The sequence below is a fragment of the Anser anser genome, assembly GCF_964211835.1.
Source record: "Anser anser genome assembly, chromosome: 12".
Lineage (NCBI taxonomy): Eukaryota > Metazoa > Chordata > Aves > Anseriformes > Anatidae > Anser > Anser anser.
The window spans coordinates 17,997,466-18,242,353 of record NC_139733.1 but is presented as its reverse complement, the minus strand read 5'-3'; the positions used below and the strand labels follow the sequence as shown (position 1 = coordinate 18,242,353).

Genomic DNA, 244,888 nt, shown 5'->3' with positions numbered 1-244,888 from the left:
TGTGGACAATAAATTCCATATCTGAACACCTACAAGATGTGATGCACAACTTCAGCGCTGTCCTATTCAAGATAAAGAAAAAAGCCATTTGAATAACAGCACAAAATTAAACATCATACTCTGAAAGTCTCAAATCGGGCACAACTATTCAAATGTGTGATATTATCAAGTGCTAGTAAGGCTAAATTGAGAAAATCAATGTTTGACAAGCAAAACCAGATATTAACTCCATGGATTAATTATTCATTGCATGTAACTTACTTGTCCTTTCATCTCTCCACACCCAAGTTGTGTAATCTTGTTAATTCCTTAGAGAACCCAATTTTAAGCACACGAGAATGTGATCTGGAATCTGAGCATGGGTGTTGTAGCTCAGGAACATCCTGAATAGGGAATCGGTTTGGGGTTCAGAGGTGAACTGCCAGCACTGTTTTCAGCTCCAATGATGTAGAGTAAATCCTGTCACTGCCCCTTCTTTGTCAAGACTGGTAATAAAACTAAGGGCTCGGCTCAAGTTCTTGCAGATTTAGGTCCCACATCCTCCAAGGAACTTTGTTTTGGGGTGTGTTTATGTTTGTCCTCTTACTCTTCCAGCACACAATGGCAGAAAGCATTTGAACAAAACACTCATACAAATCTCTGTATTCATAATTTCCCTACTCCCTAAGTGAAGCTTTGGTGAGAGTTCAACTGGAATTGGCATAGATTTAGACAAATTAAAGTAATTTTAACCATGATCAAAACATAACATTCTTGTTTAAGGAAGAAGATAATTAATTTTTCAAAAATGTTACTGCATATATTAGAACAGTTAGGAGCAGTTCTCATTTGTGCTCAGACCATTTATGGAGATTTCCATTCCTTTATTTATTCCTTTATTAAATAAGGGAGATGCCATAGCAACCCCTGTCACACACTTCCATTCGTGTATTGACTCTGCATTATTCAATCTATGTAGGTTTTATTGTGGCCATTGTCTCTCATTATGCTGCAGACTCTCCAAATCGAAACCATTCATCCTAATCCTCCAGCATCAGGCGTTCTGAATAACCTGGGGCAGAAACACAGCCACCTGCAGGAGCTGCTGGAGGTCTGAAAAAATGTTACCTATGAAGACTTTCAACACATCCTTTCCCCTCAACTCCCATTTTGTACCACCTCCACCTAAAACACCAGGCAGCCAAGCCCAGTCATTCATTTGAATAAAGCAAGTTTACAGAGAGAGAGGGAAACCAAAACCAGTATACCAGTCAGCCTTAAAACAGTCTTGCTCTGGAACATTTCTATTAAAACTGTATGCTCCTCATAGGAAGCTAGTCACCTAAGCACAAGACATTTTATAAAAGTTATTTCTATCAGTATAATTCCAACTTTTTTGCATTATAAACATTTTCAGCCCAGAGTTGGCAGAGTGATTCTACTTCCTATGTTTAGTTCCTTATGTGATGCATATCGTACCCTAAAAAGATAAAAACTGTATCATCTCAGCTTTGTTGTTTAGGACTACAAGCAAATAGTGGTATGACAATGATTTTTCCTCCTCAGAATTAAAAAGAGCCTACACAATAGTCCAACAAATGACTTAACCACACAATGCCATAGCATTATTCATGGGTCTAAAATTGTATAAGCCTAAAACACCGGAGTGGTCCAGTACCCCAGTACCTATATCCTTCTGGAGTATGGCCTGAAAGTGTCCCATCCAAGCTGGGTACCAACACAATCTAACCAACACAAATCGTGTCTGTAGCTGTTCTTGGGCCATTGAACATTGCTCTACTCCATCCAGTAAGAAAGTTGGAGTGCAGCTACACATCCATGTTCATTTGTACAAGCCTTGCCTTTGCTCTCTGAAGATGGGAGCTACAGTGTACGCCAAGTCATTCCAGATGCCCCACGACCACGTGAGCCTGGCTCCAGGCCTGCCTTGGGAAAGGCAAAGTAAATTAGCTCAGACTTGGACGTGCATTAGTGTAATCCCAGGACTGTGTGTAGGAGAGGATACTTCCCACAGCCAGGAACATGGGGACAGCAAACTCTCAGGCACGCAGACCCTTGAAACGCACACAAGTGTTCAACACTGAGGAAAACTCTGGAAGACACTTGGGAAATCTTCCTTTGAGTTACTCACCTCCCCAAGGAACTAATGCTTTTTTTTTTTTCTTTTTTTTTTTTTTTTTGCCTGTTAAGGTTTTGATGCTGTTCACCCACAATGTGAGAGAAAATTGGATAAGCACTTTTAATGGCATATGGCATGTCCATCTGTTAAGGATATGGCACATCACACATCTGCTTTCTGGCACTGGCCTGGGAGCAAAGCTGCTCCGAACTGCTAGCAACACTATCAGCTCCCTCTCTAAATAACAAGAGATGGCTTTCACAGAAAGGAAGTATCCAGAAGTCAGCTCTAACCAGCCCTACCTTGAATTATTCAAGCATTTCTGCCCTGTGCACACAGATTTGAAGGGGTGTCAGCAAACAGCTGTGAGTGCAGGTTTTGTCCACACAGACCTCCGCTTCCTACATGGGTAGGGGATGGAAGAAAAGAAGGAAAGAAAAAAAGAACATCTCTGTTGTAAAAGCTTTGCTCTCGTCAACATTTCTTGACAAGCCTGGTCCTGACCCTTCTCACCAAACAAGCTCTAAGTAAAAGCAGTGGTGACACTGTCCATTCCATTCTGGTTTTCTGATCATGTTCTAAATCTTAAGAGATCCGAATCTTAAAATCCCAGATCTGACTCTGCATTGCGAGGTGCCTCAGCAGGCAGCTGCATCCATAGTTTTACTGAAGACTTATAAAACTTAAAGGTTCTTTCCCTTAATATTCACTACCCTTCCAGAAGGGAGACTCAGAAGGCATAGGACCAGGCGGTGATTAATTCTTAGGAAAAACTCACTGAGGCAACACCCAAATGTAACTAATCTCATTAGTTTTCTCCTTTGGGGGCAACACTTTCTCATGTGTGATGTCAGCCGAGGAAAGCTATGGAACCAAAAGTCTTCCCACCAAAAATTGTTTGCCAGGTTTAAGGCTCTTTATGAGAAGAATTTAACTCATCTAATTATATTTCTCATCTAAACAATTATGTAAATGGAAACAAATATGAGAGTTTTGTGTAGCTTGCTTGAAACACTCATGAAACACACAAAAAAACTTGAAACACACAAAAAAATAATAATTAAACACACAAAAAAGCCACTCATGAAACACACAAAGAAAACTTGAAACACACAGAAAAATAATAATTAAAAAAAAATCTAATCAATAACCCCAGGGTAGTTCAGAAAGTGAATACGTAATCATAAAATATAGGAACAGTGTGTTAGTGGGGACAGAAAAAAATCAGAACAAATGACATGGCTTCACCGCGTAACCCAGGAAACAAAAATATCTCATTCAGCTGGCATTTTTCAAAGTGATATATGTCAATACTGTTGTTCCCTTGCAGGTTAACTAAATCTATCAACAATGGACACGGACTCAGACTCGGCTAAACAGTCTCTTTTTTACAGCTTGCTTTCCTGAGAAAGTTCAATTTCCAGTACAGAGGGCCAGCAGTTTAAGAGAGTCACATATCTCTAACCTGCTATTCTCTGCCTGTGTTTGATTTTTATAAATTTGTGCCATTGTAGTCAGAGCTTTCAGCACTGAAAACGTGCAGTCCCTTTTGTTAACACTTTAAAATTTGAAAAGTCAGCAGCAGGAGGTTAAATCAGAAATTGCTTGGCCTTATTCTTCCATTCAGTGGAGGAAAAATAATAATAAAAAGAAGCTTTTTGTTAGTCAGAGAAAGCAAGCTGTTATGCACTGCAAACAGGACCAGTACAAGGGAAATTTAAACAATGGGCTGACAATTGCTGATCAGGATAGGTGAAGAACAGCATGTTTCTGAACAAAAAAGACTCAACTGCTTCTTCCCTTCTGCTTGCAAAGAGAATATGGAGTATCATATGGCTTTCTAGCACTGTTATTATACACAAACATATAATGGAACGTCACGTGCCTTTCTTGTGCTATTATTATGCATAGGTAAGGCTGAACACACAGCACAAGTTAGCGATTGTACAGAAAATACTAGTGGAGGGTTTCCCAAGGCATCTGGATGACAATGTTTGCACTCCTGCACGTGGAATATGTATTTTCACCGAAAGATTATTCATACTGTCCAAAAGCCTGTATGAAAGACTGTTCATAAAGGCCGTCCATGTGTCAGGTAAGGAAAAATACATTGTGCATTAATTGTGTTTATATTCTGCAACTCTGTGAGTCCTGACGATCTAAGTGAGGGAAGGATATTTTGAATATTAAATAATTCTCACAATGTAAGGCACTCAAGAGAACACTGTACCTGTCTAAACAAATTTCCCCTTTCTCATAGCTATGACCCAGGGACACTCAAACTTTTTAATGGAGGGACAAACTACTTCATGGACTGCTTGGCCTCTTTCCCTGCTTGGATTTGATGTTGTGCCAACTCGCTGTCATCATCCCCTTGCCCTCTAAGAGCATTAAGTGCCATCTGTAGCTCCAGTCAGCTTTTAGCATAACTAAAGTAACCAAAAAACAGACAGCAGCGGAAAGAGTTTGTGAAGGACAGAGCAGCACCAGCGAGAGCTGTTGCGGCTGCCCAGCTGTGGCACCCCCAAACTCCTCGTTGGCTCCAGCACCCAGCAAGCAGCTGGGGATGGGTCCAGGCAAGAAGCCACCACGAAGCTTTGTGCTGACACGCTAACAAATCTAAGGCTGGTTAGTTTAATGCTGCCTTTGGTGTGTCTCCACTCTGTAACATTCACAGCAGCAACTGCAGCGTAGACTTACCCAGGGAGAGGCCAACAGATGCGGTGAGTTGCACTCACAGCTAGAAGTGCAAAGTGTTTGATCAGCTGTAAGTAGATAATTAGTTCCATAATTTAAAAGTTTCTGTTATTCCTGAGCACCCACGCTAAGCTGCAACTAGAGAAATGTTTCTCTAAATGCCAACTTGGAGAGGAAATCTCCATTCAAAGGAATTAATTTTGATTCAAGGAAGAACTCAGAACAGAAGAAATTGATAAGAATACTCAAAAGACACACACACTAATCTTTCTTTCTGTAAACTTTAAATTTAAAAAAAAAAAAAAGGGCAAAACAAACAAACTGTTACATTTTGCTTCCCAAATCTTATTCAAATGATCTGGTAAAAAGTGACAAACAGTAAGGTAGGTGCTGTTCCAAAGCAAGTGTCTACATCTTTTTGCTGTGAAACTAGACCACAAAAACTCTGAGCCATTTGACAGTAGTGAACATGCATACAGAATACTGCTCGATCAAAGGATTGCAAATGGCACTTGCCTAACTTGTATATATGAGTCTATCTTCAGGTTTATTATTAGTAAACTATACTTACTGGTGTGCTGCTAGTGGACTGAAGCTAATTTCTATTTTTCTAGGTATAACCAAACATCCAGGGATACCTTGCTCATAGCACCCTTACACCAGCTCCATCAAAATTTTCTGTATGGAGAATAAAGGATATCCACTGCAAGCCACATTTTGGTTCCAGTGAGAAAATGATCATATAAGAACACCACCCTCTCAAATGCTCTGTGTTCTTTTCATACATCAATGACATTATTTGGCTGACTGTTGTGACAGAAAATATTTTAATTGTTCTCAGCTCCAGAGAACCAGCTCAGATATAAAAGAGTGAGATGGAAGTTACTTCCTTTGCACCACCATCATCCAAGCTGTTTAGTAAGTCTTAGTCTTGTGCAGGGAAATTGAAGAATCTGAAGTTCTTGAGGTGTTAATTTGGGCCTAATTTGACATAGAGCTTTCATTTCTGTTGTCAATGTGTGGGATAGAAAGTTTGCATCTTGACTTCCAAAGTACAAGCTGGAATTTGGAGAATGGAACAGAATATATTTCTAATTATAAACTAAATAGGTTTTATGTTGGATGATCGAGTGGCAAACACAAAACCTCATAAATGTCATGTTTATGTCCACTCACTGAAACAGAACAGCAATGTTAAAAGCTTGCATCTTTGACATTCTATTTTTGTAAGCCCTACATAGCTTTGCTGTACAACGCTTCGAAATGTTTGAATGAGACTTCTGGTATTTCTCTGCATCCTGTTGACTATAGCACTACTGTCTTTTTTTATTATTTTTTTTTTCCCAAAGCTTTTAATTCAAAGTGTGCATCTCATTTCAGAACATATAGAAAAAAACCTGATTAAAGCACTGCCCAGTGTGGTGTAACTGGCATTTAATCAACATTTACCCATTGTACTGGATCTCAGTACCAACAGAAAGGTAAGGGCTTTTGCTGTTTTCAAGTCATGCATATCCATCCATTTCTTAAAAAAAAAAAAAAAAAAAAAAAAAGGCACAACAGAATTTCTTCAGAATTGCACCGTTTTGTGTCCAGCAAAAAAAACATGGTGATATGAATCTGCTGCTTTTATGCATCTATCTGGAAGAAACAACTTAAAGAAAATGTTGGATTATCCCATTTATGCAAATGAGAATTTAGTTATTCAAGACAGAAGCAAATGAGTGTTATATAGCAGAGTTCAGACTATAGCTGGGAAATGACAAGGAAAAACTCATGCATTCTATGCTTGCACTCCCCCTCTATCTCTAGTTTTAAGAAATCATTGCCAAAAGTACAGTAAAATGATGTCCAAAAATAGTTGCTTAAATATTAAAGGAGCAGATTTGATCAATCATCATTTCTGTACTTTTATTCATTTTTGTTACTTTGGATAAAAGGATCATAAGGTCAAAGGAACTATAGCACCTCTTTGATACGAATGAAACCCCTTACAACATGGAAGTCAGTAGGTTTTCATTCAATTTGTGGTATGAACTGGACTATAGACACAAGTGGGATAGTAGCAGTATCCTTTAGATTGTAGAGAGTGGCAGCTGCAGAGACATAAAAAAATTCTTTTGTAAAAATTATTTTGGAAATCAAGGGGAGAAAAATTGTGGGATGACTTCATTCCAATCAGGGAAATGATGCTCTGTGGAGCTTGCCATCACTGTGTGCTGCCAAGTAACCCATAGATACACCTAAAAAGCAGGAGGATTAAGCATGCTGTTTACTTTGCATTTCTTTATAGATTAGCTATGAGGAAGACCTTGAGAATTACACTTCGAATTCTTACTTTAGCAGTTGGCTTTGTGTATACAGTGTCCTATGTGTATAGAGCAAAAAAAATACTTTCAACCTCTATATCCTCATTTAATAATGTACAACGTTCTTGTTAGTTCTGTATTAATCTTTTGTAATTAGGACATTTTATCTCTTTGTTACAAAAATATAATAAATGAACTTTTGTATTCAAATTACTCTTATACAGCACAGCTTTTTGCTGTAAGAGATATGTACCAAAGTGGCTACTGTGTCAGCAATGTCCCTTCACCACACTGTGCTTGCCCCACTACAGCAAATGGTAACCATAACGGTATTCTCCATTCTCCCATAACATACAGTCTTTATCAGTCTGACAAGAGTCCTAAATAGCCCAAGGAAAATAATCCCCAGAACAAACCCACTGTTTTTGTTTTAAATAATTAAGTAGAAAAATAAGAGAGAGAAATTCCTTCTCTTACCGCCATTCTTGAGATGCACTGTTTTCCTGGCAACTTCTTGTCTGTAACATTTGGCAGTAGGGAGTAGTTTGTGTGCAACTGGTACGCAGCTAAATTCTCTTCTTTACCTCTGTATAATATATAAATAAGTTTGATAAACATGTCAGATCACAGAGCTTTTAGGGCCTGAATCTGGCTGCCAGAACTACTAGCAGTTCTCTTACCTAATGGTCATGAGTGCTTAGAAAGACTATTGTTTCTAAGACATTAACGACATCCCAAGGCTACTTCAGCTGCTACCCTATATATGAGTATAAATGTTTCAAGGAACATAAGCACAGTCAAGTCCTCTTAAAACCAAATAGATTGACTTAATTTGAACTTAAACATATGCTTAGAGCTATGCATACACTTAAGTGTTCTCCTGAATGGCATTTTCCCTCAATGAACAGCCCTGTTAACTTCAGTAGGACTATTTATATGATCATGTTCTTCCAGTCTTAAAGTATAAATGAATAAGCCATTAATCACAAGCCCAAACCAATGAAATACTATTATAATGAACCTATATAATGAAGTTCACCTTTACTCAGTTCTAAATCTATAATATATCTGTAAGGAATCTCAAGAACATAGGATTGCAATACTTAAAGAGCACTGAATATAGAATTCTAGAATCTGTATCCATAAATTGGATTTTTTTCCCTTTTATTTGCTGGTGTATTTAAAGGATGGCTTGATGTCATTTCAAATATGGTTCTGCACCCAAACAAAGGTACTTCAGAGCAACATATCACTGCTGCTGCCACTAAAACAGAGGAAAGAAACAGTCTAGAAATGCAGAAGCATTTTTCAGCCTTTTTATAAAACACATAAGTTAAGTTGTGCATCAAGCTTCCCTCAGAGTTATTCTCAAAAATCAATATTATGAGTATTAAACAGGCTGTACAACACCTTTTGCTTAAGCAAAGGCTTCAGTTTCCTGTGAGCAATAGCACCTATTTGTTCCTATTCTGTGCATTAAGATCCTTTGAAAGGTCACTGCCATTGTCAGGTACCCATTTTGGGAAGGTGAACATTTCTCCTGGTCAAAGGAGCAACCAAACCTGACCAGAAGGAAGCTTCTGGGAATAAAGTGCCTGGTGAACAGGAGGGAGTGGTGCTGGGCTGGGCAACGGGAGCCTGCAGCATTTCCAGACACCCAGATACTGGGAGAAGCCAGCGGTCTTTGGAGATGCAACAAGGGCTGGGAGGGATCAGAGCGATATATATGAGATTTTAGCTGGTCTGCCTGGTTGCAAAGACTCACCCAGAGATATGGTAGAAGCAGGAGTAAGGAGACTTTATTAATATTCTGTCTGGCATCATCATCTCCAGTTCTCAGATTTATTTATATGTCACCTCCTGAAATGAAAGAGAAAAAAAAGATTACATTTCAGCTCAGAGGTTCTATGATATTTACTATAAAAAAAAAAAACAAAAAAAACCTAAGGTATGCATACTGGGATTTGGGCACTTAATTTGTTCAAAAGTCTGAGTACTGGCACACTAGGAAGTTCTGTCATTGACTTCCAGGGCACTAAGATTTCATCCATGCTTTCACAAGTCTCATCACTCCTACGTGTCTAGGAAAACAAAGTTATTCTCTTGGTCTGTATCTATATAACAACACCTGTTAAATTTGTTGTTAAAACTGTTAATTGGTAAGGTGTTAATCCTTTCAGAATAATACGTGATTTACTCATGCTTTTAACTTCTAGTGAGATTAAAAGAAACAAGGGCATGATGGTTAAATAGCTAAGAACATTGGCAGATTTTCATATACCTTTCTCCTACTAAAAGCAATATTGCTACTCCTCCTCCCACATTTTAGTAAGTCAAAGGGTGGAATGGAGGAAAGAGAGGAAGCTGTTAGGCTGAAGTGTTGTATAATCTAGCTAAACACAGAAAAGAAGAGAAAAGCAGTCTCTTAAGAGAAGTCTGAACAGAGAACAAAAAAGAGTAATTTGCAAGGCTGCTTCTAAACACAGACCCTGTAAAGTGTTTTCATTGCACTTTAGGCAACATTCCCTACTTTTCATTGAAAACAAGGAAAAGAAAAGAATAGTTTATTATTGCATCTATCAGCAGTGCTTGCAATGTTCATCCTTTTGACCTGGCACTGGGAGAGAGAGAAATGAATTAAAGTATTGCTGGAAAAGGAGGGGCAGGAATATCTGAATGGGTATTGCACTTTGCTAGAAGCAGTGAGCTGTTCATATTGCATTTTGGTTTTGTAGATTGAAATAATTGGCAGGGTGCTCAGAGCAGGTGGATAGTTATTTCTAGCCTAGTCTATTCTAGTCTAGATCAAAGGTAATAAATAAAGTAGAAAATGCACTCAGCCTCTGGGTCCTTATATTGGCTTTGGTTTTATTGCTTATGCACTACCTGCAGCCTCAACTATTTGCTTAGTTTTGGTGTGTAATGAATTGCTATTTTCATTTATGTCTGTAAGCGTGACAGAAATCATTACATCATGCCTTATATGAAGAAACCTTTTTTAATTTCAACCTGCTTCAACGACTATACTCAGGCTATTGTGCAGCATAATCATCTCTTATTACCGCACATTGCACTCCAGAACTGGCAAAGCAGAAGTGCCCTTTAAATGGAAATCAAATTCTTTTCCAACTGTTTTCAATATTTGAGGTGAGCCTGCTTTTTGTCTGGTTTTCTTTCTCAAGACCTTCACCTCCTGCTATGAGTATTACTCAGCTGAACAACTGTAGCATTAAACTTCAGGGAAAAATGTGCAAAAGCATCTGGGCAGGACTCAGCACCGTGTGCATCTGAGATGTGGACTGAAAAAATGGTACAGGCTGGATCCCTGACTGCTGACAAAGTAGCTGGAGGAGGCAAACAGAAGCAATTCAGTAAATAATACACAGTCCCTGAAGTGATGTATTCTGATGCTAGAAAGAAAAGAAAAAGCAATCAGGAAATGTGTTTGCCATAGTTTCTAATGCTATTCCAACTCATGAAAAAGGAAAAAAAACCAAACTCATTTAATATATAACAGTGAGAAGCGTCAGCCCTGTTTTGGCTGTCAGAAAAAAAATCTATTAATAATACTTTCTACTAACTAGCTCATCTAAATTACTCTAGCTGCTCTTAAAGCTGATATTATTGGCCCCCATTAAAAGGGCTGCCAGGCTGAGGCCCAGGGATACAGCTTTTCTAGGACTGTAGTCCCTGGCTCCTAAATAAGTTCACAGCCAAGGTGATTCTGCTGTGTCTGGGCTGCAAGATGAATCCTGGGCTTGGGAGTGGAACTGGGCAAACGCATCCATAGGTTCATTATGCTTTCTGGCACAGACAGGTTGAAGATGTTCTCATTCAACTCCGGAAGATTTGAAACCTGAAGGGGACTGGACTTGAGTTCACTGGTGTTCTTTCCAGTCAGATCAGAGGAACGAATGAGTGCTCAGATTCCCTCCAGGTTTGCCCTTCTCTGGAGAGTTTCACATGTGTCCCCTTAGTATGGTCATTGGTGGTGATGAACAAGTCTGTTCTTGTGAGTGGGGTTGGACCTAGTGAAGACACGTAACATAAAAACTCAAAAAAAATCTATTATGAAGCAAAACGTTTTTTTTTTTTCTTTTGGATTCATCCTGTATAAAACACACCCATCCTTCAAAGGTGGAGAATTTCTTGGGCAGAAGGTAGGGTTGACCGGGACATTTCCATTAGATGGAGAAATAGCACGTTATGATGCTCTTGTCTAGTCTACAGGCGCTGAATTTTCTCTTTAAATGGCCATATAAATCTAGTGTCAAAAGCAGGCAGCTTGTCAATGAACGAATAACCACCAGAGCACTGCACCATGTCACCATCCTTCGGCAGCTATAATACCTGAGAAGTACTCTTCTGAAGAAACTGGCAAAGAAGTGTAAGTTGAGGTTTTTGAAACAAACTAAGGGAAGTTTCATCCTTTTCATTTCAGTTAGCAAACTAATGTTCCAGCACAACTTCTTTAAATGTTACTTAATTCCCATTAAAAAAGTCTCTACAATGACCCTATGCTAAATCATGCATATCAAACAAACAAACAAACAACAGAAAAAAATACAGCCCATAATCAAGACCAAGCTAAAACATCAGTACTTGCATGATTCAAATATCAGTGCTATGTGACTATCCTGAAGTAAATTTTCTTGCCATTTATAATGCTAGAAAAGGAAAAGCAGCACTATGGGCTTTCAAATTACACATTTCACACCTTCCCAGACCACATGAGAGAAGACAACCTTTCCCATCACAGAAGGTCATGATTTCCTCCCTGAAAAATGAAACAAAAACAAACAAACAAACAAACAACAACCACCAAAACAGAAAGTCCAGATAACCATTTTCATTTCTACATAAGCTTGATTCACAAACATTTCTTTCAGGCCACAGTTCTGTTCTATTCAACTCAGAATTCCAGATAACCTAGCAGGTATGTTTTTTTAGATATCGGTGCCATGCTTCTCAGGGTTACAAGAACACAAGTTGTTCTTGCAACAGGCTAATGCAAGAAATGGGTAAGAGAGACACCATTTTCGGCCCTGAAGTAGACAAAACATACAAAGCATCCCCATCTATACAAGCATGGCCTCTCACTACAATGTTAAAGATAATATGGCAGCTGATAGGGATTGAGTACAATACTTTTTAGGAACACATCACTTCAACAAAACAGCAGATATTTGAAAATAGTCATCTTTCTCCCCCATGTAAAAAAAAAAGATGAAGTGTTAGATATTTTTTCCTGTAATTTGCTTAACTGCTTAACTTGATTGATGTAGATGAGAGAACAAAGGGTAAGGCAATGAAAAGCGAGCCATTATCTTTATTTGTTAGCGTATTTTTATTTTGAGTAAATATTTGCTTTCGATTTTATTCACATTCTTATGCTACAGAACATTTTTCAACAGCAAACAATATTTACTAACAAAAGACTTGTCATCTGAAATTTCACTCCCTGAAGGTAAAGAGGAACTGACTTATCCAGCAAAATGTTACAGGAACCTCTGTGAAATTGTAAGCTAGAGACTGACTGCACAATGAGCAATGTCCTGGAGAGTGCTAATCCTGGTCCCAGCAGCTGAGAAGCCATCTCTCTCATTTTGGTTTGACATTTTTTCGAGTATGTCAAATAGCAAATTAATACTTTATTTGTTGAGCAGATCCTCAGTGGCTAAAGTTTACTGAACTACAAGATTCGTTTTGTAAAGCAGTTGTTTTTTGCTAATTGTGCTGTGCTTCATTTAGGAAAAATGTAGAGCACAGTGAATTATGCCTAGGACGACAACAGGCATCTGGCTCTCACATTTTGATTGTGCCATTAAAAATATGTGGAAAGATTGTTACTCAGAAAGGAGGTTTTGATAGGCCTTGCAAGGAGAGTAGAAGCAGTGTGGAGAAACGGGACATCCATATGAATTAGATTAATTATTGATTGAAGAAAAATGCTTTTATCCCAGGGATATCAGCATCATAGGATAATAGTGGTATAGTAAATGCATGTTCTTCCCTGTTCACTGTGGCATTGCTTTAATTTCACAACTCAGTAGCCCAAGCATCACCTGAGTTCTTAAAGAATTGAATAATTGATCCATAATTAATGGATGCACAGAGGAGGAAAACAGTAGCAGGATGCCAGTTCATACAGCAGTCACCTATGGGGAATGAGGCTGTGCACCTGTCAAACTTTATGAAATTGTGTTATTAACTTTTATTAGATCTACATGCTCGTATACTGAAAGACATTTTTAAGAGCAAAAGTCATTTGAGACGGTGTCTATTACATATGCCATTTTTTTCTATGAAGAACAACTTAAGAATTTTGGTAAATGCACAAGGAATTGTGCACATGATGACTCAAATTCACTCCATGGCTGTAATAATCATGAGCTTTTCTTTGTACAGATGGAGTAAACCAGACAGGTGACACCTTCACATTGAATCAGCCAGTGTATCACAAAAACACCCACAAAGTATGTTAAATTTTATACAGAAAAAGTATTTGCAGCATGGAGGCTTCCACTCCACCCTCATCTTTTCCCCAGATCCTGGTTTACAGTCCCAAAAGAGCAAAGCCCTTGTTGCCTGGCCTCTGGGCATATTGTAGTATTACAAGCAAAATTCCTTGATTCCCTTGCATTGCGTGTGAAGGAGACTGACCTCCTTCCTTCCTATCAGCCCTCTCTGTGCGTGCTGTGTCAGGAAAGGTTGACCCAAAGGCTTGCTGTATTCTGGATCGTTCCCTGTCGCCGTGCTCATGCCAGCATTATGCACCCACATGTATGTGTGATCCACGACTACGGGCATGAGATCTGCAATTAGCTCGAGTTTAAAAGACTCAGGTTACCATAACACCCAGCTCTCAGATAGGAACAGATGGCATTTATAAATGCACAGAAACAAGAGGGTAATCCTCTGAAGTAAGTTTGTTTCTGTAAGCCTTTTAGAGTCATATGAAAATGATAGAAAGTATTAATCCACCGGTCTGTTGAACAAAAGCTGTTGAACAAACAGCAAGCTGGCTTGTCCTAGTATCTTTGGCTTTTAATGTGACTTCTAGCAAACGAAGACATGTTTAGAAGCCCATACAGATAGATATCTGTTAAGACTACATTACTTGTTTAGCAGCTTTGGCTACCGACCTGAAAGCTATCATTCAGCCTCAGGCTGGTCTCATCACTTACTTCTTTGAGTGTGACTGAAAGTTTCCCAAGCAGAGGGACCTCAGAGCACTTCACAGGAATCTCCCCATCCTGCCAAGCACTGAACAGCTCCTGCAAATCTGCTGTATACTTCAGAGATCAGCCAGCAATGTGCAATTGGAGGACACAAATGAATTGAGGCATGCACTGTGGAGACCAGACTGAAAACAAGGTTCCTGTCCAGCTTTAAGCGCTGCGAATCTCTCAAAGCCTTAAACTGACAGCAGTTTGCAGAACTGGATTCTAAAATAAAGACTCGATTTTCCCTGTACAGCAGATGGAACTAAATGACAGAATGTGGATAAATATAGAGGACTAAAAAATAAAATATCTATTTGAGGCAAATAAATCACCATGCTCATAACCATCCAAGGACAAGATCTGAAAGGTATGAGCCCAGCAGAAGGGGCTGAGTGGCATTAGCCATCTTCTCCTGATTCATGTTGTGTCCCTCAGAAAATCACAGGCGAGTTGTTAGGCACTTACCAAGCACCTGCATAAGGAATACTTCAAAGACACCTTGTGGGTGGCCATGAGTGGTAGGATGACATACAAGAATAGCAGTGAATTGCAGCCAGGCAGCTTTTCTGTTCATTGACTGGGAACAAAGTTGGATCGCAGATACGTGTAACACAAGAGCCACTTTGCAATGAGATGGCGAGCAGTGAGATCGCATTAGGACTAATGGCAGTGCACTTGCCCAGGAGTTGCTGTGATGGGGCTCCTCACTGATCTGATGAAGAAAAGCACCTCAACAACAGGCGAAGGCACTCTGCCTTTTCCTAGGCTAAAAAATTTCATCTCCGGGCTTCTTGAAAACTGATGGGTTAAGGTTACATTTTTTGTTTGCTTCGTGCTTCTTGTTGATGCCAAAATTCAACAGTAAATAGAAACTAAATGTAACCTAACTGCAAAATGAACCTGCCTCATTTAAAAGAATGTGCCAGGAGTTGTCCATTCAGTTGAAGCATAAAGATGCAAAGTAATTAACAGAAATACAAGTATCATCTACGTTAAGGAGATGGATTCCTGTCAGGTGGGTGTATACTGTTTCAGTGTGGATAGCCAGATGCTCTAGTCATTCTTTTAAAGGACCTAGAACATTTATAATGATTAATCACATTTCTAAAGCAGTAATGTGTACTACCATCTGTTCAATTAAATCTCATACTTCCAGACATATGCCAGTCAGCTCGCAGGGGTCAAACATTAATTCCCCTCTTTTTACATCAGAGAAAGATTCGTTTACACCATTATACTTCTTACTCAGTCCTTCTGGTTTTAGGTACCAACCATTAATAGAAATATGACTGACAGCATGACAGGAGACAGAATTATTTTAAAATGTAGAGGCCTGACCTCAGATCTTGTCTTCCCTATAACCACTCTATAATTTTCAATCACCCATCACTTTGTGCCTTAGACAGCTGTAGGTATCCTACCCTAAAGTGAACTAAAAGAACAAACTCAACAGGTTATGAAACACCCAAACTGTTCAAGAAACATTTTCTCACTTCTTCACACACTTGAGCTCACATGCCCAGAGGCCTCTGTTTCACTCAGTATAAAAAAGGATTTTGACAGGGTTGTATATATCACCCAGTCCTGCCTGTTGCATGAGATTTGTGACTATGAATTTTAGGTTTTCTTAAATATGCCTAAAGCCTTTTTCACCCATTTCCTTGTGCTAGCTAAGCTCTGGGTTAAACATGCTTAAAAAAGTAGCCTTAGGGATTTTGAAGATTATCATCTCCTACTTTCATTTTGTAGAGGCACTAAAGTATCCAGATATTTTAGTACTGCAATTAATGTAAACTATTGAAGCATATTGTTATGAATTAATTTTAAGATTGAACTTAAAATACCACAAACAGACTTGCACTTTATTTATTAGTATTGCTTCTGGTTTGTTTGTGTTGTTGTTGTTTGTTTGTTTTAACTTGTTTTCTTGCCTTAATACAGGAACTGTATTAAACTGACAGAGTCAGTTGCTGAACTGAGAGTGTTCCACGATGCAGTATCTCAGGAGCATTCCTGCCCTCCAAGCCATACAAGCTGTTTGAATCCCAGCTGCTGCTTTTCACAAGGAGTGTGACCTAACCATACTGTCCAGCCAGAAAAAAAATGATCATTTAAGTTGCAATGATTCCTCTCCAAAGTGAGACAGTTTGTTCTAAAACATAACTATTTCTCAAAAATATGTCCAATTAAAGTACATCAGGTTTCTTGCACAGAGGAGTTGCTGAATGTTTTACACACAAAAGGAAGAACTGTTTTAATACCGTATGTTTGCTGTCAAGATACATCCATTTCTTACGTAGATAGCGCTCACAAATTGGCCTTGTTGCCTGAAGGAATATTACTGTGTTTACGTGCATGTATGAATCTGATGGCTAATTTATGTTAGAGTTAAATTAAGCAGATTTATTATCTAGCTATGCCAGAGTCAGATCTTCATACTAGTCAGTGCTTGGCAATTTTGCTAGAGTAAAATCTCTTCTGAATTTAAAACTTTAAAACTTTGAATTTAAAAATTCAAACCGTGTATTGAAGGAGAACGACAATCCACAATAACTTCTATTGAGGTCCTTACTGTCAAATACTCTGTTTATCTTCATTAGATGTGGGAGCCCATTTCTTTTCCTGTGTCTTCTCTATTTTGATAGTGTTAGTATTTAGAATAGGCTTTCATATTGAAAATGGTCTGATCCTTCTATCCAGCAATGGACAGCTTCAGAAGACAAGGTAAGAAAACAGTTCTGGAAGAGCCTTGGAATAATCTGAACACTAACCTTTTCACTGGCTGTCTTCATCAGGTACTCAGTACCAGCACTGCTTCTAATGCTGGACCATTAATCTTGAGAAATGTTCCTTCTGCACACAGAAGTGAACTATTACGTAAATCTCCCCAGAAGTATTTCTAAAAGTCATACTAAATGAGACATTCAGGCATCTAAAAATATCTGCAGGGCTGAACAGTTCCCCAGTCAGACCTTCACACCCTGTTCTGCTGTCTACACTTACTTCTGGACATGCCATAGGTGCACTAGCTCCATGCCGGCAGGAGAATCAACTTTAGATCCTGATGTTTAGGTGGAACCTATTGTGCTTCAGTTTGTGTCCATTGCCTCTTGTTCTGAAGCTCTATTTGGGGCAGAATAGGAAAGATCCTAATAACGTTTTGAAGCCAGAGGCCCTGGAGATCTTTCTGAGATGCAGAGATATGGCAGAACTCTTTGTTGATGCAAGTATCACTTTTATCACAGTTTCACTCTTTTGTCATTCAAAATTTAACACTGTGACAAACTCTGGAGCCCTGCAAGGGAAATAATTCAGCTAATCCTTACTGTTAGAGGAGAGGCCTTATCATGGCAGATGAAATTTTGTATGTACTTTGGACACTGAATGAAGAGAAGAGTCTAGAAACCAGAAGATTAAACAGATTAATGGATCTGAATACCAAAAGAGAATCCTGTTAAAATGTAGCTGAACCTAGTCCACCCTGCCCGTTTGTTATTTTCCAAAGGGGACATCCAGTCGTGTTGGATAATTTCACAGAAACAAGTAGCTTGGATATAGCTCTGCTAATCATTGCTTCCTATGCAATCTGTTTGGCAAATATCCCTTTACATAAAAAGGGAACTCTTTAAGCTGTATCTCCCATTATACATATTTTAATAATAGAAGCATTTCCTGCAGAAAAGCTTGTTCATATTTAATTTTCAAAAGGGCCAGAATCCACACGAAATGCTCTAGATAAAGAAAGGGTGCAATTGTGTAATCACAAAACTTGGATTTGAAAACTGCATTTGCCAAGGTGTATGTATACCTTACACCTAGCATAATCTAGTCTCTGATAGACTGTCTTAGACAAGGATAACATAGAAGCATCACTCTTGCTGAATCATCGAAGGTTGGTGATTGCTACAGCTGAAATGCAGGACTGGGCAGAATGTGGCTTGGTCTGCTCAGGTAATGTTTGTTCTGAAGTGCTTTATAAAGCAGGCCCAAAATAAGTAGGTAATTTTTGGAGTGAACTTCAGAAACACTGCAAATTGAAGTCAGAAAGGAAAAAAAAAGTCTGGTCAAGATTTTGCCCCAAGTATCTAGTCAAGCTTGAGTTTCTCACATATGACTCTTATAGTTGGGAATACTGACTATAAACAATAAACAGTATAGAGAAACCAAATAGATTTAGCATAATATGAAATTTTAAAACATTACAGGGCTTTAATCTCTCTGACATATCTGAGCTGGCACCTTATTCTGTTTCTTCTTGAACAGATGGTGACATTACAGTCACCACAAACTGAAGAAAATTTGCAAGAAAAAATAAATACTTTTACACACAAAATTTAGAGTTTGTGTGATGAAAAACTTTGTTGATACAGTCTACCACAGCATTTTGAAGCCTGTCCATATTTAAAACCATAAATTCCAGGCAAAGTACATTTCTTGAAAGTCTAATAACTGAAGTTACACTAAGTTATTACAAGCAGGTAAAGGTAAAAATTGTTAAACAATTATGCTAATGGAATTAAGTTTTCATCATTTCCTTTCCTACCATTTAATTTGTAGACTGATTTTTAGAGTCCTCTTATATTGAAAGATTAAAATAGCATCTAGCTTTAGTAGATGAGACTAGAGCCAGATCATCTTAGTGTCCTGAAGATTGTGCCAGAAAAGGCACTGAAGCAAGAAAACCTCTCCACAATCTCGTGTAATCCAGAAAGATAAAATACTTCAAAAGAAAATCGATCAAAACCCATGATCTGAAAAAGAGCTCTAATAGATTATAAATTTGGAGGTTTGTTTACACAGACGCTCAAGCTCCCAATCTGCTAGTGCAAACCATGGGACTATGCCCTGCAGACTAGGATGGGTTGTGCTCTGCCTGACCAAGAGGAAAAATTGTAGGTGTCCTTCATCAAATGTTCTCATGTCCCATAGGATGTCTCATAGGATGAAAAAATAGGTCCATCAGGATTAGGCACAGAGCTAGATGTCCAGGTGCAATCTAATTTTCATCCCCCAGATGACTGTTGAAGTCTCTACAGACCATTTTGGTCTGCTACACATAAAAAACACAACTCCTTAGATTGCCCCATCCAGTGAGAACAAGATTGCAATCTGCAGTTTAGCTAAGCTCTGAAGCTGACCAGATGTTTGCTATTGTTTTTTTCCAATAGATAGCCCAGCTGGATTTAGCTGTCAGAGTTGATATTACCGTCCCAAGCCCTGCCTTGACTGGGCAGGTGAACTTGTTGTTTTAACTAGAATGCAGTCAGTCATGGGCCTGCAGCCAAATATTTTTACAGCTATTAGTTTTGAATGCTCTATGCCACAGGTCAAAGGAAAGGATTTAACATGTAAAACCTACTATTATATAAAATAACAATCCATCTCTGTAACCCATCAAAGCTGAAACAGCGGGTAAAATAATTGTAGTATCTTTCCAATCACGAACCATTCAAAATGATACTGATAATCATAATGCAAAATGCATAATAGGAAAGTATTAGAGAATGTGAGTAAATGAAATAAAACACCTCTGGGCCAAAAAGAACAAAGAGAAAAAAGTGAAATAAACCATTAAAGCATCAGACTAAATATACAGATGATCAGGTGATGACCAGAAAAAAAGTGCTGTGCAAGAAAAAGCCCCACTTGTTACTGTTCAACAACTAAAGCAGTGTTTTCATCTTCCAATAACAGCTTAAAACAATTACTTACAGAGCTCTCTGCAGCTGGAAGGGTTATCTGACTCTTACACAGTTCTTGTTACTCAGTCAGGTTCATTTCTGAGAGATGTGCTCCACAAACCTAAAGTGATTGCTAGTATTTTTGGGATTGCTTTAATGTAAAATTCACTGCTAACATGATTACATTCTGATTTTCTGCTAAAGAGAAGTCTGAGTTACCCAACAAAAGTCCAGTGTGCTAACAGTTCAAGGTTCCAAGAGAGGTTGCAGTAGCTATTGGACCTGAAGGGAATTAGATGCATTTACCAGCGTTGGAAAGTTTCCAGGCTTCATCACTGAAGCCCGTTGGAAACACTCCTAAGAGCATCTGGAACTTACAACAATATTTTCCAAAGGTTTGTTGTAGTTCATGACCCTTGGGCGATTTCCAAAGGACCTGGCAATTTTACAGTTATTAGAAAGCAACGCAAAAGTCCGTGCCTGAAATTCACTTCCTTTAAATTGCAGGATTAAAAATCTCACAGAAGAGTCAAAGGACTACGAACTTGGCATACAACAAAATTGAGAGGTCCATCTGCAAACTGTTGTGGCTGTTTCACACAGCATAAGAGCATAAGAGCAAGGTGAGCATCATCAGTATTACAGTGACTCAAGCCATACTCACCTCCCATCTTAGCTGTCCTTCCACTGTGACTTTCTGTGGGGTACTTCACATTGAACTTGTAACAAATAATAGGAGAAAATCCTATTCAATAACACATCTTAAAAACTTGTATGCAATATCCTGAAATCAATAGCACTGCAGTTGCTCAGCAGCCCTCAGGACACACAATGAAGCTATTATCACAAACTGTGGGATCTTATTTCTGTTCCACTTGGCCAGATAACAATCATTCCTATTTCATGTTATAAAAAGATACTATTTAACAGTGATCTTTAAGTCAGGGATGGTTTAGATGGACAGTGGGGCAGGATAAATTGGTGTAAATAACATGGAAGCTCACCTGACAGAGTAGCTAGTCAGTAACCTCTGCTTAACACTGTTTTTCAAAGGAGAAGAGGTTCAAGGGCAAAGTGAAAAAAACTGAATATCAGACAGACTTTCATATTACCAAATACCCTGGATGACTAGTGATAGAAACTGAGATGGAAGGCAGCACTATACTTACTACACTACAGCCAGTTTTTCAAACACTCGCATATTCTGAGACTGTATCTCTGAATTCCTAAAACCTGACATAATCTAATGGTATAGTCTGACCTAGATCTTAATAGCTATACATTACCCATTGATCCCTAAGCTGCAGAGTATTGAAGTAAAGTGCTTCTCTAAATTATCCTCCTTCTGGCTGCACTTGCAGGTAAGAATTGTCCAAGGGTTAATCAGATGAGTACATGCAAACAGTTACCTACACAGGACCCAGAAATTTATGTAGAGATAAAATTAAAATGCCAGGAAATGCACCTAGGCTTGATACATTCTTCCTCCCTTAAATCTACGGCTCTGATATTTGCCTATGTGGGCAAGGCTGAGAATTTCTCTCTTATCCCATCCGAAGCATGTCTATATGTGATAAAAATCCTCCTCCAGAGGAGGCGGCAGAGGAAATATCTTTGATATTTCACTCATACTGCCCTTTCCTTTCTTAAAAAAGCATGCTTAGAACTGAAAGAAACAGTGCCCTCTTCCTACAATTAGGAAAGCAGGCTCTGTGATCCTTTGTAAGCTGCAGGAACTGCATTATACAGTCTACTACTTACCTAGGAGAATGGACTAAACAATGTGATGACGTCTTTGAAGCATGATTAATTTACAGTGGCTTTCCCACTACAATAGAAACTGCTATCCAGGAAGATAATCGTGGATCTTGCTTTATTTTTTTATACAAGAATGACTGAAGAGGTGGTAACGGTGGTTACGGAGCTACTATACCTGTATCAGTCTCCCCAAGCTAGAAAGTCATAACACTGTACCTCTTCAAACCATTCTGCAGTAATAAGGGTGTTTTTTGCATTACCGGATGATTTTGACCATGTAAGTTCCTTCGTGCAGAGACTGGGAGGTGACATGTTTGCATCTCAGTTGCCTGCACTGCATTCAAATTCAGTTCAGATGATGTCCTCCCTTTCTGTATTCAGTCCTACCACCCCAACCTGTCATTCTTCTCTTTCACTTCTTCACTGTCCCTGGGAGCTACAGTTGACCACTTGCTTATTCAAGCTTTGAGTAGTACAGAAAAACAATGAATTCACTACAAACGGTAGTCTTTTTTGCTGTACAATGTTTGACTCAAATATCTGGCTGGTAGATCTGCAAGAAATCTGTTTAACAATTCCCCTCCCTGCTTTCCAGTTCCAGATGGATTTTAGAAATGCTATACTAAAGCACCCAATTTCTATTCTGTCTTACCTGCCACATCTCCACTCTACAGAAAATACTGAAGATGTTGCTGCTGCAGAATTTCACTTTACTTTTCAGAGGCATCTTTCTGTCTAGATCTCTGATAGCTGCCAGAACGTATTGCTTTCTCACCTGACATTTGCATGGGTCTTCCATCAAATATTGCCTTCCACTGTAATCTAGCTGTCCAGATAAGTGAAATTCTTTTCTTTCCAGCTCTTCTGTTGCAAACATTACTCTTTCATCTTTCCATATTCCTCCCACCTTCATCAGCTTTGATTTGGAACTACATACACACAGACTGTATACACAAACACTGGGATGCTATAGAAACAACTGAAGAAACCTAGGTACCTCTCAAAGCACAAAAACTCAGAGTTAGACTAGGAAATGTAATCCCTACTTCATCATTGTTGTTTTATGTATCATTGGTAATGTCACCACCAGATGTGCCTCTTCTAGAGGATGGAAATGCTGAATTTCTTGCATGCAAGGTTGTCCCAGAAATGCCATCACTTAAGTTTCACAAATAATACATGACTGCAGAAAACTGGTGAATGTGGAAAAACATTCAGTAGTTTGCTTTTTAAAGATGAGTGACATTTTAACACTCACAGCTTTAATGGAAGACAGTACATCTGCTGCTACTCTCTACCAAATGAATAAAATGCTCTCTGTAAGGCTGGGTTATAAATACAGTGAGATGTTATCAGTATAAATTGATGAATTACAAGTGATAGCCTTAATTCCTTTTTATTTATGAAGCATTTCCTTGTAGTTTATAAACATCTAGTAATAAATCTAGAACTTAAGAGATACCTACTCTGACCTTCTTCCAGGTCTCCGTATTTTTTATTACATCTGTGTCAGCTTAACTGTTTAGGGTATCAGTAAAGTTTAATGAGAATGATCAATTTATGAATCCAGATACCCTTCCATTGGTTCACTAAAGAGTAAACGCATATTTTGTGAGGCACAGTTGTGAAACAAGATACAGTTGCTGTCTTTTAGACACTTCCTGACTGCTTTTCTGTCCTACTCAAGTGATCACGAAAAATAACAGCAGTTTTAAGCTTCTCTGTGTTAGAGAGCTTCACATCTTCCCTTCCATTGTTACATGGTTTTATTTTGTGTGCAAGTTTGTCTTCTTGTTTGCATTTTTCATAACAACTAGGAATCCAAAGAATTCACTGAGTGATAAGCACAAAATGAAGGTTCACTTCTTTATCTTTCCTCCAGTGGCCTTGAAGATACGATTTCTGTGTTGCTAAGTGCTTTCATATGCACTTTTATGCTTTTTCTTTTCAGGCATTCAACTCCTGACTTCTGGTTTCTCTCCTCTTTTCTACCCATTATGTGGATTCCTTTGCAGTTTCCTGTGCACTCCTGCTAGCTAACTGCTCCTCTAGCCCTTTTGACAGCTAACTACTTACTGCTGCTCCTGCAGACTTCACATTCATGTGTGTGACAGGCTTCCAAAATCCTTGGGGTTCAGAGGAAAGTAGGATGTTAGGAACACCAAATAAATGACTTTAGAGTAGTGCATTAGTATATACAAAGATATAAAACAACAAAATATGCCAGATGGGCTTGTAAGTGTCACAAGCTATTGTATGTGCTCAAAGCAATGTCATATGTGCTACTGGAAGCAGCTGGAAAAACAGTAGACCTTAGTAATTGGATTGACAATACCCATTGCCTAGTCCAGCTCCTAAGCTAGGATGCTCTTTCCAAGATTTTAGCTAAAGCTGAAATGTTTTTGTATTTGACTTTGCATCTGAGCCTGCAATATTTTATTACTGCTGAGTCATTCCAATAAATTTTTCTGAAATGCCTCAGGATAGTCTTTGAATAGAAGATAAGAAGTGAATTCTTATGCATTCAATGGCAGAAAAAAAACTGGAACAGAGCAAGTTGATCTTATTTGTCATGCCCTAGTGAAATGTCAACCCTCAAACATATAGACTGCACATTTGTTATTTAAATACCTATGTCCTATTGGAGGGAGAATGTCCTAAAGGGGTAAAACCTTTTAAACAAGATATTCTTCTGAGGATCTTATGTTCCAAGGGTACTGCCTACTGATTTCATCTAGAAGAGCTGGAGAAGGTTGGAGTTGAGAAACGAGAAGCACTACAAAGATCAAGATATTTTAAGACGGGGGAGGAAAGGAAAGATGTCACAGAAATGCTACAAGCTGTTTTGAAAGAAAAGCAGAAAGACAGAAGGACAGACAGACAGACAAAGATGATTCCTAGCCAGGCTTAGAACAAAGCTAAGTGGTACTTCATACAAAAGGCACGTGGTCTGTGAATCCTTTTGTCAAAGGGTACTGTGAATGCGAGAAGTTTAGAGTGGTTTGAGGGAAGTCTGGAAAGTTCATGGAATCAAAATTCATTCATGGAATCAAAACCCATCTAGGCATACTAAAAACTTAGTACCCATACTGAAAATGGCTGAAGAATCACATATGTGTTCCTTCTTCTACTCCTCCCCAGCCATCAGTTTCCGATGACTGTCAGAGACAGAATATTGGCCTAGACAACTTTACTCACAACGCATTCTTATGGCGAGGTGAAGGGAATGCCGCCCTGGAGCAAAACAACAAACATGGGCCAAGAATTATCTGGGTAGGAACAATGTCACTGTTCTGCTTTCCTTCTGTTTGCAAGGGGAATAGGTAGACAAGTTGTGAGTGCATATGTATGGGGGACGTGTGTATGCAATGAATGTGAGCAATCCAGACACCTACCTTACCCAACAGAACAAATATACAGTGGAGACGGAGGCAGCTGCTCCTGAGAGAAGTGATATTTTAGAAGCTGCAAAGTGTTTCCACTAACAAATGGCAAGCTGTCTCACTGCAACACATCTGTGGCTTGCTCCTGGTGAAATTTCACTGTGCTAACCTAGAAAAACTGTCTTTGCTGGCAATAGTAGCAGCATTTTCTTGTAGAATAAATTCATGGATTCTCTACAAACATCTCTAGTTTTCCATGCAAATACTAACAAAAGCAAAAGTGGGTCATTTTGCTCAGTTCAGATGCAGTAAGAGGGGGAGTGATGTTTGAAAGCAGCAAGCAAGAAATTGATGACTGTAAAGACAAAAGAAAAATTTTTGCAAACAGTATGAGATACTCAGTCTGAAAATATCCATGGAGTACCACACAAACTAAATATGAGCTATAAATACACGAATATAATATAAATATATATAAATAGATTAATACGAGCATATTTGATTTTGAGATTTTCAGATACAAACTTTGAACTTCCTCTCCTCAGACTATTGCAGTTTGTTTGTTTTTCATAATGGAATTATTTTGGTTTGTCCCTTAAAACATACTGCAATTTCTTTCCTCAGAAAAACCAACATTTTAGTGCAATGACATTAGCTCTGTGAAGACACATGGCTTATTTTGTCGGCGAAGTGTTCTGATCTACAGGAACTAATTAGAGCATTTTCTCTAGCTCGTTCCTTTCTTCTCATTACTGGTGACCAAAGACAACTGCTGAGACATGATTATTGCAGAACTGTCTGCTAGCGTATGCATTATCTTTTCAGAAATAAATCAGCAAATGCTACCAGAGCAAGGGGTAGGGAAGATTGGGGAAAACAGTCACTGGCAGAAAACAGCACCCATAACCCACAGGAGTCCCCCTAAGGCCACACAAATGGATCTCTGCCAGAAACAGCTTCAAAAAGAACTGCTGTCAGGGAAAGAGAATGTAGAAATAAAGTCTGTGCAGGGTGATATTAGTGTTTAGTTATAAAGGCATTCAAAAAGAAAATGATTCCTGTCATTCGTTTCTCAGAGTGACCTGCACGTGGTTGCAACTGTTGGGTATTTCAGTCTGTGGTTTGAGGCATGTCATATCTTCTGGAAGGCTGAACAGGTTAACACAGTGACTTCTAGAGTTCAGTAAATGTTATTTACAAATTAGTTTATTTGGTAAGGGCCACTTCTTATCACCATACTCTATGAGTGATATATTTGACCTCAAAGCAGCAGCTTGCTTCATCTTCAAGTTCTTAACTGCTGTGCAGAGAACTAGCAATAATTATATAAAAAGTCAGGAAGAGAAAGGCATAACCTGTTCACTCAATTTAAATACGGTCATCCATGCTAACCGTATTGCATTTCCACATTTGTAGTACTTTTCTGCATTTTTATATGGTATACCTTTTTTATTGACTGGCTGCATGAACTTCTAAAAACCTGAATTAAATTGTCATAGCATCATACTTTTACAAGACTAAATGTCCCATGGAGTCAGCTGATATGTCTGCACAGTATAAAGAGGGAATAAGATTAATGTGCGGGAAGAGCAGAGGGCTATTTACAATATTGGCACCACCATGCCCCTCAGAAGTGTTAAGGTTGCTCTAGCTGTTCCAACTGTCTAGCCTGACTCTATGTTTCAGACAAGGAGAGGGTTGCTTTGCTGAAGACTGTTAATAAGGCATGCCAGATCTCACCAGTCAGTCAATATGACAAATTCTGTAGTCTGGAAAAAATGGTCAGGGCAGAATTTACCTTCAAAGAGCAACCCCACCACTCAGAACAGGCTCAATTAATTATAAAATCCATTGTGTTGCACCAGCATGCTTAACAAAGAGTATTTTAACTTCTCCAGTCCTTCAAAATCCCATTCATTTCTATGTTCAGAATGCAGTGGAGCTTACAAAGCATAAGTTTACAAAAGTGACAGATTTAAATCCAAACCAAAATAACAACAGAAAAAAAGGAAAACATCACACCAGGTTTATGAGGGAGAAAATCAGATGGCATTTTTACATGCAAATGATGAATATCAGTGGGAAAGAATTCAATATGATGAATGTGCTCTGTTTCCTCTCTGCTATTAAGTGAGCTCCTGTGATGCATTTGCCTATCCTAGTCTTACAGTTCCATAGGAAATTGCACAAGCTTTGCCATGCAAATTTGCAGCAGCTGTACAGGGGATACAGAGCACAAGGCCGTGACTGGTTGACCCATCAACTGAAAGCAACTGATGGAACTTTCTCCTACCAAGGAAGTCAGATGAAAAGAAGAAAGCCTCGGTTTTTCATTTTGTTTTGTTTTTCACTGCACTTTCTTTCTGATTTCTAACATTCAGATGCTAACATATAAAGTTATCATCTTGCAGTTCCCAAACACACAGAATTTTCACTACAGTCAATGAAGCTTTTGCCAGGAAGACTAGGAGAGTAAACCAAACACTCTGAACCTTACTTTCAGAAAACAAAATGTTAATCATAAATATTCTTATAAATTCTCATAAATCTCTTCTTGAAAAGACACTAACCCATTAAGGCAGTGCTAGAAAAAAAAAAAAGGAAAAAAGAAAGAAGGTTAGACTTATGATGGAGAAATTGCTTTCTGTCTTTGTATCTTAATTTCAAGGCAAGGAGAACTCTTCCCACCACTGTAGCAGGCTGCTTGATTAGGAGGGGAAAAAAATAAAAGGAAGAAACAAATAATGACAGCCAATTTCCAGTGCTTTTAGGCTATTTCATATCAAACAGTGTGATGAATGTAGCAATATCACTTTTAGGTATAGCACAAAAAAATATTATTCTCTATAGACGCTGCAGCATAAAACAAAAATGCTTTTATTACCAGTAGCAATGATGTGACATGCCTGATAAATGCCACTTTAAGACTCCTTTGGGTCCCAGCATCCCTTCACACTTATTATCAAGTTACTAATAGATTCTGTAGGTTTGACTGGCCATCATTTAGGAGTGTCATTTACTCTAAAATGACAGAAAAGTAAAATGTTCTAAAACGTTCAATTTTTCTCTTTTTCCTGACTGAGTGACTAATGACTAAGAATAATAACTTTTATTCATGTTGTCTAGGTGATGAAATGGCCATTGTAGAATGATGAATATCAAGTAAAGATGCTTTCATTTAACATAGGCAGCAAAAAAAAAATCCATGAACTTTTAAGTCTTAAAAATATGAAAGAGAGCAGACAGCTATTTAAGTATTCACATCTCTTGTACAACAACTGTTTCTCTTCATTATTAGTTTTTCTTTGGGTGCATAGATGCATTGATAACAACAGGGTCAGAAGTGTTACAGATTAAACTCTAATTTGCATGATGCCACTGTCTAAAGTTCCCCACTGAGATCAACACCCATTTATTCTAGGTACTTTATAGATGTGCCATAAAGGTTAATTCCTGCAGCAGAATGCTGAACTTACATAAACCCAACAGGCAAAAGATCAGAGCAGAAAGAGATACACAGAAGATTCATGGCAAACTTGGCAATATATTATGTTTAGATTAGAGATGATACTTGGGCTGCAAGCACCTTGGAAGTGTCCCTGCCTTTCAAGTCACATCCATAGCAGTCAGCAGAAGAGAATGCTCAGAAACCACAGATGGTTTCTACAGTATGTTACAGTACCAACAGAGATATGAATATAAACTACATCTTTCTGCAAATTCAGTTAATTGTAGCTGTGTACCTATTTCTCTTAGGCCACTTAAAAAAAAAAAAAATTCTTAACAATTTATCTTCGCCCAAGTCTTGGACTGTCCAGCCCAGCAAGTTTCCTTGTGGAGCAAAGGCACAAAGCAACATATGGTTAATACTGTGTCTGTAGAAACAGTAGCAAGTAAGCGCATTCTAACATTATTTTTACACCAAGCAAAACCATGTTTTACACCATGGCTTTAGCAGGATTACTTTATAATTGAAATGGCAGTAATTCCAGTAACTTCAGTAGAGTTAAAACTGATTTCCATGAATTATGTCCTGATTTAGTTTCATTGACTTCAGTATTGATTTTCACCTGTATGAGTCCAGCCATCCAGATCTTTAGCATTCCAGTTCTGCAGGGAGGTGGAAATGTCACTGGATATCTCAGTTGTGCCAAACAGGGATTAAGCAAGGTAGATTTGAGCAAATGTCTTCAGCTGCTCTCCTTGAGATGAAGAAATCCCAAGAAACAGGACCTGAGGGATGAAGGGCTTTATGGTGTGGGGAATGAAAGGCCACCACCTCGATCAGCTCATCAGGCAGAGCAAGCTACAGCTGTAAAGAAGTTACTCTGCAGCTTCTGCAGAGCACAGAGCTATTGCCACAGCCTCTGATCCACCCTGAGAGGACTCTCACTGCTACAGTGCTTCTTATTCATTAGACAGACATCAGCTTCTGGTCACTCAGTGGTCATATTTGATCATTATGAGTTCCTTGGCAAAGAGGGGAAGAAAGTGAATGATGATCAGAAAGATCACAAAACGCTGCTCTGGCTGTATTGCAGGCTGTGTAATGTAAACTCTATCAAATAAACACTCCCAGATATTTTCCTACTCTCTGATTACTGCACCAGAAATGCTCAATAATGTTCAACAAATGTACAAAAACAGCATATGTCAATCCAGCATTTCCTTCAAATAGTTCTATTTTGGGTTCCTGTTTTGTTCAATTAACACCGCTACAACTGACTCACTCGTGTTACATCTGATCTGCTTGGAGAGAACAGAAGGAGTTTTTGTCAGCACTGAAAATCTATAGTTAAGCAACTTTATGGCAATGACAGGCACAGGTGGACGTGAGAAAGACCTAAGGTCTGATGCCCTCTTTTTTTTTCAAAATGTAGGCAAAGGCAGTTCCCTAGGATTGGTATTGAATAGAAGCAAAAAGCACATTTGTAACAGATGTCATTAGTGACCACTGCTGTACGATAACATTGGTAAGAGCAATCATCTTTTTTACTTTTTTTCACAATTTTTTTTTTCTTCCATGTGATCTCTTTGTTTCATTTGTGTGTTACTAGGAATACAGCTATTTAACAGAGGAGGACAGGAGAGAATACTACCCATGCTTAGCCAAAAAAAGCAGACTATCCCAGCGCAGAAAACTAGGGAAGGACAGAGAAGACCTGCCAGCACTCCCATGGTTATCGAGCAAAGCTTGCCGCCTGAGTTCTGGCATTTAAAAAGCCAATGGTGGTGGATGGTTAGCATGCTGAAGCAAAATGGGAGAGGGTCAGGACCTAGCACGTGGCATTTGCCAGCTGCATGGGCCAGGAAAAAGAGAGAAATGTTACTGTCAGGATGCTCTGAAGGGACCGTGGAAGTCCCTTGTACGCATGGGGCTAGGTGGTCCTGAACTGATGCTGCTCAGCTGGAGGTGGGGGTCATGAGCCAGCTGGGAGAGGATGTGTGCAGGCTGAGAGATGAAGAATAAATGGCAGGAAACAGGTCAGGGCCCGGGAAGATGAGCGTTGTTAGCTGCCAATTAGGGCAGGTAGCTAAAGCCACATGAGAGACAAGACTCAAAGGTCGTGCACTGGCATAACTATTTTCCTACTGGAAACCACAGAAATGTTAAAGGTCCAGGACTCTAACGGCTTCACTGAGAACAGGACTCCATGCTACACTTATTTAAAAATGTATTTAAGCATCTAATTATGGTTTCTATCTTAAATGGAAATACTTAGGAGCTTGTCTGAATCAGAATCCAACAAAGTGGGAGAAATGCAGCTGGACTTCAAATACGGTTCAGATAAACTCCAACAATACACAAACAGCACATCATCCCAGACTCCCCGGTGAACTGTGTGTTAGAAATCATTTGTAAAATTATTTTTTAAGTCCTAAAGACAAATTCATTTCACACAAGCCTAGAAGACTCTGTTGCTATTAAATCATCATCAAAAACATCAACAAAAGGTCATTTTGTCAGTGTTCTCGTTTTATATTGCTAGACCCAAATTTCCCTGTGCCTGCCTGGATGCCTCTGCCTGAGGCACTCTCTTCCCTTGTTGTTCAGGTAAAGGTAGCTGCTATGTGGATATAATTTACAATGTGTTTTGAAATTATTCTCTAAATAAAAATTGGGTTCTGTAGGTTGCAATAGGCAAATATAAATAAGGAGTGTGTCTCTGGTTTAAATACAGTAAGTAAAATGCATCACTAATGTAGAGTAAAAAACTTTTCTATGTAAAAGCAGGAAGGTAAGACATTACTTTTTAAATAAAAGCTAACAGTAATGAGCAGTTCTAAGATGGATTTGTATTAAAATTAGTCTGAAAGGATTTTAGAAACTGATGTATTAAAATGTCCGTTTGAAATTGTTATGAATTTCTGTCTGAGGAGCAAGTTGTCTTAAAGGCTCCATCTTCTAACACAGAACTGTTTTCACTTTATGGAATATTTTGCATTATATTTTAATTAAAGTTATAATTACAGAACTAAATATAATTAGCTTCTTTCTTCAAAAGAAATTGGAAGTGAACTTACTTTATTAAATTTTCAATTTGTTTCCTGCAGTGTTACATAGTTTATTCTAATTAATTGAATGAGATCTCATAAATATTTTAGCAACATAGGGATGTGATTAAAAGCTCGAGTTTTGTGTGCCTTTCTTTCTTCTTTCCAGCTTTCTTCTTCTCCTCTGCACTACAATTCCCCCCGTTTTCATGTGCACTCCCTGCCTTTGGTGACATTGTAAACACAGAAGCCCTGGCAGAGGTCCTCTCTTCCACAGCAAAATGTTGTATTTTAGCAGTCTTGGCCATGGGAAGCCATTTTTAACTTCTCTTTGGGTACGTTTTAGTAAGTCAGGAACCTCATATAACACAGACCATGGAAGTGACACTCTTTTTTGTGTATTTATGACTTCTATGCTGAATAGCTTTCTGCACGATTTTCTCTGCGTTCAGTGTGCATGTGTGTGTGTGTGGCATATTTGTTTATTCTCTGAGCAAATAAAGCAGAAAGGAGTAAAGAGGTCTGTAACCCCCCATTAGCACACCCTACCAGTGTACAAGGTGGAGCAGAAGGGACGTGTCACACAGCTCCCTACTCACCATCGGGTAGCAAAGGGCTCAACTTTTACCTGGCATCAGTGAGATTTTAACTCCTGGGCGCTGAACGGGTCCATTACGGTTTGAGCCTCCGGCTTGACCTGTTCAGCCTTCCCATTCGCCACTTGGACATTTGGCACAGCAGAAACATCAGCATGGTGCCCTCAGGCACCTCTTTCAAGATCAAGGGCTAACATCAGCAGGAAAACACACCAGGGGGTTCGCAGACTCACAGGGAAGGAGGCATTCCCTGCTTCAAAGCATGTCAAAGCCAACAAAAAAGGAGGCAGGACACGGAGGTGATGTGACCTGCCTGTAGTCACACACTGTACAGGACCAACACGAGCATTTGCTCTCCTAATTCCCAGTTCAATGCTGCTTCTCTTCCCTCCACTACTGAACTGGGATGACTGCAGCTTCTGTTGGAACTGCTGCTCTGCAGCTCCAGCGGTGAGTAAATGTATTTATCAGTATGGGTAGCTGAGCGTATAAACAGTGTGTTGATCATATCAAACAGGAAAAATAGGAGTACAACTGAACAGTCAGAAAATAGGAAGATAATCGTTATGGCTCTGCATCAGATTGAATCTCTGTCAGCCCCAAGTTTAGAGGGGTAGGGCCTGGTGTAAGAGCAACACTGTGCTCTTTTAATATATTGCAGATTAATTTAATTAAGCACTGCTTTAATAATGCCTCATATCAAAGGAAAGCTTCAGCCTTCACTGTGACCTTTACCATCCAGCAGTACAAAAGCTGTGGGATAAACCAAACAAAAAAGAAATCCATATATATTTAATCTACCCATTTAGCTCAGGCAGGCATTGTGTCACTTGCCCATCTTGTATTGTTGACAGCAGCAAGCTGAGTCTTTTAATATCTAAAGAACAAATTGTATTTTTGCAAGCATACTTCTAAAGTCCCCGTGATGCTAACTGGAAGTATACATACTTCTCCCCAGAAAAAAAAAGAAAGAAAAAGAAATTCCCCTGGTTGTTTTTCCTGTTCATACATTCCCTTATGACTTACTCTTTAATTTAGGGCAAATTTTGAAGAAGAAAAATGAATCAGATTTGTTCCTCATTCTATACATTGTACAAAACTGTGTCGTCCTTGTCTGTATGCACAGTAATGCTTCTTTTGGATTGTAAAGTAAGCCAGTGGAAATCATGTTGGCAAGAACCTTGCAATGATGATTTGGTGATCTTGTTGCACTGTTGGTACTGCTTTCCAAAGCCCCAAATTATTTTCCAGTCAGCACAAACTTTGATGTATGAGGGTAGCCTTGATGTTTACAGGCACTTCTTGTAAGGGCTGGAGCTGAGGCTGTTGATGCCAGACCTGGGTCTGACCTGCCAACTGTTCTATGCTAATGTCTTGTGATGACTCCAAAGCAGTTTTATAGGGCTTGGGTCTTCATCCTCTCTTAATTTACTTTAAGTGTCTGAAATCAGGTAGGCTGTTGCTTGTATAGCTGCAGAGGCAGCAATAACAGTAAATGCAATTTTTATGTGGAGAAGGTATGCACATCTCAGTTCCTAATACACCAAGAAGGATGAAAAGGCCAGAAAACTTGTTCTGCTGTTAAAATGACAAGATTATGGATATTTCCTAAAATTATAACAAGAGAAGCTTGGGATTCACATGTAATATTTAAAGCACATCCAACATACTTTAGGCACTGCATTATTAATGTCAAATGAAGTATGTTCTCCAAGTGTTTATCTACAACTCTCCAACGTTGCAGCTCAGAGTGGGGATTCCTTCCCCTGGCGTATATCCCACACTGCAAACATCCTGCTCCTTCTCAGGTGATGCAGCCTCCTGTCTTCCTCATGCACACTTTCCTGTCTTTTGTTCTCTGGGTTCTCTCCTGGTCAGAGCTCCATTTCATATTGTGAGTTGAGAGGGAGCTTTGTGTGATATCAGCATCAGCAAAGTCAGTTGTGCCAGCCCCCACACTGTTACAGTGACCTTACCACCACCCCCAACAACCTACGGCATCACAGTACTATCACTTTATCTTGCAAAGGGTATTTTATCTCCTTTTGTTTTAGTTTGTTTTCACAGCCACAATCCTGTCTTTTACCTTGTAACGTAACTTCATATATTTTTCCCGTTACCAGCTTCTCTACTGTCTGCTGCAGATTTTTTCTCAGCATATGGGCAAAACAGTCTTCACACTTTTCTTTCCATTCCACGTCCTTGACATAACGTGTGGTTTAAACAGTTTGCATATGTATACACAATGAAAAGGGGAATCTGTGCTGACAGAGAGATGGATCTTTAAACATTTTGTTGAAACAAGGTTTAGAGAAGGTGCCACATTTTGGGGGGAAAAAGTTTGGAGCTGATTTGAAACCCAAATAGTATTAACTTATTTTTAAAGTTAGCCCACAAGTACTGGCAACACCATGACCAATCTGTTCTTGCATTTCATCCACTGATAAGAAAAAAACAACATGAGAGCACTCTGCGAGGCACAGGACAGGCAGGTGCACAGATCCCTCCATGGCAAAGGCTCTCTACTATGTAGGGTCAGATGATCCCTCTATGTTCTCATAGCAGAGGGACACAGAAGCTGTGTGGAATTCCTGAAAAAGGAAGAACTAGCGCACACATTCAGTGAGTTAACACAGGGCTCTGTGTTACATCGACTGTGCTGTGCCCTAAAATGATGCTGAATTATGAGACGGAGAAGGACTCATCGTATCTTATGTCCAGAATGATTTCTGTTACGTCTCCTTTTTCTTCACAGCAAATTTCTTGATGATAGAAATACCACGGCCTGGGTTATGTTAAACTGGTATATTCAGAGTCCTTGGTTACAAGGACAACTGCAAGGATTAGAAGAAAGGTGTACTAACACCAGCTCTGAATGTTTTCAGGTTGTGACCACTTCTGTAGAGGAGGACAAGTGAATAGACTTTTTGATGTTGGAACTTAGATCAATATCAATTCTTGCTCTAGCTGTAACAAAATCACAATCTGGATTATTCAGCCTCCGTGGTTTTGTCGCAACATTCTTGTGGCATATGTACCACACTATCCTGATCAGCAGGTAGCATCTGTCTTGAGTTTTGTTCTATTAATTTGATAAAAGTGGAACTCATGCAAAGACAACTAATTGGGGAGCTGACTACACAACCTACCACCCACCATGTGTCATTACTGGAAATAACTCCACAAAGAAACCACATTTGGAGCTGAGAACCTAAAACAGCTTTAACTCCTGATAGTATTCTCTCTTTCATTATCTCTCAGTGTCTTGAGTTGATTTTTATGACCCCCCCCACCATGCAGAAGAAATCAGATCTAAAGGCATTCTGAGTAAGGGAACTTCTAACTCCCGCCAGCTGCCATAGTGCTGGCCTTACATTGACTTCAGGAGTGGGACAGCTTGGCGAGAAGACCTAGCCAGAGTTCCTTTTGTCTCATTTGGTGCTGTGACACCAAGATGACTATTCAGGTTGCCCAGAGAGGTTGTGGATGCCCCATCCCTGGAGGTATTCAAGTCCAGGTTAGATGAGGCCCTGAGCAACCTGATCCAGTGGCTGTGTCCCTGCCTATGGCAGGGGGGTTGGTACTAGATGATCTTTAAGGTCGCTTCTAACCCAAGCCATTCTATAATATGATTATGTGATTATGTGATTATTGGACCCCATATGTGAACAGCAATTCCCTTGCCAGGACTTCACCTCATGCAACAAAAGAGAGGCATGACACCGGAACAAGGGCAGATAGATAAACAGATAAAGTAGCTGATGACTACTAGAGTGTTACCTCTCTTCAGCTTCACCAGGAGAATGATAGAGGAAAAGCCTTATGGTTGTCAGGAAAACTCACTACCTCAAGCCAAATTCATCAGCCAAAAAGTGTTGGCCGCCCTTATTCTCTCTCCTTGGCAATGGCAGACACTCCTCTCAGATATCTGCAGGGCACTGAAGGACAAGGCAGGTTTCAATACAAGAAGATACTAGGTCTTCATAGTACTCCTCAGAGAAGCAATGGAAAAAACAAGTCCTTATGAGCCTCTTCCAAAAGGCCCCTGCAAAAGCGCATATCCACTAGATCCATGTCACCTTCAGTGTGACGCTCATCACGCTTGTTCGGGGCATAGCACTTCAGACAGACAGACTTGCAGGGGCATTTCTCCTACCACTTCCAGCGTGTCCACACACCTGTGGCTTTAAAGTAGTCGCCAGAACCAGGCACTGCTCTGTGCACCCATCCTGACAGAGCATTGCTCCCCCAGGCACCACTGAAGTCTTGCTCACTTTGTAGCTGTAACTCAGATGTATAGCTGTGTCAGATTGTGGTTCATCTTCTTTTGTCCATATCGATTCATCTCAACAGTTTGGTGCCCATGGGATAAGTGGAAACATGAAGTTTTTGTTTTTGAGGTGTGCGTGCAGTCACTAAAATGTCTTGAGAAGCTTCCAGAAGAATCAGAAGTCACCTATTCCTTTTGGCCTTATTGTTTCACAATTACGGAGCTACAAGCTATGGTTGAAGTCACTGCAAAATGAAATCTTTTTCTGCAGAGATTTGTTTCACTGAGGACCAGCCCCCATGGCCTTACACACTTTGAATCATCATTGATATATCGCTGAAGATCTGGCCTCAAAATATCACTAGAAGCACTCAGAAAGGATATTCAATCTTTACTGAATTATGGCCTTGACTCTTTTATTGCCTGCTCAAATCCTTACAAACTGCCCATGTTCACACACTTCTTAGAAGCCAGAGAGATTTTAATAAAGGACTTCCTGAATATTCAAAAGGTCTACTTTTTTTTTCACTGTTTCCATTGAAATCCTTGAATGACTAGTTACAAAAAGAGGTTATTTAAGTAGGATTTTCCACTCTTTGTATTAGTTAGATACTCACTCTGTTTATTTTGTCCCTCAGTAGTTTCCATATCTCTTAATGTATTTTGCCCATTTAATGCAATTAGAATTCAACATGAGTCTCATAAATCAAGACAATAAAACCACTTCTCACTGTAACTTTTAAGCTGTCACAGAAGCTAAAATTCTTTCCAAAATTTTCTTTTTCTCCAATTAACTATAATATATTTAGTGCTTATTTTCAAACATTAAATGCTTCAGTTCAAAAGTGCACTAAGCAAATAAGTTATGTTCAAGGCTTTTTTAGCATCACTAAAAGGAAATCCTAAGAACCTGTGACATGTTATTTTGCAGTAGGAGGAAAAATAGACAATTGTGGATAATTTAAATCAAACTACTTGTAGATTTTTCAACACCACAATTCTAATTTTGTAACCATAATTTTCACTTTAAAATGTACTTTCCAGAAGCCAAAATTAAAATTTTAAGAGTTTTGAATACATGTGGGTGTGAAAATGCTATCAAGGGAAACACGACTTTTTTACTGATTTGTAGATGATATATTCACATTTTCAAAGAGTTGGGTTTTTCTATCCCCTTGCTTTTTCACAAAACAGCTGAAAACATAAAATAAAAAGAAATGGGACGGTGTAGCTCTATGATCAAGTAAATGATGTGGAAATATGCAGGTTTATAAATGGACTTGATTACCTTGTGACTAGCTGGACTTAGGCACAGTGGAAAGCACACATTTATTATGTTGACCATTGTGAAAATTCAATGTGACCGATGGCCTTTAGTGATGTGTGGGGGAGTGTTTGCAGTACCTTCTAAAGCCTGTGCTTTTGGACATGTTCAGAAACTTTCTGATGCAACATTTTTATTGGCAAATGTCAGTTATGCAATCTGAAGCAGTTCACAAGAAGGGGTTAGTTTCAATATATTTCCCTCCACACATTTCTGACTCACACAAAATACCAAAATTAGCAAACATCTTGTTTGCCAAGAAGTTTCATCTCCTGGTCTAATAGACTGCCAGTATTTTAAAAATGATTGAAGTGAAAATCTTAAGTGATAGGGCATGAGTTTCTCAGTTGCTTTGGATTTTTCCACTTCCAATTTCATCCCATATCAAAATTATTATTTCTGATTTTTATTAAGCCTCTGCAGACGAAGAAACCCATTTCCCACCCAGGTGCAGTACCAGGTACTCCCTCTGCTTCCAGCCAGATGTTCCTGCAGAGAGATGTGTCTACTTCTGAAGCGCACTCTCATTTAGAACTGATTACAAACTGCTTGATCCTTTGTTTCTCCAACATTAGAACATGTTGATTATTCAGCACTGGATATTCAGGTTCCTCTGGGTATTTTTACCCACATAGATATATTTCAGGGCTGAGGCATCAGGGAACAGGGTTAGATGAGAAATGTTATATTCTGCAGAGGATTTAATAGACATAAACATATGGCTATAACTTTGATATGAAAAAGGGATGAACTGAGCAAGTGACTGTGCAAACTGTAGGTAACATTTATAACCACTTTTGACAACCCTGATACGTCTGTGCCTGCACTATACTTGCTCACCTGCATCTCTCTTGGCAGCGTTAGCTCTGACCTCCTAGCTGCAGTCTCTCTAGTGGTGTGTACCTGTTAGCCAAAGAGATTTTACAAAGGCGCAGTGAACAAGCCATGGTAGCAAGATTTCTCCTCGGAGGACTAGAGATGTAACAAGAGATACCATATATCTATGAACACCCTAAAAGGACCTCTGGCATTGATATTGTTTTATAATCCCTTGAACTGCTCTCTGTGGAAAAGGGGTAACTTCTAGGAAACCCTAGGAGACTCTGATGATCATTAACAACTCTACAGAATGGGAAATTCAATTAGCAGCTTTTTCTGTTTGGTTTGTTCCTTATATGCAGGCTGGAGTGGGCTTTTGGTGAGGACTGAGAGTGGCATTTCACTAGGTACTTGCACCAGAACAGATGAGAAAGATGGGCTGGGGGAGGGAGCAGGGAGTTGCTAACAGATGTTAGAGCAACCCCAAGTCTGCTCTTAGCTATGCCCAGGAAAGAGTACCCATGCCATCAGCCGCGCACTGGCTTTTGGGGAGGCTGAACATGGCAGTGAAGAAGAACGTGGCTTAGAAGTCTGTGCAGGAGGCAGCCTGGCTGAGCCCAAATGGTATATGCTAGTATGCTATGCAAATATTAATAACAGAAGAGCCAGCCAAGTTAAAAGATGTCCTATGCATCTGCCCATTTGTACCACAAGGCCAACACATACTCTGTCCATGCCAGCACAGTATTCCCTCTCTGAGAGGCATTACAGTTGGCACGAGTACCTACCTGGATCACTGCCGGTAGCTGGCAGCGTGCTTCAGGGAACAGTTGTTCCCCAGTCCCTAACCTCACCACACCCACTGAAACCCCTCCACGGCTGCCAGTGCATGTCCGGGGGGGGGTGGGGGGGGCATGGAGAAGAGGAAGTGCTTTATTATTCCCTCTTCTTCGCACTGAACAACACAAGGAACCGGGGAGTACTTACTATTTAATAGCACTCATGGCTATAGATGGAAATATGCAAGCATAAGTTCCTGAGAATTTAGTCCCTTATTTTGCATTTGCCTCCTTCAGCTGGTTGCAATGATAAAGCTTAGCAAAGCAGGGGATTAGCCCACTGGTTGCCACACCAAAGGCACATGTACATGTACATGAACCTTTGGGTTCTGACAACACATCTAAACTACTTTAAATTAGCTGGCTCAGGAAGCAAAAATGCAGTAGCCACAAAAAGTACGTCTCAACTCATGCTAGGCACCCCAGCAGAGCTGTTGCTGGGCTTGCTAAGTGAATCCAATGGTTTTCTTTCCAGGAGCACATAGTCTCAACACCCAAACTACATGGTTTAAAGCTACCTTAGACAGTTTATAAGCTCTGTATTCATGGAAATGTAGACATACCCTGAGATCACACAGTGATTATTGCCAGGAGGAAGGAGACAAGCATATCATAGCATAGCAATGGAAACATACTATGAGTCTAGCGCATTACCTCTACCTACAGTCTATTGCCATTGTCATGAATCTACTTTATTATGTTCAACAGTTCTGAGGAAAATTCTCATTTTCTCAGGGTAGGAGACCTCCATTGCCCCAGAAAGTTGGTAAGTGAGGCATATCAGACAGAGAAAGGAGGACAGAGGTGACAGCCAGTGGAGGACAGAAAGTGCCAAAGAGGCAGATATCTTCTGTATCTCAGCCTAGTATCCTAGCCATAAAGTTATTCTTTCCATCACCTTCTCATCTGTGAACACTGTATTTTGGGTTAGTGACCCTACATATTAGAGTACAGAAAAAGTACAGAATGCAGCAGACTCAAAACCCAAAGCTCTTTGATTATCTTCTTTAATTTATGTCTTTTCTTGATGCATAATTATAACTGCATCTATATGTATTCATCACGTGTACCACAGCTTCTGCTGAATCCCTAGGTTTTGTCAAAGAGAAAGCAGTACAGCAAAAAACTTTTCCACTTAAAAGTATTCTGCTCCAATGAATTATGGCTGTCATTTCGAAGCTATTTATTGTGTTAACAATATTTTTCCAGAAGACTGTTTCATTTAGTGATTTGGAATGTAAGGACAATAGTAGGGAATAAATAACCATGCAAGCCGTAACATCAAAATCCACAAAGATTTCAGAACATATGAAAAGAAATGTATTTTAAAAAATCCTGGACATGCAAAGTTAAAGATTCTGATTAAATTCTCATAGCTGTAAGGCTTTTGCTTGCTATTCATGAGAGCTATGGAATTCACTTCTACTTGACATCAGAAATGCAGATTCAGTGAATTAGTTTAAGACAAAATTGAAATCTTATCTTTTTAGTCTGCCTTTTCTAGCCTTAAATGCAGCTCAGTTTTAAATCTCCTAGATATTATTTTATGTGAAGTTATTTGGGATTCTTTGTATTTTCTTCACTGGGTACATTTAGTTGTATTGTATTTAGTTCACGTACATTAAAAAAGTACTCAGGAGAATAGGTAAAAGATGACAAACTGGATAATGGGAAAGGAAAAGCAGTCATTTGCTAAGGCAAAAGGATAAATGCAACAGAAATGGAAGAAGGAGACCTCTAAATCATGTTCTTAAATATGAAGAAGTATTTAGTGAATGGATGAATATGCCAGAAGGGTTCCTACCTCCTAATTCTTTAGCACCCATGTGTAGCTGTGTGAGTAATGGGGCCAATTAGGAATTGTGTGGCTCCACCATGCACCCACTCCTACCTTCCCACAACACAGCACTTCCCAGTGTTCCTATTTCTTCTTCCTCACTTCATTCTGTGAAATCTTCATCCATGCTCTCTTCGTGCTCAGTCTATACCACCCGCTTACGGACTACTGCACGAGTAGCCCGCTGACCTGCTCTAGAGCTCTGATAAAGTAGGGTCAGCAAGTCAGGAGACAGCAGAGCAAATGTCTGCTCAGTTGCCAAGTGGCTGAAGAATCGCTGAACCTTAGTGGATGAGCTAGTTTCATGATGCTAAATAAATAAAATCCCCTTTAAAATAGGATTCTTGAACTACAAGTGACACCTACGCTCCTGTGCGATGCACAGGGTGGTCTAGGTAGAGGGTCCCCAGTCAGCTACACATGCACACAGCACACCATGTGACATCAGATGGATCGCAGTCCTTTCATTAAAACAAGGAGCAATAATATCTTCTGACAGATTTTTTACATTACACAGCATGTTTTCTATTTTACATAAACATTTCCTCTGTGTCTGCATTTGCAACAGTCCAGTTGCAAAGGGTGCAGGACTACTCAACAGGCTGCACTGCAGAATGGCCACGGAGAAATAACAGTGTAATTTAAGAAGTCTTAAATTATAAAAATGAAAGGCATGTTTTCTACATGAAAACTTTGCTCTTGTGAAACAGGAGCCTGAAAACTATAGTGTAACTAGCAATAATCAAAAAGGAAAAGTCTTTGCAAAGGTAAACAGACATTGTTCTAGTTACTTTAATCAACCTACTCCCAGTATCTTCAGACATTTATAATTGATTTTGGTACAGAATCATCAAAGGAATGCAGCATAAAATTTCAACAACTTCCTTAAAAAATATTAGCAGAGCTAAATTATATCATGTCTATGAAAAAAAGTATAGCACATGCAGCAGAAAATGAAAGGCAGGTGGATATAGTGAGTAGAGATATCAAGGTGCAAAAATACCAATCCAAATATACTAAACATGATTTAAATATTCATCAAAATGTTCTTCTGTATTTTACAGTTCATTCATCTGTGACTTCAGGAGTCACATGACAGCAGGCATGGATTGAATTAGGAAACCCATCTTTTCCAGCTTCACTCTTCAGCTTTGCATGAGAATAGATACAGAGCATTTCCTCTATGCCTGGGTTTTCCAAGCTGTGCGATAGAATAATGATAATTATTTTATGATGCTTTGAGTTCTGTAGTGAAAAAGTGCTCTGGCAGAGCTGAGAGATAAGGTAATGTTGCAGGAAACTTCCTCCTTATTTGAGTCTGGTTTTCTTTTATGTGCATAGTGCCAATCTATGTTAGGTGCCCTTTTGAAAATTGTCACAATTTCTACGACAAGCTAATGTTTCTTTCTAATAACCCCATGTCTGTTTAAGTCTTTTCATTCAGTCTCCCTTGAGTCTCCCTTGCACAGGTGACCATTAGGCATGTTCCTGTGCTGTCACACTGTCCCTGGCTGTCAGCATCCAACCGATCAGACTCTTTGTGATGGGTCTTTTCATGGACTTGCCTGAGGGCAAGGCTTACATTTTGAAATGTATCACATTTGTGATAATGACCCAAGTTGTGACATCAGACAGGGAAATGCATTGGGTTTGCCATTCAGATTTCGTTCTGGAGTAGCTGAAAGGCAGACTCTGACAAGGCTGGAACCAGCTGGTTTTTAAAGCAGCCCAGTTCTGACAATAGACTCATTTTATGCCAGGTAAACATCCTTCAGATTTGCTGGCATTTGTGTGCAGCTTTCCTGCATTTGCATAGGTCTGAATCAGAGTAAAACTTGCTCCCATTGGCACACTCCAGTCTAGACCACCTTCTGTTCTTGGCACACATAACAACTATTTTCACTGCATCCTTGTCAGCTTGTTCTTTCAGGAAATGCATTCTATTTTCCTTTAAGTCCTTTTTGCATAAAGTAATTCTTACATCAAGTAGTCTGCCAGAAAAGGCTTTCTTTATCCTTGACTGACCTTTGCTGGGTTTGTCTGGCTAATGTCTTTCCTATCAGCTCCATTACTCACAGTCTTGTGCTGCTCCTATTGAGGGCAGTGCTTTCCAGGAAGTACAGATACAGCCCTGCAAGCAGCCACTTCACTCATCTAATACCCTGATGAGATCTATGCAGTGTCAAAATCTTCAGGCTTGATCTTAATGAGAAGCTGCTTGCGTATTTCTGACCAGGTGCAATGCTTCAGTTTTGATTTCCGGACTCCCCTGAGGACAGGGACAGGTCTGCGGCAGAGCAAGTATCCCCACACCTCGCTGGGGCAAAGCGCTTCATTCAAGCAGGGCTGTGAAGGACCCATGGCAATACTCAGCACAGGAAAAGTCATTTCAGCCCAGCCTTCAGGAAGTGCATGCCAAATTTAAAAGCACTGCTGTTTTGATGAATTAACTGGAATCCTGGATGCTCTAAATGAAGACTGTACAGATTTTTGCTTTCTGCCAAGAAGCAGCAGTAAAGCCAGAAGCCTTGCAGGATCTAAGAGGTCTTTTTGTCTAGAGCCTTGTTTCACACAACCTTGTGAATTTTATCCAGTTAACCATGTCCTGAACCCATTGCTATCATTACTGTAACCTTTACCACTTGCTAAATTGTATGGCACAAAGGGTTAATGTCTTCCAACAGGCACTCTCACAGTACTTGTGTGGTTTTAGAACGAAAACACAAAGACTTCTAAAAGAATGTAAATTATATCACTGATGAGAATCAGCAAGCAAAGTGATGATTCCTCGTCTTTGATCTGCCTTGTTGTGTATTACTGTATTTCTGAATTGACAGAAAAGATGTTCATTTCAAGGCACCAAAATGTCTGAACTATTTAGGAATTGTCGCCTTGAATCAATTCTGGTTTCATATACTGTGTCTTCACAGGCTTCCTTCCAAATCAATTCCATCTCTAAACAAATTGTTTAAAAGCCATGACTTCATTCCCATGTTAAGGGAGTATCTGTGGCACTCCCAATTAAAACAAAAATATTTACAGTAAGACGCACAATTTACGCAATGGTATTGACAATAGTAAAAAGTTTCCAAATGCAGGTCTTTTGCCTTTGCACATGCAAAAAGTAGCTTTCTAAAGGCTGAAGGGCCTGTGTTAGAAAAACACACAGTACCTACTTTAGGAAGAAAACCAGACATCATTTATAATTCATGTAAGTATATTGAAGTTTTCCACTGCCATCGAAGAAAGATGGTTTCAAATCTATGGAGTGCAATAAGCCTATATTCTGTGCAGTAACCTCTATATATCTCATATAGATTTTACTCAGGAGATCATTTCCATACTGAGGTCTTCCCTTCTGCAATGTGAAACATTCAAAACCATCACTTTCTCTGCGTATCTATCAGTGTTAATTTGTCAGTTTGTGCCCCATGTCATTTTCATGAAGACTTTTGGGATGTGGATTTGTTAAACAGATTGAAGAGTTAAACGTAATCCATGAGTAAACAGAAGGAAAAGGAATGGTTTTCTCAATATTACAACTATATTTTTGTTCGTATCCAATATAAAATCCAAAGAAAAATGAATTATTTCTCCAGTCAGTTCCTACTGTACTGACAGGCTGATGCAAAATTGCTGCATATAACTCAGCTATTTCCTACAAGCACACAGAATTTAAAAGCCCAACAAGTGAGCTGCTGTGCTAAGGGAAGTTCATTACTGCTCAGTCACAAACAGCTCAGTCCTACTCAAACACGGACTTAGATTGTATTTTTCAGTATGAGAAACTTGACTGCCTGCAAGGCATCTAACATATCCAAGATATCTTTGGAGTGCAAGAGCAATTCAATTTTCAGCTCTTTTTCTTAATTTTCCAAAGCATGTAGCCTCTTAAACAATCCTCTGAAATAGGAGGACTGACATTAAATGATTATGTCTTAATGTATAAAATCCAGTTTTACACTTCGGTCAAAACTCCGGGAGAACTTGATTTCTAATAAAATTTTCCTCCATCTCTGCAGCTGTTGATAGTATTTAGCACAGAGCAGAAAAGGCTACATGCTGTATAATGCATCACAAATGACTTTATTGGCTGTCATACACTTTAAAAGGCTTTGCTCCGCACTTGATTAATTTGCGAAGCAGTTTATTTCAGATATCAAAGCTGCTTGTTCTGAATGATTATTAAAACTAAACAGAAGCAAGTATCCATTATTGCCTAAAAATAATGAATGCAGAAGAGGCAGGCACTTGGGACCCAAGGAGGTGACATTAATGTTCAACATCTCGAAAACAGCAGCATATCAAATTATTGATGCAAAGCATTTGACGACTGTCTTTAAGAGGCAGGGGCATAGGCTGTCTAGACATGATCAGATATCAAGGTCTACGAGTTTTGCAATCTGATCATTTTGTTTCCCTTTTACCAAGGTAAAGAGGCGCCTGTCAGTATTTGACAGGCTGCAGACACAATGATTACAACAACTGCTTACAATTACTGCTCTCTGTAGTACTATCATCCTCTGAATAACTTTGTTGGAGGAACTCGGTTGCAGTTTGTTTATTTGTTTGTTCAGTGGTTTTTTGTTTTTTTTTTTTGTCTCTTATGGAGAGTAATGTCTGCATATTCTGTGACCCTTTGTTGCAGCTCTATTAGACAGGGTTTTATATACAGATCCCAAATTGATCACGAACCACAGTGGAGACACTAAATGGCAACATCTGTAGAAGCTGAATAGAAATATATTCCAGATCAGGCAAGTAGTCCTTTTTTGATTTGGACATAGTGGATAAAATCTGACTTAACTCTTCACATGCCCCGAAAATTTCTCCCAGCTTCCCATCTCATGATTGTTTAACAGGCTGCAGGCCCAATGATTATAAAAATAACTGCCATTTTTAGCTGTAGCCTCTGATAATAGATTTCCACTATATATTTAACATATGCCAACAGCAATTTTAGGAAGTGCTGTGTGCTTGTTTTTTAATTATAATTCAACATATCTGTCAACGTTGCTTTTTTCCCAGACTCCATGGTTGTGTTTTTGTCAACAGAAAATGGCAATATTTTCCTCTAACAGAAAATTCAAGGTCAAATCAAAGTTGAAATATACAGAAAGCACAGGGTACCAGAAACTAGGATTAGAGCATTTGGTTTAGGTTTTCCTTTGTACCAGATCGTGTGGACAGCCCCTGCTAAAGTATACGTAAGAACAAATTCCAAACTTGATATTAGTGTTTAATTTGATTTAGACAATGATGCTGATGTCATTTGGGTGAATGCCTATGAGAAAAATAGGATAAGACAGCTACTTAATAGGAGATTAAGTGATTCTATGTGGAATGTCACAATTGTAGTTTAAAGAAATAGAACATGTTCTGATTCCTGAAACTGAAACTGTCAACTCTGTACTATGTCCATAATTTTGTTTCATATTGTCATCTCCAAGTTTTCAAATGTTTCTTGAGTAACACCATCATATGATGCTGCGTTATGACAGTTAAGCCTCTGGGTTAGAACACCATGTCTGCATCAAGTCACCCTGTTTCATACCCTGATGTTAGATCACATGGAGAATTTTCAAAGGCATTAAAATCACACTGCACACAACTGCTATTAATCATCTCTATTTACTGGATTTCTAACTCCCATCTCTGTGAAGACTGATCTTCCTAATGGTGAATCAATTTCCATATTGCAGAAATGATACTGTTGCCTGTCATCAAGCGGCCTTTACACAACTGGTCAGTAGCCATTGTTCATAGCAGCCAGTGCAAGCTTCCAGCAGAAACTCAGAAAATTAATATGAATGGGCTTTGCATAGCTCGCTATAAAATGTGTTTCCCATTCTCAAGGAGACTTTAGGGGTTACCAAGGGAGTTAGTGCTTTGCTTTGCAAAACCAGTACCCTGCTGTGTTGGGAATTAGATGCACATACAGTAGCAAAATGTTCTTGCTATTACGAAGTTACCTAGATAGATAGATCAGAAAACATCTTATTGTCCCATTTCAGGGCAAGGAAATCAAGGCCATTGTCTGAAAACTGCAGCAGAAGCAGGAAGTAAATCCACTTCTCCTAAATGTGCACAAGTCATTTTTCTTTTGCATGAAGTCAGTGAAGGAAAGATAAGGAATAGCTGTGAAGACTGCAAATATTTAGGCACCCATGGTAGCACTGAGGATAACCAGCGGGTGTTCTATAATTAACTTTCACATTTAGGCCAAAGGCAGCAGCTGTGAGAGCTGTACCCCTTGAAACCCATGCACTGATCCTGAGTCCTGTTGCTCAAGTTCTGAAATATGATGTGGTCACCCCTCCTGCACTGTCTATGATCTCAAGTTCTAAATCTCCACAGCTGTCATTTCTCTTAAGGACACATCCCTTCAGACATTTAGGTGCTTAAAGGTGCAATGCGCTGTGTCTGATCAGGAGCAGTGGTGAATCCACAACTCACCCCCAGTTACTGCATGATGGCCTGGCTCACACAGAGGCGTAGATGTCAGCTGTGCCTTTGCTGGGACTTAAGAGGTTGAAGCAACAAACCACCCGAGTGATGGAAAGGTTCAGGGACCCAAACTGGATCTAGTCCTAAGTAATGCCCTGGCCACGTGGACTGCAGATGGAGGGGCTGCAGCATGTAAGGCCTTGATGCACTACTCCCACTTTGCCAAATAACCCTTATGATGTTGACATGGCTATGGGCACCCACAGGGTCCATAACAGCGCCTAAACCACTGAGAGATGAAAGACAAACTTGTGAATCTTGATGCTTATTTCATTTTATTAAACTTTTGTCTGCACATCTGAAGTCCCAACTGATTTTGAATTCTGCCACTCAAAATGAAGTGCTTTTTAACCAGCCTTTATGTGGCTGGGATTCCTACCTAGCCAAAGGTCAGCCATGTCAGTGTCCGCTCTACGTCTCCCCTTCTAACTCCATAACCTTGATTCACTATGGACTTCTGATACCTCCTGAACTCTTGATCTGTATTATGAATAATGACAGATAAGCAGATAACATTGTCAGGCTGCCCTACATCCATCGCCAGAATGGGGTGAACTTTTGCTTATGTCAGTTGAAACACTTAATGGAAAAAGAGCCTTTTGTTCCTGCAGAAGACTTCATCTATTAACCCCTTTTTACTGAAAAAAAAAGGCATGTCTAACCCCAAACGGGAGGGCTTATCATACAAAGTTTACAAGACAGAGATAAAGGAGTCATTATTTTAAAAGTTAGTTAATAGCATTGCACACAATTGACCAGAAATGTCAATTGCTAGGGAGAAAGGGCACAGGATACTTTATGAAATCGCAACCGTTGCTCAGGGGCACTTATGTTTGAGTCTTTTTGACAACATCTACAACACTCTAATTGAACTGCCTGGGCATAGAGGAATTGCTTCTTGCTACTGCAAAATAGCTAGCAGAATTACAAAAATGGCGTATCAGAAAAATGTAGTGTATTTTCAAGCTTTTGAAATGTCACACTCCTGGGCACCAATTTATCTGAGTTACATTGCAACATTACAAATAGCCAGAAAGTCCTACAGGGCCATTTTTCACAATAAAAATACTTTCCTAACTGCTATTTTAGTTCAGTAATGATTGTATAGATCTGTTTATTATGCATTTATATTTTTCCCTAAATAATACCTTACTGTCGGCAACGTACTGAAGCAGAGGAAAGTGTGTAATACAAATGGGGCCAACCACTTGCTTCAGTGTAAAAATATTTCTGACTTTGTGCAAAAAAAAGGAGAGAAAAAAAATCGTAAGAAATCCATAAAGAAAACAAATAAATCCTTCAGCTATTTTTCTAATTTAATATTACTTCCACTTCTATCTGTTGTCTTCAGGATAATGGCCATTATGATCATAGTGAAAAGATTACATTGATTGCAGAGTGCCAGGGAAGCTAATATTAAAGGTCAATAAGGAAAAGTAGTACATCTCTCTGCTGGAGCTATGATTCAGCCTCTTGAGACCACTTCTTAAGATATTTCCATTGTTTTCTGTTGTATGTAGGAGCACAGATAAACTGCCACTTTTGTAAAAGCACAGCCAAAATTACAGGGAATCCAGCTTCTGAATGCTTGAATGCACCTGTGTTGTACAAGTTATACAGCATCAAAGAAACCATTAGGCATGGAAGTCCCAGTTCTTGGAGCCTTCCTTCATTAGCCCTGAGATAGCTGTTCTCGCTGATGGATGTCCTGCACCTGGCTAGGTTAGCTGGCTCTAAGGGCTGGAGTTGGGATTCCTAGCTCCAAGTGCATATGCTGTACTGCTAGAGCAAAAATGTAGTGCTCTGTACCTGACTAATCCTCATCCCTCCGTGGTTTATGCATCTCTTAGAGGGCAGCAGCATGACACGCCAAATGTACAGATCTGACTGTGACCACTGAATACATGTCCCTTCCGACACCAACCAAGAGTAATACTGAAACACTTACACCTATGCATCTAGCGCATCATTTCCACTTGCACCTCTTCTGAAGTTATTGAGCAATAATTATTAATAGTAAATTAACATGCAATTGGCCACAGGTAAATAATAAGTACTCTTAACAAACGTTTGTGTGCCCCTCTTACTACTGAGAAAACTGTAACTCTGGAAAGCAAGGACTTGGTTTCAATGGGACCTCCATGGTCCCAAGTGCATCCTCTAACGTATGTGCACATCTCACACAGGTACTTTCCTAATCCCATGATTTACAAATGGGGTTGACTGAATCTAATACTCTATAGCTAGCTAGAAATGGATTTAAAGATTGATTTTCCTTGGTAATCACTGAAATTAGTTCCTAGATCTCACTTAGATAGTTCCAACCCAATCAAGAAATGGGATAAATTTAGCCTGTTATTTTCCTCTGACACCCAGTGGAGCCTGTTTTCATCCCAGCTCAGCTCAGTGTAAGCATCTACCTGAGATGCCTGTGTTATAAGGACAGTAATCCTACATCCCTAGAAAAAATGCTCTATCTCCAGATGGTGGTTTAGTCTGTCTTGGATCTGAATCATATCCAAAGAAGTTAGCATCTTTCAGTTGTCTACCAAAGTAGCCTAAAGGGAAGAAACATCTTAAATTCCACTTAAAATTAGAGGGTATGAATACCCACTATGTCCATGAGCCAAATTTCTCTGACAAAAGGAGTTTTGGGAAATCTCCCCATTATGGCTCTAAGTGCCAGTAACTTCCTAACAGAAGGAGTTGTTAAAGGAACAGCCCTGCCACTTGAAAAAATGGTTGTTTTTTAAAGAATTAATTGCCACCAGCTTGCTTGGCAGTGAGAGCAATTGGAAATAGTTGGTGTGTTTCATGTAACAGCAAATGGAAGTGTTTTAGGACTCCTCGGTGTCACCCTCTGATGTCATGCAGAGGTGAGAAGAGACTAAAGATAAGTATTTTTTACACTGTAATAAAAAAAAAAGTTTAAGTACTAATAACTATTGCTCATTCCGTTGGCAGAATTTTAATACAGCACCCTTTGTCTTTGATTTTTAGAAGCATGATACTACAACCTGGAGAAAACATTTATTCTTTATATGGACATAAAACAATTCCATGCAAATATTCTAAGCAGATGCCGCAGCACAGACTACTCTGCTGGCTGACTGTGTCTATAAACTGGACTCTTTAAAATAAAATCTGGGAAGCTTCTAGATTAATTAGCAAATAAAAAACATAGAAAGTAGTTCAGCCCACAGTTTTGTATGTGAGTAACATCCTCATTATAGTTTACTTTTATTTGTGCTTTTAAACTGTATTTTAGGAATGGTTTGAGGAATTGCAGATGTTGCTATATGGAAACAATGGGCTCAAGAGGAATCTTGGAATAATCAAAAGCAGAGTAGAAGCCACAAAGGCAGAATATGACTATTTTGAAGTGAAATATGTATGTGACTTGCACCATGTATAGAGGGGCTATCAGAAGTCATTAGTTTTCTAGCATATCTTTCTGAACTAACTTCTCTGTATTTATTTTTTTCTCAATGACTTATTCCCCCCTGTTTTGCAGGGGGTAATATCTCTGGGCAGCACAAAAGAAGCTGGTATAAGTTAGGATTCAGTGAGGACATGCAGAGATGAAGAGATGCTGACCCACAGGATTGTCTCATGGCTTTGAGCTTCAGAGCAGAACACTCAGATTACTCTGAAGGATGCTGAGGCTGATAGTCAGCAAATGCCAGCTGACTCTCCCTTGGGAAGCTGACTCTTGGGACAGTTAACATGCCTTGTTTTTGGTGTCTGCTTATGTCTAGGGACAATGTCTCAACCCTCAGAGGCAGTACCATGACTTTGTTCGAGTGATCACTTGACAAACAGGAAAAACTTTGAATGACTATGTGCTACTGAAGAAGCCCCAAATGAATTGCTTACAGTTTCTTGCCAGTTTACCTACTCAAATTGAGTCTTAGTATATGTCTACCAACACCAACAAGCTAATCCACCGAGGAGAACTGAAGATTAATTCCTGGTGATTTTTATCTCTTTGACTGTAGAAGACTTCTATAGAAGACCTTCATATGCTATACCAAAACCTCGGCCTACAAAAGTAGATTGCCAAAGGAGGACATGCAGCATAATGACACCTTCATAAAAAATCTTTCTTTGAAATAAAAAGAACAAGTTTAGACAGTCCAATGGTCTGTCCTAGTTAAAACAGTGTCAACCAAACATCTAGCCCATCTTTTGGGAAGTCGGAGTCAAGCAGGGCTATTACCGGGCATTAGAGGCTGTTTCTTTTTTTAATTTTTAACATAAATTTGAACATATCCATTTTCATGCAACTCACAAATTACAGAAGATGAGCTAAGAAAATAAGTCAAGATACAGACTGCATACTTCACCTATCGTTTGATGGGAAAGACATCATTTTTTTTTTATTAAACATAAACGCAATTAAAAACCAGTATGCAAGAACATAATAAAATCTGTGTAACCAGTCAATATTTTGTCAATGGTAATTGTAATTTGCAGGAAATCAGTAATAAAATGTTTGTTTTCAACATTATCTGTAAGATGATTTGCAAGTTATGAAAATAAATCCATACGGCTGTGGGTCAGCAGATAAACATCCACAGGCAAAGTTCATGGGAAGGTGATCCAGCTTAGGCATTGAGCTGAGAAGTGTTATTCAGGGAAGATAAATTATAGTTTACTTCTTCAAGTCTCCAGCACATTGTGCAGAAATGAGTTTAGTTCCTTTGAGAATAGCTGTCATATCCAAGCAGGGAAGAATACCTTAATAGGATGTGCCCATTTCATAATGCATACAAGCGAGATGTCTCCAGAGGAGGGCGAGGAATTGTCTTATATTTAAAAGTTTCTGAGCACAAGGTTTGCTAGGAAAGTCGGCAATCAATTACAGAAACTAATCCACTCAGTGAATTACTAGTGTTTGTTAGTAAAGCACCACTGGTGTGACATAATTTCATTAACTATTACAATATGCACGCTACACTGTGCCCTAGTCTTCATTTTCTCTAGCAAGTATAGCAGCCAGTTTTTTTAAAGCCTGACATGAGTCAATGAGTGGCAACTAACCAAATCAAAGGAAACAAAAACACTAATCCTAAGGATTTTACTTCCAAAGGAATTTAAAGCAAAATGGTACCTATTAGTTGTAGTGCTTGACAGGAGCATGCACGAGAATAGCAAAAGGAGCCTATAGATTGAAACGGGGGACTTCCAAGCAGTTCTCCAAAATGCCTGAAAACATTTCCAAAAGGACAAAAGGATTTGTTTATGGTAAGAAAAGCAGTTGTTGATTTTTTGTTGTTGTTGTTGTTGTTTTTTCCCAAATGTTGCTCAGGGTGGCAGGCAGGCATGGTGCCAGCTCACAGGGATGGGGCACAAAGCCAGACCCAAGCAGCTCCGGTGTGGAGCAGCTCAGCTCAGGCTGAGACTGTGATCTGAACCTTCCCACTGCCTGGGTCAGTCTGAAATCAGAGTCCTTTCTCCAGACCTCTCCTGAGCTTGCTTTGGCTGAATGAATTTTTTTGTTCTGAGCAGAAACGAGGGGGTGATTTGACATGCAAACAGCACAGCTCTGCAGCAGCAAGCACATGAAAGACGAGAGATACAGTGCTGTAAAGTAAGCACCAGAATTTGTTTTGCATTTTGAGCAAAGACATACCACCGAGTGTGAAGCTTTACAGCACTGGTCCAATGGACCAGATCTCCTGGGGAAGGGCCACAGAGATGGGAGAAACCACAGGGACTTAATAGGCAGGTTCCCCTCTTTGATTCCTTGATTCCTTCCCCACTCCTGCTTACCAGGCTGTGGGACCGACGGGCTGATAGAGCAGCGTTAACCTGCCATAACCACACTTAGTGCCAGAAGCACTTTCCAGACCTGCTGGGGTTGGGTTGTTCCTAGGCGACACATGAAACGCGAGCGTGACGTGCGCTCAGGACAGGCAGCGTTTAAATTCTGTGTCACAAACACCCTAAACCTACCCTAGAAAAGCAGCTTCTCTCTGTGACCACAGGTGGGCCAAGCCACTGTGGGGACATGTTGAAACTAAAGATACTGGAGCTTTGAAAATCTGCTGCCTGGGACTGGGCCACAAGCAGAGTGTGTCTGACAGAGAGGGAGGCAAGGATGGAGATAAACACTGTGGTGCCTTCTCTAATCATACAGCACCAAAAGACCAAAAGAGATGTCTGATTGCCTATGTGTAGAGCAGTGGCAAAGTACTGACCTCAACATGCCTCTCCCTTTTTTAGCCTCCTGTATACCCTCTAGAAGTTTACGCTGAGCTGCTTTAAATTGCTCGGATCCTTCCCCTGTAGTGTCCCGTCCCCCCCCCCATACACACACCCTGGCTGCAGTTACACCACCCATTGCAAAGACTTTGTAACGCCTCCAGCCATACTACGAGAGGAAGCAAATTATTACTTCCCCAGCACTTCAGCAGAGGAAGTACCGCTGGTTTCTCTGCGGGCGCTGCATATCTGTGCTCTCATTAAAGTTCCTGTAGAAATCTCACCCCGCTGAAGTCATCAGGAGGCTGGCACTGGATTACATCCTTTGCAAATGACTGCTACGCCCTTTGAAAACACTTGCTAATATCTCAGCATCCCCAAACTAGTAGAACCAAAATTTTCTAGTTAGATCATCCCACAGATCACAGAGGTTTTAGTTTAAAAAAAAAAAGGCTCCCCTCAAGGCTGAACTTCTGCCTCTGATGTCCCCAGTTCTGCAAGCTGACCAGTTCTTAACCCACGTGTTTTGGAGACACCAGACATTTTAAAACACTGGGAAACATGGTTGAAGTCTTGTGGAACCGGCTTCTTATCTGCAAGCACTGAACTATTTGAAAGAGAATATACTTTTCAAATGTGTGCAGCAGTGATTTGGCATCTTTATGTTAAAATTAACTAATTTTATGGTGCTACCTTCTGGCTGCTGCTCATGACAATTTAGAGTTTGCAGTTACAGCCCGTTATAAAAGGGAAGGGCTGTAAGAGGTTGTTAACAGCCTATTTAGGATATAAAGCATCATGCAGTACACAGATTTAAATTCAGGTGCAGTATAAGGTCAGCCTTGAATTGTATGTATAATATGTTTGTCAGGCACCCCATGTGTAAAACTGACAGCTCTAACCTAGTTGCCACGGGCTGTTTCATACAGTTGGGAATATTATGTCTTTTTGACTTCGGTGATGTACACTTGAAAAGAAAATTGTTTCATTTTGAGGAAACTTGGAAAGCAAAAGCCTATTGCAGTAATGAAGTACAACACACAGTTTCTAGCTAAAAAGGCTATTTGGAATTAATTAACATCAGCTCATGCCACAATTACATGCAATATATACACATTAACAATAATAATAAAAATGAAGCTTACATAATCCTGTTCTCTTTTTGTACAAATTTGACACGTGAAGCCTGTCTCTGCTCTGCTACATTGCAAATGTGAGCTGAATGCTTTGAGCACTCCAGACTCCAGTCAGTGCTCCCAGAGAGCAGAGCAGGGAGCCAGCAGTGCTCACAGCTCACTGCCTCCTGCAGTATTTGAACCTCGAGTTTTCTGCAGGATCCTGAAGTGCACACCATGCCATGATTAAGGGACTAATTTCCCACTGCTAACACTAAGACACCAGTTGTTTTTCCCTCCGCTCCACCATCTTGTAGAGGTGGTAAGCTGTGGTCCTATCTATTCCCAGTTCATCTTTTAGTAAGTGTTGTTGTGCCTGTTGCATACGCAGTCAGCTATAACGTGGATGGAATAATCCTGTCGTGGAAGGAAATATGAGCAGTCCACGGCAGGGGCAATGCTTCAGTCAAAATCATTTGAATTTAAACACCAGACCGCTTCTCACCTGCAGCATTCCTGCTTCTCAGAAAGAGAAGGATAACAGAAAGGGTAGATCAGAAGGAGTATGTTGATGAAGAAATTGAGGCACACAGTAGCACTGAAGCTTGCCAAAGTCATACCATGAATCTGGGATAAAATTTTTTCCTAATCTATGACCTCAGCTGAAAGCTCGCTCCCTTCCATCACATGCAACCACCAGACTGAAACAGAGGAGGGAACATTGTACAACAACTGCAGAAATGAAAAAAACATTGGCTCTGAAGAGATAAAGATTGGCCAGTGAGTCAGTGCTATGATACCATCTCTCCATTATGCCCTACAGCTTTCTTCCAGAGAACAACAATGCTGTTCCCCATCATTTCTCCCTCACTTTCTCAGAAGAAATGGATGGCGATTTATCAGGCCATTGCACACTGATATAAAAAGTCCAGCTCTTCACAGAGAGGTTTGAAGACACCAGAGTTTTTTATTAGCACTCTTGGGAGCCAGATTCTCAACGGGTGTAAAACAACACTCAGTAATGTCAAATGGAAACATCCTCATTTACATCACCTGTGGATTTTGCAGCTTTGTTTTTTATATAAGTGTTCTCAGGCTCTTTCAGTCACCTCCTTAAAAGGTGTGATTCAGACTGAATATTTATCATTCTTCTATATTTCTTATCTTCACTTTAAATTGGAATGGAACATAACAAGCTGCCTGCAGAGTAATCAATTGCTATAGTAAACATTACTTCAGCATACAATACGGTACTTATCTCTGTTCTCTTTAATTAAATCTGTGGTGTATGTTGGCATTTGTCTTTGCAGAGTAAGTGTTCTCACCAACCAGAAAGTTAACTCCAGTAATTAACTCTTTGGTTTTAGAACAAATTAGGTAGCAGGTTAAGTTAGCCTGATTTGCCTCGGGTGGTTTTTCTTGCTTCCCACATGACTGCAGAACAGTCATTTTTGCCCATCAGCACCTCAGATGTGCACAGCCTGCATTACTGATCTGAACGAGCAAAATTCAGCACTCACTTGTAATGACAGAAAAAATATACAATTTATAATAAATAAGAAAAACCACTTTTACAGACCTTATTTACCTTCTAATGATGATGAATATTCCAAATCTAACATTTAACAGAATATATGAATTTTTAGGTTGGAAGGATCACAGGCAGGCACGATACTTTGTACCATTAGTCAAGGGCAGAAGTATGAACAAGACACTCATGCAACAGAAGTGAGACTGATGATTTCAAACATTTAGATGAACCAGTATTTGGATTTGCATTACTAACGTGCACAAATATATAAAACAAATATAAGTGTTAAATTTAAGGGTCATTTGTTCAGCTGGTCCAAATCATTAAAGGTTCTGCTACATCAGAGAAAATGGTCAGACTTGTCAGCAAAGTGTCTTGACCTATGATCTGAAGAGAGGGAGGCAGTGTGCTGTCTGGGGAATGGCTCCATGAAAAGCGTAGCAAAAAACAGGTTTTCCTACCATTGAGAAAGCACCTGTAAATGAATTTTAACTACACAGTCTGGCCATTAAACCCAGGGAATGCTTAGAAGTGAGGTGTCCAGACAGCACTACATAACGTACATAACAAATTTTCAGTGGAGGAGTCACCCTGCTCCAGTTCAGAGAAGCAGCCCAGAGGATGCAAAGCCACCCAGGAGCTGCACTGAAATCAGTGCAAATGAACAATGCCTCTAGCATTCATTCATCCAGGTTTAGGACCTTATTCTGCTCCCAAACAGATATGCAGGCCTTGGCTCAAAGTTATACTTGAAGCACAGTTTGTTTCTGAGCTCATGGCTTCAAATGCTGTGCTGGACCCTGAATACTCCAACCTTGTTGCTGACAAAGTCAGCAACAACACAGCACAGATTGTAAAACATCACCTGAATTTCTGTCAATGCACTTTGCAGATACGATGTTTTCCTCTTGCATAACATTCATAACAGTCCAGTCACTCTACAAAGTTAGTGCATATACTTGGTACAGAGACACGGAAAACATTCTGTCGTGTTCTGTGGTAGGGCCCATGGGCACTGATCTAATTTCCCCGCATCACAACAAGGCATCTGTAATATTGCAGCACAACTTACAACTGAGCTGGAGTTAGCGCAGCCACCATACTGCTGGTACAACCCTGTCATTTCAATTCTTCACGCTTTTTTCCCCAGGAAAGTCTCATCTCCCCAGTCTAATACTGTCAGTGAATAACCAGGAATAGTCTCAACAATGGAAAATCTAATGAAAGAAAAAGGAATGAACTGGAATAATGAAACCGAAGTTCACACTCCTGATCTAACCCCAAGTTGAAGGAGTGGGGCAAGAAGGGCATAACAGGGTCTTCTGATTTGTAATCTAAAGGAAAACCAGGAAGCCAAGCTGTACGATCTTTACAATGAAGTTGCTTAAAAATAATCGCAGTGTGACCCAAAGTTTCAGGGTAATGAAACAGAAATGAAGAAAAGAGTGAAAATGTCTTTGGTTCAAATAGTCACAGCTATAATGAATTTACATTTGGTTGTGCATTTTTTGGTTTGCATTAAAATAATATTTCCTATAGAGTGCTACCATTTTAATTAATTAAATAAATATATAAATAATAAATAAACAAATAAAACAACTATCAGAAGTTTTGATGGAAAATTTTCAATCTTCTTCAGCATACATGGATTATGGCATGCTTGAGAATTGGCCCTAAAGAATTTGCTGGAATATTACAAAAATGAATAGCAAAGTCACACAGCACATCAGGAGTCTCTGCACATCTATTTTCCATATCAAATTCTACTGGAACTTTGATTTGTGCAAACCCATTACCTGTTCCTGGAATAGTGCCCATAAGAAAGAGATACTATAATTGATCAGCACAAGGTACAATGTGGTGGAACCTCCTTGGAAAAGCTTCATATATTGTAAGATCTCTTTCATTAAGCATCCCTCTGACCTGCCTTCTCTTTTTTGCTCCCCTTACTAAGAAATTTTAAAGGAGAAATAACAAGATCAGCCCCATCGAAAGCACATGAATGAAGGAACTTGCAGAAGGCAGTGCCACCTGTGCATACCAAATTGCATTTCCAAGCAATCTGCTCGGCCAGTAATGGAATGGAGAAGGGAATACAACCTCATACTATCTTCTCTTCAAGGACCTCAATGTGTTATAAAAGCATAAATTAATTAAACCTCGTAACACCTGTAAGAGGCGGGTAAAAGATCTGGGACTACTTCACCTGTCTTTGATCAGGAGCCACAGCAGCTGTTCAACAGTAGACTGCAGCATTATACATCCAAGAAGGAAAAGAAGGGAAAGAATTAATATGCCCAACAGAACATTGGAGGGAATTTAATTCAGATTGGTCCTGTATTCTTACAAAAACTGATTCTAAAATCAATTAGGCCTTTGCGTGGAAGTATGTGTATTGCACCTGACTATTTTTTCAGTTATCTCTGTGAGTTGCAAACCAGATTCTCATCTCAGCTACAGGAACACTTTACGGTGCAAGACCATGAGCTGTGCACAATAGAAATGATGATTGGTATATGCAGGTTCAGGCGATCCCTGAGATTATTGTGTAAATAACCTTTACACAGATTTACTTCAGTAGTTAACGTTTTAAAATAGCCCAGAAAAACATGTAAACAAAATTAGACGTGTGTATGAATATTTAGTCTAACCTCAAACTATTAATTGTTTGATGCATAAGATGAAAAATTATATGATCTCTTTCATAAAAAAAAATATTTAATTGTAAACTGTAATGCACACATAAAAATATGTTTTTCAGCTGCCAAAAATATTCTCTAATGATGTTAAATAATATTCATTGTCATTTTCACTTAGTATATTAAACTAATAAATTTGGGGATGAAATATTGCATAATGCAAAAGGAAATATGTTTATTTTTCTAATAACTTCCATGTTTTTTAATCAGTTCAATGTGAATTCAATACAGCCAATCTTCTCTTGGTACTGCTTTCTGTATTGAAATCAATTCTTCAAAAGGGAAGGCAATAAAAAAAAAAAAAAGAATAAATGTCTGGGTTGCAATCAATTGAAATAATTCGACCATCCACTCCCATTTCTGTGAAACAAAATGGCTGTGGGCTCTGCCTTCAGACTTGTGCAAAGGTAAAAGTTCTCTCCCATACAAAGCACTCAGAACCGATGTGGTGTTGCCATGAAGAATGTAATATTCTGGATCTGTCTCAAAAAAGATTTTTCTATGATTTATTTTTTGACTGGAGCAGAGTTAGCATTTACTACTCTACAGAAATTGGTGTTCCATCCTTTTCTTGGTGCCTATATTCAAGCAGTATTTGACAGTTTACATCATCAGTTGATCCTATGATGTTTCTACCAGGGACAGGACATTAGCTCTTCCTTGCAAGAAAGAAAATGTGTCTGTTCTTTAAAACACATAACAGAAATAAAAGTACCAAAAGCACTATATGATCATCAGATGAATGACATGAGTAGGAGCTCTGGAGGTGTAGGATACTAAGTGTAAGCCAGTGTGCTGTCTGCTTATTCTGCTGAGGACAGGACATCACAGAAGAGTATTGATTCTCCTTTGATTCTTCCTGTCTCTCCCATTGTCTCAGCATGTTCCCATTCAGCCAGAAAATGTAACTCCAGCAACAGGAACCTCACAGATGTCAGATCCAAAGCAAGAGGTAAAAGAATTAGCTCCATCAGCTTTACACAAATGAAGATTCCCTCTAGCACAAGGTGTATTCTCCAGGTGTCAGTCTGGCCAGTTAAGTTCATTTCATACTGACTGAACTTAATGGACTAGAAAATCTATATTCAGTATAAGCAATTCTTATTCAAATCTAGAAGGCAAAAATAATTTCTTCTCCCTTTTTGAAGCCAACAACAAAATTCCCATGAGTTTTCTTGCAAACTGGCAACAGCCCTGAAAGCTTCTTTCCCAGTGTGTTGCCACTTTTTCCACTTGAGAGATTGTAAACAATTTCTGAAAAATAGTATAAAAGTATTATAAACAAAACCACTCTCACTTCCTCTCCAGTATGCCATTACAGCCAAAAACAGGGCATTTAGGGACTTTCTCCACCTTCTTTCATGGAGTCCTGAATTTATTCTCTTCTTGTTCTCTTCAAATCCATTAGCAAGTCAAGAGTTAGCCATGCCAGATGTTCATCTATGATTTGCTACCTGAAAGCATCTGAAGCCCAGAGTGAAAGCCCTGGATCAAGCATTCTTGGCTGAAGTAACTTGCCTGGGGAACAAGCCATCCACCTTGGGAAAGCTTTCCCACCAATAATGGAAAAGATCGAGTGACTAAAAACCTGATCACCTAGCAGTAATCACTACCAGAAAAGTGCAAAAACCACCATGAAGATGGGAAGAAGCTTCCAAACACTGCATGCACTGGCTCAGAAACATTCAGCTATTGCAAGGTTTAGGTGCTATTTTCAATACCCTTAGTCAGGGAGGCTGCATGAAGCATCACAAAACAGAAACAGTTGCAAGGAGGAGGGAAAGACACACACACACACACCACAAAACAGGCAGAAACACAAGAGCTCGTGCTGTGTCGGGTTCAAGTGATTAATACTACTTGCCTGAAATGCTGAAATATCACCTTTAATAAAGGAAGCATCCCTGAGAGAGTTTGTCTTCAGACTCTCTGTTTACTGATTAGCGTTCAATTTCTTCTATGCATTGCAGGCATTTTTGACATTTGCAGTATCTGAAAGTTAGTTTCACTCGTAGTCTTCACTTGAAGGCATCCTCACCGCTGAGAGTTTTTCAGAGAAACAGCAACCTCTCCCCTCATCCAGAAGTGTGATTTTGAATGGAGTGCAGTTAGATGATTTCAGCTGAACAGGTGTCTTTTAGACGTAGACTCTTACATCTTTTACACTGAGTTCTTAATTTCTTTTTGTGATAGCAGAGGCCTGAGTCTATTTATTCAATTACCATGTGTCTGAGCCTACAGGCTTTGCATACTTCTGCCTAGCTAAAATAACTCGCTCCACTGCTGAAATCTAATTGAAAGAGTTCTGTGCAGTCCCATTATGAATTATTCTGTGTTATGCTCGGAAGGCTAGAGGTTGTGAAAGTAGTTATATCAGCAAAGCTGGCATCTGATTTCATTAGCTTACACTGTAATTGCTTTACATATGATGGGCCTGATACCATGATTCCTCTTCAGAGAAAATGCCCGCTGTCTCAGAGCTGTCAATTCTACTTCGGGAGCTTATGACTCTGTGATCCTGCACTTCATTCTTCTCACCAGACACAGAGGTACTACAATGAGTATCTGGCTGCCAAGAATATCCCAAGCAGTCAGTATGGGACAAAGAACATGGAAATGCCACATGTATGTCTTAGGGGAAAAATGCTTCTACCAGTCAGCCCTAGACTAGTCAAGAATTGGCCTAGTCCATTTTGGACTGCTCTTAATCATTACAGTCCTTTCATTTCTTTGGACTCCCATGAAGGGAATCTAGGTATGACACGCAGGCAACGTTAGAATGAGTGGAGATCATTTTGCCCAGGAGAAACACTGTTGTCCTAAGACCTATTCACACTGAACAGCAGTGCTCCAGGTAAAGCAATGCCACTCCATCTTCATAACACTACATGGTGGCAGATAACAATAACAGCTCTAAAAGCACGACATGTGGGTCAGTGCTGGTACATGAGCACTGACACGGTAAAAGTGTTTCCAACACTAGGAAATGATGAGGGCAGTATTAATGGCTCTTTTCCCCTCCTTTCTTTGAGTCCTGATATCAATCGCTTTAGTACCCAAATAGCTGATCAACACGTTTTGTCTCTCCTGCAGTGAGAAAGCTGAGTGGAAATGGGATCTTCTGTCTCTGCCACTCACAGAACGAAGGATGTCATATACCAGTCATTAAGTTTTACCTAGATTTATGGCATGTGTTTGCCATGCAAAATAAAGACATTAGCCACAAAGATTCTGTGATTTATTACCTGAAGAGCTGATGCATCGCTAAAGAAAAGAAAACTGTGAAGGAATAATAAAGGAGAGAGGTAAGAATGGGCAGCGGCAAGGTGGCAAATGTTTCCTTTCTTTGCCTGCAGTAATTATGTTTCATAATCCATGCACCTCTTTTAGCTCAAGGATTTCCGCAGGCAATCTCAAATTATAGCTGGAAGGCACATTATTCTACCAGTTTATTAACACTGCTTTCCAGTTCAATGTAATATTTGCAACTGTCTTTTCCTGCTTTTAAATTCACCGAGCTCCTGCAGCCAGCATATCATGAAGAAGAATACACTGACCATTTCTAGAAAAGTTGTGAACTTTAATCCTCTCTTTGTTTCCACAGTTCAGGATATCACTGTGTTACTTCTTTTGGATCTTGGGAAGATGGGCACCAGGCTATTCACATGCCACTGACTGAGCTAAAGCCGGCATAGCTCCTGGGGATCTAGACCACTAGACCATAACACCAATACTAAGAATCACAGTGAAAATAACTATCAAACACCTCCCAACAAATCAAACCAAATCCTCTCAAACTCATGGGATACAAATAGTGCGATTTTCCAAAATACACTGCATTCTGAATGAAGTATCCAACTCCTTTTAAGAAAGTATACATGCAAGTATAAAGTTACTGACACCTTTAGTAGGTTGTTACTCAGTTTCCCCTGTCTTCTATTGAATGCGTAAATCATGAATGTTTTTCAGAGAACAGCTATAAAACAGTTTGTCATAAACCAGCTACCTTGCTGCAGAACACGGGGTGCTTACAGCACATACTCCACAAAAAGGCTCTGTAGCTGTAGCATTAGCATACCCGATTACAATATTTAACATTGCTTCTGTTGTGGGGGAGAAAGACACCAGTACAGTTAGAGTACATGTTATTTGATGTTATGTACTGGTGGAATACTACTTTAATTTATACAAAGATGCCAGCTATCCTACAACTATTCAGCTTTTTTGTCATGCTTTACTATGCAGTTTTATGATAGCAAATTCTTCTGAAACACATAAAATAATTAAGCTAGTCAAGCTCCCATCAAAAACACATTCTAATGGTGTATAAATTACTGACTGATCTTCGGGAAGAAGGCATAATTACATACACAATGCAATATTTCCAATGAAATCTTAGACCAGAATTGAGACAAGTAAATTTTCAAGGCATTTGACCATCAAGTCCCTGAATGTGTAAGCATGAACCAAAAAAAATAACCTAGACGTAGCTCAACAGCAAAATAAACAGACAAACAAAAAATAGCATTTACATTTGCACAGATGGAATGTATAATTTCATTACAAGAGGAAGGTTTACAAAAGTACTTCTTTATGGCAATGAGATACATCTTTGCCACGAAGTTCTTTGCAAGGAAAATGGATCACAAAAATGTGCCCCACATTGTGTGGACAACAAAGTGAGAAATGATGCTGAGCAATCTATTATAATCAGTTCAGTGATGGAGCTGCAAATCACATCTTAAGGTGGAAGGAAACTGAATCAGCCTGTGACAAACCTAGGTAACTGGTAGCATTTGTTAGGTAAATAGAATCAAGTGACAACAGACAACAAGCCAGGCTGTCTGGACAAAGTTCTAGCACTGAAGTTTTGGATGATGGGGAAAAAAACCCACTGATATTGTTTAACGCTTTTTTTTTTTTTTCAAGAACCATCGACATGTTACTAGGGAATGTCAGCAAATAATGAAATGATAAAATTATTATTGCAAAAAGATGTTATGCAAAAGAGGGTTGCTATGAATATTCTCTGAAGCATTTGCAAGTGACCTTTCTATGCTGTTTTAGTTGCAGAATGCATTTCGGACACAGATCTGTGGCAAGCAGATTTTACTAAGAATATTATGATTGCCAGAAAGACTGTTGGTCTGAGAATTGCATATGACTTTGCTTGACTGGTGACACTGGGGTAACACATCTAAGATGTAGAGTATTCCTCACAAATTCATTGAATATGAAAATGACAAAAAGCTAGTCCTTGAAAAATAATTGTAGAAGGAAATTATGGCAGTTCACAGATATCTCCTGAGCAGAAAATATCAGTTCACTACATTGTTAATTTAGTGTTCACCAAAAGTTACTTAGCTCAGTAAAATCACATACAATCCCTGTATTAGTTGTAAGCTATATGTAACTAAAAAGTTTCAACAAATGTAGAAAGAGTGTACTTTTCTTCATATTTTTGTGGACTTCATACATATTATATATGTCTATTTACTTTAGCTTGAGTAGGTCTAGCCTATTGCTTCTGCCATTAGACTACACCATACCTTTCCTTCTTAAAATAGAAAAAAATAAATACATAAATAAAAATATCTGGGAAATTCAAATCTTGATCCTAGCTAAAAAAAAAAAAAAAAAAAAAAAAAACAGGCCCTGTGGGGCAAGTACCAGCAGCATCCTATCAACTGATGGCAATAACTGGAAGCATAGTGTTCCCCGAGTAAGGAAAAGATGCCTTATTCCAGAAAGATACTTTGCTATATAGCAAGTCATTGATAGCAATACCATCAACTACAGTAATACCAGAATTTAGCAGAATATTGATCTGCAGGATCTGAAAGCACTCTTAAGACAGTTGGCCATCTAGATATAAAGTAATAGTAAATGAAAAAATATGTTCTTTGCACCTTAGTACACATTGCTGTTGAATTTTTCCACATCCCAGAGGTTGGTTTTGTTGTTGTTGTTTGTTTGTTTGTTTTTAACAGAGCTTATGTAGTTTATTGTGGCACTAATACAACCAGTGAAAAAAAGAAAAATATCTTCTGTGTCACTCAAATGCAATCAGATTTGCTCTAAGAAAGAGTACTGTTCCAGCCTCTATCCCCAGTGTTAAGATTCAGGACTGCCTCTCAGGTTTGCTTATCTGATAAAAAGCCTCTTCATCTGGAGTCTGATATTAATGCATAAATCCTAGAAATGTGTCCAGAAAAGTTCACACTATTCAACTAAAAACATTAAACAGAACACGAAGGGAGGATAATCCTTTCAGAATAAAATATGACTTCTATGTTTCCTTTGGAAAGAGTAACAACAGACCACAATCTCAAGGGAAAGTGGGGAAATTGTAAGTTCTCCAAGGAACAAACAAGAAAACTGAAAACTTTAAAGATTAATGGTATTTGAATAAAAAGGTTTTAGCAAATTAAATATTCACAACAATTCTACTTCTTATTTAGGCCTCAATATTGTATGTTAGACTCTAGTACAGAGATAAACAAGCAATGAACTGGAGACCTCTGGACCTAAATATATCAGCTATTTCTGCTTGAGTTTAATGACCAACCCTGGAGCTAAAAGCGGTAACAGCATATCATCTGTGGATTGGGACCTGAGAGGATAGGGAAAAGGTACTGACTACTAGCCAATAAACACTTAATCATGTCTATCCATCTCTCTTAGGGTTTTATACTGCCGTCCATCACTGTACTATCTGAGTGCCTTCATGTAAAATCAATAGCAATAGTGAAATCCCTGGAGGATGTCACAGAAACTCTAGCACATCTTCTCTTTCTGGGTCAAACTTTGTGTTTGCATAGCCATATAGTCATGCTCTTTGATTTTAATGAGACTATTCATGACTGCTATGTTAAGGAAACTTCCTATAATGATACAAACATTAAACTATTCCTCCAAATAATGTTGTTAACAAGAAGGAACAGGTTCAGATACTACTTTTTCTTTTTTCTTAAAATTTGCAAAACTAGCCCAAAATATAACTCATGAACTCATGAAACACTGTTTCTGAGTTCGCCAAGAACTATTAATTCTTTCCTAAAAGCTCTGCTTGATTTTCAAATGAAGCTGAAATGGAATTCATCACTGATTTGAACCAAATGCTTATCAATGTTTCTACACAATGTCAATATTTAAAGTAGTTCTGTTGCACCTATGCAGAAACATATGCCATATATTTGGATACATTTTTTAACTTGGTTTAAACATTTGATGAACAAATGATTTCATAGTTTGCCTATCAGCTGCACCCTCTTCATCATTTATTATCAAAAAAGGGAAGAGACAGATCTAAAAATACTCCCTAGAAGGGCTGCCTCATTTCATAGAGGAAGCAATTTACTGTCTCTCCCATTTACATCCTTTGTCAGTGCTAATCCTGTATCATTGTACCTAAATGATGCTACTATCATCTACTGTCATACTGATGTCTGCACTCCACTGCTCAGCACGCTCAACACATCACGTCGGTTATGAACAGATGTACTTACATACACATATAGACTCAGCCTCATTTAATATCCCATGTCAGTCTGAGGTTCCGTTATGGGTAACTCCTAACAATATTATATTTAAATACAGTTCTGATTTTCTTCACCACGCAACAAGTATAATGGTATTTCATTTCTCTAAGTCCACAAATATTTCTCTAAGTCCACAAAAGGGAGGGCAAATAAATATTCCAATAAAGTTTGTACATACTTCCCCCTCTCTTTTCAGTTCACTGACAGATGGCAGCAAAGAGCTCCTACGTTTCAGAGCTGCCACAGTTTCATACGTGCATTTTGTGAACACATGAGCTAGGTATCTTTTCAGATGGATGACCGAAAGATCCATTAACAACTAAAAGTTTTCTTCATGAGACAGGGTTTTGTCTCTTGCTACTACCACATTCAAGGATCAGTTTAATATGATCATTGATATATTAAAAATCAAAACAAAACCACCCTCATGAGCTGCCTGAGCCTATGTGGCCTGTTGGACTGGCATGCTGAGGGGCAGGCTGGTGTCAGTGGTAATGGTACCCAAGGAAAAGCTGTGGTAGCATCACATGGAGTTGCCTTTGATGCCTGTAAAACAAGGGATAATGTACAGGTGGGTTGTCCAATGAGTCATCCCAGATCTTAACACAACAGCCACAAATCCAACCTTACTCTTAATATTCTTTACACTACCATATGCTGCATACAGGGGAACCACAGTTTCAGTGACAACAAACAAAAAGGCTTGAGACAAGAAATGGGCTAGAGTATAGGGCATCCCAGCTTCCTACTGCCCAGTTTCAAAACATATGACAGCTCAGAAGGTTGAACAAAATTCATTTCTCTACCTGATTGTACAGTTCAAAATTGAAACAACAGTTGCTTGAGTTCAGAAGTATTCCCTTAGTGACCTCCTTTTTTTCCTCCCAAAGACTGTTGTTTTCTTGCAATTAAATGTCCAGACTAAAAATAAACTGGGCTTAATTTCCAATTACATCAGGAAGAAAAAAGTAACTGAATTTCATTTTATTGCCATGAAATTAGATTTTCATTAATATTAAAGTTAAAATGTAATATGTAGATCACTAAGGCAGCAGAAAGCTCATAGCCAAAAGAAATGGGAGTGTATAGTGTAAATAACTACAGTTATGTACATTATTTCAAGAATAATCCAATAGAGCCTAAGTAGATGAATAATATTAGAAGAATGAACAGAAACTATTTAAAACTCATGGTCCCCAAGCAAAAAGTCCATGTCCTTAAAGTTTAGAACAAAAGCCCCCAGCTTAAGGTTTTTGAGGCCATTGCTTCAAACCTGCCCAATATGCAACCTCTCCTTTTGTAGATGCTCCTCAGCTATTAGGAGAGAGCTAGTCCTTACAGAGTCCTATTATCCTGAAGTCATTGGATACTAAAAAAATAAATAAGGCTTGAGGTTGCTGCCATTTCAGAGTCTGCAAAGGCATATGAGATTTACACACAGGCATCCTACAAAGACAGCATGGATGCAAGGTGACTTATCTGAGCATCTGCCTTTCCTGGGGCTGGTCAGTTAAGTTACCAGCAGACATGAGCAGTCCTTCTTGTACTGCTGCACTGAAGCAGAGGGAAACCTTTCTTCAGCACTCATTACAGTAAATTCTGCTAGTAAGTTACTGGATAGGAACTGAGTTCATAAACCACACAGACTTAGTTTTGTTAGTTTTATGGTATGTACAATTGAACGGGTACGGTTTCTCTAATCATCTAAGTCTGTATTGCAGATATTTTCTGGATGCTTGCATGGGAAACTGGCATATTACATTTTAGTTTCCTAGGCACAGAGGAATGCTGAATATGGTTGGAGGAATCTTTAATAGGTTCATGTCTTAAAATTGCCTCTAACATATAATAGTACTTCAAGCCCTGGACTCGGTAGGTCAGGTTGATGTTTGGACATGATATTGAAAGTCTTTTTCAACCCAGATGATTCTATGATCCCATGATTCCTCACCTTGCTTTTTCCTTCCTTTGGGGAAAATGAAAAAGGACGGCTCCTCCTTTTATGCAATGGTTTCTAGCCCTCCTCCCCATTAGCTCCCAAAATAGAGCTATGTCTGCCTTTTTTTTTTTCTCTGCTAACGATCAAACTTCTTCCTAGAAAATTCTTGATAAACTTTTCCTTACAAAATGTTTCAAAAGTGCAGAAAGAATGTCAGAAAACAGTAAAAACATGACAGCATATCCTCTTCTCCCCCAGCCCTCACCTTATAATCTCTGTAATTAGAAAGCAATTGTATTGCTTTTTGTTTTTCTCAGACTTTCCAGAATAATTCAACTTTCAGCAAAAAACATATCTGGAAATACTTCTATGTTCTAAACATAGAAATAAAAATGTTCTAATGAAAGTTAAGTTGCACTCTTACCTACAGCATTCCCTACTGTGAAGGTTACTGTTTAAAAAGCCTGTTTATACTGCACCATCTGTTTGGCTTCTTTAAACTCACTTTATTCTTTATTGTGTGCTGTAATTAATGAGGCTTTCTGTATTATTACCATAATAGCTGATGTTTTCCTTTATAAATGAGAAGCAATAGCTCCCTGATGAAAATTTCAGCTTACTTCGACAAATGATGGGAATTGCCTTAAGATAGGACCTTTTTTGTTTAGGTGTCATGGTATCTGAGCAGAAATCTTAGCAATACCGCAGACCACTTGCCTAGAGACACCATGAGAATTAAGTTATAGACGGGCTGGATAAAGTTAGGATGGCAACCTTGTCTGTAAAGGAAGGTTGCCGTATATGACTACTGCACTGTTTGGCAGATAACAAATGGAATGAGACAAAATAAGTCATCACCAAACCTCTCTGTGAGCTTTTGCTTCATCTTTGTTAAGTGGCTTTGAAATACATCACAAAGATAAGGCCATGATTCTAATGCCTTTTTGACTAGGATGACAGTTGCTGCATGCTCTTACCCCCTCCTTTTTTATTATTTTTCTAAAGTTGCAGACCATTTTATCTTCCTAGGGTACGACTGAATGTTTTAGATATACAAAACCAGCATTCTTTGTAAGAAAGGCACAGATTGAATAGCAAACACGAGCACTGGTTCAGTTTCACATAGCCAAGGGAGGAAAAGTGCCACACAACATAAAACAATCGCTGGCTTTCAGTTCATCAATAAGCATGCTGCCTTAAAAGGGAGAGCCCTCTCCTTTTCATTGACTTCGACTTCGTCTCTTTTCTTTAACTTTCATCTGTGATAAGCACCCTTCACTCAGCAGATCACAGCTGTACATATAAGACTTTTGAACTTGCCATTTAGTCTTGGCTAAGGCCTAAGACATAATCAGCCAAGGCTTAAATGACCTCTGATAGTTGCCTCTCAAAAACTTAACAGCCTACCTTCAAAAACACATTTTTCCATCTGCCCATCAAGAAAAATGACTTCTGATGGTCTACACTCACTGTTCATCAAGGGCTGATTTTCTCATTTGGGTGGAGTTTTATGGAGCTGATTCTCAGTCTCTCAGCCCTTAGGTTTACTATGTATTACTTATCGACAGACATGTTCAGTCTGACAGCACAGATGCAACAGGGCAGGAATGGGCTACATTAAAAATTCTATGCAATTTGATCAGTGTTATATGCAATTAATCTGCACATTTGCTAGTGATCTGTGGAAAATTAGGTGTACTGAAACTTACAGTTTTGAATAGGAGTTGTACTTGATGATCCTTATGGGTCCCTTCCGACTCAGGTTATTCTATGATTCTATGATTCTACGAATAAGCAGGAAGAAAATGGAGGAATTAGAGAGGAAAATACTGCAGACTTCTTTATGTCATAAAAAACAATAGAAGAAAAATCTTTTATCCCATTTTAGCATATTTTCTATGCTAAATAGATAAATACAAATATTCTGTCAATAGAGGTCTGCATTATATATATATATATGTACACACACACACATATATATATCTTTTGTTCTTTATATGATGCCAGAAGTCTCTGGTTTACTGCTCTCACTGGTCTGAAAAGAATGAGAGACTTCTGCAGGACACAGCAGAAAAAGGTCTCTATAACGTCTAGTGCTACTGCCTAAGTCTGTGCTTCTAATGTAAGACAGCGTGAGCCCAGCTGCTCTTTATGTTTAGAGATGAGAGTTAACATAAAGACTCACTGCTATTCTCCAGAAACTCTGAACATGGGACAAATCCCTTCCCAAGCCTGTTCTTTGACTGTGTATTGACTAAAGCTCATACTCATATGCTGTATCACAAAATTATACTTAGCATTAAAGCTAACTGATTAATTCATAACAATTATTGCCTAACAAATTCTTCTCTTCTTCACAGAACACTGAGGTATTTTGCAAATTCCTCAGTTATTTGTTCTTCTGAAGTAATGAATTGACTGTAATCATTTTCAGTTTTACAGGGGGAAATAGTTGTGTTTTCAGCTGAAATGTGGCAGTCAGTTGCATGTGCCTCACAAATCATGGTCATTGGTATTTCTTTCTTTTCTTTTTTTTTTTTTTTTTCTTCTTCTCCTGGCTGGCAATACGATATGGGATTATTGAAGGAAATACAAACTGTTGAATATACCCAAATTCCACTAGAATTTGGGAGAGTATTCATTGGTAACATTTTTTTTCAGTTAAAAATAACACCTGATAATTTGGGTATTCCTACTGATAAAACTACATTATGCACTTGCATTGATTTCTGCTGGTTAACTAGTATTAGTAAGTTCAGTATTTTGTATAGAACTGAACCATAAGCCACAGAAACTGTAATAACTACTTTCCCAGAAACAATAGGATGTTGGCATTTCTCTCTTCAACTTTGTCATTTGTTGGGAATCTTACTCTAAATTTCATTGCATAAACCACATGTAGCCTGGAGAAACAAACAGATTCATTTCAGTACATAGCTTAATACTAAAAAAAGTCTAAAGAAGCTAACTCTAAAGCGAATAAAACAGTAATTATCTCAGAACACTACACTTTAGATGCACATTACCTTAATTCTAAACATAAAATCATCACAGCCTTTAAATGAGCTGTCCATGTAGATTTTCTATTGTTTCTCTGAATTTTTAGTACTGTATGCATTTTGAGCCTAAATGATTCTCAAAAAAAATCACATACCTCCTATGGCAGTTGCTTTTAATGAATTGGTCTTCACTGGTTTTCTACGTAAGACAAAATTCAGCCTTTTCTGAAGCAAAGACTGAGAGTACAAAAATACCCATTGGGGTAGAATTTTGATTGTAGACTCATTTTTATGCACTGAAACATTCCAAAATTTCCTAGAGAAACAAAACCATCAAAACATGCTTATTAAGGACAAACAAAACACATTTATTAAGGATAAACAATCAACATAGGAGAAGCTATACCTGCTTTGTGTTCAGGCAGTTCGGTTTTCTCTGGAGGCGTATTTAGGTTTTAAGATTTTTTTTACACAGTGCTGCACTTCTTTGTTAGGCTGCTCAGAAAGTTTATGGTTTTCATGAACTTCCGTGATCACTGAACCACTTGCTGATGTCCAACCAGTTATAATGAAAGTGAAACCTGCATCCATGCCAAAAGATTTTATTGAAATAGGAAAACATAGCAAGCAATCTACAAAATCCAGCGAAATAGTACCCCATGACCCTAAACTAGCTAGCATAGAAAGCTACATTTAAATCAATACTTAATTCGGCAGAAAAATCAATTTCCCTCCCTCTGCAATCCATAAAATTCATCAGGAAAAAATTACTCCTCACATATTATGAGCCCCTTCAGCCAACAGGTTTAGAATTTAATCACAATAGACAATTTCAGACCTGTGACTGGTTGGGGTGACATGCTATAAGGTATTTTGCAATCTCTTAATTAAAACATGGGTTAGATGTGATGAGAACACCTGTAGCTTTCCTGATTTCCCTAGCCTCCTTTTACCAAAAGGCAAACATTGCTTATAGGAACACTTTTAGTTACAGCTGTCTGTAGTCTCAAGCAGTACCCAGGTTCCATTCCTGGAAAATGCTCAGCTTTCTACAGAGACTGTGCTGGACACAAACAATCCTACATAACAATGCTTGCTCTGTTAGAATCCAAATAATTTCTCTTTAGGCAGTGCCATCTTGCCTTTATTCTTCCACATGGGTATTCCAGCCCTACTGTGAAACAGCTAAACAGATTAACTGCATGGCACACACAGAGCCCACAGATTCCTATCAGTAAGCATGTGCCCTTGGGTGCTGCTGTTCCACATTTAACTGTCAGGGCAAGCTCCTCATCTGTGGACTTTTCTTTATACACTAGATAGCTTGCTGTTAAATATGTTTTTAAATATAATGGCTCGCTGATAAGTATGTTTTTAATGTAATTTAAAGAATAGTATCGATCTAGCCACGACTCTCCTTCATATTTGATAAATCAGTGTGGGCTTTTTAAGAATGTTTGCCTCTGTAATAGACTGAATTGCTTAGCACATACGTGACAGTGCCTGCTTTTTCATTACATCACTGTTTTGCTGCTATTCCAACCTCTGCTCCTTTTCCCCAAGTAACTCATTTTCACTTTTTTTTTTAACTTTTTTTTTTTTACTTTTTTTTTTTTTTTGGACTGTTAGACATTTCTTTCCTGAACTTAGATTGTCTATGCTTTTTAAAGGCTTCAAAGTCTTTCTGGGGATATAGTCACACCTTATCAAAGAGGTCCAGCCTTTGAGAGGTTGTTTTCTTCCCCTGTATCCCACAGCTCAGTTCTTTACACTTTTTCTATTCACAGTCCTATATTGTCTCTGACAGAAGTTCAATAAAATTGTCTTTCTGTCCACAATATCAGGGTCCTCAACATTGCTGGAACTGAGTGTTATAGACCTATGGTGTATCTCTGCTGAGAAACCCGAACTCCCCTGCCTGCCTTATTATACGGTAGGCTGCTGGCAAAAGGAAGACATCTCTTACAAACTGATGCATCACTTCTACTGTTTTCAGCCCATTAATTTATGTCATAATTCCTGAATGTTTCTCTTTCACAGAGTTGAACGTTTAGATATCAAAAAGGGGAAGCATTACTGTTACTACTGCTTCACCTGGTATTGCCTCTCTTGCTATAAATCTTTTTAAATTTGGTTGCTTCGCTACTGTTTCTCTTTATTCCTACATTTTGTTATTTAAAGCACTTAAAGTTATTTAAAGTTTTAAGGCGCTGCTTTTCTGTTTCTAGTTTTAACTATGCCAAAGTTATCACAGTGTTACAAGGTGGCACAGTGGTTTCCCTCCCCAACAAACAGGAGGTGCAAAGAACCTGTTTTGAAGCTCAGCTTTATTCGTTTGCTCCTAGCCACATCCAAATTCCACTAGGTATGGCAGAGGTGTGCACAATTTGAAAACGAACAAGGCTAACTGATATTTACATAGATAGACCAATGATGCAGCAGTAGATAGAGCTCACATATTTGCTGAAGACACTGCAACCAGAAAATTCAATCCTACCTAGCCAAAAAAGCACTCTATCTTGCTAACTTCCTGGATCCCTCACATTATATTTGAGTAATTTTTTAACAAATGGAAATTCTGTGGCTGTATGCAATGACTGAACTCATTGACCTAGGAGGTCACTTACAATTCTAATATGCTATTTTTCAATCTTTAATTTCATCCTCCTTTTGTGTTCTAGAATTGTACATTGTTATTTTAAACTTCTGTTATCCTTCCTCCACTCATTGGTACATTTACCACTTACCATAGCCTTTTTCTCTCTCTCTTTTTTTTTTTTTTCAATTTCATATGTGGAGGTGAACAGACATGAACTCAAAAAAGGGATGAGGAATAGTGAAGGACTGAGACAGCAACATAGACTGAGAGGCACTTGCACATCGGGACTCACACTTTCTAGTGACACTGTGTCTATGATCATGTTTTCTGTCCTTCAGTCACCTTCAGTGGTACTATTCTAGTGATTTTCACGCAGTTTTACTACAGTCATGCATTATTCCTGGGGATACTGTGTGTGGCGTGTATTTCACATTGAAATTAACGTACTCTTTAGGAAACGTATGTGGATATGAAGACTGTGTTCTGCAGTTGACACAAGTATAATTAGAAGTTAATATGTACATGATGAAATGTCTTTCAGTCCAGTGTTTACAGTGTTCCAAAATGGAGGCTGCAACCCATCAAAAACAGATTAGAACAATCATATTACCAGTGATCAAAAGTGAAACGATGAGGGTTCACCTGAGTCACAGGTACTCTACTGAAGTTGTAAGACTAATCATCTTAATAAGGAAAGATGTATTTGTCCCAATTATATTTCAGTCTAAATTAGAAGACTATGTTATCCATTAAAACATAAATGCTCCCTGCTTCATTGCTGTAACAATGATTTTATTCCTGACAGGTATCAGCATAAGCTCAGATATGTTGCACAGGAAAAAATATTGAGAAAAAAAATCCTCCATTCAGCTCTGCTAGATATAATGAGTTTGTATTTGTCAAATGGTTTTATGGTTAAATGGAAAGTTAATGATAAACAACCTTTCTGAACTGCTGTTTACACCATCCATGTGCTGGGTGTGACATCCATCTCTAGCAAGTAATGTTTTGGGAGGTAATCTGTACGGATGAGAAAATGAATGTACTATTTCATCGTTAACAAGAACCGCTGCAATGAAGAGGAAATGTAAAAACACTCAAAAATATTCTTTTCTTTACTTGCAAAAAGGTTACTTTTTTCTTTTTTTAATGTTTTCACTTAGACACTATCATCTACTTAGGCTTAGGGATAAGTTCATAAGAGTTGTGCATTATGGCATGTTTTTTTAAACTTTACTTAACTGCAAAAACATTACTGATTGTTCTGCATTAAGAAGACCAAAGTATAGCTACAATCTAGCTTTTTATGCATCCTGGGGAAGATATGAGGAAGGCAGCACCCTCAAGTGCTGCATACCCATGACAGATACAGGGAGGAATCTTTGGAAGCCTAGAAGGAATGTACTTCGCAATCAGCCTCCCTCAGCCCTTTTTTATTTTGCAATTCACTCCTCTTCTCTCCTTACTTGTGAGGGTAGTACATTGGGACCAATCCTTAGCTGATCCCAAATTCCAGCATCCCAAGTGGGTTTCCTAACAATAATCCATGTTGGATGCCTCTCAAACACCCCTCCCACCCCACACATCTTTGTACCCCATATTCCAAGAAAGCTAGCTCTTGCTTGCCTTGCTGATTGCTTGGGACCTATTCAATCTACATTTTCTTTGGTTTATATTTACAAACAAGGTGACTAAATGTGAAGACAGTGAATCCCAATACTTTTTATACTTCAAAGATCAGCTATCTTCTGCCATAGAGATACACAAAAATCATCCCTTGGTGACTAACACAGACTGCGCATTTGCACGGTGTTTTTGCATTTACCAAATCTAAACAATAAAAAATATAGTAAAGAAGCTTCTCCACAATCTATGTTACGCATTGAAAGTGCTCCTCATAGCATTAAATGATAGTGTTGCATGCAATCCACACACATTATCTGAAAGCTTATATACCTGTTATATATATAAACCTAATGCAGACAGCTATAATAGTTTGTATGAATAGGAAACACTGTGCTTATTGAGCCACAGTCATGAAACTAAAAATGAAATTATATTTCCTCCATCATAATACTGAAGTCAGTATATAACATTTTGAAAGAACAAGCACACAGTAATACCTAGGTTAATATTGGGTACCATACATTATTGCTCAATGCTATCAAAAAGCTGCATCTTCAGATTCTTTATTGAAACATATTGCATTACTTAAATTGTCATGACAAAGACAAAACTGTTCAATTTCAGATTTTCCTAGCACCTCTGTTTTTATGAAATTGCAGATTTTTTTCTAATAGAAGTATAATTTATTTACTGATTAAATTCCAATAAAGATGTTCGGTCCTGATCTTTTTTTAAAAACACATTTAGGAATATAAGTCCTAAGCACTGACAGGAGCATTCTCCTTTGTTCCCACTGATGTCCTGGACTAGGAATAACTCTTGTTTATCCTACTATTTCATTACAAAACACTGAATAAATAATGATCAGCATAATGCCTTCATATAATGTTAAACTTTGCATTCTTCCATGTAGGTGAATTTAATTTGAACTGCTATAAAATTACAAGGGTATCTCATCTGCTGCTCATTTTTCACATTTTTTTTCAAACTATCATTGTTAATTGCCAACGTGCGTGAATTATTTAAAGTCAACTCTGCATTACTTATGGATGGATTATCCAGAGTGTGGATTAACTAGAAGCAGATACAGACAAGGCCATTTGACTCATGAGCTTGTTTGACATGCTACACCTGTGTCCATACCAGCCCCCGTGTCTTTCCAAACCGATGACAATGAGGTATTTTTCCAAACTTGTCTGCTGGGACTCACTTTCATGAAACCACAGCTCCGCCTGGGAGCTGTTCTGTGTTAGATTTTATAGCCAGATGATGAGACGCAAGCTACCAGGGCTCCGATTTTATGGACTGTCCTCCAGGAGGTCCAGAATTCAGTACCTCAGCTTCGGCGTTAACAAACAGGTTTTACCCGGGGGTGAAGAAGGAACTGAGGCACCTCTTGGAGTTCTGACCAAAGTACCTACTAAGAGTCAGCTGGACCGCAGCAGGGTCTATTAGGCCTTATTAGCATAAGTTAATTTACTATTCCCCATTAATCTTTTTAAAGTGCTTTTAATCATGAAAGAAGGGGAGCAGACAGGGCAGTACCTCAGCAGGTGACCACTTGCAACTGAGTATCAGCCCACACTACCCAGCTGCCCATCGCTCTCAGCCACTGCCTTCTCTACTTCTCCATCCTCCTTTTTCTCTTTCTTCTCCTTCTTCTTTCTCCTCCTCCAACCTCCCGCTCCGGCCCCGCACCGCTACTCCCAAGCTGCCAAGCACCAAGATGTCTTCCTCCCTCCCTCCCCGCGTCTCCTCACGGCCCCCCGCCCCTGTCGCCCCCTGTCCCCGTGGCCCGCGGGCACCCAGCCCCGCATCCCGCGCCCTGCCCGGCCCCTCTCCGCCCCTCCGGAGCCGTGAGGCGCCCCGGGGCCGAGCCGAGCTTCCGCCCGGGGACCGAGACAGGGCGGAGACAGCGGCGGCCGGGCGGGCACGCTGCGCGGCTTAAGATGGCGGCTCCCCTGGCCAAGCAGGCGGGGGCTGTGCTGCGGGACCTGGCCCTGCGATCCGCCCGCCTGCGGGGCGGCTTCCCGGTGAGTGAGGCCGGCCCCGGGGCGCCGAGGGAGGGCGGCGGGCACCGCACCCGGCGCGCTAGGAGCCTCTGCGGAAAGCGCCGTGCTCCCCGCCCCTCCAGCCGCTGCTCGCCGGCCACGGAAGCTGCTTCTCCTCGGTGCCCGGCGGGGGCTGCACCTCGCAGCCTCCCCGTCGGAGCGGGGCTCTGCCAAGCGAGCGCCCGTTGGCGGCCGGCGGGAGCAGGAGACCTTTGCTTTCCTCCTTTGCGCTCCCCAGGCTGCTGCTGGTCAGGTTTTGGCTGCCAGATGTGCTGAGCCTGAATCCACGCTGTGTCTGTAGGGCTGGAAATAAACAAATAAGTCCCCCTCTCTGGAACATGCCCTACGGGGTTGGGGCAAAGGGCTGTGGCCATGGCAATCCCCTCCTTGGTAGGGCGAGGTGGCCCCATGCCACCCTGCTCCTTGGGCAGATGAGGGTATCGGATCAGGGCTGTTTCCTTCAGACGGTCTTTGGAAGACTCTAGTGTGGCCTGTTGGTCCTGGGAATTTAGGAGGTACTTTCGCTTTCCATAACGCAAGTTTAGAGTGTATCAATGCTGCTTAACGTAATCCTTTTAATCGTTGCTTAGCACTGCTGCAGAATATTCCCTTCCCCTTCCTTAAAATTAAAAATAATTTAAGTATATTAGCAGCTGGAGTAGGTGACACCATGCCTGGAATACATCGTGTATCAAAACACGTGGCGGTGCCCCTCAGGTGGCAGCATCGCCGCGGGGTGTGCTGCTGGGCTGGCACGGGCTTTGCCTGGGTGGCCACAGGTGGGTGCTCGGCCGTCCTCGGGGGTCTGGGGTGAGCGGCCCTCCCGGTAGGGTGTGAAGGAGGGAGCTCCTCTGAGCGGTGGCAGGAGTTCTTTATTCACCGTGACCGCGGAACAGCAGAAATGCTGAAGATAAAATGAGATAACGTACATTTGAGATAGCTCTGGTGCCTTTGGCAACCAGCCTCTTTATTTTGTCCCTTTATCAGATCAGCAGCTGCACACGAGTTTACTCGGGTCCACGCTCCTGAGTGTAAGCGTTTTCCCGAAAGCAAAAGCCTCCTGAGCGAGCAGAGCTCATTCCTAGCCAGCTCTGCGCCACTGGTGCTGCTGCTGGGGTGCTCGTGTCTGCTGGCGTGGGGCAGCTGTCAGATAAAGCACTGTGCGGGGGTTGAGCATAACTCCTGATGTGCATCTTCCTTTGTGTGGATTATCTTTTAACCCAAGGGAAGTTAGCCAGCTCGGTTTTAAGTCTGAAATCTTTCATGCCCAGCTCTCCTTTTCCAACGGTGGGTGGAGTGTTTGGCGATTCAGTGCAATTGACTAGCTGATTTAGTGCAGGTCCATTTTGTTTATATGTGTATACACACGGAGTGTGTGTGTGTATTCATACACCTAAGTATGTATACAAACACGTAAATGCTTGTATATATACATTTAAATCTGCTTGCACTGATTAGCAATCCTGTCAGTCCCAACAATGTGTTTGGTGCTCCTGCATTACATGGTTGAAGATAGGTTTCTGCCATGACTACTTCGGTGCCTCTGACTGAAGTCAGAACCCAGTAAGGAACCTGGAGGTAACCTCTCTGGTTTTGTATGCGTCCTCACTGTTTCTGTAGGGCTGTGATCAGAGTGCCTTTGTAGGGCATATCAGCTCAGATTCTCAAGATCAGAAAGATACTAAGGTGGCCAACCTTTTAAAAGTTTTTGTGTGTTACTTATGAACCAGAGCTATTGACCTCGTATTATAAATGACATTTTATTGTTTCTGAATTTTGTCAGATAATAAGAGCATCTACCAAGATCTATGCTTTCCAATTAAACTGTTTTCAAAAACACAATTAATACTGTATGACAACAAATTGTTTTCTTAATTTCAAAGTAAAACATTTTTCCTGTAGAAAGCTCTTCATTTTGCAGTGTTGCATTACAGAGTTCCCATCTAAGTCGTCCGCTAAACTCTTCCATCTCAGACTTCAAAGTACAAACCTTACTCAAAGCGTACAATTCGAGTCCAGATTCTGTCGTGCTACAAAGTAGGATGAAGAATCAGAGTGAGAGAGGCTTGCCATTGAAAAAAATGTTCTAATTTGGATCATTCACTACTTTTTTCAGACCAGAAATTACACCAATACTTTTCTGCAGTTTTATGGTAAACAGATTAATTGTTTTGTCCTCAAGGCCTATCCCAGTGTTCTTTTCACAGTTAACGGTCCTCCATACAGCAAGGGTATCAGCAAGAAATAACAGGCTTAAACTTTTAAGTGTTTCTTCTGTGAGCGCGTACTTTATTTCACATTTTCCAAGCTCCAGTTGTGTGACAAGTTGTGCATTTGCTTAGTCAATTGTTGGTGAGCTGGTGCCAGGAGATGGTCATGTTCTTTTTGCATACTGAGGCAAGACAGTATTGCCTTGATTCGCAGTATAGATTTGCGGATCAGTTTTGTTTCTAATCCAGTGCCCTCTGTTCTCATAACCCTGTGTGAGTAGATGCCTGGTGAGATTTAAAATCTTTCCTCATAAGCCTGATGACTTATTATTGGCGTGGTGTTTGTACACTTTGTTGCAAAATTACTTATTTCAAAACTGTTGATGCTGTACATAGTTATAATGAAACTAAGTTTTGAGAAGTTTGGTTGTATGCTGTTGTAGTAACTGACATGAACAAACATTTTTCTGTGTAACTTTATATTAAGAGTAGAATAAATGATACTTGATCCTATCAAATGAAACATTTTATCATCTTTCGGCTTTGCCTTTGGCATTTTACCATTTTATAACTGTTAACTTTTTTTTTTTACTCCGTTTTACTTTTTATATTCTTGATAGGTTCAATTCTTTGTGCTCTTGGAGTTTAAATCTGACCAAGTGTTTCAAGAAGATAAAAGATAGATTTCAGTTGTCTGCAGTGCATGTGGACAAGCGTATTTAGACCTGCTCTTACTGGAGCAATATTTGTAAAGAGCTGTGACAAACGCTCCAGGGACCACTTTGCAGCAGAATTCAATCTTGTTGGCTAGCAACAAATAGGCTCCATTGAAGGCTGTTTATTTGAATGGGAGTTGGATTGGGCCCTTTGGGAGAATGCTGTGTTTTCAAAATAGCTTCAGATGCAGTGGATTTCAGCGATGAATATAAATAAGAAACAATTAAATCAGAATCATAACAAAATGCTTAAGGTAACTCCAGTTTTCTAGTATAGTGAGCGGATACAGCCAGCATTGTGCAACCCTATCCTAGTCTTCAAAACCGTCCTCTGTGCTACCGTAACATTTCCAAATTTCACGGATGTTGAAAATACGAAAATGAAATAAAAAGATAGGATGGAACAATATTCCTGTTTTAAAATCTGCTGAATTCTCTATAGGTTAAAAATGAGAAAGTAATTCACTGCAGATGCCTTCAGTTCTTAAACTTGAAAACCCATGAAGCCTCGTTAATGCTGAACAGAGGAAGTTCCGTCTTTGTTACGAAGGTATCAGCAGTAAGTAAAGTTAATGATCTTCCATGCAACGGAAAATATTATTGAAGTAACTTGCAGTTCATGACTTTAGAAGCTACTCCAGTGCCAGTATTCTTGCTCTCTTCCTGTATTTGTTAAGTTGTTAGAAGTTGCTTGAAAGTTCAAGTTCAGCCTGTTTTTCTATTCACCTTTACTTGGTTGACAACTTTGCTGTAATTTTTAAGGCTTTACATTCAGAGGCAGCAGTACGTGACCCTCAGACTTTCACAAATGGTTAGGTGTTTGGTTCAAGTATGTATAAGAAAAACATCTGCAAAGTCCTCTTCAAACTGTAGGCAAAACTGTAATGCCAAAGCAGAACAGAAGTTTGGCCTGCTTCTACCTGGCTCTTCTGTTAAACACGTGGTTATTGAAACCTTCTTGGGGATGGAAATGAAAAATGTAAATGTAATGTTAACACTGGTTTAATTTATCATTTTTTAAGTAACTTTGCACTTCATCTAAATATATTCAGGGGATAGGGCTAATTAGATAAAAAGGGACAGGCTTCATGAAAATGACATTGGGTTGAGAATTAGCTGGGACAGCTATGTTCTTAAACCTGGCTGTGGATAAGTAAATCCTTCCTCCCTACCTTCCATCTGAACTCCCAACCAGTTCATCTAAAGATACTCCTTACTGCGCTTGGGTATATTTAGGATTAATTAAAGTTTTTGCTATAAAAGCAAGTACTTTTTCATTGATTGGCCTCCTCAGGTACTAGTTAAGTGTCAGTAGACAAACTCTGTTTCCTTTGTAGGTGTCTGGTTTTCTTCTTTCTTCCTATTCTTCTCTTTCTCTGGAATATTGTCTGTGTGGCGGTTCTTTTTTTTTATATATATTTTGTCTTAAACAATAAGGTTGCTACGAGGAATGCAGGAAGATGATGAAATTCTTTGGGAATAGAGAAGAGTGAGATGAGTGTTAAGAAACCAAACATTCAGTGTTCCTAAAAGTAGATCACTTTTCCAATATATTTCCCTCTCTCTTGTTTTGAGTGTTCGTTTTCAGCAAAAGTTGGAAATTTAGTGCCTAGAGATATGATTCCTGCGCTGGTCTTGGAGGCTCACAGGTAGAGTTCTGGGATTACTTAACCCCTACTGATTTATTCTTTTTGTTGCAGTGGACTGCAATGAGTAATGACTAGCTCAGCTCATTATTGCCTCAGACAGTCCAATCTTTCCATGCATGTTTGAGACTATAATCTGCAGCTTTGAGCGTATACCCTAAGGATTTTGTTCAGAAAATTCCCTTCTTTAATTTTCTCTCCTGAGGAAGCCAGTTTCTAGCCATCTGTGTATCAGAGCTGTATGCTCATCTTCCACCTCAGCATTTTAATAAAATACAGGACACAGACAGAAATCATGTTATCGCTGCAGCTGATTATGACAGTAACTTGGAGAATGGTAATTAAACATTGATCCATAATTAATGGTGAGCTATTGATCTTAGTTTAACTAGATAACACAGTAGGTATAGGCGTCAAACTACACGGAGAAGTTGAGATTAAGTATTGTGAAGAAGTCTTTAGCAGCAGTAGTATGCTGTGCTGGTGAATAGATGCTGTTCAAGTCTCCATTGTTTGGATGTTACTTAGAACAGATTCTAAATTGTAAGCCAAAGCCCTACGCTGATATGGTAATGGAAATACGAAAATAAGAACCAAATGCTTGTGTTTCTGTGTGTGTCTTTGATTGTTTGTGACACCGAGCTGATAGTGATGTTCTTGTATGATTAATGGCTAAATGCTGATTTTGAGGGAATTGGAAAATAGGAATTATTGACTTACTTGTCACAACGCTTGTTTAATCCTCAGTTAAAATATACTGATAGCACACAATACACTTAGTAAATGAGAATTTTTCAGTATTGCTTTTATCTAAAAGGAGCCGGTTTGTTGAGCAGATTTTTTGCTCATGAATTTGCCCATGATTTTTTTCTTCCTGGTCTCTTTCTGCCTGCTCATAAGTTTCCTAGACTACAAGAGTCTGAATTCCAAAATTGAATTACCTTTTGTTTTAGTTCTGTAATGATCTGATTAGCGTATAAGCTTAGGAGCCAAACTCATAAGGCTCAAGGCGCTGTCCCTACTGGGGACAAATGTGGGTTGGGCTGTTTCACTTGAAAAGTTACATTTAAGAAAAGTACCTTTTTAATATTTTGTGAGTGCTTCATTATTATTCATTGTAACTGATTTACCTTGCACATTAGTGCTTGGTGACAGATCAATTTCAGTCCATCCTGTTTGTCTCTGATTTGTGCAGTGGTGCTTTATTGATTGGCCCTGGGGAGCAAAAGTAGTTTAAACTTGCCTCTATAATTTGTGTCTTTCTATAATTGATGATTTAGATTTTTGTTTTCTGCTTTTTGTAATAAAAAGGTGTAGATTTGTGGTGTTTACAAGTGAGGGACCAAGGGTTACGTGCATGTCTTTATCAGTTAAATTAGTTTGTACAAGAGACATTATTAATGTACAGCTTTGCAGTGTGCTTTATGGCTTTGTAGAGTGAACATCTCACTCATTTTATAAAGCTTCTGGTCATTTTGAGTTAATAATCTGGTTGTTTGTCTTAAGGCGGAAAAGACAATACTGACCTTCAGGATTCAGTGGGCATTAATTCAGTTTGGAGCAAGAGTTTTGTTTGTTTGATTACACTATAAATGGAAGGGTTTCATTTGTCTGAAAATGGATAGATATTTTGAGAGCATCAGTAGCAGCAACTTTAAACACCCATTCGTACGGTGTGCATTTAGAATACTTCTGGAGCAATAAGCAAACTCATGGGAGCAGTAACTGGGAAAGAAGAAAAATGGCAAGGTATTACAGGAGTAGATGGACTCTGAGGACTATAAGCAATGAGCAATAGTCTCAATTTGTGTCAGGAGGAGAGAGAATCACTCTTACTGTAGTTACGTTGCTTTGGAGCCAAACTCTCATGCACCTAAATTCTTTCTGAGATGCTGAAGTTTTGTAGGAATTGCAAGGAATGAAGAGTTAAGGGAGACTTTCTGGTCATGTTTGGTAGGATTGTCTGCTTGTTCAAGACTTTTGACTAAAAAATCTGGAGCTGCAAATTAAAAACCAAGCACAAATTACTAGTTGAACCTTTCACATCTCGCTTTTCTGAGATCTTCCTCTGAGGGATCCATGGGCAAAGGAACAGTTTGATTTGACAGCTCCTTATTTAGTGGCAGCCAGGAAAGCAGTTACTGCCTTGCAACAACAACAAAAAGTTGCTCCTATATAATATTGGTATGAAAGCATCTGGGAAATTACAGTTATGGGAAAGTTTACATATGCAAATTATAGATAAGTGATAGGTAAGATAAGATACAGATTTCTGTCTATGAAAAATATAGATGAAAGTGCTATTAAAAGCAACAGAGTACTTCTTACTATCAGCAGCTTACTTGCTTAGCTTTTTAAGGTCTGAAGATGGCATGAGAAATTTATTTGCACTTAAACTATTTGGCTTCTTCAACTCTGCCACTCCAAACACATGGGAAACAATGGATGTATTTAATTGAGTTTCTTTCATGCAGAGTTTCGGTCTGGATTTGTTTTTCAGTTAGATGGCTCAGATTGAAATAGTCTACAGCGATGCCATAAATTTAGAGGAACTGGCATTTAGAGCTTGCTTTGAACGTGGTGTGGAAGATGAGGTAAAGAACGCATGGGATGTGTGGGACCCAGCTGAGAGCCTGTGGGTCGGGATTAGTGGGGCAGGCTGGTGTTAGTGGCTGGGGCATTGCAAGACCACTGCTTAGCAGCTGGAGATTTGAGATGGAGCCAGGGGATGTCTTGCTTAGCATTGTGTCGTGGAGAAGCCTGGGGCTGGAAGGAGGAGGTGGGAGTTGCTGACCCCACGAAATTGGCATGTCTCTCCTCATCCCCTCGTGCAGAAGGCTCTCTGGGGGTCTCCTGGCCGGTTGCAGACTGGATTTCTGAATGCTATGTTCATTACTTTGCTTTCTGTTACGAGCAGCCACGTTGGATCGACGTTGGCTTTGCTGGTGACCTCCGTCGCTTAGTGCCTGATTAATGCTATCAGCTTGCAGGTAGGCCGTGTTTTTAAAGAGCTACTCGACGAACATGCCTCTGATGAAGGATTGCTCTCCCCTACTCCCTCGGCTCGCTGATTAGCTTTTATTGTATGCTGCGCTTCCCCATGTCTGAAAGTCTCAATCATTCCAAATGGCCAAGCGCAGGCGATGAACGCGCCTGCATTTCCAGAAGGCAAGAAATCAGAGATGGCTTTGTTTTAAAGATGACTTAAAATAGACTTTCACTTGCCTGGATTGTTTGATCAGCGGTGTTAGAAATGTAGAAATACACTTTAAGGTCAGAGTCTTTGATGATGAAGAGATAATGCTGCCCGTGGTGTCCCAAACTTGCTTTGAGATTTGAGGATGACAGCAAGGTGAATTTCCAGTGTGAATAATGAAAAAATATTAATAAAAAAAAAAGTGACCTGCAAAGTAAGGAAAAATGCTCATAACCTTTGGTTTTCTATTAAAAAACATACTTTCATTCATTATTCTGTGACAGGTTCTGCTTTCTCTGCAGCTGTGCCCCAGCAGCCAGAAGGCTGTCTTCCTCTTGCATGTTTGTTCCCTTACATTTCCTTCATATCAGTCTAAGTCAAGTTGTCTAATTAAAATCAAGTTGTTTTTTTTTTTTTTAACAATAAAAGGTGAAGCATTCTGATTTAACCAAAACCTGTGTACTAGTCATTTTTATGGTGCTTTCAGGTTAGAAATTGTTACGGATCATTCTGCACTAGTTTGCTAAACAAGGTATGACTTAGGCATGCAGTGAATCTGTTTGTATAGACACTTTTATATTTCTTTTTCTACCGTTGTGGACATTTGCATGTTTATTGCTTGGGAGTGTTACGCTGCTTAGTGCTCAAAGTCATAATCTTCTATGATGACATAATTAGGTAGCATGGAAATTACGATGATTTGGCTGCAAGTATCGAAGAGCTGGAACAAAAACTGTGATTATGTTTCGTATTTGTTTCTCAATGAGGAGAAGTAGAGCTCAGACTGTCTAAACTGACACCTTATTGGTGCTTTCCTTAAAATATCAGCGACTCCTAATGCATGAGAAAGTATTCTTCCAGGGCACAGAAGGCGTGAAAAGCTTTTTTGATGGATATGATTACTTAAGTCAGGAGTTCAGAAACGTTTCTGATCAACCTATTGACCATGCTTTGAGTTTCCTAATTATTCAGGAAGCTTAATTAGGAGGAGATGTACAAAAAATGCATATATCCTTATATCTCATGGTTGCTGGTAAAATATTTTCAGTTATTTTTTCTTAGTTATATTTAATATGTAAAGCACCTCTTCATAGTTGCATTCAAATATAATTTAAAACTTGTAAAAAATTAGGGAGTTAAACACTTCATAAGGTGAGAGCAGAAATATTAAATTTCCCCTTAAGATATTCAAAATAAATGAATATTTCTGATTTATGTGGAGAAGGTAGCGTGCTTCCCTTTCTGGATAAGTAATGCACATCACCAACAGTTATTTCATTTGCAAAGGTAGTTAGTATTTTCCAGGATGTTTTGCAACTGATCACCCAGTGGTATATGGCAGTAAGTTTATTTTCATCAGATACTTCAAAGCCCTTATTTTTCAGGTCTGGAATGAATGATTCTCCGAAAGCTTTGAAGTTTTAAATAAGCAAAATTGGCATAATTTGACTAAAATTAATTAGTAATGCAAAACAATGCTATTGATAGCTAGTACGTTGGCAAAAGGAGAAATTGAGTCCGTGAGTTCATATTCTTGGTTCTTTTACCCAAGCAAAGGCTCTGAAAATTGATTCCAGAAATGCAAAGTGTCTGCTTGTCTTTTGCATACATGGATGTACAAAGTTTGGTTAAAGAATTCAAGAGGCTTTTTTCAAATGTTTTCTGAAGTCAGCAGGGGGCATGTTCCCTACCTAGTGCACAGCTGTTTGCCCCTTTGACTGGTCTGTGGGCTTTGTGTTGTTGACATCCTGCTTCTTCTGTGGCCTTAAATGTGTAATTCAAACCCGAAAGTGTTTGTGTAATCTCGTAGAATAAGGAGCCTGCCATATTTAGGCTGTATTTTCAGACGTTGTTAATGATTCACTGCTCAGCTGAACTTTGGTGGGGTTTGAGCATACTCAGCTCTGCTCAGTCAGCCTTTAAATGCCAAGCAGGACGCATTGGAGAACTCGTGTCTAAAATATGCTGTCACTTAATTTGCTGCAACTTCTATTTTTGTGTTTGTATGTAAATAGAGGCCTTGATGCTCCCTTGTGTCGTGGTGCGGGATTGTCAAGGATTTGGCTGTGTCCTCCTTAATTCAGAGGTGAACCTGTGGCTGCCTCACTGGAACAACTGATGAACAGGCTGGCAAAGTACGGGAAATGGAGCAGTGAGGTCAGGGTCCGACTGCTTAAGAAGACATCCTTTCTGTCATCTCCTTTGGTATTTCTGAGTACTGCAGTCCTCAAAAAACCATATCCCCAGACATGCAGAATGATTGTCCAGGTGGTAGCTGCTAAAATCTGTCTTGTAGTGCACAAGGATGTGGGCTCAGATTCTGGTTTTCTGAGATAAGGAGAACAACGGTGACAGAAGGAGCTCAAGTCTGACCCTGTGCATGTTCCTGGTAGTTTACAATGGAGCTTAGTAGGTGGGAGAGTGTATTTACAGAATAGCTGTCAAAATCCCTGTGTGTAAGCAAGCTGCAAATAAGTCTATAAAGTATAATCATTACTGGAGGCTTTAAATCTGCAATGAGTGAAGGACTTGCTTCAAGTTCATTCTTGTCTCTGCTTCCTTGCATGAGAAGTAAACAGAGGGATAAATCAGAAAGCTGAGTTTATAAATGTGATTTAAAGGCACATTGGAGCAGAATTGTGTAGTTTCTTTCTTTCTTGAGCTAATGGCCCAAATGAGCTGTGCAGTGTAGGAACACCATACTGTGCTGCGGCATTTCTGAGGCAACGCAGAAGTTAAGCTTGGGATCGTTCAGTTTGCAGTGGGCGATTATAAAAGGACAAAAAGGCATGCAAGGTAAAAATCAAAAGAACATAAGACAGAAGGGTATAGAGAAAAATGTTTGGGAACCTTTGGACTAAAAAGGTTTCTTTTAGTAGAGAGCTATCAGGAACATTCAGGACAACTATTGAGGGAGATATTATGGTCTTGTTAAAATAACCATTTAGGGTTTTTTTTCCAGCCCAGAATGCATTTACTTAAAGGCTGGCAGAGCTTAAATATACCTTGCCATTTTGTCTGCAATACTGTGAGATATTCAGGACATAACTGAGATGCCTCTAAAACAAGAGGACTTCCTTTTTATGTATGTATTGTTATGACTTAGGTAAAATGGAATAGTACTTACCCAGGAACTTCTCCTTTTCAGATCCAATCCATTTGGCTTTATAAATCCAAGTTTCAAAATGGTGAATAATACGTGAGCTAGTTTGGTGCTGTTTTTTGGAGTCCGTCTCTATTTGTGGCTTATGTTAGAGTGCAGCAAAAAAATTCTGTTCTGGGTTGGGGCTGCTGTGGAAAGATTCAGGAGGTGGGTTTGAAGGAAGGAGCTGGATAAGGTAAAGAAAGCCTTGACAGCAGGCAGCCACTTCGGAACTGATGGACACACTCCTGATGTTCCTCCTGTGTGTGATTAAATGATTACAGATTGACAGATACTGGTTTTTCACTCAAGAAAAAAGTCACTACAAGCAAATAATATTTTATTAATTTAGGAACTATTTGCATCATATTCTTAAGGAGAAACTACACATGCCTTCCCCCCCCCCCCCCCCCCCCCCGCCGGAGGAATTGCTTTGGAAGCTGAGTAGCTCCTTCTGTTTGCAGGGCCATACTGCACTGCACTACATCTGCACCTGGACAATCTTCCACTACACTGTTCCTGGAGGTGGGTTAGAAATTTATTAGTAGCAGGAAAAAAAAAAAGGTGCCACAGGTGATCGTGTGGAAAACACAAGGCACTGTATTCTTTGGAGTGCCTAATCTGTGTCCTTCAAACTGTGCCCTACAGAGCTCAGTAGTGCTGAGCTCATGGTATATAGCAGGGGGTTTCCCAAACGGAAACTAGTCTGCTAGAGCAGACTTGGGTTAGAAAATGCCTCTGCAAGAGGTTGTAAAGCACAGCAGTTTGTGTGCCTCCCCTGTGCTCTCCCCTGGGCTCACGAGGTTCAGGATCTCAGGGCATGAGTTCCCATGCATATGAAGCTTTGTGCTGCAGCAGGAGGTTTTTAGGTCCGTACAGTCCTGGAATTGTACCCATTTCTGAGATGATCATGACCATTCGCTCTACCAGGCTTTCATTGTTCCTTTACATAGCATGCAGTACGTTCTGTTTTAATTTGTTTTGAAGTAAGTCAGCCACGCATTATAATGCTTTATGGAACTTGTCAATACTGCTTGTGTACCTGTCTAATAAGACTTCAATAAGTTAGCATAATTATTAAACAAACAAATTCTCATTCTGTTAGTAATTGGTGACTGCCTGTTTCTCAACAGGCAAGTGAAGTCAGCCGGAGTTTATTAGTTTCTGGCAAGTCTTGTTATCTACAGGCAGGTAACCTGTACTTTATATCCTTGCCTTGTTACGTCCCATTGGAATAATCACTGTTGCCCGGCGATGGAAGAAAAGGTAGATTTCCGTAACTAAAACAGATAGGGTGACTGAATATATCTTCTGTAGCTTTTCAGTTAAAATAGCTTCAGTTTCTCAATTTGATGTTACTCGTTCAGGAAAGCTCTTCCCTTTATTTCTTTGGTGTTTGTCACCATCTTGATGTTTCACGCTGGGATGCGCTGTGATTCCTGCCTCCCTATCTCTGGTTTGCAGCGGCTCCTATTAAAAGAACCTTGCAACTTGACAAGAGAAATTGGCTTTTCCGTGAACTATGTGGAAATCTTCAGGGGAAGATTTAACTAAGTGCTTTGTTTTGATTGCATGAGCTAGGATTAAAATGATGACAGTAACGCCTAATGTAACAATAAAAAATCCTGTTTAAAACCATAGACGTCTGAACTATAGGTTTTCTGAAGTGTTACTCTTCTCTACAATGAACTGTGCAGTGAATTTGAGTAACTGCTTCAGGAGACGTGCAGTTGAGTTCAGGAGGCATGCATGTAGTTTCATGTTCTTCCCAGACTTGGCTTGCAGGAGGTGGTGCAAGTGATGTCCCTGCTCCTTGGGGACAAGGGCAGGCCGCTCTCAAAAAGCGTCCTCCTGTCCCCAGTGCCATGCTCCTGCTGCATCCCTTCCATGGCTCTATACTTTGCCTGGGGCATTGGTTCACGGAGCAAAGTGGGCAGCAAAGGAAGCCTACTGCTGGATTTTCTCCTCTTCAGGCACAGGTGGGAGGGCGCAGGAGCTGCTGGTCCCAGGGCTGCTGAGCAGAAATGGGAAAGTGCAGCCTTGCAGTAGCAAGCACCTTGGCTTCTCTGTTTCAAGAAATACATGGATGTTACAGGCTGCTATAGGGGCAGTACGGCTGTGTGAGCAGCATAGGGGAGAGCAGTGAAGTCTACACTGATGTCAGCTTGGGTTGGAAAACTGCACGAGGCAGAAAGGTGTAGAAGGTGTAACACAGCACTGGTTTTCTTGGCTTGCAGGAGCACGCAGGGAGCAATTGTTTGATTGCTGAAGTGTGCTGTTATTTAAATGTCACTAAACTGCCTATGGATTGAGCTGATACACTTCTTCGGTGTAAGCATGACTTAAGGGCGGATTAGTGCTTTCAGAGACTACAGAATGCTCAGTTTTGAATAAGCTCTTTTGGGTAATTGAAAAACGATATTAAGGCAATGCTGGGCAAAGATTTTCTGAAATAGGATTTAACTTCAGGCTTTGCTATCAAGATTTATTCACTCAAGGTAGCAACTTTTCACTAATACGGGCGTTTAAGTTGCCTGTTTCACTATTTGGAAGCTTTAAATTTGCTTACTTAAATAGAACTTAAAATTTTGAAACTCTTGGCCATGCTCTCAACTGTTTGTGTGAGTCTCATTTTTGTAAACAATTTACCAGTTGAAGTTGTAATAATATTAACTTCTTTAGTATAGGTTTTATAACCAAGCCACCAATTTTTCTACTTTCTTCTTGTGCATACAAAGACAATTACCTAATTATTTAACATAAACACCTTGCTTCAATGAGTCATAGAGCTGTTAGGAGTAGCCAGAATTATCCGGAACGGGCTACCTAGCTTTACTAAACAATGATGTGGTGGCGTATTTCGTGACTAAAGGTTGGACTAGATGATCTTAAAGGTCTTTCCCAACCTGTATAATTCTACAATTTCATGATTTCTTTTAATTATTTTTTTAATTGGAATTTGCATCACATAAGCCTTAATTGCAGCAACAGATCTCACTCTGAAAAACGAGTGCACGGTTCAGTGGTAGAAAACAGTAAATTGTCCCTGGAGTTTATTGATCAAAATGGCTACAGCATTTTGATTAAAGAACTTGGAAATGTGGTCTCTATTTTCCTCTCTTCTTATGAGACTGAAGCCTACTGCATTTTACTGAGCCAGGTGCCTTGTGTGGTCTGTTCTGAGAGGTAAATTAGGGCCCTAAAGCCCTCTAACTGTGAACTGGAGTTAGTGTGGTGCCTTTGTTCTGACTCAGTTCAAGTGAGTTCCCATTCATATGGAAAAACAGGGGGCGGGGGGAAGCTTCACTCTTGAAAGGTCTTCTGCTCTACCTGTGGGAGATTTTAAACAACAGTACTTAAGATTGTTTACGGTGTTTTGATACGCATTTTAACAAGAAATAAGCAATTCCTAAATGCTGTGGAGAAAAGTATGGGTAGTGTTTTTGTCAGGAAAATATTCAAGGCTTTGTCCTGAAGGATAAAATTAATTGCATGACTTAGCAAATAAATAAATCTCAGAAGCCTAGATAGACATTTTGATCAAAATGCCCAGTGTTGGGTGAAGTTGCTTGTCTCTGCTGAGACCAGTCTAAAGTCAGCAATCTGGGATGCAGGTGGAAGATTGGTTCCTCTCCAGCTTTTAAATAAGATGGTCTAGGTGCCAGCTCCTGGTTTAGAAGTTTGAAATACTTGGTTTGTAGTAGCTAAGAGGATATTCCCTGGGAAGGACATTCTTCATCCTCTTTTTTGTAATATACACCTAGCTCTGTGGCATTAGTTGCCTTTGGACAGAAGAGGATACGTGGTTTGACGTGAGATGGCAGACCTTAACGACAATCACTCTTACCATGAGTCTTTCCATTTTCTTTCGTACTTGAAATATTTGATCTTGTACAGAACAAAGAGGAGTAATTTCCGTATGTTTGCATTTTGTGACTCATGTTTGTGGTAAACTCTCTGTTCAATGTACTGCGCTTTATCTAAATTTTTGTTTCTTGTCAGACCAACTCTACTAATAGTTATTTTTTACATCAGCACTACCAGCGAATGTAAATAAGAGTTTGTTTATTTTCAGTGTGTTATGTGGTATATTTGAAGTATACGGTCTAGTAAGATGTACTGGTATCTGAGCTGGTTTGTCAAATGTCCCCCCCCTTAGTTGTATTTCTGATGCTCCTTTTTGATAGGAACTTCTGCTACAGCTTTGTCAATTACAACAGTTGTATGCCAATAAATATAATAAGTTTATTTCTTATATTGATGACCGATATGCTGTTTCATTATTGTCATCTTTGTGTATCTGTTTTCTTTCATATGAGCTTGGAATTGTATTCTAGGTCAGAGCACAAAAATCAAATAAATTGGAATGCTGTAGAACGTCTTGGGTAAGCAAATACATTTTTGGTTAGGTGCTTTTATTTTAGGTAATGTATCTTAAATACCTTTTATTTTTGCTATAGGATTCATCGGAAAGACTTCCCCATAAGCACTCCAGTTTTGCTCCCCACTTGACACATCTAGTATAACAGTTACAAGATAATCCATAGTTAGACACTTGTAAATTATATGTCAAATGTATATAGTATCATCTATCCAGAGATAATTTGCATTGACAGAGCTGTTTTATACTGGCCCAGGATCTATTAATTAGCACAGCTACATTACTTCAGTGGAGGAGCAGAGGAAGAAGAAAGTAATCTGCATTTATCTGACCAGTTTCTGCGTCAGGTGCTTTTAAGAGGTCCATTTCTGTTTCATGTTGTTAATACGGGCTTTCATCATGAATGAAAAGGGGATGTTGGATGTCACTGAAGTATGCCTTGCTTTTAACATTGGTGCAATAACATACATTAAGCTAGGTTAATGTAAACAGTAGAGTTGCTCAAATTATATAGTCGTGTCAAGGGATATTCAATTATCGCAGAAACCTGCTGAGTGGTGATTTTGTTATTTTTTAATAGTGCTGATTGTATTTGGCATTTTCCAAAAGTACATGATTTGGCCTGAAAAGATGTGCTAAGAACTATGTCTTTGAGTTTGTTTTTTTTTTCTAGAGAAATTGTCTGAACTTGATCACTGAACTCGATGTGGGAAGGTACTTAATGTAAATGTTTAGCCAATATAATGCCATGTGGGATTAGGTATGAAATAGCACAAATTTTTTTTAAATAAATTTATTGGCCTCACCAGGGAGGCAAGGGAGTAAAAAAAAAAAAAAAAAAACCTACAAAAACCATTATATGGGTTCAGATAAGGAAGAAATTGCATAGTCTAGTTTGATGCATTTTGCTTTGCTGATGCTTTTCTTGTTCTGTGGATACATGGGACATTTATTTCTGAGCAGAGTTCGCCTAAGTAGTGAACATGCAACTTGCACATTTTTTGGTGAATACAAAGACAGCTTCTCCTGTTATTTTTAAAAACAAAAAAAAAAAAAAGAGAAAGCCACACATACACAATCAGGCACTCAAAGGACAAAAGGACATCTCCTGGGTCACCTGAAAGATGTTGCACATCACAGTACCTAACATTGCATATTATATATATATGGACAAAGGTATCTCTGTTGTAGTTCATCTCCACTTTAACTATCTTACGTAATTCAGTGCATATTATTCAAATAATGCAAATTGTTTTTTCTTGCCAGCTCCAGAAATGGCAAACTGAGTAGCAGAAGAATCTAGTCTGACTGCTCTCCAAATACATTACTCATGTAGGGTCCTGAGCATTTCATATAAAACAAACCCAAACAAACAAACTGGTGTAAAATAAGAGATTATGCAGGTTATGGGAACAATCAATTTTTGTTGTAGCAGTAGTCAATAAACCATTACAATGTTAAACACCTTGTCTTATAAGGTGGTCAAGAGAAGACATTTAACTTCTTTATATGCCTGCGTCACTGATTTTGGTAGCATGTACATATGTGATTGGACCAAACTCATGTTATCTATGTGTGTAAAGAAGTAACTGAACAGAAGGCTTGTTGAGAACAAAATTGAGAACAATACTCAATTACTAGTAACAGTGCTTTCAACATCCTCATCTGTTTCTACACCGTTGGTCTACCCTATTGTGAATCTGACTAGTAGCAAAAATCTGGGAAGGTGGAGAGGGAAATGGAGTTTGGAGGGGAACCCCAAATACGAATCCCCAGTGCTTGTAGAAAATGCTAAATAAATCCATCCAGCAGGAGAGAACCCAGTGTGAAACTTGTACTTGATCAAATATTTCTGTCTTCATCTTACTTCATTTTATTGTTCAGTTGAGGCCTTTGATCCCACTTATTTTAGTTCTGGGGTTTTTGATGCTGTTGTCAGGCTCTAAGAAGAATGTTATCAGTTGTAACAGAGACCCATTTAAATGTATTAATCTCTTTGATAAACACTTATATTAGAAATGTAATCTTTAAGAATTACCTTACTAGGAAGAGTTTAATTCATCTTTAAAACTTTCTAAAATTATTTAAAATCATAAATCATATAAAAAATATGTGTAGCAGTACTGACTTTTTCTTATTTTCATAAACGCATTTTTAATGTTCATTTGCTTCTGCCTGTGATTAAAACAAAAGAAGAAACACCCTTTCAACTTACCTGGCATATATAATACTCAAACTAGTGTTTATCTCCATCTATACTGTGTATATAAACAGACAACATACATAGAAAGCTCATATAAAAGCTATTTTTGTCAGTATGAAATGTCTTGGAAGTTTTCAGTAGAACTATGGATGTTACTTACTTTGTCCTTTCAATAAGAACTTGCTTTTAAATGACTGAAACCCTTAGTTTGAATTCTTCTTTGTTCCGCTCTGAAAACATATTGTCTGGATTTTCAGTTCTTTAATTTAGGCTCACTGGAGTGACTTAGTTTTTTTAAATAGAAATTGTAGTTAACATGCAGAGAAGTAAAAATGTCAGTTAAAAAATGGCTGGGGGAAAGGGTTGATTACAGCTGCCCAGAGAAGAGTAGGTCTGGGAAACAGCTTTCTTCCAAAACTTTGTAGACTCTTGTTTAGGCTGTCTTTAAGGCAGTGCCTTTGTGCAGTAGCTGTTACTGTCAGCTGGGTATAGACTGGGTATATATTTCTATGTTGGATGCATGGAAATTTATGATGCCCAAGAAGCTTAAAGTATTTCAAGGACATCTCGAATTCTTGTGACTGCTTGGTGTAAATGTATTTGAGAGGGGCGAGAACTTCATCTGGCAAGGATTTTTCAAGATTCTTGTACTGATTTCTTTTTATTGCTGTCCCTCTTAAATCTTTCAGACATTTATTGCAATGAAAACATCTTTGAACTCAGAATTAGTTCAGGGAATCATCTGCTTACTCACATTTCTAACATCTTACAGTCATTTTTTTGTGCGTGCCTTAAGCTTTAAACGCATAAGTTTACAGCTGTTTTGTGTTTTCAAGATAGTCTTGGAAGAGTAGTCATCTTCAGATTCAAGGCTTTTGCGTTTTCATCTCTTATAACTGCTTTATTTTGCCCACTCTTCTCAAGACATATGGTATGTATGCTGCAAGGGCTTTAAAGCATTTTTTTTTTTTTTAAATTCCTTGCACTTCAGAGCTTCTAATACAAACTTTGTTGGTTTCTTCAATGCATTGTGCTCTGTTATGCAGCGGTAGGCTGTACTAACTCATTTTATCAAGTGCCTCTTTCACAACCAGGAGTTTCTTTTGTCAGAAGCCTTGATAGAAAGTCTTCAGTTGGCCTTCAGGAAGATGGTCTCTCTAAGAACCATAAAATACAGGAAGATGGGAAAAAATATACATCCTTACTAACCTTATGTTTGCTGGCTTCTCCGTACCAAAGTTTTATGGCCAAATTTTTTTGTCACCTTTAGGACTGCTTTGCTAATTCTTTCAAATGAATTTTGCTCTTACTTATGACAGCGTTCCTCAAACCTGTCTGTTTCATTATTTCCAGAAGAAATGTTCCCATGGTTTCTTAACTTTACCGAATTTTTGTACATGAACAGACTTCCGTATGCATGCGTGTTTGTATATGTAACATAATTTTTAATGTCTCAGCAATGATTTTGAGAGAATCCCTGTGGAGCACTGAGTTATATTAATTTTACACCTGGAGAATGTGTACCTGCACCACGAGCTTCTGTAACACACCAGGAGCGTGGCAGAGACCAGAGCTGCTTGCAGGATCCTGCTGGAGCTGTTGGACTCGGCAGATGGGCTTTCTTCATAAAGCAAACAGAGCTTCGGCTGCTTTCCTGCTCCGTTACCTGTCAAATGTTTTGAGTTATCACTGGTGGCCTTCGTTAGGCGGTGACCCTTTGCAGTCTGTAGTATAGAATGAAGTCCTTCGGAGATTTTTATCGTTTAAAACTTGCTGGTTTGAGCTAACACCAAAGGTGTCAGCTGATGCACAGTGCTGTATCGCAAGCTCCTAACTATTTAATCCCTATCCAAGCAGAAAATTTGAAAACAAATTGTGTTGAAATACTTTTGTAAAGTAACAGCAAGACAAGTCTGCCCCCAAAATAAAATTGAGTAATTTCTTTAGGTTTATCTGATTTACATCAGCTGAATAACATACCTGTGTGAAACTAAGATTTATTGTTCTACGTGGTGAAAAACAGCTTACTTCTGAAGACTTGTTCTTAAATTATAAACAGAGTCATCAAAATTTTTGTGGTCCTATGAGAAATACAAGATTGCGTAACACAAAAATAACTGAATTTATAAGACTTACAAATAAAAGTAAGAAGTGCTGTCAAGCTCAGTGTAGACTTATTCTGTTTCAAATCTTCCAACTTCTAACTAAGGAGAATTGGCCTTTCTTGTGGGAAGTACAGGTACAGAATTTGAATATAATTGATTATTTAAATCAAGATTTCTTCCTTTCAGATTTAAATTAGAATTGTTGATTTGGTTTATTTTTAATTCTAATTTGAGTTGATTATAGTTAGGGGTGTGGTTTTTTAATTTTAATTTTCTTCCCTGAGCCCTGAAAGTCAGATCTGAAAATATTGGAGATGTGCATTTTTTCCTCCTTCCTCCTCTCCCTCCCTTTGCAAGCATGGTTGGCTTGATGGCTGTTGGGTTGTTCTTTCTTTTGCTGCTTCTTACAGCTGAAAGAGGGGGCCTTTGCAGATGTCTCTTAGTCTCATGGCAGTGCTCAAATAACGCATCGGTAGACTCCTGTGGCTGACTGTACAGGTCCAGATACATGAAATGATAGGTGCTCTCAGATGATGCTTCTCTTCAGTGTGTGTGTACATGTGGATTATGTGTGGGGATTAGTAATGCTGTGTGCTGAAATCCTTATTATTACAATGCTGTTGTAGTCTTCAGAGAAATGGTGAAAAAGAGAAGGTTAATGATTGTCATGGTTAAAAAATGGTGTTTTTGCCAGTCGCACTCAAAGCTTTTCAGTAGATTGACAGAAACTATGGGTTTGCGGTATCAACTTTTGGTTGGAATTCCTTGTCCCGTTTCTGGGTAAGGCTGGAATTGACCTTCAGGGCTCCTCTCGGCTCCTCATTGTTACTCCCTTGTGGAAGTGATCATCAAGTGATAGCTCCTGGAGCCTAACACGGGCTATAGGGAAATACAGACTAAAAGTGCATTTTAGTTTGTATTTTATACAATGTATTTTGTATTTCCTTTATGTCTTAATCTTATGTTATGTTTCAAACCAAGCAGAGCAGACAGAGGTTTGCTTTTGTTACAGTGCAGCATTTAAAATTCTAGTATTGTGATAAAGGGCATGCATTATTGAAAGGCTTCAGCAGGGAGGCTTTTGTTTTCGGTATAAAGTTTCATTAGGATACTATTTTTTATCATGCTGTTAGAGATGAAAGTATTAGTGTAGTAAATAATCCCCTTTGTCTGACGTTTCTGAATATGCAGTGCTAACTTGCATACTGTGCTCCTTAACTTCGGGAGGAACCGAGGGCTGATTCTGGGCTCTCTGCCAGTAGGCCAACAGTTTGCCTCTCCATGTGGGATGGGCATCTTTTGCTGGCATAAGTTGTGATTTTGCCATTGCCAGGAGTCAGTGACACCTTTCAGAGTAATTTCTTGGAATTGCTAGTAGAGGGGCTCACCGGTCCAGAGGGATATCTAAAATACAGATGTACTTTGATCTGTTAGGTCTATGCAAACATAAACTATTTGTTGTGGAATTCATATTATTATCAAGAAATAGTACTTCCAGAGGTGTGTTTTTAACATCTTCAGGGGAAAAAAAGTTTGTTATTGAGACTAAAAAATAAACAAAAAAAAAAACTTAAACCCACGTTACTTCAAATGTTTTTTCAGAGCTGGGCCTAAGGTATCTGTTGTACTTGTTGCTGAATTTAAACCAACAGATTGTAATTGTTGGTTTAAATTCAGCAACAGAACTGTATGTGAAGTTAACAGGGTGTTAACAGCTCCTTAATTCTTGCTTTTATCTGTAACGAGTCATCCCCTGTGGAGAAAGTGTACTTTAAATCGTTCAGTAATGAACCAGCGATGTCCAGAGTGTCAATGGTTTAACCTCTGAAACTAGCAAATATAATGTGTGTGGGTATAACTCTGCCTTATCTTTGTATCCACGATAAATATTTCTGTATGCAGAAACATCTAAGCTCGTGTGTTGAGAATTCCCACCATCAGGAATGGTGTAAATTGTTCTCCAGTTGTTGGCCTCACGTGGCTGGCATGGTTGTAATGGCTTCTTCAACAAGATGTACTTACGACCAGCCAAGCATAAGTAACAGACCACTGATAATACATACATGTTGTTTAATACAGGGTGATGGTAATTCCATGTTGTTTTTCTTCCCGGAGATGCTGCAAAATATGCATAGAATAAGTAGAACCATTTTTATAATGAGAATTTTTGTAAGATTGAGTGTAAATAAAGGTATTTGATATGAAAAAAAAATTGTTTTAAGGTAATGGTCTTCTAATACAATCTTTATTGTACAGACTAACATAAAACCATAAATAAATATTACTGTTCAAATGAAGTTTGCCAATCTTTGTTGATATTAAATGCAAGACATTTTATTTCTAGCAGAGATCACCAGTGACCCTTGTGTGGCTTAAAATCTCTGTAGCTTTCAGAATACTTTGAATGCATAAATATTAAGAAAATGCTTTTAAGGGAATTGATGTGTATTCTACCTTTTCTCTGAAACAGTGTTGTTCAGCTGCTGACTTGAGATAACCACAGGACTGAAGAGCTTAGTTGACTGTCTGAGGAACTGTTGTTAATGAGCATTATGTTATTTTCCCCTCTCATTTTTCTAGGCTGTTCAATTAACCCCTAGACGATGGCTGAATCTGCAGGAGTACCAAAGCAAAAAACTAATGGCAGACCATGGGGTTACAGTTCAGAGATTCTTTGTGGCTGATTCTGCAAATGATGCCCTGGAGGCTGCTCAGAGACTAAGTAAGTTGACTGATAATGGGAGGAATCTGCTTCACCAGATAACAATCTGGAAAATAAATTGCTTTCTAATAAGTTGTACACAATCTTCAAATTGAGGTTTATTGAAAAGGTTTAATATATTACCCTGACCATAAATATTTACTTCATATGTGAACAACAATGTTTAACAGTAGTATTTTCTCTGAACTCTTTTTCTTAAAGGTTGGCAACATACAGCACGCAGTTTATAATTGACGCTATTTATGTCATTTTGGCAATTCAGAATTGAGAATAACGTCATGAATGGCTGATACTTGATAAAACTTAAGTAAATAAAGTAAATGAACTTGCAGAAAGCTGTTTTCAAACAAAATTTTGCTTTATGAAAAAAACTAAGGAAGAAAAAGGTCTTGGACTCTCCATTTTTGAAGACAATCAGAATCCAGTTGGACGCAGTCTGGGGTAACTTGCTGTAGCAGACCCTGCTTTGAGCAGGTGCGTTGGACTAGACAATCACACCCTTTCAACCTCAACTGTTCTTTCTATGAAGAAATAAAATATGTAATAAGGAATTATGTACACACTTGTTTGGCCACGTATATTTTTCCATATGAGCAAATGAGAAAAGGTGAAGTCAATTACCTACTATCAGAAAACGATTTGGTAGTGATTGGGAGAGAAAACCATGCTTCTGGAACATCATTTATGTTCTGTGGCATCCTCGCTTTAGTGCAGTGAACATAGGATGAGAGTATAGGTCAGAAAGGAATTAATGTAATACCTGTTACCTCAAACAATTTATTTAAGTACATATGTCACCTGATTCTAAATGTTCTAAACGTTAAAAAGTTCTCTATTTTTCTAAAGTTAATATTAGTATTTTGCATAGTCTTCCACTTTTAATTTAGCTTTTGTTAAAATTAATTTACCATACATCAAAATGCTGGAAGAAAGCCATTACTGCAGTCTAATTGTCTAACAACAGGAAGATTTTTAATGTTTTACATAATGCATGGGCAGGCCACTTAGTTAACTGTTTTTCAGTTACTGATATGAAAGATCTCATCAGACCTCAAGTAGCTGAATAGGATTAGCATAATGGCTTGCTAAATCTCTATAACATCATTAAGATGATACATTTTTCAGTAATCAAAACCTTCTTATGTCAACCAGAATATTTGAAAATGTATTTGAAATGAAGCATTAAATGCTACTGCTCTGGTCGTTTGGTAGGGCAAACTGTAAAAAGCTGATGCAAAGCAAAGCTCATAAAATTGGAGGGTTTCTTTGCATCTGGACATCTGAGAAAATCAAGAAATGCTAAGTGAGGCTGTGGCAGGTTTTCCACAAATCTTTCAGTGCTTAAACTCTCCTCTTCATGATTGAGCTCATAAAAGGATTAGTCTATCCAATAACGATAACTATTCTAGATCCCTATAACTATTTGCAGAAATAAATTGCTCCATTAAAGGCAGTGAACCTTTTCTGTTTTATGATGCTAGATTTTAAATAACCTCTTGCTTGGTTGTTTTGCAAATCGCAGAAATGCTTAGTCTATATGTTTTTTTCTGGCAAATAAAAAAAATTAACTTTTGTAGTTAATGAAACTGTCATGTAAATTTTGTGTGTTTTTACTAGGTTGGCTTGTTAACATCTCAAAAAATTACCAGTCACTGATACATTTCTTCATCTTATATAATTGCATTCAAACACGCTACATTACTGGGCATTAAAGAACTGTGGTTTAGTGTGAAAGCTATTTCATGTTGAAATGATTGACACACCCCATCAATCCACTAAATAATTAACAGCATCCTTGTAATCATTCTGATAGTATGCTGTCTTCCTTCTAACATGCACTTTGAAAACGAAGCATTAAGAACACAAGTTTTGCTGCTGTAATCTTTGTTTCAAGATTTTATCAGATTTAGCTCCTTTATGATCCTTCAGACTCAGGTTTGTCTGCACAACGTGATGCAGGCTGTTGTCTTTTGAATATACAACTGCCCAGTAAAAAGTTAGGAGCAAAACAAAAACCTTCAGCCTACAAGAGGCACAAAATACTCCAAAATAAAATAACGAATGGAGGCAGCTTTGGGATGTTCTCAATAGGTAGGCATTCTGGAATGAAAGATGGTGAAAGGAAAGGCCAATCACCACTGCCAAATACTGCTCAAAAATCTGGGGTTTTGATATTATATGACACATTGCAGCTGTCCTTATCTTTCAATTCTGAAAACAAGAAAGAATACTTGCCAGCATACTCAACTTACTCTGTTTTTCTCTTTTATCAAAACTTGCAATTCAAAATTTTGGTATTTTTCTTGTGAAAGAAGGTTCTTTCTGTAGGCATGTCATCTTACATATGGGAAAAGCAGTATTTTCCCTTGATAATCTTACAGCATTGTCATTCACGTGGATCTCTATGTGTTAGAGGGGTACAAATAATAGGACAGAAATTGCTGATACTGAAATATTTACAAAGTGTTAATTTTTATTAAAAAAATCACAATTCCGCCAAATACAGAAGACTGAGCATGTATTAACTGTGCCTGTAGTCGCCAGTTTTGCTATTGAAGTTCCCGTTGATGCAGTGGAAAAAGATGGGATCAGATCATTTTTACTGCTGTCTTTGCTTGTCAGAAAGGTGTTAATGCATGTATTCTTGAAAGGCTTTACCTTTATCCAGTATCAGCAGTTTTATTATCGTTTGCTCATTTCCTCTATTGCTCTGTGTTCTATTAATGTGTATACTGAATACACTGAATATTAATTTTCTCAGAAATATTTTCAGAACTTACCAACAGTACAAAAGGCAGTCTACAAGGAATTTTTAATGAAATTAAAGGTTTTTTCTTCTAAGATAAGAATGGCAGATGTGAAGAAAATTAAAATGACATCACTAATACTGACTTCAAAAGAAGTTTAGTACTGTAAAGAATACAGAATTAGGCCCCAAGGAATTCAGTGCCTTTTACGTGCTAAGCAATTTTCAGGTGTAAGTCTTGTAGAGAAGGCAATATTTATAGAATGCCAAGAAACACAGTTACAAATGACTTTGTGTTTCATGCTAAAATTCCTAAGTTTTCAAGAGTGAAATAAAAAGGTGTTGTGCTGTTTTGCTGCATCAATAAGGTACTGCTTGATCTGCCATCTGAAGAAACACAATCTGTAAACAAGTTCTTACATTTCAGACAAATGCTCAGCTCCCAAATATTTCACTTTGTTCTCTGTTAAATGGAGGTACTAGAACTGTAAGATAATCTGGCTGTTCTGTATTAACTCACACGTCTTTTGATCTGATTTTCTCTTGATGCAGTGGTACATTCGGGGTTTATTTATCTGGAGAAGGCATTCCCTTTTTTTGTTGCATTTCTTTCATATACTGCTGTACTGATATAAGCAAAAAAAATCGTATCTATGTATACATACACCCACGCCATTAGGATGTGAGCATTTTCATTGCTTGGATTGGGCAGATGCACTGTGCATCATTTCAGGATCCATTTTTCTCTAGCCTTCCCCACCAGAGGCACTTAAGTCTACTTCAACTTGGGCACTGTGTTTTACGTTCTGTCTGATGGCGAAGTTGTTAAGGGAACCTTCATTTTAAACTAGTAGATGGACAAAGCTGAAAGGGATTATAATTATGCTGGAGGGTGTTACTATGTACTGTCAATTGGCTCTTAGAATCAGTAGAGAACTTATGGAGGTGGTTGAAAATGCTGAGTATCCTAAATGGATGCTAGAAGCTTGGCATGCATTTCTTTTCCTGATTTTTAACAAAAGCAATAGAGTGCTGCCCATTGCCACTTAGAGTGTTTCATTACATTTAGGAATCAGTCAGGTGCAGTGTTCACACTCTTATCGCAGAGAAGTGCAATTGAATTGAGTGCAAGGCCTTTATTCACTTTTTTTTTTTTTAGAAGAATATAAGAAAATGTAGTCTCTGCACATCCTATTTCTATTGCCTTATGCATGACAGAACTCAAAATTCAGCTCTGGACTAAAGGCAGGCTTTTTATATCAGGCTGGAGAGGTAAAACATTTTATAAACAACAGCAGGGATTTATTGAAGCCTCTTTCTATGTGGTCATTTACCTGTCACCTATTATTCACCATTTTCTTAGAATATTGAAAGTTTTCAGTCATGTGATCACCACTCCTTCCTATCTCAGCACGTGGGGATTTTTTCCTTTAGTTGAAACACTTGATTTTTTAGAAGCTGGTTTAGATTCCTTGTCTCAGAGTTAATCTCCAACACAAGTCGGGAAAACCACCAGAAAATCGGTATGTGTTTAGAAGGGATCGAAAATGGGTCCTTAGCTCGGTAACTTTCTCTTTTTGTATAGATTACGAAGAAATTGGTGGTGATAGTGCTACCTACAATTAATCTAAGATTTTATGTTAGGAAAAATGAAAAGACCCTTAAACTTAGTGTTTCTGAGGGGATTAGAAATGTGAATTTAGGTTCTTCTTTGTTATACCAAGAGGAGCTTTTCTGTGAGCATCCTGTACAGAGCAGCCATTTGTACTTCAAATTAAGTTTAAGTGACTTGCTCAATTTACTCCTCAGTCTGTGAATTCTTTGCCTGTTTAGCTGATCTTTCTTGCTGTCATCACAGGCTTTGCATACATGCTTTAACTTCCTTTCTTCCTTTTTCTCTTGCAGAGTAGGTACGAGAGGAATTGCCTCCTGCATTTCTGTGATTTCCATATTTCTTTGCATTGTGTGGTTGGTTCACTGCGTAGCAATAATTTATCACCTGTGCATAATGTTATTTCTCCAAAAAAAAAAAAAGCCAATGTACTTATTAGTTTTAACTAGTTATTTTTTAGAGTCCCTTGGGTTCTGCTTTCTGCATGTGGTGAAAAATCACGTGTTTCTGAAATATGCTGTTCTGTGGAGCTGTGTGCAACAAGCTTGCTCGCTGTGAGGAAACTGCTCTCCCATAACTCCTCTTATGTTCTCTGACAGCTTTTATTAAAGTTCTTTATACTTAAATTACGGCTTTCTAAAACTGTCCTTTCAGGCAAAATGATGCTATAAGTTATTGACTAATATGATTCTATTCTCCAGTGGGTAACTATTTAGAAAACAACCTTTTAAATTTAATAGAAAGCTAGTGGTGGATGAGTTTCTTCTGGACCCTGTTCAGCATTGTTGAGCATGAATATTTCTCTGTTGCATTTAGCAGGTTTTCAGTTAATGGATTTGGCCATTAATGGAAGTGGTGAAATCCAAGACTAGACGGTACCTGCATTTTGCTGCAAATTCACAATAGGAAATACCTGTTATTATTCTGTTACTTCCAATCTTGGCTTCATTGGCACCTACTGAATGCACTTCATGTATTTCATCATCCATTGCAAAGCTCCACAAAACTTGCTGTGGTCTGTGGTTTTAATCTTCTTGCTGTTTGTCCTTTTTCCAATTTCCTATTCTTTCTTAAAGCCTTTTCCTTATAGTATCCATTTTGTCTCTTGTCTCTCCCTAATGCCGTCTTCCATCTCCTGACTTACGGTTGAAAGAAGACTCTTCCTTTTTTGTGTGGAAGTCTGTTATATCTCATCCTGCAACAAATTAATTAATTACAACAAATTAGTGCAACAGCTCTATTCTGCTAAAAGGCACTGTGTATTTGTACACACTCACTTTTTTTTTTTCCTGAGTTGATTTGCTTGAACTTCCACTTGACAAGTTGTGGAAATCAAGCTTTCTGTGTATAGAAAATAAATAGTGACTAGTAAACAGTTCTTACAATGTTTTTCTCTGTATTTGTCCACTTTTAAATGGTTTGGTTTTTTTGACTTTTTTCCATATTTAGTTGTGCCAACAATATTAAAAATCTCACTTGTATGAAAATGATGTAAATGATAAACTAGATTAAGAGTTATGAAAGTGACATCTTGTATGTTACTGTTTAATTTGGGGGGGGGGGGGGCTTAATGATTGTTATGTCAGTTATCCAGTTTGTTTACCCCATCTACTGAATGAAAAATCAGGGAGAATCAGAAGAGTTAGGTAAGTTGTTAAAAGGCTGTATTCACGGAAGCCTGCTTTGCTAAGGATTTTGTTGGAAAGTCGTGGCGAATTTACTGTGATACAGCATACCTGAAATGCTGGAGTATAGTAATTATTCTTTACTTAGCTCTTTTTGTGGACATTCTTCCTTTACTCTAAGATTGCTTTTAGGTGCTTTAACTTAATCTGTCTTGGGAGCTAAACCACATAAAGGCACTCTCAAGGTGGAATTAGAGTTTCCGTTTTGAGGATTTAATACACAGCAGCTGTTCTGCACCACTGTGTAGCAGGACCTTTCTCCCTGGACATGAGCCCTAAAATACTACTGTTGTTTTCCTCTTGTTGTGTGTGTGGTTTGTTTATAAATCTTGTAATTCCTGCTTGTTCTCTGCCCTTCTTCTGGGTTTTGTGCAAAGGAACTATTTCAGAGGCGGATGAGAAGTAGCAAAATATTAAGCAGAGCAGTACTTAAGCAATGTATTATCCTTGGTAAACCCTGCAGGGGGTCTCTCACTTAGCTATACTGCATGCCTGGTTCCTCCTCTTCAGCTTAGCAATCTTTTTCCCCGGAAGCCCTTAGCACCTGTGTGGAAAAGGGAGAGCTGTCAAATAACACGTGCATTTGTTGATAACGGCCACGTGTTGCGTCCTGCATGCCAGAAAAACTGACAAAGAAATAAAACTTGTAGCTTGCCTAACTGTGATTTTGAGTTTTATTCTTTTTGAAACAAAATTAATAAAAGATTTTGTGAAAGCTTACCACTGGGTATTGCGCTGTTGAACCTCTTTGTTTCAAGTTAAATTACAAATTTTAGCATTTTTAATATTTTAGGTATGGAAATTCTTCGAGGGACCCTATGTCTAGTGAGAACTTACTGAAATAGTTAATTTCAAATGCATGGTTATGAAAAGCAAATCTGTTTTGTGTTTCTTATCTACTCCCTTTGTTAGAAAATTACATGCTGAGAGTGAGTCAGTAAATGCAAGCTTGAGACTGCTTACAGTAGTTAGGTATTTTATAACCATTCTTTGTCACCAAATGTCTTCATATTCAATAGATTTATAGTAATATGAGTAATGGCTAGGGGGCTAACAAATCAAAATCTCATTTCAGATGTTTGACACTAATGTTGTGCTGACTTATTGTTTTCTGTGTTGGATTTTTGATCAAATTACCAAAATAGCTACTTGGAAGGAAAGGAAAAAATACTCCAGAAATGGGGCACTGAATTTCATATTTAAAGTTTGTCATAGAAAGTGGTCACTTACAAATTTCAGTTGTGTTAAATATATTAGTGGATTTTTGTTTATAAAAGAAAAAGGTGACAGAAGCCATAGCTCTTGATACAGGAATTCTAAAAGGTGGTAAAAATTCAACACATCACAAGGAAGGTACAATATGACTCCTAGTATTTATTCCAGACTTGTCACACCATATTTTACAGTTCTTCAAGGTAGTTTTGCAGCTGCAAAACAATAACCAGATGTGTAATTGAGAAGCAGCTGCATGAAATTTTCATTTTTTCACGCATAAAATCAGAACCATTAGACACGTTTTATGTATAAGATATGAAAAACTAAACAACGTTGTTTTCTCTGCAGCTCTAGCAGCTGTGTAAAGGAGAGAAATCACACCTTCTACACTCTCTAGATGCCCATCTGCTTTAAAATGTTTCGGGTTGATTACTGAAACTGAAGTTCTTTTTTTTTTTTCCTTGTTTTTCTGGCTTGCTTTGGAAAGGGTGTGATAAAGCATTTGTTTTGTTTTTAATTTGTAAAGCAGTGTTGTAAAAATCCATCTGTGACACCAAATAGCCATTTTTTTATATTACCTGTATTTATAGTGGCTGCTTTTATCCAAATACCACAGTGTATCCCCTTTTGGGAATGTATGCTTCTGATGGGAGATAAATGAGTTGTGCTGGTTTCTGTTGTTGTTTGTTTGTTTTAGGATTCTGCCATCACTGACTGCATCACTGAATGTGTTTCAAGGTAGAACTGAATACAAATCATTTGATATAAACTGTTCAGCTACTGAACAAAATGCCAGCTTGGCCTACCGACCATTTAGTTGTCTCTTGTATTTTAACAAAGTATATGGGACAAAATAATGGTTATTGCCCAGAACCATACAAAACTTGCACTTCCTTGAGAATTCTCTCATTTCTGATGAAGCCTGATTTATTTTTAAAACAAATGTGTTGATATTAACTAGAGCTCAGCACAGTTTTGATAATAAATACTCTCCATGCTCTTGGTTAAACCTGCGATAGAAAAGTTCTGGTTCTCAGTTGGCAGTTTGCAGTTTTTCCTCTCTGGTCCTCGTTACTATGTTGGCTGTGTTGTTGGTTTTGTGATCTTTGGGCTGACCTGGACCAGCAGAATCTCACTTCTATTGTCTACATGGTATAAACTCTCAGCAGGAGACGTGTTTTAAGTATTAATTTTGCAATAGCATTTATTGGTTAGAAACTTGAGGTGACAAATCTCAGATTGATGGGTCTTCACTGCTTAGTGCTGTATCATCCAGGTGATCAGCCTGTTGACATATAATCCCTTGTATAAGGATGTCAAGAGTGTAGACCCTTATATCTGTAATATGTGTTATTTTAAGCTTTTCTAATGGGAGTACTAGTAGTAAAATTGTGTTGAATTAATATGAACTCTAAGAGAAGAATGATGACCGTCTAGAGACAAGAATAATTTGTAATTAATCCCTTTTTATAGTGTCTGTTAGGTCCTTACTGGCAAAGCTCTTTCATATGGTGAGCAGCTTGGTAGTAGGTGCTTGGAAGAAATATCTTATTTATTCCCCCCTCCATACTGTGGTCCTTTTAAAACTTGAAACTGATTTTATTTGTGGCCGCAGTTCCATCTGCAAAGGGGACAAATATGACATTAGATGTGGTTATCATCTCGTTGTTACCTATTGTTCTAGGTATGTGTAGAGACTTTTTTTTGTCATTGGGGCTTAGAAGGCTGGCACAATAAAGGGGAGGAGGAACTGTACTAAATTTAGGGAGAATTAAATAGGGAAACTTCACAAAGAGTGAAGCTAGAGTAGTGATAAGTTCCTTCAAATTAATAGTTAAAATAGTGCTGAAAGAACAATTCTTAACTCGGATGCTTTTCTTTAACTGAATTCTGAATTATTGTTCAATCTTTTTACTATTTCTTTTGTTGAGATTTTAGTGTGGCAGTTCTGGTTATTGCCCTACTTTGATGCCATCATAATTTCCCCGATCTCCACCATCCCACAGGTGACGCAGAGTGTAGCAGGAGCAAAGAATTGTTAGATAACCACTTTCAGTATATAATTCAATCAAAGAAATTGCATTTTTTCTAGATCTGTCAATTGTTTCTGTTAAATTTGGTATACCTTTGGTCTTTATGGAATAGGTGGTGTTTTAGGATGGGTTATGATTGATGTGTAAGGATATTTGATTGTACATTTGCTATAAAAACACATGGTTTTGAACCAAGCTAGAAATCTCTTCGAGCTTGTACAACACTCAGAGAGCTCACAACATACAGCCTCCACACCACGATTTCTTTTCCCTCTTTTCTTCATCCAGTCTATGGAGTAATCTTAACTGGTATTTGGCAAAGGTTAGCATGACTTGCAAGAGCTTTGTTTTATCTTCAAAGATGGGAGCAATTTACAAGTTGATAGTCTGAATACATCCAGCAGCTGAGAACTATGATCATAAGAGGCTGTGATTTTTTTGTGTAGACAATCTTCACCTAAAATGGTAGAACAGTTTTTGAAGCTGAGGATGATCTGACATTTTGTTAATCTGCTACTTCATATTTGAGAAAGTGCTGTGAATTTAAAATATGTTTATCTACATATCTTCAAATATTTGCAGTTTAAAAAGAGTAAAACATTTTAACACGCTCATGAATATGAAATGTGCCTTTGTAACCCTGCTGGATTCAGTGGGGAGATACTATCTAACTTTGTGCATCACTGTATATTTTAAATGAGGTGTTAACCCTCAAGAATGTCATCATGAAAAACATCTAGTGAAAATCATGTTCAGCTTAGTTCGAGAGTTTAGCTGTGCTCTTATTTAAGTGATTTTTGGTTTGTTATAGGTCACACGGTCAACTTTGGATTTTTCATATGTGGTATACTCTACCCCGTCCCGCTGTGAAGGCAGCTATTGTTTCCTGTGTCACTGTGAAGGAGAACATTTTTCTTGCACCTCCCTTGGGCTCAGTTGGACCGCTCACCTGAGTAAGATGAATAGAGCCAAACGTTAGGCCATAAATCTTAAAGATATTTATTGTTCTAAATGCTTAAGAACAACCCAGGATTTTTGCAGAGAGAGGAAAGGAAGGCAGCCATGATATGTTTACAGTGTAAACAATAAAAAATGTAAAGGAAAGGAAAAAAGAGGAGGTCATAGATAGTAAGGAGGAAATGCTACAGCAGTGTAACTATGATGCATGTGCAGAATTGTTTTTCTTCATGGAGAAGGTCTTAATTTTTGGTTAAAAAATAAATCAAACAACCTTGCTTCAAGTTATTGCCATGGTGCTGCTGGTGTTTTGTATGACCGTGGCTGTCCTCATCTTCTGGCCAGACCAACTTCCAGCCCTGAATACATCTCCTGAGTCACGTCGGCCGGCCTGGTGCGCAGCAGAGGGCACGTTGGGCACGGGGTGCTGCTGGAGCCAGGGCGCAGGGCAGGGACACCTGGGAGCATCGCATCGCTGCAGGGGCGAAACAAGTTCAAAGTAATTTGATTTTGGAGGAGGAAAAAAAAAAGTCGGATGCTTGAACAGCTGAAACTTTCTGTGGAAAGTCAGTTCTTTTGTATCAGAAGTATAGTTTCATGGCTTAGTGGTTTTGACCAGTCCATCTAGTTTCTTGTTGTATAAATGATCTTATAATATTTTATTTTATGCTCTTAATGTGTTTTGGGAAGAGGAAAAATATGTTGCTTTGCCTAGTCCCATTCTAAATTCATTAAAGTCACTGGGAAGATTCATCATTACTTCACTGTGCTTCCCTCTGCTCCCTGTCAAATCTTATCCCTTCATCCCTCCAGCCATTCATCTGTGTATCTGAGCAGTAGCTGTCTTGATCTCATTGTCTGTTAGGTGTATGAGTATTGTGCTCCACTGAAGAGTATCATAATAGTAATCCTGATACTGTCTGCAGGTCCAGCATCCCATTTTTTTCGTTTTACCATGGTTGAATTTTTTTGCAAGATTCAGCAAGTTTAACTATCTGAGAAAAAAGTATTTTCTTATACAAATTTTCATCTATAAATACAAACTTACATCACATGCCATAAAGTAATGTGCCATTTAAATATGGTAATTAACTTGTGCTATAAATAGGTGCTTATGTTTATCTTTTGAGTGACATTCGTATTTGAAGTCCATATGCAGATAGTATTTATTTAAATAGTTGTTTCTTTGAGCCATAAGAAGTTGCTACATGCTTAACGATACCTCACTGAAAAGTTATTTTACAGTTTGGGGATGAAAACAATTTGATGTATTTTCATATTTCATGTTGTCCATTTTCCCAGTGAGTCTCCTGATTTTCTTGTGTTCATACAGCTTTCTGTCTGTTTTATGATTTTGAATGTTATGGATTCTGATTTATGGCTATTTTTTACACTTTTTGACATCTAGTATCTGTAAATAGTGATACGTACAAACTTCCATAGAGTGCACAAAGTGTTCCTTTAGAAAACTGAAGAAAGGAAGTAAACCAGTCTAGTTAAATACTAGGGAGAGATTTTTAATGGCTAGGTTCAGAGGTAATTTACCAGGAGCACATCACTGAAGTAGTCAGAGAATCATAGAATGGTTTGGGTTGGAAGGAACCTTAAAGGTCGTCTAGTTCCAGCCTCCTGCTATGGGCAGGGACACCTCGCACTAGACCAGGTTGCTCAAAGCCCCATCCAGCCTGGCCTTGCCTATACGATAGGATACATTACGTTCCTTCCCACACAACTAACAAGTAATTACTGCAGTTAACAGCAGGCAAGGCAACATTAATTGTGTGTTCTCTTGTCTCTCTATGAATTGTTTTAGCTACTTAGATCTCTCCTCTTTTGCATAATATTAGGTAAATTATATCACAGGAGACATTCTGGGAGTAAGCTGTGGCCACTGTTTTACAAATATATAGTTTATACTCACATATATAGTTTATACTTTCTCAAATAGAAGGTCTGAACGTGATCTCAAAGTGAGAAGGCTGCAGTGGAAGAGATGGCAGAAGCATGAACAAAGCATCATGCAAAAATTCTGACTCTTAGAGAAAAATTGCCCTATTCTATACCTGACACTTCAATAAAATCCAAAACTATTTTCTGCAGTGTAGAAGAAAGTAATAATATACTGTAAAGTTCTTTTTCAGTAGTTACCTCTTAAAATTCGTAAACCAGGCAGACATGACTGAGTGAGTGCACAAGAGTTGTAAAGTGGGTTTTTCGGGGTTTTTCTTTTCAAAGCAACTTGCTGCCCTTAAGCTAATAAAATATTAACCAGTTTTTAATAGTTGTAAGGATGTCTGGGAATTAATCTGTTTTTAGGGGATTCATAGCAGGGGCCATGTGAGTGGTGCTTAGGTCTCTCAGCTGGACCCTGGTTGTAAAGATTGTGTATAGATACGATCCTCTGCTGCTGACAAGTTCAACACAGATCTGATTCACAGTCTTGCTCATCTGAAGCTGAGCAGTAGCTGAATGGCATTGAACATAATGCGAACATCTGAGATGTACTTACTCACCTGATACGTCAGTCCCTTTGCAGGTTCAGCACAGGTTCAGAACACACAAATCAGCTGCACATTCTTTGTCTTTGCACACACAGTTGTTGCTTGTTGCAATTTAATTTTTTAACCAGAAAAACTCCCTTGATATGTGAGTAATTGAGAAAGCTGCAAATTTTGGAATTTCATAGGGCTGCTCACTCACAGAGATGCTTGGTCTTTGCAGTTTCATTAAAATACATAGAATTCAAGTTCCAAGCATAATACCTCCTTGCAGAGTCCCTGCAGAGCTCATCTTGCAGTAAGCCTAAATGAAACTGAGCGTTGCTGATTTCAACGTCATGTCGAGATGCATCTTTCCCTGTAAATGCTGACTGCCAAATGAGAAGCTAATGCCTCCCTGTTGCCCTTGCATCCATTTTTGTAGGCTAACTTAATGTTATGCAATCTGGAAAACTTGAAGTCTGAGTGTAACGTATGTAGTTATATCTTTGCTAAGAGGTAGTGACTGGAGGTTGAGATGCGGATGCTCAGCTGCTAGTACTGGTGAGCAGGATGTGTGCTTGCCCTCAAAGGGCTAGGGAAGGTCTACACAGGACAGGGTAGTGCATGAGGAAGGAAAGTAAGCTTCTGAATAACCAGGTCAGCACCAATAATAATTGAGACTTGCACGTGTACCTGGTGGATGTAAAAAGTGCCTTTTTTTGTAACTAAATTTGGTTGTCTTACACATCCTCCTTGTTGCAGGATTTAAAGAGGAGGGAGGATCACATAGCTTAAGGAGACTCACAGTTTGTATTCTTTGGGTTTAAACTTCTCGGTGGTTGGCCTCACTGCAGACTGTTTGGTCACAATTACACAGCATTTGGTATGCTCTCCACTGGACTGTTCTGAATAGAGTTCTGTGTGACAAATCAAATGCCGAATTGATTCGAATGAAATGCTTGGGCAAAGCTGTGTAAGCCTTCTCAAATTCACAGAAAAAGAGAGATTAAAAGGACTGGAGCAGTCAAGGGGAACAGCTGGATGTCTGCACGCTGCAGCCTGCCATGGGCAGGAGCTTCTAGTGCTTCCGAGTGGGCAGTTGTGAGAGCACATGTCCTCAGCTTTCCTGCAGCTTCGAGGGCAGCTCAGCAGTCTGTGAGCTCTGCTTTCTTCAAGCATCTCAAGAATGCATGCAGATAACACGGCAAGTTTGCAGTCCACCAGTACCAGTAGTACCTGTGAGTGTTAGAGAGCCTTTTTTTGTTTTATGCCAATATCAGCACTTTATTCTGAAGTGCAAGTTGTAAATGCAATTGAAGGAATTAATTATTAAATTCAGTAATTATTTTTTTTTGCGGCAGTGGGTTAAAACATATGTTTAATAGCTAATCTCTTAGTGTACACAATATTTCTCATTTAATGATCAACTACTATTGGAATATGTTGATGGATGGTATTACTACCTGCTGCAAGATGTTCGAGGGGCTCACTGAATGCATGGTGAGTGGGGAGAAACTTCAGAAGCTTTAGTGAAGTTACAAGGTTTATCTTTGAGAATTATGTGAAAGCATGAAATGGGATGTAACATTTTGTTTGCTGGAAGTCGTTGCTTCCTTTGGTGACTGAAGACTGTTCTTAAAAGCAACCATAACTATATCCTGTCTTCAGTGAGACATGGACGAATCTCACAGCATTTGAGATTAGCACAGCTGTTCTGTTGGCTTTACTTGCATTTTACTAGAACTGTAAACCAATGAGTAAAAAAATCAGGAGCTTTAGTACAGTCTAGTGCTGGAGATCCATGGCTCTGAATAACTCAACAAAAGCTCAGTTAAAGAAATGCAAACCTAGAGCTGGACAAAACTATGTTCGGATTAAGAAAGAGAGCAAAGAATTGGTATCTAACATCTCTAAAAGGCACTGTATATAGCGATTTCAGATCAATGTGGACCTGTGGACCATTTTTTAAAAATAAAATACAAAAAAATAGATTTTAAGTGTATGGATCTTAAAGTCAGGAAGACAAAACCATCAATGTGAACATCGTATTTTTTCCAGCAAAGGACTCCGCAAGCTGAAGAACACTTTAACACCCTAGACCACAATGAAACTGCAAGCCATGGGACCCAGGAGAGCTCTAGAAGGACAAGTTTAACACCAGGAAAGGGGTAGAAATTAAGAAATACACATATAAAAATTTTTAATTGTGTTATTAATTGAAATGTTTTCATATACAGATCTTCATTTTTCTGTAATAATTCTGGAATAATCATGAAGTTTTGATTAGACTATTAAGATTATGGATATACTGGCAATATGGTCTTGGCTTTATATCTATATAAACTATGCTTTTCTCTTTGCCCACAAACAAGATTTTGATCATAACATTACAAGTAACCTAGGTTGATGCAAACACCTAACGAGCATGACCGTTGCTTTCCTGAAGCTCAGCTTCTGTAGCTCCAGAAGGTTTCTGAGGTGTGTGCTTTTCTGCAGGAGGCCAATATGGGGAGTCTAAGCCCCTCCTTTTTTTATGAAATCACAGTCAGACCACCGAGAGCATTCCCTACTTGAAAATATTTTTTACGAGAACAAAAAGATAGTTTCTTTTGTATATAAATAAAGAAATAGGCTTACGTGGGGGAGTGAAGGATCTTAAATAAAATATTGTCCTTTTTCGACTTCAGTTCAACAGGGAAAATCAATTTTTGTTTTTTCAACTGCAAAGAAAGATCAAAAAGAAAAACTGACAATCTAAACAAAGGGCAAGGTGATATGGGCTGCTTGCACTCCTGTTCCCTGGTGTGCTTCATGCAGGCACTTTTCCAAGCAGAATACATCTATGGAAAAATCCAGTTGTTGATTTTTTTTTTTGTTGGCGGTGTTTTTTTCCTCTGTATCAACGAACTTAAGAGTAAAACTGACCTGACTATAGAAGTCAAAAAATGCTACTTCATTATTAATTTTGTGGACTTATTTTGGCTCTAATATAGGCAATAGTTCTCAGATATGTCAGGTACTCATTACTGCCATTATAAAGAGTTACCATTGATTTTACTTCTCAGGAACTGGCCGAAGCTGTGCATTTTTTGAATTTTAAATGCATTACATAATCCATTAATATTCAGTCCCATGTACAGCTAGGATATTCTTGCTTAAATGCCTTGCTGGGTGCATACTTGAATTATCATATAAAAGCTGTGTTGGGAAACTTTATAGAGATTGGCTTTTCTGCTTTGTATTGAATCATATTTTTATTTTTAATAATAAAACATGATTTATTCTTAGAGGCACATATTTACAAGAGGAGGAGATTAAATTGTCAGCAGGAAAAACAGAAGTGTGTGAAAGCTATCTTTTGTTAAAAAGAAAAAAAAAAGCCCCAAACAGGAAAACAACTTTGACGATCTTTTACAAAGTGTATTAATTTTCTGCATAAATTACAAATAAAGAGATGTGTTAAACTTTTTGCTCAACCTATGAGTTTGGAAAGTGGATTTTTTTTTATATATACTGTGAAATGCTGCAGCCAGAAGTCATTTTTCATGTATATTTTGTACACAAATGGGTCTGGCAACATAACTGGGCCATATGATTTTAGGACCCTAGAGATTGTAAGGTGCATGTTCAACTGTATGGCTGAATTGCTTTGTTGGGTAGTGACTACTAGAAGTAATGGGAAGATACCAATTGATCTTGCTACTTGTATTGTTTTTTATAATAATTCATCATGTTTGAGAGTGTAAGAAATGCCAACTACAAATTAAAAATAATAAAAACTTTTTTTTTTTAAAGGGACTAATGTTTTTCCATTTTTTATAATGTTTTTCCACTTTTTTGAGTGGGTTAGTATATAGACGATGCTTTTGTAGCCAAACAGTGTGCTAGTTCAATGGATGCTATAAGCATAAAAAATAAACAGGCTGATTCTGACTTCAAGTGCATCTTTGCAGGAAAATACTCTTTTTAGTGTATTTTTTATATTTGTATGTTTGTGTCTGTACCCATGCAAGCAGAACGTGTTTACATTTGAGACTCCCTCCTTTGGCATGTCTTGGCATGGTAAAGGTGCAAATATCTATCTACAGAATGCTCATTTCAAATACAGATGGTCTGAAGTTTCAAAACCAACAATTTTAGCTGGCAGCTCTTGGGTATTTTGGAGAGTGTTTTCAAAGAAGGATACTCTGCACTGTAGCACTTGAAAAACAGAACCTTTAAAAAATGCTTCCGAATTATTGTTACAGATTACGAGTGTTTTATAAAGTTTAGTCTATGATATATATATATATATATATTTTTGATCCAGACTTCCTCAAGCACTGAGAAGCTCCATTTCAAGTCAGGTGCGTCCAAGGAAAGCTTTGAAAGCAAATCCGTAGACCTTAAATTTGAATGCCTGTGTAATAGCTTTACAGGCTGAGGTCAATATTATAAGCAATAGAAGTCTGGCTGTGTTTGATTTATGTAGATTTTGAACCACTTTAAAGCTACTCTTAGTTTGTTTAATGCAGAATTAAATCTTAATTTTTGATGACTGTTCTGACTTAGGTGAATGATAAGAAGCCATGTAGAAAAATGGTAATAGTAATGAAATGTGCGTGATCTTCTAACTGCTCATTTGCAAGATTTTTCTTTCTTTGTCTATTTGCTTAATTGATTGTGTAACAGGATAGTTCCTTGGAGATGTCGACAGAAGGCTGCCAACTCTAACCACCAAGTCACAGGAGTGGTATTGCAGTACTTCATCACTTCACTCCTTGGACAGAAGAGCAGAAGGTTGCAGTAGCACTCTGCTGAAAGTAATCCACTCTTAATATTTAGTTTTATTTGTTACCCTGTTTCTTTCATTAGGCTAGGAAAGTTGAGAGCTTCATGAAAAGTTTATTGCATAGAGCACACATCACTAATGTGGATGGCCAAGGTCAGAGCCTTAGGTGTCTTGTTCTCTCCATCAACGCCTTTTCTGCAGTTCTGGCTGAAGCATTTCTCTAGAGCTGCACTACACAGGGCCGTGAAACATCCCACTCCTAGGGGAAATTACTTTATTTCACAAAATGGTTCAGGTTCTTCACTCTGATACTCTTCTCTTGCTTCTGTATTTCTTGTCCCTCTGCTGTTTTCCTAGGTTACAGGCGCATGGACAGTGCTTTGTGCTGGGGATGGTGGACCTTTATGCCTTGTTCTGTCGTCTTCTCATTGGCTTTATGATTTTATATTTTTATCTATATTTTTTTTATTTTTCTCCTAGCCTTTTGGGATAGAGTACAGGCTGCCTTGAAGCGTGGATCATTTCATTTTACATAAGCCATTATTCTGTGACCAACTAGGGCTTTATTTAAAACTATTTCATTTCTAAAAATGTTTTCTATACTGAAAATCAGGCAATTATTGATATTTCAACTTTGCTGCAGGCTACCAGCAAGCAGGGCCTAACCTCACTTTAGTTGCTGCTGCTTAAAAAGTTTTAGCAGATGCAGATGTGGTTCTGCAAGAGTCAACTGAGGTAATATCATAAAGGCAGTTTGTGTTAGTTGAAAGAAAGGATGTGATTGTAGTCGTTCAGTTTCAGAGCAATGGTGTAAGAGAAAATTATTGTGTGTTATCTGATTTCATTTCTCATGTATTCAATATGTTCATCTTTCAAATTGTAGTCTAGAGGCTGTGTATCCAATTTGCTTTGAAGAAAAATCTGTTGATATCAGAATGGCTACATTTGTGACAAATTTGAAAAAGTCTTCCCTTGTGAAACAATAGAAATTTGTGTATAAAAAGGAGGAAAAAAATAGATTGTGCTAAAAAAGGAAGAGTCAAGAAAGAAAATAAAGAATGATTTAGATTCTTGTGGGTTTGTTTAGGACGCATGCTAGAGATAACACTTCTTGGGGGGGGGGGGAAATTAGAAAATGATGAGTTTGGTTGATAATTACTTGCTTTAAATGAAATCAATTATTTATCTTAAAAATGTCACTTTGGAGTAAATGACTGTACACCAAGACATACATTTTTAGTAGCAGTTTTGTCAGTAATTTAGCAAGTAAAATGCTGCTTTTCAGTATTTCTTAGTAGCTAAAACACTAATGATGTTTGTAATACATCACTGATATACACAGAATAACTTCTATACTCCATTTAATGTTTGTGGCTTTTTTTTTGTAATGTATAACCATTTTTTATTTTTACTGTGGAATTCTTAAAAGTCAACTGTTGGCATTGTTTTATATTATAAACATATTATTTTTCTATGCTTGGGACCTTTATATGGAACTTTTAAAAGCAATCCTGAAGAGCAAAAGGGATGAATTGTTAGGACTGTCGTTGAGGTAGTGTATCCTGCTAAAAAGCTGTAGTTCTCTACTTACAAGGAACCATCCATGGAGTGCTGTTTTACAGCAAGGTGGTAGCCAAATTTTCCATAATATTGTGTGTTGTGTCCTAACTTTGATCGAGTCATGTAGACCATGTGGCAAGTTGTTGAAAATCTAAAGCAAATACCAGTATGAAATACCTGGTAGAATACCAAGGAAAGAAAACACAAGCAGTGGGCCATGTGAGTTGACTTGCCTCCTGGTACGGATGTTTGCTTCAAGTGTATCAACTGCTAAATATATCTTTCCAGGAAAAAAGATCCCATTCCCAGGGATGGCTTTCCTGTGTCTCTAACGGTGTACCTACAAGATCATTGACTGAAACCAGATTGACTAATACAGAATTTGAGATGTTCACAATACGAAGATTCACAAATTGCTCAGTAACAAGCTTTGTACAAAAGAGCAACCCATTTCTTACGCTGTAACATATTATCTAGATGTATATATGGACTTGCCACAGCGCTTTCAAACTGAGAAGAAAATACAGTATGTCTGGTGTGATGTGGGTTGGTGAGATATGTTAGACCTACTTAGGTGTAACGTGCTTTGGAAGTGCACGTTTTGGGAAAGGATCATTACACTTGCAGGCAATATTGTTGAGCGTTCTCTTTAATAGCTAAACTTAGTGTTTTTGTATACAAAATACTATCTGTAAGTTTGTGTATACCTATCTTCTCAAGGTACACATTCCAAAGTACTGTAGTATTTTCAGTCAGACCTGTAAAGTTCTTCGGTATGTATATTTCTTGCTGAATACTTTTAGGTTATATTAGTATTAACTGAAGTTACAGGCTTGCCTTTAATTGAATATTATTGCATTATGCAAACAGCAGTTAAATTTAGATCGTTTTTAATAAAATACACAAAGGAGAACTTTTTTTTTCTTTTCTTTTGTCCCTGCACTTACCATAATTTTTATATTCTGTACTTTAGAACATGAATATTCCGTTTTAAGTTTTTAGATTAATGAAATCTTTATGCTGGTAGATCTACATATATATGTGTATATATTATATATAAAAGCAGTGCATAGACTGTTAGGGGAAAAAAAAATCCTGTGAGTATGAATTTGAAAGGATGTTAAATTTTCTTTTCTTTGGCTTATCTTCAGTATAGCCTCAAAATATCTTTCCACAAAAGATGAATTTGACAAAATTGCTCTCTTGAGAATCGACAGAGATCACAGTGTACAGTACTTTTGAATGCAAGAATTCAGCAGATTTAAAAATAGGTATATTTAGAAAGGTATACAATCCGCTCAACTTTAAAATAATACGTTGATGTCTAAGTTTTTGATATATTTTCTTCCTATTGCTCTTTGTTTAGCAAAATCTCTTGTTAATATTGTCCCCAGGAGATGTGCAGATGATAAGAATCATTTATATGGTGAGTGAATGTGTTTGGATCTGCCTGTGCTGGTGGTGAATGCTGCTTTCCAGCTACCCAGGGCTAGCCTGTGCTCTGCAGTCTGGGTGCTCATGAGAAAAACAACAAAATCTCTCTCCCCATCAGTTTGACTTCCAGTAGTAGGGGTAATAAAAGCAGCTATACAAGGTGCTTCTAAGGAAACCTTCCCTTCCCATATGCAGGTCTTAGTCCAGGAGTGTCCAATGAGGAAGGTAGCCAGCCCTGTTATTTCCAGTTTACATAAGAAACGTTAAGAGTTTATCTAACTTTGGGTACCCAAGCGGGAGTCCCGTATCTAGTTGCTCTACAATTAGCACATACAGAAGGTGTTACAAGGGTCGGAAAGGAGGAAGGGGGCTGCTAGGGGATCATTTGGAGCAACAGCTTAAGTTTCATTTACGTGGGAGTAGAATAGTTCAATTACAGTTGTGTGCCTGTGTTGGATAGTGTGAATTGCTGGAAAAATAGCAGGGTCCTGCAGTAAGCCGATGGACTCCCAGATCCCAGTACGGATGAGACTTCTCTGAGTGGCAGAGCTCTGCAAATGCTTGTGCCTGGGTAGGGACAAAGCTGTTAACAAATCCATGCAAGGGGTATAGAGGAGTATCAGAATCAGAACATGCATTGTGGTACACAGATCTTAGTACAAGCTGTTGTTATGATGTTGCAGTTTCAAAAGAGAGCCTTAATTATGAGCTTTGAGGCATACATTGTCATTAACTGTAATATCCAGGGTTAGCACGGACTGGAAATGTGTGAGTGGGGAAGAAGCTAAGGAAGTGCTTGGATCCTCCTGGACAGCTGCAGACATTCCAGAGCTTCATTTCCTTCGTGCCCTTGTGCCCATATGTATTTTTATGGTGGTGTGGGTTGGTGGTTTGGTGGTTTTTTTTGTGCATAAAGATTAGAAAATAACTTTTAATTGTTACTTATGAAGCACCATATGGCTTTGTAATTTTGGCTTTCCATGGAATGTGGAAAAAAAATTAATTGGAAATCACACTCAAAAATCTATTATTAAGCTAATGGAACTAACAGCTTGTCCAGTGTCCTCGTACAGTGTATGTTGTGACTGTGTGTAGTAACAAGCAGCTCTTTATAAATCCATAAAGAAAACTAAGGGGACAAACAGAAGCTAAGACAAGAAGAGAGACTGTGTACGTTGGTACAGTGCATGGTCACCAATATTGTTAGTTCAGCTAGGAAGCTGCTGGTTAAAATTAAGGACACTGAATATTTAAACAGCTGTTTTACAGTGTGATATAAATCATTAATGTTATTCTTCCATGATCAGAAACTAAAGGCTTGTCCCAGGGGATTAAAGGTTTTTATACCATCTTTTACTTTCCTCTTCCTTCGTAAAGCTAATCAAATTGAAACTTAAGTAATGGTGGTGAAGTTGCAGTTGTCTTTATATTTGTTTGTGTTTTTTGTTGTTTGTGTTTTTTTACCATGTGAATTCTCTTGTTTCTTGCTTATGTTTCATATTTTATGCTCCCTATTTAAAAATATATTCTACTACTACTCTTCTATACTTAAAAGTAAATTATGGAAGATCTAATATATGTTTACCAGTTTTTATGTTTTCTACATAAGTACAAATTTTTCAAAGTAATGTCTGCAGTTCAGTAATGGGTAAAAGAATCAGAATCAGTTGAAAAATACTTTTTTTTTTTTTTCTGGCTTGTCTGCCTTATGCCTTATACATAATCACAAAGAATAAAGTTTTGAAATCCTTCCAGGAAAACAGGTGTGAGTATTGTTGCAGTTAGGGGCGAGAGCAGTGTTGGTTCTTAATGACTGCTTGACTTCAACACTACAGATTGCATGAAACCTGTTCTCTGAATTGCATTAAAACAAATAGAGTTATGGAATTCAATCAAGAATTTAGGACACAGTTAAGCTGCCAGAATCTGCTAACTTTGAAATATGTTTATATATATATATATATGTATTTAAAAAACTAATGTTTTCAGGATACTTTGGCAAGGGAAACTTGAAATCCCTGGAAACTTTGAAAGGTAAAGAAACTAAGAAAACTGTAAGTAAATTTGTTTCGCTGTAACTCTTTTTTGTACTTTAGGCAAAAGTGAAATGTGGAGAGAGATAACTTGCTAAAAATCAGGTAAAAGGATGAGTTTTTAAATTTCAGTGTTTTAAGAAAGATACATTGCAGGATTTCTAAGTATTTTATATTTATAAGGAAAACAGGTAAATTCTAAGTCCATATCTGATTATTGAACCACACAATTTTGCATGCCCAAATTTCTAATAAATCTCAGTGCATACTAATAGATTAGACTGAGGTGCTTTCATGATGGTGTCAGGTAATAGGGAATCACAACCGATACACAGCAAAAGTATTCATTGCTTGCTTTTGCAGTTTCTTAGGCTGAAATTGTCCAAAGGGGAGAAAAATGTTTTCATGTGAATATTAAAAAGAATACTATGAAGTCATAAAGAATGAAAATGGTGGGTATAATGACAGAAGAAAATACACTTGCATGGATTTTTGTTTTGTTCAGTATGTACCATACAGTATGCTGCAAGAGGGCACGCTGATGTTGCAGGTTACAGAACTTGTCTTTCTCTGTTTTACCTGTAGGATGGATGTTGTCTGAGAGCTGGCATAAAAGGCTTTTGCTGGTTCTGTCAATAGACTTCAGTGCTCTTCCACCACGTGAAGAATTTGTTCCCCCTTTGATGGATTTTTCAAACCATGTCTCCTCTTGTGTTTGTAAGAGAAGATGACAGGTAGTAGTTTGTCTAAATCCTGGGTCTATTCCAGAGCAAAATTACATTAAAAATAATGAGAATTTAGGTTGAAAAGAGAAACTTGTAAAGGTTGGCAAATTACCAGAAACAAGATTTCTGATAAAATTTTAAACATGCATGTACAATGAAAGAATTTTAATGTGAAAACTTTTCTTTGGATCCCTGCCTTGAGGTGCATATTTTTGCATGCTGCTGGATGTAGTGAGGTTCTGTTTGCTGTATAAGTAATTTATCAACTTTAACTTAAATATAAGAAGTGTGATTACTTTTACTTTGAGGTTTAAGAGTGCACTATTAAGAGTGAGCTTTAGCTAAGTTGATTTTATCTAGCTTTAAAATTTTTATCACCGGTGAAGTGTGTAGTAATGGTTATGAAAGCAATTAATAACAGCACTGACAGAATCAAGAGACTGACTAATTTATCATTATAGATTTTAATGAGGCTTATAATCTAGCAATAAATATACAATATATTCAAAAGCGTGGAGTCATGAAAAGGATGATTTATTTAACTTTAAACCAGTCTGAAAACCAAAGGTTGTAGAAACTAGATGTGTAAGAACATAATTCTTTTAGGTGTTACAGAGCAGAAGGATGGAAATAACAGAGGAAGGGAGTTAAGTTTAAAATAAGGGCAGGGGGGAACACAAATCAGTTGTGCAATTCATTCTGAAGATGTTGAAGCACACCAGTAGTTTTGTAGATGTGGGATGAATCTGGTTGTGGACAGCATGCATTTCCCGTCTCGATCTGCTTCCTCGGCAGGGCATAGCAGCATCTCAGACGTCCCCGCAGTGCTCAGGAGTTGGGGGGCAGCAGGAGCAGTAGCAAGACTTGCTCCGTGGGAAAAGCTGCCTCAGATTTCAGAGGAAGTTCATGTAAAGTGGCACAAATACGAACGGTTCTTATAGCAACTTTGGGATTCAGAGTTCAATCAGGGAATTACGCTCGATTACCATTTTTAAATATTATCGTTCATCCTTACAGCTTTTATTCTTCTCTCTTCCTTCTTGTGCTGCCATAAGTACACCAGAGTGTGCCTGGACAAGAGCGTTGTTAAAGAATAGTGAGCACCTGGCAGGATCCTGCCTAAGCAGTGTAATGGGATGGCTGAAACTTTGGAAAATAAATTAAAGCTGGTCTTTCCCAAAGGGAAGTTAGAAAGTCCTGTAGTGGTAGTTAAAAGGAGAGACAAAAGGAGCAACAACAAAAGAGGACAGATGAGATCCAGAAAAGTAGGTTTCATTACTGAGAGTGAAAGTTTTTACTGTTGAATCAGCTAGAGGTAGGAAAAAAAAATAAAATCCAAACCCCAAATTTGACCTTGTAAGGGGAACTCTATGTTGTGGAAGACAAGCTTTAAACTGCAGAGAAGCAGCATGGGGGAGGTTATCCGGAATCCCTAGCAGGCACTTCTGCACTTGAGCTTTTTCTATCACCACTGATGGGGAAACTGAAGTAGGAGCAGCATGTAGGCATTCTGGGTTTTGGTGATGCTTTGGTTCTTGTGCTGTCTGAAGTGAGGTGTAACTGCTGTCAGAAAAACTTCTGTAATGTCTCACTTATTTTCATCAAATGAGGGGCAGGGGAGGGAGAGACAGAAGGGAGAAGTGTATTGGGAAGAGAAGCTCTGTTTTAGAAAATCAGTAAATCGGTGTCATGGCTTGCTGGGAATTGGTCATCCTGTGGGCATCCCAGCCAGTCCTTATTGGAGTAATATTATAGACGGTCATGAAAAAGATGGTGATTAAAGCTTGACCAGACAAAGGGAAGCTTGAAGTTGCACGTGTCCAAAGGTAACAATGCAATTTGTGTTCCTCGGAGGAGTTTTACTGGATAAATGCATTATTAGGTTGGCCTCCTTCTGAAGGTAGAGAGTTTGGAGCTGCTTGCAAATGGAAGTACTCCATCTAGCTCTCACAGGACTCAGGGAAGGGGGAGTGCTTGAAGAGCTCTGCCCTACATACAGCACAACCCAATGATACTGGGCAAAGAAGGGTGGCTAGCAGAGTGCTTAAAACTAATACCTGCCAAACCCCAATGTGGCTGGGGTCATTTGGGGCGTATTGAAGGATGGAGGAGTCTCACTGACCCCTGCTGCCTTTATGGATTGGCTCTCATGAGTTTGTGGGCTCTGTGTTTGTGCTTCTCTTCGGGTCAGTGAGGAGTTGCTGTGTCTGTGAGATGTTAATTTGGCATGTCCTCAGTTTGTCTTCATTGCAGTGTTCCCATGGCACTGGGTTACTTCCATCTCTTTTGCAACATGTCCTAACCTCGTAACAAGAGGGATGCCTGGGTTTGGCCCTTCTCTTGTCATCAGCTGCCTGACACTGGGGTAAAAACACACAAATGTAATACTGAATCAGGTTCTGCATTTTTAAGAGGTGCAAACGCTAATTAATTTTCCCAGAACCCCTGCAGATAGAGAAGCTGAGGTGCAGAAAGTTGCGTGGTGAGACAGAGATGTGATTAGGATTTTGTATGAGACTGCCTCCCATTCAGTCTCATGCTCTAATTCTGCAGTGTGTGATGCCTTGCCAGTGTAGTCCCCAGTGCACTGCTATAAATTATTTTTTTTCCTAAACAGGCAAGAGTGAGGCCTAATACTGTGCTGTCTTGCATTGTCTATTCTATACAGCAGTTTAATTTTGGTAAGCTACAGCACGTGTTAGTGTAATTTTTAACACGCCTAATTTGCAATCACACAGTCATATCAATAATAATGGTAAGTTGTTCACAGGTGATAAATTAGTGTACCATATAACAGGCAGAACTATGGTTCTCAGGATATTGTTTCATGATGAAGAATTCAGTAGTTAAATATACACAGCAGTGGGCTGAGAACAAGCTGTTCATTTTTGCTGCAAGCAGTACCAGTGGACCAGAGTAATCATAGCTCCCAAAGCAGGACAGATTTTATTGATTCTAAATAGGCTTTCATTATAGAACTGAGCCTGTTGCAATCGCAAGGAGGATCTCTGCCACTGGTATTCACAACGCTGACTGAAGGGAAGGAGATGTTTTGTTCAGTGCAATGTAAAGGATGCTTGTGCCTTGGAGTTTTGTATTCTGTTCTGCCAAAACAACTGAATTTATTTAAAATAGAAGTACTTAAGTCTTTTTCCTATGGTGTTAGGTTAAATTTGTTAGAAACATAGTTGGACCCAACTACAGTTGTGTAATCTTAAACTCTGAGGACATTTCTGAGGACTGCTGGTCTCACTTATTTAATGGCATCTGGCTTAGGAACAAGATGTATTTTTATTCCATTTTTTAAAGGACTCTTTTATCATTTTTTTCTGTAGGGTAATGTAAAATTAGCATGTGTATGTATATATGATTCAGTTAATAAACTGTTAAGTCTGAGATATTAATGTGTCCAAGTTAAAATTAGTTAAGAACACATGCTGTTACCAGAAATGCGTCATTAATCTGCAAGGAGCAGTTTGCAACTATTTGCTGCTAAATTAGTGACACTTAACAAACAGTCTTTTTTTGTATTATTTTTAATGTGAAAGAAATTTTTAAATCTGTGACAACAGATCTATATGCGTGCAAGAAACAAGCTGTGTGTTTTGTTTGTTTTGTTTTTTTTAGTTTTATACAAAGGTTTATCAGTCAACGGACATAAACAGAAGTTCATTGGAGCCTTAATTACCAAATGCAATGCTGTTGAAAATGTTGCACTGTACTTTGTGGGCGTGTAAAGACATGTTGCTTGTGCTAGGTTCTCTTCAAATGCAGTATTTATAACCACACAATCCTTCCTTAACATTTTTCCAACCTTACTACAGAAGTTTGGAAGGGTGCTAATTGAAATTAATTACAGCTTTTTGTTTTTAATGAGTACAATATTGACTTTATATACAGCTTTCTAGATTTTATTTATTTTTGTTAGAGCCGACAAATAAAGGTGAAGGTGAATTGCTTCATACATTCCAGCTTAAACCATGTTTTTCTTTGGGGGTAGACTTCCATAACATAATTTGGGAATTCAGGCAGGAGATGGCATAAAAACAGCTCTGTGTGAGCATTTCAAGAGATCAGCTCTTTAAATAAAATGGTGATGTTAAGTAGTGAATCAACTTGGTAAGTACTGAACGATCAAGCCTAGTTACTGAAAAATAAGATCTGGCTGGTTTACTTCATTTTACAGAGTTTGGGCAAATAACTATTGAATTAAATTGCTTCTTGTTGCTTTCCCCAGGGCAAGAAGAACCTGCTGTACCATGCTCTGCTGAGCTACTATATTGATTAGTTCTTCACGTCTAATCCCTACATGGTTATGCTTACTTTCTAGTGTGTTTATTTATGGTTTTGATAGTTGTTTTTCTGAAGTCATTGTATTGCGTTGATAGTCCTCTAGTGGATTATAAAAACGTAGACATTATTACCTTTCTTTACCTTCATTTGTTGTAGCCAAATGAAGATAATCCGTGCTCTGTAGCGTGCCAGTTAGGACTAAAATGGAGTTGCTTGCTTAGTGATGGGTGGGACAGAGGGCAATGATCACTGGCCCAGCTGACATCACGTACCACTGACAACCAAAACTCATCCCAAAACACTGTTGGGATGGTTGGCACCTAGACGGATCTAATTAAATGCTTGCAGCATCTATTAACAACACTATATTAGATTCTTTATCACAGCAGCTATAGGGATTTTAGGGTTTGCTTCTGCAGATCGGAAAGTGATTTATACTTTTAATTCATCTTAATAATTTGTGTGCTTATAAAATACTTGATATAAAACTTTTTGTTGCATTTAAATTTCCTTGTTATCTGCCTTGGAGTGGCATGAATAATAGGGAGCTCAGAACATGAATATATTGGAATGCATGAAATATTTTCAAGGAGAAGGCTTTTAAGTTTCAGAGTGATATATGTCGGGTGTTACTGAATGGATTAACATCTGGAGGGATTTTGTCTTGAGAAGCATGGGAATCGGGCATCTCCTGGTACAATACCTCCAACAGCTATGTTAAAAATACATTTCTGTCTTAATGTAGAAATTAGAATATATTTATTTTATAGTATTTTTTCTGTCCTCATAAACAACTTGCTTTCTTGTTGTTGTATTATCCTCAAACTTTGAAATGATGCTGTGTTAGAACTGGGCTTCACCAAAAATGACCTCATATCCAAAAGTGTATTCAGTCATCTGTAAAATATTTATATGTAACACAAACCTAGAAAGCCTGCGTCTGCTTGACTGTAAGTATCTATATCCTCTGTGCCACTTAAGCACTAAGTCTGTCAATTTAATAACAAATTGTTGTGTTTTCTTGCATACTTATATCGACTGTTTTGATTCAAGGGGTGACCTCATCCAAATATCAGTAAAGTCAGAGATCCCCGCAGACTTCAGAGGGTATTGACTCAGTCACAAAACAACAATTTTATCCTTTAGGCCACGATTAATTTAGGACAGGATATGTTAATTTTAGGATCTTGGACTTCTTTGCAAAATACCTAGTAATTTTATGATAGAAGAGACAATATTCATTATTGATAAACATCTTATAGCCACCTGGAAGATCTTTATGGTTCAAAAAGCATCCATGGAGCTGCAGAGATCATGAAGGGTGGTTTGGTTTGTTTGTTGTTGTTTTTTTCTTTTCCCCATTTTACTCGGTAAGGATATAAAGATCTCTTCTCTTTGGAACATGTGTCTCGCTGCAATTACTTTTATCACTGTCTTGCTGCACTTGTTACTGTTACACTCACATTGCCAAAGCTTCTTGATGTCTTGTCTCATGTGAACAGGATAACCTGTTTTCCCTTGCTCTGCATTTACCTGGTGATGCCAGCATCAGTTGTGAGGGGGATGAGAATTTCCTCTTTTATGACCACATCCATAGCCTTACTTTCATGTATTCAGAGCAAGGACTGGAATGTATTTTCCTTGATGAAAATTTTTGTTCTGCATTCAAGAGAAATTATGGTTTGATTCGTGATTAAAAAAAACAAATGCCAGAGTGTAAGCCAACAAACGATACCAGCATACAGTTTGATATGCAGGTTGTGTAGTATTAATATCATGATTTTTATCTAAATAATGTCATATTTATCGAGCTGATAGTTACTATGTATTTATCCTTTAATCTACGTATTTTTTTTCAAGGTTGCTTTATAAAAGTGGTGAATTGACTTTTGCTTTACTGCTCGCTAGTTTTGAACATCTCATTGTTTTTAAGTAATCTAACCAGGAAATACTTTTTAAACTTAAGCTAGCAAGCTCAATAAATGACACACGATAGAATAGCATTGTGTTTCTTTCACAGAGGCAAAGGAAATTGTTCTAAAGGCACAGATTCTGGCTGGAGGGAGAGGAAAAGGTATTTTCAACAGTGGATTGAAAGGAGGAGTCCATCTAACTAAAGAGTAAGTCTTTAAAATTGAAAAAGTGTGAATAAATTGCTTTTGTTGTAATATTTAAGCTGTTTACAATAGCTATTTGACTTTCTTTTAATATCTTTCAATAAGCTAACCTTTTTCCTTTGTTTGTAGCCCTAAGACTGTTGAACAGCTTGCTAAACAGATGATTGGGTACAATCTGTCAACAAAGCAAACTCCAAAGGATGGCGTGACAGTGAAAAAGGTAAGATATTTGCCTCTTAAAAGTTGAGAACTGTGTTTAGCTACAGCGTATATTAACATGCTGAGGTGTATGCCATAGATTTTTTTTCCATTCCTTTTCAACGTCAGATTTCTTTCATCTGGTTGTTGAGAGAAAAAAATATATTACACTTTTTATCTTTGTATGCATATGCTTTGTCTATCAAATTCAGCATACCTAGTTTCTCGTAGCTTCATCCTTTATCAAATATATACTAAATGCTAGCAGAACTCTATATAGCATAGTTGTACATGCATATAGACTGTCTGCTAAGAGGAGTAATATATACACAATAACTTGCAGTATTATTATCTTCATTCACCGCTAACTTTGGGCAACCATCATTAAAGATAAAGACAGATGATTTTGCATGAGAATGAACTCAATTTAAAAAATAAAAAATAAAATAGTTGTGATTGAAAGTATTTTGTTTTTAACATGTTGTGGATGCATGGTAAAATGTGGGCATGGTCATGGTCGAGTTGAGCTAGTGTGTTGTAATTAATTTTCAATTCAAGATTCACTTCTAGCTTAGTACAGTTCTCAAAGTCAGGAAATTCTGGCAATTACCTACCTACTATATATGTTTTTATCTCTTGCTTTGTTTGTCTGCACAAAGATCCTCAAACAGGTGCGTAGTCAAGACCCACACTGTATCTGATGCCAAGAGATAATTTGGCATGAGCTGAAAGGAATTGCAGTTCACTTTTTAATATATTATGAACAGCTTGGTATTAGCATAGAAGGGGAACACTTGTCTGGAAAGCTGCTATCTAATGAGGGCTGGAGGAAGGTGCTCAGGTGGTTCTTCTCTTGGGGAGCAAGGACAGCAAATTACCATCACTCCTGATAGGTGTTGTTAAAAAGAAATACTAGATATTAAAAAGAAGGAACAGTATTACTATTAAGGCATGTCTGTCAGAGATGGTGATAACACTAAGGTTATAAAAAAGGATATACATTTCCAATATCAAGGCACTCTGCTGTGAGAATTGTGTATTGTAAAAGCAGCTTGCCTTTATAAATTCCTTGGTTTTATTCTTTTCCTGTAGTTGAGCTACTTAAAATGCATCAATACAGGAAATTTCACTCTTTTGTCAGAGTGCAAGTCTATTCATTTATATGTTCAGTTCTGAAAAGGAAACGTGTAAGTTTTCTTTGAAATTGATAGAAATGAAAGAAAGGTGTCACTCTTGGGTATTTCTGAGTAAGACTATTTAAAGGATTTATATTAAGATGAATTCTGTATCATGTATAGAATAGCTATAGAAGATTTAACTTTCCTTCCCATCCCCATCTTTCTTGTGTAAATAACAGTCAAGAGTAAGCAGCAAGGGCATATATGAAGTGTAAGGTGAAGTTCGTGCTGCTGAACTTCAGAGATTTATTTTGATGGCACAGGAAAGTAGCCTTGATAGTGTATTTTTTCCATTGAGTTGCATGAAAACTTTGCAGGAAATACTTTGTAAAAATACTTTGTAAGCATTTTAACGTGGGTTCATGATAAATCTTTACTCAGAGAAGCTGATAGTCTATTGTCAGATGTTACATTCTGATTATACAGTTAACTCTTCAAAGTCATAGGCTAATTGATATGTTTATCACACAGATAAGTAACAAGGTAATAGTAAGTTTTAAATAATTTTGCTGTCAAGATCTCGAGTCTTGGCAATTTATGGTAAGATCATATATCGTTTTTTAAAGTAATTAAATATATAACAGATTGGTTAATGGTATCCTCATTGTTTCTTAGAGAGTTGAAGAAAACCTGCTTAAAATGATGCATCTGTGTCATCAAAAAGACCATTCCCTGGAAAAAAAAAAAAGTGTCTTTTAAAAACATCTATCTTTCTCAAGTTTAGCCCATTCTAGGATCTTGAAGATGGTTAAAGGATTTGAGGCATTCAGGTTTGCAGTATGAAGACTGCAATGCCAAACAGTGAAACTTTAATCAAGGGACAAACTACAGAAATGTGAATAAAAATGGGTGTAGCTGTGTCTAGGCTGTCATTTAATGCAGTGGGCAGTTAGTAGTGCACAGAAAATGCCAGACAGACTCTTCATATTTGCTAGAGGAGTAGGAAAGTTGAGAATAGAAGGCAATTTTGTTCAGTTTCAAGGCATTTGTTCTCTCTGTGTGTATATGTAAAAATGCGCGTTTACTTGTACTTAAAGAAAATTACAGTTCACCCTGAAAAGAAAAGGCATATTTTTACATTTTTTGAACTTTTGGCTGTTTTTGAAAGTCTGAGGGAATTCTTATGTTTAAAAATAAGCAAATAAATAGTAAAATTTTACTTTTATCTTTATTTTTTTTTTCAGAAGGAAAATAGTTATTAAATCACTTTCTGCAAGGCAAACAATGAGTTAGTGTTAAGTCAGGGAATGGAAGTCACCTTTTACATGTTTTTGTAAGGAAAGAGAAAAGAATTTTCATACAATTAGAGTAATTATAGAACAGAAAATGGAGTTTTCAGATTGCTTTCTCAGCTTGTGCAGAATTTAAAGTGTTTGTGGTTTTTTAGACTGTTTCTTAAATAAATAGCAGGCTCCTCAGTTACTTCATAACTTGTAAGCTATTTTGTGAGTTTACATAAAATCCTCTTATGGCAGCTTGGAATTTGGAGAGCCTGGTTATCTGAGAAGACAGTCTTCTCTTATCATAACAACCTGATAATTTGCTACCTGTGTTTTCTCTCCAAGCAATAACGATTAACATTTTGAATATTTGATTCAGTATAAAGAGCTGTTATAGTTATCCTTGTGAAATTAGATGTGACTTAATTTTTTAGGTAATGATTTGTTTATAAGAAGGAAAGCTTGAAGTTCTTGTGAAATTTTGGAGAAAAATATTTTTTTTTCCCCAGGGCTCTTTAAATATAAGCCTGATGTGGTAAGCTAGATAGTTTAAATATAAACCAGATGTGCTAAACTGGATACTTCTTTGTCATAAGCAAACAGACAAAATATCAGAAAAGTTAAGAGTTTATAGATTTAATTGCACCCTTCTTAACTGTTCATTATGGATTTGCTTTAGTTTTGTCAAGTGAATGATGGGTAGCCTTTAACAAATAATATTTAATGCCAGTCTCCCTGTTTTTGCTCTACAGCAGAAAGGGAGGATGGTGAAGGAAAGTAACTGTTTTCATTGGGACAAGTGAGAGATGTTGCACCATCTGACAAAAATTTGTACTCTACAATAAGCTCGCTTATTACAGAGTAGACAGACTAACAGTAGTTTTGTGAGGTAAGACAGAAGTATTTGGTGATGTTGGCATGGTTAATTATCAGTGGTAAGAAGAAACTTGGCTCTGAAGCAGCAGTGGAAAAGATACCTGATCTAATAATACATGTTCCACCTGCTGTGCTTGTAAACGTAGTCCTAAAGCTCATTGTGCTGATTCCCGTCATAAGCCTGGCCTGGATCCTGAGCACTCTGGAAAACGAACAACTCTGACAAGTTCCAGTAGGACCAGGTGGTTTTGTTTGACCTGAGTCTAAAGCAAATAACTCACATTTTTCAGATGCATTGATGCAGGGTACGTACGAAGGTGAAACCATTCACTCAGGTAAAAGGTCTAATTGTAGCAACTCAAGGATGCTTTCCATATCTTTGCTTTTAATTTGATGAATTGTGGCAGGTAGCTGAACTATGTTTCTGAAGTGGGCTTTTAGCATCCCTTTTATAGTAGTCTAAAATAGGCAAATGCTTTTAAGAGATATGGTAGTTTTTTGTTTTCTTAGTTGTCTCCTTTCCCCTAGTTTTCCTTAGTTTGCTTTGAACAGTTGCTTGTTTGAGCTCTTTCTTTACATTACACTATCTTCCATGAATGGGGAAAGGTAAAAGTAGAAAGAAGCAAAATTACTATAAAGAGTATCTTTCCAAAGTCAAAACGCAATAAAGAAATAGCATCTTTCCTTGCATTCGGAGCAATGCATTTCATTTAATTCCTTGTCTCTTACTTTTTTTTTTCTGTTCTGTTGAGATGTACAACCTGGCAGAAGGTAAGTACATTATTTCGTATGTACTCAGGAGTAGAATGTCAAAAAAGCGACTTGGGTGAAAGTATAGTGCATCTTTCTTGTTTATAGTCCTTGAAGTATGAAAACCCCAGAAATATTTACTTGATGGAACACATCTTGCTGCATAGGCAGAGTTTTAAGACTGCAGGTGTGTGCATGCCTCTTGCATCTCCAGAGTTTGAACTGCTGACTGATAGAATGAATTTCACCTTATCTTTCGTTCAGAGTGATGATCTTTGTCTACAGTCATTTTTCAAAACTGTCACCTGATAAACAGACCACATTAAAAAGACATTGCCATTTAATCCTTTTTAATTATATTAATCTTAAGGAAATATTTTTTCCTGATTTCCGTTGGTTCCATTGAAAGATATGAAACTATGCTTAAGAGATTGGTTGTCAAGAGGGAGAAGCCGTAGTGCAAATTAAAGTGCAGATGTGACTGCTCAGCTTCCAGGTTGAAAAGCAAAACTGTCGTCCTAGAGCAGAGCGCTAGCAGTGCATAGCAGAGCTACAGTCTTTGCACCTGAGATTATGGCACCTGTTACGATTGTAAGGAACAATTAGTAATGATCATATGCAGATGTTTTTTAAAATGAAGAACATTTGGGGAAATTTGGTATTCTTCCATCAAAACCTACATTTTTTGAGTCCTTTTCCAACAGTAAAACTACTTAGTTTCTGAAATTGCTTTTACAGTTATTGTTAAACTGCTGCAAAAATCACAGTTCAGATAGAGATGAGGGCATAGTTATTGTAATACTGAAATGGAAAGGACTTTGACTTTTGGCATATTTTTGGGAGGAAAGAAAAAAATGTAATGAAGAATTTACATGGACCGTTCCCCCTCATTCTTAATATGAGTACTTGTAGATTCAAAACATGTAGGACTTGAATAATTTTTTGTTACATGCAGAAGTATCTGTCAGATATTGGTACAAACTGGCTCTGTAGTTTATAGTGATACATAAAAATGAGTAGCTTTTTGGAAAAACAAATTCCTGTGTTTTTAGAATGTGCCAATATCTGAGGGTGGACATCTGCATGTCTCTAAAGTTAAAGTACAAAGCTGGATGGCAGAATTAGCTGTATCCTCATTTCTTTAAGAAATATTTAGGCAGGGCAGGCATTCAGTGCTAAGATTTTAAGTGTAGGAGGTGGTCTTCCATGAGAAGAAGGTTGAGAGTTTAAACGTGAGGCTTTGCTGGTAAGGAGTGGCACTATTGATGGGATGCATCAGAAAGCCAACATATGCCCTTACACGTATGTGATTCGCAAGACCAGTCCCTTGTGACTCAAATTTTTCGGGGGGCAGCATGTTAAAGTCCTTGTCGGGAATGAAAAGGTGTTGTGGAGGTTGTCTTTGCAGCGCCTCTGATTCTCTTCTTGGAAAAGTCGGCACTAGGTTCCTGGTTTACAGTGTTTATTGAATATGAGAATAGCAGCATCAGGGGAGTCTCTCATTTAGGGAGAGGAGATTTATTGAAAAAAAATGACTGAGTTATATTGTCTTGTAAAAGCGATGGAAAAAATGTTTCCTTTCAGGAGAGCAAGTATCAAACTGCTGCTTTTTAAGGCTTAGAATAAAACGTGAGCCACAATGTTCTGTGCTTCATCACAGCAGATGGAAATACTGTCTCTTACTGGTTCTGTTAATTTGTACTATTATATTGCAAAAGATTTTAGCGCATTGACACATCAAGGAATTAAAGCTGTGTTCAGATTAGGTGTAACCAGCTAGATGGATCAGTCAGAAATGTTGCTGTTTTCATCTCCCCTGTATTGATTTTTAGGTGATGGTTGCAGAAGCACTGAATATTTCAAGGGAAACATACTTTGCAATTTTGATGGACAGAGCCTGCAACGGACCTGTTATGGTTGGCAGTCCACAGGGTGGTGTTGACATAGAAGAAGTTGCAGTTACTAGCCCAGAACTTATCTTTAAGGTATTGAAATAATATTTTAAGATTCAACATTTTCCTTATCAGTTATCGAAAATATATGCAATTTTTCTTTCTTTTTCCATTTACCCTAATTCTGTGTGCAGAAGGAAGATAGCAAGAACCATAGAAACTGTATTAATCTAAATAAGAGTCCAGACCTGTCATCTAGTAAACGATAAAGTGTGTATAACACCTGATTTTGTCAGTATGCGTGTCTGCAGCTTGGTTAGAAAGAGCTTAAATTCGGCTGTTAATATTTTATGTTGAATTTAACATATGAAATGTTTTTATGAGTGATCTGGTGTGTCACTTTGAGGAAGGTACACAGTTCTTTGACAAGTGGGTCACTGCCAATATGATTGTTTCTATGTTTTTTTTCTAATTGACGTAGTTGTTAATTATTTCTTAGTACCTGGATAACTTTTGCATCTGAAATACAGCTGTTATAATTGCTTTCTTAATAATTACTACATTTAAGTTTTTTTGTTTTTTTTTTTTATATTACTGTGGCATGGTAATGAGTACTCAAGCTATTCATCTGGGAAAATAATTGATACAAACAAGTGTAATTATTCAAAAAAAATATAAAAATATTTAATGTGCATTTTAAAATTATATAAACTTCACAGTGTTATTGGGCAGTGACACCATTGCTTTGAAAATATTCCAGAAGATGTCATAAAAATTAACAGACTAAATATTCGTCAACGCCATCTGTACAGTAATTAAAAGTGAAAACTGGTGTCACATTGTCTTGTCAGCATGCCACCCTGAAGAATTATATATTTTTTGGAAGGACTGTTTCATAGATAGTGTGGTAATTATAACATACCCTATAGGCAGCTGCTATAGCCTCAGTCTCAGAGAAACTTTGGCAAACAGCCATATTTTAATTACTAATTTGCAAATATATACTAAGTGTTTTCCTTTTGAAGTTAAAAATCTCCATTCAGATTGCATAAATATAACTAAATATTCATATTATTGTTACAGGAGGAAATAGATATTTTCGAAGGCATTCAAGATCGTCAGGCATTGCAGATGGCAAAAAATTTGGGTTTCAAAGGACCTTTACAACAGCAGGTGACTTGACTCTACTCCCTCAGTTTTTACTGAAGACATTTTAGCTCAGCTGTATGGTAATGCTTCCCAAACATACACGAGAGGCTAAATTTTTATTAGACCAAGACCATTTTGACATTTTAAATACTAACTTGCCCCCATATAATTGTCATCGGGATTTACCAATTTGATTAAGGACCTTATTGTTCTAAACAATCCTTGTCCTTTGGCTTTGAAGCAATTGATGATACCATGTAGGAGTGTTTTATTTCATTGGAATTCCAGTAGAACACAGTGAATTACACGGCTACATCTTTTTTTGGAAGATCTGGCCCTTAACGTGGGGAAGTGTATCTTTTTGTGTAACTGAAGGCTTTTTTATTACTTCAACTTAAAATAAAACCAAAAGGCTACCAGCTTATCTTTTTAGTATCTTTTTATATATATTGGAATTCCACATGGGACATAAGCATGCAAGGTCTTTTGCCTTTATGAATATTTCTGCAGAGAAAAAAAGGTTGTTTAATTTAACTCGGATAACAGGAAAACAGATACAATATTTAGCTACTTCTTCCTGTTTTTTTTTTTTTTCCATAGTATCAAACTGTCATTTTTGTAGAATTCCTTTATTTTTAATTCAGCAGTTTTAATTATTTTCTATCCCAACTGCGCAATTAACAAATGCATAATCATTAAGTTGATTAACACACATTTGAAGAGTTAGCTGTATATTTAATGAGGAGAAATGATTTTGTAGAACCTTTCAACCCTTGAAGAGGTCTGGTACTTAATTATTAACGACTATACATGGACTTTTCAACAATACATTTAAATAATACTGCAGTGCATGCATTTCTTTCCTTATGCTATCAGCTCCTCAAAGGAATTCACTGAATCATAGGGATGTAGTTTTTATTCAGATGAATTCTAGTATTTGCTTATGTATTCAGTACTCCAAGGCTGGGATTTTATGCTTTGCCTTGAAGAGGCTTGAGAAAGGGAAATGGTGACATTAAGCTGCCTGATTCAGAGAGGTGCTGAAAGATAGAGCAGCCCGTAATAAAACTTAAGTGATTTTGGTGATCTGCTGAAATTACAACAGCATGCTGGGGCAGCAACAGTTTTTCAGGTTGCCCAGATTCTCTGTGGGATGCATGGTGGGACTTTGTCCCTAGCGTAATTGTGATAGCCTTACCAATGTGGTATTAGGATAGTTTGTCAACTGGACTGTCTGTGCCAAGGAAACTGCTGCCTTGGTGGGTACAGGTTTATAACTCTGATAAATTTTTAAAGTCAAAACCACTGAGAATGCTTGAGCTGATAATAACTTTTCAGCAGGGAAGACTTCATAAGCAATTTGTATGCTCCTTCCAAAGTATAACTCTTTAAAGAGTCTTAGGCGTGTTGGTCAGAAGGGACCGCTGGAGGTCAGCTGGTGCAGTCTGCAGCTCAAATTGGGGCCTAGTGAAATTTTTTTTTCTCTAATGTTCAGTTTGAACCTCCCCAACCCACAGCTTGTGACTGTTGTATCTTTTTTGTATTGTCTGCCTCCAGTGAGAAGTGTTCAGTTCCTCATCTTTGTAGCTGTTCTTCACCATGGTTATAGGCTGCTGTTGCGTTGACCCTCAGCATCCTCTTCACCAGAGTACATGAGCCCAGCTCTCTCAGCCTCCCATTGTGGGTCATGTGTTGTAGGCCCAGAGCCATTTGGGGAGCCCTCTACGTAGCCCTGTCCACTTTCTCCACATCACTTTGTCTAGGAGTGTGGGACCCAAAACTGGACATAGCACTCCAGGTGCAGCCTTGTCATCGCTGAGTCGAAGGGAGTAGGGACATTCCTCAACCTGCCACTCATGTCCTTCCTGATGTAGTGCTGCATTGGGGTTGAGTCTTTTCAATCGTAATGTTTTCTCTTAGGCATGAAATTGTGGGAGAAAATTTACTTCTGATTTTTATTCTCATTCACTTTGCTAATACGAGAAGTCCCAAATACTTTTGGTTTGTATACTTCAGTTAAATGATCAGTAATGAAAGAACAAATTTGAAGGGTTCTTTATTAGGATACTTCTTCATCTGCAAACTCATTTCAGCTAATAGCTTGTCACTGTGTAATGAACCAAAGAGAATTTTTTTATGCAAGTTCATGTTGCTGTTGTTGAAGGCTAAACTGTTCTTTTAATGGAAGAATGTCATATGAACAAGTGATTTGGTCGTTTATAGTCAGTCACAATATTTTGGCCCCAAACCATCACTGGGAGAGAGATGGCGAGGAGCAATAAGGAACAAGCAAGAGTATACTTTAGGGAATAAATGAGCAGGCTTCTGACATAATTTCTTCAAGAAAACATTTGAGTGATGTAGGAAGGAGGAACGTATATGTTTTTTCTATAGTCACTTGTGTGCACATAGTGCTTTATGGTTTCTGGATTTAGACTGATTAACGTGTATGCAACTTAGATCTCAGCATATTGGAGAACGTGTCATTATGAACTGTTAGGCACTTTTAAAATTAAAGTTGTCTGTACTAATCATGCTGTTTATTTTGTAGAAAATCTCCAGTTCATGTAGTCTTTAAATGAATGCTTACTAAATGTTATGCAGTATCATATTGCCACATTATAGTTATTTTAGATAGTATGTAAATATGATTAAGAAAACGGAAATAAAAGCTGTAATTATGTAGAGCTAGTGCAATTTAATACATTAACAATAATCAATAATGGTTTACCTTTGCCTTGAAAACATTAACTTTTATTTTTCTGTGTGGTAACTGTAAATCGCTTGATCAAATTTAGGCAGCAGATCAAATTAAGAAGCTGTATAATCTTTTCTTGAAAATTGATGCCACTCAGGTTGAAGTGAATCCCTTTGGTGAAACTCCAGAAGGGCAAGGTAAGAAATTAAAGAGTTATAATGCCTTCATTTGTTTCCTTTATTTATGCAAGCTATAAATTAAATTGTATGAAAGGCTGTAGCAGCAGCTTTGCATTAATTTCATTTTGTAATGTAATTTAAGCAATATTCATAAATATTCCCACGGCAGATTTTACATTTCAATACCTTTTGTTATTTCATCCAAATACTGAAAGTATCAGCTTCTACATGTTATGCGTGGTGAGAAACAGCAACATTCTCTGCTCTATTTGTATGAAGTTGTTTTTTCTTATTATTTTTATTTTATTTTATTTTATTGTTAATGCTGCTAGAATTATGGAAATTGTGGAGAAAGAAACTTGTTATTTTAGATTTGTAAACATATGCACTCATGATTTAAACTTAGCTATGACTCTACAACATAACAGAGCACAGGAGAAATTCCAGCTGGAACTGACACTTGGCTACATCCTTTGGGAAGAAGAAGGTTAATTGATCTGTTTCTACCATGAATACAGGTCCAAGAAAGTATAGGGTAAATAAAAGGAATTTTATTTAGCATTTACGTTGTTCTGCTAGTTAGTTTTCCAGAAACTAAGCAGCCCTCTCTGCTCATTTGAGGCACCATAATAACGTGCGCATTGAATCAATAGTTTCTGCATTGTAAACCTCACTCAGCTTAATAAATGTGAGTCAAATTCTCACCAGCTAATTCTAACTTTGTTGGTTCTTATCCAATTCGTGAAACATGTACTGGGGGACAAACAAAAAGCCCTGCTGTTGACCAGTACAGTTCTATAATAGAGGCTGCATTTTAAATAGAAATGGAAAAGTTTGCCTTCAGAGCCCAATAAGTTGTTATTTTTCCCTGCTATCTATGTAGATCCATTAGCCTCATTAGAACCAGTTGGGAATGAGATGAGAAGGACATTTCCATATTGTGTTGTACAGTAAAGTTAAAGCACAACAATGACATAGTGCCTTGTAAAATTAGTAGTCTGAATTTTGAAGTGCAACACATGATACTTATTTTTACCATTTGAGGATGAATGAGACCTTTAAAATAGGTTCAACAAAATAGCTGGAATATTCCTGCAGGTGATGTTTATCACTTCAAAACAAATCATTGAGGACATGTCTGGCCAACACAGAAGGGAAATTGATAGGCTAGTAGGGCAAGTGAAGGAAGGAATGATTAGCAATGAGAGGAAACAAAACTTTTGGTCCTAAAAGATGATGTACAGGACCACAGTAACAGTAAATTTGAACCCTTGCTTGAGACAGCACTGTGGAAAAAGTGAACTGATTTGGTTAAGTTGCCAAATTAGCTTTTCTTGAATGGCTATTGATAGTAAGCAGGGCATAATTTGAAAGATGATGGTGGGAGTTTTTATGCTCCTTTCATCCTTTTCTATAAGGATTCTTCCTATGTGTTTTGCATCCAGGAAGCTGAGGAGCAGAAACAGAGAAGGTTTCAAGCTGTGAAAGCCATCTTACTGGCAGACATACACAGATAGCATCCTGTGCTCTTTTTTTTTTTTCCTAGCAGTTTCTCCATTTGAAGTGTCTTAAAGAAGAATAAAGATAAAACAAATGGAAGAACATTTCAGTAGCTTAATGCAGTTATTTCTAATGATAAAATAAGTCTATACAAAGACCATTATTCCTGTCAAAGTAATGGTTAAGATGGATTTATTTCTTGCTGTGCTTTCTGTTTTTCACTTGTGCGAATTTCCATTAGAAAATGCATTGTCTTATGTATTTTCTTTTGTTTAATTCTGTCTCAAATTCCTTTTGTTAACACTCTGGGGTCAAAAGCCTGTAACTGCCAGTTTCTTTGTTGGTTTTTTTTTTTTTTTGGTTTGTTTGTTCTCAATGTAAGCTGTTGAATTGGCAGATGACATAAATCCTACACTGCTAACAAAACCAACAGAAATACTCCATGAATATGTGTTGGAGCTTTCTTTGATATTTGTTCAGAAGAAAAATTCATTTGTAAAATCTATCATGCATGTAACAATGTGCTTTTGATAGTGAAAATGGTTTGATAAGTATTACTAGGTGTTTTTTCTGCTACTTTGTACAGCATGGTCTTTGTTAAAGATGAATGTTCCGTAGAAATGAGATTCTATTACTGTGTCATTGAGGATGTTCATGTCTAAGGTAAACTTAGGGTTCTGAAAATGCATTTTTTCCCTAGTTTTGAGTTGTTTTAGCATTTTAAGGAACTGAAAGCTTGAAGAGAAAAAGTGGTACAGGTCTTGGTTTGTTGTTAACAAAAACTGGCTGCAAGGTATGTCTCCTTTTGGCAGTTTTCCACACAGTGAGTTGCAAGGCAAGATCTAGACTCTTTCAGTAGAGATTTATTATATGTGAAAACTCATGAATAGTTTTCTAAAACTGAAGTTGTGAAACTAAATTTGCTCCTGTTTTAATTTAATCTGGTATTGGCTACAAGTCAAAGGTATTTAAAAAGAAAGGAAAGCAAAACAAACAACAACAACAATTGAGACTCTGTCTTTTGCATGCTTAGATATTTTCTCCAAAGTTAAGCAGTTGTATCTTTCCACTGAAAAAATATTGTGTGTTCAGTTATTTTAATTGATGGGTATCTGTATCAAATTTTCTTTTTTTGTTATTGGCTTCTAATTACAGAGGTACGTACGGTGCCCATGAGTAGGTGCACACATACCATGTATGTATTTCAAAGCAATACAAATCAAAGTACAACAGAAGGGAAAGCTGTACTAGATTCTGAATGCAGCATTGAAAGGCATTTAGATCTGACTGGTTTGCTTTGAGAAATCAATTAGGCTGCGGTTAGTAATTATCTGAATCTAGTACAACCCAAATTACTTAAATAGTAAAATGATAAGTATATAGTCTTGTATTTACTTAAAACATTTTAATCTAATGAGATGTTTGCTTATGCAAGCCCATGAAAATAATGAGTTAGTAAATAGGCAAATAACCAGTTTACTCTACGTGCATTTCTATTACTGTTTGGTTTTATATGATTATTATGCCTACTAGCTAGTCTTTGGTATTTATTATTTAATATAGCCAGGTGTAGCTATTTTTAAACTTGTTTTTGCAACCATAATGGATGTTGACATAAAAATCATGTTTTGATAATTTTTTTATGTATATTGTTTTAAAGTTGTTTTAATCTAGGTCTTTGGGAAATGTGTGAATAGCTCATACTATTAAAAATTAAAAATATGGCTAAGGAGAAAAACTTCGTACTACTCACCTATAAATATGAGTGCGTGTTACCAAACATTGCTTTGGATTGCTAGTCTGTTATCTTTTATATCTGCTGACTTTCCAAAATATTGAGAGTAGACTGTCTTACGAAATTCCTGCAGATCACCTCTCCAAATCATAAAACCAATGTTCATAACTTAGGGGCACTTTGTTTAAAGCAAACATAGAAGACCGTCCCATGACAAAGGCATCTGGCTGTATAGTGTGGAGGCACTTGCTCTACATTTTCTTAGTATAGAATTTAAGAAAAGCTTACCCTTTTTGTGCTGGAATCAGTGCAGGAGCTTCATCATCAAACCCTAAGGACCTCTTTCCCCCTCCATCCTGTAGTAGTCAGCAATAACAGTAATATTTCAGAAGCTCTGTCTAACTGTAATTTCTAAATGCCTATATGTTTTATATTTTTTTTTCTTTAGTGGTTTGCTTTGATGCCAAGATAAACTTTGATGACAATGCAGAGTTTAGGCAAAAAGAAATATTTGCCATGGATGACAAGTCTGAAAATGAGCCTATAGAGAATGAAGCTGCCAAATATGACTTAAAATATATAGGACTGGATGGAAATATTGCTTGCTTTGGTAAGAACAAATAAATCCAAAAAAAGCATTTGCAGACAAATTCATACTTGTTCAATGTATAGACTGTTGAAATTCTGACATTCAGTCCACCTGTGATGCCAGTTCATTTCGCTGAGGCTGTCTGCCCTTCCACAAGTTCTTGCAGGACTGAAACAAATTGTGTTGAAGATGTGGTTAAGGCTGCAGCACGCAGACAGGGCATATGGGTTGTCAAAGAGAAGACAAACTGAATGGGGAGCCTTTGGGGTTTCTATGTTTTGAACTTTTAAGCTGATTCAATTGATCTTTCCAGTAAATAAAACACAAAGAGACATTAAAATTTGATTAGTTTTCAGAAATGTGTTTATGTTACTTAGAAGGCACTTTGAAAGCTTGCGTGTAAAAACAAGATATTCCCTCTTACAAATAAATATCAAACTTCATTTTCCTTTAAGAGAAGTTTCTGAAAAAGTTGCTTGGTTATTAAAAGGAAAATAACATTTATTATTTTATTTTTCTGAAGTTTCTGTAAGATAGAAATTAATCTTGGGTTTAGAAGAGACAACAAAAACATGACTTGTTTTAGAAAATGTCCAGAGTTCATGTTGCTTAAATGTGTGCTCCAAACATGAATCTAGAAGATACTGATAATGCATTACAGTTGATTCAGTGAGTAGCAGTGAGATTTTCACATGAACGTAAAAAAAAAAGGCATAATTACAGTAATTTTTATTGTTGTTATTACTGCTATTAGTGTTCGGTATTACATATCTTTGAATTACAGATGACATAGAAGCCTTACTTTGCCCATCAGGGAAAATATATGGGGGACAAATAATTCTTATCTACTTTTGCTAGCTTAGAAGATGTTTGTGCCCATGGGAGTGCTTTTAGACTGGTGCAAACACAGAACAGAAGGCAGTTTTAGGAGTGGCTGATACTTGTCCCCAGAATTTAGTTGTCTGTTTTACAGTAATGCAAATCATGATCTATTGTTATCACAATAGACAGAGGGGAACTCATAATGGGATCACTGTTTCCAGAATTTTCTCACTTCATTCCAGAAGTTTTTGTATTTCCCCAGCTTCCATTGCAGTGCTCATACATGCCTAGTGGAAGGTGCATTTATAAGTCCTAAAACTGATACGACCATAAAGAATCCTAAATGTTTGGTGTGTATGCAACTGATTTTAAACTATGTATTGCTATGGATATCCTTGAATAGGCACTGAACCATTGAGAAATATTTGCGTAACATTTTGGGCCTTATTAACGTGGTTGCTCTGATAGGTTGTTAATCCTTTTCACAAATCAGATGTTTCCAATTACAGTGAATGGAGCTGGTCTTGCAATGGCAACTTGTGATATAATATCCTTGAACGGTGGAAAGCCAGCCAACTTCCTGGATCTCGGTGGAGGTGTGAAAGAAGCACAGGTGTATCAAGCATTCAAACTGCTGACTGCTGATCCAAAGGTAAAATAATAATAATAAAATAAATTGGTTTAGGACAGGAAGCTTCCCTGTGCAATACAGTTGTGTTATAGATCTATGTATATAGTATGCTGAAAATACAGCTAACAGTGTAAAGATAGAGGATGAGTTATTAAAGAAACGGTTGGAAAAGAAAATGATTTCACTGAGCCAATGGATCGACTTTTCAGTTCCTAATCCACACGTAGGTTTGCTAGTCAGCCTTCAGCGGGCACTTTTTCAAGGCAGTTCAACAAAGAAATGCAGGTGTGGTATTGTTGGGCATCGCAGTGCTGACCTTTGAGCATCTGACTCCTTAAGGGGAATTTGTGAGGATACTAAGATGCTTAAAATGTAATTCCTAACAGTGTAGTGCCACAGTAAGTGAGAAGGAAAATTCGAGTTAAGCAAAACATTAATTCCTTGAGGTTTCTACAATATCTGATTGTACGCTACAGGATATTCAGTGTTTAATTAACATTCACAGGCTGCTATCCTATCCTGGGGCACTCTTTCTTCTGCAGATGGAGGTGCAGTTTCTCTTTTCTTGAACAGGACAAGACTTGAACCTGTGTGTGATGAGCAGTAGTTGTTTCTAGAGATGCATGTCAGTGTGCTGAGGTCATTGGTCCCTGCTTGCAGACAGAAGCAGAATCGCTACTGAGAGAATATTGATCAGATGTAGGCACTGGAGTGGTGCCAGCTGACCAGCCTTGCCAATGTGGAGTTATGCTTTTGTGTAGCTGGTACCGAAGTTGCCATAGATTTTTCTTTTACTAATGAAAATCTGTCAAAGGGCTTTGGTCATCTTATCCATCTCCTGCACCTAAGCATCTCTAGTGAAGTCCCAGTTTCAACATTTTACTTTTTTGTGGATCTCCCTCTTTTTTTTTTTCTTTTCTTGTGCTTCCATCCCCTTTCCTTACTTTTAATGTGTGTATAATATAAACCCATCTAAGTACCACCTTTGTATGAAAATTGCATCACTGTAATTATATATCCTGGGCAGCGATAAGTGACAAAATAGAATTTTCCAAATAGAGGGGGATATTGTTTGTAACAACATTTCAAGGAAGCAACATTTCAAAGAAGAATCAAGAATAAAATCTACAATACAAAATAAGCTCGTATAGACTTTATATTGAAAACCCTTAGCAGTTGCAACTCTTCTTGTATGTTTTTAAGGTATGTAGTACTTTGATGCCTCAACTTTACTAGTAGAGAGTCATCTACTAGAGAGTCATTTACAAGATTTCAAACATTTTTCGTGCATCTTTTTACACTTCCATAGACCTGAGTAGTGCTGACCTTTTGTTTGTAGAAGTCTAGGTTTATGCTGTTCCCAAGACCCTCAGGAAGAGAATTTATTGTCTAATTCTACTTAGTGATCTTACAGACTTCAAATTACTAACGTGTCTAAAAGAACATAGACCTGAAGAAGTCAAGAAGCAAGATATCCTGCCTAGGGCAGAAGGGAGGAGGCAGGATGGGACTTGAGATACATTCTGGAATATATGATAGTTTCCTTCATTGTCTAATGTTAGTAGACACTTATACTTGCGTTCATTTGTGAGAGTTCTGCATTGCATGCTTGGTATGATAATCAAGGTTTGGCTGAGATGTAATTTAGTTCTGAAACTTGTATTAGTGGTGGAGAAGCAGGTGTGGTAAAGTCTTGGATACACAACTTAGCTGATGATTATCACTATGCTAAATAAGTTTTTTGTCTGCTACAGCACAAACAGCAGGTGTTAATTTTGGTGATTAAAAATGAGTTTAAACAATCTTAAAAAGAAAAAAGGACATTTCAGTAGCTCTCAGCTATATGATATCTACATATCCAACATTTGACTTGTGAATGCATCCTCCTTCTATTCTATATTCTCCTATTTAACACTAGCAGCTTTAACTAGGGATAGTGAAGCTGTGCTAGTTGGGACAGTGGGGGCAAAGCAAAAGGTAGAATGGAAGAGACCTGAAATAGTCACTTATGCTTGTGTCTACGTAGGCAACTATAGTTATGCCATTCCTGTCTTTATGACTGGCCGAAAATGTAGAAGGCTTAGCCTAAATGCAGCATAACTCATTCCTCATTCATTTGTTGCCTCCTGTCTCTTCCTTTTGAATGCCTTTTCTGATTGTGTTTTTTTTCCACACCTTTTCTACACAGGAAAAAATCACAGAACAGCCCTGTTGCATTTCTTTTCTGTTTGTTCTCTGTATTGCGCTTCAGGATGAAGGGTGAGGATGATTGCTGAGAGTCCCACTGGACTCTTCTATTTGGAGTGGTGCAGGGGAAGGAGGGTGCTTCTGAAAGCTTTCTGCTCTAGGAATGTAGCTCACAGCAAACTGGGATGTACGTACACAAGTGACAGCATTGTCAGCTGCAGACACTGCATTTTTTGTGGAGATTTATTGCCATTGTCCATTTTTAAATTATTAACTAGTTATTCTGAGTCTAGCCCTGGACATGTCCAGTCGTACCACAGCTCTTATTGCTGAGAGGCTTGCCAGGTTTAAAAAAGTCATTTCTGAAGTGGTTGTCATCAGCCCTTTCAATTCAAGCACTTTTACCTTATTTTATGTCATTGTGATCATCAGCTATACTGTTTCATTTGCACTTCAGGTGAAAAATGTCTCTTAATGGTAGTTGAAGGATATATACAAAATGAAATTAGGATTCGTGAAGGTATGCTGATATCCCAGGATGTAATAGGAGACTAACAACGCTGGCAGTTGTACCCGGCTAACATCAAAGCACTCGTAGCTTTTCTTACTGCTCTGCAGTTGAAAGTTAATGTATGCTTACAAACTGTTAAAAAATAAGCATTCTAGGTTTTGTTTCGTTCTGATCAGAAAACATGATAAATGCCCATTATTTCCTCTTTCCACGTACTGGGTCCATTAGTTACATAAGATAATTGAATGAATCCTCTCTTGTCTTAACTAATGCTAGGTTTTCAGTCCCGTAAGTCAGTCTAATTGCTATGTTGTCTAATGTCGCATTCACAGTTTGTATCTGGTCAGTAATTTCCCTGTGACCTGTAACCTGATTCCCCCTTTATTTGAGAATATAAAAACTTACTCTGGGGAACTCTGAAGCCAATTAATTGTTGTCAAGGTCTCCAAAAACATGGGGCTTCTAATGGGTGAGTAAACAAGCTACCAGTCTGCAGGGCTCTAGTATGGAAGAGCACTGATTCTAGTTCCACCGAAATACAGCACTGGCAGAATTAAGGCCATTGCAAGACAAGAAATCTTCCAGAAGGAAATGTTCAACTGTTGTACTTTGAAATACATTTTTCTCTCTCTCTAGTTGTCTTTAATACAAAATAGACATTTTAAAGTAAAAAAAAAATCAAATAAAATACAGGCATGCCGTGATTTCATTTAGTAAAGCTAGGGGATACCATTTGTGAGAAAGCTGAAGATGTTTGATGGTTTGCTTTTGGTTTAATCTGGCTGTTGTCAGTGTCTATAATTCTTTAAAAAAGAAAAAAAGTTTGTTGCAAAAGGTTACCCACTGGCTTTTGAATGGAAATGCTGTCTTTGGAGTCAGTGACCCTTTTATACTCTGCTGGTCTTGTTTGCAGTCTGCTATATCCAATCCTTCCTAGGTCAGACAGGTCGTTGCAATGGCTCTGAATTCCTTTCTTTTCACAGTCTAAATTCCAGGCTTTTTTTTTCTTTCCATACTGTCTTCTTTCTCCGAGTTTGTGCAGTGTCTGCTCTGGCAGAAGATGGAATGTTTTTCCCTCTTTTCAGTTAGGCTCGGGAACAGGGAAGATGACTGGATTTGGGGTGTTGGAGCTGCTGGGGGTTACCATACAACTGTTTGTAGGATTCAATAGTTTCCAAAACGCTAAAGCTGAAAAAAGTCTTCTCAATAAATCTGCTGTCCAGGACCCTGAAGCTCAGTCACCATCTCAGCTCTCTGCTTTGGCCTGGAGCTGTCCAACAAACACTGACACTCCTAAATTACCCCCAGATTCTTCTCTCAACTTTTTCAATACGCATTGTAGGGAGCGGAGTCTTCATGGGAAGTTTCACATGTCAGCCTGGCTGAATCATGATTTTGAAGACCTTAGTGAGTATGGGAGCCCATAATGAGTAGGCTCCTGGTGGGATGTATTTGGTGACGACAGGCAAAACCCAGAAGCATCTTAGCAACAACTTGAAGCAAGTCACATCCTCTGCCTTTCTCTCCCATACTACTGTAATAGAATAAAGATAATACTGTATGGGTTACTGGTATAGGAGAGTTGCCCATAAATGCTCTCATAAATCTTATGTATACTTCAGATGTGTGGCCTAAGCATGGCTACATAGACTTTTTTCATGTTTTTGGCTGCGCAGCATCCCTGTCCTTATTTGTTTCTTCTCGCTACTGAAATACAGGAGCTTTAAGGCCAAAATTGTTTGTTGTTTTTGTTCTTCCGCCTAAAGCTCCTTTGATATTCTTTTGACACCTGTCCTTGATGATGCTACCAAATTGATTTATCAAATCAATTGCTGTTAACAAGAGTTTATTTGTCATATAGGAAAAAAAAAATATTGACAGAATGAAAAACGTTTCTCTGGAAAATATACTCTGTAGTGACATCTGTTAACTCATATCCAGGGAATAATTAATATCAAACACACACACAACCTTTTTTCCCTGTAGCCATTCCTTAGTCCAAATTCAGATTATTGTTTACTAAATGTGGATTATGCATTCTTATTCCTGTCACTTCGCTTTGCCCATTTGCTTATGTCAGATGCATCTTTCTGTCCACCTCGGTGATGGGAAAAGTAATGGCACTGATGTGTCTTGCCATTAAGTGGCGTGTGAAGCAGAGGTCTCAGGGCTTTTATTTTCCAGACATCCGAGAGTGAAGAGAATTCTGAAAGAGGGTATCATTAAATCATAATTTTGCAATTCAGTTATTTTCCAGCTGTGCTTGGTGTGAAAGTAATACAGCTTATCCATCCTTATTATATAAGACATTTTTATGACTAGCTTATCCTTTTGGCTTGAGGGATTTTCAGTATTAGTTTTCTTAACGTTGCAGTCTGTTATGTGGCAACAGAAGGCATAACTCTCTACTAAGAGAAAAGGTTTGTGATACTCTTTTCTCAGGCTTCAGAAATTGAAGGAGAAAAAAAAAAGGCTGCCTTTTGTAAGCTATTTGGTCTTAATTTTGAGTGAATGAATTCCAAACTAATTGGGTGAACTAGTTCAGTTTAGACAATCCAGAAAGTCTGCGAGCATTCAGGCAGCTTGGAGCGTAGTGACTGTCCTGGGGTGTTACTGCCCTCTTTGCTCTCACTCTACAACTTGAAGCAAAGACTGGCTCCCAGTTTTAGGGGAAAAGGATCTTTTGAGTATGGTTTCCAACTGTGCTTGACTATAAGGCAGGGAATTTTGTCCTGGAAATGATGCAAAAATCTGTCTTATTTCGTGAGTCTGTGCCTAGCGTTTGACTGTTGTGTTATAAACCTAAGCCAAAAAGGGGTTTTGGCAGTGAACCTTTTCTTAGGAGCTGCCAGGTGCCTGTTCTGTTCCCAAACAATTGCTCCATGCAGCATGCCCACCGAGGCATCGCTTCGGACAGTCTTTGGGTAGTGCAAAGAGACCGGCAGAAGAAGAGGGGAATGTTGTCACAGGGTGTTCCTGGTCTAGGACTGGGCATTGAGACACTATGATGACACCAAGTAAAAATAAAAACTAATATCAGCAGCCAAGTTGTGAGTGCAGGCAGTTTGCACAGCTGTTTAATGCGATCTGCAGAATGTCTATTGCGCTATTTGTCATGCCAATCAGTCAGAATTGTCAAGTCTGACTCATCTATGAAGAGTTGCAGCTTGAACATCAAAAGCAGCATCCAGAAACAAAGAAACAGCTAATTTGATTTTCTTCTAGGGTTGCCTTGGCCTGTTGCTGAGAGTGGTTAGTGGTGGTGTTACTCGTGGTACTTGTGTGTGGATGAGAGGAGAGTGCTTTGGGGAGTGGGAAGGGGAGGGGTGGCTATTAAGCTTTAAAAGTCACAAGTAGGAAATAGTTCAGAGGTTTAACAATATAAAAATTAAAATGGCTACACTTGCAGCGACAGAAAGCCTTGCCATAGAGCACAGGCTGGTTGTGAATAGTTTGTCATGCACTTTCTGTATTTCACTTCTAACTGCCAGTAGTAGATTTCTCAATATTGTGAGAATACAAAGCCAAAAATCAGTAGGATCAGGCAACCTTCTCTCTATCACACATGCACCCTAGGTCAGTGTGTATATAGTGGTAAAGAAAAAAAAAATGAAATGTAAATAGCATTCAGTTATAGACGTATAATAGTGTTAGCATTGGATTTGTTTGAATTGTCAGATTGCATGTCATTTCAGATAATGCAGAGGAACCCTATTCTTACATAGTCATTAGGAATCTTCTTGCTTTCTCATTCAAATATCATACACCCTTTACACACTTCATTACCCAGCTCTTCTTTACACAGCATGACAAGTCTTTATGCTGTGTGTGTTTTTCTGATTCACACAAGAGGGTGAAGCATTGTATGCTGTTTTGAGTACTCTAAAAACTGTAGCTGAAGAGTTATTGTAGTGAAAAATGTCTTTGTGTTATAGGCTACATGCCAACAGTGCTAGACCTCTGTGGTAGTGGAAGCAATTCCGAAAATTGGAACTGTGACCAGAATTCTGTTGCTTTTATCCAAGCTAGAGCACCAGCTGGCGTGCCGACTTCAACTGAAACCATCACTCTCCTTCCTCTCCTCCCCTCTCCCGCATTCCCCATGAGCACTCTGTAGGTTTTCCTTTCAGTGCTCTATCTACGAGGCCCAAGTTCGGAACTCAAAGGACCCAGTAGTTCTGCAGGTGCTTACTGCAAGTGCAGTGTTCGCACCTCTGAAGAGCACTCGTAGCTCTAGACAGGTGTCCAGAAATGCTGGAGCTTGAGTTTAGTGGGTCCTTCTGAGAAAAAAAAAAAAAAAAGTGGTATGGAAATTATAAAAGTTATAACTGTTCCTTTACAGCTTATTGCATAGCCATATCCTAGTGGCAGCTTTGTATTCAGCATTGTTCTTGTATAAATGAAATATTAAATTTTAAAAAAGAAAGTTGTAGTCAATAAACCTGTAGTCAATAAAATGTTGGTTTTGTGTTGAGATTTTGACATTTGTGTAAGGTGATGTCTAATAAATTATTGATATATCACAGTTTTCAGAAGCTGGATTTTACTGTCGTCTTAATGTTATTGCCTAATAGCATGTAGAGAGTCCTTTTAACCGTTAGTTAACCCAGGTAGTCAGCCCAGTGTTGGAGGTTAATGTCAGTTGTGGTAAGGCAAGATGTAGTAAGGTTACAAAGGAGCAAAGTTAAGTTAGTTGTTCTGAAAATTGCCCAGCAGAAAAGGTGATTGAGTCCGTCAGCAGTTTACGTAAGGAGCTTACAGGTTATACAACCATTTGAGAACTGCCTCAAACAAAAACTTAGCCTGGGTTTTTCAGGAAGAGTAGATTCTGCCTTGGGTCCAATGGCTGGACTTCAGGTTTCTTTTCCTCTTTCAGATAACAGATCTAAATCTAAAGTTCTGATTAGTAGCTTTACATGGGCAATAATGCTTTGGCTTTTTAAGCCTTTGAAAGTTTAAGTTTACTATCACAGGGTGACAGTTTGTAGACGTGGAAAAGACCTATCAGAGCTCAAACATCTGGTAAAGCTGGGAAAGGTTGAAGAAGACATAATGTATTTTCTGCATCAATAATTTGTTCAAATACTGTGCCTTTAATGGAGAATATTGAGCACATCCATCTGCAAAGTACTAACACTCATAGTTCTTTTACAGAAACTATAGGGTTTGGGCTTATTGGGGTCATTTAGGACTTTTCCCATATTTCTATTAGTGCTACGTTGGAGAGAAAATACAGGCCAATAGAATTTGAGCAAGGATTTCTTCTAACGTGTCTTTGCAATTTCACAGGTATTAATTTAAAGTGGCTAGTCATCTTTTAGAGCACTTAAAGTATTGAAAAAGCATTCTTTCATTTCACTTAAGCATTTTTAAAGACTTATAGCATATTGCCGATATTTATTAAAATGTGAGGACAAATATGCATTTTTTAAATGGTTAGAGTTTTCTTGATTTATTATCAAGAGTAATATATTTTTTAGGGGCATGTGTATTATTGAGTCCTAAGTAATTGGTATGTAAATATACTTTAACATGACTGCCGTTATTTGTTGACACTGACAAGTTGAGTGCCTTTTGGCATTTTGAAGTTGGCTATAATGAATCTTAAAAGCTGGATATGAAAATATACTTATTAAGCAAGAGAAAAACTTGCAGAGATTTTGTAACCTCTTATACAGAATAGGCAAAATTTACAAGCATTGCCTTTAAAGGGAAATAATGAAAAAATTTGTGAAGGGACCACAATAGAAATGTAGCCGTTAGGTTTGGATGGATCTGTGGTGAAGGAGGCGGGAGAGATCTATCTAAACAACTTCCACACTGGCAAATGAGACGTGTTTCGTTCAACTGGTGGATGGCTTTATATTCGGTCACTTGAATATTTTTTTTCCAATTTTGTGTGCCAATTACCTTCTTCTGTAATGGTGTCTCTTCTGAAATAAGTACAGAGGAGCAGAAGCTTTCAGCTCCTCAGAAAACAGTCTGCCTTACCCTTTTTAAGATAGTTGCTATGTGATCAAGATTTTTTATATTTTTGTGCTTGTTCTGAGCTACATTTCATGAGTGATCAGGGTGATAAAGTGTTTTTAAGGGCTTCTTCCTCCATGGAGGATTGGGACTTTTCTGAGGAACCCTTTGATGAGCCAGTATGTCTGTGGTGGGAAGCATTTGAGTTAAGACAATTACATGGTAATGAATTGATTATACTTATCTCTTATTTCAGTGTCATAGCGGTGTATTACTTGTCTCACCTCAAATCCAGGCCTAAAGCCAAGAAAGGGCAGTGGATTCAGGTAGTAAGGTGGCAGGAACCCCTTGAGCTGGAAAATGCCCACTGCTGGGGTTGGTGGAACAGCAGTGGTGGAATTGGATAGCCGTACACTGTTACTCTAGGTCTGTTATTTTAACTGTCAGTATTAGAAATATTGGATTAGTATGATGACTGAGGTTTATAACACTGGGGAAAGTCTTCTATTACTTAAACAAGAGAAATCTTCGTCTTGAAAACTTTGCAGTGTCACCTGTAATTGCCAAATGCCTGATATCACATCAAGCATGTGGAATATAACGTGCAGTTATGTTTGTGGGTGTTAGTATTGCCTAGTTAAAGGAAACGCCATGCATAATACATTAGAAAGGTGTTTAATCCTTTACTGTACTTTACAAATTGATTTTGAAATTTTGAAAATTTGTGTGACTCATTTTACAATTAGGATAAAAAGGGAAGATATTTTGGGAGTCTCGATCTGGTAATTCATCTTGGTGAGATGAGTAGTTTATTATGAATCTATTTAGAGATTGTCTAGCATACAGAGTAATGAAAGAATAATCATTTCATAATACAAGTACGAAATAATGTATTAAAAATTTTAGTTTCCCTACTTAAGCTTCTTTGTAGAGAAAATTGCATTTTATTACTCATTATTTTTAAGTGGTTTGAGGTGTTATGGCTGTTTATGAAAGTGTTTGTTCTTTCCCATCAAAAAGAAGAAATCTAATCACCTCACCTCCATCTGTTCCTGATAGAAACAGGCCTAGATGATGAACTGTATATTTCAAGTAGGTGCTTTTAGCCATTTATATTGGGTAGAACACGCTCTTCTTCTGACAGTGAAATGGATATCAACTGTTTTTACTTATAATTTCTGAAGTACCCTTGATGGATGGAGTACAGATAGAGCACAGGTTAGGTGAAGAATAAGACTAATTTTAGCACATATCACCTTTTTTATCTCAAAAATTTAAAGACCATTTTCCCCATCATAAAATTATCTTCTAAAGACTAAAGAATAAAGATCGTAGTAAGATTTTTAGTGTAAAGGTAAGCCTATGCTAAAGGAAAAAAAAAGAAAGGTAGGGGAATGTGAAGCAGTGTTTTTTTGTTTTTTAAATGAGCTTTTTGTCTTTTGTCTCTAAGCTGAAAAAGTGACCTAATACTGCTGTGCCCAGTTCAGTGACGTGGTTATTCGGAAAGAAGGGAAAATCATGTGAATAAATACAGATGTATTACTTGTCTCTGTTGTGACAGTTGCGCTGTGGTTTGCATCCTAATACAGGAAACAGATTATGATAGGTGATGCTGGTCTATATTACTATTAATCCCATATGCCATCTGAAATGTCTGGCATAGTGATGTGACTGAGAATAATGTGCAGGTCTGGAAGGTATATAGCTTTTGAAACTATTGGCATTTTTTTAGGAAAAAGATCTGTTAGAACATCCACCCATTTCTATGTAAATGGGTTTTTGAGATACAGTGCATCTTATAGTTTCTGTATTCCAGTGTGTATGCTTTTTTTATACATAATTTTGAGATAGGAAATGTATTTTTCAGAAGTATGTGAACTTTGGTTTTGGAGCAGTATGCACTCTGTGTTTCCAATCAGAAGGATGTATTTAATTATATTCGAATAAGAAAAAGTATTCCTTGGCCTGTGTTCATCCATTCATTTGCATAGCTGAGCACAGAATGATGAAAAAGCTTTGGAAGAGACAAAAATTATTTGAAATATGGCTTAATGAAAGAGGGAAAAGCTATTTCTTTCATTTGAATCTGTTTTTTTCAGGTGAGACTGAATTATTTCACAACTTCATTATTCATGCTCCAATTCAAGAAGATATTTAAACCTGTTTCAGATTTTAATATTTTATTATCTATTATTCTGAGTGGATGGATAAAGCTGAAATAAATTAGTCTATTCACTTTTAAAGCTTGTCATGTGCTTAAGTGCTTGGCAAATCAAGTCCACATCTACCGCAAATGGGTACTTACTCTTGTTGCTAGAAGTTTAGCTTCATCTTCTGATAGAAAAACTATACTGTATAGGAAGATGAATATCTGGCCTCAAAATATGTGGTCTGTGTTTTATCCTTCAATATTTAACTGTACTAGGCAGTCCCTACAAGAGGGTGTTTTCTTTAGAGTAGTATTTTTTCTTAATTTTACATCTCACTGTAGCAAATCACGTGTATAAATGGCAACGTGAGTGTGTATCTGTGTAGATATGTGTTGCTGCTGGTTACACAAGTTGTGTGCAAATGCGCACAACCTATTCCATTTGCACTGTTGAGTGTTGCTGTACTTTAGATGCCATTTACAGTTATTTAAGGGTAAGCCTGAACAGCCATAAGAGCTGCCGAGCACCAGATGTGCATTCCCCAGGAGCACGGAGGAGAAGGAGCACTCTGCTGCTGCCAACGAGTTGTCCATGGCAGAGGATGGCAGAGCATTGGCCAAGAGTCTCCGAGTGCCTCAGTGCAGGCGACACAGCAGACCTTCCACCAGTGCCATCAGATGGCATTTCTCCGTGGATGACATTTGGGCTGACCATGTAAGCCAACATTCACTTTACCAGAAAAGGGAATGAAATCTGTTGTGCCAACTCATGCCAGATTGAGCTGTATTTACAAACAGGCTCCAGCTGAAAATGCCATTAAGCAAAAGTTAACATACAGCTCTGTTGTTTCACAGAGTAGTGCCAGCTTCGTGATTAAAGCAGGAGCCTTCGCGTAAACTGTGGATGCATGGTAGATTTGGAATTAATAATAATAATAGCGGAAAAGAGTAAAAGCATCTCATTAGGAAAATAGATGGCACACATGCTTATATGATGTAGACAAGATTAAAACCTGAAAATGCTGAGAATTTCTTTTCCTTAACTAAATCTTGATGAAGTCACCCTCCCAGAACACTGTTACATTCCTGTAACTGGCAAAAAGAAAAAAAAATCAATTATTGGGTAGAAATGAATGAATGTGCAGAGTCAATATTTTATAGTAGGCGGTGAAAGTTGAATGCCTGATGCCCGGCAAATCATTTGATTTAAAGGTTTGGGACTGCAATGCTTGACTTCTCAAGAAGAAATATAAAAGAGCAAATTACTATTTGCTGGAAAGTCACAGAAACCTTATCAGAATTGTTTAGTTCCTGCTGCTCCCTGGAGGTTTTCCTCTTCAACCACTGATTGAGTATATGTTCTCTGAATTGTGAAGGATTTGTCTTTAATCAAAAATTTATGGGGCCCTATACAGTTGTCTTGTTTTTGTGCGTGTGTGTATTAGTTAGAGGAGCATCTCCAATAGGCTTTTGTTTTCACTTAGTCTTACAAACTATGTAAGTAATTGTACTGAAAAGGTAAAATAAAAGTGATTTAAACTAAGATAGTGCCTACATTTCAGCAATGTTAGCTTATCTCCCTTAATAATGTTAAAAATCTGTTTCACTTCAGTAGGAAAACAGATGAGTTCAGCCTTTCCCCTTGCAGAGGAACAGATTTTCCCTTAACTGACCACTGCAGTTTTAGGCTTTTTATCAAAGAACTTCCTTCCTCTGTGTGTAGTATGAGTGGTTAGCTATTCCCGTATGAGAAGGGAAATGAGGTCTTGGGCAGTTTGAGTTTTATCTAAGTTAATACTTTTGTTTGCACCCTCCCTCCCAGGGTGTGCACCGGTGCTCATCCAGCAGCACAGTGAACAAGCCCAGGGGGATATGTTGGCAAGACCAAACCTGTAAAAACAGAAATAGATTGGGTGCCGAAACTGGCTCATTGCTAGGACCGATGAGCAGCTCCTGGAGGCTGGTGCTGGGTTAGGTAAGCTTCAGTCCTTCAAGGAAACTACTTTCAGTAGTATGTTGTTTGACATAACCTTATCCAGAAGGAATTTGGTTCATTAAGGAAAACTAATGATGCCATATTGTTGTTGGAGATGATAATTTATATGTAGAAATCATCTAGCGTTAGGCTGTCCAGCAAGAAAACCAATTACGCAGCCATTGCGAGGCTATGACTAGACTTGAGTGCTGATTAAAACAGGCTTCCTTTCTTCACTTCATAAATCACAGGTAGTCTGTGTGCTGGGAGTTTTGATTCAGGTCCAAGAAAAAAAATGAATTTTGTGTGTGTGAATATATTAACATGTTTAATGTCTTCAGAAAAAACAACAGAATTAAGCATTAATTCTAGAGAGAAATCTCCTGCAGTTCACTCTGCTTTGTGATCAAATGTGTTGTACTCTTCCACTCTGACACCTGACTTGATAATTCATTTATTTGTGAGCCTTGCTGATTTCAAGCAGCATGTTTTACTATAGAGGACTTGGTTATGATCATGATGAAGAGCTAGTCACCAAACCTGCATTATTCATAGTTTACATTTAAAACCATAGGGGCAACTTTAACACCAATTTGTTCGCAGCAGCCAGTAGTATTAGTGGCATGCTAGTATTGGTGCTGCCATCCCGTACTGAGAGGCCTGCTTTTCGTGTCTGTGATTACGTGGATCGCTAGCAATACGGGATCATCCCAGTGGGCCAAGAAGAGCTTGTCCACCATTGAATTCTCAGGTGCAGCATCTTGGTGTATAAATCAAAGCTGCTCTACTGTTGCACCAACTTGATGATCAAAAAGCTAGCCCCAGTGTCGAATGTAATTGCGTGGTGGATAAAAGAGCATGAAGTACTTTTGTGCTATTTAGGCAACAGTGGTCATGACTACTCAAGTGCTTGCATTATTCCCTGAACTTGGTGTAAGGCCAATTGTTTCTCTCTCAAAGTCCCTCATTTTCCCACTTCTTATAGTCAGTGGTACCATAATACTACAAGAGAAGTCTCAATACAACTCTCAGCAGAGGAAGATGGTATTCTGACTTCCCATTACTCCTGACGAATCAAGTACTGTGTTTGTGGTGTGTTTTTTCTCTCATAAGAGAAGAGATGAAAACTTCCTAGTGAGAATAATTGCATTATCTCAGTTCCTTCTCTGTTTCTGATGTACTTTTATCAACTGATTTTTTTTTTCAAAATAAAATGCCTGAAATTAATTACTATAATGTAAAAGAAAACGCTGGTTTCATCCGTTTTCCTCTCCCCAGCTGCATTATATGTACTCAGGCAATTTTTTTGGTTACTTTGGGGAACTGTATTCGCAGAAAGCGAGGAGTAGTTTTGGAAGTCAGATTTTTACATTCCCTCCGAACACTGGGGAGGAGGGGTTGGTTGGGCTTTTTTAAAAAGCATTTGTCAGGCCAGAACAGCTCTAGAGGCTTTAAGTAAAGCGCTGATTGCCCTGTCAGTCAGGGCACGGAGGAACGTGGAACTTCACAGATTGATGCTTGACAGAATAATTAGAAAACTGTCACTTGAAGTAACCACTCTGGTGTTCCCTAAAGAAACGTGCCCATGCCAAATGTGTGCTGTCCAAATCTAGAGGTTAAATGTTCAGTAAGACAAAACATAGCATGTCACCAGAGAAAATTACTTCCAACATGCTGTGGAAGTGATGCTCCTGAAGCCCCTAAACAATGACTGCACAGTTTATTGAACTTACCTGCTTTGATCTTGCTCGTGTATTCAAGAGCTTTTCAGCCCTGAACTATGGGTTTAACGTAGCAAGGCACCAAGGCATTATCTAATGCTTCAGGTAACACAGGGTCTTGAAGGGTTTGAGGCAAAAGCACTTAAAGCTCTAACAATGTTTTCCAGTTCTGTAAAGGTTTTGCAGCAATTCTCCCAGTGTTTCCGAGTACCTTTCAGTAGCGCAAGCAGAGGCAGCTACAGCCACAACTTCCTTCTTAATTGCTGGCCTGTAAGGAAGCTTGGGTGGGTTTTTCTCTTTTGGGCTGCTCTGGAGGTTGGTCTGGGGAGTGCAGGAGAGGGGTCGTGACGTTTCAGTGTGGTTTGGTTTTCATTTGTGTTAGTGCTACATCGCCTGCGTGGGGGCGTATCAGAGAAATGCCTGATTCGCAGCGTGGCGTTCAAGGGACAATGGACGTTTACAGAGTTAGTATTTTACTGAGCTGCTTATAGATCCTTTATGTAGTAAATATAAAGGATAATTTGAGATTGGAGTTGGAGGCATACATTTCCCTATTAATTTGGAATATTACAGGAACATGTGCTTTATTTTGTCACTCTGAAGCTTAAGATCAGTTCATACGTGATTGTGGTTCCCTGATTACTTGTTAACTCTAGGGCTGAGTCTTGGATCTTGCAATTCTCTTGGTAGAGGAAAACCCGCTTGAGTAAGTTTGAATGAGTGAGTTACGGACACTTGGGCTGCATTTCTCAACCTTGGTTCTGGGGCTGCTGAGTCTGTATTTCCAATGGATTCGTCAATCAGAAGCAGAGGTGCCTTTTCCTTGAATGCTAGAGGTATTGAAGGTCACTGCTTCTATGGATTTAACTAAGCATAATTTTCAAATTTCTTTTTTCAGCATTATAGATGAAATTTCAAAGCTGTCACAGGAAGAGATTTATTTCCATGAGCAGTCAAGGTCTGATTCTTCTCACAATGAAATATTTCTGTTAGTTACACAACTCCTGGTACTAGTGTTAGTAGGTTTTTTTTTTTGCATTCCCCTAACTACAATCAGATTATGTTTTTAATACCTGCTCAGTTCTTTCTTGTGCAGAGTGAACTAAACATTTTTTTTACCACAGGTATGCAGTTTTGTACATGCATGTATACCCAGTCTTTAGCAGTGTTCACATAACTGTGAATTTTAAAGGTAAATACCACATGCTGGCATTGTGACAGTTTGGGAACCTGGGGTTTGTTTTTACAAACTGTAGATTCCTCTCTGGTTTTATTTTCCAAATAGTATTTATGACTGTAATTTTTGTGGTGTTTTTACAGCTTCAGTTTTCCAGAAGAGAACTAGCAGAGACCATAAAGTAGGGCCACCAAGAAACTATTAAAAATGCCTTGGTGAAAGTCTGGGGTTCCAGCCACCTTGTTAACCTGGTAGGATTCCTGTGGTCACAGCAGCACATCTTGGAAAATCTGAGCAGGAGGACAAGAGGAGGGGTCTCATACCTTTTTGGAACAATTGGAGTAATTTCATTCAGAACAGAAAAGCCAGCAGGAGGAGATGAGACGAGGGGAATCTGGTTCTTGGGATTTAGGACTGAAGGCAGAGGGCCTGTTGGATGCAGGACATGCCTCATGCCTAAGGTGATATGCTAGGACAGAATCCTTTGTTTTGGGGTGTGTATAAGAGGTCCAACTTCTACTAACCTGATGTCATGTCACAGAGATGGAAATTTTTGAGCTGGCTGCCTTCAGGGGGAAGGGACAAGGTTTCTCCTTAGGCTGGTTGCAGTACAATGCAGCACTGGCTGTCCACTAGGTAAAGGTAGTTGGTGTAGCCACAGGTATATCATACATTTCAGTACAGTTGTTTTTGTTTTGTTTTGTTTTTACTTCAGATTTCAAAATAATACATAAACTAAGTTTTCACTGACGCACCTCCTCACGCGCTGCATCAGTGACAGAATTGTTTCTATAGAAACTGAGTTCCTCAGAAGATCAAAATCATAAAGCTTAAACCAAATTAATTGTATGAAATAAAATGTGATGGTGCATACGCTATATCTTTATGATTATTGTTGCTCCTGGAGGGAAATGCGCGCAGCACACATGTATCTCTGGCACCCCTAAGAGATGTCACTCCAAGCTCACAACAGTTAAATCTTTATAGGTTCCCATACCATCACTTACTAATTTTTATTCTTTTTTTTCCATCACTCATACCAGTTTTTTGTGTATGTTTCATACACGTTTTTATCGTGACAATCTCAAGTAAACTCCCCTTATCTTGCTGCTATTTTCCAGCCCAGAGTTTTTTCCAGCCCTTCCTACCCTGTTAAATTTTTTTAAAGGAGGTGATGAATTTTGATTGCAGTTGGTAAATAAATGAATAGGGAGAACTTTTATTTCTTATCCTTTTAAGCCATTCCCATGTAGGTTTTGATAAATTAGACCTGGCATAAATCCCTTCGTTTTCTCACTCTGTAAAACTTCTGTGTCTGAATAAAACAAAGAGAGCATCAAAAGGGAGGGGGTGAAAAGGTTATGGGTAAGTGTTTGGGGAGAAAAAAAAGAAAAAAAGACCTCAGTTACTGAGGCAAAACCATTGCATAGTCTTGCCCACACTTATTTCCTTTGACTCATTTTGGATATTACTTTTCTTAGAGTTAATATTTTATGGTTAATCTCTTTGTAGCTTTTATTGCAGAAAGCAAGAGATAAATTTCTCTCTGTGCTTATTAATTTTCTATCATTTTTTCCTCAGTCAACACGCTATGTTTCTGCCTTATCTTAAACGCAAGCTTTCTCAGCGCTGGAGTAAATTTTCTAATTGAATACATCCAGTTGGCATTCTAATAGCTTGTCAATTTGCACGTTGTCTGACAGCTAGCCCTGTTGCCTTCACAACTAATGCTAGTTGAGTGCCAGTATAAATGAGTATGATAATAGTCCGATATTAGGTCTAGTCTTCTCCTAAATGTAATGTCAACATTTTTCTGAATTGTGGTGTTTTCCTCAAAGAAAAATGATTGAGAAATAATGAAATCTTGCTTTGTTTGTCATACGTAGACACAACCCTACAGAGATTTTTTCTTTTTCTTTTGAACGTCAGAGAATTCAAGTTGTGAGTGCTTTGTAAAACAGGTCCTATTAGCCAGAGTATGACAATAGGAAAAGAATGTAAACTTTGATGTCCATTCAAAACACGAAGAGAATGAAAAAGAAAAAGGCAAAGGCTGCCCTTTAGATGATTGATAGGCTGTCTAGAACAGGTACAGTCTAAATTAGACGCATTTGGATAATTGACCTTCTGAATGAATATAGATTAAATTTGATGATGTTACCATTTGAATAAAGACATCTGCTTTTGCTTTATTTTTTCTGGTTTGTTCTGTTGGAATCCAGAGATGATTAAGTAAGTACTTCGTCATGTATCATAACTTTCCAAAAAAATGATACGTGGTTTGGAGGAAAAGTTCTTACAGGCTGTACCACTTTGGTGTACAAAGTATTTCCATGTGAGCATTGAGTTTATTGGGCCATTGGAAAAGATTTCCAATTGTTTACATCGCAGTACTGAATTGAAGCCCTGGCTGAAATCAAGGTCTTTTACACAGAATCCTGCTGTAAAGGGATTTTCCTTTTCCTTAGCATTCTGGTTTAAACAGGTGAAGCAGGAAAAGAGAAAGGTCTCTGGAAGCATCATGACTGTTCCAAAGTCACGCAAATCTCAGTGGCAGAGCCTGCATTAGAAGCCGGATCGTGTGGCTTTGAGTTGTGCTGTGACACCTCTTCTGGACCACATGGTCTTCTAATGCACGATGTAACTGGTGCTGAGTTTTGGGGAAGAAAGTTTAAAAAGTACATGTATACATATTTATATTGGTATCAAAAATCAATGCCATCTTCAGCAGCAGCGTGGAGTAATAGTAGTTCCTCTATGTTGTGATTTTTCCTGCGGCAGAAAGAAACTAATAAAAACTGTTCTCATTATATTTTTTTTTTTGCTGACATGCTGGCTGAAGAAGGTTGGATATCAGTATTTTGTCAGGAACTTTAGTGAACTGACAGGAAAGGAGATGTTATTTATTAGTGTCTAAAACAAATAAATGCAAATAAACACAAATAAATACTACTGTTTTGCAAAGCTGAGGAGAATCCCTATAAAGCGAAGTCACTTTCATTTCATTTCATCTGTCTGGTTTGTTGAAATAGTGGCCTGTGAAGAGAAAAAGGTTACTTTTTGAGATTTAATGCCGTGAAAATTTACAGGCTTGATGCTTAAGCAGTAATAAGTGGAACATTAAGGCATTTCTGGGGATTAATGACTGGCTGGGAGGAGTTGATGGCTCAGAGAATAGCTAAGGACCATTAACCTCCACTGGTCATTAATCTTGGAAGACTGCCTTGAATGCTGAGGTCATTATTGCTATTAGAAAATAAATATTTGAGGAGGGGAAGAGAGGAAGGATCATACATACTTCTAAAATACATGGTTTGAATGGCTTAGTAGCTACCTCGTGTCTATTGCATGTCATGCTAGGTGAACAGTCACTAGCAGTATTAATCTACAAGCTTAATAATAGTTTTGATTTCCACTGCTTATGTTGCTTTCATTATATTCACTAATTCAGGCTATAACATCGGGATAAATACAGCCTCAGAAATGTGAATGTAATGTGTGCAGCTGCATGGTTAGAGAACAGGCCACGTAACAGTGCTTCCGACTTTGCTTTCACGCTTAAATGGGATGTCGTGGCTGCCACTAAATACCCTTTCTTCTGCAGATTCCCCGTTCTCTGTTTAGGCACACGGTGCATGCTTGTGTCTCGTTCCCCTGACCCTGTCAAGGGACGTATCTTTCCTGGTCTTCAGCAATGGTGTTCTCTACATTTCTTTTGCAGAATAGTATGGTGTAGCATTTTATTGCCAGCTAGTCAGGCTGGCTCTGTATATGAAAAGACCTAAAAGTGGCCTTCTGTCTCTCAAATACAAGTGAAAATCAAGCTGGTAATGCTGCTGCTCTTTGCAATTTGTGACCTTCAGCTGCAAGCCACAGAACAGCATCACCTGGAATAGCAGATGCACAGTGTTAACTGGAAACAGATATTTCTAGCAACCTCCAAAATGCAGCGCTTTTACACGCTGTTTGTACAGCGTTTACAACATGAGTATTTTGCATCCTTACCACACTTTGCCCTAATAAAGGGGAACACCAGCTGAAAATCAGTTTATCTTTGTTAAGGTTGTAATGCATAGTGTTACTAAACTGAGTGAACAAAACATTTGTTATTTTTTTCATCTGTTTCAATCCATTCAGCATAGCTTTTTGTAGATGCTTAATTTATTTTCTAGGTTAAACTTCCCTCCTCTCAAGTTCTCCCATCACAATGAGCTGTCAAGGGAGCAGCTCATGGATATACTGGTGATCAGTCATCTGTTCTTTGCATATATAGGTTACTGCTGCTTTTAGTGTTCCTCGGGATGATGCTATGTCACTCTCTTACTCTCAGCACCGTAAATTACTTGTGACTTCGTAAATGCTACGTTTTGCCAAGATTTTCAGTTCACTTGAAAACGTGCGTTCCTCTGTATTAGGTACCACCTTCAGGACAATGTGTCCAACCTTCTAGGACTACTGAAGGTCAGCAGAAGCAGTTGGAGGGATATCTTTTGATATTAGGCATACTTATCCCTGCTAAAAAGTGGAAAACCCTTTGCTCACATCCAGCACTTGCTTCAGTCAATGGAAGATTCTCTTTGGATTCTGGGAAGCTGCAGAGGAGGTTTTGGAGTGGCAGATAGAAGATAATGTGTCTCATTTTATCTTTGTCTCAGTTGAGGAAGCACCTGCTGTATGCTCCAGTCAGTAGGTATTCACTCACCAGGAATGTTTAGGTAAAATAAGAGACAGGATGCTCGAGGCATGTATGAAGAAGGGTCACCTAAGATATAACCTTTACGGTGTTATCTTTATTTTTGTGTAGAAGCCTGTGTTTAAATAACTTAGTGTCTGCATTTCTAGAGGATGCAGACACAAATAACTTGGGAATTTATTTTTTTTTTAACTTTACATTATTCATAATAGTCACTTAAGAGCTTGAAATTAAAGCCTTAGAGCCTAAAGCTCTTTCCCCACTGATTTTGCCCTTTTTCTTTTGGCAAACACTGATTTCTTCCCCACCCTCTGTGTTTCTAATGAACCCTGAAATTACCATAGCCTCTTTTGTTTCCTTCTTGATGCACTGTCAGCATCGGTATTACAGAAGATGCCCTAGTTGTTCCTGTTTCTATGACTTTGAGTCTATATCCAGGGAAACGCTAGCTCTGGTTTCCTTTGCTTGATTGAGAATCTTTCGGTTATTTTTGTTCTTATTAAGGTGTGCATTGTTTTTGCATTATGTCAAGGATCTGCGATTCAGTTCGGTGTTTCTGAATTCAGTTTCCTTGATACCTTCAGCACTTTAATGAAATAATTAAATAAATAAATTGTTGGTCAACAGTTCATGTGGTACAGCCTTTCAAAATGAAAGTAGGTGAGCAGCCTTGTATCTGCTGGTTCTATACCCATAGCTGCTTACGTGGGGAAAGCCAAATACCATGTGCCCTTTTTACTCAAGGGTAAAAGCAAAATTAATACCTGTAATACACTCAATATGTTAACATACTTGGGAGTTACACAAAACCAAATCTATATGTGCTCCTCGAAATACAGATTTGAAGATTAGGAAAGACCTTTAAGATCATCTAGTCTGACTTCCTGCAAACTCTTGAGTAAAAATCCCTGCTTTGAGTTCAAAGTCCTGTGGTTGAATTAGTATGTACCTTTTATGAAAGAAATTCTCAATGTTCATATATGAACTTAAGAAGATACCACACACAGCTGTGAGCTTGACAAATCCATAATTTGTCTAATTTTATGCTTGAGAGTCCATTTTTTCATAGTTGAATTTTCAGAGTTTGTGCTTCCAATTGTAGTATGTTGCTGTCTAAAGTATTATCTATCTTTTGTCTGTGCTGTAATCTCACTGTAAAACTTACTATGTAATCTTCCATTCAAAAATGTAATAGATTGATTTTTTTTACTATATCTGCTTTCTCCAACTCCATTGTCTTGCAAAAAAGTGAGAACTTCAGTCAACTCTCCAGTCATCAGGAAGCTGCAAGAGAATAAATGATTGAAATAGCTATTGCTTTGTAGTTGTCTTGCACAGGAAGGAATATCTGAAACCAAAGAGCGTGGAGGTAGCAACAGCAAAATTAAGTTAAAAACTTTCTTAACAGCAGTGTAATACTACGTTTGAAAATATGAAAAACAGGCTGAAAGTTGTCTTTCTGGTTCATTTTTTAAAATCTGCCTCTTCCTACTAAAACATTTTAAATGGAAAACTTTACCACAAGTGAAAGATGAATTAATCAATTTAAGCCTAAGGCAAGACAAGGTATATGTCAAGCTACAAGTTTTTGGTGAAAAGCTGTCTGCTGCTGTGGTTGATGTGTGCAAGTTGCATAGCAAGCTATGCAGTGAAATTGAAAGCTTAGGAATAAATACATGTCTGGTGTTGAAAAGTGAATGGAACAGACTTGTACTGCCACTGAGTGCTCCCAGAAAAGACTTTTGCTTGTAGAAATGAAAAATTAATGAGAAACAGGCGACAACTTCAGCATCTTGTTATACTGAAGGAAACTGCTACCTGTAGCTTTTTAATAATTGGAAAACCAAAAGAGCTATCCAGAAATCAATAGAAAGGTTCTTGTTTCTTTGAGGTTTTGTATCTGAGTCGCAATGCTCCCAGGTGTGTGCAATGTTTAACCGATTCCATGCTTATTTTTGATGTATGGATGAGCCAACATTAGACTTAGCACCAGGTAGGTTCGTAGTCATTCAGCTGCAAAATGCTTGAAAGAATTTTGGTGCCTTCATGTGAGCCATTATTCACTGGGAGCATTCACAGCTCTCCCATTAGATGTGTTTGTGAATTTCATTTGTCAAATAATAAATGTGGGGCATAAAGGAGGGTTGCATTTCCACAGTATTGGAATATGGGATATCATTGGTTTAAAAAAAAAAAAAAGTGATTTCAAAGGTAGCTTTGTAACTTCTGCATGAATTTTATATCAAGGGGAAAGCAGCGAGCTCTCAGTGTAGAACTGCTTCAGCATTTTCTGCCAGTTCCACTGTTTTCTAGAAGTCATCATCACAGCTGTAGCCATAAGTGGAAATCAGTGATATTGAATTTGCTGAGGTGCTGGTAATCAAAACCTAGCAGGTAATAATAGAGGCAGGCTATAATGGTGATTAACTGGACCACAGTTGTTTTGCAGGAAAGGAAATTTTATGGGAAGTTAAAGTCTGGGCCAGAAAATAACTGAGACGATGACATTGAATGAGTGCTCCTTCTAAATAGGTGCAAAAAACAATGGCCATTTCGGAGGCATAAGTGCTTAGACTAAGAATCCAAACATCCTGGTGACAGTGATATGTCACATCCTTGGTTTTGGCTTGGTAATTTGCTTGAATAAGCCTCCTTTGATTCCTTTGATACACCAAGACAGTGAGCTGTTGTATCCAAACTAGCCTGTCCTTCAAGGAAAAGATAAAGAAGCAGTAAACACCAGACATGAGTGTTACCAGTTTGGGTCAGAATTGTCATCCATTAGTCATTATATCTCTGACAGTAATCTTTAACAGATAGCTCCTAACGAGAGAAAAGTTAAAGGAAACCCTACGTGAGGCAATTACAAACCTAAAAAATATTAAGCAGACTTTCGAAGTTTTTTTTTTAATTTACCAAAACTTTGTATTGACTTTTCTAAAATAAAATTTTTATGCTTGATGTGGTTAAATGTATTTGTAAAGGTCAATCTGAAATTATAATTTCAATAGCAATGACTTATTTTAAATTGGTTTGTATGTTCTCTGCATATTCTTCTGATATGGTGACTATAAAAAAATGTTCTCTATGTGAACAGGTAAATGAATTCATCACATAGGGATTAATGAAAGACAAATATAACTATGTTGATTGCTCTGTGAGGTAGCACACCTGTTTACGTTTGAAACTGTTGTGAAATGGTTCTGCATCTGATTGTTCGTAATCTCTGCTTCATTAAGTATTTAAAACTTATATAAAAAATTAAGAATTTTGCACAAGTATTTAGATGCTTTGTTACACAAACTCAGTTATTTGAACTTTGAGCAAGTGTTCTTTTTTGACAGGATAAATAAAACGCTGCCAAGTAGAACAATTTTGCTGCTCTACTTGAGCAGAAAAATATATTCACAGATAAGAGGGCAGGAACTGGTAAATTGAATCATTTCATTGTTGTTTTATTATTGTTCCCTCTCTTTTTCTGTTGACTGTCCCCAATTCATTTTCTCCCTTTAGACCATTGGCTATGTGACTCCTCACCTTTCTAAAGAATTTATACATATCTTGAAACCTCGAGCCATTCACTGCTAGTTTTCTGTTAAATGAACACTGACCCTTTTATTCTGGAACTTTTTTTCTGAATCCTACCTGACTTCATTTAGATCCTCGATAATGCTGCTTCTTTCACATCAAGTTACTACTTTAATAATCTCTTGCAAAGCAACCTTTATAAATGCTTGTTTATTTTAATAATAATGCATGAGTAGCTGTAACTTGCTGACACATTTTGTTCATTTTTTAACTCTGAGGTCTAAAGCCTCTCAGTACATTGTTAATCAAATGTTTGGATTTCTCATCTGAATAGTTGAAAAATCAAGAAATGATGACATGCAAATGGAAAGCATTTCGGTATTTATGAGACATGTACTGATTGTCTCAGCAAGGACCTTTCATACTTTTTCAGTGCTTCTTATTTCTGATTTGCATCAATTTTGATTGCAGTAATGTGTTGCCTGGAGTCGCAATTGGTAATCCTCCCATTTCTGAGATAGCTTTGATCATGTGCTCATGGAGGATTTTTTGAACAATCTCGTTCTCTATGACCAGAATAATCCCAAAGGAAAGAAGTGATACAGTAGTCACTGTACCATTTACCTCATCTTTAATTAATTTGTGGATTTATTTCTGTAAATTGTATATTTTTCTTTATTCAATTTCAGTTGTAATATACTTTTGGCTTTGGAACGAAGAAGAAAGAATGTAACTTTAGAAAGGAGAGTAGTTTTCTTCATGGTTATGAACAGTATGGTCCAATCTATTTACGGTATTTAAGTGAAATGGAAGAATAGCCAGTGAACCAGGTTTAATAACAATTTTTGTTTGGACTCTATTGAAAGTTCTAAGAAATTTAGATACACTTCTAATTTGGATCAAAATTAGAACTGCTCAGGAGTTTGTAGAGCAAAGAGTTTTTCTTCATGCTTTCCTTTTGATACCTCTAAAAATATTCATTCAGATTTTCTATAATTCTGAAAAGAATCATCATTCCAGCGATATATGGAATAGCTTGTTGTTCGTTTTTCTGCTCAGTGAGATACAGGGCTTTTTGGGTGTCTTGAAGCAAAATTTTGAAACATTGCCCAGTCATTTGTGGAAAGAATTGAATTCATAGGCTTGAGTTGAGGGACTAATTCAAAAGAGTTTTGCAGTCTGTCTGGCAAAGGATTATAAATGAGTGTATCTGTCAGCTGCAGACAGTGAAGACAAACGACAAAGTGAAACTTTGATAATGAATGTATTATCATCTGTTGTTGTTCAAGAATCATTCAGTTGGCTTCATGGATTATGAAGTTAAATTGTTTCTCTTCCTTTCTTACTCGTCTTTCCATCACACCACTGACAACCAGTTTGCAATTCTGTAGGTGAGTTACAGGTATCTAAACAAAGTGGTTGGCTTCTAAGTTAGACTTCTAGAGCAAGCTTGTATTAAGTCATAAAAAAAAAAAAGAGATTTGGCATTTTGTTAGTTCAAGGGTTAAACGTAATGAAAAAGTGTCGGAAAGAAGCGGAATCATGTTATTCTAGTCTAAGTCTTAGCATGTGGTGAGTTCTTTTGTGTCTTTAGTTGTTTGTGTTGTGGTTTTTATTTGTATTTTTATCAGCAGCAGAAGTTTTGGATTGCGAAAGATGTCACTTGCACAGTATGCCTGCATGTTAGTTTTATTCTGTTTGAATGCAGTGAGCTTCTAAAGACCTTGTAAATCTATTTTTTCCATGTAAGTGGGGAAAAAAGAAAAAAAAAACATGCAAATTCTGCCATTATAGTCAAAATCATATTCAAGTAGCATATCACATTTCTGGTCTATTTGGGATTGATATTACATTCCTTCAAATAACTGAATCTTTTTACATAAGCAACATAGTTCTCTCTCTGTCTTCATATTGACTCCTAATTGTTGAATTTCAGAAGATGAAAATACCATTTTACAGGAAGTATAGTCATACAGTCTTTCAAATCTAAACATCTGTTGATATGAAAAGCAAATTATTCTTGCAAATTATATGAGCCTGTGAAATTAAATAAACTCTAATGAATATTTTTTTTCCTTGCAACTCAGCCTTTGTGTTATCAAAATAAGACAGGATTTCAAGTAGTTAATTCCAATGACAACTTTTCACAGCTTAAATGTTACTGTATTTTTACAGAATTAGTCTTAACCCATGGCCTTTGACTTTTTACCCACTCAAGCAGGCATTTTTCAATTAAGAAGACTGCTGGCATCTTAGCAATGAATATAGATAGGGAAGCCTGCAATTAATAGATAACCTGAAACAATAGTTTAAATAGCCTGTGATTGAGCTTTTTTAATATGTAAGGAGTTTTTCCTCACTTGAAACAAAGAATAAGTGAATGTGTGAGGGATTACCAGCATGCATCAGGGGTGTGCCATTGTCTGGGCTGAAAAGAGCTGTGCATCTGTAGATAGTTGATAATTCAGATAATTATTCATTTGTGTGTAACTGACTGTTTCATAGTAAGAGAGGGGTACAAGTTTGGGGTTTTATTTTGTCTGAATTAGATAGGGAAATGATTAATTACAGAGCTGTATTTCGTGTCAAGTTGTGAATAAATATGTTTAGCATTAGTATGGTTGTTTACAAACAAACCCACACCGCTTGCCAACAGTTTGATTAAAAAAAAATTATTCAATTCATCACTAATTCTCTGTAGGAAAGATCCTTACATTTGTGTGGTTTGGCATATTGTAATTAGATTCTTTTAAAACATTTTAATTAGGCTGAAGTAAACCAGAATCCTCTTGTCTGCTGTTTGCAAACACTCTAAGGTGTCACCAAGGTAAGAGCTGCTGAGAGTCCTGCAGGGTTTCTTGGCTTTTGAGAAGTGCTCAGCTTGGGTTTTTCAGAGTGCAGCCCCACTGAATTGATAGATGGCCTTATCAAATCAAATAATGAATCGAAGAAGCAGTTCTTCTAGTTTTTCAACTACGTGTTGGTGCCCTAAAGACCAAATGTACAATACTTCAGAGTAGCATCTCATAGAACTGTGATTATTTGTGAAATTTTCCACCCAAAAGATCAGCACCTTTTAGAAAAAGAATTTGTTGGGAAGGTTTGCAGTTCATCCAGCTTTTCACAGATTCACAGATTTCTCTAGGTTGGAAGAGACCTCAAGATCATCGAGTCCAACCTCCGACCTAACACTAAGTACTCCACTAAACCATATCCCTAAGCTCTACATCTAAACGTCTTTTAAAGACCTCCAGGGATGGTGACTCCACCACCTCCCTGGGCAGCCCGTTCCAATGCTTAATAACCCTTTCGGTAAAGAAGTACTTCCTAACATCCAACCTAAAACTCCCCTGTCGCAACTTTAGCCCATTCCCCCTCGTCCTGTCACCAGGCACGTGGGAGAATAGACCAACCCCCACCTCTCTACAGCCTCCTTTCAGGTAACTGTAGAGAGCAGAGAGTTTTGTGCCAACACCACTGAGAACCAGTGAGTTCTTGTCCCTTTCAAAGGACACGGATAAGATCTTTTGAGCACACGTCATCTTGCTTCCCAGAACGGTAATTTGTTAATATTTAGGGCTGGTACTGGTGAGAATATATCCACACACTGCTGAGGTGCTGGCTGTAGGTAACCACGTTTATTTAGCATTACCTTTGTGGAGGTGAATTGTTTCAGTAAAATGGCAACTAGGGTGAATTAAAAGACAATTGCTTGAAGTGCATGTGGATTGGCTTTCAGGGCCAGTACATCAGTTCTCTGTTGAACTAGTCATTTGGATTAGGTTAATTACTGTTACAGTACAGTGTCATTGCTGTTGCTGTTACTTCTGGTATTTCTTCATCTACACTGGCTCTTGATGGACCAGGACTTCGTGGTGCCAGACAGTGTGTCAACGCAGAATAAAATCCAAGTCTCCAATTCAAGGAGCTCACAGTTTTAGGAGATGATTTTGCATTACAGCGAAGTCCTATTAGGTAGAAAGGCAAAGTCTTGCTCCTCTGTCCTTTCATTCCTGATTTAGTTGGATTCTAGCCGTTAGAGGATTGTACCCTAAGGTTGCAGCATGGTCCAAGTTGGAAAATGGAGATGGAGAGCTGCAATCACAGTGATTCCAGCTTGCCAGTAGCCTTACCTTTGTCAAGCCGTAAGGTTTTTTCAGGGTTGAGGATGTCATGACTAAAAGGTGTCAGTGGAATGGCATTGGGGAATCTTAACGGAAAGCTTCCCTTAGACATGAAAGTCAGCATGAGAAAATGCATTGGGTTGACTGGCTGAGCTCAGCCAGAGGCTGCCATCAGCTAGCAGTACAGAATGGAGGCAGGAAACCTTTTTGATGCCTGAAAGGAGAGGGTGGGGATGGGATTGTGGTGGGCCATTAAGGACCTTGAAAGTGAAGGCAAGGCTTCCGTGATTAATCAGCGCTGCTACGGCAGACTGCGGCTCAGCGTGAAACACCCACTTGGAAACATTTTTATGTAATCTCTCTTTCGAATTCTCTTTAGCTACTACTGTGCTTAAGTACTTAAAAAGTGATTAACAAAAACTACAAGCAATGCATGCATTAAATTGTTTCTGCCTGCATTAATTTCCTTGCTTGTAACCATTTATATTGTTATCTTTGAAACAGAGACTTTGAATTTGCATTTTTTATACAGCTTTACCCAAATCGTGATACATTCTAGGCTCTGTGTGTCTGCGAACAAGGTGTGTTAGGTGACAAAAAGGATTCCCTGACAAGGGGAAACTTCTCCTTTCCATCTACCGTTCAGCAAAGAAATATAAAAGTGGCCACAAGAGGGTCATAAACCTGTAATTTCACTTTTATGCTACCAGTTTGTAGAATAAGAAGTCTGCTCTGCATATGCTTGTTTATCTGATTTTGAAAACCAAAAACTACGAGAGTGTTCTGGACTTAACTGTTCACTTAGTATTTAAAATTATGATCGATTGTTTTTTGCAGCAGACCAAGATTCTGAAACAGTCTGGGAGTTGTTTTTTTTTTTTTTCCTTCTTCGGATTCCTGCACCAAGGAACCACGGTTAGGTTGCCAATGTCTTACAGTATTGATCGCTGCAGAAAATCTGAATTTAGAAGAAGTCGGTTACAGAAGCCAAATGACAGCTGTTGGCTGTGTGATAGATGGGCAGTTTTTATTTGCTGAGCATTTGTTTGTTTTGATCATGCTCAGTTTCAGGCGTTAGGGCTGCATGCATTCGAGGCTCATTCAGACCTTTTTTTTTTTTATTTGCCATTTAATGTCAGAGTTTAAGTCCTCACAAGATCTTCTGTTTTTCATTGAAGTTAACAGGTATCTGGATATTTTAGGTAGTTTAGCATACTGAGACTGGCTCTCCTAGATATGTTTTCCTTGACCATACTGCCAAACCTCTTGTCAAAGAGAGCAATATGGTTAAATGAGACACCTACAGTTCCATGTGTTGAACCTCACTGAAATATAAGAAGTAGACTGATTTACATGGGTCTCCTGTTAATTTTAATGTGTATGACTCCCCATGGCTGCCTTGAGCATCTCAACCTTGATTACTCTAAAGTTAAGTTCTTTTATGCTGGCTTATCTGTGATTATTTTATGCTCACTCCATCTGGTTCTTACTGTAGCTCTATAACTTGTTTCACAGTTCAGATTTGCTGATTATATCACTTTGTGGTTGCGGTTAAAACATTTGACTGTTTTTATTATAAGATGCTTTGATAAATTTGTGAAAAGTGTCTGGTAGATCATTATCGAATAATTATTTCTCTGAAGTTGATTCCTTTTTTGAATACAGAAAACATGTGGAAAAGTTTACCAAAAATAAACATGAGAGGTTAGATTATTATGGGGAATAAAGTAACATCACTGATCTGTGCTTATCAAAGAGTCAGGCTATTTTTCCCCCCTTGTTATAAGGAAAAAAAAAAGTTGCATTTTATGATTTTGCAAGTAGCAAGACAATCCAAAAAGGATGTAGAACCACTTTGTCAGCTCCTGAGTCATCCCATTTCATAATAATACAGATTTTAGCTTAGCATCCTATTTGTGAGAATGTTATTACTGGTCATTAATTTTTAAACTGTCACTTTTTTTTTTTTTTTAAATTACTTTATCTGAACCTTGCAAACAATAAGGTTCATCATCCATCTTTCAGCAACACTGTTCTCAGCCTCTCTGCCAGAGAGGCCAGTTTTCCAAAGAGACTTTTCTGGGACAAAATTGTTCAGTAACGTTTAGGTGGTAGCAAGTCCTGATAGTTGGCTACTTGTTGGTGCCAACTGGGAAGGTCGGAGGTGATGAGTAGTAGTCTGCCATACATCTCCTTCTGCTTGCTGGGAAATGCTGCAGGCTCATCAGCAAGGTAGGAGGAAATTGTCCCTAATTCTGCTTACACTGTCTTCCATCTAGGGCTTGGTATGTCCCAGGGAACTTGCTCTTTTTCCTACGAGTGCCCGTTGCTTAATGAGAAAGCTTGATGAAGCAAGAGGAGGGCATACACAAGCTATTCTTAAATTTGTTCTCCATGTAGACAAAGTGATACACCTGAATTTCAGTTCCCATTTTCTGATTGGAGCCCTATCCACAAAAGGATAGGAAAGAACAAGGAATTTAATAGTATTGAAATGAAAATTTTAAAAATGTAATCAAAATCACCTATTCTGATCGCCTGTCCAATGCCACATACTTCGACAGTATTACACGGTAACTGCTGAGATGAGGCAGTACTGTAATCAGGGAAGCTGATGAAGGAACAATGACTCACGTATTAACTGTTTAGTGATTTAATTCAGACAGGGGTTGCATAGGTATAATAAAGAAATGATGGATATCTGTTTCTTTTTAATGGAAGAGTGTAACTGCATTGACTAAGACTTGGATCTGTCTTGATCCAACCTTCTGTCTCCAATGGCAGCCAAAAACAGGTTCCCAGAGAAGAGCGTAAGAAAAGGACAAGGCTGTGAGGGTACTTCTGATATGTTCCCCCTGCTTTCTAGTAATCTTTGATATCCTTGTATTTACCAGCCTCTGGCTTTCCTTCCACAAATTTATAACTGTATTCTGGACTCATGTAAGCTTTTGACATACACAATAACCCGTGGCAATCAGTTCCACACAATAACTATATGCTGTATTTAAAAATGACAGTAAAAGTGCCCCTTTATTTTTCCCCCATCTCTGGCATTACAGGAACTGAGGGCTAGGCAATGAAATTACCTGGAGGCAGGCACTAAGTGATTGCACCCTGTTCCTTTTCCTCTTGCTACTTGCAGTCTTTCCTATATAACCTCCTTCAGCTTTCCTTTTTCTAAGATGGAAAGCCCTAGTTTATTTGTTCGTTCTGTATACAAAGCTTGTTCAGTATCTGTTACCCTTCTTTGTACCTTCCTTAGTTTTATTATTTCCGTTTTGATTTTATTTATGTGTTAATAGTTAGCTGATTTTTATGTGGTAGTAATTCAGAACCTAATGAGCACAGTAATTCAGGTTTTTGATGACTACCATGTTACCATAAAAGAACGATTTCTAATTATTTGGAGATTTCAGATGTGTATATGCAGTTCAGTACCCATGACAAGGCATTTTTATACTTTAATTAAGCTTTGGGAATTACAGAATTCCTTTCTAAAAGTTCGTATTGTCTCAGTAAGAAAAACAGTGTGACCTAGATAGCAGTTTCTGTAGCATTTAATTTTCTTCTGCATGGGGAATAGATGTCAGAGATGTTTCTCAGGTGACAAAGTAGGAAGATCCCAAGTCTCCCTAGAGCAGAAGAGTTGCTGTTCTTCATCTGTTTTCTCCCTTGAGGTGGGTACAATTGCTTAGTATTTTGATACTCCAGGTAAATATAGTATTTCTGTCTTTAAGGGTATTTTTAAAGAGAGGTAATAAAGATGGTTTCAATGGGTATTGGTTTCAGGAAATAAATCCCTTGCCGTAATGGTTTGAAAAGTAGTATTTAGGCCTGTCCCTTACCTAAAAGAAGGTGTAGAGCTGAACACACAATGATGGAAAAAGTAAATGGCAGGGGTGAAGTCTTATGGTGTGAGTGTCTTGACATGTGGAGTCCCTCTTAAAATCCAGCTCCTGGATTTCTGTTCCTTCTTCAAACAGAAGAGGAAATCTTCACGTAAAGTGACTTCCCAAGTTTCAATAAACAGAGAAATCCTAAGACTACTTTAAAGATCATGATTTTTTTTTCTTGTTTTAAAACAATTTTAGAAAAAGTTTTAAAGTGATATGTTGAAATGTACTTTGGTTAGAAATTTGACTGGTATTTGTCAAACTTCATTCACATATTAGTGAAAGTCAAATCAATGGCCAACCAGCTAGAGAGAAGGTGCACTTGAGATCTTCCCAAATTTATCATGTGTGCATTTTTAACTGGCTTTTGAATTAAAAATAAAGACTTGAACTAACCATCACATCAACAGGTCTATTTAGTCAAGGGTTGTTTTTTTTTTAGGTATTCAGGATTGTATCATTTAACTGTATCAGCTTGGGTAACTTACCAAGTTTCTGTAACACTAAAATGCACTGAACAGTGTAATTTACTGTTAAAATAATTCATCTGACAGTACCTATGCTAGGCTTTGAGTATTGTATGAGTTCCATTTTTATGTATCCATGTTCTCCAGGTACACTCTTTCCAAGAATATTCCTTTTTTTTTTTAGTTTGATGTAAATTTTTTTGGCCTTTTGCCTTTTGACACAACATAAAGCATGATGAAACTGTACACAGATCCATCCTAGGACACAGCACATTGCTGAGATAGGATAGTGTGCTTCCCATTGTATGGCATTGCTTAAATGATGATCACATTGCTACGTTATTTTTCAGAAAGCTGATTATTGTTTATCAGAAATCTAACTTGAACTAAAGACACTAAAGACGTTAAAGGTAGCACACAGTACAGTATCTCTGAGAAATTAAATCTTTAGTGCAGAGGCAAAATTCAAATAATGGATCAATTTGAGTAGACCTTTTACAGTCATACTACTGTATAGACCATCTTAGGTAAGTGGATTTGGAGGGTATTTATAACCTATTATACTCATATGGTGCAGTCAAATAAGATGAATTCCCAAAGTATTTAATGACCAGCGCTTACCAAATATACCTGTGAGAGGGGTGGCATGTGGGCATCTTGTTTTTGCTTTAATGAAATCCCCCAAATCAACCTAAACATGCAGCTATGCTTGATTCTGGATGCACAAAGAGAGATTTAAATGAAATCTGAAATATTGCACACTCATCTTATACAGAGGAACTGATCATGTGTGTTGTTTTGCTCTTGCAATATGCAGTCGTGTAAGTAGTCCTCATCCCTTCATCGTATTTTGATCTGCATCCTGATTGGCTTATCCAGGGGCTTGATCTCCTTGAAGCTCGGATATTTAAATGATAGTCAGAACAAATTTAATTTATGCTTTTTTATTCCTTGTACCCATGATCTGATAGAAAACTTATCCCCTCATATTGGCACCAGAAATTCAATTGTTTTAGGAACTGCCAGGTGCATTCCATCCCCAAAACAGTGCTAAAAGTTGTTTTGATTCTCAAATATACTTGTCAATAGTACTTTGTGGCCTCAGTATTTTTCTTTCCCTCCCTTTCCTTACTCTTGTAAGGACTGAGGTGTTCCTGGTGGTCCATCCTGAGCTGTCTTTGGTGTCAGAGCTCTCCCTGCTGCAGGACCCCGCTTACCTGAGTGCTTTTCTTACCCCATCAAGGGGCCACAAACACGATCTGGTCAATCGTCAGGGTATCATTGTTGAATGATTTTCAAACTAGCAGAAGCCAATGCAATTGTGTCCCGGTCTAGATCCTGAATTTGTGGTAATCAGCAAAATCTCAAGACTGTAGGCTATTTTAGCGCATCAGAAGCTGAAGTTGCAAAGTTTTGATTTTACAGAATTGTGGTGTTTGGGATTTTTACTGTGTCACCAAAGGGGTTGCATTGCTAAAAGGGCTTCCCCCAGTGCTGTACTGGTGTGCAGGCCGGAGGCTGTCATCTCACCAGCCGTGCAAGAAAAGGGCATAACAGACAACAACTGGGTGTAGCAGAAACCAGGCATTCACTCTCAGAGAGACTTAGGTTCCTCAGGAACCTCTCAAACAGAAGCCAAAAAATAGCATCAGAGAAAATACTTAATGTGCTTTTCCTACCTGTCAACTGGTCTTGCCCCCATACTGCAAGAAAGTCTGAATTTTGTTTTGGGGATTCATCAGAGTTCCTGTCCTCCTGTGATATTATGGCACATTACTAATGAATTTTAAACCCTGGCCCATTTTAAAATAGTCAAAAACGTTCAAAATTGCATGGTATTAATATTTTTTGACTGCAAGCGTTCTCGCATTGCTTCTAGATGACTCATCCTTCTTAATTTTATCACCTCCAGACTGTAAAAGTTCCATCCCAAAGATGCAAAATACTATTTTGCTTCTCATTTTATAAAGTAAAGTAAGATGGTTTGACTTTAAGCAGAAAAAAAATAACCCTGCTCTTCTCTCAAGGGGGATTTTTATATTCCCTTTCCACATTGAGTTGCACTGTCCTCTAGTGGAGATTTTAAGCAATTGTTTCTGTATTTGTGGCTCTTTCTCCCACTCTGATACAGTAGATTTAATCTTTATTTGCAAATGAACCATAAATGTAGCCTTATATAAAAAGCTAGTGGATTATAGTAAGATTTCAAAACTGGATAATAAAAAGCTATATTTGACCTGCAGTCCAATTTATAGTAATACAGGGACATTTAAAAATGTTTCTGTCTGACTTATCAGTTGGAGCAGAAGGGTGGAGTAAGGATGCAGATTTATGGCATCTGGTTTTTGTTGCGTGGTATTGAAAGTTGCAGGTAATCTGCTTCTCTCACATTGAAACAAATGCTGTAAGGTGTGAATAAATGAATAATAAAGGCCAGTGGAAAAATAAGAAGGATTAAATACACCTTACTAGATTGGAAATGAAGAAACTCACATCCCATTTTATTCATGGCTTTGTTTTATTTGTCTCAGTATTGCCTGGTAGTATGCTGCAGGCTTGCTTTTCTTTTTTGTTTTCTGGCAACTTCACAGATTAGTTTGGTAAAAAAATAAATGTATTTTTGAGGACATAAAATTAGACCCTGCTGACCAGAAGGACTGGGAGATATGATGCATGTTTTAACCTCAGAGAGCACTAGGAGCCTTCAGGCAAGAGCATGTTTGCCAACTGTAGCATGCGAAGCAACTGCTTCAAAGTAGATGTGACCCGTGCCATCCTGGAGAAGAAATCTTGACAAATTTAGGCTGTTTCATAGTGTCTGGGTACATTTTTAGCTGATGAAAGAGTTGGGAGTGGTAAAAACCTGAATTTAGTTAGCTTGAGATGTCAAGGTGTTTTTTTTCAGATTTCAGTCAAAGCAAACTGTAAGCAAGCGATTTCCTCGTGTAGCTTTTAATTTGCTGCAGATGTGATTTTACTGACAGTTGCTGAATAGCTTCTTTTCAACTAAAATAAATGGATTGAGCTTCAGAGCAACAATTTACAGCAAGGTCAGATTATATTGGTGATTTTATAATAATATTTATAGTTCCTGGTATTCATGCATCTCTGTGTGCATATAAGGGAAAAAGATGCATACAAAGTCACTAAGACGTGTCTGACGCTGCTAATAGATGGAAAACTGTTGCAAACCTTTCGTGCTGTCATCAGTTTCGATGATGTTTTGTGTTTTTTCTATGAGACATTCTCATAAAAAAAGTACACTAACAGAAATCTGGTTTTAGGGGATTTGAATATTAGAATAATTACATTTTTGAGCTTTCTCTGTTGGACATCGTGAAATATTTTGTTTTATGGTAAAATACATTTAAAAAACCAACAACTTACGTTCCAATATACATTTTCACTAATATTCAGAAGAGATCTGTGCTGTAAAATCATGGTCTTGGTGATTTGGGGGTTGGACAGGTCTCTAGCTGAGGTTTTGCCCATGCATTTTTTGCGTGCCTATTCTGATCCTGAAAAGCAACAGCTGAGGAAAAGATTTCACAACTGGCATAAGCTGACGTGAGCCTGTGTTAGCAGGGAAGGTTATTCCCACTCCATCCCAGGCCCTAACAGCTGTCGAGGGCTCTCCCTCGCCTCGGCCTGGTGCTGTCTGTTGGTGGGCTCGGTGGGCATCCGTCGGGGGTGCTACTCTGAGCAAGGCTTCCCTCTTTGGTGGCTGCCCATGCTTGGACTGTCTTAAAGCAATTATCAGACCTCAGGTTAGTTTGCAGTTGTGTTTTATGTGAGATTCTGAGTTTCACCAGATATGAAACTTCTGCCATCGCTCAGCGCTGCAGTGCGTTGTTCTCCAAAGTCTGTTCTAGTTGTTCTGTGGCGGTAACAAAGGTGGAAAACGAAAGAGCAAGAACAACCTGCAAGTGTCAAGGTTTTGTCCTCTCTATTTTTGCATATAGATGTGTGGTGTTAGTGCAGAAGGATGTTCAGCAGACTGGAGTGCAGAGCTGCAGACAGCGAGACGGTCTGTGTATAGATTTCTAAATGGGCTTTAGGAAAGGTGGAGTGCTTTATAGGTGCTGCCTGGAGTCATCCTGAAGTGTACAGTGACCTGATGTCATTGTGCATTTTGTTAAGGCCTAGGAACATTTTAGAATAATAATAATAAAATACACTAAGTGCATTTTTCAAGTGCAGGCAGGTATGTGAAGCTGTGCTTCTGCTGCACCTGCAATGCCCTTAATTGCTTTCAACCGGCAGCCTCGTGGATTATGTCAGTGATCCACAACAAGTCTAACAGCAATCTCTTATCACAATTACTTCAATTAATACAGAAATATATTTATATGGGGTATTTTTTTTTATTTTTGGTGCCAGGTAGAATTGCAGGCTTTGTCAAACCTTGCTAAGGCTTACTTTAACATAAAGTAAGTTGCTACAAATTAAAATTGTTATTAATAAGGCAATAATGATTTTATATGGAAACAGATCTGCGTAAAATTTCCATCACTCTTGCTTTCCAACCCTGGTGCTTGGACCGGGCAGACTGTGGGTTGTTACCACCACTCATGGTGATGTCTTAATGCTATTGTGGGTTCCCTTATTTCTCCAGAGGAGTCCATAATCAATTGTGAGTACATCTGAGGGTGATTTCACATCTGTCAATTGTTTTGGTGGATGGAAAGAGCCCAGCTTGTGGATATACTTGAATTTCCTTAATAATGTTGCCGAAATACAAAGTAATTTTGTAAGGTATATAGTATTGGGTAGAAGTGGTAATTAGAGTAATAATGCTACCAAGTAACCTGTCCTGTACCGAACTGTTTGCCCTCTTAATATAAATCTCATGTTGCATATGCATTAGATACTGAGAATGCCAATGCGTAAGAATTCTGATACACAATGGGAGGTTTATTTTTCTTACAGACTTGAATGACACAGAGATCATGCATTCTCTGTGCACATGAAATACTGAAAACCTTTTCATCCATCTGCTGGGTCTGAATGTTAAAGTTCTTTCAACTAGAAATGCAAGATCCAGTCAGGCTGCAGAAGCACATATAAACAATGTTCATGAATTTCCGAGGAGTTAAGGTGAATCTCAGCATCATTTGGGCTGATCTGTTGGCTTATTTGGAAGATTACAATAAAACCCAAGATTGAATTCTGTACCTGATTCAGTTTCTTATTGATTGAATCCTTTTAGACTCCTCTCTAATTTAACAGTGTATTTTTATTAAAGCCAAGCATACAAACATCAATTATCCAAGCTGCATCTAATTTCCTTCAACATTTTTTTTCCTTTTGCTGCCAATGGATTAGAGGGCCTGATTAGAATTCAGCTTGAAAGCTGAAAAGCAGATCCTTAAATGAGAATGTCTGCATTAGGAATTAAAATATCTGTACTGAGCATAAAATCCTCCTCCTTATCTCTAATAATGTAAACACCCTTGGTTAAGTTGATCTGTCACGTGCCTGGTGCAATGTCCCTGAATTAGGAGCGTGTATTAGAAAGGGCAAAGCAGTGTCTGGGCTTGTCCTGCTGCTAGAGTGCATCACTAGTACATTTTAACATCCAAGCACTTTGCATAGGTATCTCCCTACCATAAGGGTTAATGGCATGAGAGTTTGAAGGGGCTCTATTTTCCCTTTTTGTATGTTTTACCTCCTAACACTGAGAGTGTTTGCGTGTGCCCAAGTAGTTGGAGCAAGGCAGAGAAGGGGCCTTGTAAGGTTTCACCACTGGTAGCTTCTTCACAGGTAAGGATTCTGTAACAACACAAAGGTTACTGCTGTTATTGCTAGATTTTACTATCACTGTATTTGATTTCACAGAAATCAAGTGATCCTTTCGAGCTGAGGACCCAGAGTGTTGTATCCTGTGAAGTATAATTTAGTTGTGAATCGGGTGCAGGAATTTCAGTTTCAATATACTGATGAATAACGGTTTTTCAAGGTTGTTATCAATTAATCTGTATTAATGAACGCTCTTCATTACATGCCTTCCCTTATTAATTAGAATTAATTAATTTTACTCCTCCTTATCGAGTCAAGGCAACTATATTACCACTTCCTTTGCACTGCTTATAATAAAGCGAGCATCCAAATTGTTTTGTGAAGTGTATGTGAGTACTTCATTGCATGTGCATACACACACATCCAAACAGTGTTTTCTGAGCTCCAGCCTCTGAAGATTCAATACATGAAAAGAAAAAAGTCTAAAATGTAGATTGTTTAATCTGTTTTTATTTTTACTAAAAAGTAGAAATTCCACTTTTCTGTGTAATGTTTTTATGACATAAATTGCCATTCCAATTTCGACCAAGGCAGTTAATCACTGCTGCATGTTACAGAAGCAGTACACTCAGAATCAAGTTCTCCAAGCTCTAGATGTGAAGCTTCGAGCAGTCTGTAAATGACGCCCTGTCTAACAGAGGGACGTTTTTACCCTGCTTTGCATATCTTACCTATGTTTAGTAAAATATATATTAAAAATTTCCCGCTCTGTTTCTTTCCTACAGGTTGAAGCAATACTTGTAAACATTTTTGGTGGTATCGTGAACTGTGCCATTATTGCCAATGGTATTACCAAAGCTTGCCGAGAGCTTGAGCTGAAAGTGCCTCTGGTGGTCAGACTGGAAGGTGAGTGCTAGTGCTTTCTGACAAAATCTTCCCTCAGGTGCACAGTAATCCCTTTTGGCTTTTGGTGGTCGCTAAGCTCAAGATAGGCTAGTACGGCACGATACAAATGTGTTCAATTCTTCATCCGTAATGACTTGAAGACAATAAACTCTTTCTTTGCATATTTCTGCATCCCTGGTCCCAGGTGGTATTTGAAGTGATGTAATTTTGCAGTGAAAGCATTATGGTTTTGCTTGTAACATTTGCAATGCAAATAGAAATGATTTTGATGCAAGTTTCTATTCACTGGAAGATATTTCTTTTTCATGTGATTTTTACTGAATGCAATTCTATTATTGCTAAACCTGTAGCAACAAAGAGTTTTCTTAAATTTACTTCAATATAATTAAAAGAAAAAGTTTGGAAATGGTATTTCTGAGAGAACTTACTGTAATGCATTCTTCTGCCCAAGTATCTAATCCAGCTAAAATCCATTAAAAACAGAAGATTTGGTAATGGTATGGAATAATTTTATAGGACACCCAGAGTTGTTAAATTGGAAACAAAAGAGAAATAAAGAGGAGAGGAAGAGCACTCCTTGGTGGTTACTGGCTCCTCTTCCGTTCCTTACCACAACGGCAGTGGGCAGAGAGTTCTGTCATTTCTGAAAAGTGTCCTGAAGGAGGAAGGCAGATTCTTCTGTCACTGAGTGGGTAAAAGGTATAAAATACCCTTTCACTCCGCACTGGTGGTGAATGGAGGAAATGCATCCTTTTTATGGATTAGAGATACTAAACAATAGTGTGTTTTTTCATACTAAAAGAGGTTTAAAAAAATATAGGGTTCTGAATACCCCAGACTTTCTCTTATTCAAAAAACAAAGTTAAGAGGCAGGCTCACCGTGAAGCCCTTTGTTTAGGGGGGTGCTTCTTTGGCTTTTCTTGATGAAGATAGACACGTAGCACAGCCTGACATGCAGTTCGGTCCTGTCAAAGATCCACGGTGCATTTCCCTGCAAGGCTTTAATAATTTTCAGAGGGCATAAAAATATTCTTGGTTTATCATGGGTAGCCTTTTGCTGTAGTAAGCACAGGAAAATTTAAATAAAATGGATTTTAAAACCAATGGTGAAGATTTTCTTTGGGTGATGAAGCACCTCTGAACACCGTAAGAGACTAACTGGATAGTTTGGAACGGGTGAAGGAGAGACTGATGGATGTTGGCTACCAGCAGGGAAGTTTTACAATATAAAATCTCATTGTTTATCAGCTCTAGGCAATGTTGCTTAGCTTTTTGTCATGGCAAAAAAAAACTTTTCCTGTCTTCTGTAGCTGGAAAAAGTTTATCAGAAGTGCAGAGTAACTGTCTATTATAGCTGTCATTTTATAAGTGAAGATATTGGAAAAGTCATGAGTTCTCCCTCTAAACCTGATAGCTCAAAGTTTTTTCTAATGCAATGGTTGAAAACAACGTAAGAGAGACAGAAGAATTAACTCGCTTGTTTTAAACTGCAGTCCGCTGCGTCTGCCTTTGGTCTTTCTCTGGTACATGTTCCACGATTGTACACAAGCCAGGGTGATTTATTTTTTTTTTTTGGTGACTTCTGGGAGATTGCAAGAGACAAAGCAGTCCCTGGGCTGAATTAGCAAAGTCCTAATTGTGTTAGCTACTGCATGTTGGGTTTTTCTGGAAGAGGCATGGAGCGGGAGAGCTTCTGGCTCAGGGTTGCGCGAAGCCTCGTGGAGGCGACTGCGTGGTGCCCATTCCCCTTCTGCCGGTGACCTTTATGAGAGCCACGCGCTGCTTATGCACAGAGGTCAAAACTAAGTCTTCAGAAAGTCAAACACGTGTTTTAATACAAGCATCTTCTGATGCTTGACCATCTTTGACCATCTTCCCAAGATAGCATGCTCTTCGCCAGGTTTGTGATGATGCTTTTCCTAGACTTGCTTAGTGATTCAAGAGATAACGGAGGTAATTTTAATTCCTTCTGTTAGTCCTGGTGTTACCTGTTAATTCATTCTAAACGATGACCTCTGATGTTTACAGCCTTCAGATGTTGTACTTAGAAACTGTTAGCTTGTAGCTCCTGCCTTCTCTGCCTCCTTAATCACCCGATATATGCAATATATGTATTTGGTTCTTTTAATCTTTCCTCAGAAATCAATCCCTCTGGATCCTTAATCATCTTCCTTGTTCTTCTTTGAACTTCTACTAGGTTATCCAAATATGTAATGATTTTGAATTAATAATGAGGACTGTGGAAGAAATAAGACTACCTAAGACTTTTTAAAACATCACTGATAACATTTTATACTTCAAAAGAAGAAAAAGGGACAGGCACTTTTTTGGATTTCCGTTCTTCTAACGGAAGGTTCATGATTATTCCCATAGATCTAACAGATTTGTGACCTGCACTTTGCATTCAGGCAAAGAGTCTGTACTGTATTACAAATGTCTCGATGACTAGAGTTTTAATCAGTCAAATCTGCCTTGATTTAGCAGGATTCTGTGGACAAATCTTTGTTCTCAGTTGTATAATAATTACAAGCTGTTTTACCAGTGGATAAAGAAAGGATTACTCTTCTCTTTGAAAATGGTAACTTTATAATTACATGTATTTACTTGCCTTATCAGTAAAGAACTCAGCAGCTGAGACGCAGGATTATTGTTGTTTGAAAGGCTTATGGACAAATGGAGAAACTACATATTCCAAATTTTATCTTCTACAGATGTCGAAAACTCACTTCTGCTGTTTTTATGCAGGATTTTTTTTTCCTTTAAAATGTAATGTATTTCAATTAAGTTTTGCAAGAACTAGCTAGCAGTGCTGAATGGAAGCCAAAGCTTGTTTTGCGTTTATGTAGCTCAGTGTTAGATGAAAATATGAAAGAATAAAAAAGAATTGTGAATTAGATGTCTTCTTCCTATGTTGGAAATTTTCTTCTCTCTCGCTCTGCAAAAGAATTGTTTGTTTCTCTGGTTCATAGGACAAGAAGAATTGGGAGGATTTAGAACTACTTAATACGTCGAAACACAGTTAGGAGCAAACTGTTTTCTATTCAAATGCCTGAATGCAAAATGTTGCCTTATATTTAGAAATGTTGTGTTATATTTAGCCATGTGATTCATGACCTTCTGGGTTCTTCAGCATCTAATGATTTTTTTTCAGAAATCTTCCATACACAAGTGAAATTTTGCTTCAGTTTGTGTATCTTGCTCTCATTGGCTTGTCAGCACAAATACAGTTCAGTATGGATGTCTGATTTTATTATCCCAAATTGCTTATCAAGAATGAAGAATGGGGTATTGCAAGGTCATACTTTTTGTATCCATCCCATCAAGCGTTCTGAATTTAAACATTCAGCACAAGTGTAAATGTGCTATCGAGTCTCTCCCACTCTAGGATGTAAACACGAAGCAGAGGAAAATATTTAAATAAACCTTGGGAAAAGTTAAGATAGGAAAGGCAAATCGGTTGGGCAGAATAGAAAGAATTTAATTGTCTGTTGTAAGCAGTCAATGAAAGTGTGGTTTTTTTTTTTCCTTGACTGTATAGCCAGCAGGTACAAGATGTGTAAGCCACCAAAACTTCACGTTCCCTAGGTAAAGATCATCACTTAAAGCTTATCACTAGAGATGGCATTGCAGAATCTTGCATCCTCGCCAGCCATCAGCCCCAAGCAGTGGTGACGCAGCCTGCTCCTAATGTCTATGACAGTGCAGGTGAATAATGAACATCACCAAAATCCTGTTGGAGTATTACTGGGGGTGGATTTTTTTGTTGTTTTCGATCGACCTATGCAGTCCTCTTGACTCATTTGTTACAGTGCGTGCTGGTAGAATCCTACGATTTGTAGAAACATGCTTGGATGTAAAATCTATTACAAGGATTTCAAGGATTTTTAGGTAACGAGTTGAATAGATTTGCTTTGCTAGTGATAGCAGAGATTTCAAGGCAAAAGAGGTGTAAATGTGACACATCCAATGTACACAAACAGAGAGGCTTGTTTCAGAACCCGAATTTCCAAAGGAGAATATTTAAAATATAAAGCCTGACAGCATATGCTGATAAAATTACAGCTTTCCTGTTTTTCTTTGGAGTGTCATTGATGGTAATACTTGTCAGAAGGAAAAAAAAAAACTTTCATCAAAATGGCATTCTCCTAATAGGAGACAAGTTAAAAAACAAACAACAAAAACAAATGACAACAAGAAAAAAAAAAACACCAACGACAACAGAAGCCCCAAAGCCTTCAGTCTTGTGAATTTTCACCATTTGTCCATTTCCGTGCAGGTGCAGGGCAGGTTATTTCCATAGCCTGTGTTTGGATTCTGTTTACAGTTCTCTGACACCATCCAGTGGCAAGAGGTTAATGTCAGAATAGTGGGATTATTTATTTGTTTATTTTAACATCTGCTGCAATAAGATAATGCCTTTTGTGGATTCTTAAATGTTTTCGGTATTTTCTGAACATATAATTTTAAAACTCTTACCTCTGCTTTCAGCAGGATCTCATTACAATTGCTACATGCTCCATATATCTAAAATACTTATCACAATATGATAAAAAGCTTATATATATATATATATATATAAAAGATTGCTGCAAAGGAAATGCTCAAAAATGTTTAGTAGTATGCCTGGCCTATAAAACAATATTTTATTTATTAAATACAGTAAGTAACCTCAGTCTTTTGACAGCAATAAAATTTTCTCAGCCTTCATGTTTTCATTCATCTGCATAAACTCCTCTCTCCCTTTTTAGAGAACTGTTTTCTACTGATTTTGTAATGCCTGGTAGACAAGTGGTGTGCAGAGCAATCAGTGTGGCACAGAATAGAGCCAATGTATTGTTCCCATTCAGACCTGATAGTAAATTAATATTGGCCACTTAGTGAAGAGCAGAAGTTAAGTTTAAACATTTGGCTGTCACAAACAGCACAATATTTTTCTGTATGGGAAAAATTCCAAGAAAAAAAATGTTCCCTGTCTCCATTTATTGTCCCCATTACTACTGGGACCTACTGCTACAGAGATGTCTTCGGTCTTTTTCAGTGCCGATAGTGGGAATCCTGACTTGAGCACCCTGTTGATACAGACTTCTGAATTTCTCTCTTTCTGCTGTATAATTTCAGACATTATAAAATGTCTGACAAATAAAATTAAAAAATAAAATAACAAATTCATCCTTTAAAAATTCACCCTTTAAATTGAGCATTCTGGAAGTTGCACAATACAGAGTATACTTCTTACTTTGTTAATAATTAAAGGTATAATTAGTGTGTAGTTCCAAATATAATTAAAATTCATTTTGCTAGGTCTAGGAATTATAAAGTAATTAAGCATTTTGACATGGCAAATGAACAAGAAACTTGATCTGCAGGAGTGAGTAGAAATGATCCTACAGAGGATCAGCTCAGGGTCTTGTGCATGGGAGAGGTGATGTGATCCCAAAGTGTGCATTCCCCTTGCTCAGTGAGATATCTGATTCAAAGTTCTTCTGTTGTGCAAGACATATCAGTGAGCAAACCTGATGGCTTTGCTGGAGAAAGTTCTGGAGAATTCAGGTTTCCCTTTTTTAATTTGTTTATAAAAAAAAAAGAGCTAGAGTAAATGGGAAATCTGACTGAATCCTCTTTGGCCATTCTTTTTTCTTCTCCTGTGGATGCATGTGAGTTTTGGACCTCAGTTCCTCCAGAAGTGTTGTTTTCTCTGCCTCTCATCAGCAGCCTACACTGCTAGGTGTTTGTCGATACGTAGTCCTTTAAACTTGAATAAATGTAAAAAAGGAGTCTGCTGTGAAATTCTGAGTGTCTTAAAGGCCTTATACTTAATCCATTATCCACTGCTCTTGCTGGATGTCCCTACCGACGTTGGATTGACCCTCTAATCTTCACAAGCCCTTCTTGTAGATGCAAGTGCTATTACCAGATTGCATTGTCTGTCAAAATTGTCATTGAAATTCAGAGTTCCTTCCTCTCAGCTCAGTCTAAACCAATCATTGAATCTGTTGTTGAAATGATGTGCAGGTTGAAGCATCAACTCCACTAAATCTAGTGGTTTAGTAGAAAATGCTCATTTATTCATTAACGTTACTAATTATAGTCAATGTTCTTTATTAGGAACAAATGTTCATGAAGCCCAGCGCATTCTGAATGAGAGTGGACTCCCCATCACGTCTGCAAATGACCTTGAAGATGCAGCGAAGAAGGCAGTGGCCAGTGTGGCCAAAAAATAACTCCTTGAAGATATTCTCATGGAAAGTGTCTGTGTTTTACAAGATGTCATTCCTGCCATTTCAGAGAGGATTAGTGGACTTTTCCTAACCAGTCATCAGTGTCTGGGGGACTTTGTGACACATGGCAAACTTGGGCTATAGGCTGGCAAATTAGGCTTTGGAAATTTTGCAGCTACTTTCTTGAAAAGTATGTCTTTATCTCGGTCGGGTAATTTTGTTATTGAGAGTCTTATTAAGTAATACTTAGTTTCATAAAGCTGTTTTTCTGCTTTTCCTCCAAAATTGCCACTGATAAACTCATGATAAGATACAATAATTAATAACTGACTTCTATCAACAGGATTGTTCTTTAATCAAACACATAGTTCACCTGATTCACAATACTATCATTAATTTTTTATATTGTAGAGTCAGCAAACTAATAATGGGTTTATATTTTTATGAATTTTTACAATAATGTAAAAAAATTGTGCTTACAATATCTATTTTTATTCAAATGAAAGTTTTTTTTAGAAAGCACACACTTTGCCTTAAGATGATTTTCTTTTGTAGATGCAAAAGTATACCTCATAATAGGAAAAGAGATTGAGCAGTTGTTAGTGAAAGGACCTTCCACTCTTATACTTTACCTATAAACAGGTGAAATGTGATTTATTTTCTATTTTTCAGAAATGAAGTGTAGTATTTCTAGGTGTAACCATGTCATACAGAAAGCTCTAGGAGAATGTTCCTGTTGGGCAGGAAATGGCTGCTAACTTTTCAGAATAACCTCTTTCATAAGTACGCCACTGCAGTGAGGTTTTAAAGATGAGAACCTTAACCAGTCTTCTATGGGATCATGGAGTACTCTTCAGTTGATATATCGTCAAAAAAAATTAAAAAAAAAAAACAACTTTGAATTATTTATTGAGAATAAAATCCAAATTAACTTTTCAAATTTTAAAATATTTTATTTCTAAGACATCAGCAAAAATATGTACAAGAAAAAAAAAGTTTCAGTAGTCAGATATTGACTAAGATTTATTTTGGTTATATATGCCTTTGTAACAGTCAAAATTCAAGCTGTTAGTTATATGAATCATTCATTCAGGGAACAGAAGACAATACCAAATGGCTCATGTAACTAAAGAAATCAGTACAAATCTCACTCAGCACAGGAACTGCATGAAATTCATCAATAAATTGAACAGAGTACAAAGGAGTGAATATAGTGATCTGGTCTTGAAGACTTTGTAAATGGGCAGAGAGGTAAAAATTTGTCTAATAAATTCTTAATTGTGATTTTTTGAGCAGCTCCAATCAATACTATGTTCTACTTAGAAAAATGTAAATAAATTTTTCTTGGCATTCCCATTAAAACTATCAAAATGAATTATCTGCACTGATCTCTGCCTCTTCACACAAACAGTGTAGATAGGTTGCTATCTTCAGTTAGTATAGGGTGTTTTTTTCTTCTCCATTCCTTTCTCTACATATTGCTCAAGGCAAAAATGTCTGACCATTAGAACAGCAATAAATATGCCACTAGGTATGTACTTATGACTGAATGAAGGAGAAGGGTATCGTTAGCAGTTCTAGCGAAGGTGTTTAGAAGTGCAGTGCTTCGCAGGAAGAAATGTTTACCTCACCACAATAAATAAAAAAGTCACTCTTTTCTGTATTTTAATACTGGAAATAGAGGCATTCTGTGGAAGAACTGTTGATGCAATATTGTCGTACACTGTGGATCTACTTCTGGCCTCAGAGCCATTCGTTGTGTGCGTGCGTCATTATTAGTCTGCAGAGATCAACATTATCTACACCAACTCTTAGTCCAATAAATGTACAAATGAACCCATTTAATGACTTTATCCTCTCTAGAAAATATGAAATAATTTGTCTGTTGCATTCTGTGTTCTTCCATTCGGCATTTTGTTACAGATGGGTGAAATTAAATGCATAGGAATTTATTTGCAAGTGGGTAATAAACTCATATATACATGCTTTTTATCTTTAAAAAAAAAAAATCCTTTCTCCTCCATGCACCCCATTTCTTACACATAGGCTCATGACAGTACATACAAGTTTTATTCCTCTTAAGCCGTATGTGGAATAGAACCGTAACATTTTACTTTTCAGCTGTTAGGTGGGACGTTTCCTTAGCTCTGGGTGTGGATTTTTGAGCCGGCACGCTTCCCTTGGGCCAAGGCCCTGTATGCTTTCTGTAAGCAGAGGCTCCCTTTGTATGCTCGGTTTGCCTTGTGTGGTGTTGCGGACTGGCTTGTTGTTACTTGCATGGGATGTTTCTCTGTGTATGGAAACGTTTATAAAGTTAGTTTTGGTCTCCCTTGGAAAGGAGATCTGGTTACAATTCCTGTAGTTTTAGCTGTTACAAAGCACAAGTAAACGTGCAGTACCTCCACGGGATGCTTTTGCCTTTGCTCAAGCACGTTGCAGCCCGGCACGAGCGAGGTTTGCTGCCCTCAGCGGCTGTCCTCAGCTTGCTGCCCCCTCCGCGGGCTGAGCGCCGGACTCCAGCCGGCCGCCGTGGCCAAAGGGACGTGCGGGAGCATCGCCCTGCCTGCGGAAAGCCAGCGGCCGTGGAAGCAGCGGGTGAGTCCCAGTTAATCCCCTTTGTGAAAGTTTAAGTGGGATTTAGTCGGCCTTTCCATCTTGAGATTTCAGCCTGTATTCATAAAGCTCTGTAGGATTGGGCGCTTAGAAAGAAAAGCAAGAGGAAGCTGTTAGTGCTGACATCGTATTACATCTTTAACGAGATACCTTTCAGTGCTCACAGTGAGTGCGTAACAGCTGGGAGCTCTGGAGTAACGTCCTTAACGTTCATTTACTATCCTGTTCGTCAGGGCTTTCCTTCCCTGCGTCTGGAAAAGCAGCTGGTATCATGCAGAACAACAGGGATCAGATCAGCGTGTCGGTGCCCAGGTGGGGCCTTCCCTGCACACCAAAATCTGCTTCCCCCATCGAGGGCCCTGCTCTGCCCCTTGCCTTGCCCTCTGAGATGTGCCGTGCCTGGGGCCTGGGGGGTTTTCAGACCCAGGCACCGCGATAACCTCTGCTTACTGCGGGAGCTTGGCCTGGATGGTTCCCCTGTGCCCAGACACCAGCTGCATGCACCGGGCTAGGTGCTGGCACCACCACGTCCTGTAAAAGGAGTCGACTTAACTACAGAAGTCCAAAAACCTCTACCAGGTTTAGTGCTTCGTTACATAAAAAATACTGATACTAGGTGCTGCTGGAAGGCTCTGAACTGACTGTGAGGTTTCATGTCTTATTTCTCACTGGCTTTCAGATAATAGGACTTTTTCTGAAGTCTGGGAAGGGGCAGAGGGCAGGCAGATCGCTGCATGTCCGACTGGCTTGGTTTGGAGTGCTGCAAAAGGCTGCTTCAAAGACAGAAGAAATCCTCTTCTGCAAGGGGCAGGAGTCTTCCTTGTATCCGTCATGGGCAGGACAAGCAATGAGGGACTTGGCCTGTGGCAAAGGACATTTAGGTCAACCTGGTGGGCACAAGGTGAGCCAAGGAACAGGCTGTGAAATCATCAATGGGTGTTTTTTAGAGTCAGCTGAGCATCTGTCAGGGCTGGTTTTAGAAGAGCTGATTTTTGCCTCGGGGCAGAGGGATGGATGAGGTGACCTTCCAGCCTGATTTGATAGGATTTAATGCTCATTGGTAAGGTTTTGTTTTTGTTGTTTTCTTTTTAACTTGTAGGTGCAGGGAGGAAAAAGGAGGACAGATCTGGTGGATTCTTGAAAGAAACTGTTCTTAATTTTGTCACCAAGAATGATCTGCAGCTGCCAGGGAAATGAAAAGCAGCTTATGCAAACTCAAGACTTTCTGTAACAATGGGAGCAGTGTTATTGCAATGCATAAAAGGCTGAGCAGAGAATTAGGGGTATCTATCAACTTTAATATGTTTAATTTAAAAGGGAACAGGTTGCACCAACAATTTTTTTTTCACTTAATGAGGCCCATTCATAAGGAGAATAACAGGATTTGCCTGTCACCCAGAGGAAATCATGGTATTCGTATTTGTACTTTGGTGCAAAACTCGTGTTGATCGCAGTGATTTAAAACTTTTTCCAGCCCAGCTGCAGTCGGTTTGATGTCAGGATCCTTTCATCCGGAGACAGATGCAGCCTTGGTAGAATCCTGAACGCGTCTGTGTCTTTGTTCAGCCTCACAAAGTACCAGCTAAAGATTAAAAATAAAAGTGTGCATGGATTATTGCACGTTGTTCTTCAGAGAGGACCACTATGAGCTAAAACCTGAGGTAGCCAAGAGCTGGGTGCCCAGCAGGAGGAGCTTTAGTGAATTTGTCTTTTGTGTGCCCCTATCCTGCCCGTGTTTGTGGGTGCTGAGTGTTGTAGGGACAGTAGCACTGGAGGAACGCATGGCATATGGCGCTCCCCATTTCTGGGGCCATTCCTTTTCCATAGAACTTGGAGCACTGAAGAAGGAAAAGATTTTCCGTGTGTCACGGATCACAATGCGAGGCTGTGATGCCACCTTGCTTGCGAGGAAGAAGCTCCACATTGGAGCTGTGATGGTTTCCCACCTCAGCCCTCCACGTGTCCTTGGAGCGTTCCTACACTGACGAGGAAGAAAAAGCAATGCCACGAGGCCAATATTCCCTTCTCCCACCTCCTTGGGACAGGAGATGCCTTATTCTGGATCTCTTCGAGTCTGCAAAGTTCTGAAGGAAGCCTGTCCCTCAGTTCCCAGTAACATCCAGGCTAATCTGAAATGAACCCTAACAGGAGTAGCCAAGCCTGGAGAGAAGGAAGCAACTGACAGAAGTAGGTTACTCAATTTATTAAGTGCTGTTGGGATGTGCAGCACGATGGGGTTTGGAAACTGGGTCCTTTATATTTACTGGAGCAGCTCCTCGGGACACACACACGTGTACACGCGGGCCACCGTCAAAGAGGTGACAGTGACAAAGTATCCGTAAGTGGCTATGGGAAAGGAGGGCTCGGGGAGATCAAACATACGAGTTTTTGCATTTCTCTAGATAGAGAGATAGGAAAATGAGAAATTTGATCTTTCTATTATAATCGACATAAAGAATTACAGGGCAGCAAAAGGCCACGCAGCTAAACAAAGCTGTTCCCGTTAAGTTTATTTCAGATGTCTCTCTGCCTCGGCACCGTGTCCTTCAAGACCTCCTCTGTAATTGCATGTGGCAGGCTCTTTGCAGCTAGATGCCGATTGCTGCTCTCCAGCTGCTCCAAAAAGAGAAATAAAAAATACCAGGCAAGAAAGGGCACTGCAGCAAGTACTTACAGTCCCATTCTTGCTTTGTTTCATGGATGGGTCAGTGGAGGGGTTTAGAAAATGCCATTTTGTGCTTGAGAACTGCTCTGCTTGGCCCTGTGACCCAACACTGGCAATGCAGGGCAGCACAGTTCAAAAAATAAATGGCATTTGGTGCCCTGCCTTATCTGGGCTGCTTGCTTAGCAGAATTGACCTGTTCCCCCAGCTAGGTTGGTCCAGAGGCTGCATGCAAAGGATACTAGCAGCAGTGTGGTGTTCGTCTCCTAGGGCTGCAATATCCTGGGCTGGGGGGGAGCCCGGCCTGTGAAAACAGGCAGCCTGCAGCTCTGGGAGGAGTCCTGCTGCCTTTCAATAGGAAAGCAGCAGCACTACTGTGGGACAGCAAAAGTCTCAGCCTCCTTCTGCCACTAAAATGGGAGGTGGGGTTTGCATAGCAAACACAGACCTGGGTCCTGCCCCTTTGCACCTCTCTGCTACGTACAGACTAGCTCAGAGCTCATGGTGGAGGTGTGAGTCCTTGTTCTTTCCACAAAAGTAGAAGCTGTCAGCCCTAAAATGCTCTGCTGCTGCGTAGGTCCCTACGATGTGCCTGGCTCCGCTCTGAAAAGGGGCCGGGGAAGCTGGTGGGTGCAGGGAGCTCCTGGACGGGCTTGGTGGGCTGAGTCCATGGCCTTCCCCTTCCTTTTCCTGGACCTTCTTCCCCTGGCCCTTCACTGAATTTTGGCCACATTAATTACCACTGCTCAGCCTCAATCCCGAGTTGTGAAGAGCTGGGAAGCCGTTAGTGCCAGTGCCCTTTTCTAATGCTTTCCCAAGTGCTTTTCCCATATTGCACAGCAGGAGGACTGCCACTTCAGATGTAAAGATGTTAATCCCCCTTGAGCTGTGCTCTGAAAAAGCATGTGCAAAACACGGGGAAAATGAAGCATAAATTATTTTGCATTTAGTTTTCCATAACTATTGTCTTGTAGCCCCGGTGAAATGTTTGACATAATGCACCTCCACAGCTTGTCTGTGAACATCTGGTAATCGGTCCGTAGGTTTCCTTCAGATAATACTTGGAGCAGAAAGTGAATTTTCTCAGACGTGTGGAATGTCGCTTGCAAGAGAATGAATCTTTTTTTTTTCCATTATTACTGTGGCAGGTGCAGAATAGTGCTGCTCTCGTGCCAATGTCCAGAATTGAGTGCTTCCTCATCAAGACAAACTTCTGAGGACAACAGCAGACTTGCGTCAGTTCTCCGTGTGTACAACTCAACCTTAGATCTTCAATCCTATTGATTTCCTTAACGTTATCCATCCACTGATTATTTTTTTTTTCACTATGCTCCGGATTGTACCCATTGTAGAAATAGCTGCTCACAAGCCTAAAGAATTCTTGCTGTCATGCTCCATCTGCTGAAGCCAGCCTGCTCTTACATGACAGCTGCATTGGCTTTTCTAGCTGGGAAATTCCCAGATACACCCTCATGGGGCTGCCCTTTGAAAATGGCTTGCTTTCAAAAGACACGGAGGGGTCTGCCAGAGCTGTGCATGCTTCTTACGATTGATTTCCAGGTTTCGTCATTAAGCTTGAGCTTTTTCACATCACAGCACGCATCCTGCCCCAGTCATTTCCAGATCTTGCAAAGATCTGAAAATGCAGCAGCAGCAGCAGAAGCAAAGCCTGTGTTTGCAGCCGGTACAGCAGGACTTTCATGTGTGGTCCCTTTTGTTCTGCTGTCTGTTGTTGCTGTAACGGAACCACCCACGTGCTGTGTTCGAGCCTCTTCCTAGATGGGTTCTAAAAGCTGATAATTCACAAAGTGGCTGTGTCACTCCCAGCCTTCGGGACCAGCTGTGCGATCCCTCTGCAGTTCTCCCAGGCCCCCTACCCCTAGCTCAGTACGTGTGGGTCACAATTCACACATTAATTCAGCAACTCAGGAGTAGGTGCTCCGTCACGGTTTTGCAGGAACACCTCCTAGCAGGGCAGTACCACGCCTGCTGCAACACCAGGGAGAGGTGGCTGGGACCTCCACTGCTGTAAATGCCTCCTGTGCTGGCGAAGCTGAGCTGCCTCTAAGTTGGAAATGTGCTCTCCAGGTCTTGCTGCCGGATATTTTTACAGGGTGGGTGACGGAGACTAGGGAAAGCTGCCTGTTGAATTCGTCCTCCAGTTGCGTGTCCCAAATCCGCTCGTTGTAGAATATCACTGCTGTAGAAAACAACATTAAAAATAGGTGTGTGTTACTGAACGGACAGACCGGGCCTCGTAGCTGTGAGGCCGGACAGAGGACTTTGCACAGGCTGTTACCACATCGTAGGCATTTGGGGTAAGTGTTAGCCAAGTCCTGGCATGTCTGCAGCACCCCACTGGGGATAGCAGCGAAGCTGTTAACGGGGCTGCTGGCAGGGTTTTGTGACCTGTGCGGTCAGTGAGGCGCAGCTCGGTGTGTCTGATCCTGCCGCTGATTGAAAAGGGTCGTCTGAAGGCTTTTACCAGAAGTTTTGATTCGTAGCAAAATGGAAATTTTCAAGTGTGAAAATTTGCCCAAGAGGTAGGTTTGCTCATGACTGAACTGTCAGAACTTTTGGATCCAGAAGATCCCCCAAAGATTCCTGCTTTTCCTTGCAGTATGTGTAAATGCAATGTTGTGATTAAAGTCTTCATGGCTGGCATTTTGCCACCATGCGTCCCCTTCAATTTTCAATCAATTCTCTATCCTTCCCCAGAAAGGACAAAAGAAAGCAGATTGGTAAAATAAACAAACAAAAACCTTTCTGATAAACAGTCAACTTATTAATTAGTCACACTAAATGCATCCGTAACTGCAATATTTCATTTTTCAGGTGTAATATTTCATTTCTCAGGCCTGAGCTGTGAGTGGGACTGGGCTGGCTGCTCTGCCGCCCGTGGGGGCTCTTTGCAATGGGAGCAGCTGCCGTGGCCCCTGGTCTCCATCCCTGCTGCCTCTCCTGGCTAGCTGGGTGCCAGCAATTAGAAATAAATTGAGGGGCTTTAAAAATACATCTCATCCCCGTTCCTTCTGCTCTGTTTAATCCTCTAACAATCCCCAGCAGAGCTGTTCACAAGGGATCTTTGTGCCGCTTTGCTGTTTGCTTGGAGTTAAAGCAGGTGCCTTGGCAGACTGGGGCCGCCTGGGGACCCAGGAGGGACTCGCTTCCCTTGCTGCCTTCTGTTCTGCTCCCTCCGCTCCTGGTTTTTGCAGAATCTGGGAGGTCTGCTGGTTGCACGAGCTTGTCCCGCTCCTAGAGCTGGTGCAGTTTTTGAAGCGATGCCTGCAGCGATTTTGGTGATTCGGAGGTCAGGCATTCGGAGATCACTTAGGCCATGTTTGGAGCGCGCCTTGCATGCACAGAACAAGCATGGTCACCCTTCGTGTTACGTTGGGTTTTGTCCCTATTTGCTCCTGTTCCCCAGCCATTTACCACAGGAGGACCTGCTTACACGGGCTTACGCTCACCTCTGATAAAGCTCATCAAGAGACTTATGAAAATAATGTATTGAGATCATGGTCTGTCAAATGTCAATAAGCAGAATAAAGAGCTCAGCACTGTGGTTATGGAGATCTAGCAATTAAAGTATTTGATGAAAGTATTTTATTGGAGTATATATTACCATTTAGTCCAATTATTCTGCCATTAAACATTAAGAATAATTGAACCAAATGGTGCCCAATAGAAGGAATACATCTGCTCTGATGAATTCCTGCCAAAAGGCACTGGGAATCTTAGTACAAGCGTTTTGTCAACCAAGATAACAGTATTTTTCTCTCCAGCTGATAAAGCAGGGCTTTTGAATCTTATTTATGATGTATAAATTGGCTAATTTGTTACCAATATCAAACAGCCCATAAGAGTCAGGCAGTGCAATAGCTAACAAAATACCGACAGCTTCATCACTTGCTGACTGCATGGAGTACAATATATGCTCAATTAATATAGAGTGCAATTATCACCGAAATTGCAAGCAGGAACTAATTATACAGAAGCCAATCAAAAACAGCCCAAAAACAGCCCAAAGCCCCGCAAGGCAGGATGCATTTCAAGAAACTTAAGAGTTTCGTTCTTTTTCTTCCCATTTTTTTGTTTTTTTTTCTTTTTTCCTTTTTTTCTTCCTTTTTTTGTTTTCTTTTTTGTTGTTTTGTTTTGTTTTTTTGGTTTTTTTTTTTTTTTTTTTTTTGTCTGTCAGTGTTTGCCTTACCTCCATGAGAGGGAAGGGGATGTGGCCTCAACAGGCCGGACAAGTCAGCTGAGAGCCTGGCGATAATCCTATACATAAGCTCTAACACCGGTTCCAATTCCTGTACCAGACAGAAAATCGCTGTGTTTTTCTGTTTAAACATACTGCAATTACGGGGAGACTAACGACAACCAAAACACAGCTAAAGCAATTTTTTCCCTAAGGTATAAGAGATTCACAGACAGTGACAGATGGAAACATTTTTGAAGGAAATTTTAGGAGGAATTAACATCTTGGAATTGTTTGTTTGTTTTAAATCATGCAGTCAAGGAAGAATCTTTAAACCCCTAGGAAGGACAGCTTTTAATTTTGAGATAAATGCAGTGTCAGTTTGTTAATTGTTTGACAGTCACTTAAATATTCAGTAGTTGCTAAGGTAAGAGGTAGTTCTGCTTTTTTTGCTCTAGTTGAAGCAGACAAAGGAACAACATGAAGAATACTGATTTCAGCTGTTTTCCTTGGCCTTGCTTTCCTGCAGCTCTCACTTCTTGGGTAATGTTGGTCAGAGTTGGAAATAAGTGTAAAAACAAAGAAATGTGGAGGAAAAAATGAAAAAAAAAAAAAGCAAATCATGCAAATGTCTAAGAGATTTGTAGTGTTTCAAATAATGAAAATATTTGAACAATCCTGGTTATCTTCAAGTAAAAAAAAAAAAAAACAAACAAAAAAAACATTCCAGACTCCGGAATTGTTTAAATTTCTATTAATGCGGATTTTAATTAAGAATGCTAGTATCTTTTGCATACCATCACAATGTCACAACATGGTTTAGTGGGTGACATTGGTAGTAGGGTGATGGTTGGACCAAATGATCTTGAAGGTCTCTTCCAATCTTAATGATTCTCTAAGTAAAAAAATATAAAACAAGGGGAGACAAGGGACACTTCTGCTCAGGGGAGTCCTGCCTAGAATGAGGAAGCGAGAGTTTTACTCGCAGCTGATTGGAAAGGGGATTTTATTTTCTTTGAGAGGCACATCTTCATTTGAAATGCTGTGGCCTGAAGATTTGTTTTTGCACTTGGAGGCAAATGGCCACTTGGAATGAATGTTTTTCACTGAAAGTTAGGAAATGATAGCTCATGCTGAAACTAAAGTAATGTTTGGCTGGTACATGATTGATCCACATGACAAAGCTGTGGCAGAGTCAACATCTATTTTTTTCCTGGATGTTTTCTAGTTTTGATGAGAAAACTTTAGATGCACAAGTTGCACTCTACCTGTGATGTTACATTTTGGAAGCTGCTCTTTGTGCTTTATTGGAGAAGGAGCTGTTGGTCTCCAAGGGATATCGGAGGGAGGGAATTCCCAACTTTCCTTTCATCTCCTTTTAATTTTAGGCCAGAGATTCTGGACTTGCTACAAAACCTTTTAGTCCACAGCCTGCATTTTTGCATCCTTGTGTTCTCTGCTTGGTGAAAAACAAGGTTGTTTACTAGTGGAAATGATCAATGACTCCTGCAGGCCTCGGTTCAGCAAAGACATCCCGCTGCAGGAAACCACTTAAACATGTGCTTCGCTATAAGCAAAGATGAAAGACAGAGGCTGTGTTCCCTGACAAGCGACGGATGGATGCTGATGGCTTTGTTAGTTCGTGTTGTCCTCTGAGGGGTTCATTAGACTTTCGTCTACTTCCAGCTGGATTGCAACTGAGACCTGCAGAGGGGTTTATTGCTTGCACCCCTTCAGAAGAGTCCCTCGTCCACCTGCGGGTGCCTTTCAGTGCTGTCACCCAACATTGCTGCTTCAAACTTAAGCCCTGAGGCTATTTTTGCTGCAGAACCTAAACCCGTGGATTAATAGTTGGTGACCTGCTCTGGTGGGTAATCCCCTTTGTGACACAGGGTCAGCCATTGTGCTGCACTCGGCGTATTCCAGCATCCCTCAAAGCACAACTGCAGGGCTCAGCGATTCTCCTGCTGAGCTGAAAAATCTGGTGCAGATCCGGAGACGACTGGGATTTGGAAAATAGAATTAGCGCTGCCCTGTGGGTGGGAATTGTCAGCACTGGAATGGCTCAGCCTGCATGCCCTCCCCACAGAGAGTGCCAGCTGGAGTGAAACCAGGACTCGTCCCGCTGCAATGGCAACGGACGCTCAGTGCTCAGCACCTTGCAGAACTGAGCTCTGCAGCACGAGCATCAGCAGTGGCAGATAACGACGCTGTGGGCGCAGGCAGTGTAGCTTAGTAAGAAAAGCACTGAAATGCAGCACAGGGGATGTGCCTTTTTTTCGTGACTCCCAGCTGGTCTCTTGGGGGACCAAGAGAAAGAAGCTTTTTCATTTCTGTACTTCAGTTCCTCATCTGCCAAAGAATATTGGTTTCCTTTATAAAATCTAGGGCCGAAGAGTGATACTTCTGTTTACTGCTTTATAAAATTCACCATTGTTAGTTTATTCAATGTCATTTGTCCATGATTTAAAAAATACTCTGAGTGATTGTATTTATTTTCTCCAAGCCTTTGGAGTTGTGAAGCCTTTTCAGTTTTTCTGACTGCTACTCAAATCCTGCTTTTTGTTTGTTTGTTTGTTTGTTTCTGGTATAGACTTCCAAAGCAGAGAAATCCTGGCACACTAGGTTAGTCATTTGATGCTCGATATTTTTGCACTTGCAAGTTCTCCAAGAGCAACCAGTAGCATTACTCAAAACTCCAACATGAGTTTTCCTCAGTCCATTTATGACTAATGACATCCGTCTCCTTCTCTTGTCTGGTACTGATAACACAGCCTAGCCATACTCTTTGTGAGAAGCACTCTTGGAGCACATTACCAGAGCAACAAGGAACGTAATATATACTAATGCTCCAAAACATTTAGCCCCGTGCTTTTCTTTTCCTCTACCAACAGAATGCAGCTGTTGCTGCACTTTGCACGGACTGTGAGGCTTGCAGAGGTGGCAGGACTGGGAAACCAGAGTTAAACCTTCAGCAAAATGAAAAAGAGCTTTTCATAAGCATTTCTTAGTGTGCCTGGTGCCTGGACACAGCTGTCCACATTGCAGGCAGCATATGGAAGTCTACAGGCATGGCTCAAGGACAGAAGTGTTCAGAGCAGAGCTGTGGTCAGGGAGGAGAAGGCAATAGGTATTGCGGGGCATGCTGCAATTGTTCTTTTATTCCCAGCGCAGCTCCGATCTGGTCCCCACACAGTCCTTCACAGCTCAGAGTTTGCAATGCAAGGACTCTAGGTTCTGACTTGAAAATAACGTTTCACTGATATGTTTATTGGGTGCTGATCCTGCAAGCTGGGAAGAGCCAGCCAGGGCATTTCTCTCCTGAAACGCCCGTTCGTTCATCTACCTGCACGTGAGCGCTGCCATCGCGGCTAGCAAGCCTCTGCGCCTTCACTATAAGCAGGTGTTAATGCTTTCCTGGATCAGAGCTAATGTAAATCTGTAAGTGCTTTCAATCAAAAAAGGGAACATAATCACTTAGTCCAGACGCTCATTAGCACTGCCACCATTTGTCAAGAACATCTTGCAGTTCTATTTCATGATATGCTCTGTGCATATTTGATGTTCACGTTTCCATGTATCTGTCATTTGTTCTGTGGACAAACCTCTCCCAAGGTTCAGGGCCTTGGCTGGGGGCAGCTAATTCTTTGGGTTGTCTTCACCTAATGGGATATGAAGATGTATGCTTGATCTATTCAAGTACTAATCAAGGCTTGAATGACTCCCAGTATCACTCCTGTTCATTTTGAATTGGAAATATATCAACAGCAGAGCAAAACGGTGTTTCTCAGCAATGTGTCATAATGATTAGTTATACCAGTGTCACAATTCTGCGAGAAATACAGTAAGTTCAGTTCTGTTGTCAGGAGTGCTGCCTCACGGGGAGGCATTTGTAACTAAAACTGTTGTTCATTTGCAGAATCTGTAAGAAGAATGAAGCCTTGACTGGAAATATGCTGAAAAGCTGCCGTAATAAATTTGACATAATATGCATGACGTGGATGGATAGATCATTGTTTGCAAGGCCTGGCAAATAAAACTGGTGTTGTGGAGCCAGAATTACAGGGAGAGAGAAACATTGTTCTACAAGGCATGCTTCAGATAGGAACCAAATTTGAAGCAGCTATATATTTTAGTTGTGCTTAAATTGAATAATAAAGAAGGCTTGCTCAGAAATCTTATTGTGCCTTGGAAAACACATTGATTTTTTTGTTGTTGTGAACTTTAAGAAAGTTACTTACTTGTAAACAAAAGCACCTACATATTTCTTATTCCTTTTTAATGTTATTAAAAGATATTTAAGAAGTATGTATGAGAAACCCAACAAAGAAAGCAGAGAAACAGATGCATAACGTTGTACCAGGGAGAGCTTTATGACCAGCATTTCAAATGCCACTAGAGAGACTTTGCTCCTGTTCTTGGTGCTCTCAGATTCCCCATACGTCTTTGGCAAATTGCACATTCTCTTTGGCCTGTGCTTTCAAAAGTGTTTTCCAGATCTGATGTTTGGATTTCCAGCTGGGTGGCTACTGTAGGACTTACACAAAAGATATAAACGGTATGCAACAGTTCCACTTTGGAGTTTCGTACTCTAGCATTTACCTGTCTGCATCTTTCAAATTACGATTGTCTTATTATGTGCACATATGATTCCTAGCCTAAAGGGAATGTGATCGGTTAGATGATATATATAGTATTTAGAAGTACACAGGCTCTCACTAAAATAACATAGCAATGGGTAAAAGGCATGAATTCGAATAGATGGGAATTGCAGCTTGCAAAAAGAGGCTAGGGAAAAAGGTATAAAATAGCAATTTTCTGTTTGAGAGATTTTAGTAAGATATCTCTGGGAATGCAGTACCACTTCTTGCATGTATGGGACTTGATTCTGAAGCGTGTTGTGGTATTTTACATTCTGGCCACCCATAATTTATCATGTGACATCAAGTTGTTGATAAATCAGATATACTTAAGAAGGTGCCAACTAAACGGAAGTATCTCTCTTTAGCACCTCTACACAATGCACTTCTTTTTTTTTTCTTTTTTTTTTTTTCTTAAATGTCTTCATTTTGTTAGGAATCTATTTTGCCATGATGCCAACCAATCCAGTTTGAACACAAAACATGCCCTCCCTGAGCAGACGTGGAAGCAGTGGTGTAAAGGCAGTAGTATCCTATGGTATCCTATCCATATCCACCTATGGATTTGCAGGTTTGGAAAGGCATCCCTCCCAGTGCTCCCTCTCTCTGCCGCAGCTGTGAGAAGATGCAGCCATGAATTATAAGCTGTTGAAGATGGCAGCTCTGTTAAACTGCCAGAGCTGCTGCTGAGGTATGGCTGCTCTGACTGCCCTCGAAGGATGTGGTTTATGGGAAGGAAAGTTCTGGTTCTGTCTGTCACTCTTGGACTTCAGTGCAGCTGGGTTCTGTGCTTGGTTCTGAGGACAGCGTGGGAGGCATGAGCACTGAGAACTCTTTAAGTCTTTATCCAAGTTTGGTGTTGCATAGGCAGGCCTGGCAGTCAGGCATCATGCTAACAGCAGAAAAATATGAGGCCTGGTGGACATTTGCCCTGCAGGAACAGGCAATTTGATGGGCAGTCTGTGAATGTTGGTTACAAGCCTCTTTCAAGTTCCCTTTAATAATCATTTAGGGACCAAGTCCTGTCTTTCCTGGAGGCTCTGGTCTGTGAGGTGGGCAAGAGTAAAGTAGCTGTCTGGCAATGAGATTTACCGTGGGGTTTTCAAAAGTTTTTAATGTGAAGTAGGCTTCAAAGACAACTCTGAATGGCCTGTGTTGTCATTGGGAACAACCGCCTCTTACATGGGTGAGGTCTTTAAGCAGACGGCTCTATCTGAGCTGGTGCAGCTCAACGACGGAAAACACTTCCCAAAAGACAGACAAATTAATTTTGGCCTTGACATTAGGAGATGTAAAATCTATGTGACCTTATGTGGAAGCTGGTCTCATTAAACAGCAAAGTAATTTGAAAACCATCTGAAACCGAAGACACTCAAAGAGACATGAGTTGGACATTTAGAAGAAGGAATCCACACACAGAAATGCTCCATGAGCAAGGAAAGGCACAAATATTTCCTTTCCCCTCCTGATGCTCGATGCACGTGTTGACAACGGGCTGCACAGCACTGCCCAGCCAGGCTGGGCATTATTAATATTCCCAGCTCGTGGCTTTGTGCTGCCTTGACACCAAGGAAAATGAATCAGTAAAAGAAAAGCTTGTTTTTCCTGTTTATTTCTCCATTTGGGAGTGTGGTGTGAAAAGCAGTTATACCTTGGAGCAAAATTTCATGGAAATGTCCAGACAACAGAATTCTGTGTGATTTCCTCTGTATATTAGAGCTATTCATTTACCTGGGTCTAAGCAGCCAGCTCCTCCAACCCTGGGGAGCCCCTCAGCCACCCCTAACCCTCATTGCTAGAAGTAATCTCATTTATTCTGCCATGAGTTTCTCTGCTGAAATTGCCACAGAAAAGCCTGTGGAGGATGTTGGACATTGGCCTCTCCCCAGGCCCTCACTAAGACTGTTCCAGTCACAGATAGGCCAGGAGTGACTGTGCAGAGGAGGCCACAGAAAAGGCTCTGAGGTAAAAGTCCAGCAGTTATGCGAAGAAGACAATGAAATAACAAATATCATGTTTGTCGGGGGCCACACACAACCCCCAGGCTTCTCTCCCTGCCGAGGAGCTCTGTACACCGAGGCAGGCAGCTCTCATCTGCCTCAGACTCCCTGAAGACCGCACCTCATGTTGGGGGACTGGACTAAAATGGCGGCCGGCCCTGCGGTTGCCATGGTGACAACCGCGCCAGGGCCTGCTGGTTGGCCATGGGGCGGGAGCCACGCAGGGCCCTGTGGTGGGCTGAGCAGTGCTGTTGCGGGGCAGAGGTGGGACTTCAGGATTACACCCCCAGCAAAATACCTCCATAAAAGCGGGAGGAGCCTGCTTCCACCTCAGTGACCTCAGCCTTGTGCTGGTCCCCCGGGAGGGTGAATGGAAGCAGGGCCTTTCGTGTCAGTGCCTGGCTTTGCGTGATTGCCAGGGGGAAGAGTGGGCTTCCAGTTGGCTGCCCAGCATGCAGGCGCTGAGTGTTTCCAAATTATTAATGTCCTGCCCTACCTTTGATTTAATTATAAGCAGTTCATGGCCCAGTCCGGGGCTCTGTTGACCACACCTTCGAAGTGGTATGCAGACAGGAGCTGGGTTCTCCAGAGAGTGAAGGATAGGGCAATGCTGTACATAATTATATCCCTGAAAGACTTACTGCTGTTTGAGGAAAAAGGAGCAGAGTTGGCCCTTAGCACCTCTTTCTCTGTGTGTATGTACCAAAACGTGGGCCTGGGAGCAGGAGAAGGCTGAAGGGAGCTGGGCATATGCCTTCAGAAGGTTTCCTTTTGTGCAAGCATTTCTGGTTACAAACCACATTTTTTGGTCTTACCAGGGGGCCTACAGTGCATTGTGGACAATAAAGATATGGGAAGTCTTACAATGGGTACCACTGTGCTCATATAAAGGGTACTGTCTAACCTACCTGCACAGCAGACACAGGGTCATCAATGTTTTCTCAAAAGCATTGCCTGCCCTCAGAAAATGGGGAGAGAAATGTTTTTTTTGCACTCTCAGTGATAAGCTGTCTGTGTGTGGATGAAGGTCACCTTGCAACAACTCAGAGCAATTATCTGAAGGAGGTTAGATTTCTGTCCTCTTTCTTTATATTATTCTCATAAGCTGCATTTTTGGCATCACTTAGAAGCCAGGAATGTATCAAACCCGCATATGTCAAATGCTATTGACATCAAATACCTTTCATCGAGCCCCAAGCCTCTTGGCGTCTTTTGAGCTCTGCACCCAGGAAAGTGGCTTGTCAGAGATGATTTTTCCAAGTGAGGAAGCAAGTAGCATAATGAGATGGTGTTAGCTTCAGCGTACACCTTCCAACTACTTTCCCAACTGCTCAAAAACCAAACATGAGCCTGCATAGTAATTAGCCCATAAAGAAAGCTGGGGATACAATGAATGTACAATCTGTATTAGCAAATCCTTTGTGGCCCCTCATTGCCATTCTCCAAATTCTTTATCTGCATTTCCCATTTTAAGCAGTCAAAATCATCTAGGAAAATATCCAACTGTGTCAAGCAGCATGGGCATTGTTGCAGGAAATACACCACCCGGATGTGCTAGGTGCTGTAAAGATGTTCTCAAAGCTCAAGAAAGCTCTCGAGCTACCTCTAGATCCGTTGACTCTGGACTTCACAGCAATCAGAAAGTTCCACCAAGGATGTCACCCTTCACAGGCTGGTGCATATAAGCAGTGTCTAACATGGTGTGCTTTTGGGTATCTGCCTGTTCCCTTATGTATTACTGGATAAGAAGGAACAAGTTGGCAATAACCAGCCCTGACGACTTCCCAGGGGCACATAACACCCTGAACATTAGTAACTAGGATGCATCCCAAGCCTCTGACAATTGGTTATGTAAAAGATAGCTTTTGTATAAAGCCAGCAACTTACCTTGAAAAATCTGATTCAAGCTAAGAGCTAATAACAACATGTAGTTGTTTAATGGTCTAACACATTAGAAATAATTGTTGTCTCTAATTCATGCTGTTACTAATGATTCATCAAGATGGAAATGCAGGTCTTTTTCAAGTGGGCTCAGAGCACCCTTTCCCCAGAGATGCAAGGTTTGTTCCAAAATCTTCACTGCAGTTGCCATACATTTCCCATATCAACCATTAAATGAGCAACGTTATTTAAAATGTAGTTGTTTTCTGAAACCCTCCTTCAAGGACTTATTGGATCAGTTATTATTAAGATTGTAGAACAATAGTTCTCTGTAATAGGCTTGTGCTGGGAGAGTAAGTTGCCCTATTTAATGTATTCATAGAAAGCTACAGTTGTAGGTTTCTCTTTTATACAGGTCAAGCAGGGGGAATCACTGCTGAATCAATGTATCTAACTCCTTGAATGCCCAAATTTACAAAGAATACATTCCTGCTAAGATTTCTATCTGCTTTTTTTGATTGTGTCTCATCAAAGCAAATTCACATAAGGTGAGCCTTTAAAAGGAGCGATTTTCTGCTCCTCTTGACTACATGAGACATTCAAAAATTAATGAAAAAAGCGACACCCATCTAGCTTCCAGGGCATCACATTTATTTCTGCATAAATTCTCCCAGGTCAACTCAAAAACAGTTCAGGGTCAAAATCTCATCTAGTCACCTAGATTAAAAACTAATTTCTCTAAAGTATATCCTATATTGAAGCCTTTTCATGCAAATAAATAGCCAAGGGCCTCATTCTCTCCTTCTCTATTAGTTGTGCATGTCATGAATTTGAACAGAACATTTTGTCCTGTACTCTAATTACATGCATTATAAAGAAAAATCTATTCCTTGCATACATATTATTAGGAGCAGTTCGGAAGCGCCATTCCATCAGGGCAGCCGTCATGGTGGCTCATCCTAATATTGACAGTTTAATCTTTTTGTTTCATATGAGATTAAAAGTCATATGATGGCTGTTCCTCTGTGGAGCAGACGGCGAAGCCAATTGGAGTCAATCCGTGTCTAAGTGCCATTTCTGCTCTGAAAATGGACTTGCAGTTTACAAAATATATTAGGTAATTATCAGTGGCTATGGAAGAATAATAAAGAAAATACTGGGTTGATGATGGAGTAAATAGGGTTACTGTTTTTAAAAAAAAGTACTCATTTTACTCACAGCTGTGCTGCAGTATATATACATGATAACTTTCTTACTTGCTATTTAATGTATTCACATGCATGACTATTAGCAGTTTTAATTCCCTTTGCTTTATTTCACTGGAAGAGGAAAGAACAACTGATACAGCAGGTGGCCACCTACACCTATTGCAATTAAAGTTGCGTTTTATCAAAGGAAAGTGTAACCTCCTTGAGTAGAAGCTGAGAGTTTTATAAATCTAGCAAAATATTAGCCAATACCCTTGTTTAAAACATCCTGAATTCACTTTCAGACGTGGTATCTGATTTAGTTGCTGCCTTTCAAAATGTAGACGAGCAATATGCAGTGGTTCAGCTGCATCCATTCTTGGCTGCTCAGTATGAGACATGATACAAGGGTATGATTCTTTTTTTTTTTTTTCCAGAGAACTTGATAATGTTATCTAAAGATCAGCCCCTTCCAAACCATCACACATAGGGCACACAAGATTGCCTGTCACCTGGAAAAATGTGGACTAAAGTAAATTCCCAACAGATCCTTCACCTCGTTGGGGCCAGGCTTGTATTATTTCTAGCATCCTAAGAAGTCAACAGCTGATTTCAGTGTGGGTCTTGGGTGAATATAGCTCTAGTGGGAATGTCAATAACTCTTTGTTATCCGTTTAATATGGGATTGCTCTCAGTAGGCATGCATATATCTGTCTAGATGAGTGCTGGTTCACCTTATTTCTAGTTTGGGAAAGCACAAGAACTTGGGTACTGCATTTTGCTGTAGATCACTCAAGATAGCCTTTATCTAATATGTTTGAGTTGTGATAAATAATTCCAAAGTTTATCAAGATCAATGACTGTTGATCAAGAAATTTGGAATATGACACACTTGAGTGCTTTCCCTTGGATGGAAAATCCTGAAGAGTGTTAGCTAGTATGCAATAACTGCTTTGTTATTGGGAGATTGCTGTATTTGAGGTCACAGGAAAAAAAAAATATATATATATATATATAAAATAAAATAAAATAAAATAAAATAAAATAAAATAAAATAAAATAAAATAAAATAAATAAAAAAGCAATAATTGTTAAAGTGTCTTGTCTCTGGCTGAAATTCCTCTTGGGGTGGATAAAGCATAATTATTTTTCTCTTAAATCCCTTTTGGTGGAGTGCCAGACAGGTACAGTTCAGCACAAAAAAAGGAGATTCAGAACTGTTGAGTATTTTCCCTGTAAGTTTATAGGCTTTTGTGTTGGGCAATGTCAAAGTGCCGTGCTTCAGCACTTGCTTTCTCTTTGAAGCCATGTTTAGCAAGATCTGGCACAACGGCTTAGAGGGTAGCCAGGAAGGTTTTATTGCACACTGAACATCTTCCTGCTGGAAGAAATATTCTGGCTGCAGTTACCCAGCATTAACCTTTCACTTGGCTAAATCAGCCGGAATTGGCCGTGTGCTGTCAGTGTTTGCACATAGGAGTAGCAATTATGAAAGCAGGATCATTCCTACTTTCTACCAGAGTCCAGTCCTTGAGTAAATGAATTGTGATTGGGAAACAATTGGACGGTGGAGATGCTTCTAAGGAGAGCACCTTATTGACATTATTTTCAAACTAACAGGACACATCCTTGCAATGCGAATATTGCTTTCTTTTGCAAATGCGAAAGAGTTATTACTAACCACTCTGTAACAGGACAGACCTGCCATCGAGATAATAGCAACTTAGTATTATATTGTGAATCTTTCCACACAGTTTCTGTGATGTTTATCATAGCAATTGCATAGACAACCCATTCTTCATTTCCACTCTAACTAGATTACAAGTGACAGGAATATAAAGCATGATATTTAATTGCCGTGATGAGCATTGACTTCCTTGAGCGCATACTATAAACCGCCTGGCTGATGCTTTCCAGAGGCATGCATCATTCTGATGATCTGCATTTTTAGGTTCCCAGTTTGGGTGACCTGAAAGGCTCCTCTCAATAAAATGCTTTTATTGAAAGACTTTGTAAATGGCTTGAAAAAGAAGCTTTTTGCAGGTTCCCTGCTGAGGTCCTGGCACAAGGTGAGAAGTTTTTGAATGCTACTGTTGATTCATGTCTCCAAAGCTATCTACAGTCAGAGTAACCTTGACATATCATAGCAAAAGGGAAGAGGAAGCATCTTTCAAATAAATGAGCTGTATTACTTCTGTGAGAGTTCTTCTTTCCCTCAGTGATGCACATCCAGATATACATGTGTACGCATGTGAAGACATTTCAGAGTAGTCTGCAGATATAGAGTAGGAGTTTGAGCAAAAACAAAAAAAAATCTAAAAAGAAGCCTTGGCTTTATCATTAAGTGCCATGTTAATTGATATTAGGAAAAGCCTCGTTCCTACATAGCATGAACATCAAACACTCAATTGCTGAGTGAAGACTTAGGATGCTCTGCTTTTGGAAGTTTTTTAAGAGCAAATTATGTGAACATCTGCCAGGAGGTTCATGCGCTGAGCCTGTGACAGGATGATAGGTTCCCTTCCCAAAGCCCTTGATTTGGGCTCTATGGAAGGCAAGGCCCCTTCAAAGATTCCCTCTGACAGCAATTCCAAGTAGCCAAAAGCATGCAAAAATGGTAAGAAATACATTCAGAAGTTGGCTCAAATCCTTTTAACCGGAGGACCTGGGATGTTTCTGAGAATAATGTACCTGCTTCAGTCTGGGGGTGGATTTAGAGAGTATCACTCTCTTTTTCTTACTCTATCTCCTGAACTGTCCAACCATATCTTAAGATTCATGGAATGGTTGCCAAATGCTAACTCCCTCTTACAAATGCCTCTGTAAATCAATAAATCAAACGTACCTCTTATTCATCCCAGTTCCTTTAAGTCTTTCTGCTAGAAGAAATTCTATGTACTTGAGAACCTAAAGCATAATAAACCTTTCAAATATATATTTTTTATTTTTTATGAATTTGAAATAACTGGAGCTATAACTTTAAAGAGAGCACTGAAATTTAAACTGATGTCCTAAATGATTTAAAGTCATATAAAGTATAGTACTGATAATTATTTTGAAATTAAAAATGACACTCTTAAAGAACGTTTTGATGGTGTCTTAAGTTTGGGCAGCACCTGTGACACACCAGTGGCATATATGTAATACTGTGCAGCTATAAAATTGTTAAGGGGATCATATAATACTTTCCAATGTGTCTGTGTCTATATATATATATCAGATATCTATATCAGATATACGCACATAAATATTTTGATTAGAAAATATTCCTATTAAAGATTGTCTACTTAGACCTCATTACATTGATGGTAGCCCTTTTTAGGATGTGGATGTACAACTTAATTTTTTTTCGAGAGCAGAATTCTACACTTGTCCTCTAAGATTTATCTTTCCTAGATACTGAATTAGTTTTTGATTGGTTTCTAGAATTCCTGAATTAAAGTTGCTTTAAGCTGATAAATCCAGTTTGCACAAACACTTGGAGGTTATGAGATCTTACTAGACACAGAAATAAAACACAAATAAATATAAACTGAGGTTTTTGTTGCTGTTTTTATTTACAGATTTCTGCAAAAAAAAGATTTGCCATTGTCTGCTGCATATTTGCTTGTTTCAGAGAGAACAGTGCATTTCTGAAAAATTGCTATAACCCCTTTTGTTATATTACTAGCATGAATTCCAATCTGAGAACAGGTTAAGTGTCCAGCACTCATGATAGTTATGCAGTTTATCAGTGGATTATAATAATATTGGCTGATGTCAGGATGTTAGGAGCCTACTACTTTTTTTTTTTTTCCCTATGAAAATGAGGCATCAAAGATCTTGTGTCACATACAATGTTCTGTTCTTAATGATGCCTTGAAGTTTTGTGGCTTATGTCACTAATTTGTAATTCAATTGGCAGGCTACTGCATGCTTTTATTGGCTTGAAACAGAAAAGGTTAGAAAGTGGGTGGCAATGGCATGCAGCCTATGGGTAGAAAAATTCTGAACTTCATTCTCAGTTGGATGTAGATCCATTGATTTGTTGGATTCCTTTGGTTTAATCAGGGTTAGACATATTTTCTGAGGATATGATGCTCGAATGTAACCCAAGTTCCCACTACAGGGATTAGTAATGTAAGCAGACGTAGGCTGCGAGTGTGTTTGTGGCAAATGCCAGGGGAGGAAAAACAGAAGAAATTTCACTGTGCCTGAATTCCATGAATCTTTAACCAACTTTTTGACCTTTATACTGTTTTCTTCCCTTTTTCCTTGGGAGAACATGTTTCTGCAGGAAGAAATAATGCTGGAAGAGATGGATAGATCCAATACTCCACTGAGTTAGTCATCGCTGGGTACTGCAGAGCAAAGGTGATGCCCAGGTGCTGCTCAGGGGAGGGATGTGCCCATTGTGTAAGAGCTGAGTGGCTAAATCTGTCTGATGCACTGTGGCAGAGTTTCATTTGCAGGATTTCCCCGATGCTTAGAGTGGGGCTGCCTCAGTCTCGTTGTGGAATTATCTGTTTTATTTTTTTGTTGTTTGGTTGTTTTTGCCAGCTGTGTGCTTCATGATTCACTTGGCTCAGATGTAACGTACGTCAGAGAGCACGGTACGGGGGAATGCCTGGCACAGAGACGTTGGTGAATTCTTTGTTTCTTCAAGTTGTTCAGGGTGACAGAGATCCAGATCTCTTATGTTACCTGCGTGACTGAAACTTCGCATCAATAGCACAATAATTTCGGAGTTAAACCATGCACTATGGACCAGAGGTGCAGTTGTTTGTTTCACGCAGCAAAGCGACCCTAACCCTGGTTAACTGACTGGCTGTGCTGGCTTCTGAGTGTCCTTAGGACAGTACGGAGCAGCAGTGTTTGCTCACAGGCCCTGATTATGTGTACTGAGGGCCTTGATTCCAGGGAGGTTTAATGCTAGCAGTTCCCAGCAACCCTGAATCCAAGACGCCTCTGCCATTTTTGTTCAAGAGACCAGTAAATTTAAACACAGTGATGTACACAGAAAAAGGTTGCTCCTGGAAAGATCCTGCACTGTATATGACTTACTGAGGAGACAGGCCTATACCTAGGTACTAGTTAAAGCTGCTTTGAATGGACAGCGAAGCCTTCTCCTGGCATGGAGGGACGTTTTGTTGGTGCAGAACCACATTTGTAGGCTTGTGGTGTGCTGCAAAGGGACATGCTGTGGAAAGATAGATACCGCATCCTCGCTTTCCCCGAGCAGTGTACTACATCTCAGTGTAATATGAGGTACCCACAGAGATAGGCCCCACTGCTGATCTCAGCGATTCTTTCCCAGTGACTGACTGACAGAGTGGCCATGAAGAACTTTGTCGTGACTGTAATAGTTCTTCTGGCCATGGCTCATTTCATTCACAGTTTTATAAAGCCTTTGCTCTAGACAGACACCTACCACTGGCTGCAGCCAGAATGGCTGCTGTCATTTGGCATTTATTTCTCAACATCTTAGACTGGTTGAGGACTCAAAACAATAAAATGATTTGCTCTTTGGATGCATGAAGCATTAACAGATTCAATCATGAAGTCATTGCACACATACATTCTTTCTGCATGTCATTGTAGGTATAGCCCGTTCTGTAAAGGTTCATCTTGGGAATGTGTTAGTTCATAGTCAGTTCATATTCTTTTTTTTAATTTTATTTTTTTTTGGGGGGGGGGGGATAGGGGAGGTTTGGTGTGATTGGTGTTGATAGACAAATAAAGAGGAGGGCACAGGTCCAAGGAGGCCATGAGTCTTAATGAAATGCAAACAACAGGGCAGAAGATCCCCCTCTTCTAGTCCACCGTACTACCTGTTGGGTCACACACCATCTCATGACTGCACTGCCAAACCCAGCCTTTATTTCTGTTATTTCCCCCAAACAGCAACGTAGAAAGCTCTATTGATACAGCAGCCAGAAGAAAACTTCTGCTTACCCACCGCACTTTTCTGTTTACTTCTCAGAGAAAATTCACATCAAACTGTTTTTCCTTTTGTTCTAATTTTCCTACAGAAAATCTACAACTTTTACTGCAGTTCTGGTACCAGGTCCCTGGGATAGAGGTCTTGGTTCTTCATGTTTGTCTCTCCTAAAGATTACAGACAGCTCTGGGTATTGAAGCTGGAGGTGTGCAAGTTCCAGTGCAAAGACTGTAAAGAGAAGGGGAAGTTTGTAATAAAAAAGGAGCTGGCATGGCATGAAACCACAGGGATTAGAAACAATGGCAGCATGCTTGCTTCGTTGTACAGGATGCTAGAAATGAAAAGACTAAAATTCTTACTTTTTGTTTTTCTGTGTGCTTGTTTTGCTGGAAGGAACTTAGTTAAGCCAGTGGGAATTGTTCTGAGCAGCAACCAGCAGCCCTGCTCTTGCCATTGCCTCCTTCGTGCTGCTTCACTGTCTTTGCTCTGTGGGCTCGTAGTAGAACCAGACCTTGCTGGCCACTTGGTCATTTTGATGTGTTACACCTCAGCTGGGATCTCAGTTTCAACTCACAGGAGTTAAAAGGGATTTAAAGGTGGTGTGTGAGCACATATTTTTGGCTTTAAATATATGTGTAATTTCTGCAGGTTTTTGGAGGCTTTTGTTGTAGTTTACAAATGTTATAACTCTAAAATGCCAGCCTGATTGTAATAATGCTCCTTTCTAACATGAGTTGCAGAGGAAAATAATTCAATTTAACAAAATCAGTCACAGTTTAAACAAATGGGGAGAGAGGGGTGAATAATTAAATGCAATAAATGCTGTGGTTTCCCTACAAGTATATGCAGTCTCTACTGAGATCTACAACTCCATCATGAAGAAATGACAGATTTAAAAATAAAAGGAAGAAGAAAAGAACAATAGTCATTACTTTTGTGATCTTCAACAAGAATATGCTCTACTCCATCTGCTAGCTGTGCAGCTGTGGTTAACTAATAAACAGTATTCCCAGTCCTGTGCTAGCTGCATTTGATGTGACTGGTACACAAACAAAGACGTTTTGGCAGAATAAGGTTCTGTTAGAGTTGTTAAAGAAGAACAGCCTTGTCAATTTTAGATCCAATGGAACCAAAGGGGAAAGCTTTGCCTTTGCCATATGGAAAAACAAGCAAGCCAAAAACACTTTACCCACAATTTTCTGAACCTCTAAAACAGATAGTATAGAGTAATAGTAGGAGTGTGCTGGAGACTCTGGAGGACTAATGTCTACTTTAGAAGTCCTCAGAAGCAATGATTTTCTTTTTGCTCTCTTTTTTTTTCCAGTGGCTCTATTGGGTGCAACAAGAGAAAAGACCCTCCTGAAATGCTTCAGCAAGTTTCTCAACCTACTCCAAAACCTTAATCTTGTACCTCCCACTGCTTGAGATAGAAGGTGGCTTGCATGGGGGTCATCTGTGATCTGAATGGGAGCAGGGCTGCCTCTTCCCTGCTAGCTCCATGCTCAGGGCCTCAGTGGAGCTCCCAGCATGGTGAAGCTAGTGTCCAAGAGCCTCGCTGAGAGATGGGCTAGGCACATGAAGTCCTCTGAACGCAAGACTTCAAAGGGTTGGTCCTCAGCTATGGTGCTTCTGCCAATGTCAAGGGTTTTTAAGGAAATGATTTTTTTTCAGAGCTCTTGCCTCCCACAGGCTTCAACAGGAACTGCAAATAACAGCTGCTACTGAAAAGCTGAAACTCTCTTCCATTTCCTCATCTGTGGATCCTGTAGTTTAATTCACAAAGTTTAAAACAAATTAGCCTGGATGACTTGGTTCAGAGGTATAGCAGAACTGCAGGTGGAAGGTTTCTCCTACTCTTGTTGTGCAGGGATCAAAATGGTCATCTTTAGAAGTTAATTACTCTACATCATGGTCATGGAGATCTGCCTGAAGCATCACTGAGATTTTCTCTCCTAGTCACTGGCAAATACTGGTATGCCAGAATAGTTATGAGCCATGCTGGCAGCCTCAGTGTTGGTTCAGACTTGGCACAAAGCTTTGATATGCTGTTTTTGCAAATGAAGGGGAAAATGCTTCTCGTAGAAAACTGGTCTGTATAAAATGATCGTGAATTGTTTTGTAGTCTTGGCAATAGGCAAACATGGAGATCTAGGACTGTTTTCCTATGAATTTATCTTGGAGCCACGCAAAAACAGAGGAGAAAACCTGTCACTGAGAGAAACAAGATATGTTAGGCCTTGTCTAAGCAGGGCTTTTAGTGTTTCTTTTAGGAAAGAACAATCATTACCATTATTAGAAAGCAAAGTAGTTACACAGACATAGCTGCAGAGACTTCAATAAAGATTTCTTAGTACCTGATATAAGTAAGGGGTGTGTATTGTTTTACTGCATTGCTGTAAGCATGTGTAAAAGAGGTCTAAATGAAAACAGGGTGCAGGGAGTGAACCAGGTGCAGGAGGACACATCTGCAGCCAGGTTCCTGCACTAGCTGCCATTGCCACCACTACCGATGAGGGCACTTGTCCCGCTCCCCAGCCCTGCTTCAGTTCTACAGGGCAAGACTGCCGCTGAAATACTCCGCTGCTTTCCCTCCTGAATGCTTCATTAATCCCCTAGCCCTCAGCTGGTTACACCTGATTTTCTTTGCCTTTACAAACAGCTTCATTCGGCTCAGTAAGCCAAGAGACATTTAGGGTCCAGAGCTGGGCTTTGGGGCTCCCGGAGGCACTGCGAGCACAGAGCTCCCCCGAGCAGCAGCCTCGGGGCTGGGGCTGGCCTACAGGGCAGGAGGGGCCTTCAAAATACAGATAACATCTAAATCCTGAAATCAGGATACATACAGCCTATAGAAAATACAGGTGAGCTGAGGTGTGTGTATATATACAGCACATGCCCACACGTACAGCTGGGTCAGGCCTTGGCTAGTCTCTAAATTGCAACGGGCCTTCAGGAGGGCCCATGCCCTCGGTGATACAGGCCTCAAAAATTTACTCCAGCTAAGCACACAGCCCAGGGCCTTTCCTGGGACGCAGAGTGGAAAAGCAGTGAGAAGGAGATTGGTCTTTCTTCCCTCACGAGTTTCTTTCATTGGATCTTCCACATATAAAATTAAGGCTCTTCCCGTGTGCTCCATGAAACCTACCACAGAGAAGAGGCAACGTTTCTCGTCCGTGTGTGTCTGCCTAGCTCCTCTCCAGCTATCGGCTGCCACGCACCAATTTACACCATGCCAGATCCAGCCTTGTGTTTGTAAACAGCGCGGTGATAAAGCTGATGTAGAGGAATACACAAATAAGCTGCATTCCGTATGGCCAGTAGCTCGCTAATAACTTTCTAAAATTGTTCTCCCGCATTAATTGAAATCATAAATCTCCATCACATTCAAAGCATAACTACTGTATGCCATTGGCTCACTTCAGCTCTTAATCGTAGTCTTCTGGGGAATTTTCTTGCTGCTTCTTCCTTCCCTCAGGAGCAGCCATATTTATTATTGCAGTTCAAATACCTGGAGATATTTCAGTTGAAAAGCCATATAACATCTCGCTAAGCATGTCAATACGTGTTCAGCTTAATATGAATGCCTGTGCCATTCCCACTGGAGAAAAGTAAAAAATGTCAAGGAAATATATTTAACTTGTTTCTGCACAGATGCCTGAAGATATCTTGCATCTAAAGAATATTTAAATTCTGTTTTGTTAAGACAGGATACTTACATTATACAGTGGAGCAGCCAGGAGGTTATAGTCTCCACTAGACAATTTGCCAGACAAGAAAGATGGCTTAGTAGCAATGTTGACAGCTTTATTCTTGTGGCTTTGGCAGAAAAATAGGCAAAAAGATTGCAGAGGCAGCAGGATAGAATACAGCATGAAAGTTCAGAAAAATATTAACTGGTTGTAAAATGAGTGGGTGGATGCACTAAAGGAGATGGCATTTCAGTTATATAACAACACTTATTGCAACATTTTTATGGCCAAATTATGCTCTTTTTCTGTGTGGTATTTTTGCATCTGCTGCCCAGCTCCAACAGTGGGGGACAAAATGTTTATTTGGCAGGAGGAAAGGGCAGCAGCCATTCATCATTTTCAGCTGAATCATCCCATTTGGTCCCAGTGAAGAATCCCCTGAGAATTCTATTCCCTTTCTAATATATCATACATTGTAATTTTACAGATCTGCTTTTATTTCATAGCCCAGCCACTTGCATAAGGCCCCCACAAACGTCCCTGAGCTGAATGTGAAGAAGCTGCACCATGCATGCTGAGCGTAGGGCGTAGCAGGTGAATAGGCATCCCGATGTGGTCTTCCTCAGGAAAAAGCTCCCCATTTACTGTTCCCATCATCCTGCCTGAGGAAGACCTGGCATCCTTGTGCATCTCTGCAGTCATGTCCTTGAGCCATCCAGCAAGATGTGCTCCTGAGCATGACAGAGCCATTTCCTCCTGGGTTTCTAGAGCCACCCATTCAATCTCCTGGGCCTCCCTTGCTGCCTTTGAACTTAGTCTTCAGCTTCCCAGTGCTACAAAGTACATCCATTCTCATATTTTTTCAAGATCTGCCTTGCTTTCTTGTGTTAAGTTCAAAGGGAAAGGTTTTCAAAGCACAAAAATGTATTTTATAAGGAAAAACCTACCCAAACTCAGTGAGACCAGCCAGAGTTTTGTAATTTAATGTTAAGGATTCCTTTCAAATTGGGGCATACCAGTAAAGAGCAGGGAATTTAATCACTTGTTTACACACATACCTAAATCCAAAAGGTGACAGCCTAGAGAATCTGCTCAAAGATGCTGTATGTGTCTGGCTCAGGGCTTCAAAGGTTGCATGGGAATTTACTACAGTAGACAGGAAAGGCATAAGATAAGAAATAATGGAAGAGCCAAGGATCAGTGACCAATGCAGGGAAAAAACGAGATAACAACCACCATAGGAAAAAGTGTACAAAATAGAAACTAAAAGATCAGGGAGAGTATGGACTTGAAAGAATTGGAGACTGATGAAGAAGGGAACTCAAATAGCTGTTAGAAAACGGGCAGCAGAGTGAGAGAAGGGACCAGTTCCTGTGAGTAGAGAGAGGTATCTGTTTGCTTTGGTGACTGCTCCATAGCCCAGGTCTCAGGGGGATGGGAGGTCTGGAGAGGAGAGAGCTGGTAGGGAAAACTGGCTAGAAAATAAGTTTGTTGGGAAAAGTGGAAAACATTGTGCGTTTTCTCCAAAATCAAAACATTTTTACATTTCAAACAGACAAAATATGTCCAGGTTACTTTCAGTGCTGGAGTTTTAATGAATTTCGTAATAAAAGTAATATGAAAATGTTCCGAAAGCGTCAGCACAGCTCCTTTGGATGCTGAGGCACTGACAGAGTAAACTCACGAGAGAAGAGAAAGAGGAGCACAGCTTTCAAAGGGTAAACACACCAAAGGGCCTTTTCCTGGTGCCAATGTCTCTGATATCATTCCAGCCAACATCTGATCCACGCATTTCTTGATTACCACTAGCTTTTTATAGTCTGGATCAAACTTATTTACTGAGCTCTCCTCTATGTTTTCTGCAATATTGTGTACTGGTTCAGACATATTTTCATTGCATGAACATTTTATTTCACATTTTTACAGGTACACTGAGTGCAGTTTGGCTTAGAGAAACTTGGTTTTTCAATAGAACATCCATAGAAAGTTATTACCAGATGTTTAAAGGAACATTTTTACAGTGATGGAGTTTTGTCAGAAAAGCAGCAATTGATAGTGGCTGTGTGTAAAACTGGTGTGCGTGAATACTTCTGCCCTGGCACAAAATAAAAAGAGCATTTGAAGTTCTGTAAGAGGTAAACTAACCTCAGCACTAGATGTTTTAAGAGATACTGCTTAAATGCCTTCATAAAAAAAAACTCAGAAAAATAATATTTCTAGGGAATGTTAGGCTTCCCACCCTGGCATTCATCTTCATGCAGCTTGAGTGTTCACTGTACGGTTGGTGTAATCTTTTAGCAGTGCAGAACTCTCTAGACCATTTTTCCCAATTATCCTGTAGATTCCACCCACCCCCCAAAAAAAAAAAAAAATTAAAAGATTAAAAGATTCTAGAGCTAGTGAAGGAAAGTGTGACCTCTCCAGGTGTGACTGCGGTACCTTTTCTCCAAAGGTTATTGTGTAAGAATAATGATTTTTATTTTGTTTTGTTTTGTTTTATTTTATTATTTAGTTTATTATTTATTTATTTTAACTCCTGTCCCCTCCAGAGATTTAGTCCTCCACTTGTACCCTGAGAGTTCAGGTAGTCCATGGGATCTGTGAACATTATACCTCAAATAGCTGTTGTAATAGGACAAGAAGATCAAACATTCAGAAATGTAAGGTTTATTTGTGGAAGTCATTTAGCTACCTATCCTTTCATTTCGCTTCTATAAACAAAGCGAACTGGATCCTTCATGACTTTGAAGCTTTTCTGAATTTGTAAATGAAAGGTTTGGAGATGCTGAGATGCTTGAGAAACAGAGTAAATCAAATTGAAAACCTGTGGAAAATTCCATGGGGATCAGAAGCTTAGGCTAGCTTCCCATTCGTGAAATAATTTGATATTTATTTTCCATATTATAGAAGTACATGAAATAAGCAAATGATTGCACTCTAGCCTTTGCAGAGTATTTCTGTACATATGCTGATGCTGTGTATCAATGGAAATGTGCCTTCAAGGCTTCCTCTGCAGAATGTTCATTTTCCTATGACACCACAGTGGTTTTAAAGCCAAGACTAGGTTTCAGAAAATCCATTCAGTCTTTTGTAGAGAATCCCGTATTTTATATGCATCCCATCTACTGAAAGTGTGGTGCTCAAAATGTCTCTGGGTTTAACTACCTTCCTCATGCTTTCATCTGCCCTTCCATCATGTTGCCAGCCATTCCTGACACGGGTAGAACTGAGGTTATCATGAAAAGAGTAAAAGAATTGTGAGCAAAATGGAAAGCAATGCAGGAGATCAAAAAAGGGGCAAGTGTATTTTCTGTGCAATGCTTTCAAGGATTGTTCACGTGGAATCCCAGGATACTGTATCAATGTTCACTGGATTTTTAGAGACAAAAGGGATATTTTCTCTGTGAGAGCTCTGTTACCCGTCCGTTTGTGATCTCAGCTCACGACTCAGGGGAGACGTTTTTGCTCCAATGACCTCTAAGCTGCCTTTAGATTATTGATTGGCTAATAGGGAAAATTGATTTTTAACTAACTCACCAGTTTTGAGACCCGAACACAGTTGTCACTTCCAGTAAATGTACGTCTGCTCAATCATATAAGTTGCCTCAGTCACCAATTCATTCTGGATGCTGCAAAAGGTAAGGATGTGCCAAAAGGTTTGGCAAGGAGCCCAGACACAGAAGAGAGAGTCCAGGACAATCCATGGATAAAATGTGTTTAATATTACACTATGCCTATCATACATGCACTTGTATGGCAGGCAACAGCTGGCTATGCCTAAGGGACAATGGGCTGAGGATAAGAAAAAGCAAATTCGGGGAATACCAGGGAAGGATATCAGGGGAAAAATATCAGGGAGAAACTTCTGAAGTGAGATGTCTCACATGTAGGCTAGCTTTCTTGGCCAGGTACATTTAAGGCCAAAGTAAATAAGTAGTTGAAAATGCAATGTATAGCAACGCTGGCTGAACTGGCCCAGTAAGGAATGGGGTCTATCCATCAACGTTTTCTAATTCTAATATTTAAAGTCTGAACTGAAAGACTGCAGAGGTAGAACTGGTGGATCGTACTTTGTACCTTTCCTCTGCAAGCTCCAAGTCCAAGGCTTCTGAGTCTCATGCCCTTCTTTGTTCTCAGCTCACCTCTGTGCTTGCAAAGCGCCCACCAAGCTGATAGGATGGGGTGGCGGCTGTGTAATTTGGGGGCCCTGAGCTAGAAGAGGTTGTTTCTTGTTGGTTGGTGTTTTGTGGAAATCAGCAACAACAAAAAAAAATAAGTAAGGAAATCTAAAAGAAATGACCATTTGAGGTTCATATGGAAAATTCTGTTTGCCCAAGGCAGTGTATTTTTATTTTCAAGCTGTTTAATCAAAACCAATTACATTAAATTTTACAGGAATAAAATGTTCTTTCAAAGTGGAAAACAAAGACGTACCAGTTAAAAATGGCAAATGAAACATGAGAAGAACAGAGTAAAATGCATTCCGTTGTTAAGGAGAAAAATGCCGGAAAAAAATATTTCAAAATTTTCAAAAGCATCTGTTTTTGTAAGATTAAAAATATTTGTTTCCATCAAACCAAATGGGTGATTAGCTCTATCCCCTCCTTCCAAACTCTGCTTTCTGAGTGAATTTAATGTATGTCATTCTTCTTTATCTGATTCTAGCTTCAGTGTTGTAAACATTAATGTACGCTAATTAATTTAATCACATGAATAGCTTAACTGGCTTGATTGAAGTTGCTTAGGATTGTGGCAGGTTATTCCAGGAAGGCTGTTACTAGTCTGGTAAACTCAGTCTGTGTATCTGGGGAACTCATGCACACAGCAGCTGTGCAAACAAGCCATTGGGCATCATAAATGTCTTAGCTTGCAGGATCCCATCTCATATATGTGGATTATAATTTTACAATCTATAGGTGACCCGTAATATACAACCCTACCAGCAGAAGTGTAGACTAAGTTCTTCAAACAATTCCTTGAATGAACATTAAGATATTTGTAGAAGCACCAAGACCAAGAACTAAAAAATCTAGGAATTTAGGGCACCCGTATTATGAAAGTTTGAAGCCATGAAAGTTTACCTGTTGTAGCTCCCCCAAAATCCTAGGCCTTCTATCTTTATTCAGATATTTCTGTTTCAAGCACGGACGTTTCCTGACAAATATCTCTGAGCAAATTGTTTCCTCAGTACATCTGAGCTGCATTTCCTCACATGATGAACAAGACTGCAGACTGATAAAAGCCAATCTGATGCAGTGCAACCCAGTGCCACAGATGAAAAACAGCTGATGAAACATCTGAATTTGATGAAAACCCTTCAGCAGGATAACTAGGTGTGTTGCAAATATGGTAAAGATGGAATATTTCAGTCTCTGTTCACAGTGACAAAGCCAGAGGGTTGCAAATAGAGGGTCTAGAGAAAGGGTCATGGCACCTTTCCATTTATATATTGGCACATACTGAAATTTTCATTCTTATGTGTGGTGTTTTTTTTTTTTCCCTCTTTCTTGGTCTGTCAGCTACACACAATACAAATTTAAACATATTTTTGTGCTCATGGCTAGACTCTGTGAATCGTTCTGCTCTTCAAGAGATGGAAAGTAAAGAAAGTAGCAAAGCTTTGGACCATGTCTTACCCTATAATTTATGATCAAGGGGACTTCCAACTGCTGCAAAATTATATAGAAAATGTCTACAGGTAGGACATGGTTCTGTATTTACTAATAGCTGTTCTAAAATGTACACGCTGGTCTCCATCATGTAAAGTATGTAGCTAAGTGTAGCTGGCAGCGTGTCAAATTTTAAAGGATACTTTTAATTGAATGCTTCAGATTTTGATTATGTATCATAAGTTTCACCATTGTTATGCACTCCGCAGTATTCTCTGGAGGTGAGTGGGACTGCAAATATGTTACAAGCACATTAAAAAGTAATGTCTTAAAATTGTCTCAGTTTACACAAAGGAAAACTCCAATACATTTGTTTATTATTTTGAGGAAATTTTACCTCTCAAATTGGACATAAATGCACATGCAACCTGCACACCTTAAGTGCTTCCTTACGCTGCTGTAGTCCCACTAAATTCTCAGAGACTATTGGAGAAGGAAAATACTGCTTTTTACTGTTAAAGAGAAATCTTGACCTCGTGACTCCAAAAAACATGCTGTAGGTAGGTCCTCGTTTACTAGGAAAGCAGAAGTAAACATCCAGCCCAACATGTTCCTTTTAATCTCTTATCTGCATTTCTTTTTTGCATTTCACTGATGTTTATGAGCATTTTAGGCTCTTTATATCTGTGCTGAAGTGTTGCCCTCTGTCAGAAGCAATCAGACATTTAATAGACTGTGGGCAACTTAGCTTAGGCTGGAGAAGCTCATTTTTCAAGCCTCCAAAACACATCAGAAGCTTTCTTTTAAAAGACATGCTGTTTACATGCTGTTTTAGTTTGATCTCAATAATTTATTACCTACTAATGTCTTTTTTCAGTCTTGCTTATTCTCAGCGGAGGCAGTTGGATTTTATCTGAAGGCATGGTTATTGTGAGGATGTGGAGAAAAGAACCTTTAATGGCTCGTCCATTAAACCCTAGAGTTTCACAGACATGGGGTTTCACAGAATATTTTCTTCTCTTCAGTGAGGGATATATGTATTAAATCTCTTTCGATAGGCAAATAGCAGGGTTTTGCAAACATTATCTTTAGACAAATATGCCTGGCCTATGATGTTTATTATATTTTTATGCTGAGCTTCAGTTTGCAACTTCATTTAGAAGGGCTAAATGCAAGGCCTGTGAGGGACACTGTCTGTGCTGTTTCCGTTGAGTGATCACCACTATTTATTATACAGTGCTGCACAAAAACAGGTAAAAATTCCATTTTACAAAAGCCCACTGAGCAATTTTAAGCAGGATCACTGACTGATCGGATTGTCTGCTCTTCTCAGCTCTTGCGAGCACTAACTTGGAGTTTTACTTCACTGAATCAGTATGCAAAAGTCAGGCAGATTTATAACTCTCTCACCAGATCATATTTATATTGCACTAGCCTACAGAAGTCCCAACCAAGATTATATTCCCAGCGAGAGCCCTGCCCTTCTCTGCAGGCCAGCCTTGGCCACAGTGTGTCAGGGATGCAGTATCGCAGTCATTTATGTTATTTTGATCTCACCCATTCAACAAATTGCATATTGCCATGTCTAGCACGCAGCATGGCTGAATTAATGGCAACAGCTGTGCTTGTATTCGTATTACACGTGTGTGTATAAACATGTATATATGTGTAGATTTCTATGTTCTGCTTAAACATTCTGGTTCTTATATTTTGTTTATCATCTCTTGTCCTGAATTGTATGTCTGTCTGTTACATGAGAGTGGTCATTGACTGAATTTGCATTTTGATATCTTTCACAAGAACACGTTTTCTTATTGTGCAGTTGTTTGTCCAAAGGTTAGAGCTCCCAAATGTTATTTTTGGGGTCCAGTGTTCTGAACTCAGATTTACACAGAAGTACATTTCTGCTGGAGAAACCTTCTGACTGTAGTTTTCCACTTCCACCTTTCTATTTATGTGTTTTCGATGACACTCAGAAACAAGGCTGGCATAGCTGGCATATCCGAACCAGCAGTGCCCCTTAAGTCCTTCTCTTTGTTGTCTCCTTCTACCCTCAGCATTTTGATCAAGCCAGTTTATGCATCTTGAAGCTAGAAATCCCTTATGGAGACATTTCAATTCAGCTCATTCATAATACGGGTTGATAAAACCGCTCTTTCCCTCTCTCAGGATTCAAAAAGCCCCTGCCATTACCCTGGAAGCATCTGTGTTAGTTCCCCTCTCCACCCACACCTGGCGAGAGCGATGAGGGCCATGCATAATGCAGCAGCCGGAGCTGCGCTCGGGACCTGACTTCACGGCAGCGTTTGTGCGGAGATCTCACAGGTGCACGCGTTGGCCTGGAGCAAACAGCCCCGGGAATCCATTAGGCAGCTGTTTGGGTTATCACGTTAGCAAGCTTTAATATCCTGAAATTAAACCTGCACTGCTGGTCACTGCGTTCTGGTTCCCCAGGAAACTCGGCCACGGTGGAAAACCCGAAATAAGGTGGCAGGGATCTCCTTCCCCTGCAGCACAGGCTCCTGTGTGCCCCTGGAGGGCTCCGTGAGCTGAACTTTCCTGGTGCTACATCAGCAGTCCACCCCCTCCCAGCTTCAGCTGTTGCAGTCTGATACTCAAGTACTTCCTCCAGCAGATTAATTACACAGGAAATGTCAGAGAGATCCCTCTAAATCCAGAGGATATTCTTTAAACTGAAGTGAATATATAATATCCTTGCCGTGTTACTTTCTGCGCACGTGTGCTTCCTACTCAGGAAGACTTTAATAGGTATACTTGGTATTTGACAAGTCAGTGCAAAGTTTGGATTTTGCAAAATACACTTAGACCCTTGGGTCTGAGTTCTTCATTGGGATAAGCAGAGGATGCATTAACATCAAAGCAGCTTAAGCCAGAGAAGAACTTTATTGGGCTTCTCCCTGGAGGATAACAGGTGTCAGGAAGAGGTTTCAGTCCGATTTAGTGAAAGGCGATGCTTTCTCCTTTCTGAGAAACAGAGATGTGTACCCAGGAGACAGCAAATTAGTTGCATTAGTAACATAAAATATATTTATATATATAAATGTTTCTGATTAGAGATATATTGAAAGTTGAATAAAAGCACAGGCCACCACAGACTGGAGTTCCAAGTGGAAACATCTGCTGGAACTGAAGAACTGTGCCCCTGCAAAAATCCTCTTTGTGCCTGCAAAATCCTCTTCCCTCTGTTCACTCTTTTATTTCTCATACATGCCACACATGTACGGCCATACGTGTACCTCCAAACTGTGTCCCACGAGTCCATCCAAAGAAAGGGTGCCTCTGTTTGAAGGCTGGCACATTTTATCTGTCATGTAAAACCAGTGGGAGTGCACTCACAGAGACTCCTTCTTTCTCTGCCGTGCTCCTGCAGGCTCCAGCCCCTGTGCGAAGCACTATTGATTTTGGTTTGATTAGACACAGACTTAAGGGAAAGCCAGAACAGATCAGACAATACCGTCAGGACTGTAATAGCTTCATAATTAAGTAAATCCCAGCTGTGTGCCAGTTTTGCCTAAATCTGCTTATCCCCTTATTGAGTCTCTATTATCAACTGGAGTGTGTCTGCGGCTCGCAACAGCACATACCTCATGCCAAATGCTTTCTGCCTCATATAGCAGCTTCTGTGATACTTTCTTCTTGCAGCGTGTGACTGCAGCTTCTCATTAAAAGAACTGTATTGGTGGGGAAGGGAGCGATTTCTCTTTCACTGACATCATCTCTAAGCTGCTGAAGTTCCAGTGATCGAGAGGTCTTTCTGATTTACCATGCTGTGCGTGAGAACAAAGCCTGGAGGAACTAGGGGCTTGTTTCTGGCACGCACAAGACGTATTCTTACAATAATAAAAATGAGTCTTGCCAAACAACCTCTAGATGGCTCTTGAGGCTTGCTTTGTCAATTAGCAGGGACCTGAAATAAGTCTGCATTGTGCTGTATCAAGAAGCTTTTCCTTTGGCTTTATTACTTCTTGATAGGAGAGATGAAACATACTGGAGTGTTTTGCATGCAGTGGGAAGACATCCTTTGGTTTTGTGAAAATCACTTCCCCTCAGCAGAAGAGAGGAAAAATGTTTGTCCTGTTCCTACCGGGAAAGTCTTGATTGCAAATTCCACCTGCGCATATTATGCTGTAGCTAGTACATATTTATTTACTCAGGTGTGGAAATTACCACTGTTGATTGTAGCTTAGCATGAAAAAAGCACAGCCATCTATTCCCCTAAAATGCAGAACTGTTTACAAGCATATGATTTACCCGGTGAAATCCCAAGGCTTGGTGCCGTCAGTAATTCTGCTTACAAAAACATATCCACTTTTCATAGCACAAAGGGCTTTTGGGGTTTACTCCTGATTTACAAAGAAGCAGGGAAGTAGGGGGAGGAGGAAAAAAGAACCTATTCATACATCTAAGGCGAGTCACATCAGATTATCCCATCTTTCATCCTCAGCAGATTCCATGAATTACTTCGTGATCAAACTATTACTGAGCAGATCATACTGGAGATGTCTCTTGTAACCCAAAAGGACACAACTGAAACTTGCCATTAAGGGGGTAAAATCTGTTAGGAACTTTAATCTCTACCAGACAAAGTATCTATACAGATAAACGCAACGCATTGCCCTGTTCCCAGTTAAGAGCTCGCATGCCTCCCATCAAATTTCCCCCAGCTCAGTAACTAGATTTCGCAATGGCTAAGGCAGGCATTACATGAGCTGGTACTTAACTTCACTACTAACAGGGAAGGATTTGCTTGAAATGTTTTTGTTTGTTTGTTTGTTTTTGTTTTTGTTGTTTGTGGTTTGTTTTTTTTCTGGATGAAAATTTCATCATTGCAATTCTAGGGTGGAGAGAATCTTCCTTTCTCTTTTAACCAGATAAATGGTGAAAATATTTTAAAAGGTCTCTCATAAACTGGTAACAGTTAATTGCAAAAGCTAGCAAGGTTGCCAGGACAAAAAAAAAATGTTTAAAGCCACTGCCTGCAAACAAGATATATATGTACTTCCTCCTTTGTGTAGTAAGAATTTATGCACAGTTTAATAACACACTGAGGTCCACCACAATTAAAAAACAATGAGCTGATTTAGCATTCATCAAGTACCTTGCAGCAAAGAAGAATTCAATGCATTCTTTGTTGCAAAGGTTAATATCTCTGTGGGCCGTACATTAAGAAAACCTGTAAAATATTAATGCAATTAAATGCAGTATAGAACTGGTCATCAGCAGCAAGTGCCATAACTTCCTATACTTCCAGCACCCAAAGAATCATGTTATTTATGTCAGAATATGCAGAATGTAAGGAAACATCATATCAGATACCGGTAAGAGAAATCAAATTCATGATCTGAACGTATTTTTTGAGATAAAACTGTTCTAGTTTGTCTCCATCAGGGAATACTCTGCAAACTGATCTGGGACCAGCTATCAGTGCTTAAAATTGAAGTTCACGTTGGCAACAATATGAATTCTTTCTTAAATAAATGCTCTGGTCCCATGAGTTTAATATAAAGTAATCAACTCTAGTATCAGCTTTGGCTTTACCAACAATAAATAAATAAATAAATAAATAAATAAAAATCGTTGTGCCTTGCTAAGACTTTAGTAGGTGTTTCATTCGTAAAACAGCATACAGATTGACCCAGCAGACACTCACTGAGAGCAGAATCTCATTTTTTCAGACACTGAAAGAACTGTATGCATGGGGCCAATTTAGAAAAATCCATTCCAATGTCACTTTCTTTTATAGGCTATATAAATAGGAATGAAAAAAAAAAAATAATCACCTAACCACAAAGTAATAACACGACCTGCAGATTACAAGGTAATTAAACTTGAAGCAACCAAGTACAATGCTCCAGGAATAATTTACCTCTCGGTGTGGGGAGCTGAGATGTTCTGAAGTTTCTTGCTAATGCAAAATGAATAAGCATTGGGAGCTCCAACCTGCCAGATCTAAGGAATTAACAGGTTCCCTACCTGTATCTTTCACTTCTTAACACTTGTGATGACAATCTAATTTGGAAAGCAGCAATAACCATGTGGTAACTGTCTTTAAAAAGCACTTACCACGTAATTTTATGGTCAGTGTATGAGAAGGTAGTGTAGCTGGCTGAGAACACTGATTTGAAATACTCTGCCTTCATTAGCTGATGGTCACCTCAGCAGAGACCTGAGCATATTTTGCTGACAGATTGATGCACTTGGTTCCTGGCCTGAGCCAGCTACAAATGAAACGTGAAGAGCTGTTTGATAAAGGTTTTAGACAAGCTTTGAGGATTCTAGCTAAGTGATCTGTTCTCCTTCTCTTCTTGCCCCACGCTGCTTGCCCTACATTAAAAGGGTGCTAACAGTGAGGGAGCTTCTATGACACAGGTACACAACTCCGTTTGGTAAAGTACACTTCTTGTTTCTCCCTTCTGACCTGCACCTGGTCAGGGGCAGAATTCAGAGCTGAGTCCAGTTACGTTTAAACGAAGATGAAGGTGATGACACTGATTTGCTATGATGTGCTGCGAGCTCGGATAGATTTCATTGATTAACCGACAATTGAAATAAACATCAGGGCAGGTATACAGCATTTAAATAGGAATTGTTGTTTAAATTTAAAACTTTTTTTCTTTTAATTGTAAATCGCTGATGCAATGAGTTTGCTCAGGCTGTAGCACCGCTGTTGAACTCATCGCCTCATGTCCACAACAGACGAGCACAAACCTTGCTTTGTTCTTTTACGCCTTGATTCAGGAACAGCCAGTGGACGTAGTTTTAACTCTCGCCAAACTCAGTGAGACTTAAATGAGTTTTAAGTGCTCTGCTGGCTGCAGGTGTTTTCTCTAAGTGGGGCACTGGATATTTTTAGCTCTTTCATTGTTTATGTCTTTGCCAGTGTGTCCCCGAGAACAGATGATAGCGCTCAGTCCCGCACTTCCCTGTATGCAATTTTAAGGATACTGTTAAGGTAGGGCTCACAAACTCCTCCCCAGGGATGTGGTGGGACCTCCATACATTACCGTTATTGATCTTCCACAGCTGGATGATTTCTGCTCTTTCAGCCCTGCCCCAGCTTTGAACTGTCACTCAGTGTGCTGGTGGAGCCGGGGTGCCTTTCCTTAAATCTTTCTGCTGTAAATGTTGGAAATGTGTAAAACCAGACTGTGGTCTGCAGGGACCAGACAACTCTTACGTTAAAACTTGACACAATTTTGACACAGGCATATCATAAGTTCCTAACCTGAATGAGAGTACACATAATAGTAAAATCAGGCAGTCTTCCTTTTAAAACAAGTTTCTTGACTCTGTTTTAATGTTAGCTCCTCCACCCCTATCAACTCAAGTTCAATGGTAGCTAGACACAAGTGTGAGCAAGTTCCTGTTTACATGGAAGACAATAAAGAGAATTCAGCATGATAAAACTAAGTTTCATAACTGGGTGCAAAATACACAGAAGCACTGAAACTTCAAAATGCTCAAGGTGCATCGTTGCCATGGTGGGTCTCATCCAGTTTCCCTAAATCAGGAGCAAACTGAACATTGCTAGAAGAAAGAAAATCTATTTCAAGAGACACGATGCTTTTCCTCAGTGCCCAGGGATGTAAATTTGACACATACTTCAATAAGTCATATATTTTTATACTGTTGTTCATGTGAGCTGGGGAAGCTGGTACCAGGAGGGAGGGCAGCCCTGCAAGGGGGACAGATTCTGCACTAGCCAGAGGTGTTTGCTTCCTTTCATTAAACCTGTGGGTAAGTACAAGTGAGTTTGGCTCACTGGACAAGGAAAGACGATGCTATGGAATGGGAAGAAAATACCAGTTTAATTTCCTCTCGATTAATACCAAAGCTCAACATCAAGTCAGGAACATACTGACAAAGTTCAGCAAGAACAGCAGAGGACTGCAATGGGCCATAGCAGGAGACAAAATTAATGGGAAATCTCCTCTGGGCATGGTGAATAGGAGGATTTCTCTGCTGCAGCTCTGTCCCGTGGGCTGAAATTTCCACTTCCACTGTATTCTCCTACCAGCATCCTCGGATCCAGCTGGCAGGCGTGGGCAGCGTGCCAGAGGGCTGGTTCTTCCCTCCCAGAGGCCAACAGAAAATAATTCCCCAGCACCAGCCAGGTCAGCCCTGCCCTCCAAAGGTGCCCTGCTCCCCGCAGCTGGCCTTGCAAACAGCTCCCTGCCATGCTCATTGCTTCTCGGGGCCCTGTGTGCCATGCGAAGGCAGTACGACCATACCCATCTCCCTTCCCCCTCCTCTCTCTTTCTTTTCTTTTTTTGAAAAATGACAATGAATGCACACGAAGCTTCAATTACAAAAGATTATGGGCTTCAATTTAGTGTGTGCCGTAAAGTTGTATTAAACGATCAAATGCTAATGAGGAGAGAGGCTCTTCTGGAGAAATAAGGAATTAGCATAAATTAATAGAGTTCCATATGTGCAACTTTTACACAGTAACAAAGTATCTCATCACAAAAGTATAAATATTTAATTTAATTCTTGCTGGGGCCAGTACACAGCATTACAGTCAGCACAGAAATATGAATTAAAGCGTGGGAGGGAGCAAAGTGCTGCCCGATCAGGTTCACAGGGAGGTCACTGCGATGGCTCTGCTGCTCTTTTCCTCTATTTTCCAGCTCAGGCAGCTTGAAGCCAGGCCCAAATGGCAAACAATATATTCATGGCCTCTTCTGCAGCCTGGGGAGCCATCCCGTTGGCTTCACTCGGTGTGTTATCAAGCCCCATAGCTCTGCCCAAGAATATATTTGCTTGGTACTGTTGGATCTTCCTGCTCCTTTGGCAGAGAGAAGAGGCTTCTGAGTCATTTCGGTGGTGCTTTTACAGCACTTTCCCTAACCATGTGGAAACGAGCTGCCGCAGGTATAAATTGCCTTGAATTTTTAATTTACCTTCCGCCTTACAGTGCATTTCGCATTAAAGTTGTGAATGAGCTGCTATAATTGAGATTAATTTTACTGAAATGAAAAGCAAGCTCAGTCCTATATGTTATTTCCTGAGCAGCTGTGGCAGTGATTAGCGCGGTCTGCTCCAAACGCTGCTCTGCATACCCGGGGAAGAGCCTCGGTGCTGCGGTGAGAGACGTGTGGGACTCCTGGGTTTGCTCTTGCTTGCGTTGCCCTGCTTGTGGGGGTCGGGAGGAAAGTGTCTAGCCATACTGTTGTACTTTGGCTGCACTGTACTTCAGCGGAGCCCAGAAGTTTCTATTAAATTAGAACTAACAGTGTCAGGCAATGGTTACTGTCGTGTTTCTGAGAGGAGCACACGCGGCGATCCTGCAAAGCGGGAACCCCCCCAGGTGAGGGGGAGCTGGGGAGGGGTCCAGCAGGAAGAAAAGGAAATTGCTTGTAGAGCAGAGAGAGAACTGGCAGGTGTGCATCTGAAAAGCATGCTCAAAGCTCTGTACTCTGGTGCATATTACATCAAGGACAGTTGTTTTTCATTGGTCTTAGAGAGCAGGCCTGATATTTCTGGTAACACAGAGCACACCTTCCGTCTGCTGGTGTTTGAGTCGAGTTGCTCTCCTTGGCTTCAGAATAGGGACCGGTTTTGATTTATCAGCAGAAAAAACAGGTCTGATATTAATGGCAATTAGATAATGTGCGCCTGGTGACTGTCGAGTGGTCTTCTGCTTTGACTTCAGCTTTTCCAACTAACCATGACCAGGACGTCAGTGCTGTATCGGTGACACCAGGGTGAGCTCGTCATGGCCCAAACACACGCAAGTGCCGGAAAGCACAACGCCCTTTTACAATTTAAGCTGACCCTTGCTGCCGACGGGCTTTGCATGCTTTGCATCCTTGCTTTGCAGCAGCTGAAACTCTTTCAAATGAGTTGCTTTTGAGAATCGTTATGTCGAGAGATCTGTCCTGATCGCAGAGCCTCCGTGGGCAGGGATAATGTCAGTCCTGTTCGGAGCACGCTGCTGACACTCGGTGACTTGCTGCCAGGTTACATGTCTGACAGCTGTTCTGGGGTGTGTGCTCCCAGCCACGGGCTGGACGACCATCATGAAGCCAATTATAGTCAAAGGCAATTAATGTTCCCCTCCTCAGGTTCTCATGGAAATGATAGCATAATGCAGAGGATCAGCGTGAAATCTGTGACCTTTGGAAATATAAGCTTGAGACAGGAGCTGGGCTTGTGTCTACATCAACTGTGTCCAATTAAGCTCTTAAGGCATGGCAAGGGAGAGGGAAAATTACATGTTTCATAAAAGCAATGTGAACAATTTTTTCCTCTCACTTCCAAACACAATAGCTTGTAGTTGACCTGAAAATACCAGCTGTTCCCCCACGCTCTCCTCCATCCGCTATTCAAATCTCATGGTTAGTATCCTTTAGCAACAACTGTAATTTTACACAGATTTTCTGTATTACTGTTGTACACAGGCCTGAATCCATCATGTTTCTTCTGTTCTGAGCCATGTGCAGACAAGCCTACAGAGCCAGGTCCTCCAGTAATGCAAACAATATAATGACACCGAAATGAAAAGGGATATGTTTATCTGCGTCCTTTGAGCTCCTTCCCCAACAGATTTCCATCGAACAAGGGAAGAGGGGATCCTTTCCAGGGTGATAAGGCCAATTAACAGCTATACAACTATCCCAGGAGTGCTTTTTGTTGCTGTGCACTCTGGAGAGAGAGACTGCAAGCAATGAGAAATTTCAGTTCAATTATTGGGTGACACCGCTTTGATTTTTATTTTCCCATCCTTCCTGGCTGCTCCAAAGTCACGGAGGTTGTTCTAGCTGGAGCTGCAGTACCGGCATCTCTTCCTACAGTGGTCGCAGCACCTGAATTTTCCTGGTTTGCTGCTGTATATGTATGGGAATGACCCATTTCTGGGTTCTGCTTCCTGCCAGTGGGAGGAAGAGGTGTCTAGGTCCAGATGTACTTTTCACAATGGAAAAAGACACCTGAATTTAGCCACCAAAGAGAGGCTTGAGCAAATGCTTTGGAATTTAGGGAATTCATAGGTGGAGAATTCATGTGTGAGAGCAACATCTAGAGTCCAGATGTTTCATCTGCTTTACTCCAGAATCAAAGAAATTGCTCATCTGCTTTTAGAAAACCAGGAAGTTGCCGTGAAGCAGATTGAGGTTTTAGGCCAGCATATTTTTGAGACAATTGGTCTAAAATCATGTTGTCTGGGCAAAGCAGCCCAGAGCCTAGCCTGTCTAGCTCTTTGGTTTTGTTGTTTTTATTTTGTCACACTACATCTCACAATAAAACATGCAGGCTGAGAAAGCAGAAATGTTGACATATTTTTTAAATCTCACAGCTTTCAGTTTGGCTCCATAATTCTTGAGAATCATGGGTTTGGCTTAGTTGTTTGCTGTTTGTTTAGTGTTTGCCATTGGAAATATTGCCCTGATTGACTCTGTTCCTAAATGAACCTTTGGATTATTAGAATATCAAGTCCCAGGGCAGGTACTGCTGAGTAGGGACCCCTGAATAACTGTCTTTTATCTTATTGTCTTCATGGCAGTTTGTTGTGCTCTAAGGGAAGAATCCAACATCAGAATGATCTAACTCTCATTTCAGAGAACATCATTCCCCAGACTGGGAACAAAGAAATTTGAAAATACTGTTTATATTCTTCCATGTCCAGTGCACAAACCGAGAATATATTCACACTGGAAAACAGGATGGAAAACATCAGGCACTGACACCACAGCTGTATTTCTTTCACAGATGTGTGTGAGTGCCTAGGAGAGAGAAAGAATGAGAAAGACAGTGGCTGTAATAGGAGAAAGACCGGAGAGAAAAGCATCCAGTCTGCTCTGCACAAAGGCCAGGAGAAATCAGCACCATGCATTCATCCAAATTCTGGGTGCAGTCAAACATTTACACTGCAAACCAAACTCATCCAAATCTGGCAAGACAAGCTGGTATTGATGTAAACCAAGAAGAAGAAGGAGTGTGTGTAGGGAGGTGGAGGTTATTTTTGTGTGCCCATGATGTTTTTGTCAGTGAGGCTGCGGAGATTTGGAGCATGGATATTCCCACTGGTCTGACACCAGTGGCTGCTTGGTGTCCTTGGGCCACAGATGTTTGGTCCTGGTGTTGATGTCCAATATGCCCAGCTATTGAGGCAGATGGTGAGCAGCTAAATATTTCCGAACTTTTGGAAATATACCACCCTGGAGCCCAACAAGGGAGATAGCTGAAATTGGAAAATAATGTAATAGAATATTTTATTTTCCACAGAAGACTTTAAGGCTGGGAAGACTGCCATTTCTGAAAGGGCAGTTTGGCTGACTTCCCCCTGTTTTGCACAGTGTTACAGTGACCCTCCAATTGCACCCCTTTCCTCTTTTGGACAGAAACAGAAGTTTTACTTATTTTACAGACATATACACACACAATCACAACAGCAAATGATATCAAGGGTAAAAGAGTAGACTCATTAAAAAAAATAATAATATAACTCAGTCTTTCTGCAGGAAAGGACAGGAACAACATTTTTTTTTAAATTGTGTGACTTACTGAAATATATGGCCTCTTTGAAGATCTGTCCACTCATTCATGGTCCTGTCTGTCCTCTCTGCATCAGAAGAGAAAGACAAAGGAAGAACAGTAAGAACCTTGGTTTGACAGAAGACTTCAACATTTGTTTAAGTTCAAACAAATGTGGAAATCAACAGAAAGGTTCATGTCACACAGGGAGAGTACCTTTGATATCTATGGGCTACTAGTGGGCTTAATATTAATCTTGTGCCTGACAAATTTTTTCAAGGCAAAAATAATTGCAGTTCAGTATGTATATTTATTTTGTAAGTAACAGAGTTTTTTTTGGAAGGATCAGGCTTTTCTTTTTTTTATGTTTTATTTTTTTTTCCACTTTTTTTTTTTCCCCTCAAGGATGTAATTATAATGCTACTGGGAGAAACTGAATTGCTTGTGGGCTTTTTCCATAAAAACAATTTTTCCATTAGTAGTGTTATAAATTCTCTTTGAGGCAAATTCTGTCTTGAAAGAAGAGGCCAGGTCTTTGTCTTCCGAGGAGTGAATAGTGGGAAACAAATCATGGTTTGTATAATTTCTGCTTATTTCAGATTCATGAAATTCTGTAGGCAGGCAGGATGGAAAGGGAGCTCCAAACAAAACAATTGTGATAAACAGACTCAATGGTCTTGATACACTTGGCAGGGGCATTTGCTGAGCTCCATCCAGGGATGCTGCTAGGGGGAGGTTGAGGATAAATAACACCGAAAAAGTGACTAACGGTGATTTCATGTGCAAAATCTATTTACTGGTTCTGTTTCCAAGACAAGGCATGGATAAAAGCATTCTAAATAATTTCTTGGGTTTATATTTTCTGAGTTAATTTTGAGAATATTTTTAATACTGAATTTTGAGGGAATTCTGCAGGACAGTTTAAATCATACCAAAAGTTACAAAATTTCTGCAGTATGGTGAATGGCAATTATATGCTGTTTGAAAAAAAAAAAAAAAAAGTTTACAATGAGGAAATGAGGAAAGTAAGTAATTTTATTAGAGTAGTTCAAGATGCATGAAGACTCTGCTCTGAACAGATGTTCAAATATTTTCTTTCCAGAGTGTCAGTTTGTTTATATTCTCTGCAGACTACACTGACTTCTCTGAGATGGAAAGCCCTTGCTTGAGGGTGTAATGTGGGTCACACAACCGTTTTCAGATAGTGGTTGCTGAAGCCACAGACAACTGCAAAAGGAAGCACAGTCAATTTGCAGATCCATTTGTGGACCAAATGGCTGAGTGAATTGAGTATTGACATGGTAACCAGAGACTGGTGTCAAGCTTAGTTTTCCTATCAGTATGGCCACCGTGGCAGTAGTAACGTCTTATACATATTACTGAATTTCTCCCAAGAACTTACTGCAGCAGGGAAATAACAGAATCTCTTTTTAATAAAAATGATGAACTAAGCTGAACTATCCCTAACTATTTCATACCATGCAAGATCGTTGTGAGATACCCAGATAGCTCCAGGAGAGAGACACAGGCACCTTCAAGAAACTTTGGGTTTCTTGGGAACTGTGGGTCCTGGAAACTACCATGGGTCTCAGAGGCTATTTGGCTAAATTAAGATCACTCTAATAGTAACTGACCTTATCTCCCAGGAGTGCTACTGGCTCTGAGCATTTTCAGTGACATTTTGGCATTGGGCTGGGAATATTTCCCTTTTTTATTTTTATTTTTTTTTAATTAAAGGCAATTGCTTGCTTAGGGTTTTTTCATCCAGAACTGTAGTTTCTTAAGTTTTACAGAGCTCTTTAAAAAATATCCACTATAGTAAATATAAGCATACACATGCTAGAGATGTTAGTGTGTAGTATATATACGAACTACGTTTAACTAGACCGATGCTTTCTCACTATGTTCTGAACATTCAGATTTTGTCTGGGGCTTACTGATGGATAACTGAACATGAAAGGTGCTGTTTAAATAAACAATATCATTTATAAAATTCCTGCTTTATATTCAAGGTGCCAGCAGGCCAAATCGACTTTCAGTTTAATTGCAATGACTATTAGTTATTCATGTTGCTTATTGTAATGGCCATAATGCTTTGCATTAAAGGACGTTCTCTTTCCAGTACGGAGGGATTTACATGTGTATGGAAACTTCCATAACAGTTAATATGCAATTGTAGAAATCCCTCTGCATAGGGATGAGACTATACACTGATCTTTCACCATCTGTTCTGTCCTCTAATGATGAATCCAGTATCATAATATTAACAAGTCACTTCTTCAAAAAGTGAGGTACGAATCATTTAAATATGGGTGTACCATCTCTTTATTTTGTAGAGAAACTTGGCTCTGCCTTGTTTATGGAGAGAAAGATACCCTGAACAACACCGAGAGCTGTTAATTTTCCTTGGTGCTCTGATCCAGAAGGCCCAAGTACTGATGGCACCAAATTTCTAAATTCTAGCTTTGTGTCCCTCAAAAATAGAGTATGAATATTCACAGAGCTGTGTGTTTAAGACTGTTATGAGCAGGGGTTTGTTAATGATGTGTGTTTTGTTCTGATTCTGTCAGCCTCATTTCCTCACGGAATTATAGAAGCTGCTCTGTTTGGTTGTGATTCTGATCATAATATGAGTTTAATGGCCAATACGAAATGGGAAGAAAGAGGAGATTTGTTCAGCTTCTGAAAACTTATAGCCTAATATTACTACCTGACACCATGCAAAAGGCAAGGAACTGAGCAGCATCGTTAAAGTGCCTGCGACTCTAACATACAGTGACAGAAATGCTTAAATATGTATGCACGCGTCAGAAGGAACTCATTTCATTTTTCCTCTCACTCAGGTTTTCATCAAGGGTGGCAAAACTGTCAGGAAGGAACAATAGTGAAAAATAGAGCTGAAGCAGGCACAGATGTTTGTACAGCTCTCCCAGAGGTACTGCCTTCGTTGCTTCTCCACAGTGAGAGAGCGCTGCACCGACGTGTGATTGCTTGGAGACAGAAGTATATTTTTAATGTGTTCATAGCTGTCTGGAGGCAGTTATCTGTCATGCTGACAGAGATGGAGTGATCTACCAAAGCTGCAGTGAGCACCTTTCGAAGCACATCAGTTCTGTCCTACATAGTAATGTGGCGTTTACAATAAGCCTGGCGCTGTTCCTCTCCCTCGCACTAGGTTTAAGTAATTTGGAGATGAGAAATGGAGAGAAGGTGGCTCTGTGTTTCTTCAGACTTCCCATTTTCTGGATGCACTGTGCGTCCCCGCTGGCCCTTGATAAAACCAACAGCAGCACTGCAGGATGTGTCTCAGAAGCATGGTTTCAGGCTGCAGCAGTGCTTATGGTAGAAGTGGTAGAAGGCATATTGCATCTAAGGAAGGTGCTATTTCCCCTTTTTAATCTCCCTTTCTTTGTCCCTTCTGTTCGTCTTCAGAACCCAGAGGAAGCAACAGTCACCCAGCCCTAACCCCCGTAGGCACACAGGGACCAAATTCCCAGAGTCTTCACACAGCACTGTGGTGGAGCAAAAGCAATGCGAGCCCCAGTAAAGTGTTCAGTGAGGAACACTGCACCCGAGTATGTCCATCATCCCCTTTAATTCCTACCCTCCTGCCTGCTGGATGTGGAGAGCACCCCGCTGTTTACCACAGTTGGATGCGAAATATTCAAGCTAAGGGTTTTCTGAAAGCACTGAGGGATTTAGATGCACCCCGTGCATTAATTTTAATGGACAATACATCTGAATTACCTGCTGTGCTTGGGAAAGTCTCAGCCTGAGGTTTTATTTATTATTTATTGAATATTCCCTGAGTAAACAGAACTTATTAGCACAAAGATGATCTGGCAGAAAGAACAGTCTTAAAAGATGCCCTATTATTCATGCAATTATACTGCATCACTCATTCTATTTTATTATTGTTTGTATTACTGTAGCACCTTGAGCCCCACACCGGAGATGGAGGTCTCTCCATTCCAGCTTCTGTTTGAACACACTAGGAGGCAAACCCCATCCTAAGAGCTTCCAATTTAAATGGATAAGGCAAAACAAACTAAGGCAAGAAATAACTGTGGAGAGAAAAAGCGTGTTTGCTCAAGGTCATACAGCAGATTCTCAGTGAAGTAGATCTAAAATCCAAGTACCTTGAACTCCTCTCTCAGTTAGACCCTACTGCTCCTCTTCTTCCTCAACAGCAAAACACACCATGCTAATTCCTACTCTCTGGTCCTTACCCAATGGGTTTTACCGGTTCTAGTAGAATTATTCTCCATTTTGGCTCTTCAGCAGACTTGTTTCCTACCTATCAGTTTCATTTTGACAGGCCTCACATTACAGGGGAATGAAATATATATATGTTCACAACACAAAACTCCCGTGTTATTGGATTTCCTTAACTGGACCTGAGGAAACACAGTGCAGTCTGATGCTTTATAAATCATAAACCTTTAGCAACACACACACACACACAAAGAACAAAGAATAAAAGCCCAAAATTCAGCATAGCAAGCATGAAAATTACACACGGTTTGGATTCAGTTAGCAATTTAATTGCTTCGGTGTCATTTGTGACACTGATGCTAAGAGTCTGGGTGTCGTCTTTTCCTTCTGTACGAAACTGTGGCCATTCTTATTGAGTCCCTGTACAAACAATATTGTCCTCAATCAGCACCAAAACTCTTGGGGGAAAGACCATTAACTGAGGCAGTAGGAATCGTTCCCCGTGTTCTCTTATGGGGCAGTCAGGAAAGAAAAATAGTCATTCCTGAGGCTCTTGCCTACTGGTTTCTACCAAGAGAGCCTTAACCTCTTTATAGCTGTGTGGATATATGCTGTACGTCAAGGTTTACTGCCCCTCCAGTGCTCTGTGCACAACACGTGCCCTGCCACGCTGTTGGCCTCTTTTTGCAAACGGAGCCCCGCGGAGGATGGGGAGGCTCCTCTCACCTTGCCTCGCCTCTTGCAGTGCTGCTAGACACAGGCTCCGTTCCCATCCGACCCGGCTGAGCGACACGGCAATTCGTCACGTCCCCTCGGCACAGAGCGGCTCACAGCCTGGGCACATCCGCAAGCACGACTTGGGTAAGGGGCAGAGCTAAAAAGCCGGCTCTGTTCATCTAAGTGTGCAGGAACTTCTTCTCATTTACTTATATTTATTCCTCCTTCTGCATTCAGCAGTGTAACTTTGTCTGTGTTTGCGCAATGACCTGCTGTGGTAGGATGGTTATTTACCTGCTGTCAATTGAGTGGTGTTACCACAGGGGTCACAAATCTTATGGACCTCTCATGTAAAGATGTAAAATACCCCTGTATAAATAGGGGTTGCACATGGGCAAGAGGTAGGCTTTTACCTACTCGCTGGATAAAGTACCCTAGGAAATAGGGAAATAGGGTCTGATCTCTCTCTTTAGTTTCTGATGACAAGAGTCTTCCCAAGGCCCCACAGAGTCATTTTTCTGTGAGCTCTGCCCAAGCCTCTCTCATGGTCACAAAGGAAATCTGTAGCTCAGATGAGCTGTGTATTTATTACCTTCCAGGTGCAGAAGACACCACATGCTTATTTTCTTTTAAGGCAAGGACATGATGTGAGAAAACTTGTTTATACATCAGTATAGAGTCACATGGACTGAGTCAGGTAGAAAAGCTGAAAAACAAGGCAAATTGCTGGAGGAAAATGTACCTTCAAGAGGCAAAGGCCAATCTCTTTCATCCCTTTGCAGTGCAGAGTGCAACCCTGCTAAGCCCCTTCTGAAGCCCCCTGTTTTTAGCAGAGGGCTGGGTACACTTGTAGCTGACCTGTACTGTCTCCACCCTGGAAGAGACACAAGTGCATAGGATGCTGTTCCGTTTCCTGAGGACACTGGGAAATCTCCATGCCGCACTGCAGAAACTTAATAATGTATTTCCAAATATCAGTCACTGAGATCTCATTAAAATCATTTTATCCTAGGTCTCCACACCATTTTCTATCATGTAGTTATTCCTTGAATTGAACAATTAATAAGTAATGGTCAGATCTGTACTGATCTCATAATACTCTGTAAACTTTTAAAGACTATTTCAATATATATTTCAACAGGCCCATTTGGGAGGTTTAGTCCTGCATAGACAGCCTTTTGATTTGAGCATGGTCTCATGCTCAATGAAATGGGGTCTGATACTGGGCTGTCCCCCTTATAGACCCCAGAAATTTGGCTATAGGTGTTTAACAAAACTCCAGTAGCTGCCCCATGTCCAAGACAGAGAGGAAACACACAGAAATTGTTTAGAAAAAAATACTTTCTGAAAGAGAGAAGTCCATGAGCTACTTAAATACTCACAAATATTTTTCTGCCTTGTCCAGCAATGGCCCAGCAGTAGCTGGAGAAGAGATAACGCACCAAAGATGCAACCCCCCTGCTTGGTGACTCTGTGGATACTCAAGAAGACCCTAATCCTTAGCTCCTGCATTTAATTATATTGCTTATCCCAGCTATCCAGGTTTACACAGGGAGGCATGCAAAATAATTATGTTAATAGGGTTCCTCAACTTTTCCCCTGCAAACATCATCTTGGTAAATGGGGAACCATCGGCTAGGGGAACAGACGGTTCTTTCCCACTGTCAGTTTTTCGGCTGTCCCCATGGGAAGCACCCATGTCACAGGGATAAATTCTCTCCCTTGGTAAGAGAATAATGTTCAATGTCATTTCTCTCATATGCCCTGCAGGAAGCAAGAGCAGGATTTGACTCAGATAAAAGACTCAAATGACCCTTGTAAAAGCTGGAAACCCTGCTAGCTTTCAGAGTAACAGAAGGATGGATAAAGTGCACATCAGTACACCAGGTCCATGTATTTCACTATTTCTGTCTGTCTTATAAATCACTTTTCAGGTAGCCTCAGCACTCTAGTATAGGGCAGAAATCACAGTAGGGTCATACAAGCCTCCAATTACAAAACCTGTCTGAACTCTAGGGAGGAAAAACCTCCTTGTTTTAAAATGTGCATGCTCAGCGTGCCGTGGATGGGAGTCCTGCTTCACTTCACTGCTCTGCAGCAGACAGAAGGCAAAATATTGTTTTCTGTGAAATGTTTATTTTGGGGACTGTGTGTAGAGGGGGATGAAAATCCCAACACACTCTTTTTGAAAATTAACCTGTCCTAGCATGTGTGCACGTGTTTGCTGTTTCTGCCTTTTAAAT

At 39.1% G+C, this 244,888-nt stretch overlaps 1 protein-coding gene across 1 annotated transcript; it reads left to right on the top strand.

Annotated features, from left to right (window-relative positions):
* The first annotated feature begins 77,963 nt into the window (after positions 1-77,963).
* Positions 77,964-192,661, top strand: SUCLG2 (succinate-CoA ligase GDP-forming subunit beta). The gene is made up of 11 exons (XM_083795726.1): positions 77,964-78,149; positions 100,347-100,488; positions 130,053-130,152; positions 130,279-130,369; positions 136,204-136,356; positions 137,347-137,436; positions 140,211-140,307; positions 143,973-144,134; positions 145,445-145,587; positions 184,483-184,603; positions 190,709-192,661. The coding sequence occupies exons 1-11, from the start codon at positions 78,066-78,068 to the stop codon at positions 190,822-190,824; spliced, it is 1,299 nt and encodes a 432-aa protein (XP_083651852.1). The 5' UTR covers positions 77,964-78,065; the 3' UTR covers positions 190,825-192,661.
* The last annotated feature ends 52,227 nt before the right edge of the window (positions 192,662-244,888 follow it).

Bases quoted from the DNA above. Each gene is read 5' to 3' on its own strand.
- SUCLG2 (XM_083795726.1), top strand. From the start codon at position 78,066: ATGGCGGCTCCCCTGGCCAAGCAGGCGGGGGCTGTGCTGCGGGACCTG. The intron at 144,135-145,444 runs GTAAGAACAAAT...TTCCAATTACAG, and splicing joins TGGAAATATTGCTTGCTTTG to TGAATGGAGCTGGTCTTGCA. The intron at 145,588-184,482 runs GTAAAATAATAA...TCTTTCCTACAG, and splicing joins TGCTGACTGCTGATCCAAAG to GTTGAAGCAATACTTGTAAA.